The sequence below is a fragment of the Pogoniulus pusillus genome, chromosome 16, assembly GCF_015220805.1.
Source record: "Pogoniulus pusillus isolate bPogPus1 chromosome 16, bPogPus1.pri, whole genome shotgun sequence".
Classification (NCBI taxonomy): Eukaryota; Metazoa; Chordata; class Aves; order Piciformes; family Lybiidae; genus Pogoniulus; species Pogoniulus pusillus.
The window spans coordinates 25,240,074-25,528,431 of NC_087279.1; the positions used below are offsets into that span (position 1 = coordinate 25,240,074).

At 44.1% G+C, this 288,358-nt stretch overlaps 1 protein-coding gene and 1 long non-coding RNA gene across 7 annotated transcripts; both read right to left on the minus strand.

The window, feature by feature from the left end:
• Nucleotides 1–76,474: 76,474 nt before the first annotated feature.
• On the minus strand, nt 76,475–238,140 carry SUCLG2 (succinate-CoA ligase GDP-forming subunit beta). 5 transcript variants are annotated; one of them, XM_064157044.1, is made up of 11 exons: nt 237,988–238,140; nt 206,239–206,380; nt 169,984–170,083; nt 169,778–169,868; nt 162,347–162,499; nt 161,291–161,380; nt 158,337–158,433; nt 152,288–152,449; nt 150,511–150,653; nt 88,024–88,144; nt 76,475–78,381 (listed from the first exon to the last, which is right to left on the minus strand). In XM_064157044.1, the coding sequence occupies exons 1-11, from the start codon at nt 238,069–238,071 to the stop codon at nt 78,266–78,268; spliced, it is 1,299 nt and encodes a 432-aa protein (XP_064013114.1). In that variant the 5' UTR covers nt 238,072–238,140; the 3' UTR covers nt 76,475–78,265. The 5 variants fall into 5 exon arrangements, with proteins under 5 accessions (XP_064013114.1, XP_064013118.1, XP_064013116.1 ...); XM_064157048.1 differs by lacking the exons at nt 76,475–78,381; nt 88,024–88,144 and adding an exon at nt 98,247–98,270; XM_064157046.1 differs by lacking the exons at nt 76,475–78,381; nt 88,024–88,144 and adding an exon at nt 108,519–108,613.
• A 24,139-nt stretch (nt 238,141–262,279) lies between these two features.
• LOC135182244 (uncharacterized) lies at nt 262,280–266,419 on the minus strand. 2 transcript variants are annotated; one of them, XR_010305121.1, is made up of 4 exons: nt 266,317–266,419; nt 264,623–264,791; nt 263,761–263,898; nt 262,280–263,121 (listed from the first exon to the last, which is right to left on the minus strand). It is a non-coding gene; the product is annotated as an uncharacterized LOC135182244 (long non-coding RNA). The 2 variants fall into 2 exon arrangements; XR_010305120.1 differs by lacking the exon at nt 266,317–266,419 and having other exon boundaries at nt 264,623–265,187.
• Between the last annotated feature and the right edge of the window lie 21,939 nt (nt 266,420–288,358).

The following is a 288,358-nucleotide window of genomic DNA, read 5'->3' on the forward strand; positions in this document are numbered from 1 at the left end:
CAGCACCATATGATAGAAGGCCACTTTGCTTCCATAATTATCTGGATTCCATCTCTATGTTGAAAAAACAAATCTGGAAGCTTGAAAAAATGCAGCAGTGCTCCCATATTAATGTTTAAAGAAGTCTCATTACAAAAGTTGAGCAGCAAACCCAGGTTGGTAGTGAGGGCAGCTAGCACCGTGCGCCCAGGTCACACCAGTGCCCTCCCCTAACTTGCAGCGGGAGGCATTTTTAAAGGTCCTTCAGAGCAGCCTCCTGCTCCATGCAAAAGCCAACTCTTGCCCAGCTGTGATGGTTTGGGTGTTCCTCGCCCCCCACACTTAAGAAGATCACCCAGACGAGAGTCAGCCTATCTGGAAATGAAATGAAGCTTTATATTTACAGCTCAGCACAAGATACAAGCAGGTATTTACAATATATCTCCAGCTACAGACAGAAATACACAAGTTAAAATTAATACAGAAACACAACAGCCCTCCCCGAAACCAGAGTGTCCAGGAGGGGCTCCCAACCACCCTTCCACCTTCTCCCACCCTTCTACCATACCTCAGACTTTGCGGTATGTTCAAGGTGAGTTTGGAAGGTTGGCCAGAGGGGTTAGGAAGCAGAAGGATTAGTCACACAGACAGCAGGTCAGGTTAGAGAGAGAAGTGCAGCCCCAAAGACAGAGAGCAAACTCTGTTATCTATGTTTGCGTTCTTGTACATCTCAGCAAGCCTGAGTGCAGCAGACATCAGCACTGTTTCCTTTTCACATTCTATCATCTAATTCTTCTCACCAATATATCCCAGCTAGGCTCAAACTAGCACACCAGCTCAGCTGCTTGTTGGTCTTGCAGAGTCTTGAAATCCTGGAATACATTTTTGATTTATTCTAAAATTTCCTTTGGCATAAAGCTTGTCTGTGTAGCAAACCTAGGAAAATGCTGCCAAAATAAAAGCAGTGCAAAACAGAATCATAGAGTCACAGAATGTCAGGCGCTGGAAGGGACCTTGAAAGCTCATCTGGGCAGTTGGTTGACTCACATTTACCAATTTGTAGGCACAGTTATTCACGACTAAAAGAGCAATCATTTGATTGTTGTTTCCAAAGGCTATTAAGGTAAGCTGAATTAAACCCAGTCTAAATCTCTGTAAGATTTACTGCAGTTGGCCAAGACAGTTTTAAAAGGTATTTTAGAAGGGTTCAACTGAGTGCCTCCAAGCTAGACCAAAGACATTACACAGCCTTAGAAATCTACTTGAAACCTTTGATGACAGTTAAGACACACACTGTGGTTTGCTGGGTGTGGTTTTTTTCTGTTTGGTTGGTTAGGGGTTTTTTTAGCTTACCATACAAACCCAGAATAGTTGACTTTAAACTAGAAGTTTATCTGAGAGAAAATGCCCAATTAAATACTCAGAATATTGCAGGCTTACACTCAGTCCAAAGCAGACAGAAGGAACAGAGGCAGGATGTTCCATGGGATTAGCCAGGTAACTAGGGTCTGGGACTTCATTTCACTATAGAATTATCATTCCACTTGATTTACTGTGAGGGCTTAGCTGTAGGTTGGCTTTCTAATGTCACCTTAACTGGGTCTTGGAAAAAGAACAGGATGAAATAAGAATCAACATGACATGCTCAGCTAAAAGGTCAGATTCTGGTCTCAGGCAAGCCACCAGCTTTGGAGGTTCTCACCTGGCTGCAAACATCCCACCAGGCATTCTGGCCATGGCCTGGCCCATGGAGCCTCCATGGAAAATTTGGACAAAGTACAGCTAGAAAATTTGCTTTAACCTTTTAATAAATGTTCAGCACTAAGCAGATATGAACAACTTTCAAGGCCAAATGTCATAGCAGAATGACTGTGAACAGTGGGGAAGTCACTGAAGGAGAAGAAGGCCAATTTACACTCAGGCACTGTCATTTCTTCCTTCTCCCCTTCCAAATAAGCAGGCAATGCAATAATGTGGCTAGCAGATTGGTCTCAAAGAAGGCAAGGACTTGCTGACTTACTGGCACTCTTAACTAACTGTGCTGATTGCTCTCCAAATCTCTAATTTGTATTTTTAACACAATTACAGTTGAGAAAATCAGATTTTAAACTACCCATTTTCAGAAGTCCTCTGGAGTTTACTTACAAGCAAATTACCCAAATTGCTCTGGTTTATACAGATTTTATGGATTCAGTATCCTTGTCAGAGGATGAGAATGTCCAGAAATGGCAATAAAGGTGAGCACAGGGCAGAGCTGCTGCATTGAGAGCCCCCAAGAGCTCCTGCTCTGATTGTGTCTGGCTGTGCTCCACTCCAAAAGAAACCTGCTTACATGCCAGGAAGGATGTTTTCCAGCACTAGGGAGCTCCGTGGGGGAAAAGCTGATCAAAGTAGTGATTAAAGGGAGAACTTGCAGGGTCAAAATAAGCTTCTTTGTTCTGATTTTGAAAAAAAAGCCACATTTGCACTCAATAAAGTACACATTGGCAATTAAACCCTTGCTTGGCTAACTAGGCTCAAATTCCATTTAGAAACATGGAGGGAAGCAGAACATGTAGATTCTTGCCACCTGAGTTCTCTCCGTGTCAAAGCAGCTTTTGCTCAAGCTGTTGACGTTTCATGTGAAGCTCTATCTCCAGAACTATGTTTGCAAAAAGGCTGGGTATGCAGATAAGCTGCTGAAAGGATGCCTTTCCTCAGCCACTCAGTGCACTCTTCCTCAACAGAAAGACCTTATTTTTTTAATGCACTTCAGTCCAAAAAGCAGTCATTAAAGTAGCTTATTAGATAACAAATGCAGCAGTCCCCACCACATTTCAGGGTATGTCACCCACTAGAAATATGACTCCAAGTCACCTTTAGCTGAAGTGAAAAAAAGACCATGTAAATTCTAAAGACAAAAGCAGAAGAGAAGGAGAAGAGGAGGCTCAGGGGTGACCTCATCACTGTCTACAACTACATGAAGGGAGGTTGTAGCCAGATGGGGTTGGGATCTTTTCCCAGGCAACCAGCAACAGAACAAGGAGACACAGTCTCAAGTTGTGCCAAGGGTGGACGTTAAGAGGAAGTTCTTGACAGAGAGAAGGATTTGCATTGGAATGGGCTGCCCAGGGAGGTGGTGGAGTTGCTGTCCCTGGAGGTGTTGAAGCAAAGCCTGGATGGGGCACTTAGTGCCATGGTCTGGTTGGTTGGCCAGGGCTGGGTGCTAGGTTGGACTGGATGATCTTGGAGGTCTCTTCCAACCTGGTTGATTCTATGATGATGATGACTGGTAGCCTGTGCACAAACAAGGAATAAGTTGTGGTTTTCACAGGGAATGAGAGTTTTTAGGTGCAAACTTCATTTCACTGCTACATCACCCTGAGAGTGAAGGGAAAGAGCACAAAACCAGTTTGGCAACCTTTCACTGACAGAAGTGAATTTTGCTTTCCAAAAGCTTTGTTTCTCAAGCCAGAGCCTTAAAACACTGAGCTGTAGCAACATCTTTTGACAATAACCACTTAAAGTGAACTCACCTCAGAGGACAGTCACATCTTGCATTGGCTGCCCCACACCGCCTGACTGGCCCCTCAGTCCGGACCCAAACACTCGGATGTGGATACAGGAGGCAGAAGCTCACTCACAAGCCCACCGTCTTTAGCAGGTGTTTCTCAAGCAAGCATTTCTTGCAGGAGCTGACAAGCCTTGATTGTTCCCTCTGAAGCCCTTGCAGAGGGCACATTACCAGACCAAATCCCTACATATAGAAACACAAAAATTCCAATACTTTCTAAGTTGTATTTTGCAAACTTTGACCAAGCAATTCTTTCTTTTGGCAGATTTATACAAGCTGCATCTTTGACATAGCATAAAATGTGGAAAGGCCTCATTACTCCAGCCTGTCACAAACCATTAAAGAAAATTGATTATGTTCCCTCTGCGGTCCTGCCAAAAAAAGGACCAGCAGTAGCTGGAATGAGAATTTTTTTAAAGCTCTGTCTTAGTTTCAGAATACTCCATGAAGATTTTGTTCTCAAAGTGCTTGACAAGGTGCAAATGACGCTGCTTCAGAAGTCTGCAAAACAGTTTGACCTAGCAATGCCAGTTCCCCAAGTGTACTGGCTTCAAGAAGAGAGCTGTTCTGAACACTCTAACTATTCCCATGCACACACAAGTCTGTTTGCACAGTCTCCTATCTCCGACTTGCAGTCTTTGCTTACTCATGCTCCTCCCAAGGTTGCTCCTACAAGTAAGCCATCTCTCAAGAATTATTGATTGCTCACAATTGAAAGCCACATGGAGCTCAAGGAACTTAAATCACAGCACAATTAAACCACCCTAAAATCTGACCTTTTACATATGAACTTGCATCTTCCAAGTGAGTATCTTGCTCTGTCAAGTGGGAAGAAGCAGGGTCAGAAGTAACAAGGAAAAGACACAGACACCAGCCTGGAAGAGGCACCTGACAGCAGAGGGGATGTGGCCACAATCCTTTTTAGCCTTTAAATAGCAAAGAGAGGCCAGAAGCTGTCTGATCAGGAGCAGGGTGAGCTGACTACATGGAGTTGATCAGGAGCAGAGTGAATTGTCCATCTGGGGTTGGCCAGGTTATAAGCTCTCTCTGGGTCCCCACCATCTAACACTAGCATGTGAGGAGAATGAGCATGTGAGCCCACCTCCCCCTTCAGTGGGACATAGCAGCTGACATGTTGCTCTGAGTATGGGCTTGCTCCTGCCTCGAAGAATTCAGTAGCAAAGTTCCTGTTGCCTGTGGTTGCACAGGATCAGGACAAGTTTGGATAATCAGTGCTCTTGCTTAATAGGTGATGCTGTTCTTTGCAGAGAGTGACAGCAAAATAAGAACCAAAGGAGATGCCAGGTGTAGCATCAACACTGTCAACAAACCCTGTATCCCAAGTGACTGATGTTGCTGAGATCAGTCTGTATAAGCTGTGCTATGATGTCCTCCTTTGTATGCTGCTGCTCAATCTGAAATACCTCATATTAGGCTGAGGGATCTCAGTGGAACAAAGCCCTGCCCAATGCAAGTTTGGTGCTCTGTCAGTGCTGAAACCACAGATTAATGTCTAGAGGAAGCAACCCTCTACCAGCAAGAATGGACAAAGTGATGAAGTCAAGTTGAATTGAATAAATAAAAGGTAATTTCTCCCTCTGCTTGAGAAACTTGGGTGCTGAAAAGCCTTAATCTGGGGAGTACAAGTAGGCAGTCTTCCCACCGAACTAACATCATCAGAGCATCAGAAACCAAACGGCACACAGCTACTGCTCTGTTTCCTCTGAAGAGGAAACAGTTAATTAGTGCTAAGCAATACTATCACAAGGTGATTAGGTGACACAGCGACTGACACATTTCCTCAACCAGCTTATAGCTGCGGTGAAGCCACAGCAAGATTCCTTTTCACTCAAAGCAAGCATTAAACCAACATTCATTATCTTTTCATGAAAGGGAAAAAACCCAATGACCTTGGCAGAACTCCTGTCTCTTTCCAAAACAAACCCAAAGCAAGAGAGCAGCTCCCCCCTGCAAGCTCATCCAAAGACAAAGCCCCAGCAGAGAGAAGCACAGCTGCTTTAACCGCTGGAGATGCTTTGGAGTGTACTTTTCCTGCAGGGATTTCAGAAGCTCCGTTGCAGGTGCAGCGCGCAAGTGAAGGGAAGCATGGGCCACTGAGTGGAAGAGGGAAGGAGGGCAGGCATTCTGTGGTGAGCTATTGCAAACCCTTATTGCAGAGCTGTGGCTAACCTCTTCAGAAGCCTGCTTCTAGCTAAAAGGCTTCCACTTGAGTGCTTCAGATCATGTAAGTTTGTTTAAGATGCATAATTCATGAAGGGTACATAACAACATCCCTGAATAACTTTTCACTCACCGCCTGCTTGACACAGAGAGCTGACAGAGCAGTGTGGCTGCGGAGAGCTGACATTAGCACGCTGCGTGGCCCAGGAGCTGGCACGGATCACACCACTGTCTTAGCTCCTTCCTCCATATGAATGCCTCAGGAAGCCAGCTGTACCAGCTAATTCCACCATCAGGACTATATCCATCTGTTGTCATTACTATTAAAATAAGAGAAAGATGAATTATGAGAAGAGTTATTACTTTATACTGCTTGAAAAGAAAGGGTCTGGGTTTATAGGCTTTAAAACAAAGAACCTATTGCACACAGAAGGGCAAGTACAGCCATCCCAGCTCAAGCTGAGGAGTACCTTGCTGCTCCAGTGATCCCACTGAAATCAATTTGGGGTAATACAATGCAAGAAAGGAAAGAACCACCTATTCCTTAGGTCACAAAATAAGATGTGTAAGGAACAAACCTTCACCTAAAGTCCCTATGATCAGTCTCATTGTGGGTAATGGAGCTGTGCCCACTTACCTCGGCCTGGAGTCCAGTGTATCAGCATGCCTGTTGGAGAGCACTTGGGGTTTAATTGCCAACAGTAAAGAGTATGTCCTTAAACTTTATAGATGCTATATATTTGCTCTACTTTATTTTGTAGATCAAAGCCCAACTGTGGCCTGATAGGCAATTCAGGGATGATTTATGACCTTTATCTGCTGTTAGAAACAGTTTGGAAGTTACTGTGTGACAGAAGGGAGGGATTTTTTCTGTCTTATTTTGGGAAATAACATTTGGAGTGGAATTGTCCTACATTGTTTCCCTTTCTAAAATTGAGAGCATTTCTTTTAGTGTGGATTGAGAGAAAAGTAAAAAACGTCAGGGAAAATGATACCAAGAGAGAAACAATGGACACAAGAGGCGAGACGGGCGACCTAGTGCACCTACAGAGAGAACACTGCTCCGTAATCTGTGCTGTGGGCCAGTCATCCCAGCACTGAGCCTGTCCCACTCCTACCTACCTCCCAGGCTTTTCTCCTTAGAACTCCCATTTATTTTGGCTCCTTTACCACTGAGATGTGCCTTCTGCTGTCAGGCTTGGTGTGACATTCGGCTCAAACACAGAAACCTCTCCATTCCACTTAAAGGGCAGAAGCAGCAAAGATCTGCACACACACCCCAGGATGGGTTATTTTCCAAGAGCAGAGTATTTGGGGATCATCATCCCCCTGCACACACAGCCTCCAAAACAAACATTCCACACAAAGCAGTATTTTGAATCCTGTGTACTGCAAAGCGGTGTGGTGGAGGAGCAGGGCTTGCACCCAGGCCACTCTGGGCATGCACATTTTGAAACAAGGTTTTTCCTCTCAGGAGTTCAAAGAGGCTCTTTAATTGGCAGTTTGTATGACCCCACTGTGATTTCTGCCCTGTACCAGAGTGCTGGAACTCTCTGAAAAGGCATTTGTAAGTCAGAGAGAACCGCACTGACCTGGTGTATTGATGTGAACTTCATCCACCCCTGTTACTCTGAAAGCTAGCATGGTTGTCTGCTTTTACAAAGGGCACTTGAGTCTTTTATCTGAGCCAAATCCTGCTCTTGCTTCCTGTGAGGCATATGAGAGACATGACACCAAACATTATTCTCTTACCAAGGGAGAGAGATTATCCCTGTGGCAAGGGTTTTTCCTGGGGACAGCCAAAAAAATGACAGTAGGAGCAGCCTGTGTGTTGCTGAGATGTGACTTAACTGCCTGCTGATGAGACCCTGCTCAAACCAAAAGCCTGTCTCTGTTCAGGACTAAACCCTCTCCCACAAGGGCCAGTTGAAATGAGTCCAGCATCAGGAAGTTTGCAGATGACACCAAGTCGGGAGCAAGTGTGGATCTGGTAGAGGGCAGGAGGGCTCTGCAGAGGGACCTGGACAAGCTGGACAGATGGGCACAGTCCAGTGCCAGGAGTTTTAACAAGTCCAAGTGCCAGGTTCTGCACTTCAGCCACAACAACCCCATGCAGTGCTACAGGCTGCGGATAGAGTGGTTGGAGAGCAGCCAGGAAGAGCGAGACCTGGAGGTACTGCTTGGCAGGTGAAAATGAGCCAGCAGTGTGCCCAGTAGGGCAGCAGAGCCAAGGGCATTCTGGCCTGGATCAGGAACAGTGTGGCCAGCAGGACCAGAGCAGTCCTGTCCCTGTGCTGAGCACTGGTTAGGCCACACCTTGAGTTCTGTGTCCAGTTCTGGGCTCCTCAATTCAAGAGAGATGTTGAGGTGCTGGAAGGTGTTTGGAGAAGGGCAGCAAGGCTGGGGAGGGGCCTGGAGCACAGCCCTGTGAGGAGAGGCTGAGGGAGCTGGGGGTGTGCAGCCTGCAGCAGAGGAGGCTCAGGGCAGAGCTCATTGCTGTCTGCAGCTACCTGAAGGGAGGCTGTAGCCAGGTGGGGTTGGTCTCTTCTGCCAGGCAAGCAGCAACAGAACAAGGGGCCCCAGGCTGAAGCTGTGCCAGGGCAGGTCTAGGCTGGATGTTAGGAGGAAGTTGTTGGCAGAGAGAGTGATTGGCATTGGAATGGGCTGCCCAGGGAGGTGGTGGAGTCGCCATCCGTGTAGGTGTTTAAAAGGAGGCTGGATGAGGCATTTAGTGCCATGGTTTAATTGTTTAGAAGAGTTAGGTGTTAGGTTGGACTGGATGATCTCCGAGGTCTTTTCCACCCTGGTTAATTCTGTGATTCTGTGATTCTGTGATACTGAAATAGTCTTTAAAGGTGCACAGATCAGTGCAGATCTGGCCATTACTTTGTAAATGTTCAATTCAGGGAGCAGCTATGTGATAGAAAATGGGATGGAGATCAGGGAAGGGATGGCTGTCACAAGGTCTCAGTGGCTAATAATCAGAAATATATTCTTTGGCTTCTGCAGCATGGCACTGAGATTTCCCTATGCCGGTACCCTCTGTGCTCCTGTGTCTCTTGTGGGGTAGAGACATTGGAGGCCAGCTCAAATGCACCCAGTCCGCTGCTGAAAACAAAGAGCTTCAGAAATGGCTTAGCACAGTTTTGCTCTGCATTGCCGAGGGACAGAAGAGTCTGGGTCTTTGTCTCTTGAAGTCTCCTTTTCCTCTACCAATGTCTTTATTTCTACCTTTTCTTCCAGCTTTTCTACATAACAGCTCAATCCACAGAGCTCCACAGTGATGTAGAATCAGGCTTTTAGTAAATCAGCCTTCTGTCCCAAAATTGACAGGAAGAATGCATTTGCAGCCGTCCCAGAGACACACCCGCAGCACGGCGGAGGCAGGCGGAGCGCATCTCACTTCATTCCTTCAGGGACACAGCATGCTCACAGCAAATGTAAGCCAGAGTGTGCAGCACCACCCCACCACTGGGCACTCCAACAGCAGGAAGTAAGGGGAAGCACAGAAATAATTTCTGGGTCTGAGTCTTACGCTAGCAGGCACACGAGTGAAAAGCTATTTGTAGCCAAGATCCGCAAAGCATTAGGTGTTCAACTATCCAGCCAAAATCTGCAAAGGCAGCACGGAACAATGAAAGTGCTGACCTGCACTTGTCTCTGGCACACGGATGTGTGAAGCATTACAGCAGTCCTCTCCAACAGGCAATTACTCCTGATTCTTAGGGGATAAAATCAGAAAGCACAACTGTGCTAGTTTGAAGCAGGCTAGAATGTTTGGGTGAAAAGAACTAGATAATTGGCTATGAAAGGTAAACATGGTTGTGTCTCTTTTCTCACAGTCCCACTGAGAGTTCTGGCAACAAGAAGGGTAAACATTAGATAACATTCTCCATTTTGTTCTCTCTCTGCCTTTGTCTTCAGACCTAGCCACATCTCCTTAACCTCACTGCCACTAACCTTCCTTCTTAACCTCTTGGCTGCACCTCTATTCTTTTCTCAGGATTGGGGTAAGGTTGACAGGGCAAGGGGAGGTGTTGGGGTGGTTTGAGAGCCCCTCCTGGGGACTCAGGTTTCTGGGAGGGGAGTTGTGCTTCTGTATTACTTTTCCTTGTGTATTTCTGTCTATAACTGTATATGCTGTAAATATCTGCTTGTACATTGTGCTGCTGTAAATAAATAGCTTCATTTATATTCCCGGAGGCCGCCTGAGTTAGCTGGGGCAAATTCAAAAGTGTGGGGGGGCAGGTAACATCCAAACCATCACAACAAAGCCCCAGAAACTCAATGCTTTTTCAGGGTTGATGGGAGGAGGGCTTCAGCCTCGTCCTTTCTAATGGATATTCACCCTTTAGCAAAAGGATAGGTTAAAGGCCACTGAACTGCACTTGGAAGGTGATAGATCATTCCAAGTACAGATTTCCTTTGTGACTACAGGACTTGGGCACAGTTCATAGAAAGTTGTCATATTGCTGTCGTATCACCTCTGTTTCCTGGGGTACGTTATCAAGTGAGTAAGCGAAAGCCCATGTGCAGCCTCTATTTGCACGGGGCTGCTGTACAGAAGAGAGCACTTGTCTTCACACGAGGGGTGAATAAGGCTCCTGACCCGTATGGCAGCATTATTCCCTTGGCACTTCAGCAGCTACACAGCCCTTTTGCTGAAGCTCAGCACTGTGTGAATCCTGTTCAGTTTGTGCTCTTGATTGGAGAAGGAGTTAATGCAAGTGAATGATAGAAAAGTTCCTGCATGCATAGGTGCACAGGGCCTGCTTTTTTAGCTCTGCTCCTTACACCAGTCGCGCCCTCAGATGTGCCCAGCCCACGACCTCTTCGGTGGCAGGGGGATGTGATGAATTGCTCTGCTGCTCAGCTGTGTGGGAAGGGAATGAAGCTCGTGTCTGGCAATGCTCTGAGAGGCGAGGCAAGACGAGAAATGCTTCCCCATCCTCAGCAAAAAGAGGCCAACAAAGGCTTCCTCCTCCTTTGCAAAAAGAGGCCGATGGCATGGCAGGGCACGTACGCTGCACAGAGCACCCGGGGTGCAGTAAACCTTGACATACAGCATATATCCACACAGCTGTAAAGAGGTTAAGGCTCTCTTGGTAGGAACCGGCAGAAAGAGCCTCAGGAATGACTATTTTTCTTTCCTGACTGCCCCATAAGAGGACACAGGGAACAATTCCTTCTGCCTCAGTTAATGGTCTCTCCCCTAAGAGTTCTGTTGCCTGATTGAGGACAATATTGTTTCTATAAGGATGCTGTAAGAATGAGCATGGTTTTATGAGGAAGGCAGAGATGACACCCAGTCTCACTGCATCAGCATCATGAGAGACAATGAAGCAATGTAATCACCAACTGGATTCAAGCAGTATTTAATTTTTGTATTTGTTATGTTGCATTTTGGGTTTTCAATCTTTGTTTGGTTCTTTGCAGAGGTTGCTAGAGATTTATGACTTATAAAAGCATCAGGCTGTGCTATGTTTCCTCAGGTCCAGTTAAGGAAATCCAATAACACAGGCGTTTTGTGTTGTGAACATATAGATATTTCATCCCCTGTAATGTTAGGACTGTCAAAATGAAAATGATAGCTTGGAAATGAGTCTGCTGAGGGGCCAAAAAGGAGAAAAAATTTACTAGAACTGGTGAAATCCATCCAGTAAGTATCAGAGGGCAGGAATTAATACAGTGTACTGTGCTGTTTGAGGAAGAAGAGGAATAGTGGGGTCCAACTGGTCAAAACATTCAAGATACCTGGAGTTTATGTCTGCTTATGCTGACAAAGAGTTGTATGACCTTGGCAAGCACAATTACTCTCCACACTTGCTTCTCTTCCAGTTTGTTTTGCCTTATCCATTTAAATTGGAAGCTCTTAGAATGGGGTTTGGCTCCTAATGTGTCTTCAAACAGAAGCTGGAATGGAGAGACCTTCATCTCTGTTGTGAGGCTCAAGGTGCTACAGCAATACAAACAATAATAACAAAGAATGAGTGATGCAGTATGATTGCAGCTCTTCCTGCCAGATCATCTTTGTGCTAATAAGTTCTGTTTACTCAGGGAATATTCAATAAATAATAAATAAAAGCTCAGGCTGCGACTCTCCCAAGCACAGCAGGTAATTCAGATGGATTGTCCATTAAAATTAATGCAAGGGCTCCCTCTAAATCCCTTAGCTCTCTCAGAACATTCTTAGCTTGAATATTTAATTTCCAAGCTGGGTAACTGGCAGGGTGGTCTCTGTACCTAGCAGACAGCAGGATAGAGATTAAGAGTAGTGGGTATACTTGGGTGCAGAGCTCTTGGTCACCCAATTGCTGCTGCTCCCCTATAGTCTGTGTGAAGTATCTGGGAACTGATCACCATGTGCCTACAAAGGCTAGGGCTGGGAGACTTCTGCTTCCTGTGGATTCTGAAGATGAGGAGACAGGCCAAAGAAAGGAAGATGAAATAGGACAAAGAGCTCTTTCCTTGTCTGCCATGTGCCATCTACCTCTGCTGCCCCCACTGCTCCATCCTGAAGTTGTGCACCTGAGAGTGCATAGTACTGCTCTTACTTTTGGCAAGGGCTGGTGGGAGCTCACGGTGGATCCAGTGGAGAGGAAGTTTAAGGCAGCTCAGAGCCACTATTTCTCATCTCCAAATTTCTTCAACCCCTGCAAAGCAGGAGGAACAGCATCAGACTTAATGCAAATACCACATCACTAAGACAGGACTGATGTGCTTCAAAAGGTGCTCACCGCAGCTTTGGTGGATCACTCTGTCTTTGTCAGCATGACAGATAACCACTTCCAGACAGCTATGCGCACGTTAGGAATAACCTGCCATCTCCGAGCACTCACACACCGGGGCAGTGCTGTCTCGCTGTGCAGAAGCAAAGCAGGCTGTGCCTCTGGGAGAGCTCTACAAACATCTGCGTCTGCTGCAGCTCTGGTTTTCACTGTTGTTCCTTCCTGACAATTTTGCCACCCTTGATAAAAACCCGAGTGAAAGGTAAAAATGAAATGAGTTCCTGTGATGCCTGCATACATATTTAAGCATTTCTGTCACTCTATGTTAGAGTTGCAGACACTTTAACGATGACACTTTGGTCCTTGCTTCTTTCACGGTGTCAGGTAGTAATATTAGGCTATAAGGCTTCAGAACCTGAACAAATCTCCTCTTTCTTCCCATTTCATTTTGGCCATTAAACTCATATTATCATCAGAATCACAACGAGACAGAGCAGTTTCCATAATTCTGTGAGGAAATGAGGCTGACTGTGTCAGAACAAAATGCACATCATTAGTAGAGCCCTGTTCATAACACTCCTAAACATGCAGCTTGCAGCTTTCTGATTATTCATACTCTGGGTGTGAGGGACACTAAGCTTACCTTTGGAACTTCCAGTTGCACCAGCTGCTCTTGGGCCTTTTAAAGTCAAAGCACCAAGAAAGAGTCACAGCCCTCCGTGCTCTTCAGGGTGCATTTCTTTCAGCAAGCAAGGCAGAGGCAAGTTTCTCTACCAAAAAGCAACGGTAGGTCTGCATCTGACTGACTTGTACCTTACTTTTTAAAGTGAATTGTGGATATGATGGTGTCATTAGAGAGCAGACCAGATGGTGAAGGCTCAGAGTGTAGTTTTATCCCGATGCAGGGGCATTTCTACACTTGCATATTAACTGTTATTGGAAGTTTCCATCCACATGTAAACCGCTCTGGATGGCAGGGAGAGCATCCTGTAATGCTAACCGTTACAAAAGTAGCATGAATCACTAATTGGTGTTGCAATTAAACTGCAAATCGATTTGCCCTGCCAGCACCTTGGAAATAAAGCAGGAATGTTATAAGTTATATTTAAACAGCACCTTTCATGTCAGTGACCTCTTTGCAGACAGGAGTACATGTGTGTCAGTAACCTCCAGATAACTTTGTCATGCTCAGGATCTACTGAGAAGGCATTGGTCTGCTAAAATGCAGTTCATCTGTACCCTAACACCTCAAGTATGTATATGCTTATCTTCACTACAGTGAATTACAAAGAGAGATTCACTAATTCATAGAATGGTTTAGGTTGGTGTGGTGGTAGGCCTGATAGGGCAAACATGGGCTTATTCATGCCCTGGCTTGCCCAGACATGTTCCCTTACTGCTCCTGCTGTGCTGGAGGAGGCAACTGTGGGAGGGAAGGGTGAAAGCCCTGGCTTCACCTAATATGGTGAAGCTTGGCAAAGTGCCATTGGGATTGCCAATCTAAGTCAAATGCCCCATTAGTCTTGGGATGGATATTGATAAAGGGATAAGCAGGTAGCACGAGGCTGCTGCTGTTTCATTTGCAGCCTGAATTTGCCTGGAGAGCTTACCACGAACAGACTCTAAATGCCTGCATGCAATCAGCCTGCATAGCCAACGTGACATTGTGCTGAGACTGCGCATCCTGCCTGCACCTGAAAGTCTCCTGCTAAGACTAGAAGTCCTGGAGATACACAGATTGTCCAGAGGAGCCAGGAGACAAGGTCAGAGATTGTCTGCCTCCTTTCCCCAGAACTCTAGGAAGAATCAGGTCTCAGTGGCCACAAGACAGAGCTCCCAAAAGTGTTTGGGTACTGTCTGGGACTGTGGCTAGCCCTGCAAGATGGGTGATAACTTTGTGAGTAAGTATTTAAAAGCCTCTTCCAGTATAATATTTGCATTTACCACTTTAAGAAATACGTGCTTGAGTTTAGCCTGTTCCCTGTGTGTATGAATTTACAACCTGTGTGTTTTTAAACCTGTGACTAAGTTTTCTGGCATGTTTTAATGTTAATAAACAGTTTCATAGTTATTAACAACCATGGCCTGGATATCAAAATTAATACAGATTATTAATTTTGCATAACCTGTCACAGTTGGACAGGAGCCTTAAAGACCACCTGATCCCAACCCCCTGCCATGAACAAGGACATCTTCCACTAGATCAGATTTCTCAAGGCCTTATCCAACCTGGTCTTGAACACCTCTGAGGAGGGGACATCCACAACTTCCCCGGGCAAGCTGTTCCATGTCTTGTCACCCTTACTGTAAATAGTTTCTTCCTAACATCTGATCTAAATCTAGCCTCTTCAGGCTTAAATCCATTTCCTGTTGTCCTACCACTACAAGCCCTTGCAAAAAGTCCCTTCCCAGCTTTTTTGGCAGCTCTCTTCAGGTACTGGAAGGCTTCTATAAGGTCTCCCTGGAGCCTTCTTTTCCCAGGCTGAACAGCCCCAACTCTTGCAGACCCTGCCCATAGGGGAGGTGCTCCAGCCCTCTAATCATCCTTGTGGCCCTCCTCTGGACCTGCAGCTCCATGTCCCTCTAATGATGGGCACACCAGAACTGGACACAGTGCTCCAGGTGGGGTCTCAGACGAGCAGAGAGGCAGAATCCCCTCCCTCAGCCTTCTGGTCATACTGCTTTTGATGAAGCTACCTTTTGCTGTTATCTATGGTTTTATAAGCTGCCCTGTCAAACCAGCTGTGTGACCTGTGTTGCATCCTCAAGCAATGATTCTCAGTCTATTCTGCAGAGAATATTAACAAATTGAGGCTGCAGAGAGAAAACATTTAAGCATCTGCTCAGAGTGTTTCATAGTCTTTTAGAAACTAGGAAATGCTTTCTCTGAAGTGAGTCTAGAGCTACTCCAATAAAATGGTATGTTCTAAACAAACTCTTGGTCACAAAAAGCACTCAGTTACCATTCACTGTACTGCAGAATTTTGGTATATTTGGGTGAATTAATTCTCCTGGAGAATTCACCCCGAAATCAGTATTAAAACAGCAAATACAAGCTGCAGAAACTATCTGGAATGCTTTATCTGTGATTTGTCTTGGAAGCAGAATCAGTAAATATATTTTGCTCATGAATCTGGTGTTAGTTCACTGGTACTATTAGCCTCAACCTCCCTTCACATATTCCTGGATAGAGCTCAGCAAATGCCCCTACCAAGTGTATCAAGCCTATTGAATCTGTTTATCATAAGTGTTTTGCTGGAAGCTCCTTTTCCATCCTGCCTGACTACAGAATTTAATGAATCTGAAACAAGTAGAAATTGCAGGAACAAAGATTTCGTCTCTGCTGTTCACTCCTCAGATGACAAAGACCTGGCCTTTTCTTTCAGGAAAGAATTTGCCTCGAAGTGAATTGAGAGCACAGAAAATTGAGAAGTTGGGGTTATGGGAAAAAGCCTGCAAGTGATTCTCTTTCTCCCAGTAGCACTAGAATTGTACCCTTTAGATGGCTGGGAAAAGGCAGTCCCCTCAACACCTGATCCTTCCAAAAAGCTGCTCCTTACAACATGAATAACTAGGCTGAGATTCATTATTTGTGCCCTGAAAAAGAAGTTCTGCACAAGTTTAATATTAAGGCTACTAATAATGCACAGGTAGCATGGATCCTACCAACAAATGGACCTTCCTACTGATTTCCATGTAGCAGCATGAATGTCATCATCTTTTTTTTTGGGTCTTCTGATGAATCAAACTGTTCTTCATTTGTCTTCTTCTTTGCTCTCAGAGAAAGGAGAGATAGACCCATGGCTGAATGGACACATCTTCACAGAGGCCAGACATTTCACTATGTCCCACACAATGCCAAAAGCTATCTCTGTCCTTTGCTGCAGAAAGACTGAGCTAAAGTGTGTGGGGTTTGTTGTTCTTGTTGTTTTCCAAATGAGTCAACACATTCAACACCATTGCTGTCATCTTGTTAATAGGGGGGTGTGTGTGTGTATGGAATGAGATGCAAACCTCTGTTTCAGTCTGAAAAAGGAAAGGGGTGCAAAGGGAGAGTGGTTGTAAAGCTGTGCAGGGTGTGGGGAAGCCAGTCAAAGTGGCCTTTCAGAGATGGCAATCTGCCCAGCCCAAAAGCTTTTGTGAAAAATAAAACATTCTCTTGCATTAGTTTCCAATTTCAGCTATCTCCCTCACTGAGTTTCAGGGTGGTTTAGCTCCAAAAGTTCAGCAATATTTTGCTGATCACCATCTGCCTCAATGGCTGGACATATTGGACATCAACATCAGGACCAAACATCTGTGGACACCAAGCAGCCACCAGTGTTATACCAGGGGGAGTAGCCATGCTCCAAACATCTGCGACCTCACCCACCAAAATACTATGGATAGAAAATTTTCTTGCCAGCCTAGGACAAGCTTGGTGTCGAGTGAAAACGTTGCACTGTACCCTGAGTCTGTGGAAAGGTGCAGTGGTGACTTCTTTCCTCTGTGCAGAGTGCTAGGTGTTTGGCTTTGTGGTGCCTACACAAACCTGTGCAGTCTCTCGTGTAGCACACATCACTGTGTGGTTAGTTTCCATGCCATTTGTGCAACCCTTTAGCATAGTCCAGGCCCCTTTTCATGGAGCTACTTTCATTATCAAAGATGAAAAATGCTTCAGCACTACAGAGAGCCACTTTGTGCTTGGCTTAAACAGGCTGGATCTAATGAACTCATGCAAAAGCTGGAGTACTGCTAACCTTCTGCAGGCAATGCATTACATTCTACAGCACAAACTTTTGGGAGGACTGGGCAATAGTAACTTCAGAACCTTCCCCTAGAAAGACTCAGGCATGTTTGGAAAGGTAAGATGACCTATTTTGAAACCCACAAATACCTTCTCTCTTTTCCTTCCCCAGCCACTGTCTCTCTCAGACATATACATGCACATCTGTGAAAGAAATCCAGCTGGTGGTGTAGACTATCTGATGCTTTCCATGTGAACATTTATTTTCACTTTGTGTGCCAGATACTGAAGAATAAAATCAGTATTTCCACATTTCATTACGATTATAGAGTCACTTTGGTTGGAAAAATTCATCAAGTGCAACCATTGTCTGGGGGGCTCAAATGTTCTCTCAAATGACAGCTAGACACTTGTGATGTTGGGGTCCTGCCTTTGAGGCATACCAAACTGTCATGACTGAGAAGACTATAAAACAAAGGACAACTGTTCAGAAGTACGTACTTTGTAAAGCTCATACTAGGACTTTATAGCCTGAAAATCTAGGGGCTCATTTAGGAAGAGATTTGATCAGACCAATATTTCCGATGGCAAATACTAAACAAAAAAAAATCCCTCCTCCCAGACGACCCAACACATCCTGAGAGGTTCTGGGCATGAACCAAAAGCCATGAAATGTAAAAAATATTCCAATCTTTCTGTGTTCTCAGATTGCATATTTTATTGTGAGGTGTGGGGGAAAACTAGACTGGCTAGACTGCAGCGTGCTTTACCCAGGCAAGGTGGCTTTAGACCAATTATCTTGGAAACACACTGGCCTAAAACCCCAGCATGCTTCATGGCACCCTCCTCCTGCTCTTCTACGAGCAGATCACAGGCTCACAGGATGTCAGAGGTTGGAATGGACCCAAAGAGATCATTGAACCCAACCCCCCTGATAGAGCAGGACCACACAATCTAGCACAGGTCACAGAAGAACACATCCAGACAGGCCTTGAAGGTCTCTAGAGAAGGAGACTCCACAACCTCTCTGGGCAGCCTGTGCCAGGGCTCTGGGACCCTCACAATAAAGTAGTTCCCTCTTGTGTTGAGCTGGAACCTCCTGTGCTGCAGCTTACATCCTCTGCTCCATGTCCTGTCCCAGGGAGCAGTGAGCAGAGCCTGCCCCCCCCAGTCCCAAGGAAGAATGGAGGTTCAGCCAGAGGTTAAGAAGCAAAGTGGATTAGACTAAAATGGAGGGTGAGGTTAGAGAGACTCAGCTCAGTCAGCAGCCCCAGCGAGAGTGATGCCGAGTGTGTTATCTAATGTTTTTATTTCTTGTTCCTATACTGCTCAGCAAGGCTGTGAGCAAAGCAGACATCACCATTGTTTTCTTCCCACAGCCTGTAATCTGGTTCTTCTCACCAAAACATTCTAGCCTGCTCCAAACTAGCACACTGGGCAACCTGTGCCAGTGTCTCATCAGACTCACTGCGAAGAACCCTTTCCTAACATCCAGTTTCAATCTCCCCTCTGCCAGTTTAAACCCATTCCTCCTCATCCTGTCACTACAATACCTTGTCAATAGTTCTTTCCCAGCCTTCCTGTAGCCCCCTTCAGATACTGCAAGGCCACTATAAGGTCTCCTCAAAGCCTTCTCTTCTCCAAGCTGCAGAGCCCCAACTCTCTCAGCCTGGCCTCACAGCAGAGCTGCTGCAGCCCTCTCAGCATCTTGGTGGCCTCCTCTGGACTGGCTCCAACACTTCCATGTCCTTCTTGTGCTGGGGGCTCCAGAACTGCACCCAGGACTGCAGGTGGGGTGTGAGGAGAGCAGAGCCAAGGGGCAGAATCCCCTCCCTTGCCCTGTGCCCACACTGCTCTTGCTGCAGCCCAGCACAGGGTTGTGTCTGGGCTGCACTCACACTGCAGGCTCCTGTTGAGCTTTTCATCAGCCCAGACCTGCAGGTCCTGTTCCTCAGGGCTGCTCTCAGCCATTCCCCACCCAGCCTGGAGCTGTGCTTGGGATTGTGCTGACCCAGAAAATGGAAATGGCTAAGCTGCAAACACAGCTTTACCTCACTACCAATCAGGCTGAGCAGAGAATTAAGGGAACAGCAGACTTTACTCATGAAGGTGAGATAGGTACGGGGCAGTGATCCCTTGCTGGATTTCTCTGTGGCTCAGCTGCTTTCTGGTGCTGCTGCAAGCAATATCCAATAGTCTGGATCCATGTGGCAGAAGCCCAAGGTGGGTGACAAAGCTGCCAAACTCAGAAATGTCTCAGTCACTTCTTCCATGAGTTGGATGATTGTGGAATGATGCTCCCTCAGCAGTGGCAGGGGAGAGCCAAACTATTAGCATCTTCCCAGCTCAGAGTAGCAGCCAGAAAGTCAGCTGTGGTATTGTTTGAGTAGCTGGGGCCAGGTGCCACTGGCAGCTCTCTCAAATGCACCCCAGGGCTTGCCAAGCATGCAAATTTGCACTGAATGGTGCAAAAGTGGAGAGAATCGTCCAAAGGCAGGGACAGGGCAAAACCGAGAGCTGCATAAAAAGGTAGGAGGTGTCCAAAAGTGGGGATGGTCCAAAACAGGAGCTCTGTTAAGGCAGGGACCTGTCCTGTGGGGAGCTCTGTCAAGGTGGGAACACTGCACCTTTTTCCCTTGCTCTATTTATGCTTTTCTAGACAAAGTGTCCATTTGTCATTTTACACTGGGCATGAAGAACCCAGCCACCCACCACCCTGATTCCCAACGTGGGCTTCCACACGGGTCAGTACACCTGTGGGAAAGGCCTTTTGCTGTCCCCCCTTCAAGCCCAGGGGGTGGGGAAGCAGTTTTTTGTGCTGCCTTCTCCTCCCCATTCGAACTCTTGGAGATGGAGTGGGAGGGAGAAGGAAGGAACTTGGAGTGCGCTACAGCACTTGGTTAAACTAGTTTGCATTGCAGGAGGAGCTGGCGCTGTAGGCTTGCCTGCACCGGGCTCAAACCAAAGAAACGTGATGGATCCAGGCCTGCTTTCAACAGCTATACAGAAAATCTGCACAAAATTCCAGCTGTTGCTAGAGGATATTGACCAGGAGATCTCAGTAACTGATGCAGGGAGAGTGTGATGCAAGAGCTGGTATTTTCAGGTAAACTAGAAGCTATTGTGTCTGGAAGCAAGAGGAAAAATTGTTCCTATTGCTTTTACAAAGCATGCAATTTTCCATCTCCCTTGCTATGCCTTAAGAGCTTAATTGTACACAGTCAATGCAGACACCAGCCCAGTTCCTATCTAAAGTTTGCGTTTCCATGGGTCATGGATTTCATGCTAATCCTCTGCATTGTGCTATCATTTCCATGAGAACCTGAGGAGGGAAACATTAATTATCTGTGACTGTAATTGGCTTCATGATGATTGTCAGGCCAGTGGCTGGGAGAACACAGCCCAGAACAGCTGTCAAACAAGTAACCTGGCAGAAAGTCACCAAGTGTCAGGAGCGTGCTCTGAACAGGACTGACAGAGGTTCTGCAATCAAGACAGATCTCTTGACATAATGATTCTCAAAAGTGACTAATCTGAAATAGATTCAGCTGATGCAAAGCAAAGATGCAAAGTGCTCAGTCTGTTGGCAGCAACGTTCATCCTCAGACCTGAAAGGGAAATGTGCTCTCCACACACCCATGTGTGTCGAGGCCGTGATGAGATGACTGTGGTATCACTGACACAGCACTGATACTGCTGGTCAAGGCTCAGTTCAAATGTCTAAAATCAAATCATGAAACCGTTGGGTAGTCACCATCTACACATGGTCTAACTGGCATCAATATCAGATATGTTTTGTTTTCTCTTAAGCCAAAACCAGTCCCTCCTTTGAAGCCAAGTAGAGCAACCCAGATCAATCAAAACAGCATCAGATAGAAGTTGTGTTCTTTGTGTTACTACCAGAAATATCAATTCTGCTTCCTAAGACCAGTGAAAAATAACTGTCCTTGATGTAATATGCACCAGAGCAGAGAAGTTCTGAGTGTGATTGTTAGATCTATATCTGCCAGTTACTCAACAGCTGCTCTGTGCTCTGCAAGCAATTGCCTTTTCTTCCTGCTGCACCAGCCCTCAGCATGCTTTCACCCTGATGGAATTCCTGCCCTCAGCAGCACGGTGTGCACTCCTTTCAGAACTCTTATAGCAACCGTTGGCTGTCAGTGTTATTTCTATTGCAGTAGAAAATTCTGAGCTCTGCTGAGATATGTGCAGAGAAAATCCAGAGTGTGCAGTAGTCCGTGTCTCAGGGACAGGCTAAAATGGCAAGAGGAACAGAGGAAAGGGAAAGAAAACCTTTACTGATGGTGAGCCAGAGACATGGGACATGAAAGGAATTTAATGAAGTCAAAAGGACGAGTCACAGAATCACAGAATCACAGAATTAACCAGGTTGGAAAAGACCTTCAAGATCATCCAGTCCAACCTATCACCTGAAACCTTCTGATTAACCAAGCCATGGCACTAAGTGCCTCATCCAGTCTTCTTTTAAACACCTCGAGGGATGGTGAATCCACCACCTTCCTGGGCTGCTCATTCCAGTGCTAATCACTCTTTCTGTCGAGAACTTCCTCCTAACATCCAGCCTGAACCTGCCCTGGCACAGCTTGAGGCTGTGTCCTCTTGTTCTGTCACTGGTTGCCTGGCAGAAGAGACCAACCCCACCTGGCTACAATCTCCCTTCAGGTAGTAGTAGACAGCAATGAGGTCTCCTCTGAGCCTCCTCCTCTCCAGGCTGAACAGTCTGTGCTGGAGCTAGAGAAGTGATCCCCAGGCTTCACTGCTCAAATCCAGTGTCTTCACATGGATTTTTTTTCCCACAAAGAAACACCTTTTGTGCACATCAGTCAAAAGGAAGATAATTCCACAAGTGGTACCTAGTGAAGCTGGTTTTGCCATTTTCAGTCAAAGAAAAGCGTAGAGTGGGGACCAGTGGGAAAGATACGACTACAGCTGCAGGCTGCTGGGCATCTGTTCAACCAAAAGAAACATGCTGATATTTCAGCTCCTCTCTAATGGACTTTTCAGGCATTGCTCTCTTTTTGTGTTATTACAGGATTTTCCCTTGTTTTCAAGCATCTGTTTATCATGTTAACGATGAAGGTGAAACGGAGCAGTTAGCCAAAAGCTGTATTTCTTGAAGCTCAGCATAAAGGGGACTGGTAAAAAGCCTGTTAGAAAAATTACTGTCTATAATGACCACAAGGACTTGGAAGGCAACATCTTTCTCTGTGGTCGTGGATTTAAACAGCTTTTGCAGCATGTTTCTGCTGTAAAATACAGGATTATAATCAAATGAAAATCAGCTCAAAAAGACAATTGAGGATCACAAGTGTCAAGCCTGCAGGTACCAACATGTATGATTTTGGATTAGAATTACACCTTCTTCTAATTATAGAACAGCAAAATGCACACAACAGCTATACTTATTCAGAGGTAAAATTGAACTTACTGCTCCACATACCTACACATGTACCCAACTGCAAGAGAGAAAGTAAATACAGTAAGCACACACCCTTGAGGACAGCTGCTGCTAGCAATGCAACACTAGAAGGTGGAAAATGCAGTAATCTTGGTACCTGTTTTCTCATGAATCCCACGAACTGGGTCATATGAGAAAAAGCCATCCCAAGAGTCCCATATATTTGTTACAGTGGCACAAAACTCTTCCCCGTGTGTGCAGAGCACAGTTGGGAGCAGAGCACACTAACCAGTGCTGTATCTGTTCAGGGAAGTGACCTATAGGGCTGAGCTCGCTTCTTACCTCAGTAAAATTAATATTACTTGTAGCAACTAATTCACAACATTAATGTGGCATACACTATAAGGCTAAGTGTAAATTGCAAATACAGCTGGGTTTACACCTGCAGCAGATCTTTTCCACACAGTTAGGGAAAGTGCCATTAGAACACCATCAAAATGCCTCTGCAGCCTTTGCTGTCTGCCATAAGAGCAGGAAGATCCTGTGCTAACAAGCAAATACACTCCTAGGCAGAGTAAGTAGCTTGGTGACATATTGAGTGAGGCCAACAGGAAGATCCCCCCGACTGTAGATAAGGGCATGCACAGATTGCTTTGCCATTTGGACCCTGTTTCAAACTGTGTGAGCTGGAAAACAGAGAAAAAGATCAGCAGAGCCATCACAGTGACCTCTCTGTGAACCCTTTGCTCCCTCCCACACTTTAATTCACGTTTCTGTGCTGACTGTAATGCTGTGTACTGGCCCCAGCAAGAATTAAATTAAATATTTATACTTTTGTGATGAGATACTTTGTTACCCTGTAAAACTTGTGCATATGGAACTCTATTAATTTATGCTAATTCCTTATTTCTCTGGAAGAGCCTTTCTCCTCATTAGCATTTGATCATTTAATAGAACTTTACAGCACACACTAAACTGAAGCCCATAATCTTTAGTAATTGAAGTTTCGTGTGCATTCATTGTCATTTTTCAGGGAATAAATGAGGAGGCAGGCGATGCGTACGGCAGGATTGCCGCTGCATGCCACACGGCTGCCAGCGGGGATTAGCGCTGCACGGAGATGGCTGCGATGCCAGCAGCAGGCTGCAGGCTGCAGTCGAGAGGCTCTGCCTTCCCTTGTTTGTGTGGAGACAACATTTGCTGCTGATCTCAGGGAGAGAAGAATGGTCCTCTGGCATACTGCCAGTGCGTGCCAGCTCTCTTTGAGGTTGGTGGTAGGAAAGGAGAGGAGGAAGTTTCAGACCAAAAACCAGACCCGCAGCAGGCAGAAATTGCCCAGGTCATCCTGCCTTTGGTAGAAGAGAGCCTTCCTCTCATCAGTGTTTGGAAGTCATTCTCTCCCTGTGCTCAGCACTGGGCAGGCCACACCTTGACTATTCTGTCCAGTTCTGCGACCCTCAATTCAGGAGAGGTCTTGAGGTACTGGAAGGTGTTTGGAGAAGGGCAGCAAGGCTGGGGAGGGGCCTGGAGCACAGCCCTGTGAGGAGAGGCTGAGGGAGCTGGGGGTGTGCAGCCTGCAGAAGAGGAGGCTCAGGGCAGAGCTCATTGCTGTCTGCAGCTACCTGAAGGGAGGCTGTAGCCAGGTGGGGTTGGTCTCTTCTGCCAGGCAAGCAGCAACAGAACAAGGGGCCCCAGGCTGAAGCTGTGCCAGGGCAGGTCTAGGCTGGATGTTGTTAGGAAGTTGTTGTCAGAGAGAGTGATTGGCATTGGAATGGGCTGCCCAGGGAGGTGGTGGAGTTGCCATCCCTGGAGGTGTTGAAGAAAAGACTGGATGAGACACTTAGTGCTGTGGTTTAGTTAATTAGAAGGTGTTGGGTGATAGGTTGGACTTGATGACTTTGAAGGTCTTTTCCAGCCTGGTTAATTCTGTCATTCTGTGGTTCTCCTGCTACTGCCCTTTGCAGTCCTCTGTTGTCCTTGCTGGACCTCACCATTATGCTTCTGACATTGTGTTGAATCTAGTATATCTGGGGAGAAATGAAGCATTTCTTCCCTTGCCATCACATAGCCTTTCCTCATCCAGTGAACCAATTTCACTTTCACTTACCCACAAGTCTAATGAAAATAGCTCTGGCTAGTGCAGAATCTCTGCCCCTTACTGGGACTGATCTCTGTATTTACATCACCCTCCCAGGCTCATCTGTGGAGCTCCTCTGAACAAGAGCCTTGCTCCAGTGCTCATCTCTGAATGTAAGCTGAGAATTAGAAGTAAACAAGATTTTCCATTTCATAGAATGAATCATAGAGTCATAGAATGGTTTAGGTTGGAAAGGACTTCAAAGATCATCCAGTTCCAACCCCCTGCCATAAGCAGGGACACCTCCCACTAGAACAGGTCACTCAAGGCCTCATCCAACCTGGCCTTGAACTCCTCCAGGGAAGGAGCAGCCACAGCCTCCCTGGGCAACCTGTGCCAGTGTCTCACCACCCTCATTGTAAAGAACTTCTCCCTAACATCTAATTTCAGTCTCCCCTCTGCCAGTTTAAACCCATTCCTCCTCATCCTGTCATTACAAGACCTTGTCAATAGTCCCCCCCCAGCCCTCCTGTAGCCTCCTTCAGTCCTCTCTTCTCCAGGCTGCAGAGCCTCAGCTCTCTCAGCCTGTGCTCACAGCAGAGCTGCTGCAGCCCTCTCAGCATCTTGGTGATCTCCTCTGGACTGGCTCCAACACTTGCATGTCCTTCTTGTGCTGGGGGCTCCAGAACTGCACTGCAGGTGGGGTGTGAGGAGAGCAGAGCCAAGGGGCAGAATCCCCTCCCTTGCCCTGCTGCTGTCAGGGCTGTGTGCACACGCTGCCAGCTCATGTTGAGCTTTTCATCAATGCAGACAGGAAGACAACATCTTTTGGAGGGTCTGGTTGTTTGTTTGTTTGTTTGTTTGTTTGTTTGTTTGTTTTGGGGGGTGTTTGTTTGTTTGTTTTTGTTTTGCTTTAGTTTTCCCCAGTACATGGCCTCGAGCAGAGACCCGCACAGAAAGCAGGCTGCGATGCTGAGCTTCCCTGTGTTCTATCTTCTGCTCCCACCTTGCACTAGCAGCTGGGGGAGACTAGCCCCCTGAAGAAAGACAACAGGCCAGCTTCTGGATTCTTCCAGCGGCACTACAAAAGAAAGCAATTTAAATTTCAAACAGCGCTGTAAAAATGTGTGTTTATTGAAGTGAGAGTCAAATTCATGTCACTGGGCACAGAGGAACAGCTTTGTGTTTCTTGAAATGCTGTGGGGTTTTTTTTCATTCAGCAATGTTCACTTTGTTCTTGATTTAAGGAAACCAGAAGAGACTCAGAATTGTAACAGTTCACTGAGTGCTTTGAGGATTTCAGTGCTCCTTTGTGCTTTCCACACAGTTAAATGGGACTCAGCTTTATCTTGCTGAATTCCCTGTATTGTGTTTTGTAAAGGAAGGAACTGGTACCCAGCTACTCCTGAGCTTGAGTTGATGGGAGTGGGAGAGTCAGCCGTTAAATAGAGTCTGGTAACACATATGAACATGCAGACTGCCTGCTTTTACTAACATGGGCAGTCTAGTTCAGGTTAGGAGCTTCTGTTCCACCTGCATCAAAATGATGTTGAGTTTTAGTGTAAGAATTGGTGAGTAACTTTAGACTGTGGTCTGGTTTTAGATATTCCTGACACTTGCAGCAACAAGGTTTATGGAAAGGCACTCAGCCTCCACCTGCCCAGCTGAGTGATAGCTCAAAGCTAGAGCAGGGCTAAAAGGGCAGAAATCATCCAGCTGTGGAAGGTTGTTGCAGAGGGCAGAAATACGTGGCCGTGTCGAGAATTTATCAAAAATAGATATTTTTTATTTTTACAAAACCCGCCCCCACAACTATATATACAAAGATTAATTTCGTTTGATAAACAGGTTGAGTTGCATGAGAATTCTACAAGGATACCATTAATAATCTGACTATATATATTTGGAAGTCAGAAGTTGGAAAAGGACTCAGCTATTAATTAATAGCGGTTTCTTACTAAATTAAGCTAAGCCAAATAACTCACTCAGGCTGGCTCGTGCGGTCTGTCTTCCTCCTCCAGCGGCTGCAGGAGTCGTTAAGGGTCGTTAAGGGTCGTTAGGCAGACAAAGGTGTGCCTAACACCAAAGCAAGTCCTTAGTCTCTCTGCAGTCCAGGCACAAGGGAGTGAACGAACTCAGGCAGAGACATGCGTCCAAGCACAGGCAAAATCCAAAGTGGGAACCCCAAAGGCGGGAAGACCCCCAATAGTTATAACCTTCGCTAGACAAAGGGCAGAGTTACCACACCTTAGGCGTGAAAGCGCACAGCCAATCCCAGCCTGGCTCCAGCGTGGGAACTCACGGGGCAGTCCCCGCCCCCTTCACGGCTGCAGGGCAGGCGAGGGGGGGGAAACCAGGCGGCTTTTCCCCTTTCCCCCCGAAGTCCGGGCAGGAGAGGAATTTAGGGGTACAGGACTCCAGGACAAAGGTTAATAATAGTAATGTACGGAGGCCTCACTGCATCTTTAGGGAGGAGTTTGTGAGCACTACCTTAAATGTGTCCTTAGAATTGCATAGAGGGAAGGGCTGAGCTGAATGCTATCATCTGTTCTCAGGGACATATTGACAAGACATAAACAAGGAAAAAACTAAAAATATCCATTGCCCCAGTTACAGAAAACACCTGCAGCCAGCAAAGCACTTAGAACTCATTGAAGTCTTATCGAGTTTGGTGAGAGTTAAAAGAAGGTTCACTGGCTGCTCTTGAATCACAGTGTAAAAGACAGCACTGCTATGTTTGTGCTTGCAAGTTGTGCACATGCTGCTCTGACATCAACACCAAGAACCATAGCCTAAGCACACACATCAGTGATTTGCAACCAAATAAAAAATGACTCCACATATTCAAGTTAAACAAACAAACAACAACAACAACAAAAAACCAAACCAAAGCTCAATCAAAAGCATACAAACAGTCCCAAACATTTCCCATTTGAATGCCATCTGCCTGCACTGATGGTTATTTAAATTGTCAGTGAATCAATTTTTGAGCCAGCAGTACATCACAGCACATCAGTGTAATCACCTGCAACTTCATTTAAATTTAACTGGACTTATCTCTCAATTCTGCCCCTGACCAAATGCAGGTCAGAAATGAGAAATAAGAAGCAGACTTCACAGCTTGTTTGGAATTATGTATCTACTTCCTTTTGGGGACCATATCTGTTCCAAAAAGCTCACTTTAGTACATTTTCCCTAGGACAAGGAGAGGAGGAGTTTGGGTTACTCACCTAGATAATAACAGCACATCCTAAACCTGTCTAAACCCTTTACCAAATAGCTCTTCATGTTTCCTTCACCACACCTGGCTCAAGCCAGGAGCCAACGGTAGCTGTGTGAGCTGTGTGTCAGCGAAATACGCTGAGGACTCTTCCCAAGGTCAGCTAATGAGGGCAGGGTGTTTCAAAGCAGGGCTCTCCGCCAGCTGCGCTAGCTTTTCAGACACTGGCCATAACATTACCCAGTAAGTGCCTTTTAAAGACAGTCACCACACGGTTATTGCTGCTTTCCAAATTGGATTGTCATCATGAGTGTTAAGGAGTGAAAGATACAGGTAGGGAGCCTCTTAATTCCTTTGCTCTGGCAGGTTGGAGCTCCTGGTGCTTATTCATTTTGCATTAGCAAGAAACATCAGAACGTCTCAGCTCCCCACACCACAAGGTAAATTATTCCTGGAGCACCATACTTGGTGGCTTCAAATTTAATTACCCTGTAATCTGCAGGTTGTGTTACAACCTCGTGGTTACATGATTTTCTTTTTCATACCTATTTATATAGCTTATAAAACAAAGTGACATTGGAATGGAGTTTTCTGCACACAGTTCTTTCAGTCTCTGAAAAAATGAGGTTGTGCTCTCGGTGACTGTCTGCTGGCTAAATCTGTCTTAAGAATGAAACACCTACTAATGCCTTAGCAAGGCACAATGACTTTTATATAAAGCCAAAACAGATACTGCAGTTGATTACTTTGTATTAAACTCGTGTGACCAGGGATGTATTTGAGAAAGAATTAATCATGTTGCCAGTATGAATTTAGGTGTTAAGTACTAATAGCTGCTCCCAGTTCAGTTTGGGTAGTGTTCCCTCATGGAGATAATCTAGAACAGGCCTCTCTCAAGAGGCTTTCAGATCATCAGTGTGATTTATCAGTATCTTTTGTGAGGTTTCTTTGCATTCAGCATATCCAGCCTTAAATAACAGAGCTCATAGGCTGTTTGGTGACTGAGAGATGAAGTCCAGGCACAGAAAGATGGTCAGGTTTTGATTCCTTCTTTGGTCAGGAATATTTCTCTTATCAAAACTTCTCAAAAGGGAGGAGCCTCCTGCTTGGAATTTGTGCCAGACACAGTGTGTGACTATATTCACAGGGGAGAAATGCTCCCCTCAGTGCTGCACAGAGGCACAGTTCCATCATCGTGGAGCCATGCTGAAGATCTGCCCCTTCAGCTGACTGGGAATGGCTGAAGTGTAAAGATCTCTTTCTGGCAAAGAGCATAGGAAGCTGCTGTAACTGTTGCTGAGGCCAGTTCTGGATTGCATTTAGCTGCATAAATATTTTACAGGTTTTCTTCATGCAGAGCCCACAAACATCTTAACCTTTGCAACCAGGAATGCATTGAATCCTTCTTCACTGCATGGTACTGGAGATCAATGTTAAATCAGCTCATTGTTTTTGTGTTGTGCAGGACCTCAGTATGTTGCTTGGGCAGCAGGAAACATCTTTAAACTTTTCTTGATCTTGCAAGCATTGCCTGCTTTTCCAATTAAAGGTTGCAAGTTTGGGCCAGAAGAAGTTTTAAAATATTTTGCTAATTTATCTGGTATGGGGATGAAGAAGGATGTTCTCTGCTGCTCTGGAATAGTAATGAGGACATTCTTATCCAGAAAAATGTATTCGCTTCTCACGGGCCCTGGTCCTCATGGGGGACTTCAACCACCCTGGCATCTGTTGGGAAGACAACACAGCACAGCACCAGCAGTCTAAGAGGTTCCTGGAGTGCACTGATGATAACTTCCTCCTCCAAGTGGTAAAGGAACCCCCGATTAAAGGTGCTGTGTTGGACCTAGTCCTCACCAACACGGAGGGGCTGGTGAGTGAAGTGAAGCTGAAGGGTAGCCCTGGCTGCGGTGACCATGGAATGGTAGAGTTTAAGATCCTCAAGGCATCAAGGAGGGTGCACAGCAAACTCACTGCTCTGCACTTCAGAGGAGCAGACTTCAACCTCTTCAGGGACCTCCTTGGCAGGCGGATGGCACCAAGCAGTGTGGCACAGTCAGCTTGCTAGAGGGCAAAGACCCATCCAGAGGGACCTGGACAGGCTGCATAGGTGTGCCCAGGCCAACCTCATGACATTCAACAAGGCCAAGTGTCAGGTCCTGCACCTGGGTGGGTGCAATCCCAAGCACAGCTCCAGGCTGGGTGGGGAATGACTGAGAGCAGCCCTGAGGAACAGGACCTGCAGGTCTGGGCTGATGCAAAGCTCAACAGGAGCCTGCAGTGTGAGTGCAGCCCAGACACAACCCTGTGCTGGGCTGCAGCAAGAGCAGTGTGGGCAGCAGGGCAAGGGAGGGGATTCTGCCCCTTGGCTCTGCTCTCCTCACACCCCACCTGCAGTCCTGGGTGCAGTTCTGGAGCCCCCAGCACAAGAAGGACATGGAACTGTTGGAGCCAGTCCAGAGGAGATCACCAAGATGCTGAGAGGGCTGCAGCAGCTCTGCTGTGAGCACAGGCTGAGAGAGTTGGGGCTCTGCAGCCTGGAGAAGAGAGGACTGAAGGAGGCTACAGGAGGGCTGGGGGGGGACTATTGACAAGGTCTTGTAATGACAGGATGAGGAGGAATGGGTTTAAACTGGCAGAGGGGAGACTGAAATTAGATGTTAGGGAGAAGTTCTTTACAATGAGGGTGGTGAGACACTGGCACAGGTTGCCCAGGGAGACTGTGGCTGCTCCTTCCCTGGAGGTGTTCAAGGCCAGGTTGGATGAGGCCTTGAGTGACCTGTTCTAGTGGGAGGTGTCCCTGCTTATGGCAGGGGGTTGGAACTGGATGATCTTTGAAGTCCCTTCCAACCGAAACCATTCTGTGATAGAAAGAAGACAGAAAGAAGCTCCCTTGATCAGAAGAGCTCTCACCAAAGGAGTAAGGGAACCCTTACCACTGCATGCAACACACCAAGCCTTCAGCTCTTATGTGAAGAACTAATAGAAAAATCTAAGCCTGCTGCAGACTTATTTCAGGTGCCTGCTAATTGACAAAGCAAGCCTCAAGAGCCATCTAGATGTTATTTGGCAGGAATCATATTAATTACTTTAAGAATGTGGCTTATGCATGCCAGAAACAAGACATTCTTCCATGTTTTGCTCTGATGTGCAGCCCACTAAAGCAGAACAACCTCAAGTTAAATTACTGAGACTTCAGCAGTGTAGAGATGATGTCAGAGAAATCACAGTATCACAGTATCACAGCATCAACAAGGTTGGAAGAGACCTCATAGATCATCAAGTCCAACCCTTCACCACAATTCTCAAGGCTAGACCATGCTCCTCTCACTGACAAGCCAACTGTTTTATTGATGAGGAGCTGCATTCACATGCTACAAGAACAAAGTATTGCAGAAGGTGCTATGTGAGGCAGAAAGCATTTAGCATGGGGACTGAGCTCTGAGTCACTCCAACAGGTAACAATGACTTGGCAGGGGATAAGCAGCTTTAGTCAGAACTGTCACATAGATGAGATTTACTTAATTATGAAGCTATTGCAGTCCTGATGGTATTGTCTGATCTCTTCTGGCTTGCCCTTAAGTCTGTGTCAAATCAAACTAGGATCAATAGGGGACACAGTTTGGAGGTGGTAAGAGGTAGGAGTTAGAATGAGGGTCTGTAAATTCACTCCTGCTGTTATAAGCAGACCAAACGTGCCAGCCTCCAGGGACATCTGCTGTTTGGGTGAAAATGGGAGACATCTAGTTCTGAATTACCTGTATGGATGCTTAGAAATAAAGGAGAGAACAGAGGGAAGAGTGATGAGAGACTGTGGTGGGAGCAGTTCTTCAGTTCCTTCAGCCATTTCCATTTGCAGCTTCAGTCCTTGCTGGACTGCATTTTTATACAGATTGGAAGATACCTCCAGACACAAGGGGTTTTTAATGCTACCAATAGAGCTACTACTCTGTCACTCATGTTCACATCTGTTTGCTAGAAAAGAGAATCAGCCTGAACCTCTTCCTGATGTCCTCTATCCTGACAGAAGTACGATGAAATCCTTGTGGTCTAAGCTGCTTTGATGTTAGTCCCTCCTCTCTTTATCTCAGTATAAAGGACTTGGATGATCTAAATCATAGAATCACAGAATCATAGAATCAAGCAGGTTGGAAGAGAGCTCCAAGCTCATCCAGTCCAACCTAGTACCCAGCCCTAGCCAGTCAACCAGACCATGGCACTAAGTGCCCCAGCCAGGCTTTGCTTCAACACCTCCAGGGATGGTGACTCCACCACCTCCCTGGGCAGCCCATTCCAATGCCAATCACTCTCTCTGACAACAACTTCCTCCTCACATCCAGCCTATACTTCCTCCGGCATAACGTGAGGCTGTGTCCCCTTGTTCTATTGTTGGCTGCCTGGGAGAAGAGCCTAACCTCACCTGGCTACAGCCTCCCTTCAGGTAGTTGTAGACAGCAATGAGGTCTGCCCTGAGCCTCCTCTTCTGCAGGCTGCACACCCCCAGCTCCCTCAGCCTCTCCTCATAGGGTTTGTGTTCCAGGCCCCTCCCCAGCTTCGTATGCTTTGCCAAACCACAACTTTTCAGTGACTGGATAAATCCCAGATACACCTATTAAAATCCTTCTGAGGAGGGAGCATGTACATGTATAGAAAGTAACAGGGCAGGCATGTTGTGCATTCACTTCAGGTTAAAGCTTATACTATGCATTTAGCAGAACCTCGTTGGTATTTCCTGTGTAATTAATCTGCTGGAGAAAGCACTTCAATACCAGACAGGTATAGCTGCAACACAGAGCAGGTGGACTGATGATATAGCAGCAGCAAACCTGAGCCCACAGAGCTCTCCAGAGATATACAGGAGACTTCTCTAGGGAAAGCAGGTTCCTGCAGCTTGAGCTTATTTGGATTCTCCACTGAGGTTGAGTTTCTTGGGGAACCAGAAGGCAGCAAGCAGCAACAGGAGTTTCAGTTCAGGATATTAAAACTTCCTAAACTGTTCCTAAAGCAATAACCCAAACAGCTGCCTGGTGGAATCCCAGGGCTGCTCTCTCCAGGCCAGCCTGTGCGCAGCTGAGATCTCTGTACCAAGACTGCTTTGAAAGCCACATCCCAACTGCAGCTCGACTTTTGCATTATGCATGATCCTCATCACCCTCACCAGATGTGGGTAGAAAGGGGAATTAACAGAGACGCTAGCAGGGTAACGGCAGGGGCTTTGTGAATCCTGAGAGAGTGAGAGAGGTTTGATCAATACACATTATGAACGAGCTGAATTAAAATGTTTCCATAGGAGATTTCTGGCTTCAATATGTATAGATTGGCTCAGTCAAAATGCTGAGAGTATAGGGAGCCACCAAAGATAAAGGCTTCAGGAGCACAAGTGTTTAGTATATGCTACCTATTCCAGCCGTGTCTCCAAGTGTCAGTGGAAATATACAAGTAATAACAAGGTGGAAACCGAAAAGAGCAGCTAAAGAGCTTCACCGACAGAGATGTATCTTTCTGTGCATCTGCATTCAGATGTCTAGGCTCAAAAAGTAGGATTTAGGAGTTCTAACCTTTGGACAAACAACTGTACATGTTCCTGTAAAAGATGTCAAAATGGAAGTTCAGTGTACTTCAACGGCCACGTAACTAACCCAAAAGGAGCAAGCAAACTGGACAGCAGAGAAAGAGCATTGTACATACACACAGGTATGCAAGATGAAAACAAGGACAGCTGCGGGCACGGGAAGCCAGCGGAGGCAGGAGTACAGGGGCACTGACCAGAGCACTCGATGGGAGCCAGCTGCGAGCACTACGCTTTACTGAGGCAGTACAGCAGCTGATATGCTACTTGGGAGAGGCGTGCACAGCTAACTTAGCTTGAGGTTGGTACAAGTGGAAAGCACAGACTGGCTCAAGGTTATGTGTAGGGTACAGACAGGTCAGTCTATATCAAAACAACCTGCCATGCAGCTGCGCATGGGGGCCCACCTGCCGCCTGGTATCCTGAGTCCAAAACGGACTCAAGGACACTTCGCAGCATGGGTTTGCTTATTGCTTACCAGCACATGTCCTGTTAGCAAGAAAATTCTCCCACAGCCAGCACCTGCTATTAGCTGTGCTGCATATGCAATTTATCAAATGGGAGAGATCAAAGTAACATCAATTATCACAATAATGTATCTCTGATACACTCTGGCCGGGGCTGGCCTGGGGAAGAAGGCTGGGGTCTCACCAGGAGTCTAGTCTGGGTTGGGACTTCTGCAGGCTAGTGAAATGCAAACACAATTCTGTGAAACAGTTGTTAATCTGTCTGCCTTCTGCCTACTTACTCAGAGAGTAAAGCGCTATAAACTTCAAAGGGGTGCTAAGGAGAGCTCAGAAGGGCAGATCATGCAGTTCCTCAGTGATCCTGCTTATAGAGTGCACAACAGGATTTTGGAAAGTGCAATTTTAAACTGTTTTTTCTTAACATGATCTAATAAATAGTGATGAACTAGCAGAAACAGTACAGGTAGTGCCTCAAACAGTCATACATACATACATACATGCAACGATTTGAGTTGGAAGGGACTTCAAAGGTCATCTAGTCCAACCCCTCTGCAGTGAGCAGGGACATCTTCAACCACATCAGGTAGCTCAGAGCCCTGTTCAACCTCACCCGCAATGTTTCCAGAGATGGGGCTTCCAATATCTCTTTGGGCAACCTGTTCAAGCTTGTTCCATCATAAAAAATATATCTAGTCCAAATCTCTTCCTTTTTACCTTCAAACCATCACCCATTCTGCTTTCACATCGGACTCTGATACAAAGACTGTTCCCATCATTCTTACAGGACCATTTAAGTACTGAAAGGAGTCCCACTATTTAGTGCCTTTAAATGAAGCTGCTAGTTCAAACAGAACACAGACATGTTACCAATATCAGCAGTCAGGTGTACTTGTCTAATGCTTAGAAACAATCCAAAAACTGTTTCTTTCCACGTTTGCTTATTTAAATGGATCTATTTAAGTAGATATATTCCTCATGGTAGAGAAGAGAATATGCTGTGAAACCTCAAGTCTGTGAAACTCTTAATGGATAAACCATTATGTGTTTTTTATTCCATATCCTTGCCTTCAGATAAAATCCAACTGCCTCCACTGAGAATAAGCAAGACTGAAAAAAGACATTAGGAGGTAATAAATTATTGAGAACAAAGTAACACAGCATGTAAACAGCATGTCCTTTAAAAAGTGAGCTTTTGATGCCTTTTGGAGGCTTGAGAAATGAGCTTCTCTAGCCTAAGCTAAGTTGCCCACAGTCTATTACATGTCTGATTGCTTCTGACAGAGGGCAACACTTCAGCACAGACATAAAGAGCCTAAACACCCATAAACATCAGTGAAATGCAAGAAAGCAGTGCAGATAAGAGATTAAAAGGACTATCTTGGGCTAGCTCTTTGCTTTTGTTTTTCTGGTAAGCCAGCATCTAACTACAGCATGGTTTGGGAGCAATGAGGTCAGGATTTGTATTTAGCAGTAAAAAGCAGCCTCTTTTCCTTACCCAGGTTTTGGCATTATCATTCTCAAACAGTCCCACAGAAATTAGTGAGATTACTGCAGGATAAAGCAGTGCTCAATCCGTGCAGGTTGCAGGTGCATTTATGTCCAATTTCAGAGGTAACATTTCCTCAGAATAATAAACAAATAGGTTGGAGTGTTCCTTTGTGTGACACAATCGTAAGATATTGCTGTTTAATGTTCTTATAACCCATGTGCCCCTCAGAGAGTACTGTGCAGTATGTAACAACAGCAAAACTTATGACATAGAACAAAACCCCTGCAGCATTCAATTAAAAAATATCCTCCAAAGTTTGCTGTGCTGCCAGCTCCACTTAGCTGCATACTTTTTGTGATGGAGAATGGCATGTACGCTTTTGAACAGCTATTAGTAAATACAGAGCCACATCCTGCCTGTAGACATTCGCGATATGATTTTACCTTGTTTGCAAATCTCTCTGTTCATAAATTATAGGCTGAGATGTGGTCTAAAGCCAGGAAAGTACCTCAGAGCTTCGCTGCTTTCTTTGCTTTCCATCTCCTGAAGAGCAGCAGTCTGTGAGCTCAAAACGGTGTCTAAATTTGACTTCTGTGGAGCTGACAGCTGAGAAAGAGGAAAAAACCTGCACAAATCAGGATGAAAATTCCCATGTGTGCCAGTGTAGGAGTGGAAAGGTGTCATGGCCCTTTCTCTAGACCATGGTCTGTGTGACCCTCTGCTGTTGCCACTGTGAACCGAGACTCAAAGACTCCATCTCTCCCAGCAGCAGGTTTGCACCGTACCCAGTTATCCTGCTGAAGGGCCATTTGAATGAGACTTTAAGCAACCTGTTCTAGTGGGAAGTGGCCCTGCCTATGGCAGGGGGTTGGAACTGGGGGAGCTTTGAGGTCCTGTCCAACCTAAACCATTCTATGATTCTAAATATCTACCAAAAAATCTTTGTTTGTTGTGTTTTTTTTAAGTAGCTTCTGAAAATCTTTAGTTCAATTTTGCATCTCCTACTGTCAGGGCCAAAATTCATCTGTCAGAGCATCACAGAACCACAGAAACAATCAGGTTGGAAGAGACCATCCAGTCCAACCTAGCACCCAGCCCTAGCCAATCAACCAGACCATGGCACTAAGTGCCTCATGCAGGCTTGGCTTCAACACCTCCAGAGATGATGACTCCACCACCTCCCTGGGCAGCCCATTCCAATGCCAATCACTCTCTCTGCCAACAACTTCCTCCTAATATCCAGCCTGAACCTGCCTTGGCACAGCTTGAGACTGTGTCCCCTTGTTCTGTTGCTGGGTGCCTGGGAGAAGAGACCAACTCCACCTGGCTACAGTCTCCCTTCAGGGAGTTGTAGAGAGGAATGAGGTCGCCCCTGAGCCTCCTCATCTCCAGACTCAGCTCATGTTTCACTTTGCCATTTCTGACTGCTGCTCCTTTATTTTCTGTTTCAGAGGGATTTTTTTTTCCCCCTGTAAAATTTAATGCAATTGTTCTTGTTAACCTGCAAATAAAAATACACAACTTTGGGCAAACTGAGTGTTTCATACGGACCAAAAATGGCATTGCTTTTAGATTTCTTTTTTTTCTTGCTTGTTAGAAAAAAACAAAACAAAACAAACCCAGAACAACAAAAGCAACAAATCCAAAACAAATGAAACCAAACAAACCAATAACAAAACAAACAATCACAACAGAGAAACCCAAAAGAACAAAAATCCAACAGACATCTCTAGCTCAGTCACCCCCACCCATCATCTTGATTTTCACCTTAGCTGACACATGTACGTAGGTAAGATAAAAACAAGTGAGGGCACAAGATTTGGAACCCCTGAGCTCAGATCTTGCAGGAGGACTTTTACTAAATATGATGCACCAGTTCTATCTGTGAAATCTTTCAGTTCAGATTATGGATATGAGGATTGCAAAAGGTCACTCAGGAGATCCCATTTCTTACTGAACCCGTTCAGGCCAATATTCCTACACATCACATTACATCTTCAGCTGCTTCTTTACTTCAGCTTCAAAGGTCTCAGGGCAAGAAAGGTTGACCTACAAGTGAGACACTTAATTTCACAAGTCTCTCTCTCTGATATTCTTCCTCTGGTATACCCTAATAAATTTCCTTGATATTCTCTGAATTTGCCTTTTCTTATTTTCAGCCCTTTAGCCTTCAGGCACAGCCAGCTGTCTTTTGCCGAGCCCAGAGCATGTATAGACATAGCATGAAGTTGAACACATTTCATCTACAGACTGTCCTGGACTATGTCTTCTGTGTCTGGGCTCCTTGCCAAACCTTTTGGCACATCCTTACCTTTTACAGCAGCCAGAGTGAATTGATGAGTGAGACAACTCGTATGATCAACTAAAAGTACACTTACTGGAAGTGACAACTCTGTTCAGGTCTGGAAACCGGTGAGTTAGTTAAAAATCAATTTTCCCTATTAGCAAATCAATAAACTAAAGGCAGCTTGGAGGTCATTGGAGCACAAATGTCTCCCTTGAGTCATGAGTTGAGATCACAAACAGGCCAGTAACCAAAGCTCTTCATCCTCCCAGTGCTGTAGAGCAAATATCCCTTTTGTCTATAAAAACTCAGCAAACACTGCACCAGTGCCCTGGGATTCTAAGTGAGCAATCCTTGAAAGAACTGTAGAGAAAATACTATTATCCTTGTCATGTGTTCTCCTACATTGCTTTCCATTCTGCTCACTGCAGTCTTTACCCAGGACTTCCTTTTCACTATGACCCTGGTTTCAGCCACGTCGGGAATGGCTGGTGATGTGACAGAAGGACAGAGACAGGCAGGAGAGAGAAGGAGAAAGCCAGAGGCATGTTGAGCACAGTGCTTGTGGTGGGTGGGGTGCATGTACAACATGGGCTTCTCTACAAGTGGTTGAATAGAAGCTTTTCTGAAACCAAGTGTAGGATTTAAAACCACTGCAGTGATGTGGGAAAGGAACCGAAGTTTCTGCAGAACGAGCTGCGCAGGCACCGTTCCCGTGCATTTGCTGTATCATTGCATCTAGAGAAACAGCCAGGGCTGCGGTCGTTCATCTGCTTATTTCATGTACTTTTACAACGTGGAAGCAAAATGATTTCATTAATGAGGAGTTGGTCTAAGCTTCTGACTCCTGTGGAGGTTTCTAGAGATTTGTGGCTGCATTTACTCTGCTTCCTGAGCACCTCGGAAACCTTTGCAGGTTACTGTGAGGTCATGCAAGATCCAGGTGACTTCCTTTGTGTTAAAGCACAGGTCAGATAAATTCTTCCAAGCAAACCAAACTTCTTGGTCTCCTTTGATCTTCATGTCTTATTCCTGTAGCTATGGGAAGTGTAATGTTCAGCTGCTCCATGTTGAAGTAAAAGAAGTCTTCGTGAGGCACAGAAGTTACAACGCTAAATCACAGCCTCTGATGGAAAAGTAGCCCACTCACACCTGGAGAGGTCACAGTTTCCCTCCTTAACTCTAGAATCTTTTGTTTTGCTTCAGAAACCCACAAAATAATTGTGAAACAAATGATCCTGCAGGAATTGGTCTTCTGCACTACTGAAAGAGTGAGATGAACGTCACAGCAAACACCAGAGCTGCATGAAGAGGAATGGAGGGGAAAAAAAATAAATCAAACATTCCATGAAGGTTCTCTGAGGTTTTTATGGGGGAGTTTAAGCAGTGTATCTGCTAAAATATCTAGTGTGGAGGTTAGTTTACCTCTTACAGAACTTCAAATGCTCTTTTTATTTTGTGCCAGGGCAGAGGTATTCACACACATCAGTTTTACACACAGACACAATCAATTGCTGCTTTCCTGACAAAACTCCATCACTGTAAAACGTTCCATTAAATGTCTGGTAATAACGTCCTATAGATGTTCTACTGAAAGAAAACAAGTTTCTCCAAGCCAAACTGCACACAGCCTACCTGTAAAAATGGGAAATAAAATGTTCATGCAATGAAAATATGTCTGAAGCTGTAAACACTGTTGTAGAGAACACGGAGAAGAGCTCAGTAAATAAGTTTGATCGGGGCTATAAAAAGCTAGTGGTAATCAAGAAATGTCTGGTTCAGGTGGTTGACTCGAATGATAGCAAAGAGATTGGCACCAGCAAAAGGACCTTCGATGCACTCCTCAAAACCTCCGTTCCCTTTCCACTATTAACTCTGGCAGTACAGCTCAGCAGCCAGAGGACCTGTGGCAATCCTTTTGGGACAACGTTTTTGCTTGACTTTTCTTAATAAAAATTAATCCCCAACTCAGCAAAACTCTACCACCAAAAGTAACCTGGAAAACATTTTGACTGTCTCTCGGAGACATAAAAGTGGCCTTGTGGAAGCGACTGGTTTAGAAAATAAAAACAGATTTGTAAAGCCACTGTGTATAATATATGAGAGATGGGGAAAGAATTCTCGGGAGACTCTTCCCTCATGGGATGATTCAGCTGAAAATGATGCATGGCTACTGCCCTTTCCTCCTGCTAGATAAACATTTCATCTCTCACCATTGCAACTGGGTAGCAGATGCAAAAATACAGTGCAGAAAAAGAGCATAATTTGGCCATAAAGATGCTGCAATAAGTGCCGTTATATAACTGAAATGCCATCTCCTTTAGTACCTCCACCCACTCATTTTACAGCCAGTTAATATTTTTCTGAACTTTCGTGTTGTATTCTATCCTGCTGCTTCTGCAATCCTTTTGCCCATTTTTCTGCCAAAGCCACAAGAATAAAGCTGTCAACATTGCAACTAAGCCATCTTTCTTGGCTGGCAAATTGTCTAGTGGAGACTATAACCTCCTGGCTGCTCCACTGTATAATGTAAGTATCCTGTCTTACCAAAACAGGATTTAAATATTCTTTAGATCTAAGATATCTGCAGGCATCTGTGCAGAAACAAGTTAAATATACTTCCTTGACAGTTTTTACCTTTCTCCAGTGGGAATGGCACAGGCATTCATATGAAGCTGAACACGTATTGGCATGCTTAGAGAGATGTTATACGGCTTTTCAACTGAAAGATCTCCAGGTATTTGAACTGCAATAATAAATATGGCTGCTCCTGAGGGGAGGAAGGAGCAGACAAAAAATTCCCTAGAAGACTATGATTAAGAACTGAAGTGAGTCAGTAGCATAAGTAGTTATGTTTTGAATGTGATTGGGATTTATGATTTCAATTAATGCTGCAGAACAATTTTAGAAAGTTATTATCAAGCTACTGGCTATAGAGAATGTGCTTCATCCCTGCACTCCTCTAGATTATCTGTGTCACTGTGTTGTTTACAAACACAAGGCTGCATCCTCTGGGGGGCAAACTGCTGCGGCACAAGTGATGGCTGTACAGGAGCTACACAGACACACACAGGCTGAAAATGTGACCTCACCTGTATGCTTGGCATTGGTGCATTGGAGGAGCTGTAGCTGTACACTTGAGAGATCAAATGAGAGAAACTCATAAGGGAAGAAAGCCCAATCTCCTATTCTCTGCCACTCTGTGTCCCAGGAAAGGCCCAGGGCTGTGAGTTTAGCTGATGTAAATTTGCTGGGTTTACATCACTCAGGTCTTGCACCCTCTGAGGCTCACTCACTTTTTAGAAGCTGAGTCCTGCCGTGGCTGTACATGTGGGCATGTGCTGCCTGTACATCTCAGCTGGCCTGTATTTGCTAGAGGAGCATCTCTGCCCAGCTGCCTCCTAATTTCAGTATTTAAATGTCATCTGTACTGGGTAAGGCCCTGATGTGTCCTGTGCTGCACATGGCAGCTCCCAGCCCCAGGCAGGGTGCTGCTCGGTGGGGAGCTCTGCACACTGTGCCCCGTGAGAAAGCCTGAAAGCTGCAGTCTGGGTCCTGCACATGTCTTGGCTCACTGAGCTGAATGAAGCTATTCATGAAGGCAAAGAAAATCAGGTGTAAGCAGCTGAAGACTAGGGGCTTAATGAAGCATTCAAGAGGGAAAGCAGCAGGATGTTTTTGAGGAGGTCCTGTGCTGGAGAACTGGAGAGAGGCACAAATACTCTCAAGCTGCTATTGTCAGTGGCAGCAAGCACAGGAACCTGGCCTCAATCTTGTCCTCCTTTACCTGGTTAACTGACTGCCCTCTGTTTACATTTAAACCTCTTCTACACAGACTTAGAGCAGTCAATAGTAAATACCCCTTGTTTCACTTGTAAGAAATATGTATTGAAGATTCACATCAGTGTAAATTCTTTTAATGAATTCTTCTTTTAATCATTCTTCTTCATGAAAAAAATGCTAAAACCTTTCTTCAGACAAGGTTTATATATATTGTCTCTGGTTTCATATGGTCACAGAACAAATGCAAGGGACCTGGCCAGGCTGGATGGGTGGGCAGAAGCCAATAGTATGAGATTTAACAAGGCCAAGTGCAGGGTTCTACACTTTGGCCACAACAACCCCAAGCAGTGCTACAAGTTGGAGACAGAGTGTCTGAGAGCAGCCAGGCAAAGAGGGACCTGGGGTTCTGGTAAGCAGTAGCTGAAGATGAGTGTGCCCAGGTGACCAAGAGAGCTAATGGCATCCTGGGCTGGATCAGCAACAGTGTGGCCAGCAGGTTATTCTGCCCCTGTGCTCAGCACTGGTCAGGCCACACCTTGAGTGCTGTGTCCAGTTCTGGGCTCCTCATTTCAAGAGAGATGTTGAGGTGCTGGAAGGTGTCTAGAGAAGGGCAAAAAAGATGGTAAGGGTCCTGGACCAGAGCCCTGTGAAAAGAGGCTGAGGGAGCTGGGGGTGTGCAGCCTGTAGAAGAGGAGGCTCAGGGCAGACCTCATTGCTGTCTATGACTCCCTGAAGGGAGGCTGTAGCCAGGTGGAGTTGATCTCTTCTGCCAGGCACCCAGCAACAGAAGAAGAGGACACAGCCTCAAGCTGTGCCAGGGCAGGTTCAGGCTGGATGTTAGGAGGAAGTTGTTGGCAGAGAGAGTGATTGGCATTGGAATGGGCTGCCCAGGGAGGTGATGGAGTCGGTGTGCCTGGAGGTGTTGAAGCCAAGCCTGCATGAGGCACTTAGTGCCATGGTCTGGTTGATTGTCTAGGGCTGGGTGCTAGGTTGGGCTGGCTGAGCTTGGAGGTCTCTTCCAAACTGGTTGATTCTCTGATGCCATGATTCTACAACACCAGAGTAACATCTGCTTCTTTCCCTTTTGCCAAGACTGCAGTATTTTTTACAGAGCAGTTTTCAATGAGAAGCATTTTCCCTTTCATTCCAGAGAGCAACATATCAAAGCCTTGTGCCAGTTTTGACCCAATACTGTGGCTGCAAGCATGACTCATAGCTACTTTGGCACAATATATGCCAGTAACTATAAGGCAAATTCTTGATGATGCTTCAGGCACAACTCTGAAAACGATGGAGTAATTAACTTTTTGAAGCTGACTGCTTCAATCCATGCATTAGAAAAGTAAGAGAAAGCTTCCACCTGCAGGTCTGGCATATCCCTGAACCAAGACATCCAGGCCAAATCATTTTAAACCTTGTAAATTTAAGTACAGAATCCACAGCTGAGCAAATGGAAAAGAGATTCTGCTTTCTTGCAGTTATCTGTTGCAATTCCTGCTTAAGCCTGTGGGAGGGAAAAGCTCTGCAAAACAATCACTTGCTTAGAAATCTTATTGTGGGAGGCACTGCAGCAGAGATTCACCATTTAGAAGTCCTGTTTTCTGTGGGCTTCACAAGGGTCTAGACTATCTTTCAGCAAGGCTTTCAGACACAAGCTCCACAGTGTTGGGAGCTCCATTGTGGTCGTGAGCATGGAGCTAGCAGGGAAGCGACCAAAGGCATCCTTGTTTCAACCAGATCCCAGAAGTCTCCTGTGCAAGCTGCCTTCTATCCAGACCAGTGAGTGATCCAAGAATAAGGTTTTGGAGTAAACTGAGAATGTGCTGAAGCATTTCAGAAGGGTCTTTGCTAAGGCTGTATCTGACTGGGCTACAGGAAACTGGAGAGAAAAGAAAGTTATCATTTGTGAGTAGTTTTAAAGCCTCCATTTCCCCTCCATAGCCTCCAGCAGGTTCTTACTACTACTCTGTGCTATCTGTTTTACAGTTTCAGAAACCTGTGAGTAAAATGGTTCCAGCTTCTTTGCTTTTCCATATGGCAAAGGCAAAACTTCCCCCTTTGCTTCCTCTGGATCTGAAATTGCCAAGACTGCACTTTAACAACAGATCCAGCACCTTATTCTGCCAAGACATCTTTGTGTACCAGCCACATCAAAAGCAGTAAGTACAGGACTGGGAATACTGTTTATTAGTTGAGCACAGCTGCAGAAGCAGCAGCTGGAGCAGAGCACATTCTTGCCGAAGATCTCAAAAGCAATGACTATTCTTCTTGTCTTTCCTTTTTCCTTTCATTTTTAATCTGCCCTTTCTTCAGGATGGAGTTGTAGGTTTTGTCAGACTGTACAGAAACTAACCTATCCATTACATTTAATTAATTCCCCATTTGTTTAAACAAGGAGTGATTTTATTAAATGGAATTATTTCCTCCTGCATTTTAGGTTATGACATTTGTAAGCCACAGTGAAAGTTGTCAAAGACCTGTAGAAATCACATGCATATTTAAAGCCAAAATATTTGCTCATATACCACCTTTAAAAATGTCTTTTTCACTTCGGTGAGCTGAAACAGATCCCAGCTGAGGTGTAACACATCAAAATGACCGAGTGGCCAGCAAAATCTGCTTCCTCTGAGAGCCCCCAGAGAGCAAAGACAATGGTTCAGTGCCAAGGAGACAGCAGCAAGACCAGGGCTGCTGGCTGTTTCTTAGAACAGTTCCCAGTGGCTTAACTAAGTTCCCCCCAGTAAAACAAACAAAAAGAAATCCAAAAAGTAAGAATTTTCAGCCTTTTCTTTCCTAGCATCCTGCCCAATGAAGCAAGGATGCTGTCATTGCTCTTAGTCCCCCCAGCCTCAGATCATACCATTTCCCTCTTTCTTATAACTTACTCCCTGTACACTGGAGTCTCCATACCTCTAGCTTCAGTACCTAGACATATAAACTTTAGGAGAGACCAAAGAATGAGAGATTTAGGAGGGATCAACACAAAGTAGCAAGATACCAGTCCCAAGGACCTGGTGTCAGAACTGCAGCAACGGTTGTAGTCACTCAACAGGATTTCATTGTTTTACCCATCTGTCCATTACTTTCCTGTTTTCAGAAGAAAAAGAGACATAGTTGGGCACTAATGGTGCAAAATGCTAAGAATCAAACTTACCACAACATTCTACAACACACATAAAGCATGAAGCATATACTTGCAGTCTATGTGTGCAAGTTTTGTCAGAGCTACAAAATGCATCAGCAGAAACATTAATTTCAGCAAGGATGGAAAATAAGCTCTTCTGCAGTGAAGATGAACAAAAGCAGTAACAGTGTGATGTGATTTTCCACTGAGGCTAGCAGAAAAGCAGGATGACTAAGAAGAAGTTTTCTTGTGGTCAGTGTATAAAAAATGCTGTTTGGGAAGAGAAGCCCAGAGAAATAAAGGCTGGTTTCATCACTACAGCCACCAGAGGTTGTGCCACTCAATGGGTCACACAGTGGACTAGGAGAGGTGGATTTTCCTGCAGCTCTGCTCTTGCCCTGCTGCTTGCATTTGATTAAGACCCCTCAGGCTCCTTGTACCTGTGCTCTGCTCTCCTGTTTGTTTGGCCTTTTAGATAGGAGACTGCGAGCAATAAGCCTTCATATGTGATTGCACCAGAGCAGAACGCCAGCCTTGGCAGAGGGTTATAACAACTATAAAGACTACATGAGATATAAACCCTACCCCAAAACCCCAAACACCAACTAGTTCTGATGGCAGCACTAGCACACTCCCAAGATGTGCAGAGCAGGCTGTACTGCCAATGGTGTGCAGAGAGAATTTATGGTGTGTGCCCTGACTTCAGGAGGAGTCTGCCAATGCTTCATATATCCAAACTGCAAGGCATTTTAATGTTTTGAGTCCTCAAGCAGACTAAGATGATGAGAAATAAATGCTGAAGGACAGCAGCCGTTCTAGCTACAGCCAATGCTGGGTGTTTGTCTAGAGCAAAGCCTTTATAAAACTGGAAGGAAATGAGGCACAGTGAGCTGAAGTATTACAATGACAATAAAATTCCTCATTGCCAGGTTGTAACTCAGCCACTGGACAAGATCCACTAAGATCAGCAGTGGGATCCATCTCTGAGGGCAACTTTTATTATGTGAGATCTATTACACTGGCCAGGGAAAGCAATGATGCTGCATCTCTCTCTCCTCTAGAATTTCCCTAAGGTATCCCTTTCAGCACACAGTAAACCTGAAAAATGTGGGTTTGCACCAACAAAATGGCCCTCCATGACAAGAGAAACCTTTGCTATCCATTTAGAGCAGCTTTAGTCAGGACCAAGATACAGGTCTTTCTTCATGATAGGAGAATGATATATAGTGCAGGTTCCTTTCATGAGCAGCATTTTGAAATCTGAGTACTTTGCTTAGTTTGAATAAAATGGGAGAGGTTTCCCAAATTCAGAGTTACTGGGAACTGCTAGGGCTGAAGCTCAGAAATCAAGGCTCTGGATAGAGGGATCAGAGTCTGGCAGCAAAGGCTGCTGCTCTGCACTGCCCAAAGGCAGCTGAGATAGTAAACCAGGGTTAAGGAAGCTTTGCTGTGGAAAATAGTCTGAGTGCACCTCTAGTCCATTGAGCATGGCTTAATTCCAATCTTAATGTCTTATTGATGTGAAGTTTCACACTGATGACAGTTACAAAAAATGTGGGTCTTTTATCACCCTGATGCATCTGAAGGAAGAATGAATCCACCAACATCTCTCTACAAGGAATTTCCCTGCACCATGCTCTCTGACATCCACACCACACCTGCGCCAAGTGAAGCATGAAGCACACAGGTGACAAAAGATGATTAATTCCAAGGACAGACTAAGGCAGCCTCGCTCTGAGCAAAGGGGGAGTGCTACAGGTAAAACCCTGCCATAGTGTATCAGAGGGTGGTTTAGCAATCTGGCACCTAGATCTGTGAAACAACCTGAGCAGAAGCTGGGTCATGCCCTTCACCCTGCAGAACCTGATGACAACAGAATCATTTCTGCTTGTAGAAACATGAACTTCTCTCTAACAGAAAGAGGAGAAGAAAATAGCATTAGGGTCAGAAAACTGGTTCGAGAGTCATGGAATTCAGGCACAGTGAAATTCCTTCTACTTCTCCTCCCCATGACTTCTGTCAGACACACTCAGCCTACATCTATTTACATACTAATCTCTGTAGTGGGAAATTCGTTTGCTTTCTAGCAGCATGTCCTCAGCAAATATGACTAAATTGACTAAACCAAAGGAACTCAACAAATCAATGTACTTACATCCAACTGAGAAAGAAGCTCTGAGTTTTTCCTTCCCACAGTTTGCAATTGCCACCTATTTTCTAACCTTTTCTGTTTCAAGCCAGCAGGAGACACAGGAGCCAGCCAACCAAACTATAGACCGGTGAAGTAAGACAGAAAACTGCAAGGTGTCATTAAGAACAGGATGTTCTGCATGACACATGAGATCTTTGATGCTTCATTTCAGGACAAAAAGTAACATAAAATAAAATAAACCAAACCAAACCAAAATTAAATCAAATTAAATTATTTTCTTCTTATATGTCAAAGCCTAACATTACCCAATACTGCAACCCAGCATACAAATTACCCAATACTAACAGCACCCAATAGCATTTCAATCCACTGATAAACTGTTTAATTAGAATGATGAGTGCTGGGCACTTAACTTGCTCTCACATTGGATTTTGTACTAGCAACACAACCAAAAGGGTTAAGGCAGTTTTCTCAGAAATAAATAGTTCTCTGTGAAGCAAGCAGCAGAGAAGGGCAAATCCCTTCCATACAGAAATCTGTAAACAATAAAATAAAAATATCCAGTTTAGAATTAGTTGTGGTTTATGTCTTTGTCTAACAGGATCTCATGATCTCTAAGTATTTACAGGAATTTGGTTTATCAGCTCAAAGCATCTTTAAGTCAGGAATTCTAGAAACCAATAAAAAAACTAACTCAATATCTAGGGCAGACAAATCTTAGAGGACGTTTACTGAACTCTCTGCTCTTGAAATAAAATCAGCCTGTACATCTGCACTCTAAAATGGGCTACAACCTATCTAGAGTTAATGAAGTCTTAGAAGGCTTAGAAGTTGGTGTAAGAATATACTCCAGTTAAAGTATGGGTGTGTCTCTGTGTCTGCTAGAGATGCAGAGATATCAGATAGAGGTGTATGCAGAGAAACACACACTGCAATTCACGACGTGATCCCATTGCTGCTTTCATAACTGCACGGCGTTATGTATGTGCTGTGCTCAGCCTAAACAGAAGACTTCATAAAAGCTTTCTTCAAAAGTGTCACATTTAATGTGAAAATAATTACTGGTACTACATTTTATATGATTTTAAATAATGTAGGATGTCAGTTTAAACATCAGTGCTCCCTTGAAAGTTATACCTCCAGTAATTTCTAATCCATGGGAAAAAATAGCTGAAAGCTTTATTGCACTTTGAGCTCCCAAAGACATGGAATTTCTCCTAGCAGGAGGACTTGAAGGTTCTGTGATGAATAAGAGATATGTTTGATTTATTGACTTGCAGGGGCATTTGTAAAATGGAGTTGGCATTTGGCAACCGTTCCATGAATCTTAAGGTATGACTGGATGGCTTGGGAGACAGAGCGAGAAAAAGAGAGTAATACTGTTTAAATCCAAGCCCAGTCGGAGGAAGAAGTCTTTTGTCTCCTTCAACACTGATCTTTCCTATATAAAATAAAGAAAAATAAAAAGGGAAATAATAAAAAAAAAAAAGAAGGAGGGAAAAAAGGAGAAAGAAAAGAAGTAGGTTACTAGCACCGAGTTTGGAAATCAGTGTGATGTGGAAGCAGGAGCACAGTGACTAGGAGCAGTAATGACCAGCCAGAGATGCAGAATGCCCAGCACAGGCAGCCACACTGATTGCAGCTATGTCAGGCTGATACATTATTATTCTCAGAGGCATCCCCAGGCCTTCAGGTTAAAAAGGATTTGAGCAAATTTCTAAGTGTATTTCTTACCACTTACACATGCTTTTGGTTACCTGGAGTTGCTGTCAGAGACAGGATTTCTTGAAGGAGACTTAAATGGTGTGGTCTTCTGAACAGCCCAAATGAATGGCTCTGAAAAGGGAGCCTATCATTGTGTCACAGACTCAGTGGCAGATGCATGGCTAATTTGCTCCTGAAAACCTCCAACGACAGAGTCCCACCTTCCCTCAGCAATCAAGTCTGATGTCCACCCTGTCTTTGTGAGAAGGTGGCTTTTCCTAGTGCCCGCTAGCCTGGCAGCGATAAGCCCAGGCTTCCTGTTACAACAGCACAAAGAAGTTTTTGCCTGTTTGTTTTGGTTTGGATTTGCTTCTTTTCGTTTCACCCTTATTACACATTTGCAGGCTACTCTGAAATGTCACCACATGCACGCACATGGATGTGCATCGCTGGCTGGAGAAGAACTCTTACAAGTGTAATACAGTTGACCTGTTTGAAAGATGTTTCCTCTTTCCTTTCGCTAGTATCTGTCAAGGTCATGCTGATTATAGATGTCCTGGGAGATGTGAATCACCAGTGGCATCCAAAACCTTCTCAGCCTTTGCCATGACCTTAGCAGAGAGCCTGCAAAAGGCTTCATTTTAAATCTGTTTATCAAGCCTTTCACTATGGAAATTTTCTGAAGGTCAGAACTCTTCCAAGTAACTCGATCCAGGAACCCCAAAATGCAGATCCTCAGAATGTCACATACCTCTGGAGAGTGCCAGCCAGGGAGTACATAATGTGCGCTCAGGGAAGTCAGTGTTCATTGAGGCAATTAAACATCATGCTTTATATTGCTGTCACTTGTAATCTAGTTAGAATGGAAATGAAGAAGGAGTTGTCTGTGCAATTGCGATGATAAACATCACAGAAACTGTGTGGAAAGATTCACAGCAAAACAGCAAGTTGCTATTATCTCAATGGCAGCTCTGTCCTCTCGCAGAGCAGTAAGTAATCACTCTTTCACATTTGCAAAAGAAAGCAATATTTGCACTGCAAGGATGTGTCCTCTTAGTTTGAAAATAATGTCAATAAGGTGCTCTCCTTAGAAACATCTCCGCCATCCAATTGTTTCCCAATCACAATTCATTTAGTCAAGGACAGCACTCTGCTAGAGAGTAGGAATGATCCTGCTCTCATAATTACTGCTCCTATGTGCAAACATTGTCAGTGCACAGGCAATTCTGGCTGATTTAGCCAAGTGAAAGGTTAATGTTGGGTAACCGCAGCCAGGATATTTCTTCCAGCAGGAAGGCGTTCAGCAGCATGAATGGCTACTGCCAAGCTGTTGTGTTGGGTCTTTGCTAAAGGTGGCTTCAAAGGGAGAGCCAGTGCTGGAGCTCAGGGCCGTTGGCTTGCTTGCATCAGACATGCCTGGCTTTGAACAGCAAAAAAACCCATGGACTTGTAGGGGCAAAATCCCAACAGAACCCAATCCCCTTTGTGTGCTAAACTACACTTTGATGGCACTCCACAGAGAAGGAATTAAGATAACAAATAATTGGTTTATCCCCTCCAAGAGGAATTTCAGTCAAAACCAAGAAATTACTGGGATTTGGGGTTTTTTAAGTTGTAACCTCTCAGAATAACAGTCCTGCTTTAAACCTCCATTCCGGCCAAAGCACTCAAGGGAGCCAAGTTTCAACTGGACGGACAGACATTATCTTTCTAAACTCTTAAGGACATCACTGGAAGTGCAGAGTACTTATCATGCCTGACACATACTGGACAAGAAGACCAAATTGCATGGTTTAAAGCAAAACACAGAACCCAAGTGCTTGTGCTATCCCAGACTAAAAAGAAGTCGAGTCAACAGCCACATAGACAGATATATCTGCATGCACACTAGTAGCACACCCCTATTGCATGCTGTGGGTGCAGAGTTATTCATGTTCACACTAGAGCTGCACTCAAATGAGACCCACACTGCATTTCAGCTTCCAACTTCTCAGGATGCCAGACATAGCCCTGGCCTCAGCAAAGTGGAGGATCCATCAGGTAATTATTCTAGTCCACACTAGTGCAGGTGGTCTAGGTTGCCCCACATGTGATGATTTGGAGGAGACTCAACTTTAGAGGATATTATCCACCTCGTTGGGAAAAAAAAAACCAACAACCAAACAATACTCTTGAACCATGTTTCACACTAAGCAGCCAAAACCTGGATATAGCTGAACCACAGCTGTACTTGTTTGAATCTAGCTGGAATAATTTAGTGAGAATAATTAGATGATAGGCTGTGAAAAGGAAACAGTGGTGATGTCTGCTGCACTCATAGGCTTGCTGAGATGTGTAAAAACAAGAACACAAACATAGCTAACAGCTCTATGGCTTTGGCTGCCTCCCTTCTCTCCCTAACTTGCTGTCTGTGTTACTAATCCCTCTGCTTCCTAACCTCCCTGGCCAATTCTCCAAATTCACCTTGCACGTAAGGCAAAGTCTGGGATAAGGTAGAGGGGAGGAAAGGAGGTGGAAGGGTGGTTGGGAGCCCCCCTGTGGACTCTGGTTTCTGGGAAGGGTACTGCATTTCTGTATTGCCTTTTCAACTTGTATATTTCTGTCTATAGCTGTAGCTATTGGAAATACCTGCTTGTATCTTGTGCTAAGCTGTAAATACAACATTTAATTGCCAGCTTGGCTGAATCTAGTCTGGGTGATTTTCTTAAATGGGTGGGGGGGGAAGCCAAACCATCACAACTGCTTATTCTTGGTCTGCTTTATGAAAGACAGAGACTAAATCAGATACATGTGCAAGTTAATTCAGGATGTTTTAAACACAAACAAGCAAGGGCAGAAGTCTAACATTTCCCTATGTTTATTAGCATCTTTTCAGAGAGGTTCTACTCTCTGACAAATGACAACTTTAATTGCACTAGGTGTGTGGGGCCACCTGAAGTATCATCTGCTCTCTCCTAAGACAGTGAGCTAAGGAGAAGAGAATTGAAAGAGCTAATGATCGGGCACATGAATACATCAGACAGCAGCTAAGTTCTCGTGCACATGTACTGCAGCACAGCTGCAAGTCAAATGAGTTGGGTGTTTTAGCAGTAGCCCTATTTACGCTGTCATCAAGTCAGGGTTGGTTTTTTTTCATTCTTCCATAACCACTGATAATTACCTCATATATTTTGTAAACTGCATGTCCATTTTCAGAGCAGAGAGGCACTTAGACACGGATTGACTCCAATTGGCTCCACTGGCTGCTCGGCGGCGGAACGGCCTTCGCACGACTTTCAACCTCACAGGGAACAAAAAGGTGGAAGTGCCACTGTGAGGATGAGCCACCATGACGGCTGCCCTGGTGGAGCAGCACTTCCCAACTGCTCCTGGTGATATGTATGCAGGGAACAGACTTTTCTTTATAATGCATGTAATTAGAGTACAGGACAAAATGTACTCTTCCAATTCACGACATGCACAGCTAATGGGGAAGGAGAGAATGAGGCCCTTGGCTATTTATTTGCATGATAAAGGCTCCAATACAGGCTGTACTTTGGAAAAATTAGTTTTTAATCTAGGTGAGTAGATGAGATTTTGACCCTGAACTGGTTTTGTGTTGACCTGGGAGAATTTATGCAGAAATAAATGTGATGCAATGGCAGCCAGACAGTTGTCCATTTGGGGTTTTTGTTTCATTAATTTGTGAATGTCTCATGTAGTCAAGAGGAGCAGAAACTCGCTCCTTTTAAAGGCTCACCTCCTGTGAATTTGCTTTGATGGGAACACAATCAAAACCGGCAGATGGAAATCTTAGCAGGAATGCATTCTGTGTAAATGTGGGCATTGAAGGAGTCAGAAACACTGATTCAGCAGCGATTCCCCCTGCTTGACCTGTATAAAACAGAAACCTACGAGTGTAGCTTTCCATGAATTCATTAAGCAGGGCAAGTTACTCTCCCAGTGCAAGCTTATCATGAAGAACTATTCTTCTGCACTTTTAATAGTAACTGATCCAGCAAGTCCTTGAAAGGGGGTTCAGAACTCAGCTGCTTTCTAAATCAACTGGTTCATCTAACGGCTGCAAGAGGAAATGCATGGCAACTACAGGTGAAGATTTTGCGTGGCATCAGCCTACAAAACCTCACATCTCCAGGGAGGAGGAGGTGCTCTGAGTATGTCTGAAAGAGCCTCTCATCTCCACTGCCTCACACCTCTGTGAATCGTTAACAGCATGAAGTAGGGACAACAATTGTTTGTTTCCAGTGAGTCAGAGCTTGAAACTACTGCTCCAAGTGTCATTACTAATGCTTAACTTGAATTGGCCTTTATACAAAATCGACCTTTTGAGTAGCTGCCAGGGACATGGGAGGCTCTCTAGCCACGGCTGTTGCTGGTTAGGGTGCTGAGTGACCCTGGACACGCATTAGGGCTGGCTTTTGTTTACCGGTTTCTCTACGTCAGCACTGCATACAAGCTCCAGCAAAGGCAGTGGCAGGCACTCAGTGTCGCCTCAGCATCCCACCATTGGGAATTCCTAGCACTTTCCTGCTGAGGAACCAGCAGTCAAACTACCTCAGACAGGAAAGGAGTACTGTAATGAGCACACAAGCCTCACAGCAGCAAAGGGCATGGAACCATGAATTATTTCTGTAGAATTCACCACATTAATTAAGGAGAATATATAATTTCTTTATGGTTTAAGGCTTTGAGGAAGGCAGAGAGAAAGAACCCTTGATGACTGGGGAAAGGCAAGGGCAAAGTGTCTTCCAGAAGCCTGATAAATGAACAGGTCACAGCAGTAGAAGGAAAGCAAGAATTTCTGTTCCAGCTGATGAAAAGGGTATTTCTGTGAGCAATTACAGAGGTTGGAGCAGGCCAAAGCCATTTTGGACTCTGCCTAAGGCTTGGGCATTTTGAAAGACAATCTATCCACACATTTCTGTGCTAATTGCTAAATCTGCTTTTTAGGAATCCCACCTTCCAGCCTGTGCTCTGCTGTGATCGCCTGTGAAATGCTTGCTTACCCTCTCCATGCTGCTTGCAAAGACAGGAATAGCAGCCACTGAGATGTAATATCTCACAGGGGCAGGTGCTGCAGTCATGGAAGGAGGGGTAGCAGGCAAAGAGAGACATCTCTTAGTCCTGTGCTTCCACATAGAACCTCAGAACCTTAGAGGTTGGAAGGGACCTCCAGAGGTCATCCAATCCAACTTCCCTGCCAAGCAGGATCCCCCAGGGTAGTTCGGATAGGAATGCATCCAAGCGGGTTTTGAAAGTCTCCAGAGGAGACTCCACAACCTCTCTGGGCAGCCTGCTCCAGGGCTCTGGCATCCCCCATCATCTGCAAATGCTCTTCCATTTTTCGAGTGCATTGGGAAATCCACATGGTACAAAATTGCTTTATTGCTGATTGCTGCTCGTCATCACTTCGGGCAGACACACAGCTCATTAGATGAAGGTGATGGAGATGACTCTCCAGCTTCCTTCCTTTAACCTCACAGCCACCACCGTTTCTTTGCGTGTTTGGAAGCAGGTGGACTTGATGATTTATCTGCTTCTAGATTGACCCTTATGTTGCTGCCTCTCTTTTCTCTGAGCTGAGGAATCATTTTTTATAAACCTAGTCCTCTATCAAATAGCAACGCAGTGAGACAAAGTCTTTCCCCCTCTGCACTGCTATCAGAGCCACTAAAACCAAGGGAGGAACAGCTGCGCACCCACACCTTGCATCATCCCCTGTGGTGATAGGCCCCGTGGGACAAACATGGGCTTACCCATGCCCAGACATGTTTGCCTGCCCACTCTCCTTCTGTGCTGAAGAAGCAACCTTGGGAGGGGAGGGCAAAAGCCCTGGCTTTGCCTCATATGGTGAGGGCTGGCAAAGTGCCATTCCAATTGGCTAATCTATGCCCAGTGCCCCACTACCCACAGGCTGGATATTGATGAAAGGGATGAGCAGGTAGCACGAGGCTGCTGCTGCTGCCTCATTTTGCATCCCAACTTTGCCTGGAGAGCTGTCCAATAACAGGCTCCAAATGCCTTGCATAGCCCCCAGTGTGACGCTGTGCTGAGACCCTGCACACATCAAGACATCCTGCCTGCCCCTGGAAGTCTTCCTGCTAAGACTACAAGTCCTGGAGATACACAGATCGTCCAGAGGAGCTGGGGACAGGGTCAGAGATTGTCTGCCTCCTTTCCAGAAGGCTGGGAGAAATCCAGTCTCAGCAGCCAAAGGGACAGAGTTCCAGGTGCTTTGGGTACTGTCTGGTTTATAATACTGTGAGTGAATACTTAAAAGCCTCTTTCAGTACAATATTTGCCTTTGGCACTGTAAGAAATAAGTGCTCTAGTTTTGCCTGTGCCCTGCCTGCATGAATTTCCAACCTGTGCATTGTTTTCTGAACCTGTGAATAAGTTTCTGGAGAGCTTTAATGTTAATGAACAGTTTTCATAGTTATTAACAATCATCACCTGGATATCAAAATTAACACAGATTATTATTTTTGCATCATCCTTCACACCCCTCCAGCAGCACTTGGACACTCATACATGGGCTGCCCATTTTTCTCAAGGACATCACCAGGGTGTCCAGCAGATCACCACATTCCCACAACACACAAACCCACCTCTGCCAGAGAAGTTCTTCTCAATCAGTCTGGAAAAGCTTCTGGTAGGCAGCATTGGAGTTGCGACCTGCTCTACTTCCAAATCTGAGGAGTGGTCACAGAGAAGTTCTACATCAGCTAGGCTTTACCAGCTCATCTGCAAGCAAAGGGTCAGGCCACTTCAAAGTATATGTGTCCGACCTACACCTCTACACAAGTGGCTGGTGACTTGAATTACTTGTCAGGTCGTTTTCATACTCATTTCTGTGCCACTCATCACTTCTGCAAGAACTTTTGCCCATATTTGTCACTCACTGAAAGACTTTTCCAAGCCAAGTCCTTCTGGATGCCTTCAGGAATGACTGAAAGTATGTTCATTCTCTTTCCCAACTTTGTCAACAGCTGTTTGGAATAAACATCACTTTTTTAGCTTGGAAAAGTAAAGCTGATTAGAAACCCTCTATTACTAGGAAAAAATACAGCAGTGATTGTGGCACACAACACCACACAGATCACAGAGCCACGGAATGTCCGGGGCTGAAGGGACCTCGAAACCTCATCCATCCCAGCCCCGCTGCCAGAGCAGGATCACCTATACCAGGTCACACAGGAGCACATCCGGCTGAATATCTCAGAGAGGGAGATTCCACAACCCCTCCTGGGCAGCCTGTGCCCGTGTAGATGAGACAAGGATTGAGAAAAAATCTGAAGTGAAGGAATCTCAAATATGACCATAAGGAAAAAAAGCAAAGACTCTCCTCTGATGTTTGAGTTTGAACACCTGTGAAGTGAAGGAATAAAACTAAAGCGTAGAAGATCTGAAGTATGTGGATTTGGAAAGGAAACAGGAAGAAAAGATACAGACAGAACTAAAGAGAAGACCTGTGAGAGATGCTGCTCAGGTGGTGTAGGGCCCATGACTATTCAGAGCACTAAGGTTGAACCCATTGTGTCTCTCACAGCCTGCACCCAGCTCCACACACTGCCTCTCTGTGTGAGCTGATGTTTCACACTAGCCTCTCACCTGCTCAGACAACACTTGAGAAGTCAATTCAGCTGAGCAATTCCCATCACCTGGCATGGAAAGGGGCCTCATCACAAGCCTCTTCCCTGGCAGAGGTATTGGATGGCAGTATCTTGGCAGGTTAGTGGTCACCCTCTATTGCTCTAGAGAGGACATTTTAAATAAATCAATGGATAAAACCAATGTATTTCAGAGCAAGTCCACATTGTGCTGAAGCCAGTGGGCCCTTTGACCATGGTGTACCTATGTCAGCCTTTGAAAGGTAACATCTGGGGTGGAACAAAACGCTTTCTAATTGCTGTGAAGTCTGGAAGCAACAGATCATAGGCAGCTGGAGAGCTTTCCGGAGCGCTGAGCACATCTGCACAGCACCTGGCACATCTGGGTAGTGTATTTCCTGCAGTGATCACACTTGTGCTGGAAATACAGTTGACTTTTTGTTTTGTTATGCTAGATGATCTTGGCTGCTGGAAATGGGAAACGCAGAGAGAAATGCATTTGGAGAATGGTAATGAGGGGCCATAAAATGTTTGTACATTCATTGTATCCCCAGCTTGCTTTATGGGCTAATTACTATGCAGCCTCATGTTTGGTTTCTGAGCAGTTGGGAAACTAGTTGGAAGGTGTATGCTGAAGCTACACTGTCTCATTATGCTACTTGCTTCTTGAGTTGGAAAAATCATCTCTGACAAGCCACTTTCCTGGGTGCAGAGCTCAAAAGACGCCAAGAGGCTTGGGGCTCGATGAAAGGTATTTGATGTCAATAGCATTTGACATATGCGGGTTTGATATGTTCCTGGCTTCTAAGTGATGCCAAAAATGCAGCTTATGAGAATAATATAAAGGCAGAGGACAGAGATCTAACCTCCTTCAGATAATTGCTCTGAATTGTTTCAAGGTGACCTTCATTCCTGCACAGATAGCTTGTTGGTGAGAGTGCAAAAACATTTCTCTCTCCCCGTTTTCCACCTAAGAGACAGTCAATGCTGCTGAGAAAACATCAATGCCCCTGTGCCTGCTGTGCAGGTAAGTTAGATGGTAACCCTTATACCAGCACAAGGGCAGCTGTCCTCAGGCTTCCCCAACAACTACTGTTTGCAATGCTTTGTAATCCCCTTGGTAAGACCAACAGTTTGTGATTCCTGTAGAATTAAACGTACCAAAGGCATAAACTCACCTCTCGCGTCAGCCTCCTCCTCTTGGGCATGTCTGGGCACACAAGCACAGAGAAAGAGATGCTCTTTTTTGCTCAGAAAGTAGGAGATGAACTTTCAGGGGAGGAATGCTGCACAGCTCTGCCCTGTCCCTCACTCCCCAGAGAGCCTGGCATCTCCTTTCAGAGGTGTGATTTACTGTAGGTGTGCCCTGGACTGGGCCATTTAACAGACTGTCAGTAAGTTAGGGGTGAGGCAGGACATTAGTAAAATGAAAACACTCAGTGTCTGATCCTGAGCGAAGGCTCAGTCTTCTCCACAGTTAAGCAGAGACAAACATTAGCATGGAGATGAAGGGCTCCTTTTCCTACCACCTTCCTGCATGGCAGTTACCAGCTCTTCCTGGGGAAGAAGCACTCTGGGGCATGGCAGTGAAGTGGAAACTGGGTCTACCTGATTTCACAGCGTTGTTTTGCTGTGTTATTCTCAGGGCAAGATGCCCTGCCTGCCCATCTGCCCTGTGTCGGCACTATTCTCCCTACCAAACAGCCCCAGCTGGTGACAAGATGGCTCAAAGCAAAGCTGGCAACCCAAAAGCCATTGGCATGTCTGTAGATGGGAAGGAATGGTCCTAACTCTATCCTACCTGCATGGCTCCGGCTCCTCCATCAGTCAGCAGGGCCTCGGTGGTTATGCCAATTCTTCTTGTCACCAATGTAGCCATGGGGATGCTGGCACCCACCATGAGTTGAGACCCTCTGGGAGCCTGAGGTAGGCAGGAGCCCCTTGTTGCTGTGCAGAGGGCTGTGCAGCAAGGAGAGAAACCTGGGGGCTGTGTGTGCCTCAGTGAACATGACATTTGGCATTCCACTGTGCCAGGCACATGCTGCTGCATTTCTCCTCAACCCTCAGCTGCGTTGTCTCTTCAGTTCCTCCTGGCATACCTGTTCCTGGGGCAGGCTTAGCCCCATACTCAGTAGGAGGTACCAGTGCTCAACACCCCTCCTAGGCCTTTCTTCTGTGCCAATTTTAGCCAAGAAACCCGAGGCAGGAAAAATGAGATAACTTGTCCCAGCGATGGTGAGGGATGGCTTGAGGCACAGCACAAGCCAGCTGCCTGCCAGACTCGGTGAAGGCACAGCTGTAATCTGCAGGGGAAACCACACAGAACTTACTCCCAGGGCATTGCCAGGATACTACGCTCCAAGGTGAAAAACTGCTTTTCACTGTGCTCCCAAATGTAGAAATGAACAAGAAAAGTAAGTTTCTCTTTTACTGATTCATTCTCCTCCGTGTCATAGCAGCAGAGAGCAGCAAGTCAGGAATATTAATGATGCCCTGTCTGGGCTGGCCAGCACTGCATGGCCACAGAGCCACAAACCAACACCAAGAGGGGAGAGGAAACCTGTTTGTGCCTTTGCTCACAGAACATTTTCATAGGTGTATTCCCTCTTTCAAATGTGAACAGTGAATTATCTCTCTTCCCAAATGTCATAGCAGTTGGTTCTCAACAAATTATTTTGCTGTTTAATGAGACCAGCTCCCACACTTAGATTTTGCACCTTCTACTGTCAGGGCCAGAATTCATCTGTCAGAGAATCACAGAACTATAGAAACAATCAGGTTGGAAGAGACCTCCAAGCTCATCCAGCCCAACCTAGCACCCAGCCCTAGCCAGTCAACCAGACCATGGCACTAAGTGCCCCAGCCAGGCTTGGCTTCAACACCTCCAGGGATGGTGACTCCACCACCTCCCTGGGCAGCCCATTCCAATGCCAATCACTCTCTCTGACAACAACTTCCTAACAACATCCAGCCTAGACCTGCCTTGGCACAGCTTGAGCCTGTGTCCTCTTCTTCTGTTGCTGGTTGCTTGGCAGAAGAGACCAACCCCACCTGGCTACAGCCTCCCTTCAGAGAGTCATAGACAGCAATGAGGTCTGCCCTGAGCCTCCTCTGCTGCAGGCTGCACACCCCCAGCTCCCTCAGCCTCTCCTCATAGGCTTTGTATTCCAGGCCCCTCCCCAGCCTTGCTGCTCTTCTCCAAACACCTTCCAGCACCTCAATGTCTCTCTTGAATTGAGGAGCCCAGAACTGGACACAGCACTCAAGGTGTGGCCTGAGCAGTGCTGAGCACAGGGGCAGAAGAACCTCCCTTGTCCTGCTGGCCACACTGTTCCTGATCCAGCCCAGGATGCCATTGGCTCTGCTGCCCACCTGGGCACTCTGCTGCCTCATCTTCAGCTGCTGTCTACCAGCACCCCCAGCCTTCCTGGGTGCTCTCAGCCACTCTGTCCCCAGCCTGTAGGGCTGCTTGGGGTTGTTGTGGCCAAAGTGTAGAACCCTGCAGTTGGCCTTGTTCAATCTCACCCATTGGCCTCTGCCCTCCCATCCAGCCTGTTCTTCCACTGAGCAGAGTACTTCCTGTCCCCCAGCCACCCTTGTTCAGACAGAGCAATCTGCTGGCAGCCCTCAGTCCTGTATAAGGTGCAGGTGATCCCAGTAAAGACTGCACAGTTTGAAGATGTTTTTGGAGATTCATCCACTGAGTGAGCTGTGATGACCACCACCCACATCTCATAGGCAGAAGTCATGAGTGGGGGCAGGACACAGTTGGGACAGGCCCACAGCTCCTTTTTGAAGCAGAGTGTAATACACCACAACATGCTTCAGAATCAAGCTCTGCTGGAACTGATATTGCATTCCCAGGAATATCTTGCCAGAGTCTCCAGAACAGAAAAGTTGCAAGCTGCAACTCCTCTCTCTCCAGATTCATTCCTTGGGCTGGGAATTGCAAGTGCACATAAGGTGATATCATCCTGATTTGAGAGAAGCAGATGCATAAATGACAGGGTACAAAACTTCAAGGAGCTGCATACAGTTTATGTACTTTGTATAGGTTCTACAGCAGCTACCCAGGTGGAAATTCAAACATCAGGCCTGGAAATCACTTTTGAGAGCACAGGACAAAGAGTAGTTTGCCAAAGACACACAAGGAATGTGTGAGAGCACCAAGAACAGGAGCAGTACCTGAAAGGGGCCTTCAAGAAAGCTATGGAGGAACATTTTATGAGGGCTTGTAGCGACAGAATGAGGGGGAAGGGCTTTAAGCTTGAGGAGAGGAGACGTGAAAAGAAGAAGTTGTTGACAGTGAAGGTGGGTGAGACACTGGAACAGGTTGCCCAGACAGGTCACAGATGTCACCTCTCTGGAGGTATCTAAGGCCAAGTTGGATGAGGCCTTGAGAGACCTGTTCTAGTGGAAGATGTCCTTGCCCATGGCAGGGCGTTGGAACTGGATGATCTTCAAGGTTCCTTCCAATCTAAACCATTCTACTGATTCTATGAAACTCCAAGTGAAATTTAAAATGCTAGCCCTAAAGCTCTCCCTGGTTCAGGCCTACACAACTCCTTCTCTGCTTTCTTGGGTATCTCATACCTGCTCATTAAATACCTTTTAATAGCATGAAAAAGGAACAAAAATATGCTTCTATTTATGAGCAAGAAACTTTCTCAGCAGTTGGTAAGGCCAAGAAACCAACATCTGTTCCACGGCAGAACAAGATTGCCAAGCAAGCCTGCTTTGTGATTGGACTGCAGTACAACTGAAGTGCACAGCTGTGCCAGATGTGGCTCCTGTCTGCAGCGTGCCTTGTAGCACAATGCTTCTCCCTCCCTGGAGCCCTGGCGCACAGCACCAGGTTTGCCTGCCAGGCTGAGCGAGCAGAGCTTTACCCATCCACCTCACACACATTGCGTCACACTTACTCAGCAGCTCTTCAGCATGTTTCCAGCCAAGGCTTCCTTCTTCATGCAGATTCTGCAAAGTGTTGTGGGGGTCTGATAGGCCCAAAGTAGCCTCATCTGTGTCCTGCCTTGCCTAGGCATGTTTGTCTGCTCCACCAGAGAGGCAAGCGTGGGAAATGGACACAAAAGGACCTGGAGCCTGCCCAGGGTCCTGTGGTGTAAGGCACACACTTGGCTTGTGCCTGCCTAGTGCAAGGCCTGTGCTGTTCCCAAATTAGGGACAAGTGAGCCTGTGGCTTAGCCCAATATGGTAAGGTTTGGCTAACTGCCATCCTGCTTGGCTGTGCTGTGTCCAAAGGGCAGTTAATCTCAGCCCAAATTGATAAAAGGAGATGTGCAGGTGAACAATCTGCTTTGCTTCCCTGCTCTGCTCCCCTGCTCTGTGCCTGCTCTCTCTGCTGTGCCCAGCCCTGCTGCCATTGCACACTGCCTTAGTGCTGCCTGCTGAACTCCACTGCTGCCAGTTACCAGGAGCAGACCCTGGTGTGTGGCCAGCTGACATCGTGCTGAGACTGCACCACATCTGCCTCTGCATCTGCAGGTCCTGCCTAGAACCCCTGGACACATACACAGATCTCCAGAAGAAGCCAGGAGAACAAGGGCAGAGATTGGCTGTGTCCTGTCCCCAGGAGCTGGGAAGATTCAAGCCTCGACATCCAACAAGACAGAGTCCCCTGAAAGCATTTGGGCACTGTCTGGGCTGTGGCCAGCCCCTGCAAGTGTGTAATCATAATCTGTGAGTAAATGCTCAATGCTTCTTTGTAATTCTCTGCTGCCTTCTGCCATGGAGCAGAAAGAGCCTGAGCCCAGCTGCTGGGCAAGAGGCATTGACTGCAAGCAGCACTGACGGCAGGAACCTTCTCTTCCAGTTCAGTTAATGTTTGTGTATTTTGCTGGTTGTTACTAGATCTGGATGTTAGCCATAGAATGTTTCCATGACCATGTAAGAACTGAAATATGATTAAAATTAGTGGTGGGGGTGGCAGAGCTCTGAATAGCAACATTAATAAACAGCATTAATGTTGGAAAATATCATCTCACATCAGTTAATTTCCCCTCCCCAACACAAATGCACAACAGCTTTAGTTCCAAATGCCTCTCCATGAGGCAGCACTCCTGACGAGGGACATGAGGGTGAATTATAACACTCCTCTAACCAGTCCCTGTGGCACATTGCTGAGGGGCACCCTTTTGCTCTGCAGCTGATAGATCACCGACTTCAAACGACCAGCAGTGGTACTGGGAGGCATCTAAGCCTTGATTAGTACTTGAATAAACCAAGCATACATCTTCACATCCCAACAGAAGAGGCCACCCAAAAAATTAGCTGCCCACACCCAAGGCTGTGAAGCTTGGTAGAGGTTTGTTTGAAGGACAGATGGCACCGTGGAAACACGAATGTGCACAGAGCATATTGTGAAACAGAGAGAACTGCAAGGAGTTCTTGACAAATGGTGGCAGTGCTAATGAGCCTCTGGGCTGAATCCCTCTATTCCCCTCTTGACTGAAAACACAGACTTACATTAGCTCTGACCCAGTGCAGCATTAACACCTGTCTATAGTGAGGTTCAGTGACTGCCATGGCAGTGCTCACATGCAGGTAGATAGATGAACTGGGGTTTGGGCAGCAAAATGTCCTGCCTGGCTCTTCCCAGCTGGCAGGGCAAGCACCCAGCAGACATGTCAGTGAAACACACTTTCAACTAAGGAAATAGTAGAGTCCTTGCTTTGCAAAGTCTGATCAGTGAGCAACTCAGCAGAGAAAAGATCTGAGCTGCACTGGAATAAAAGAACAGAATCAGCCCAAACACTCATTGCCTCCTTCCTGACCAGCGCTCTTCCCCCCTTCCTCTGCCTGAGCAGCCACAGCTTAGCCTTCCTTTGGTTTCATGTGCAGAAGAGCCTTGAACCAGCCCCAGGGAGTTTTGTATGCTGAATGCAGTGTGGACAGCTGTGGACAGCTGTGTCCAGTGGCCAGGCAAAGAGAGAAATGTTTGTGACAAGCTCTTGTTGGTTTTGCTGAGGGTTTCACTATGCCTTCCCAATCCTCTCAGCTCTGCAAGCTTCTCGGACCATGCAAATTGAAGCAGCTCTGGACTTTCTGTTGGCAGAGGAGACTAAACACTTGAGAGCATTGGTGTACATTACACTCTCTGCTGCTCTGGTAATCTGCTTCTCACGGAGAGCACAGGTATGCTGCATAATCTGTATCAGACCCAGGGAAGAAGATTAATGTGGTTAGCCACAAATGGACTGAGAAAACTCATTTTGGAGTTTAGAAGGGTGCTATTAGCTGCTCTTGAAGAGCTTGCAAGTGCAAAGATATTGAGTGCCAAACAACGATGTAACCTAGCGTGCCGACATTCCTCTGCATTGGAGCTTTATACCAGGAACTGGGGGAGAAAGCAGGATTTGAATAGCTCTCAGGAAAGATGAAAAGGCTTCACAGCTCCAAAAGTCTGGAGAAAATAAATGCAACCACTTGGAGTATTTTTAAGTCATGGAGGAATGACATTGAATAAGCTAACGATGGTGAGTTTCAGTACAGAGGAATATCACTCTTCAGCCCTAGCTTTTACAAAAGAAAGCAAGGTCCTTTACCAGGCATCAAACTGAGGCACAAAGTAACAAAAAGTGTCTTTGTCCTGGTCCCCCAGGAGACCAGCCAAGAGTCATGAACACAGGCAAGCCTCCTGCACAGCCTTTTAGTGCCTCTCTTCCTAAGGGACATTGCCCACCCAAACCACTTTGTGTCTACTGCAGATGATGCTAGCTAGCACAATAGAACTTAGTTCTGCAAGGTGCTGAGCCCCTTCATTGCCACTGCAGTAGGGTGAGCCTGTGGGGTCTGCTTTCACATCAGCTGGTGCTCCTCTCTGAAGCAACCATGCAGGCTAAGCCACTCAAGTGCTGAACCCTGTTAATTCTCCTCCGCAGTGCAGCACTAATTTGGTCTTCCAAATCCCAGTCATCTCAAGACCAGTGATTTTCAGTCCACTGGGAGAATCACTGAGCTCTGTGCTTGTGCTTTGAGGAATGCCAGAACATGTGGAGTGCTACACAATCACAGAACCACAGAATTAACCAGGTTGGAAAAGACCTTTGGGATCATCAAGTCCAACCTATTATCCAACACCATCTAATCAACTAAACTATGGCACCAAGTGCCACATTCAGTCTTCATTTAAACACCTCCAGGGACAGTGACTCCACCACCCCCCTGGGCAGCCCATTCCAATGCCAATCACTCCTTCTGTGAAGATTTTTTTTTCCTGACATCCAGCTTAAACTTCCCTGGCACAGCTTGAGGCTGTGTCCCCTTGTTCTGTCACTGGTTGCCTAGAGGAAGAGACAAGCCCCAGCAAGCCCACCTCCTTTCAGGTAGTTGTGGAGAGAAGTCCTTACACGATGAAGGAGCATTAAACTGTGGGCATGCATTATCAAAATCAGGTGTCCAGCAAAAGTAATCCTAGGGCTTAATCTCAAAGCAGCAGTGTTGGGGGAACAGCACTGAGAACTGCACCTGGGGGGGACAAGGCACTCTCTTCTGAGGGCAAGCAGTAAACTCTTCTGCAGGTCTGGGGTGCAAGACAGCTGGAAATAGGTGAAAGTGCAGTAGACCCCCTCCAAGGACAAAATAAGCTAACAAGCTCATCATCATTTGTCAGGGAATACAACTTCTGTCTTCCATTTTTGCTTATAGCTAAGCACATGCTTAAGTGGTCTCCTGCAGCAGGATGTCTTTGCTGGACTGAGCCTGCAGGAGCTACTGATGATTTCCACTGATAAACAACCTTGTTTTTCACTAAGCAGAGAGAATACTTGGGTGCAGGAATGCAGGCTGTGGAATGAAAGGTTTTCCAGCAAGCCCCGAATCTCATGGAATAACTGTGTCCTGAAACTAACATAACAATAACAAAGCAGGTAGAGGGAAGCTTGGACTCCCCTCTCCTCTGACAACCCTTGGAGACCAATGGCTTCCTTTGCACCAAAGTGCATGGGCTGCTTCCTAAGCTACTGTCACAGGCAGAGTACAGTTCATGCATCTGAAGTTGTCTTATGAAAGCCAAAAAACAGTCAGGGAAAATACAGACCAGCCCAGGCTTTCTCACGTTGAGCCCACCAAAACCAGCACCACATTCCTTTAGCTTCAGTATAAACTGCTGTTCCCTAACTTTCAGTGGAAAGCACCCACTCCAAATGGCTCTTAGTCTTTAAGTGCAGAAACAAACCTGCAACCACAGTGCTTCAAATGAAGATTGTTGTCTTTGGAGGAAAAATACAAACCACTCCTTTCCCAGTCACCTGGGAGTAAAGCACTTTGCTTCCAAATTCAAAGGACTCCTCTGAGCAGGTTATCTGTGACTGCCAGATAATGAGTTTGAGATGCTCTAGGGTGGAGGGCTTTTTGCTTTGCACTGTATTTTTGTGGTCTCCAAATGTGGTGCTGTGTAAAAGACACTAAGATTTTTAACTAAACTTGCCATTAAAAGAAATTTTGATCAATTCTAGGGTCAGGAATGATTACTTATTTATCAAAGCTAATGAGGATCATTCAAAAGGTCCCTTCCAACCCAGATCATGTTATGAGTCTATGAAAATATTCTCAGTATCTGAGACCCTGGCAATTTCTTGGTGCTTCACTTGATTTGCCTTCAGTGGGATTCTTCTATTTCCTTTCTTTTTTCTCCAGATTACTGTGTTTTTAATAATGCTTATTTCCAAGAGTGGCCAACATTACCCAAGTTGTGAGAGCTAAAGGAAAGCAAGGCCAAGGAAACAGCTTAAATTGATATTTTGCAGATAGAGATCTCTTTTTTCAACTCAAGTGAAGAAGGCAGAATGCTTTCTTACTTGAGCAACTACTGAGTATTTAAGAGACCATCAGGAATTTAACAAGCCAGTGCTGTATTTGTCCCAAGAGCTGCCCTTCCTAGGGGGGTTAAAAGATCCTTCCTTGAGTGTACCATTTTTTTTTTTTCAGATGCTATTTTCTCCTTAAACCTCATGTAAAAGTGTTCCCATCTGTCACTGTCTGCCAGTCTCTTATACCTTAGGGAAAATATCTAACTGTGTTTTGGTTATCCCTAGTTGCACACTAACTGCAACGAGTTTAAATAGAAAAACATTGTGATTTTCCATCTCGTGTGAAACTGAAGCCTGGGCTAGAGCTCACCCACAGCACTATGGCCAGGCTCTTGGCCGACTTGTTCTTCCTGTTGGTGCCACATGCTCTTCACTTCCACGGAGGTAAGGCAAGCACAGAGAAAGGATAAAAGGAACTAAAGAAGAAAAAAAAGTCATTCAGAAGAAACTAAAGAAGAAAAAAAAATCATTCTCAAGGTTCTTGAAATATATCCTGCCTTGCTTTGGGCTGTTTTTGATTGGCTTCTGTATAATTAGTTCCTGCTCGCAGTTTCTGTGATAATTGCACACTATTAATTGAGCATATATTGTACTCCATGCAGGCAGCAAATGATGAAGCTGTCAGTATTTCCTTAGCCATTACACTGCCTGATTCTTATGGGCTGTTTGGTATTGGTAACAAATTAGCCAATTTATACATCATAAATAAGATTCAAATGCCCTGCTTTATCAGCTGGAGAGAAAAATACTATTATCTTGGTTGACAAAATGCTTGTACTAAGATTCTCAGTGCCTTTTGGCAGAAATTCATCAGAGCAGATGTATGTCTTCTATTGGGCACTGTTTAGTTCAATTATTCTTAATGTTTAATGGCAGAATAATTGGACCAAATGGTTATATATACTCCAATAAAATACTTTCATTGAATACTTTAATTGCGAGATCTCTATAGCTGCGGTGCTGAGCTCTTTGTTCTGCTTATTGCCATTTGACAGCCCCTGATCTCGATCTGCTACCTTTCATAAATCTCTCAATGAGCTTTACCAGCAGTGAGCACTAACCCATGCAAACAGCTCCTCCTGGCAAATGGGGGTTGGAACAAACAGGGGCAAAGGTGACATAAAGCTTCTCCGTCACAACGCAGACACCTCTGTGCAGCCACACCAGGCAGGAGGATGAAGGATAAGGCTCACCATGCTTGGTTTGTGCATTCAAAACTTACTCCAAACACCTTCTCTGTGCTAGTGAGCACCTTCATCTAGTTGTGAAAGCAGCTTCTTACTATTTACTGGGCATTTAATGTGCTGGTGCTCAGAGTCCTTCCTTGGGCAGAACTCTCACTAACCAAGGGCCTGAGCCACACTCCATGGAGCCAGCAAAAAGGATGAAAGCAGAGGTCTAAATGCATGGTGCACTCTATTACCTGGTGACTACAAAACGAACAGGAGCAGGGTGCCAGGAGATGCTGTGAGCAGGGAGGAGATGCAGAGCCAGGGGAAAAGCCAGAGGAAGAGGATGGGTAACTGTCTTCATTCTCCACAACAGATGGGGAATAAATGTGTGTTACTGAGGACTAATGGGGAGTGACTTGCAAGTCAGGGGAGGACTTCCAAATCAGAAGAGGGTTGCTGCTTTCCTGGGCACTGCCTGACTTGAGTGTTGCTTATTTCAATTATATCAGGTACAGGGGCTCTTGGCCACTGACTGGGGCTCCTTACTACTGCCAGGAAAAGTATGCAGTAATACATTTATCATGTGTCCAGCAATGGCCAGAAGCCAGCGAGGAGGAGATGAAGCTGTTTTCTTCCCACTTCTGGGAAATTCTCAGGCTATCAACAGTGCTATACTTTATTTTTAAACTGAGATAAGAGAAAAGCATCAAAATACCTACCAGTGTAACCTGCCCTCACATAGCCATGTCCTGATTTCCACCCTGCAGAAATCACTGCATGCACCACAATGGTTTCAGTAAATGCAGAAGCTCTGAGACCTGGACGTAGCTGGGCATCAGGATGATATCTCAGCTACTGCAAAGCCGAGACTGCCCAGCAGGATGGAGCAGCAGAGAAGACAGTATGAAAAGTGAGTCTTTCCTGGGTGTCCAGACAGTCTCACTCTCCTGAGACACTCCACTGAGCAAACAGTGAAGTGGTGCAAAGTCCCCTGTGAAGAATTCTGCTGGGGATTGTTAGAGCATTAACCAGAGCAGAAGCACTGGGGAAGAGATGCATTTTTAAAGCCCTCAATTAGTTTATAATTGCTGGCACCCAGCCAGTCTGGAGAGGCAGTGAAGGGATGGGAGCTGAGGGGCTGCAGCAGCTGCTCCCACCACAGTGGACAGAACAGAAGCACCAGGGCTGCCCTGGCGGCAGTGGTCCTCACCTCGCTCTCCACCCACAGCTGAGGCCTGAGAAATGAAATATTGCAGCCTCATGGATGTATTTACTGTGTCTAATTAATGAGTAGAATTTTATCAGAAAGTCGTTTTGTTTTCTGCCAGTCTGGTTTCTTTTGCCCTGTCTGGGGCATGACAGAGACTTGATTGACAATCAAAGGGGGAAAGCAGGTGGAAAAAACCCTACCCATTAAAATTCCCACCACAATGTTACACTTCTGTATACTGGAAGGAAAAGCAGCTCTCTTCCAGAGATCCTTCAGACACAAAAATCTGTTCCGACAGTTCAGTTGTGAACAGATCTAAACACTGGCTGAATTTTCACACTTCAAATTGCTCCTTTTACCAAGAATCCCCATTCCCAGCAAAGGCTTTCAGACAATCACTCCAATCAGCAAATACTGTGTTACACCTGGCTGTGTGGGTCACAGAATCCTTCAGACGAAGCCCGTAACACCTCCGCTGCTATCCCTGCTCGAGTGCTGCAAACTTACTTAGCTAATATTTACCCAAAATGTCCTTGGTGTATCAGCAGCATGTCCAGAGTAGCCTGCACTGCCTGACCTCCCCAGCTGAAAGGCCTGCCCTGCCCATTCAATAATGCACAGCAATTTCAACCTTGGCTTTCTACAGCAGAGACATTCCCCGGTGGCTTCATTTAAGATAGAAACTGGAGAATACATTCAAAAGCAGCTTTCCACAGTCCCCATCACCCACCCTGTAAAAATACCTGGCAGAAAGACCCACTGAGCACAATTTCAATTTAGAGGCAGCTCATCTTCATTAAAGTAACAGGCATTTACAGACCTGGTGGGTCTCAGCCACCCCTCTCTGCATTAGAGCAGATGTGATACTGCTGCACTAGGAGAGGAAAAGGGCTTACTGCAAACCACTGAAGTAGCACCTACTGATGAGCTGCCCAATTCATGTTTCATTGTGAACCACATGTACTGAGCTAGGGCTGGAGGGTGCTGAGGTGTCTGCAGAGATACTCTACAGCTGTGTCCTGAAGGCTGGAAGTGACACAGGCACTTTCTGAATTACCCCATTCTTAGAAGAGGCTCGAACAGAGCGTGTGGGTGGTTCTGTTACGCTGGCATCAGACGGCAGAACAAAAGGCACTGTACATAAAAGTCCTGCCATGCAGCCTGCAAACGTGGGCTTTGCTTCTGCTGCTGCCTTTTCAGATCTTTGCCAGATCTGGAAATGGCTGGGGAAGAACTCAAGCTGTGATGTGAAAAAGCTCAATTTTAATGATGAAGCTGGAAATCAATTGTTAGAAGGAGGCACAGCCCTGGCAGACCCCTCGGTGTCTTTTGAAAGTAAGCTGCTTTCAAATGGTAGTCTCATGAGGATGGAGATGGGAATTTCCCAACTAGAAAAGCCAATGCTGCTGTCATGCAAGAGAAGGCTGGCTTCAGCAGATGGAGCATGACAGCAAGAATTCTTCAGGCTTGAGAGCAGCAATTTCTACAACAGGTATAATCCAGAGGGTAGCAAAAAATCAATAGATGGATAATGTTAAGGAAATCAATAGGATTGAAGGTCCAAGGCCGACTTGTATACATGGACAACGAATGCTACTCTGCCATTGCCTTCACAAGGTTTGTCTCCAGGAGTGTGGTAGGGTTAAAATTACCCCTGAAAAAAAATCACCAGACTAGCTCAGAAGGTTTGGAAGGAAGACAAAGCTCTGTTTTACAGCAAAGCTAGCAGCCAACAGCATATGATACAGTGCATATGTACAAAACGTATTTGCACACATTTACAATCATTTACCATTTAAAAATAACAGACAGATCCCCCCTGGACAAACCCAGAAGGGGCTAACAGCCAACTTCTCCCCCCAGAGAGAAAACCAGGCCCCCACTGTTACATACTCAGCCAAGGTTACTGGAGCCATGCAAGATCAGCCAGCGCAGGGACCAGAAGAGGAGGAGGAGGCAGGAAGTGGCAGAGAGAAAAGAAAGGTTTGTGCAGCAGGTTCAGTACTAGTCCAGCAAGAGAATGAAATGATAGAGACTCATCTATTATTTTTCTTCTATAACCAATCCTCTATCCTGTTTATTTTCCATTAAAAAATTGTCCAGGAAGCTCCTAGTCCTTCTTTATGATTTAGACTTCAGCTAGAGTGTTAGTTCTAAAGCACTGCGAGGAGGAGGCACTCAGCATTCTGGACAGAGGCGTCGGAGAGCAGCAGTATCCTGCAGCCATCACAGTGATAATGGAAAAAAGATGCATTCTCTTGCAAGTGACAGTCTGCACGGCTGAGAAGATTTACTTTCTGCTCTAGTATTCTCTGAAACAAATGTAGAGCCCGATTGCCAGATGTTCAGCAGACAGGCTGTGGAGGTGTGCTGTGGCAAGCCTTTCACCAGGGTTCCAAGGCAATAGTTATGGGCAATTAAATGCAGAATAATGCATTGCTTCATTTTCTGCACATGCTTGCTTAGAGCACAGCTCAAAGTGGATTAACATCTTCACATCTCAAGCGTTGTTTCTCCTGCTGTACAACATGGGAAAAGCCTTTGGGAAAACAGTAGAAAAATCTGCTGGCACTAAGGACTTTTCCAGTACCTCAGGAACTTGGGGTTTAAGCTGAGCAGTGCTCATCAATGAAACTGAACTTCAGAGCATGGACAGGTTGAGAGGGTCCAAGGAGAACACTGGGGATTTGTCTGGTTGCCTATTAATACTGGATTGCTTGGGTCAGCGCTGGCAATTGCTATTGAGCTCAGTCAGGAATGACCCTAAGAATGCTGCAGCTTTTGTTTTAGAGGTTTTATTTTCATAGTTCCCTCAGAAAATGCAAACCCTAACATCTCTGCTTCTTTCTCTCACTGCCCACGTTCCCTACCACTGGTTGCTGCTAGGAATCTGACAAATGCAATGACACACTTTGGATTGAAGCAGGTGCTCTTTATTCCAGCCCAGTGCAAGTGTAAGACTTGTGCAGGACAGAGGACCAAAAGTGTGAGCCCAACAAGACCCCTGTCTCCCTCGTGGTGACTCCTTTCATCCCATCATGCAGACAATGCATTAGCATAATCGAGGCGAGTACAGCCCAGCCTTTAACACACATCATGGCTTGTTTTTCCCCTGGGCCAGGTGTCCCACGGTCTTTTCTCCCCCGCATCCCGAAGCTGTGGGAATGAAAGCCAAATGCTTATACACTGCTTGTCATTATTGTCTCTTACACTGGATTCCCACAACCTGAAGGGCCAGTGAGAGAAGCAGCCCAGCAGCTTCAGCCTGAGGAAAAACAAAACGGCAGCTTCACAATTGGGCTTGGCCAAACATCTCTGGGAGCTCCCTCCACAGAGCTGCCAGCACTGGCCAGTTTTCTGGGCACCCTTTTCAGAACTGAGTCAAGCATATCCTAATGATCTATGCAGCAGCAGAGGATTTTAGACTCAATATCTTCTAATAATAAAGGTTTTACACCTTCATAGCAAAGCTTGCTGTGTCAGCACACAGCAGAGGTGCATAAGGGCAGGACCCACAGTGGTCTGCACTTGCTACCAAACCTCACCTCACGCCTTGCTTGCTGGCGAATGGAGGATGAGCCCTCTGATGGCAGTGCTGCTGCTCTGCTATTGAAAGCAGCATGAATCCCTCCAAAGCTGCAGATTCTCTGCTTCCACAGACCTGGCTCCCCTACGGACCAGGACATTACAGCTGCAGATGAACACTATGCTGCTGCCAATACGCTTTGAATGAAGACTCAGGTCCTGTGTGGCTGGGGCCAAAGGCCAGTTTTGCTAAGCAGGCAGGCCAAGTGAGGCAGGGCACAAAGAACCATTTCTTCCTGAACAGTGCTGTCTTGCAGGGTAAAGCCTGCAAGTGGAAGCACAAGGAAGGAGAGTTGCTATGGGGCTGAGCTGCTGCCTATGGGCCAGTGTGGGGTCAGGGAGACAAACAAAGCAGCCCTGCTGAAGAAAAGGGCATTTTCTAAACCCTCCTGCTGACCCATCTGTGAAACAAAGGGTGAGCATCTCTCCTAAGCACTTGCTGTAATGCCTTTCCTTACCTGGGTTTTGTTTATTTCTGTCTTGGAGCGGCTGGAGAGCAGCAACTCACATCCCGCTGTAGAGAGGTTGCCAATTGCAATTACAGAGAGAAAGTCTGGAAGGACACAGAGCCGAAGCAGAGAGACATTTGAAGTAAACTTAAAGGGAACAGCTTTGTTCAGCTGTGTGGCCTTCTGCTGCCCTGTAATTCTCTATGTGGATTGGAACAGAAAGATCAAATGTCTCATTTGCTCATCTTTTATCTTGAGAAATGCAAAAATTCCTGTGCTTGAGCTCTCTGAGCTCTCCTCTCCCAGATTCTCTTACCGGTACTTTGTCACTGCCCTCTTCGACCATGGTCTGCTTGTGTGCATGTGCACCCTCAGGAAAGGTGCTCCGGTAAGAGAGCAGAGTCCAAGTTCCATCGTGCTGCACATCCCAACAGCGATTCATTCATGGACCAACCCATCTCTCTCAGTTGCTTCCTTGTCTCCAGGCTTGGCTATTCTTGTTAATTTCATTACAAATTAGCCTGGATTTAATTGGGAATTGAGGGCCAGGCTGTTCCTCCATGTTTGCAAACACAAGAAGGGCTGGAACAAAGCACATCTTGTCCTAAGATGGTGGAAGAAGAGACTTGTGTCCATGGCACTGCTCTTGCTTCCTCCTTCCTGATGATGTAGGAGCACTGTAAGGACACAAGGAGGACAGATGTGGGAAACCCTTAATCCAACCTGGAGCTTCTTCCTTGCGAGCAGGGTAAGACATAGAAAATCCTTCCCTGAGACCCAGAGAGGAGCCACCTACCATCCCAATTCCAGTCCTGTGGGTTCCTCCCAGTATACTGCCCTCAGCCTGCCCATGAAAGCCACTCTGTACTTAAGTAAGCAGAACGTGGAAGGTGTCGCTCACTGGAAGCAACTTGCATCTACCCACACACCAGAACAGAGGTGAGTCCTGCCTCCAGCCTGACACTGTGGTCCAAGATACACAGAAAATCTTTTCCCTCTTCAGTGTTCAGAGTCCTATATAAAAGGAATGTCCCCAGAACACAGAGGACCAGATTCTACTATCACCATCTCTACACCACTCAGCACCCACCATGGGCAGAACAGCACAAGGCAAAGGCCTATTGCACATCTGCACTAAAGATCCATTTGCAGCTGGCAGGAAGGAGGCTACCAGGTCTCGGTTAAGACAAATCTTATCTCACAACAGTTCTGGCTGAGGAATAATGTGCAATAATCCATGTATACTTTTATTTTTAATCTTTGGCAGCTACTTTGTAAGGCTGAACAAAGACACAGATGTGTTCAGGATTCTACCAAGGGTACATCTGTCTCCAGATGAAAGGATCCTGACATCAAACTGACTGCAGCTGGGCTGGGAAAAGAGTTTTAAATCACTGTGAGCAACACAAGTTTTGCACCAAAGTACAAATACACATCCCATGATTTCCTCTGGGTGACAGACAAATCCTGTTATTCTGCTTATGAATGGGCCTCATTAACTATGGGAAAAAATAGTTGGTGCAACCTGTTCCTTTTTAAATTAAACACATTAAAGTTGATCGATTCCCCTGATTCTCCGCTCAGCCGCTCCTGCGCTGCAGTAACAACGCTCCCATTCTTAGGGCAAGGCTTGACTTTGCATAAGCTGCTTTTCATTTCCCTGACAGCTGCAGATCATGCCTGGTGACTAAATTAAAAACAGTTTCTTTGAAGAATCTACCAGATCTGTCCTGCTTATTCTCCCAGTACCTATGAGCCAGGAAACAAAACCTTACCAGCATTAAATCCTGTCAGATCAGGCTGGAAGGTCAACTCATCCAACCCTCCATCCTGAGGCAAAAATCAAGGTGTCTTTAAGCCACTCCTGACAGATGTTAATCTCACTCTAAAAAGCACTCATTGAAGATTTCACAGTCGGTTCCTTGGCTTACCTCACAGCTACAAGTCTGACCTAAACATCCCTTATCGCAGTGAAAGCTTCTCACTGCTTGTCTTGTCCACACTGGACTTGAAGAAGGCCATTTCTTCTTGAGGTAGAGCATTTCTTCTCCTTCTATAGCAGCCCTTTACCTATGTACCAAGCTCTCCTATGCTTTTCATTCCTCTTATGAGCATGCCTGCCTGTACCTCTTCTGCAACAGAGCTCTGCTTCAGAGCCCAACACTGCTGAACAGGAAGGTCAAACCGTTCCTCCTGCATTTATTCCTGTTGTACAAAAGTGAGCGAAGCAGGAGGTCAAAGTCTTAGCCTGCCAAGACACCAACAGAAGAAGCCTAGAGAGGGTTGCTAAGACCCCTTTTAGGGTTGGTGTGCACCATCATCAACCAGTTTCTGATGCCTGCCAGTAGCATGCTGTTAGACTGGTGATGTCAGATGAGCAAAGCAGAGCAGAACCAGGTCCCAGGTAGGTAGCTGGATGCTTATCCCACTGCTCCAGCTCCGGACCAGCTGGTCAACTATGCAAGTCTTGCCAAACCCAGTGCTGCGGGCTCTGTGGTTCCGAGGACAACAGCATAAGTAGTGAGGAAGCACAGGGAGCAAGCTATGTGGGTGGAAAACTGGGGAAAGCCTCAGGAAGTTTAGTAGAGGAAGAGGAAATAATTCGAGATAATAAATGATCTGCTTTGACCTGTGTGCCCCTTGCTAGAGCTGACTGCAACAAAAGGCAGCAAAACCAAACCCAGAGCACGAGATCTCACAATTGCTTCAGGTGCTTATAGCAGCACCTAGCAGCAGCATTTTACCTGTCATGTAATAAAGCAACAAGCTTAGGAGGTTTTGGATTTCTGCAACTCAGTTGGCAGCTTTTATGACAGTTTGTTGGTTTTCTAGCACCCAGCCCTGTCAAACAGACTTCCCAGCTCTTCTTGCCCAGCAGGGCTGCTCACACCTGTGCTTCAGGCCACTCTCAGAATACACAGCTCATACTGTGTCACACCTCAGCACAAGGGAAGCACTTGGGGCAGTCTGTGATAACCAGATACTATTGTAGGTGACCATCTCCCCCCCAGATCACCAGGGAAGTCTCACCTTAGACGGCAAGGCAAAGGGCACAGCACTGGACTGGGGAAGCAGACTCCACTGCAAAGGGCCAGCCCTGCTCAGGATCTATCTGGTGACTGATTTGCACTGAGGTGTTGTTCCAGTCACACCAGCTGTGCATGATACCAGCTGCTTTTCTGGATGGAGAGAACAGGCCTGACAAGCAGAATGGTAAAAGCACATCCAGGACATTACTCCACAGCTCCCAGACTTTCTCTGCGAGAATAATAAAGGTGTCTCGTGGAAGTAACACCGTGTCAGCTTGAACAGTTTCCTCCTGCTTTGCTAAGTGCTCAGTCCTACAGAGCTTTACTAACGCAGGCTGAAACGTCAAGATTTAAAGGCTAACTAAATCCCAGTTACAACTTTCACAGAGAGGATTACCTGCAGCTTGCACTGTTGCACTGCTGTGAGCTTTCTGTGGAAGGGGCAGTTCTCACTGATGTGCCTTTTGGCTTTAAGCTACAAAAAGCTGGGGAGCAGAGCTTGCATCCAGCCTTGCTGAAGTGAGGGGCAGCCATCAGGCAGACAGTTGCCCAGGACAGCAACCCCACTCTCACCGGGGTGTGACTCTGCCTGCTGGAGCCAAGGCAAAAGCATTCCTTTGGCATTGCGTTCACTTGCAATTTACAACAGTTAAAAGTCAAAGGAAATGCAGGTAAAACACCTTTCCAAGGGAGACCAGAACTAATTGCCCATTTCCATACTCAGAGAAACAACCTGTGCAAATAAAGCCAAATGAGTCCACAAGGCTGAAAGTGGGCAAACTGGACACAGAAGGAGTCTGGTTACAGAGAGTGAGCAGAGCCTTGGTGCAAGTGGAATGGAAACCCAGAGCTACAAAAATTTCCACACAACAGCTGGGAATTAAATTTCTACTGTTCTACTCTGTATGTGGCTTAAGAAGAGTAAGACTTGGAGTACTGTGACCAGCCTATGTACATGGAAGGCGTGTGTAGAGATGGCTGCTTTTTTAGATCCACCAGAGGCAGAGAAGAGCACACCAGGACTACTCAACGGAAACCAAATCCCTGTGCCATCCACTTCACTCACCTGTAACAAAAATGCAGGCCACCACGGACAAATTTAACAACTTTCTGTTTTACAGAAGAGACAAAGTCACCAAATGTGTTCATTCTCACATTTACTTGACAAACTGGTGCACAGTGTAAACCCTTGCACAACAGTCACCATACACAGCAGGACTCCATGGGCTCAGGACCAGACAGTGGATACGCAGCATGCGACAACATTGCCCAGGCAATTCTTGCACAGAATGCTCCCATTTCCAGTATTCAAAAGACATAAACCAGCCTGACTCTTGATTTAGTGTAGTGAGGTAAACATTTCTCCCTGCAAAGCAGTGTGCTTCGGTGCACCTTCACAACAAGGGCTAACCACAGGCCTCCCTTTCCCTCTGTCCGTAAGCACCTATTTAGTGCTCCTAATGGTCATACATTTTCTCCTGCAGCAGTACACAGAGAAAGGAACGGAGAGGACAAAGCCCCTGCAGTAACTGCTGACGGCAGCCCATCTATACTCATGTGTCGAGGGCCAGAGATTAGTGCAGATCAGTTATTTTGAAGGTAACACTTTCAATGGAAATGTCATGCAAAAAATTCTGTATGTTTCCGTGAGAAGAAGGTGGTATTGATTAGAGCTGCTTGAAAATCACAACTAGGAATTTATTGGACAAATTTTTACCTCTCTGCCCAGTTAAAAGAGCAGATCATAACATCCACTCGTTTGTTCAAATTTACTGATGATTTTCAGCACGTAAATCCTGGGCTGAGTGAGATCTGTACCAAGTTCTTCAGTTACACAAACCATTTGGTACTGCCTCCTGTCCCCCGGAGGAGCAATTTGTGCAATTAACAGCTTCAGTTCTGACTGTTACAGAAGGTTCTGTAACCAAAACAAATCTCAGTCAACACCTGAGCACTGAACTGTACATTTATTTGTTTATTTCTTGTACATATTTTAATCGATGTCTGAGAAATCAAACACTTGGAAAATGGAGACGTTCCTTTGACCTTTGTTCCAAATAAATCAGAAATGGGCTTTGGAAGTTAACTCAGTTGAAGAATATTCCTAAGAGAAAACTGCTTCGGCTCTTCTCATCTTATTTTCAAGCCTCACAGTAGCAACGTACTCCTGAGAGAGGTGATTTTAAAGAGTTAGCAGCCATTTTCCTCCTGGCAGAGACATGCTCCTGGAGCTCTCTCTATGGCACTGTTGTACCCACAAACACTGCACCTCATTTCCAGAAGCTAGAAATTTAATGAATCACATTTTGTCAGCTATAGGCACAGGGTAAGAATGGAAGCTCGCTTCACTGCCAGCAATCCCTTGTCTGATTTGTGAGGTATACTTTGGCATCCACAGAAGAAAATCACCTTAAGGCAAAATGTGTGCTTTCTAAACCAAGAAAATAGACATTATTCGTTTAATAAAAATAGATACTAGAAGCACAATTTTTCACGATCGTGGAAGTCCATAAAAAAGACAACGCATTAGCAGTTTGCTGACTCTTTGCAGTATAAAACCAGAAAATAGGTGAACTAGGTGAACTAAGTGTCTTTGGTTAAGGAATGATCCTGTTGATAGAAGTCAACTATTAATTACTGTATCTCCCTGTGAATTTACCAGTGACGGTTTTGGCAGGAAAGCAGAAAAAGAGCTTTATCAAATGAAATTACTTATTACTAGTTCTGAGTAACAAAATTAAGTGAAGACATACAAACTCTTCAAGAATGCAGCTGCAAAATTCCTGAAGCCTAACTTGCAAGCCTGGAGTTCTCCATCTAGCTCAGCTGACGTCCACCAGCGCTGATGACAGCATAACCCTCCCTCCGAAACAGCGAGGGGAGTGACACCTTCCGAGACACACAGTTCCCAGCAGAATAAGCCTCAGGCTGCTATTTGCTGGCCACGCTGGCCACTGCCTTCTTTGCTGCATCCTCAAGGTCACTTGCAGACGTGATGGGGAGTCCGCTTTCCTTCAGAATACGCTGGGCTTCTTGAACGTTGGTTCCTAAAAAAAAGAACACTGACTATAATTACTAATTAATATTAATGAAGAAAGGAGCATATTCTATGAAATCTCTATCAGAGTAGTTAATGCTTCAAGCCACACATCAGTTCAGTTTAGCGACAGATTCAGTGAGTGGCTCGGACTGAGCTGAGAAGGACTCTTAATTTTGGCGATGGTTTTGACAGACAATGCCACCTGATAATTGCACTGGCATCCACAGGAGGGGCTTTGTGAAGGTTAGAGGGTCAATCCCACATCCACCAGAGTCAGCAGGGACATCCAGTAAGAGCAGTGGTTAATGGACCATGCATCAGGCCTTTAAGACAGTAGATAACAGACACTCAGAAGATTTAAGGCATTTATTAGCAACCATCAGCTACAGCCATCAGCTGCCAGTGAAGCAACAGTAAAGAAATTCCCCTGTGTTAACCACGAGCTGCAAAATGGGCTACTGAGAGACAAAGATCTGGGCAGTCCTGAAAGCCTAAGTGGTTCTGAGCTGCTCTTGAACAAGCCTTTTTGCATTTCTGCTAAAAAGGGTGAAGAGAGATCTCTGAAGGCTTCGGCATGACACTGTTCCTCCTCTGCTGTTGCACTGTTATCCCACCTTAAAGCAGACTGCTGTACAGTAGAGGTGCTCCTATTTCATATGGGCACGGCTCAGGTGCAGAGAATAGCCTACATGCACCGCAAAAAGAAAACCAACTTCTAAAAGCTGTTTCAGGAAAGCAGGTTTTGCCCTTTTGTCCACACTGGTATGAGACAAATGCATCACCTTCCCATCTACTCCAGCTCCTTCTTTTCTGAAAGCAAACAGAAAAACTCAGTTCTCCAGAAACCCCAAGTGGCAGTTTTGATCACTGATACGCTCTGCACCACAGAAAAAACTCAGGAGTCAGATATTCTGCTGAGGAAGTGGAACCAACACTGCAGGACCACACATCAGTCACAAACACAAGACTCGGAGCTGATCCTCTTCAGGATGCTTTCTACCCCTGCCCTTCACATCAAGCTCTTTGCTCATTTGCCATTGTCAGAATGCTTAATTACTTTGTAATTCGTAGACCTAGCAAAATGAATGTTAATTATATTTGGAGCTAATTCACTAATTATAACCTTAATTATTAACCAAGCAAGGAGCACACTCTTCACTGCTCACCTTCCAAACATTCATTTTGAAGAGTGAGTTTGGCTTTTTTAGCAGACTTTATGAAACACCTAAAAGTGTTCAGCACAAGCAGAGAAATTCAAAAGTCAGAGTGCTCAAGTCAGGACTCCTCCTCCCAACACTGAAAGAGACCAAAGACATCTCTGTGGCAGCACGGCCCGGGCAGGTGTCTGGAAGAGGAGTGTGGAATCCCGTCCCCTGCTGTTTAAAAGCACTTCTCACACCAACATGCACTGGACACACTGTGGGACTTGAGTTGGAGGGTCAAAGACATCTGAAATCTCTGGCAGGAGGGGATTTGGTTGCAGAGTTACCTCCAGAATCACAAAGGACTTCTCCTACAGAAAAAAATAATATGGGCAAAAAGGAGCAGAATACTTATTTCCTTTTCCCCCACCACCCTAGATACTGTACTGTGGAAGCTTCTAACTGCCAGCACAGAACTGCACAGGCAAGTCAGGCAGCATTAGGAAGGTTCTCTTCTCTGTTAAACTCCTCACATTCATGTAGTGATTCCCATCACGCCTCGAAGGCTTTAGCTATTATTTAGAGACAAATGTGATAGACATTTAAAGCAGTCAAGATTGTAAGGATCATGAACAGGATTCCACAAGACAAAGTGTTGTGAGGAAAAAAAACAACAAACAACAAACCCAAAAGCAACTAACCACCAAACCCACCAAAAAACAACACAAACCAAAAATCCCAACCAACCACCACCAGCAACAACAGCCAACCCAGTGAGGCAAAACGAAACAGGAAGAGGGAAATTGTCTGGGAAGTTTTTGGCCACCCGTGCCCAGGTGGCCGAGCCAGCCAGTGGTTCCCGAGCCTGTACTAGGAACACTGCAGGCAACGGCGACAGCAATCCTGCTCCTGTGCTCAGCACGGCTGAGCCCACACCTTGCGTGCTGTGTTCAGTCCTGGGGGCCTCACTACAGGAAGGACATCGAGGGGCTGGAGCATGAGGGCGTTGGGGGTGTGCAGCCTGCAGAAGAGAGGCTCAGGGCAGAGCTCACTGCTGTCCACAAGTACTCGAAGGGAGGTGGTAGCCAGCTGGGGTTGATCTCTTCTGCCAGGCAACCAGCAACAGAACAAGTGGACACAGTCTCAAGCTGTGCCAGGGGAGGTCCAGGCTGGATGTCAGGAGGAAGTTCTTGCCAGAGAGAGTGATTGGCAATGGAATGGGCTGCCCAGGGAGGTGGTGGAGTCACCGTCCCTGGAGGAGGCTGGATGAGGCACTTAGTGCCATGGTTTAGTTAACTAGAAGGTGTTAGGTTAGACTGGATGATCTTGAAGGTCTTTTCCAACTTGGTTAATTCTGTGAGTCTGTGATGTCCAGAGAAGGGCAACGAGGCTCATGAAGAGACTGGATCACATGGCCTACAAGGAGCACCAAAGGGAGCTGCAGTTGTTTAGGCTGCAGGAGGCTGAGGGGAGATCTCACATCTCCCTGAGGGGAGGCTGGAGCAAGGAGCAGCTGCTTCTCCATGAGGACAAGTGACAGGACTAGAGGAAATGGTTAGAAGCTGCACCAGCAGAGGGTCAGGCTGGATATGAGGAAACATTTCTTCACTGCCAGGGTTATGAAACATCAGAATGATGTGCCCAGGGCAGTGGCAGAGTAACTACCCCCAGGGGGGTCCAAGTGGTGTGCGGTCCTGGTGCTTACAGACATGGCTTAGTGCTGGGTTGAAGGGTGGACTGGGTGATCTTCAGGGTCTCTTCCAGCCAGCTATGTGCTGTGATTCTGTGAAACTTTGCCACAAAGTACTGTGGAAAAGTACTGTGAGAGCCATGTATTCAAAACTAACTTCTGCTCTTCGCTAAGTAGGTGCTGTTAGCTGGAGCGGGAACAACGCACCGCATCCATGCCGCGCCGCGGTGACTGCTCTACACACCACTCGCCTGACGTGCATTACCAAATCGATACAGAACACAGTGCACAAGGGCGGCGGGGGGGGGGGGGGGGGGGGGGGGGGGGGAGGGGCAGTTTATGCAGACAAACAGAAATATGAAAGCTGAAAACAGCCAAACAACCTCGCTGCAGTCAGAAGAGTGAGGGTACACTTTCTATTGCTTAAATCAAATACTACATTGCAGTCAGGCCATAAAATTAAACCTGATTCTTCAGCAAGCGTTTTGTTTCTTTAATGATAGAGTTTCATCCCATTGTGGTAACTGTTTTAGATGCACAGAGAATGCAGAAGCTGTAACCAGATCCTGCTGAAAGCAGAGGTAAGAGCTCTAAAATTAAATGTTCAGAAAATGCTGGAAACATTAAGAATCCACAAAGACTGTCAACTTATTGCAGCAGGCATCAAAACAAACTAATAAATCATCCCAGTATTTTCACATTAACCTCCTGCCACTGGATGGTGTCAGAGAACTGTAAACAGAATCTCATACCCAGGCTATCCAAACAACCTGCCCTTCACCTGCACTGCAGCCAGCAGGGAGAGAGACCTCACAGGACTGAAGGCTTTTGCTGTTACTGGTTTGGGGTTTTGGGTTTGTTTATTGGGGCATTTTGTTTGTTTTGGGGGGGGTTTGGTTGCTTGGTTTGTTCGATCTCCTCCCCCATTTGGATTCTTAAACTGGACTGTACTAAGTAAGGGAACAGCTCTGTAACAAGAAAAATAACTTTTTCCTTCCAACAGATATTGCTGCTGCTGACACTCCATGGGAAAAGAAGAGAGATGTAATTTTATCAGCATATCTCTGCATGTTTGTAAATCTGAATAGCCTTCTTCTGAAAAGTGAGTTCTGAAGCAACCTTTCTGCCTGCGAACGTGCAGACTCTCACAGTTACACTTCTGCTGCCTTCCCATCCCTGCTAAGGATGCTAATCTGTTCAAATCAATCTAAACCCCAAACACTAAAAATCCTAGCAATAAATACTCTCTCTAAGTGTCTTCCTGTAAACTTCCCCATGATACTTGCACATGGTGCTACACAGGAGGCAAGAGGACTGCAGAGCTTGAATGAAAGCAAACAAATCACAGAATTGTCAGGGTTGGAAGTGACCTCAAACATTATCCAGCTCCAGCCTCCTGCCACGGGCAGAGAGAGCTCCCACTACAACAGGGACACTTTACACCAGATCACACTAAATCAAACACCTCCCATCGTGCTCACAGGATTTTGACAATGCTCACTGTCAGAAAACAGAGGAACAGGCTAGACTGGAATCACAGAATGGTCTGGGTTGGAAAGGCCCTCCAAAGGTCATCCAGTCCACCCCCCTCTGCAGTAAGCAGATCAGGCTGCCCAGGGCTCTGTCAAACCTCACTTTGAATATCTGCAGGGATGGGACCTAACCACCTCCCTGCGCAACCTATTCCAGTGTTCCACTACCCTCATGGTGCAGAACTTGTTCCTAACATGCAATCTAAACCAGCTCTGCTCTACTTTGAAGCCACTGCCCTCATCCTGTCACTGCAGCCCTTTGTGAACACTCTCCATTCTTCTTGTAAGCCCAGGTACTGGAAGGTCCTGTCCAGCGATGGCGGCTGGAGAGGATGCCAGATTTCTGATTCTGAGGCTCAGCTGTGTACACTTGGTGTGTCCTAACGAACGGAGCACCAACAGAAAAACAACCTCACCATTCCGACACTCTGTGTGACAAAACATTTCACAGCAGGCAGTGTCTGAAAATTCTTACTGACATAACACATTGTGACCATGCTCCATCATCAACAGCCAATGAGCAACTCACAGACACACACACACACACACACCCTCAGCATGGAATGGAATGGAATAGAATCAGCCAGGCTGGAAGAGACCTCCAAGCTCATCCAGCCCAACCTAGCACCCAGCCTTAGACAATCAACCAGACCATGGCACTAAGTGCCCCAGCCAGGCTTTTGTTTCAACACCTCCAGGGATGCCAACTCCATCACCTCCCTGGGCAGCCCATTCCAATGCCAATCACTCTCTCTGACAACAACTTCCTCCTAACATCCAGCCTGAACCTGCCTTGGCACAGCTTGAGGCTGTGTCCCCTTGTTCTGGTGCTGCTTGCCTGGCAGAAGAGATCAACCCCACTTGGCTACAGCCTCCTTTCAGGTAGTTGTAGATAGCAACGAGGTCTGCCCTGAGCCTCCTCTGCTGCAGGCTGCACACCCCCAGCTCCCTCAGCCTCTCCTCACAGGGCTCTGCTCCAGGCCCCTCCCCAGCCTTGCTGCCCTTCTCTCAACACCTTCCAGCACCTCAACATCTCTCTTGAATTGAGGAGCCCAGAACTGGACACAGCACTCAAGGTGTGGCCTGAGCAGTGCTGAGCACAGGGGCAGAAGAACCTCCCTTGTCCTGCTGCCCACACTGCTCCTGATGCAGGCCTGATACAGGTTCCTGTTTGTGTGATCTGTGATAGCCTACAAGATGGTAAGTCACAGCCTCTCAGGCTTCAGAGGTACTGGAGAATAAGGGGCGAGTTTTGAAGTTCATCCCTGTCCAACCTTCAGTCAACACCATCTGATTCAAGGCCTGGCAAGTGACAAGCTTTGATCAACAATCTTTAGCTAGGGAGCCTATGAAGTTTTGGTGGCTTACACATGTTGTAGCTGTTGGTTCTGCAGCCAAAAATAAATCAACTTTCACTTTCTACTTGTAATAGGGAATCAAACTCTCTCCTCTGTCCACTCCATTTGCTCTTTCTTATCTTAAACTTTTCCTCTGCCTCCTGTTTATATCCTCATTGGGAAAGACACATTTCAAGTTGTGCTGAATGTTTAAACTCAGAACATCTGAAGGAGCTGATACAAATAAAGTTTTAAGTGTGACTTTGCAATACTCCACTCCCTCCTCTTGATAGGCAACTTGGGATCCGAAACCCACAAGCATACATACTAACCACGTTTCTGAGCCAGATACACAAGCTGAAGCACATTTTCACTTGTGTGTAAAAGATTGCTGAATATATCAGAAAACCCCTTAGATTCTGAAGATCACAAGGTCAGCAACCACCTGGCTGGAAAATATAATAGGCAATGTTGGATTCAGACATCTGACCAAACCCCCAGTGGCTTCTGGCTGCATTTCCATGTATCAAGTAGTTCTAGTTCCTCCCGATTCTTCTTGCCCTATGGCCAGAGAAGCAGAAAATTCATTTGCTGGAAGACAGAGAAGTGAACTTTCCAGTGCAGGAAGAAAATATCTAATTCACAATTCTTTTTTTGTTCTTCCCTCTTTTCATTTAATTCTGAGCTACAAGAGTGAGAATTAAGGTTTGGCTTCCATTCAGTTCTCCCAGTTAGCTTTCACAAAACTTAACTGAAGTTCACTACACTTTAAAGGGGAGAAAAGTCCTCCATAAACCCAGCAGATGTTTCCTACATCTGCAGAAGATAAAATTTGGAATATGTGGTTTCTCCATTTGCTCATGAGCCTTTTAAACAACAATAATCCTGTGTCTCAGCTGGCGAGTTCTTTACTGATAAGGCAAGTAAACACATGTAATTATAAAGTTACCATTTTCAAAGAGGAGAGTAATCCTTTCTTTATCCACTAGTAAAACAGCTTGTAATTATTATACAACCCAGAACAAAGATTTGTCCCCAGAATCCTGCTAAATCAAGACAGATTTGACTGATTAAAACTCCAGTCATCAAGACATTTGCAATACAGTGCATGCAGGCAAAGAGTCTTTAAAGAGCAGGTCACAAAGCTGCTAGATTTTATGGGAATATTCATCAACCTTCTGTTGGGAAAACATTCTACAAGGAAACCCAAAAAAATACTTGCCTCTCTTCCTGAAGTGTGAAATGTTATCAGTGATATTGGAAGTCTCAGGTTAGCCTTATTACTTCCACAGTACTCATTATTAATTCAAAATTCTTACAGGTGTAGCTAACTCAGTGTGAGTTCAAAGAAGCAGCATAGGAAGTTTCCTGAAGATATGAGGAGGAAATTTTTCCCTGTGAGGGTGACAGAGCACTGGAACAGGCTGCCCAGGGGAGCTGTGGAGTCTCTGTCTCTGGAGATATTCAAGACCTGTCTGGATATGTTCCTGTGTGATCTGCTCTGGGTGACTCTGCTCTGCAAGGGGATTGGACTGGATGAGCTTTGGAGGTCCCTTCCAGCCCCTGACATTCTGTGATTCTGTAAGGAACAATGAAGATTATGAAAGATCCCAAGGGATTGATTTCTGAGGTGAGGATTAAAATACATAAATAAATGAAATACACACACATATATACATCTATTGCTTGGCTGGGCGTTTAAGGAGGCAGAGAAAGCAGAAGTTAGAAGCTGACAGTTTCCATGTACAACACAGGCTGTAAACATACAGTCACAGAGTGCTTTGGGTTGGAAGAGACATTTAAAGGTCATCTAGTGCAAGCCTCTGCGGTGAGCAGGGCCATCCTCAGCTAGATGGGGTAGCACATCTCTGTGTGTGTTCAGGATGACTGAATGGTAGCACCAGGGATCACTGAAGGAACTAAAAAACTATTGAGATAAGGACTATGCAAACGTGAGAGTTGTGCACACTGTTCCGGAGAGAGTTCCCTAAAGAAAATGTGATATTGCCACCTCTGGAGTCAGCAACTAGTCTAGGAGAAGCTTTATGCCAGCAACGAGTGAGCAGACATGGGAAGATGGTCAACTAAAGACGTCTGCATTAAAATAGACATTCTGAAGGTCCAGCTTTGACCTCTGTGGATGAAGCAGAACCAACTCAGAAAGGTCACAGGCACCAGAGGACCAGGCACCATGTGGACACTGCTTCAGGGTGTTCTGCCACTCCTGCTCCATGCTGGCACTCTCCTCATTCAGCCCAGGGACTGTTCTGCCTCTTGCAATCTCCCAGAAGCCATGTTAACAAAAAAAAAAAAACCAAAATTAAAACCCAGTGGCAGATCTGGCAGCCTAAAATCAGCAAGTTTAATTTCTTGTTTTCCTTATACTAGTTTGAAACACTGCAACAGAAACAACTGGCAACACCTTGTTCCCAACGACTTTCCAGTATCTTCACTTAGCAAATAACAGCTACGACAGATAAGAAGTCTTCCGGATCTGTTTCTTCCCAGCTGTGACATCAGGAAAAGTTTTTTGCCAGCAAAAAAATTGAAACAGCTTTGCCTAGAGCTGATAAACAATTAAATTTTACATTATGAAACCTCCCTGCTTCTAGTCTCTCCTCCATCCATATTCACCTACCTACTGAAGGTGCTTAGCTCTGCTGCATGATCCGAAGAATACTTCCACAATTTGTTTCTGAACCCATTTTAGAGCATTTCAATTTTCCTGCACTTACTGCAGTGGAAGTCTACTTGTGTGGGACCAAGAGTGCACTCTGGAAAGCATTCAAAGCCCACAGTGAAATGCACAGCAGAACTTTCAGGGGACAAAACTGCACGTCCCAAGTTGTGGTCTATCTTGATGTGACCTGTGTGTCATATGTGATGCAGCATGAGAATGAAGGGTGGGGAAAGCCTGCTTTCTCTTGCAAGGCAAAACAAGCACCCCCCTAATCAAAGGGCTTCAGGGGTAGCCTCCACCTTCATCAGTCCTGGTGATGTTATTTCTTGAAAAGAAAAGTCTGGTACACTCACAACATTTTTCCTTCCCCCACTATTACAGTGTTAAGCTCTACCCTATTGCTTTCTGTCTCTGGCACATGAAGGGATGATGTACTTCTTCCCTTTACCACCAATGCTGAGTGACAGGACAGTGCACTTTACACAACACTCAAACATGGATGTTGACTGTTTGGAGGAACAGACCTTAAAGCAACCAAAGCAACAAACAAACAAACAGGAAATACTTGAAGTTTACTTGTGCTGACCCCAATGAAGACACTTTCTCACTCAGCAGCAGCAGAAGAATCTCCCTTCTTCAGAGATCTTGAAAATGAAAGACAGAGCTCCATATCCACTGCTACTAAACCCAACAACTGCCAACACCTCTGTGTTAGCTTTTGTGTTTGCACTTTAACAACGCTGCATGTGCCAAAAAAAAATAAGAGAATTCCTTAGCATTACCAAATCTTCTGGTTTTAGATGGATACTAGCTGGCCTGGCTATTTGGGCAGAAGAACACATACAGAAACCTCTGACAAATATGGTTTCTAACATCTTTCTTTTAATTATGGTGCTGGGGTAAATTTAAGCAACCTGCGTGTTGCTGCAGGTTTAGCAATAATGGAACGGCACCCAGGAGAAAAAAGTCATTTGAATAAGAAATACCTTCCAGTAAACACTAACTGGCATCAAAATAATCTCCATTTGCATTGCAAATCTTACAAGCAAAATCCTAACGTTCTCACTGCAAAATTCCTTTGCTTCAGGTAACACCAGGGACCAGAAATAAGGAAGTAAGGAAACAGTTTATTGACTAGGAGATGAAAGTGCATGAAGAACTGGGCATACTCTTACTGTGTAGGACTCATCTGTTTGGAGACAGACAGCAGCCACAGTGGATTGCTGTGGCCCTGAGGGATGATTTTCTGTGAAACCGTTAGCACTCACCTTCCAGTCTGACCACCAGTGGCACTTTCAGCTCAAGCTCTCGGCAGGCTTTGGTGATGCCATTGGCTATGATGGCACAGTTCACGATCCCACCAAATATGTTCACAAGAATTGCTTCAACCTGCAGGAAAGAATCAGAGAAAGTAGGTGGGAGGCTTGGTTGTGTTTTGTCTTGGCTTTGTTTTTCAAATAAAGACAGGTGAAAGACCCAAACCAGGGTAAGAATTCCCTTCTGCCAGGCTGGTTCCAATTTATGGAAGGTACAAGAAGTTTCACCTCTGTAGTCAGAGAATCTGATTCTGAGCCTATTTGGTTTGTAGTGTATTGCCATGATAAATTTCCTTAGACTGAACTGGAGTGGTAACTATTTTCATAGACACATTATTACACAGAAAAGGGGAATATCTACTGGTAAGATCAATACATTTTTTCTTTTTTAAAACAAGTATTGAGCAGTCATCAGAGGTGGTAGCTCAGAGAAGACAAGTGTACGTCTGCGTGGATGCATATGCAATGAAATATTCATGTGGCCACTTCACTAAACAATTTGGATATGCACTTCATCATTAGCAGTGCAGAGGAAAAGGTAATATACTTGCCCTGCCTTGATAAAGAGGAGTAAAAATCCCTTCTAATTAACAAGGAGAGGCGTGTGATGAAGAGCATTCATTACAACAGATTAACTGATCACCTCAAAAACCTTCTGTTCATTGGCTTCTGGAAACAAATTCCTGCACCCAATTCACAGTTCAAGCAGACTTCACAACATAAAAAGCATTAATATATACAAGATACTAATAAGTGAGGTTTTCTGGCTTGGTAAGGCAGTATAATAATAGAACCCAGGTTCATACACCAGGCTTCCTACCATGGTTTATTCAGTTGAGGAATGCAGATATGCTGCTTCTCATTCCACAGTGGGGCTACAGAATCCCCAACATTCAGGGTGATAAGCTTCACTGAGTGTCACAAACAAGCTTTGCCAGAATCACCTTAACTCAAAAGTCGACAAGATACAGAGGGGATTAGGTCTGATGGAATGAAATATCACTGAATTTCACTTGGGCATGATGTCAACCACAATTATGCTTAACTCACTGCACAAGACGAATAGATTCGCTTTGCCCACCTCCAGGTAGCCAGCACCAAGGAAATTCCCTGCAGTCATGCACATGTACAGCTCTGCACAATCAGGTTACGTACTTCTCACCACTGTTAGTAACACGGTTGTCCACAGTGCAGCAAGGAAACAGTGGTAAAAAGAAGTCTCAACAAATACTCTTCTTCCCATGAGAACTCATCTCACTCCCTAAGCAGCATCCTGGACTGCAGAAACCTCACTTAGTAGAAGCACATGCAGATAGTATTGCTATCCAGTACTGCTATGAAGCTGGTAAAGGGATTCACCTCACTGATATCTCTCTCATCACCTGCTGCTCCTTCCAGCTCCAAGGCTTTTCATGCTGTTACCCAAAAGTGGCCAGAACAGTTCCCATCTGACCATACAGGACATGGCCCCATTTTCTCTTCTCAACCTGATTACAGCAACTCTTTCATTTAGATCTCCAGTGTTGATGTGCTTGGATGCTGCCTGCCCCTACTACTTGTCTCCTCTGACTGTTTGCAGTGGAGTCAGCCAATTATGATTTGCTCACTCTTTCAGGGTCTCCTAATCCTATACACAGAATTCTCATGTGCCTTTTCAAAGCAGGATCATCTCTAATGCTATATAAACAGAGCAAAGATTAATAACAAACTCCCTTAAAAATCCCAATATCCAAATTTCCCCTGATGAAGTGAGGGATCATAGCATCACAGAATTGTCAGGGCTGGAAGTGACCTCAAAGATCATCCTGTTCCAGCCCCCCTGCCCTAGACCAGGTTGCTCAGAGCCAGCCTGGCCTTAAAAGCTTCCAGAGATAGAGCTTCCACTGCCTCCCTCGGCAACCTCAGTGTCTCACCACCCTCATGCTGAAGAACTTCTTCCTAACATCCAGTCTGAATCTACCCACTTCCAGTTTTGCTCCATTCCCCCCAGTCCTATCCCTACCTGACATCCTAGAATGGCCCTCCCCAGCTTTCTTGTGGGCCCCTTCAGATACTAAGGACACAATAAGGTCACCTCAGAGACAATGTCATTGTAATTATTTATTTCACCTTTGCAGGGTTACAGAATCCCTAATTCTGGAGGAGCTACCAACACGGAAAGCTTAGAAGGCTCCTTCCCTACTTTGCTTCTACTACTTGTGTGCATGCAAGTACCCTTGGTGTTAGGAGATAAAAGCACACTAAGAAGAAAACTGAGCCCTTCAAATGCTTGCCACATTAACCCTTGTGGTAGAAAGAGATCCATGCAAAGCACCTTGATGTCAAAATACACTAGTGATGGTTTCTAACAGCAGGGCAAGCCGCAAACACCACCCTGCCCTCTCTAATGCATGCTCATAATTCAAGGCCATTGCACCAGGCATGTGACAGATCAACTTAACCAAGTGTTTACATCATTAGAGATAAGGAGGAGGATTTTATGCCTGGTACAGATATTTTAATTCCTGATGCAGACATTCTCATTTAAGGATCTGCTTTTCAGCTTTCAAGCTGAATTCTAATCAGGTCTTCTAATCCATTGGCAGCAAAAGGAAAAAAAAAGTTGAAGGAAATTAGATGCAGCTTGGATAATTGATGTTTATATGCTTGGCTCTAATATAAAATACACTGTTAAATTAGAGAGGAGTCTAAAAGGACTCGATCCATACAAAACTGAATCAGGTAGAGAATTCAATCTTGGGTTTTATCATAATCTTCCAAATAAGCCAAAAGATCAGCCCAAATGATGCTGAGATTTGCTTTAACTCTGCTGAAATCTGTGACCATTGTTTATATATGCTTCTGTAGCCTGACTAGATCTTGCATTTCCAGCTGAAAGAACTTTAACATTCAGACCCAGCAGATGGGTGAAAAGGTTTTCAGTATCTGATGCACAATTCCTGGACTTTTTAAGCCTATAACAAAAATAAACCTCCCACTGTATACCAGAACCATAACATATTAACACACTCACTATCAAGTGCACATGGACTATGAGACATAGTAGGGACAGGGCAAACCACCTCCATACGAGACAGAGTAATAATGCTAGCAGGTAACCTAACAACCCTTTACACCTAACAGCATGCCTCATAACACTGGGCTTGTACTTCAGCCACGTTCAGCAAAGACAGCAGTATATCCACAGGTCAGGTCCTTTCCATCCACCAAAGCAACTGACGGTTGTGAGATCACCAGAATCATAGACTGCACTGGGTTGGAAGGGACATTTAAAGGTTATCTAGTCCAACCTTCCTGCAGTAAACAGGGACATTCCCAACTAGATCAGGTTGTTCAGAGCCCTGTTAAGTGTCTCCAGGGATGGGATCTCCACCACCTCCCTGGGCAACCCGCTTCAATGTTCCATTACTCTCACAGTAAAGAAAGTCTTCCTCATGTCCAACCTAACCCTACCACCAAATGCACTCACAACTGATTATGGGCTCCTGGAGAAATAAGGGAACCCAGAGTAGCCTCAAGACGTAGCCATCAGTGGTGGCCACAGCCCACAGGTCTGAGCAACAGTGATAGAAATTAGGTGAATGCTTCATGATCACTGCCTTCCATATGGCATTGAGTCTTTGCAAGCACTGTAATGCTCCCAATAACAAACGAACACAATGGGCAGAGAAAGCTTCTCTTCCACGTGATGTGCACTTATTTACAGCTGTATCTGCATAAAACGTAAGCTGCTTTATCGATACAACTACCAGTCACTAGCGGTGTCCCTCAGGGATCAGTGCTGGGCCCCATCCTCTTTTAACATCTTCACAGATGATCTGGATGAGGGCATGGAGTCAGTCATCAGCAAGTTTGCAGATGACACTAAGCTGGGGGCAGATGTGGCTGGGTTGGAGGGCAGAAGGGCTCTGCAGCAGGACCCTGACCGCCTGGACAGATGGGCAGAGTCCAAGGGGATGGCATTCAATAGCTCCAAGTGCAGGGTGCTGCACTTTGGCCACAGCAACCCCATGCAGAGATACAGGCTGGGGTCGGAGTGGCTGGAGAGCAGCCAGACAGAGAGGGATCTGGGGGTGCTGATTGATACCCGCCTGAACACGAGCCAGCAGTGTGCCCAGGTGGCCAAGACAGCCAGTGGCATCCTGGCCTGCATCAGGAATGGTGTGGCCAGCAGGAGCAGGGAGGTCATTCTGCCCCTGTACTCTGCACTGGTTAGGACACACCTTGAGTACTGTGTTCAGTTCTGGGCTCCCCAGTTTAGGAGGGACATTGAGATGCTTGAGCGTGTCCAGAGAAGGGCAACAAGGCTGGGGAGAGGCCTTGAGCACAGCCCTATGAGGAGAGGCTGAGGGAGCTGGGATTGGTTAGCCTGGAGAAGAGGAGGCTCAGGGGTGACCTTATTGCTGTCTACAACTACCTGAGGGGTGGTTGTGGCCAGGAGGAGGTTGCTCTCTTCTCTCAGGTGGCCAGCGCCAGAACAAGAGGACACAGCCTCAAGCTACACCAGGGGAGATTTAGGCTGGAGGTGAGGAGAAAGTTCTTCACTGAGAGAGTCATTGGACACTGGAATGGGCTGCCCGGGGAGGTGGTGGAGTCGCCATCCCTGGAGCTGTTCAAGGCAGGATTGGACGTGGCACTTGGTGCCATGGTCTAGCCTTGAGAATTGTGGTAAAGGGCTGGACTTGATGATCTGTGAGGTCTCTTCCAACCCTGGTGATACTGTGATACTGTCACTTTCTGTTAAAGTGAGCCTGGACAAAGCCCCACCCAAACAAGGGTAAGTCTGCAGGCGCTGCAGTGCTGGGAGCTTACCGCTAAGCTTGTCTTGGATCGCTGACATGATTCGCAGGGCTGCCCGGCTCCCTGCAGCTCAAGGCACTTCATGTCCAGCAGAAGCATTAACCTGGGCTGAGGTTTCAGAACCATTTTAAGATGACCCAAGTGTGGACAGCCAACAAAGAAGCTGTTTGCCTTCTCCCTCCCTCTCTCTGCACACAAACACTGCTCTTCTGTGCTCCTGTTAGTATCTGAGCCACACAGACATCAAATGCAGCTCCTGGACCAGACTGACCTCAGGCACACAAATGCTGTCTCAGAAGACAGGAAGAACTCCAAAGTGCTGGTAGGACCCAGGACAAGCTGGGACCATGTAAGACAATTGTGAAACCACTTTCTTAGCTACTGCATTTCAGGATCAGAATGAATATTAGATATGTACAAAACTGTGAGACCAGACATAAAACCAGGGAACTGTCCAGTTAAAATATCAACCCCTGTATCGGCAGAATCAGTCAGAGTGGGAAGGGACCGCAAAGATCAGCTAGTTCAAATCCCCCTGCCATGGGCAGGGGCACCTCACACTAGATGAGGATGTCTAGAGCCTCATCAAGCCTGGCCTTGAACACCTCCAGGGATGAGACTTCCACCACCTCCCTGAGCAACCCATTCCAGGCTCTCATCCCTCTCACGGTGAAGAACTTCTTCCTAACATCCAGTCTGAATCTACTCATTTCTAGCTTTGCTCCATTCCCTCCAGTTCTATCACTACCTGACAGCCTGAAGAGTTCCTTTCCAGCTTTCTTGTAGGCCCCCTTATGACACTGAAAGGTCACAATAAAGTCACAATAAGGTCACCTTGGAGCCTTCTCCTCTCCAGACTGAACAGCCTCAGCTCCCTCAGTCTCTCCTCACGGCAGAGCAGCTCCAGCCCTCTGCTCATCCTCGTGTCCCTATCACCAAACCCACGGTTGTGTAACGCAGATATCTTCCAACTGCTCCTGAAAATGCATATTGGGTTGTGTGGGCTGTTATTTTTAAATACATGTCTTAAAATGTGTTTTAACACTGCATGTGCTTTGACATAAAGACAGCCCAGACCTCTAACAACTATTCCAACATTCAGATCCCCTTATTCCAAGTTTCTGCTACTGTATTTTTATGAGAAACAAAAAAAACAAAATCTCCACATTATCTTATCTGGTGACAGCAGGGAAGACTTGCAACAGTTTGCCAACTATGAGTATCAGCTGCATGCCTTGTGACTTGGTATGCATCCTTTCCCTTAGGTGCACACACAGATGTATGAACAGTCACACAGTCAACTATAAATATTATTACAAACTCACCAATATAATCTCTGACTTTGCTGTAAACTGTTGCTCAGAAGCTCAATCCATTTATTTTAGTTGAAAAGTAGCTATTCAGCAACTGTCAGTAAAACTACAGCTGCAGTAAATTAAAAGCTACACAGGCAAAGAATTTGGTTACAGTTTGCTGTGATGGAAATGTGAAAAAATACCTTTACACCTCGAGCTAACGGAATTAATTTATTGACTAATTCTAGCTCTTTCATCAGCGAAAAGTGTACCCAGACAGTATGAATCAGACTGTATTTGTTATGCTTTCTTCTCCAGGATGCCACAGGTCACACCTACATGGAAGACAGAGGATTTGCAGGGTACAGCTGGTGAACATGATCCTGCTGGGAGGCTTCTAGCATTTTTTGAGGCTAAACTAGTCCCAGTCCTTCTGGTCAGCGGAGCCTAATTTTGTGTGTGCAAAGCCACAGACGTTTACCAAACTGAATCATTCAGCCGACAGCAAATGAACATGCAACGGAAGGCAGCCGCATGGCGCCAGGCGTTTGTTTCTTATCTCTTTCCTTCCACATAATCAACACCAGTACATCACTCAAACACACCAAAGAACGTGAGGAAGCTCACACTGCAGGGTGCTGGCAGGCAAGCACTGAAGATGTAGATGATGGAGGGAAAGTAAAAGGGCCGTAACCCACAACCGGATCCAGACATCCAGTTGAAAATATGCACAAGCCTAAGTTCTGTCACTTAAGACTTTCACATGCACATTGTGATCTTCAGAGAGGCTCAACTCCCAACGAACTCCAGTTACAAAGAAGGTTATTCACCACTTCTAAAATCAGATACCCACACTGCATCTTGGCCTTACAAAGACCCCTTGGCCTTCGTAACAGTGATGTGCATGAGCTTCCTTCTCGCAGAGCTGGAAGACTGTGGGATCCTTTACCACCAGCAAGCTCCGAGAACTGCTGCAGGTTAGAGATGTGCCAGGCAGGATGCACTTACACCAACATGGCTTTGTCAGGATTAGAGTATCCCAGGAATGTACTGAATTAGCCACAGGGAAGCAAGGAACTTTGAAAGGGAGAAAGCGGATCTCCTTATGAACTGTTTTGAAGGCACAGACACCAAGGCAGATGGAAGGACATTTCCCAGACCTTCTGGAGATGGTCGAGTTTACTCGGATTACAGATCAGATGTTCTTGTCTCCAGCCAGTGACCTGTCCCCTGTGCCTTTTAAGAGATAGTGAGCAATACAAAGGAAAAACCCAAGTGCATAGTTCTGCACTTTGAATTTACTGAGGTGCATTTCATTGTTCCTATTATCCCATGGGTCATTTATTATTCAGTCATTCCCTCATCCACTCGCTGTTTACAAAACTGGTTTCAGTATGCAGATCATAGAATCACAGAATGGTTTAGGTTGGAAGGGACTTCAAAGATCATCCAGTTCCAACCCCCTGCCATAGGCAGGGACACCTCCCACTAGAACAGGTTGCTCAAGGCCTCATCCAACCTGGCCTTCAACACCTCCAGAGAGGGAGCAGCCTCAACCTCCCTGGGCAACCTGTGCCAGTGTCTCACCACCCTCACTGCAAAGAAAGTCTTCCTAAAATCTAGTTTAAATCTCTACTCTTCCAGCATAAACCCATCCCTTGTCCTGTCATTACAAGACCTTGTCAGTAGTCCCTTCCCCATCCTCCTGTAGGACTACCCCTTCCAATACTGGAAGACTACTCCAAGGTCTCCCTGGAGCCTTCTCTTCTCCAGGCTGCAGAGCCCCAACTCTCTCAGCCTGTGCTCACAGCAGAGCTGCTGCAGCCCTCTCAGCATCTTGGTGGCATCCTCTGCACTGGCTCCAACACTTCCATGTCCTTCTTGTGCTGGGGGCTCCAGAACTGCACCCAGGACCCCAGGTGGGTGTGAGGAGAGCAGAGCCAAGGGGCAGAATCCCCTCCCTTGCCCTGTGCCCACACTGCTCTTGCTGCAGCCCAGCACAGGGTTGTGTCTGGGCTGCATTCACACTGCAGGCTCCTGTTGAGCTTTGCATCAGCCCAGACCCCCAGGGCTGCTCTCAGCCATTCCCCACCCAGCCTGGAGTTGTGCTTGGGATTGCACCCACCCAGGTGCAGGACCTTACACTTGGCCTTGTTGAGTGTCATGAGGTTGGCCTGGGCACACCTCTGCAGCCTGCCCAGGTCCCTCTGGATGGATCCCTAACCTCTAGCAAGTCAATTCTGCCACACAGCCTGGTGCCATCTGCACTCTTGCTGAGGGTGCACTGATTCCACTGTCCATGTCATTGACAAAGCTGTTACACAGCACTGGTGCCAGCACTGACCCCTGAAGGAGCCACTTGGCACTGGGCTCCAGGTGGGCATTGTGCCCTTGATCATCACTCTCTGCATGTCACCATCCAGCCAATTCCTCATCCAGCAGTGCTCCACCCATCCAGTCTGTGTGTTTCCAGTTTGATGACCAGGATGCCATGTGGGACACAGTCCAATGCCTGACTCAGGTCCAGGTAGATGATGTCAGTTGCCCTTCCCTTGTCCACTGCTGCTGTGATTTCAGCATAAAAAGCCACTGACTTTGTCAGGCAGGATCTGCCCTTAGTGCAGCCATCGGTGGGCACCACCAATCACCTCTGCTTTGTTTTCCATTTGCCTTAGCAGAGCCTTCAGGAGGATCTGCTCCATGACCTTGCCAGGCACAGAGGTGAGGCTGACTGCTCTGTAGTTCTCAGGGTCATCTTTTTTTTTGCGTTCTGGAAGCTGGGCATTGTGTTTGCCCTTTTCCAGCCAGCAGAACTTCACCAGCCTGCCAGGACCTTTAATTGATCTCTCAATACAATGGAATGGAATGGAACGAAATAAACCACTGATGCCACACACTTGCATCTTCACTCTGTATCTTTTTGATCCAGCTGTTAACTCAAATACATTTTCCAATGTCTCTGTATTATTAGAACCGGGACTGCAGGTCAAATGTAACTTTTTCTTCTCCACTTTTGAAACATTACTCCAATCTTCTAGCTTTTTGTATCAGACAACATTTTACGGTTCATTTGCAAACAAAGATTAAACCTGCAGTATCAGAGCAGGACGAAAGCCTCACAGACACAAATCCACTGCTTCAGATATCCACGAGAGGGCAGTGCAATTCAACGTGTAAAAGGAACGTGCCCGTCCCCTCGGAGAGAAGCGCTGGCTTTGCTGTCTTCTTTACTTAAACACAAACTACCTCATTTTACTTTGTAAGAATTATGCAAAATATTATTTTGCCTCTTTGGAATGGAATTATGAAAAACTGAAGGTGATAAATTTGAGGAGGCTGAATCCACAAAAAGCAAAGCAAGAAAGCTTGCAGTCGGGTGAAGAAACAGGCTGCGACGCGATGTTGAATGTTTTGTGCCGCTCTAAAGTAGGTCAAGGTGTAACATTCACTAGCAGTGCACCCTTATGCCAGAGCAGGGAAGAAACTCTGATGAGCATCCAAAACGAAATCCAGATTTTTCTGTTTGGGGGGACTGGCTGACAGGCAGGAAAAGCAGAGGAATGGTTTTCTCCAACACAATTTTTTGGCCTGTATTCAAGACTTTCTTGAGGAATACAAGCATCCCCGAGAGCAAATGCCCTGCTTTTGCTACACCCACTTGTGATAATTTAAGCCCTTTTCCTGAAGCACTGGTGAGACAGCAGGATCTGGCTGGCCTACCACCCCAGCAGAATGTGACTTTCAGTGCCACATTAAAAATCTCAGACACCACATTTCAGCAAATCCAAAACTTTCTGGCTCCTATTTCTGATGCCCTACAACAGTCAGTCTACAGTCTTCAGTCTTTCCAGCTGATAGTAACTTCAGGATCTTGAACAGGATATAATTTTATTGCCTTTTGGTGGTTTGAAAATGATTCAGCAACAACCCTCTGCTAGTAGACCAGATCCAGGTTGTGGCCCTTTGACATGATAATCAAAATATACAGCTAAGCAGGTTCTGCAGCCGGGAGAGCTCTGGTGTCCTCTAATACCAAAGATAGCTCTCAGGATGGATCACCAGGAACATCTCTGTTCTGAGATTCTGTCTTACTCCTCAGGGGCACTGCTATAAGAAAAAAATACAGGGATCAGAATTCACTGCATCCAGCAAACTATGCACCACAGTACAGTGTTGAAAACAGATCCTGGAGACCTTCCTCTGCCCAGCTGCAAGGAGTCCTTATTTTGGGAACTATTCCAATTATAGGCACACAGTCTCCTTCAAATTCCAAAACATCACAGCAGGCAGCAACATGGCCTCAGGAAGCTTCATTTCTGCATTATTTTTCAGAGAGAGACGTCTCACATCAAGCCAGTTTTGGGAACATTTCCTCCTCTGCAGGACACGTACTCTGCACACCCAGCCTTGGCACAAACATTCAGCACAACAATGCCACTGCTCCCGTGCAGCCCTTGGTATGCGATTGCACTTTAGATGTGTTTATGAAGGTACAAATCTCCAAGTGCTTCCCATGCCTGTGCTACCATCTGGCAGAGCATCAGTCAGCTCCTGTCCAGAAACCATACACACCATGTTAACACAGACTGGAGCGTGTGCTCACTAATCCTACTTCAGAATACAGGCAGAGCAGGCAAGTGAGTGCCTGCAACCATGCAAGCATGTTTTTCCACTGATAGGAAGCACAACAACCTCCTAATGTAATCCTTATTTATGCTAATGAGGGACAAGTGTAAGGCAAAGGAGGTAAAAAAAAATGTTAAGGCCACAAAGTACTCTTCTGAAGCGTATTTGAGAATCATGACAACAGCTTCCAATGTAGTTCTGAGCACAAAACACAACTGGTAGTTGCTAGAACCAGTTGCTAACTGCATTTTGGTGACAATATGGGAAGATAACTGTAATGGAGGGGCAATTAATTGATGAGAGATATGATTTTCAAAACTAATATTGTTTATTAATTTTGGTATTCAGAACTCTCTCCATTCCCAACTGCTAATTATAATAATAACTGGCTCTTAGCACAGTCATGGAAACATTATACAAAGGAATAACGAGATCTAGAAATAACTAGCAAAAAGACATAAACATTAATTGAACTTGAACTGGAAGAGAAAGTTCTTGTGGTCAATACTCTGCTTGCCCACTAGATGGACTCAAGGAGCTCCTTTCTGCTTCTGGCAGAAGGCAATGGTGAATTACAAGAGGCCTTACGTGTTTATTCACACGTTATCTCCCAACTCGCAGGGCTAGCTACAGCTTCAGGCAGTACCCAAATGCTTTCAGGGAATTCTGTTGGTGTCTTATCAGCTCCTAAGGCTTCTGATTCTTTTCAGGCTTCAGAGGATGCTGGGGAAAGGAGGCAGACTATCTCTGACCTGGTCCTGACTTCTCTGGATGATCTGTGTGTTCCTTCCAGGGCTCCTCATCTTGGCAGGCATCGGTAGGATGACTTGCATGATGTCACACTGGCTATGCAGGCCTATTGTGTGGAGGCATTTAGAGCCTGTTCCTGGTAGATTTGAAGCAGGCAGTTTCCAGGCAGTTCAGCAGAGCTAGCTTATAGCTTTAGCATAATGTTGCAGAAGGCAATGGCAGAGTCACTGCCAGGGGCAGAAAGCAATAGCAGTGAGCAAGAGCAGGTAAGGATGAATACAATGGCAGAGCAAGTTGTTACCTGCTCATCTCTTTTTATCAATACAGCCTGAGACTAATGGGCCTTTGGACACAGAATAGCCACTCAGAATGGCCGTTAGCCAAGCTTGACCTTATTAGGTGAAGCCATAGGCTTAGTTTACCCAAATTTGGGAAAAGCATAGTCCTTGCACAAGGCAGGCACAAGCCAAGTGTGTGTATCTGGTTTACCACAGGATGTAAACAGGAGGAAAACAAGTCCGGGCAAGCCAGGTTCCTTAGAATCAGTGGCTCCAGGTTCTTTGTCCTCTTTCCTGCTATTGCTTCTCCTCATAGCAGAAGGAGGGAGAGCAGAAAAACATGTCTGGGCAAGTCAGAACATGTATAAATTACTTTGGCCCATTTAGGCCTCCCATGGCAATAACTCTTCCAATCAGATTGCAAACACAAAGAATAAAAGTACATAAATTTGTTCTAGCATTTCAATAGCTGAGATTTAAGGAAGCTGGATATATGCTTAAAGCTGAGCCAGTGCAGCATGGGTGGCTGTCAGGGGAACCATTCCAACAGCAAGTGGTCAGTGCACAGCAGTGTGCTACAGCCACCTGGCAAATTACCAAAAGCCATACTATTAACTGATTGAAACACAAACCTCCACACAAGGGCCGGACTAAATAGAACTGGAAATCTGATGACTGGTTCAAGTCTTCATGTTTATTTCAACAGAGAGTTAAAAATGTAGTATAATTTTGGAAACAAATTTGCTTTTTCTCTTCTTGTTGGTCATTGGGCTTGACTATGATCTAAGGCCAGCCAGAATGTGCCTTACTGTAAACGTGGAGTTCGTAAGTCAAGGAATTAAAAAAACCAAACAGCTTAACAAAAAAAAATCAATCAAAAACAAAACCCACACTTAGATCTGAGATCCTGATGCAAATAACATTTGCAGAGCACTGGTGAAACCTGAAAACAAATTTCAACAACATTTCAACATGTTACTTTAACACTATTTTAAAACATCAATTTTTGGTTTTCTTTCTGGAGTTACTTTATCTCTGATACCTACATGGCCATCAAATGGCACGTGGGATCCTATCAAAGCAGTCTGCCTAACTGGAGTGATCTGTGGAGACAGCAGATCTGTGTGAATGCAGCCACTCTCCAAAAGAAGGGACTCCTCTGGCTGATGAGAATGCCCCCAGGGCTGTCAGGCATCCACACTTCATGCTTGTGCTCTCAAACATCTGTCATCCACCGTCTGGAAACAGTAAAATGTAGTATGTCCTGCAGGATGACGTTCATTCATAGCAACGTTACTAGACTTTTCTCTAAAGCATTTGGCAGTGGTTACTTTAAAACAATGACTAACACAAAACAAATTCTGTCAAGTCCCTTCCAGGTCTGGCAGATCTCTTGGTCTGCATTGGAAGAATTGAGGCCAGAAACATCTAGAGTGAAAAATTAACTTTTTTTTTTTTGCTTGATGCTTACATGTTTCTTACATTAAGAGCAAAAGAAGACCCTCAGAAAATCCATCAGCCAAAAAAGTAACACAACCTTGCAAATTATATGCAAATGAAACATCAGAAATGGTTTCCACAAAATTAAAACTGAAATCCTAAAGGACACATACATGTTTACAAAGTTAGGAAGCAAAGAGTCTGATGACTATTGCTAATTCTCAGCAAGAGAAAAATCATTTAAAAAAGAGCAAGATGATCAGCACAACTTTGCATTCTGCTCAGGAGAACAAGGAGACAGAAATCTTCACTGTTACAACAGCCTCGGAGTTTCCCCCGACACTGAACGCTGGGAACTCACTTCACGTTTACTGTTTACAGAAGGCACAGGAATTTTAAGGTACTGCACATGCTGCATGACTGACACCACAAGACTTCACAGCAGCACAGCCACCTGTCATTTCTTTCTCCCATCATTATGTGTTCAGCTCTACAACTTGTTTCGGGTAAGGGACAGGCCCAATCACCACTTTTCAAACCATCATGGCAAGGGATTTATTTCTTGAAACCAAGAGTCACCAAAACCTGTCCTTATTCCCTCTTAAGTGATCACCTTAGAAATATAAAGACTGTATTTACCTAGAGTATCAAAAGAGAAAGTGATCATATCCGTTACAAGGAAGAAAAAGAGACGAAGAACAGTTTCTCTTGTGCTCTAGAGTGACTTGGGATCTCCTTATTTTGTCACCTGAGAAACATCTGACGGATCCCCAATGCAGAAGAAAATGAAATGCTACAGAAGCTTCCATCTAGGTCATGCTGCTTTTTCTTACTGAGACAACGGAAACTTTAAAGAAGGAATTCTGTACTTCCAGAAGCTTAATTAAAGTATAAAAATGCATTGTCATGGGTACTGAACTGCATCTATATGTCTAAAATCTCCAAATAATTAAAACTTGTTCTTTTATGGTAAGGCTGGAGTCATCAGAAATGTGAATTACTGTGCTCATTAGGTTCCAAATTACTGCCACAGAAAGATCAGCTATTAACTATTAACACAGAAATAGTAGAACTGATGAAAGGATGAAGAAGAGTGACAAAGATGCTGCACAAGCTTTGTGTATAGGAAGATGAAAGGGACTAGGATGCAATCCTCTTGCACCTTTCTATGGGTAATTTTAATTCTTAGCCTTTAGTTCCCACTGTGCCAGAGATGGGAAAACACAAACAAGGTCCTTTTGCTGTTGTTTTTAAATACAGCATACAGTCATTATGTGAGCTCATTGCCACTGCTTATGTCCAAAGCTTGCCTACAAAAGTTCAGAATAGAGAGTAGCAAATTCATACAAAGAAAGTCACCACCAATACGAGGATGTGAAATCGCACTAGAAAGCAGGGAGAACAGACCACTAAAGAACCCTCACATGCTTGTCCTCTTGTGTTCTTCTCTAGGAACCTACCTTTGGCTGCTACTAGAGAAAAAAGATCAGATCAAGACACATCCAAATCTTACTCCAGGCAGTTACATTCTTCCATAAAAAGAAAACATCTATCTATAATTTCTGTGTTACAGAATCACAGAAACATTGGCAAAGCCCCTCAGCATCACCAGCTCCAACCTATATCCCTGCTCTACGAGACTCACCCTAAACCACATCCCTAAGCATCACATCCAAATGACCCTTAAACACATCCAGGGTGGGTGACTCCACCATCTCCCTGGCAGCTCACTCCAGTCCCTGACCACTCTCTCCATGAAAAACTTTTTCCTGATCTAAACTTCCCCAGGCTCAGCTTGAGGCCATTCCCCCTTCTTCTGTATCCAATTACCTGTGAGAAGAGCCCAGCAGCAGCCTCTCCACAATGTTCCTTCAGGTAGCTGTAGACAGCAGTGAGGTCTGCCCTCAGCCTCCTCTGTTTCACACTAACCATCCCCAGCTCCCTCAGTCACTCCTCATCAGATTTACTCTCCAAGCCCTTCCCCAGCACCTCCACATCTCTCTTGTATTGCAGTGCCCAAAACTGAACCCAACACTGGAGGTATGGCCTCACAAGAGCTGAGTCCAAGGGGACAATCACCTCCCTGCTCCTGCTGGCCACAGCATTTTTGATACAAGCCAGGATGCCACTGCCCTTCTTGAACAACTCTGTACCTTTTCTGTTCACAAAACAGTTAATGCTTGAGCTGTGCATTCTTTTATCAGTGATTACAATGCTGTCCAAACTTAGCAGTTACCGCTTCACACTCAAGTGTGTGGCACTGGACAAGTGATCAGAAAGAGTAATCTTTCACTTCAATACAATTAATTCCTTACTCTTTCCTATCCTTCCAAAGACAGGAGTCCAACCAGAAGAAAAGGAAATGAAATTTATGCCTATGACATTGCCCACATAAGGACCAAGTTTAACAACAACCCACATAAACCCTCTTCCTCTTGCCTCATTAAGCAACTGGTGTTCAACTAGAATTAGCTCCCTGGGACATACCGAAGCCCTGGATGGAAGGCAGCATAAGCAGACTTAGAACATTTTCTTCCCACCTTGCTAAATTCAGTCTGTAACACTTCTTGAGCCACAAAAGGAGAACTGGGGCAGATTACTGCCCATCAGCCCCAACTTGCTCCCAGACTGCAGCAGCAGAAGGCTACCATCAGGTGCTATTGAGTGAGAAGATTTGTTCCAGAAAAGTCCCTTCCAGACACTGGCTACCCCAGGCATTATATATTAAAGATATTCAGCTCAGGACAGACTACTGGCAGACAGACAACAATATTCACCTTCCGCAAGGCTTATCTAAAGTAATTTAAACTAAAAGAGAGGGACAGTTTAAAAATTAATGATCAGGAATAACATCCCCACAAATAGGATGCTAAGAACTGTATTACTGCAAAAAGCAGATGACTCAGGAGTTGACAAAGTACAAACTTTGCGATTGTTGTGCTACTTGCAGAGTCATGAGATGTAACTTAACATATTTTGTTCATAACAAAGAGGAAAAAATTTGGCCTGACTCTGACAAGTAGAAATTAATGATGTCACTTTATTCCTTCTAGTAATTTAACCTCTGATCTTCATTTCCCTCTATTTTCCACACTAAAAAAGGCAATCTTGCCTTCAGATTATTTGATACCGGTCTACCAGCCACTTTTCACAAAGTTATCAAAGCATCTTTGTGATGGTTTGGGTGTTCCCCACCCCCACACACAATGAAATCACCCAGACTAGACTCAGAAGGCTGGAAGTTAAGGAAGGAAGCTTTCTATTCACAGCTTAGCACAATATGGAAGCAGATAGTTACAATATTTACAGCTGTAGACAGAAATACACAAGTTAAAGGTAATACAGAAACACAACAGCCCTCCCAGAAATCAGAGTCCCCAGGAGGGGTTCCCAAACACCCTTCCACCTTCCTTCCACCCCTCTACATTATCCCAGAGTCTGCCTTACATGCAAGGTGAGTTTAGAGGATCAGCAAGGGGAATTAGAAGCAGGATTAGCTGGGTTACACAGATCCAAGCAGAACAGCAGAAGCCCAGAGAGAAAACACAGACACCAACTCTGACAGACAGACACTCACTGCCTTATCTCTGTTTGTGTTTGTGCTTTTATACACCTCAGCAAGCCTGTGAGTGAAGTAGACATCACCATTATTTCCTCTTCTCAGCCTATAATCTATTTTTTCTTCATTAAAATATTCCAATTAGCCTCAACCTAGCACAATCTTGTAATAAGACTAGAGCTGACTGTTTTAACCACAACCCCAAAAGTGATTTAACCAGCAAATAGGAACTGTGAAAGAAGTTACAGAGCTACATTGAGAAACAGATGGAGTAAGCATAAAACAATCACAGATAAGCCAACATAAAGGAACTGAACTCCAGATTAATCAAGGTGAGATGTTCGAGGTAGTCATGGGGAAACATACACAGTGAAGTAAGTAGGTGAAGCATGTACATCACAGCCTGCTGCTTATGTCTCAACCCAGATATGTAGAGAACAACACATGGAACTACAGGTGTCCCTCCCTGTTAGCTGTATTCCCTTGCTGTATTCCTTTGCTTCACAAGTCATTCTGCAGTATGGTCAAGGAAAAAATATATATGAAAAAATGGGAATTAGCAAAAGCTTATGAGGATGTAGAACTCCCACATAAAATTGCAACAAATGTCAGAATGAGCCTCAGATGTATGCAGCCTTAATAGCTGAAACTAAGCATGGGGAAAATAAACAAATAGCCAGCAAACACTCACTTACAAACCCAACCATCTATCAACAGTCAAAAGCTGTCACTTGGCTCCAGCAGAAGGCTTTTTCTAAATTTGGGCTTTTTGCAGGGATCAATACTGCATTATATTTGCAATGCCACAGTAGTTCCTTGGTATAAGAATCCAAAGAGACAAGTAAAAAGCCAACTCCCAAACAAGATCCATTTCCATACTGCAAAACTCAACTGTAATATGGAATGAAAAGCAAACAGATAAATCCAGCAGTGTCCGATACCTTTCTTTGTTTTGGTTTGGTTTTTTGATTTCACTGATAAATGATCCACAGAAAGAAAAGTTTCTGTTGTCAGAATCTAGTTCATCACTTGAGAACCACACCTTGTTCTCCTGTACACACACCCCACCAAGGAGTGATCAGGATCTGTGCTAAGCTAGGAAAGTCAGTTCAAAGTCAGTATTTCAAAAGAAAACAATGCAAATACTTATAGGAAAGAAAATTAATGCAAGAAGAAACAGCCTAATGCACGTATTGCATGTAGGTTTTGTTAATTACTCTTTAAGTGCTTAAGCACAGTAGTAGCTAAAGAGAATTTGAAAGAGAGATTACATAAAAACGTTTCCAAGTGGCTGTTTCACGCTGAGCCGCAGTCTGCCATAGTAGTGCTGATTAATCAGGAAAGCCTTCCCTTCACTTTCAAGGCCTTTAATGGCCCATCATAATCTCATTCCCATCCTCTCCTTTCAAGCACCAGCGGGAAAGGTTCCTGACTAGCTTTTGTCCTGCCAGTTGATGGCAGCCATCAGCTGGAGTTAAGCACTCATCCTAATGCACTCTCTCACATCTGAACAAAGCTGTCTATTAAGATTCTCCCTTGCCACTCCTCTGACACTTTTTAGTCATGACTTCCAAAACCTACCACCTTCCAAAAACCTCATGGGCTGGCAAAGGTAAGACTCTTGGCAACCTGAAATCCCTGTGCTGTAGCTCTCCATCTTCTGTCTTGGACTCTACTGGAAGTAGGTCTCTCCTTCCATTTCTGCTCAGGGCACAGGTTCCTCTAATGGCATTAATACAGTTAAAGCATAAATGGAAGGAGAGAGGAGCAAGACTCTGCCTCTTCACCTAATATAACACGGCTGTAAATGTAAGTCATATCCTGGGACTGTCAGGTCTTTGAATCAGACTTGGATTTTATGCTGCACATATGAAGCCCTGGTCCATCAAGAGCCAGTACAAACGGAGAGACACTACCAGCAGCAACACCAGTAACCACCCTGTACTGCAACAGCAATTAACCCAATTCAGCAGCTGCAAAATGACACTAGTTGCACTGGGCAATAATACACTGGCCCTGAAAGCAAAGCCACATCTGCTTCCAGCTGTTGCCTTTCAATTCACTGTAGCTGCCATTTTCGTGCCACAATTCACTTCACAGGAAAGCACTTTAAATGAAGGCAGGCACTTGCAGCCACCCGGCACAGCGGCGCACAGCGCTGGAGTCTCACCAGTGCTGGCCCTAAACAAGGGCAGGTTATAGCTCTAGTAAGCAAGCAGATGACACATGGAAGTATGCCCAAAAGACTTTATCCACATCGTTTGGCAGGCGTGGGAACTCAGTGATTCTCAGCGTTGCTTGCAAAAATAAGATGATGGACAAACTGAACACATTTGCAAGGAGCTCCTGGTCCTTTATTTTTCAAGCAGAAAACCTCACATTTCCATGAGATGTCTCTTCAAAGTACTCCACCTTACTTGGTCTTTAGGACACTGACACAGCTGAAGAACTGATTACCTGATTTGACAAGACCATCTATCAATTAAATGTAGACACACACTAAAAAAAACCCAACCTGAGCCAAGATATCTGCAGCACTCTCAACAGCTCTCACCTGCATGACACCTTAGACCATTTACAAACAGCAAATGAGAGGATTCTGGTTTATTTCTGCCTAATTAAAACATTGTAAAAGAATTTAATTACGACATGCCAAAACACACAATTGTAAAGATCTCTCCTACAGAGAATTAGTGATGAACCAAATGATATTTTTCATTTTTTCTAATCAAACTGTTGGCAAGTGGTGTGGGCTTCCTGTTTGTAAACAACCATATGAATGCTAAACATATTTATTCACAACTTGACACGAGATACAGCTCTCTAATTAATCATTTCCCTGTGTAATTCAGACAAAATAAAACCCCAAACTTGCACCCCTCGCTTATTATGCAATAGTGGGTAACACACAAATGAATAATTATCTGGAATTATCAACTATCTACAGATGTGCAGCTCCTTTCAGTGCAGACAACGGCATAGCCCAGTGCAGGCTGGCAACCTCACACACATTCACTGCTGCTTTGTTTTATGTGAGAAAATCTCCTTACAATATTAAATAGGCTCAATCATGGGCTATTAGAACTATTGTTTCAGGTTATCTATTAATTGCAGGCTTCCCCATCTGTACTCAGTGCTAGAATGCCAGCCCTTCTATTAATTGGAAAATGCCTGCATGAGTGGGCAAAATGTTAAAAGCCAAATGGTAAAAGTTAAGACCAATGCTGTATAAATAAGGTGACTCTTAAGCTGTGCAAAGACGTCATTGGAATGAGCTGCTTATTGCTCTCTAGAGCTACCTGAAAGGAGGTTGCAGCCAGGTGGGGTTGGTCTCTTCTCCCGGGCACCAAGTGACAGAACAAGGGGACACAGTCTCAAGTTGTGCCAGGGCAGGTCTAGGCTGGATGTTAGGAGGAAGTTCTTCACAAAAAGAGTGATTGGCATTGGAATGGGCTGCCCGGGGAGGTGGTGGAGTCACCATCCCTGGAATTGTTTAAAAGGAGGCTGGATGAGGCACTTAGTGCTATGGTTTACTTAATTAGAAGGGTCAGGTGATAGGTTGGACTTGATGATCTTGAAGGTCTCTTCCAGCCTGGTTAACTCTGTGACTCTGTGAAATCCTGCCTTATTTTCAAAACATACAGGCTGACTTTCAGAGATATTTTTTTAATAGACTTTATTTAATTTCACAGGCTTAAATTATTTGCAAGAACAGTTTCTTTCCCAGATCAATAGATGCTTAGGTCTGAATGACTCCACGGCTACACTTCCAGTAAAGCCTTATTTTTAGTCTCCTGAAATGCAACAATTAGGAGTCAATATGAAGACAGAGCAAGCCATGTTTTTGTCAAAAGATGAAATTCTTTGTAGGAGTGTCATTAATTAAAAGAGACCAGAAATGTAATCTGCTGGGTTTGAATATTATAATGGCAGCATTTGTATGATTTTTTCACTCTACTGCAAGGGGAAAAGCAAATCTGTGAGATCTTTACAAGCTCATTCCATCCAAATGGAACAACATCTACATGCAGGCACATTGCACAAGTAACATCTTCGACAGACAAAAAGAAAAAACAACCAAAGCCAGCAAAACTGCACAACACACACACTTAAGGCCAGGACCTAGACTAGAGCAGCATGACTCCACCTCTTCCTAAATGCTTCTTCACTACGGTTAATCCTCAAACGCACAAATCCCCAAGTTTCTTACAGACTTAATACAAGGTCACTCCAGAAGTCCAATAGAGGAACTGAAAAAAACCAAATGTTTGTTTGGATACCTGTAACTCACGTACAGTACTGCAAACTAGTTCTCCTTGTGCGATGAAAAGAAAGGTGGGAAAGCAGGGTAAACAATTTAGCTTCATAATCCATGAGGTTGACTGAATGCTTCTTGAATAACAGCAGATAATACTGAATGCATTATCAAAGTTTCACTTTGTTGTTTGCCTTCAGTGTCTGCAGTGGGCAGATACACTCATTTATTATCCTCTGCCAGTTCTAGACTGGCAAACTCTTTCGAATTAGTCCCTCTACTTGAGCCTATGAATTTAATTCTTTCCACAAACAACTGGGCAACGTTTCAAAACTTTGCTTCAAGACAAGCAAGAAGTCCTGTATTGTACCTAACAGAAAAATCAACAGGCTACCTCTGGTGCTTGCTGGAATGCTGACTGACTTCAGATTAAACACAGTCTGGATGAAAAAAAACAACTAAAAGGATCACAATAATCTTGCCCCTCATACTTCTGAACAGCTCCAGTTTTGATCCAGAGTAGAAGCACATCTAAATCTCCAAGAACTTTCAAGAAGACTCCAAAATAAATTTGCTTTCAAATCTGTTTCACTGCCTGCAGTTCTCATTGCTGCTCATATCAATGAAGAAAAGTACTCTTTTAGAGTTAACCTTGTCTTTGCTCCAAACCCAAAAATTCAGCTCTACTAAAACTGCATTGAGGAGAACATGTACTTTAAAAGTAAAGGCACCAAGAAACAAACAAAAAACCCCCAATAAATTAAAGCCATGCTAAATGGTACAGTGATTATTGTATTACTCCTTTCCTTTGGGATTACTCTTATGGAATTAGGCAGATTGCTCACAAAATCCTCTCTGAATACATAATCAAAGCTATCTTAAGAGACAGGATGATTACAAGTCACAACTCCAGGCAAGATGCTGCTGCAGACAAAATCGATGCAGATCAGAAATGAGATGCACTGGAACAATGAGACAGGTCCTCGTTGCATCAAGCAATACATTCCAGCCATAATGCTCCAATACTTTACAGTCACTATTTCTTGATTTCTCAACTAGGCAGATGATAAACCCAAAATATTTCATTAACAATGCATCACGAAGCTTTGGGATTGAGAATTAAAGGGAGATTGAACTGTGTCAGCAAGTTCTGGCTACTCATGCATTATAAATACAATACACAGGCATGTGAAAAGGTTTCTTTGCAAGAGATTATCAAAGCAGTAACCTGATGTGGAAGAAAAAGCACTGTCACAGCTTAAGAACAAGACAGGTGTGTTCAGAAAGCAAAAAGCAGAATGAAAGGGTTGCTGTTCGTTTTGGCAGACACCTAGCAGCGAGTGTCTCAGGGTTTCATTTGAACTACCGGCAAGTCCTCTGGAAAGGCGAGGAGCCATCCAGGCAGTGACGCAAAGACAGCAAAGGAAGCGGCATGGGTCGATGACGCGCTGAAGGAACAACACCACAGCAATATTGCAATGAGTCAATTTACCACTTCCTGCACCCTTTCACACGTGCATGGATTCTTCTGCTCAAGTACAGCAGGAAGATTATTAACGTGGTTAAGTTTCATGTGTTGTGTCAAAGAAACCAACACCTGCCCAAAGGTGTCCTGGAGCACTGGGTACCCCAAAGTCCTCTCCCTCCCTGGTTCAAATGCCAGAGGAAAGATGCAAAACCCTGTTTCCCCCACTTGCCTTGCAGACCTCAGGGTGGGGGGGGCAAAGGGTCCTTCTGGCATGAGGGGTGCCCCGTGCTGACGCCCGCGCTGGAATCGCGCTGCTGCTTGGCTGTGTGCTTTGCACCTGGAAGTGGTAACTTGACACTTTGTCTAGGAAAGGTACAAATATTGGGGTGCTTCCTGCCTTGGGGCTCTCCCCGGCCAGGGCAGTTCTTGCAGAGAGTCTCCTGGCGCTGAGAAGGACAAGCTCCTGCAGGACAGGACTGTCCCTGCTTAGGACAGCTCCCCACCATAAGCACCCTTTTGTGCAAGCTTAACAGGCATAAGGAGCCTCGGATGTCCTTTGAAAGGGAGAGAGCTGACACACATCTGGGCCGCCCTTTCAGCCAGCCTGGCTCAACTGTGAGCAGTATAACTTTCTGCTCAGCCTGACTGACACTGGGAAAGCTGTGTTTGCAGCTTAGCCTATTCCATCTCCTGACCTATAAAACAAACAAATTCATCTATAGTACAATTTGTAAGATCTTCTCAATCAAACTGAGTCTGCTAATTGAACTAAATCAATTCCTGTATATAGTTCTGGGGGTGGGTTTCAGGAAAATAAAATAATTCTATTTTTATATATATTCCTGACCCAGGCATGTTAATTCCCTGCCTCCACAACAAAAGGCCAAATAATCAAGTCTAGACAGATCAAGTCTAGATAACAAAGCCCCGCAATATATGGCCAAAATTCATCATTTTTATCCATGTTTTCAAAAATTCAATGAAGCAGAGATTAGAGAAAAACTCATGCAGAACTGCCTCACACTGTATTTGATGTGAACAGGTGAGGTACATCACAAAGCCATTAACACAGCTACTTGCACTTCATTAGTCCTTATGCAAGTAGCTGTTTTACAAAAAAGTAATTCATTGAGTCAGCCAGGTTGGAAGAGACCTCCAGAAGATCATCCAGTCCAACCTAGCACCCAGCTCTATGCAGTCATCTAGACCACAGAATCATAGAATTAACCAGGTTGGAAGAGACCTCCATGCTCACCCAGTCCAACCTAGCACCCAGTCCCATCCAGTCAACCAGACCATGGCACTAAGTGCCCCAGCCAGGCTTGGCTTCAACACCTCCATGCACGGCGACTCCACCACCTCCCTGGGCAGCCCAATTACTCTCTCTGACAACAACTTCCTAACAACATCCAGCCTAGACCTCCCCTGGCACAACTTAAGACTGTGTCCTCTTGTTCTGGTGCTGCTTGCCTGGCAGAAGAGACCAACCCCACCTGGCTACAGCCTCCATTCAGGTAGCTGCAGACAGCAATGAGCTCTGCCCTGAGCCTCCTGTGCTGCAGGCTGAACACCCCCAGCTCCCTCAGCCTCTCCTCACAGGGCTCTGCTCCAGGCCCCTCCCCAGCCTTGCTGCCCTTTTCTGGACACCTTCCAGCACCTCAACATCTCTCTTGAATTGAGGAGCCCAGAACTGGACACAGCACTCAAGGTGTGGCCTGAGCAGTGCTGAGCACAGGGGCAGAAGAACCTCCCTTGTCCTGCTGCCCACACTGCTCCTGATCCAGCCCAGGATGCCATTGGCTCTGCTGCCCACATGGGCACACTGCTGGCTCATCTTCAGCTCCTCTCTGCCAGCACCCCCAGGTGCCTTTCTGCCTGGCTGTTCTCAGCCACTCTGTCTCCAGCCTGTAGTGCTGCTTGGGGTTGTTGTTTGGGAGAAGAGCCCAACCCCATCTGGCTACAACCTCCCTTCAAGTCACTGTAGACAGCAATGAGGTCTGCCCAGAGCCTCCTCTTCTGCAGGCTAAACAACCCCAGCTCCTTCAGCCTCTCCTCACAGGGTTTGTGTTCCAGGTCCCTCACCAGTTTTATTGCCCTTCTCTGGACACCTTCTAGCACCTCAACACCTCTCTTGAATTGAGGGGCCCAGTACTCAAGGTGTGGCTTGAGCAGTTGTTTTAGAGGGGTTTTACTCTGTGTTTGGGGTGAGATTTGAGGCTGATTTGAAAGTTTTAAAATAATGTAATAATATATACACAGAGAATTTCCCCCAAACTTCTGTACAGCCAACCCACACAAATTCTTTGTACACGGTCAGTGAAACTATCTTACAGAATGTCTATTTACAGCCGATTTAAGCAATTTGGTAGAGGTTGGGAAAGGTTCTGGTCAGAGAGTCTTGTGGCATAAAGTGCCGCTGGTAAAGTCAGTGAAATTCCTTAGCAACTCAAATCAGGAGAGTTCAAATACTCACTAATGGGAAGTCTCAGTACCTGTGGTCCCAAAAGATACGCATTGAAAGCCACGCAGTTGATTCTCGTGGCGCTGATAGTTCAATTTGGATTTTGGGGCGCGCTGTCTGAGGTGGTTCCACAGGCACGGCCGGGCTGATGTGGCGGGCTGGAGCGGCAGCCGGGAACGCCTCGGTCGGTCACCCGCTGGATCGGTGCAGAGTGCCGAGGAACAAAGAGTCATGGATAGCAGATAGAGGTAGTGGCCCCAGGCAGCAGGCTGGGAGAGGTGAGCGGAGGAGGTGGCAGGAGGCACTTTGTTTACCTGACTCGCCCTATTTATCAGAGGTGGGCCAAGATGGATGGTCCTTTGGCCACAATATTGTCCAATAAGCATCTGGCAGCAGGCCAAAACACACCAAATTAGGAAAGGTCCATAAGTCTGGTACCCCCAAATATGGGAAGACCATAAGTGGGGCACACGCTAAGCGCCTGGGCTTACGCAACCTGTTTACACCCACACTGTATAACCAGGGCTGGCCAGACTCTGCAGCACCGGGCGCCCTGCGCCCCTTTGTCCGTTCAACGTGTTTACCTCTGGCTTGGGCAGAGAAACATGTCCAGACAAGCATATAAGCCTATTTGGGCCTATGTGGCCCTCCACTACACCAGTGTTGAGTACAGGGTAAGAATAACCTCCCTCATCCTACTAGCCACACCATTTCTGATCCAGGCCAGGATGCCATTGGCTCTCCTGCCCACCTGGGTACACTGCTCACTCATCTTCAGTTACTCTCTACCAGTATCCCCAAGTCCCTTTCTTCCTGGCTGCTCTCAGCCACTCTGTCCCCAGCCTGTAGTGCTGCTTGGGGTTGTCATGGCCAAACAGGCAGGACAAACTCTTTGATGTGCACGATACTGTAACAGTTCATCTTATGAACATCCGAATAGAGATGTCTGATCTCTTAGTTTGCTCAGTGATTGTTTTCAGGGCTTTGCTGCATGGCATGTGTTTGTAACCCTCCTTCTAAAAGCATGCTGGTCCACCTGTGTGCCAAATAATATGCACGGACAGAGGGAGCACTGCACACAGCTGAGAATGTGAAGAGTCACACAGAAACCCTCAAAGAAAGAAGAACCATTTCACTGATTCCTGGATAGTCCTTTCAGTTTTCTAATTATGAGAGAGCTACAGGTAGCAGCTCCCTTCAGTGGAGTATGATGTGAAGTCATCTCCTGCTTCTCATTAATGTTTCATTCCTACAAGGAAAGGTCTTTCCTGGGAGCCCTCAGTGGCAGTGCAAGCCTGTTTCTTTCACTTTCCAACACCAGGCACGTATTTACCACTCACTTTTCTGTTCAGTTGCATAGCTGGCTATGCAATTTGCACACATCAGCCACGGCAGCAGACAGCTTTTCACCAAAAACTGGGAACTTGACATATACCTTGTCCTGCCTTAGGCTTAAATTGATTAATTCATCTTTCACTCCTGGTAAAGCCTTCCATTAAAAAAACACCTTAGTAGGAAGAGGCAGATTTTACAGACTGAACCAGAAAGCAGACTTCCAGCATCTTTGTCACACTTGGGAACTTGCTGTTAAGCACAGCTCCTAAGGAAGTCTTTAACTTAATTTTGCTGCTGCTATCTACACAAGTTTCTTGTTCTGAACTATTTTGTCCTGTGTAAAATTCAAGAGCTACAAAGCAAGGACTGCCTCAGTTACTTCTTGTCTTACAGCTGAGTTTATTTCTCACATTTTCAGATTTTTCACAAAGAAATGGAGTCAGAGAAAGCAACCACAAGCTAAAAAACTGACTTAAGAAACCCAACCTGTGGGAATTGACACAGACAAAGTTTCACTGCCCTGTACTTCAGAGACAGGACAGAGACAGCCAACTGAGAAGGAGGCAAAGAGCAGTTTGCAAGCAATGAATCAAGGCAATAGAAAGGCTTAGATGCATTTTCAAACAGGGTAGGAAGGATGAGCCAGGGAGCTCCAGGCCAGTCAGTCTCATCCCTGTGCCCAGTAAGATCATGGAGCAGATCCTCCTGGAGGCACTACTGAGACAGAAGAACAGTGAAGAGGTGATTGGCTACAATCAGCATGGCTGCACCAAGGGCAAATCCTGCCTGACAAACCTGGTGGCCTTCTTTGAACAGGTCACAACATGAATAGATGAGGAGCGAGCAGCTGATGGCACTGACCCGGACCTGAGCAAGGCCTTTGGCACTGTCCCACGTCACATCCTGGCCTCCAAGCTGGTGCCACATGGGTTTGATGGGTGCACCACTGGATGGATAAAAACTGGCTTGGTGGCCACACCCAAAGAGTGGCTGTCAACAGGCCCATGTCCAAGTGGAGGCCAGTGGCAAGTGGAGTCCCTCAGAGATCAGTCCTGGGACCAGTTCTTGTTCAACAGCTCTGTGGGTGCCATGGACAGAGGCATTGAATGCACCCTCAGTATGTTTGTTGACCACACCAAGCTGTGTGGTGCAGCAGACAGGCTGGAGGGCAGGGATCAATCCAGAGGGACCTGGCCAGGCTGCAGAGGTGGGCACAAGCCAACCTCATGAGGTTCAATAAGACCAAGTGAAAGGTCCTGCAGCTGGGTCAGGGCAACCCCAAGCACAAACCCAGGCTGAGCAGTGAGTGGTGGAGAGCAGCCCTGAGGAGAGGCACTTGGGGGTGCTGGTGGATGAGAAACTCAACAGAAGCCAGCAGTGTGCACTTGCAGCCCAGAGGGCCAACCAGATCCTAGGCTGCATCAGGAGAAGTGTAGCCAGCAGGGCCAGGGAGGGGATTCTCCCCCTCTGCTGTGCTCTGCTGAGACCCCACCTGGAGTACTGTGTCCAGTTCTGGAGCCCTCATTACAAGAGGGATGTGGAGATGCTGGAGAGTGTCCAGAGAAGGGCCACTGGGATGCTCAGAGGGCTGCAGCAGCTCTGCTATGAGCACAGACTGAAAGAGTTGGGGCTGTGCAGGCTGGAGAAGAGGAGGCTTCCAGGTGACCTTCTTGTGGCCTTCCAGGATCTGAAGGGGCCTACAAAAAAGCTGGGGAGAGACTTTTTAGGCTCTGAGGGAGTTCCAGGCCTGGGGGGAATGGAGCAAAGGTGGAGGTGGGGAGAGTCAGAGTGGAGGTGAGGAGGAAATTGTTGAGCATGAGAGTGGAGAGAGGCTGGAATGGGCTGCCCAGGGAGGTGGTTGAAGCCCCATGGCTGGAGGTGTTTAAGGCCAGGCTGGATGAGGCTGTGGCAAGGCTGACCTAGGGCAGGGTGTCCCTGCCATGGCAGGGGGGTTGGAACTAGATGATGCCTGTGGTCCCTTCCAACTCTGACTAATTCTATGATTCTATGCTCCTTATCCTCCTAACGGCTGCTCTAACACCTGTCCCCTTTCTATGGCTGTGGCCCTGTGGAGGAAGGCTGGCTATCTCTTAGACTGGAGAGAAGGCTTTCTGTTTATGCCAATTATTATTACAGACTGCCTGCTGTTTCCCTGTCTACATGCTGTGCCCGCAGGATAAAGATGCATAACCCCTCAGGTTGTTAGAATAAATGTTCTCACTGGATCTGAAGAGTGGGCTGGGAACTCCTCCCACACCAACACTACTGAATGGAAGATTACAGAGTAACTTTTGAAAGGGAACACCATACTAAAACTGGAAGTTCAAATGTATAAGCATTAAAATAGGTTAACTGTGGAAAAATCACACAGGTGTGTGCGTGGTATCTGCCCAAACTAATGAAGCAGGGATACTCAGCCGGAGGATTTCTTCTAGATTGCCAATTCAATCAGAGCACATCCAGGAAATACTAAGCAATAGTTTGCAGGCAGGCAGATTAGAGTACCTTAAAGGTCTTTCCTAATCTTCAAATCTGTCTCAAGAAGCACAAACAGATTTGGTTGTATAACCTCCACGTACCTTAAGATACTGAGCATATTAGATATATAAACTTGATTTTACCCTAGAGTAAAAGAGTAGCTTTTCCTTGGCTTTCCCTTGCATAACTACTTATGGGCACGGACCAGCAGATGCAAGCCTGCTCACAGATTCACAGATTGCAGAGTCGGAAGGGACCCTCGAAGGTCATCTTGTCCAATCCCCCTCCAGTGAGCGAGGACACCACCAACTAGATTAGGCATGGCATGCTCATCAGCTGGATGAACAGCTGACCCACAGTTCTGGAGACCAGTTTGTCTCATTCAAGAACTGCAAGTACACGAGGAAATACGAGTTCAAAAGCCAATGAAGTGGAATGGCAGATACTTGACATGATGAAAAAGAATATGCACTTTAATAACAAAACCAGGTAAGGGAGGTAAATGAAAGGCAGCATTCCCCTGGATATGCGTTAAAAGTCAGAGGAACAACCGGGGCGGCTTCTGCAGTACTGCTGCTGACAGTGCATCCAGAAGGAAACAGAAGAGGATAGAGTAATTTCAGGGTTCATTAGAAACACAGAGGGTGGAGATGAAATCGGTGTTTGTCAAACAGAAAAAGGACAAAATCAGTGGGAAAAGAAGCTTTGATTTCAAGCTTCTAAAGTGAGTATTATGAATCATGTAAAGTTACACCCCCCAACCACATTGCCAAGCATAAAGTTACATAAATACAAGCATCTGCAAAACTTAAATGCAACACCATAAATGCTACACCAAAATGATCCTTTTCACTGCATGCCTTAAGTACCCTGCCTTGCTTTCCCTAAGCATTCCTAGTGCGTGAACACCTATTGACTGGAGCATATAGCATATAGCTTACAGCTTGCTGGGCTGAGCCCAGGAAGAAATGAGCCAGGCAGCTTCTATGTGCTGCTCAAAAACCTCACCTGGAGCTTCCCAGAATCCACAGAGAATCGATGAACGAGGGCTGGAAGTGAATAAAGACTAACCCATTTTTCAGCAGCATAACTTCCTAGTAGCAAATGACATTTCTTGAAATTCATCTACTGGCCTGCAGTAGTGTCAGAGGGCAGGAGACACTGCCCTGTAGGTAGCACCTACTCCAAAAGAACACACAGCTTCAGTAATCATCTTCACAAAATGTAGGAGTTCTGAAGGTAAGAGTAATTTCTGGTACTGAGATTAAGAGGGTGACATAGCATCATCCTAATGAACACTAAAAGCAGCAGCAACTTATACACACAAACTTGAGATGACTGATCATGATTATATCCATCAGCTGCTCCCTTGACAGCACATTGTGAGGGTAGGACATGAGATGAGAGCAGAGGAACTCATCCCAGAGAATAAACTAAGCATATACAGAAAGTTATGCTGAATGGAGCAAAAAGAGATGGGAGGAAAAAACACCCAAGTGTTTTGTTGATGAATTTTCTGAGCGTTGTAACCCTAGGCACTGTAACCCTACCGAAGTCAGAGCTGAGTGGATTGCCACCTGACGTTACCTCTTCTAACAGCAGAAATGGGGGAAAAAACACTGAACACTTTTCGTGTGGCAACCACTGCGCAAACAGCACCTTTTGCAGGCCGCCAGAAACATATGTTTCCAGCTAGCACTGTACATCCTCTGTTCCAGGTGACTCTCTTCTCTGGCCTGCTGCTGAAGGAAAGAAATTGCCAACAGCAGAGTATTATCCAGCTTGATATTCAGAGAAGGCCATTTCTAGACCGTTTCATACCCGAAGCAAGTCTGCTAGCAGGAAACAAAACGCTATTCTGCACTGCACCCAGTTCTGCTATTCTGCTGTGGTGTCCAACTATAGAGGATGCCACTGCTGAACACCAAAGACAAGGAAAGGCATGTCCCTTGATAGGGAAATGAGACACAAGCATGTGCCTACCATGTGCCTAAATGGGGCTGCAGACAAAGGCTGGCTAAGGGCAGCCACCATACACACAAACAACATCAGTGGCCTATTCTGTAACCATGTAGCTGTACACAACTTACATTTGTGTTTCTAAAACTATATTTATCCTGATGCTGATGGACTTCACAGCCTGGATTAGTGAATAAAACAAAAGCAACCTGAGCAACAGAAATGTAAAACTACTATAAATTCTGTAGATGAATAATATTAGTGGCTGTGTTATAACAGTAAGTGCTCACCCAGCACAACACATGAGAGACAGGGTAACAAATAAACCATTCAAAACATATATTTTAGAAGTCTGCATGATCCTTCCTCTCTCCCCCTCCTCAAATATTTATTTTCTAATAGCCATAATGACCTCAGTATTCAAGGCAGCCATCGAAGATTAATGACCAGTGGAGGTTAATGGTCCTCAGCTATTCTTCAAGCCATCAACTCCTCCCAGCCAGTCATCAATCCCCACGAAATGCCTTAATGCTTCACTTATTACTGCTTAAGCATCAAGCCTGTAAATTTTCAGGGCATTAAATCTCAAAAAGTAACCTTTTTCTCGTCATAGACCACTATTTCAAGAAGGCAGACAGATGAGATGAAACGAAAGTGACTTTGTTTTACAGGGATTCTCTTTGGCTTTACAAACCAATAGCATTTCTTTGTGTTTATTTGCATTTGTTTGCCTTGGACACTAATAAGTAACAACCCCTTTCTTGTCAATTCAGTCAATTTCCTGACAATATGTTCTATCAAACCTTCCCCAGCTAGCTTGTCAGCAGGAAAAAAGTCTTAATGAGAACATGGTTTATTAGTTTCTTTCTGCTGCAGGAAAACAACAGTTTTTCTAGTACTTCCCCCTTCTGCTGAATGCATCACTGATCTCTGACACCTCTGCAGGTACATACAGACATGCACGCTGCCCACAGCTCAGCACCAGTGTCCTGGAGTCCTGTACCCCTAAATTCCTCTCCTGCCTGGACTTCAGGGGAAGAGGGAAAGCCGCCTGGTTTCCCGCCCCCCCCTTGCCTGCCCTGCAGCCGTGAAAGGGGTGAGCAAAGGGGTCCTGCCCGCACGAGGACTGCCCCGTGAGTTCCCGCGCTGGAGCCAGGCTGGGATTGGCTGTGCGCTTTCGCGCCTAAGGTGTGGTAACTCTGCCCTTTGTCTAGCGAAGGGTATAAATATTGGGGTCTTCCCCCCTTTGGGGGTTCCCGCTTTGGAGTCCATCCCTGCCTTGGACGTTCGTATTTGCCTGAGAGCTCCCCCACTCTCCCCTCGCCTTGGATGCAGAGAGATCGTCAAAGAACTGCTTTTTCCTATGGACACCTTTGTAAACCTAACGACTCTTAATGGTCCACCGGATAGCTGCTGAAAGGTGAACCACAAAAGACCGCACCAGGAAGCCTGACCGTGAGATATTTTGGCTCAGCTTTATTAAGTAAGAAACCACTATTAATTAATAGCTAAAGCCTTTTCCAACTTCTGACTTCCAAAATAGTCAGACTATTGATGGTATCCCTGTAGGTAATTCTCATGCGACTGAATTTGCTAATTAAACTAAATTAATCTTTGTCTATATAGTTTGGGGGGCAGGTTTTTTGGAAAATAAAATAACTATTTTTGTATAAATTTCCCGACTCAGCTACACATTAATTCCTGCCTTCACAACAACCAGTGACATCTGCAGCAGACCACCCTGGAGGATGTGGCATTGCACAGCTCAAGGCCACACAACCTGGTGTGTACCACAGGCTCTGCCACTGGCTGCTGTGTAACCTTGCAATGGTCTTGCTGCCTCCAGAGGCCTTTTACTTTTCACACTTTAGTTGTTTAGATTAAACTGCTTAAGGAAAGGAAGTCCTACTGTAGGATGCTAAGAGACCTTCATTTCAGTCCAGGTTCTATTCTGTACTCCCACATAAAACGACTCTGCCAAGGGCCAGTTAAACTCAGCGTTCACCTGGACATACCTTTTATACTGAAGTGGTTAGCACATAAAAATTACCCTGACTCCAAGTCACTTACAGGTCTTTTGGAAAGCCATGACACACGATAAGGCATTTGCTTAGTTGCCTCTGGATGCCAACAGAATATGGCAAAAAGTAAAGTATTTCTTCAGAGAGTGACACGGTCAATCAAATTTAATCTATATCCACTCAGAAGGTCAATTATCCAAATATGTCTAACCTAGACTGCACCTGATCTAGGCAGCCCATCAGTCATCTAAAGGGCAGCCTTTCTTTGCTTTTTGTCTTTCCCTTTCTCTTACTCTTTCTAATGGACACCAAGTTTTACATTCTTTTGCTATTGCCATACTCTGGCTAGTAAGACCTGCTTTACAATGCATTCACAACTTCAATTCTCTGACATTCAACAGAAAAATACTTTGTAGGGCTCAGTGTCCACAGAGATGACAAACAAAGCACAGTTTCATTATATCTCAATCACTTTGTTTGAGAAAAACACCACAACAGATTCAGAGATGATGCTGACATTATATCTGGGAAGATACTAGACATTATGTCAGGCTATTATCATCCTCGTTTCTATCGGCACTCAGCTGGCATTAGTAGTGAAGGCAGCGGGGCCGGCTGTCAAACGTGCACAAACCAACAAGCTGCTTGAATGTCAGCTGCATGTATTCAATTAGAAAATCTACTCCAGCATGGAAAAAGCTTGCTTCTGAGACAGGGCAGAACTGTGGTGTGCGATGAGCAGGAAAAAAATGACAGAAAATTAATAAGCATGGACAAAAAAATCACCTCCTTTCTGCAATAACAGCTACAAACAGAAAGATTAACTTTAATGTATTAACTCTTAAAACGGTAACGTCCAAAGCGATCAAAGGAAAACAGCATGGGCAAGTCCATGCCATGGTTCTGCACCAGAGACTGATAGGATCTATGACCTTCTAGGATCTAATCTGGGACCCTGATCTTGGGGCTCCTCAGTCTCTGACACTGCCTTTCTCCCGGTGTATTCAATAAATCTGCTTCTCAGTTTCAAGCAGAGCTGTTTGGGATTTTTTAACAGCTCTGGCGACAAAACAACCTAAGACCCACAATGCAAAGCTGGCACATCACTTCTCCTCCACCCAGACACAGCCTGGCATTAAAAGACACCAGGCCTACTCCATATGAATCTTCCAAAGCAATCTTTGTTTCCTCCTCCTGCAAGGTGTTGCACTGTGGAGATGTACTGAGCCACTGCTTCCTACCAGGGAGGTGGATAATGCTCTGTATTTGGAAGTGCTGGTGCAAGCCGGAGTGCAGAGACTGAGAGAACTGGTACAGAAGGAATGACAAGATGTTAGGAATACAGGTTCCCATATGGGACAGGACAAAGACCCAAAGGAAGAGGGAGGAACTGTAGAGGTAATTCCTGCAAAACTTTGGAGTTACTGAAAGAGCACCACTGAGGCCAGATTCTTCACCAGATCTAAAACTGGAACCATGCCACAGCCTCTAGAACCAGCACTTACCACTTGCCTTCTTCTGTGCACACAGCAGGATCACTAATTAACACCCCTCCAAAATACCTACATTGAGATCTAGTTACTCTGTTGTCAGGCTATGAAATACCTTTACTTTTTTAACCTACCTACTTTCAGAGTTTTCCAGAGAGATGGACTCCATTGCACTCTGATATTAAGTTCCTTTTGGCAGTTTTATGAGACAAAACACAAACTGGGTAGGAGTGTGTTGTGGAGGCAGGAAATTAATGTGGCCGAGTCAGGAATTTTATACAAAAATAGAGTTATTTTATTTTCCCAAAAGCCCACCCCCAAAATTATAGACAGAAATTAATTTTGTTTTAATTATCACATTCAGTGGCTTTGAGAAGATCTACAGGATGCCATCGATAATCTGACTATTTTGGAATTCAGAAGTTGGAAAAGGCTTTTAGCTATTAAATTATAGCATTTTCTTCCTAATAAAGCTGAGCCAAAATAACTCATGATCAGGCTGACTTCATCCTGGGGCCTGTCCCTCTCGCTCTCTTTCAGCAGCTTCAGGAGGGTTGTTAGAGGTACTCAGGTCTGCACAGAAGACCTTAATGGCTGTAGCAGTCCTTTGGAGCTCTTTCTGTATCCAGGCCAGGCGAGGCGGGGGGGGTGAGAACTCTCAGGCAGGAACAAAGTCCAAGGCAGAACCCCAAAGGCGGGCAGTCCCCCAATATTTATACCCTCTCTAGACAATGAGCAGAACTACCACTTCCTTAGGCGCGAAGGGCACAGCCAATCCCAGCCCGATCCCAGTGCGGGCACTGCACGGGCACCCCTCGTGTGGGAAGGACCCTTTGCTCTCCCCCTTCAGACCTGCAGGGCAAGCTGGGGCAGGGGGAGGGTGGGGAACCAGGCAGCTTTTCCTCTCCCATTCAAGCCACAGGGGGAGAGGAATTTAGGGGTACACAGGACTCCAGGACAGAGTGAAAAACCAATTTATCAGACTCCTCACCTGCATTAGGCAGGGCACATAGCAAGCTAATTTCAGGATCATAGTCTTACACCACAGCTCTTACTGTTAGGGAATTTTTGGATGATATTCACTGCTCTTTGTGTTTTAAAAATGTTTAGCTCCAGTTTTACTAAGATTAAGTAACTGTACTCCCTCCCTTACGTTTACACCTTTTATACACTTCAAAATGCTCAACATGTCCCTCTACCCAGGGAGCATAATATTTTTAACACTTCCCTACAACCCTTTCACCCCCTGCCTCCACTCTTTTTGATACTCTCTTTGATTTATTCAGACACAGAAGTTTTATGGAAGGAGAAAATGAAGGCATTTATTCAGGTCCAAATTATCAAAAGCTCCATGAGAATGATTTCAAAGGGGAGGAAATAAAAGTTTTCCCTAATCACATATTTTAAAAATGCAATCAAAATTCAACCGTTCCTTCAAAAAAACATTAACAAGAAGAGCTAACACTTTTGCTGTACTTCAGCATAGGAAAGGTACAGTAGTGCCTAGAAGCATGCTGGACAGGAGAAAAGCAGCAAGGATAAGGGAAGTTCATGTAAAACTTGAATGAGGAAAATGTGCATGCAGCATGCATGGAAAAATGGGATGTGCAATAGGGAAAAAGGGAATAAAAACTAATAGAAGGCAGTGTGGGAAACAATAAAGGTTTCACTACTGTGAGCTCAGAGTGACAACATCTGTCTAGGCACCAGAGATAGGCAATGTCCTACACGGAGGTCCCCTCCATGAGTGACAATAATCATAAAGATACAGCATGTGCACCCTCAGATTTTATTTCACATCATTTACTTGGGTTTGGCTTTCTGCTGGTGGGCTTTTGAAATCAGATTCCACAGAAACCATCCTGGCTCAGATGCAGCTTGTGAAAAGCTGTGCCAGTGAAAAGTTAGCTCATATGTAATTTTGAAATCGGAAGAGTGCTTTGGGTTAAAAAAATCCCCAAATACCACAAAAGAAACTGTTCTGAAATGTCTGTTATAGCTGTAGCTGCACCAACTACCTTTACCCAGTGGACAGTCAGTGCTTCACTGTACGCTATGCAACCTATGGAGAAGCCTTTTCCCTTCACTCTTCAGGCAGTCAGTTGCTGAGAAAGAACAGTATCCCAAAAAATTCCAACTCCAGTAGAATTTGGACCTTTTAGATACACTTCCAAGTACTCTCTCAGTATCTCACTTCATGCAGGAGAGGTGTCCTGCATTTAACAAGTTACGTGTCTTTGATCCTAAGTCTCAAGAACTAGACTGCCCTTCTCTCTTCTATTCCTGACAGGTTTTGTGATCTCAGGGATGTTACTCGGTTGTTTCTGAAAGGTACAAAACACTTCCACTTCTCCTCCTGCTAAGAGTGTTCCAAGAAGTGGTGCTATAGAGCTCTTGGGACCATAGAATCCTCTTGTGTTAGCAAGGTGGCTGGAATCCATCTTCCACCAAGGCAGTGACATTGATAACTTCTTGGTGGCTCTACTTCATTGTCCCCGATGCAGTCAGTTTCCTCCTGGAAAGATGAAGATCTAAAAGCACTATAAAATTCCAGTCACAAATGCTATTTGGAAAATAAAAGCAAAGAGGAATCTACAGGTTAGGAAAACAATGCCCACACTGCCAAGCTGTCACCATGCCAGCAAGCAATAGTTAGCTTCAAAGCACAGAGTTATGTGAACACTGCTTAAGACTTCCTATAGGTGCCCATAAGTAACTGCATAGGTGCATTAGCTGAGAAAAACCCAACAATTTAGTTCACTCTGCACAAGCAGGAACGGAGCAGGTATTAAGGACACACTCTGACTTCAGTTAGATGAGCACAAGCCAGCACTAACACTCCAGTACCAGGAGATCTATAACTAATAGAAATATCTCACTGAGAGGAAAAGCAGACACCAACTGCTCATGGAAATGAAGTCTTTCCCCTCTCTCTGACAGTTTTGGAATTTCATCTATACCTCTGAATAAAGACATCTGAAAATTATTCTCAGTTAAATCCACAGAAGCATTGACTTTCAGAATCTACAACGCTCAAAGCAAAGACACCTCCAGTGCTCACTGACAGAATCGCCACAGAGTCTCAGCAGCTGCAGAGCAAGCACTGAGAAATGCAGCCTGAGTGTCCATAACTCACTCATGATAATGTATCCAAGCAGTTTTTCCTCTGTCAAGAGGATTTCACAATTCAAGATGCAGCTTGACAGATAACAAGCAATCAGGAAACCACTCTCACGTATGAAGTGATCATCAGGGTGACCCAGTAAAGCCTGTGCTCCTCCAACAGTCCAAATCCAAACCAAAAGGCATGCCTCTAGTTCAAACCTCTACATCTTTGTATTTACTCCCCAGAAAACCCAAAAGGGCTTCAGGTCAAAGACTCTTTCTGAAAAATCCCTTTTTGCCTTAAAATGGCAAACTCTGGCACAAGGACTGCATTAATCTGGTTGGTCTAAGATCAACCTATTGGGTTAAGTGTGGAAAACTGTCCCATACGGAAAAACTGTTCCTGACATCTTCATGTTGAACCATTCAGCTGAAATCAAGCATTGCACTCGATCACTTCTCAGCTCCCGGATCACTGCTGCGAAGCAACAGGTCAGGAGATTCGATCTGCAGAAACTGCTTTGACATTAAGTTCATAGGAGCAGAGCTGGAACCGGCAGCTCCACTGCCAAGGACTACTGCAGTTTTGTAATACAAAAATTCCTGCCTTGTATCTTTCCAGCTTCAGACTCCAGAACTGGCTGTAACAAACTAAGCAGAACAGATTTAATGTCTTTGATACGCAATCCCCCCCTTCCCCAAACAATGTAGCAGTCGCATGAATGAAGCCCACACAGATATCCACACCTCTTGTCCTGCAGTCCTCAGAGCACCCTCCAAACAGACCCAAAACAGAAAAATACACCCAAGTTTCCTTATGAGCCAAGGATTAAGAAAGAGGCATGGGATACTACCTGCTTCCATTTACGTTAGTGAAAAGTACTCAAAAACACTTGGAGAGTTGCTGTGAAACCTTTCCAGAACTGGAAAACCTTGTTACAGCTTTAAGTGCTTCTGCCTCAGAACCTTCAAGACCCTCTGTTATCTAAAATGTTAGATAATGCCTCAGTGCATTGCTAAGTTAAAACCTCTGAAGTAGGGCTGAAAAGCTCTTGAATACATGAGCAAGATCAAAGCAGGTAAGTTCAATAAACTATGTAGTCAGTGTTTAGGGGCTTCAGGAGCATCACTTCCACAGCATGTTGGAAGTAATTTTCCCTAGTGACATGCTATGTTTTGTCTTAGTGAACATTTAACCTCTAGATTTGGACAGCACACATTTGGCACAGGCACATTTCTTTAGGGAACACCAGAGTGGTTACTTCAAGTGACAGTTTTCTAATTATTCTGTCAAGCATCAATCTGTGAAGTTCCCAGTTCCTCAGCACCCTGACTGACAGGGCAATCAGTGCTTTACTTAAAGCCTCTAGAGCTGTTCTGTCCTGACAAATGCTCTTAGAAAAAGTAAATCCCAACCAATACCAACTCCCCAGCATTCAAAGGAGTGGAATAGTTGACTTCCAAAACAATTCCCCACTTTCTGCAAATACAGGGCCTCCAAGCAACAAAATAATTGCATTAGTACATAGAATGTGGGAAGAACAGACCAAACCTGTATTTTCTCTTATATCACAGCAATTCATTTTAGCTGTCTCAGTTTGAGAGGCTGATAGAAGTACATCAAAACCAGAGAAGGAATTGAGATAAGGTGATCATTTCCACTAGGAAGTTTTCCTTCTCTTGACAGGACCTCCACAGTACTTTTAGCTTGATTCCAAGTTCTCCTTATTTCTGATGAATATCATCTTCCTCTGTTGAGGGTGGTATTGTGACTTCTCTTGGGGTCTTACAGCACCACTGACTGTCAGAAGTAGTCACAACCACAATTTCCTAAATTACATGAAAGTACTTCACAGTCTTTATCTGCTGTGTAATTAAATTCATCAAGGAGGCTAAGATATTGACCAGTAAGTTGGCACTACAATTAGGTAAGGTGAGATTTATAAGCCAAGGTGCTGCACTTGAGAATTCAATAGAGGAGATGCTCTTCTTGGCTTGCTGGGACAACCTGTATTGCTATTGTTCAACTTAATACATTAAGAGAAGACCTCCCACTGTACAATACAGCAGCCCCAAAACCAGCATGTCACTGATACTGGTTTCTATTGCAACTCTATTTTGTCAAAGTTGGTCCTTTGATTTTTAAAAGGTAAACTATGAATAATGCAAGCCTGGGGACTAGCTCTTGACTGTGACCACTGTGGAGTGCTGTATAGTAAAACAGACTGACAGAACTCACTGCAGACTAACAAATAAATGAAATACAAAGTCAGGTGTCAAACAAGGGCAGAAGAGCACAGCACACTTGATCACTAATTGGAGTGAAACCCAGAAAGTCTCTCTAGATTTAATGATTTAATGATTCCTTTTTTTTTTTTTTGAGGACATTAAATATGAAAATATATTCACACACACAAAATTCATTTTTTTCTTGGATCAGAGTCAAAACTCCCAGTACACAGACTACCTGTGATTCATGAAATGAAGAAAGGAAGCCTGTTCTAACGAGAGCTCAAATCCAGTCATAGGCCAGCAACAGCTGCATAAATTTGTTGGTTGGGTTGGGGTTTTTTTTGCGGAGCAGCTTAACATTAGATGGGTTTTATATATAAATCATCACTCCCATCAACCACAGAATCATAAATGTTGAAAAAGACCTCTAAGATCATCAAGTCTTAATATCAAATGATTAATTTTCCTTAATGAGCCACATCCCTTTTGGAGATTATGCTGAAGAATGTATTGCCAGAAGGAAGATTCACTGAACTCAATAGAAGCACTTAGAAATGGAACTACTGTGCACTATAAGAACAAACATGAGAGTTTGGCATCAACAATGGACTAATGGTAGGCATGAAGGACTAAAGCTTATCTGGCCCAGAATTGTCCTCCAGGATCTACACATCTGACCTAGTAACAAACTATTTCAGGCAATCAACTTATTTCTAGTTCTACAGGTTTAGTCTTCCACCAGTGAAGCTTTTTCACTGCAGTGTCAGATGAGGGCAGGTGGCAACAGAGAGGAGGAGAATGGTGCAACCATGGAGGACTATCTTTGATATGCTAAAACTGCCACAGACCCAGTTTCTGGATGAAGGGAATGACAGGGCTGACCACTGATAGTGTAAGTGAAGCAAGGAAGCACTTGAGTGAAAAAGCCTAAAGCTGCAGTGGCTGCACTGGCAGGAAGGAAAGGCTGAACTCATCTGCTTTTCCAACTGAAGTTCAACAGACTTACAGCATATTAACTTTATTGATGATCTGGAGCAGGGGATTGAGTCCAGTATCAGTTTGCAGATGACACCAAGCTAGCAGCAGGTGTGGAGCTGTTGGAGAGTAGAAGAGCCTTGCAGAGGGACCTTGCCAGGCTGGATGGGAGGGCAGAGGCCAATGGGATGAGATTAACAAGGCCAAGTGCAGGGTTCTACACTCCAGCCAAAACAACCCCAAGCAGCACTACAGGCTGGGGACAGAGTGGCTGAGAGCAGCCAGGCAGAGAGGGAGCTGGGGGTGCCAGTAGACAGTAGCCAAAGATGAGCCAGCAGTGTGCCCAGGTGGGCAGCAGAGCCAAGGGCATCCTGGGCTGGCTCAGGAGCAGTGTGGCCAGCAGGACAAGGGAGGTTCTTCTGCCCCTGTGCTCAGCACTATTCAGGCCACACCTTGAGTGCTGTGTCCAGTTCTGAGCTCCTCAATTCAAGAGAGATGTTGAGGTGCTGGAAGGTGTTTGGAGAAGGGCAGCAAGGCTGGGGAGGGGCCTGGAGCACAGCCCTGTGAGGAGAGGCTGAGGGAGCTGGGGGTGTGCAGCCTGCAGCAGAGGAGGCTCAGGGCAGAGCTCATTGCTGTCTACAACTACCTGAATGGAGGCTGTAGCCAGGTGGGGTTGGGCTCTTCTGCCAGGCAAGCAGCACCAGAATAAAATGACACAGTCTCAAGTTGTACCAGAGGAGGTCTAGCCTGGATGTTGTTAGGAAGTTGTTGTCAGAGAGAGTAATTGGGCTGCCCAGGGAGGTGGTGGAGTTGCTGTCCCAGGAGGTGTTGAAGCCAAGCCTGGCTGGGGCACTTAGTGCCATGGTCTGCTTGATTGGCCAGGGCTGGGTGCTAGGTTGGGCTGGATGAGCTTGGAGGTCTCTTCCAATCCGGTTGATCCCATTCCATTCCATTCCATTCTATCCTATTCCATTCCATTAAGGGAGTTAAGTGAATGTTATTGAAATGGAGGCATCATCTTTGCATAAATTGCTTTTGTTTTATCTTTTCAGTTCAATTACTTCCATAGTTTGTATGACTAAATGAAAACAAAAATGTATTTGAGACTTCCTCTCAGTAATACACACCAAAACCCCAGAACAACTGTACAGGGCCCCATGGAAGTTTTGATTAAAACCAAATCCTTCACGACTCAGAGAGCACATACTCAATCAATGGTTGAAGAGGAAAACCTCCAGGGAACAGCAGGAACTAAACAATTCTGATAAGATTTCTGAGACTTCACAGCAAATAGCAATTTGCTCTTTTATATTTCTTCAATGAGAAGTCAAGCATTTCACCCCCAAACCTTTAAACCAAATGATTTGCTGGGCATCAGGCATTCAACTTTTAGCACCTATTATAAAGTATTGACTCTGCACATTCATTCATTTCTACACAATAATTGATTCTTTTTTTCTTCCAGTTACAGGTCTGTAACAGTGGTCTGAAAGGTTGACTTAATCCAGATTTAGTTAGAAAAAAAGAGATTCTCAGCACTTTCAATTTTTAATCTTGTCTGCACCACATAATCATCTATGCAATGCATTTTCCTAATGAGATGCTCTTGCTCTTTTCCCCTATGTGACCATTAATTCTGAACCTACCACACACAAGAGCCACTTATGGTTTACACAAAGGCTTCTGCTTTAATCATAAAGTTTGTATTGCTCTGCCAAAGGACAGAGCTTTATGTTAACTTTGCTTAACAGCCTCCTCAGCTAGGGCCTGTCTGCAAATGCAGCTCAATCAGGCTGAGCTGGCACCACAGGGATTTCACTCCCGTCGCTGGTCAGCTCAGACGTCATCAACTCAGAAATGCACTTCCATGGCACTGGTGGCAGGACTGCTGCAATTCTTACACCGAGACATTTTAAGAGGTTCTTGGTTGGAGGAAGACCACCTCTGCCTTTACAACTCCAGGTACCTGCTCCTCTGCACAGAGCAGCAAAAGAGTGCTCCTGCTGTCCCGTGCTCTCAGGGAATACACGTCTGATGCCCTGCAGATTGTTCAGCAGCTCAGGCTTAACTGCAAACACTCAGAAATGGTTTCTACAGTACAGTACCACCCAGCACCACACATGACAAAGACTGTGCAAACGTCCAGATAACTCGCTAAGAGCAGCAAGCACATGGATAAGCAGATCCACACATAAAGGAAATTGCACCTACAGAAGAAGGCTTCTGATTATTCTCAGGCTCTAACAAGGGTGGTGGAAGAGAGGCAGACAATCTCTGAGTCGATCCTGGTTCCTCTTGGACTCCAGATTCAGCACAGAGTTTTGCAGAGGTGCAGGCAGTGTCTTGCGGATGTGCAGACGGGCACAACATCGTGCAGGCTGAGCAAGCCTATCTCATGAAGGCACTTAAAGCCTATCCTTGCTAAACTCGAGGCACAGAGGTTTCCAGGTAGACAAACCCAAAGCATCAGGGCTTGTTATTACGCAGCAGAGCTAGCTTATATCCAATTAAAAAAAAACCAAAACCAACTATTTTTGCTTGTAAATTTGTAGAAATATTCAATCCAGGTTTGGTAAAAGGTTACATTATTCATTTCAGATTTCACTAGACCTTCTGTCCACATTTTAGAATGGAATCCATACTGTCATTCCCATCATAAAGAGGGAATGTGTTTCTTAAATACGGGCATTTAAGATTACTTCCCCCTCCAGTGTTTTTGAAGATAGCCACACAGCAACCAAAGGCTGGATTCTCTTGAAAAAGGGCACAGAAAAGTAACATTCTCCAAATTGTTACAGGAGGGAAAATATAGGGCAGGAAAATCTTCCTGCTTTCTATTCACACGACTTAAGACAGAATCTGCTGTTGTGTTTGCGAGTGCAAAATAAACCATTTTGTTTATTTTTAAGATGGAGAGTAAAGTTTAAAAAGTTAGCTAGCCAAAGCAAACCCTGTGGAAATAATTTCCCTCCCAAAAAGTATTAGATAGGACCCTAAAATCAATTCACAAAAGTTAATGAAGCTCGGGGACACACTCAACTCAAGGCACAGCCACTGACAGAGTAGGTGAATGAGAGGTGTTGGCTGTATCTGATGCAAACAGCATGTAATAATGTCTTTTTTTTCTCAAAAACAGCTCCAGGTTGAATCATAGAATCAACCAGGTTGGAAGAGACCTCCAGAAGATCATCTCAAGTTGTGCTGGGGGAAGTATAGGCTGGATGTCAGGAGGAAGTCAGCAGAAAAACAACCTCATCATTCCGACACTCTGTGTGACAAAACATTTCACAGCAGGCAGTGTCTGAAAATTCTTACTGACGTAACACATTGTGACCATGCTCCATCATCAACAGCCATCTTTCAGGGTGGATATGCCACAACAATGAGCAACTCAGACACACCCCCCCCCAGCATGGAATGGAATGGAATGGAATAGAATAGAATCAGCTAGGCTGGAAGAGACCTCCAAGCTCATCCAGCCCAACCTAGCACCCAGCCCTAGACAATCAACCAGAACATGGCACTAAGTGCCTCAACCAGGCTTGGCTTCAACACCTCCTGGGATGGCGACTCCACCACCTCCCTGGGCAGCCCATTCCAATGCCAATCACTCTCTCTGCCAACAATTTCCTCCTAACATCCAGCCTAGACCTGCCCTGGCACAACTTGAGGCTGTGTCCCCTTCTTCTGTTGCTGGTTGCCTGGCAGAGGAGGCCAACCCCACCTGGTTACAACCTCCCTTCAGAGAGTCGTAGACAGCAATGAGGTCTGCCCTGAGCCTCCTCTTCTGCAGGCTGCACACCCCCAGCTCCCTCAGTCTCTCCTCACAGGGCTGTGCTCCAGTAAAGCTACCGAGGAACATCAGCACAACCATCAGGCAGATTTGGCTGCCAAAGTGTTTCAAACTGATATAAATTGTGACTTGCATTTAGACTGGGAACACCGAGGTGAACTGTTCTTAGCCAGGTGGGCCCATGATTCCTCAGGACATCAAGGCAGAGATGCTACCTACCAATGGGCATGGGATAGAGCAATCGACATATCCATATATGCTATAACACAAGTTACACACGACTGTGATATCTGTGCTGCTATTAAACAAGCCTAGCGTCTGAAGCCCTTGTGGTATGGAGAGTGATGGGCAAAGTACAGATATGGTGAAGCCTGGCAGACTGATTACATTACCTCCTTCTTGGACTGGAATGCAGTATGTGCTGACCATGGTGGCTACTGCATATAACACCATTTTGGGCTTGGAAAGACAAATTCTGTGGCAACATGGCGCTCCAGAGAGAATGGAATCAGATAATGGCACCCATTTTAAAAACAATCTCATGAAAACTTGGGCCAAAGAGCACAGCATTGAGTGGCTATACCACGTTCCCTCCTATGCACCTGCCTCAGGCAAAATCAAACGTTACAATGGCTTGCTAAAAACAACTTTAAAGGCAATTGGGGGAGGCACCTTAAAGAATTGGGAGAAACATCTAGCCCAAGCTACCTGGGTAGTGAACAGTAGAGGTTCTACCAACCAAGCAGGTCCAGCACATTCAGATGTGTTACAAAAGGTAGAAGATGACAGGGTTCCTGTCAGTCATAAAAAGAATTTGTTGGGGAAGTCTGTTTGGGTATTCTCCCCTTTGGGGGAGGCAACACCTGTCTGAGGGTGGTTTCTGCTGAAGGACCTGGTCATACATGCTGGGTTATACAGAAGAATGGTGAAATACAATGTGTGCCACAGAAGAACTTGACATTGGGAGAGAGAATGTAGACGTAAGTTGTTATGAGTTCTTTCGCAGATGACTGTGGTGCCCGTAAAACCCCTGAGGACCCACCGTACATGAGCATGAACCCTGTGAGTGCCAAGAGTCCTGCTCCATCCCATTCACTGAGGAAAACATCTGACTGTTTCTTGAAAACCTTTGAGGCAGCCAAGGTCTGACACAGACAAAAACGAGGAGATGAATGACCAGGAATGGGAGAAAAATGCCTGAAGCCTGGACAAGGATCGTCCACAACACTGATGTTATCCCTAGTCAGATGGAATGACTTGATGCAGTTTTGGCTGCTGCTTTTGCTGCTTTGCTGCCGCTTGACTCCTTCCCCATCTTCCTTAAGGTTATTATTTTTTTTTCTCTAGTAGTTTATTTCTCTTTATACTCTTATACTTACAGTATAAGAAATACAATTTCATCTTTCCCTGCCTTTCCAAAAAAATCTGTGCTTTGGTGAGTTTATTCTACCAGGGGAGGGAACCACCCTAACCTGGGACACCAGGCCAGGATGCCATTGACTCTCCTGGCTACCCAGGCACCCTGCTGGCTGGTGCATGAAGATAACAGTGTGATCAACACAAAAGGCAAGATATTCACTGAGACAGTCCTCAAGTTTTCCCCAACTCTTGGCTCCAGAGATTATCTCTGTAGTCCTTGCTCTTTACACCACATCTATGCAATATTACTCATTACTGGAATAGTACATCGGAGCCATCTAGATCAGCTGAACTTGTGTGCAAGCAAAGGAACAATGGTTAAATGGCCAGAGTCTGCCTGCAGTACTCCTCCAATTCCTACTCACCCCCAGACTGCATGCATAAAGGACCTGGGCACTGGAGATGGAATAACTCAGGTTTTCTGCAGACTAATAGCCAAAACATGAGCACCAAGACATAGGATCTCTACTTTTCACATGCTCCTTTAAGAAAGCACCCAATTTTAGAGACTGCCTGGTACCACAAAATATTGCAAGGTACAACAGGGAGAACATCGCTGGAGCAACTGGATGAATTTTCACCTTCCTCTAGCAGGGTAGCTCTTCTGTTACAAGAAGAAACTAAACTCAAGAGCGACTCATTTGTGGTAGATGTGGACTCAATTTGCCAAGTACTTCAGCACACGACAAGCTTTAAACGTGAAAAGGTTCATTTCTTTCAGCTTTATCCATCCACTCAGAATAATAAGTAATAAAACAGTAAAACTTGAAACAGGTTTGAATATCTTGTTGAATTGGAGCATGAATAATGAAGTTTGCAAATAATTCAGTCCCACCTGAAACAAAACAGAGATTCAAGGGAAAAAAACAGCTCTTCCCTCTTCCATTAAGCTTCAAGTAGTTTTTGTCTCTTCCAAAGCTTCTGCATCGTTCTATGCAAATGAATGAACAAACACAGGCCAGGAAATATTTTTTCTTCTTCAAATATAAATTAAATACATTCCCCTGACTGCTCTGAAAACAAAGTTCACACACTCTAGATATATACATTCTCTACCCCAATATAAAAAAAAAAGGTTATCTAGAGTGGAATACAGAAAATATCAGAAGAAACTCCAAGTGGCCCTCCAGTGCCTGAAAGGGGCCTAACAGGAGGGCTGGAGATGGACAAGGTCTTGTAATGACAGGATGAGGAGGAATGGGTTTGAACTGGCAGAGGGGAGATTCAAACTGAATGTTAGGAAGTTCTTCCTAGTGAGGGTGATGAGACACTGGTACAGGTTGCCCAGGGAGGTCATGGAGCACAGAATCACTGAATGTGATCAAAGATGACATTTGGTGATTCTGTGCTCCATGACCTCCCTGGAGGTGTTCAAGGCCACGTTGGATGAGGCCTTGAGTGATGTGTTCTAGTGATAAGTGTCCCTGCCTATGTCAGGAGGTTGGAACTGGATGAGCTTTGAGGTTCCCTCCAACCTAACCCATTCTGTGATTCCATGATTCTATGATCTGGGAATGCTATTTCTATAGCAGTGGGTGGATGTTCTAACAGACCTTTTTCTTACGAAGATGTACATGAATTGAAAAGTGACATATTTGCCAGACTCACATATATTGTCCTTGATCTATGCCAGTCATTTCAGATGGCACATGGGATTAATAATAGTAATAGCTTAAAACTAAATCACCTATCATAATCCATTTTCTATACTAGGACACAAACCAGAGCAAAAGCGTCACAGCAAAGACAAGTGCAGCATCTGTATCTTTCCATTAAATTCTCTCACCTTCCCCCATAATCTGACACTGCACTTTTTCAGCTTAGAGACTCATTATCAACACCTGCTTCGAACTCTTGTCCCTTTGCTTTTTATCTTTTTAACACTAAAATCTTAGCAAGACCAAGGCCTCGATTCTTCTGTCTCTGAAAAAGAATTAATTGTACAATGGGAAAATGCTTGCTAATTTTATCATCTTTCATAGTTATTTTTTCCCCATTATTATTTTCTTTAACTAACCTGTGCTCCATCCATCAAATGTGCTTCTGAAATTCTAAGTTACACCAGCTAATACTCATTAAACCAGTTAAAGCAGTTGCTACTCATTTCGCCACCAGAAGAAGAGCATGTCTTACCGGTACAAAACGCTAAAGCACCCTCCTGAAATACACAGCTCACCATGTAGCCTTCTTTCTATCAGGAGCACACAGGAATTTTGATGGAAAGAATAAACACTTGGCAGCCATAAGACCTCAAACCACTGAAAAATAATCAGTATCAAAATGTGGTTTTCGCTACGGAAGAGCTGAAGTAAAGACATCTACAACTTCTAACATACTATTTCCTACCTGCGTTATCAACTTGTTTGTCATTCTTCCGTAAGCATGGCAGACAGATGATCTATGGATTTCCAATAAATGACTCATCTCACCAAGATGAATTGCCACAGGGAAATTCCGAAAACATCCCCCTCCCCCCTCCCTTTTTTTTTTACTCTTCACTAATTGTGAAATGAGTCACATAAATTTCCAAAACTTAATCAATTTCTGAAGTGCACTAAGGGATTAAACTCTTTTCTGATGTGTTATGCATGGCATTTCCTTTTACTCAGGCCAGAGTAAGACACACAAACATAACTGCACATTAGACTGCACATGCTGGATCAGGCAGAGGTGAAGCTGACAAGGTTTTCAAGATTGAGATTTACTGCCTGTTTCTGCCACTCCTGTTCTGGAGTGAGATGGTGACACTACACTATGACATTACAAGACACAGGTATGATCTCATAAGCATTACCCCCTGCAAGTTCAGCCATACTGGCTCATCAGTGGATAGCTCAGAGAAGTCCAGATTCTCCACTTCCAAGCACTAATGAACAAAGAAGCCAATTAAAAAAACCCAATCTTTTATCACTTTGGTCATTAATCAAGTGTGATTTGATTAATGTAGCCCCAAATAAGCAAGAAACCACAACAAGCTGTGACTGCCCAGCAGCTATCTCAAGAAGGTGAGGCAGGTTGAATGCTGAGGAAATGGAGATGTCTACTCTTCTGTCCCTGCTTTAGAAGGCAGACCACTAGAGAGGCTAATTGCCACACAAACCTTTCAGATCCCACCCAAACCTAACAGCTCAGGGGGTTGTGGCTTTTCCATACATTTTTCAGCATTTACCTTCTAAGGAAATCTTTCTACTTACTCTGCCATAAAGGAGGCAATTACAAAATCTCTGCAAGTTCTCCTCCTGCTTAGTAAGTTTATTTTTATAGCCAGTTTCTAAGATTCATCATAGCTAACTTTAAAATGCCAAAAGGCATTCAACTTGTCAGCGCCTATAAATAATGGCAGATTCATGTTGAAGTGTATTTACATACCAATTACTTAGGACTCAATATTACACATGCTCTTGAAAAATACATTACTCTTGATTATAAATCAAGACAATTCAATTATGCATTTTAAATGCATAATTGTCCTCACATTTTCATAAATATTGGCAATGTGCTATCAGTTTCCAAAAGTGCCTCAGTGAAATGAAAGAAGGCCTTTCCCAGGCTGTAAAAGCTGCAAAGGATGATTAGTCATTGCACATTAACCCCTGCAGAATGGCAAAGACAGCAGAAGAAACCCATGTTCAAGTTCTATTAGTCTGTACTTGCTCACCCGTGCCCTGCTCATAAAAATATGGGGAAACTCCTACCTGACTCCTATCAACTCAAATCCTACACTGGCTACAAAGGAACAACGAGCTGCTCCGGTACCCTCTGCTGAAGAGGAAGTGCTTGTACACACTTGGAAGGCAGAAAGCACAGCGTGGCTCTGCCAGCTTTTCCCAGCTTTACAGGACGTTTCTGTGCTGTAATAAGCCTGCCACCATCTCACCCTATGACAGTAATCTTCAACCAGCTTCACAAGCCAATATTCAGTTGCTAATCACAGCTTTAGGTTATTTGAAAGAGGAAAAGAAACTTTCAGTCCATTCAGTGCCCCAAGATAGGATCAACTCTTCCTGAAACACTCAGGCTGAGTTTGGATTTAGCTAGTTTTCAAAAACTTGTGGTACTGGATAGCCCATAAGTTCCTACAACAAGCTGCTGTAAGACTCAGCTACCTTTTCTGCCAGACAGTTCCCAGAACAGCTAACCTAAATTTCTCTGCAGCACTTAAACCTACTTCTTGCCTCAATGAGGCAGACTTTGACACACAACACTATGCAGATTACTCAGGTTAACTCAAAGTCTCCTTTACCTGCTTGTCCCTGGTTTCCTTTTTAGTCCTTAAACCTTTGGTATATTTTAAGTAAAAGGATAGTCTAAGTATTTACTCACCCCAAAGACTGTCTATGTGTTATCAGGAGACAGTGTTGAGCCGACACAGTAAGATCTAGCTTCCAAACCCTATGTGATTAGACAGGTGTCAAAACTGCAACACAAACCAAACAGATCTATTGATTGTAATTTTCTTTTAAAAAACAATTAACATTTCACTGCAGCAAAACCAATGCTGAGTGCAAAACTGCCACCTGGTAGGGTTTGGTAATAAGCAGTAAAGGCACAGTGGTAACTTTGTCATTTCCATAGTGCTTGATCTTTTTTAATGGACTATATAATTTCTGATCACTGTTGAGAGCAGTCATTTGTGGGAGACATTATGACCCCCAGTTCACACAGCTGGGGAAAACCAGAGCAGCCAGAAGCTGAGCTTTCAAAACTGCCCTCTCAATTCAGGTGCCGTTGTTCCCAGATACTCATCTGGAGCTATAAAGGGTTGTGAAGTGGTGTGACCACTGGACTAGTAATTAAAACTCACGGAACAGTATTCCTTAACACAGATAGTTTTCACTACAGTATTTTTCAGCAACAGCTCTCAGAGCACCAAACCCAGCATATGATGCTTCCTCTTCTTGTTTGAATCAGAAAAAACACACAAAGCATAAAGACTCTTCATGCTTTGTAGAGAAGAGGTAAGCAATGAAGTGTGTAAAGCATGTGTGATATTTGAATGAGAAAGCAGAAGGATTGCTAATGCCTGTGTAAGAACAGGGCTCCTCTGCATTGTTTGAATCACAGAATATTATGGCTTGGAGAGGACCCCGGAAGATCATCCAGTCCAACCCCCTGTCAGAGCAGGTCACCTAGGGAAGATTACACAGGAATGCATCCAGGAGGGTTTTAAATGTCTGCAGAGACGAAGACTCCACAGCCTCTCTGAGCAGCCTGCCCCAGTGTTCCGTCACTCTTTATGTTCATGTGGAACCTCCTGTGCTGCAGCTTGCACCCACTGCCCCTTGTCCATCCCCTGTGCTGCAGCTTGCACCCACTGCCCCTTGTCCATCCCCTGTGCTGCAGCTTGCACCCACTGCCCCTTGTCCATCCCCTGTGCTGCAGCTTGCACCCACTGCCCCTTGTCCATCTCCTGTGCTGCAGCTTGCACCCACTGCCCCTTGTCCATCCCCTGTGCTGCAGCTTGCACCCACTGCCCCTTGTCCATCCCCTGTGCTGCAGCTTGCACCCACTGCCCCTTGTCCATCCCCTGTGCTGCAGCTTGCACCCACTGCCCCTTGTCCATCCCCTGTGCTGCAGCTTGCACCCACTGCCCCTTGTCCATCCCGTGCTGCAGCTTGCACCCACTGCCCCTTGTCCATCCCCTGTGCTGCAGCTTGCACCCACTGCCCCTTGTCCATCCCCTGTGCTGCAGCTTGCACCCACTGCCCCTTGTCCATCCCCTGTGCTGCAGCTTGCACCCACTGCTCCTTGTCCATCCCCTGTGCTGCAGCTTGCACCCACTGCCCCTTGTCCATCCCCTGTGCTGCAGCTTGCACCCACTGCCCCTTGTCCATCCCGTGCTGCAGCTTGCACCCACTGCCCCTTGTCCATCCCCTGTGCTGCAGCTTGCACCCACTGCCCCTTGTCCATCCCGTGCTGCAGCTTGCACCCACTGCCCCTTGTCCATCTCCTGTGCTGCACCTTGCACCCACTGCCCCTTGTCCATCCCCTGTGCTGCAGCTTGCACCCACTGCCCCTTGTCCACCCCCTGTGCTGCAGCTTGCACCCACTGCCCCTTGTCCATCCCCTGTGCTGCAGCTTGCACCCACTGCCCCTTGTCCATCCCCTGTGCTGCAGCTTGCACCCACTGCCCCTTGTCTGTCACTGGGCATCACTGAGAAGCAGCTGGCTCTTTCCTGCCAACACTGCCCTTCACATCTTTATAAACATGAATGAGGTCATCCCTCAGGCTCCTCTTCTCCAAGCCACAGATCCCCAGCTCCCTCAGCCTGTCCTCATAAGGAAGGTGGTTCCATTCCCTTCAGCATCTCTGTGACTTTGCACTGAACTCTTTCAACCAGTGTCTTGAAGTCCTTGAACTGAGGAGCCCAGAACTGGACACACTATTCCAGACACAAGCCTCAAGATCTGAAAATTCAGACAAATCCAGAGCCAGGACTCCACTGCCTGTCCATAACTGAACACTCTTTACATGCCACTTTGTTCTTCAACATCATACACACACTGACATAGGCTGCAGGTGTGACAGAGGTTATACGCTCCTACTGGTGTATGGTTTCACATTGCTGTAACACTGAGAAATCCACTGCTGGCAGTTAGCCAGTTGAATGTAGACAATGCACAAGTAATTATTCATGGCCAGCCCATGCTCTAGCTAGGATAAGGTTCACTATCACAACTGTCAAAACTTCTGCACACTACCTCTTATTGATGACTTCTACAGCTCAATAGTCCAAAGCACTGTCCTTCCACTCCACACAAACCTTCCTGGACGAAGAGTAATAATAACCGGCCCTAGAAAAAAAAATTAGTTGGTTCATTGTTTCTGGATGTTGCCTTTGAAGTTCTGTTCCTCTTAGTTAAGACAGACTTGATAGCCTTGACTGATTGGCATGACTAATAGTGCAACAAGCATTCTGCAGATCTCGCTACAGAGCCATGCTAACTGCCTGCACTCACAGCCTGGCTGCCAGCACTATTGCTGTTTTCATTTTCATTTGATGCGATGGCAATGCCTTGGTGCCCAGTCCTGGATCAAGAATGTCCTATGACAACATTCTCCTCTTCTTCCACTGTCTTCTCTCCCACACTCTTTGAAACAATGCCTTGGTAGGCAGGATGCAGGGAATAATTGGTTGGGAACAGACCTAGCACCTGGCAACTCCTATTAAGTTTATTTGGCAAGCCTCCTTTTTGGCTCAGGCATGCAGCTCAACAATCAAGCACTAGGCACAGACTGACTGAATAGGACAGGTATCTGCTCAACTTCCAGGACAAACCCCTCAGTTACATAGTCAAATCTCATTAGCAAACATATCCAAAAGAGTCTTTTGCCCCTAAAACAGGAGCAGGTCCTTGTTTACAGTTGCAGAGTGACAGCCAACAGTCCAGTAACAGATGGATGCAGCTACCACATCCCAAACTGCCTTAATGTTTGCAGTCCTTCTGCATTGTCAGAACTGAACTAGATCACCTAATTCTGAATCAATTCAGCCAAAGTAAAAAACAAATTATACAAAGAATTATCTTTTTTTCTAAAATCTGAGAAAGGAATACCCTAAATCCTTCCCACTAGTACAATGTTAGCCCTTATGTTGCCACATAATGGGCTGCAATGTTAAAAAAACCTAACCTAAATCCCTCGAGCCAAAAGGATAAACCAGTGGTAAAAACACCTTAGATGAGATAAAGATGGATAAAGTGCACTACTCTGCACCAAGCACTGCTGGAAAATAAGTGAATTGCAAGATTATGATTTAGTGATACCCCCTTTCAGAATTCAGCTCATGCTCTTGGATGTCTGGAAAGTAAAAGGCCCTAGGACCTCTGCTTCACATGCAACTTAGTGGTGAGACACATCAGTGCCATTACTTTGCCCATCACCGAGGTGGACAGAGAGATGCATCTGACATAAACAGGCAAAGCAGAGTGACAGGAATAAGAAATGTCTATTCCATATTAATAAAACAATAATTTGTATCTGGACTGAAGAATAGCTAAAAGAAAAAAAAATATCAGTTCTGTGTGTGTTTGAGATTAATGACTCCATGAATATGAGTAAAAAGATGTCAATATGGGACATTTTTCCAGAGATATTTGTCAATCTGTCAATACTATTTTGCTTAAATGACAAGCAAACACTTGTGAATATCTATTGATTTGATAAATCCTTAGACATATAACCAGTGACAGGCTTCAAAAAAGGCAGTCAGAGGAGATTCAGGGGGGAAAGCAGAAGAAGAACAAATGGTTTTGGCCTTTAACTGCCACTTTCTAACAGAAGTCAACTGCTCAGGACTAGAGCCAGTCAGCAGTATAACAAACCTGCTTGCAGCTTGGCTTTACTACTATTTCTGGGATTTAGCTCCTGGTAGGGGGACAAAGAAAGGGGTGGTGTGTAGCCAAAAGACTGAGACTATGTAGCCCTGCATCTGGGATCCATCTTAAGTACACATCTCACTCATGCCAGCATTAATGCGCAACTCTCCTATACCAGCAACCTTTAAATATTATCACTATTCTATCAAGACAGCATAGGAGAAAAAGGCAGAGGACAGGACTTCCTTCAGGATGCAGGTAAGGTGCTGCTTGCCTTTGCTTAATTCTAAGCACTAAATGCAACTCACCAAGAGCTTAGTCATTATAGGCTCTCATACTCCCAGGCTACTCAAAAACATGGTGCAGCCAGCCCAACATCTGAAACCTGACATTGACTCTCCCTGCAACCTGTATGGAAAAGACTAGAGAGAAACTGCAGGAACTGAGGAGTCTCAGACATGTGAGACTACTCCAGGCCAAAGCAAAGGGCGAAGATGGTAACCAAGCTTCAGTGCCCTGTACTGCAGATTTATTCAGACAAGACTTTTTTTCAGCTTTACCCTTTCTAAAACTTTGTTGAATCCTACAGGCAGTCAGCATATGGCAAATATAACAGTTCAGGTCCTCAGCAGGAATGAAGAGAAGCAGCTGTTCAGCTTGGAAAAGATGTAAGAGTACTCAAGGATGAGGACCTCAGTAGGGATGACAGAAACAGCACTTCATACATGCAGGGGCGAGCTAGACATCACTCAGAACCTCTGAAATACCAAAGGAAACAACCTCTTCTACTTGACTGTGTGACAAAGAGGAACAACAACGCTCCTGCAGTGCCTCTCAGCAGCTTGAAAGTCCAGAATCTTCCCCTTTCCTGGTACTACCTGCAAAAGGGGAAGGCAGTTCATTTTCTACAAAGCAACAAATCACAGAAACAAGACAGGCATGAAGGAGGAAGGGGAATAAAAGAGTCTGAAATTTAGATAGTGGAAAGATAGGAACTCAGAACCATTGCAGTGACCTGTCTGACCTAGGAAGTATTGGATACGGCAGATGGCAAACAAGACCAGCAGAGTATGAAAGGATCACCGACTCCAGAGACAGCATTTCTGGTCCAAAGCCAGTGGGTAACCTTTCTCAACAAAAAAACTTCTTTCAACATTTATTTTGTTTTAAAGAATTACAGACACTGACAACAGCCAGATTAAGCCAGCAGCAAACCAGCCAAGATCTTCATTTTTCTCTAAAAACAATATCCACAAGTTCACTAAATCAGATCATGCAACACCTGGGTTGTTTTTTCCTTTCTTCTTCTTACTACAAAATAGATACTTTAAAGACAACTACAGAGGGAGAAAAGAGATCTGCTTCTTTCTGGAAGACTTCTTCTCTTGCAACATCCTTAACACTGTCAGCGCCACGTTTCAGCACAACTGAGGGATTGTGCTTCTCCATATGTGCTAGTTTGAAGCTAGCTAGAATGTTTTGGTGAGAAGAATTGGATTACAGGCTGTGGAAGGGAAACAGTGGTGATGTCTACTGCACTCATAGGCTTGCTGAGATGTAGAAGAACAAGAATGTAAATATAGATAAGACAGTCACTCTCTGGACTTTGGGCTGCATCTCCCTCTAACCTAACCTGCTGTCTCTGTGATTAATCCACCTGCTTCCTAACCCCCCTGGCTGACCCTCCATTCTTCCTTGGGCATAAGGCAATGTCTGGGGTAAGGGAGAGGGATGGGAGAAAGGCGGAAGGGCAGTTGAGAGCCCCTCCTGGGGACTCAGCTTTCTGGGAGGGCTGCTGTGTTTCTGTATGTCTCAGTTCTAGTTTAAATTTCCAGAGACTGAAATAAATTTGATAGAACCAGTAACAATTTTTACAGAGTGCCCTTTCCTCTTCCCCCTCCTTCCCTAAAAAGAAAGGGATTAGAGAGAGAAGTAAGCACACCCAAATAAATGAATCTCACTCGATTTGGAAGTTAAAAAGAAAAGTTTAACAATAACTTAAAAAGGTATCCAAGTGGGGAAGTTACAAAAGGTATAGGGAAGGGAAAGCAAACACAAAAGGCATAAATACAACTCGATTGTGGTGGTGATGGCTTTGTCTGCCTTGTGGGTGATGGCCACATGGTGAAACAAAGAGAAACCAGGAACAGATGGCAATACTGGTATGCAGGGAGCAGAGAGCGCAGAGAGAGAGGCAGGCAGTCCCCCTGCTTTTATGGATCACTACACAGGAAGGGGGAGTGGGCTAACCATCACCTGGCAGTGTTCAGACCCATCCCTGGGGAGGGGTCAAGACCACCTAGGGTCAGGTTCAGAGTTACTTCCCCTGGAGTGTTAACCCTACACACTGTATTACCTTTTACCTTGTGTATTTCTGTATATAACTGTACATATACTGTAAATACCTGCTTGTATATTGTGCTGAGCTGTAAATATAAGCTTCATTCAATTTCCAGAGCTGCTGAGTCTACTCTGGGTGATATTCCAAAGTGTGGGAGGGTGGGGAACATCCAAACCATGACATCATATTACAGCCTTCAGACTCATTTGTTTGCTTAGCTTTACTCAGAGGCTCAATGTCATCTGGAGACATTTACAACAATTAATTGCCCCTTCCAGCTCCCAAAAGGCAATTTCTATCTTCTCAAACAAGGTGGGAATCAGTTTAAGGCAAAATGACTGACCAGACACGAACTGTGCTTAGCCACAATGACTCCTGGGTTTGGAAGCCCACTGTTAGTTAAGAAAAGAGCTATTTTACTGTATATTAGCAAGGTAATAGACATGGTGCACCAGGAGAGGCAATAGCATTTACTAGCTCTTCTGATGGAATGAAATATAACACAAATTAATGTATTTTGTATCATATGTATATTGTATATATAGATGTGTATATATATATATGTTCATATATATGTATTGTATATATAGTGTATTTTATATAATAATGAGTAAGCAAACTTATATTAACATTCAGCTGCAGAGCAGTAAGAACTATGCAGTGCAATACCACCATATATTCCCTGTCTCCAGTTAATCTCAGACATAATCTTCATCAGCTACCGTTAAAAGATTTTAATCATAGAATCACAGAATCAACCAGGTTGGAAGAGACCTCCAAGCTCATCCTGTCCAACCTAGCACCCAGCCCTAGACAATCAACCAGACCATGGCACTAAGTGCCTCAGCCAGGCTTTTGTTAAACACCTCCAGGAATGGCGACTCCACCACCTTCCTGAGCAGCCCATTCCAATGCCAATCACTCTCTCTGCCAACAACTTCCTCCTAACATCCAGCCTAGACCTGCCTGGCACAGCTTGAGGCTGTGTCCCCTTGTTCTGTTGCTGGTTGCCTGGGAGAAGAGCCCAACCCCACCTGGCTACAGCCTCCCTTCAGGTAGTTATAGAGAGCAATGAGCTCTGCCCTGAGCCTCCTCTTCTGCAGGCTGCACACCCCCAGCTCCCTCAGCCTCTCCTCACAGGGCTGTGCTCCAGGCCCCTCACCAGCTTTGTCCCCCTTCTCTGGACACATTCCAGCACCTCAACATCTCTGTTGAATTGAGGAGCCCAGAACTGGACACAGCACTCAAAGTGTGGCCTGACCAGTGCTGAGCACAGAGGATGAATAATCTCCCTTGTCCTACTGGCCACACTGTTCCTGACCCAGGCCAGGATGCCACTGGCTCTCTTTTATGGTGAAGTTTGTTGATGATATAAAACTGGGGGGGGGGGGGGGGGGAGGGGGAGGCACTGACACACCTCAGGCTGTGCTGCCATACAACCAGATCTGGACAGGCTGAGAGCTGGACAAAGGCAAACCTCATGAAGTTCAGTAAGGATAAGTGCAGGGCCCTGTATCTGGGGAGGAAAAAACAATACAGGCACCAGTACAGGATGGGGCTGCCCTCCTGGAAAGCAGCTCTGTGGAGAAAGACCATGGAGTGCTGGTGGGCAGCAAGTGCTGCATGGGCCAGCAATGTGCCTTTGTGGCCAAGAGAGCCAAGGGCATCCTGGTGTGCATCAGGAAAAGTGTGGCCAGCAGGTCTAGGGAGGCTCTTCTCCACTTCTACTCTGCCCTGGTGAGACCACACCTGCAATATTGTGTCCAGTTCTAGGCTCCCAGTTCAAGAGAGACAGGGACCTGCTGGAGAGGGCCCAGTGGAGAGCCCCAGGGATGACTAAGGGACTTGAGCATCTCCCCTATGGAGAGAGCATAACAGCTGTTTAGTGTGGAGAAGAGAAGGCTGAGAAGAAATCTCATCAATGTGTACAAATATCTGAGGGGTGGGTGTCAAGTGACTGGTGCCAAACTCTTTTGGGTGATCAGCAGCAATAAGCCAAGGAGCAACAGCAGCAAACTAGAACACAGAAGGTTTCACTTCAACATGAGGAGAAACTTCTTTACAGTGAGAGTGGCAGAGCCCTGGAGCAGGCTGCCCAGAGAAGCTGTGGAGTCTTTTTCTCTGGAGACTTTGAAACCCACCTGGAGGCATTCCTGTGCAAACCACCCTGGGTGATCCTGCTTGGCAGGGCAGCTGGACTTCATGATCTCTGGGGGTCCCTCCCAACCTCTAAGGTTCTGTGATTCTCACCTGATGTCATGTGGAACTGAAACAATATTGCTGATGGTACCAGTGGCCTAAAGTAAAGCCAAAAATCAGTCAAACCCAAAGGACTGGAACCAGCCCAGAAGTAATTCACTTAAGCCTGACAAGCCTTTCAGGGGTAAGAGCTGTGGTATGACTGATCATGTGCTGGGCTAAGAGCAAAATAACTTCAAAACTGGCAACAGTATTAAATCTCTATAAAAACACAATCTCTGCCAACCATGCCATCATATACCTGCATCCAGGTTTGCTGTGGACCATACTTCCTGGAGCAAGAAGCTTTAAGAAGCACCCTCTTTCCCCTGCACCCTACCAAAAACCAGATTCTAGTGGGACTCTAAGCAGTAGCCTCTCCTTTTTTTTTTCCCTAGAGTGCAATAAAGAGAACAGACCAAAGAAAAATGCAGCAGAGCTGTTCTGTGACTCATCCTATGGATGGAGAAAAGACTCTAAAAGGCATTCAAAAGGAAGAGAGGAGGCAACAAATCAGTGAGGGACAAGCTGTGCTGAGTTTAGGCTAAAGCATTCTGCATCTTCAGCCAAAGCCAGGAATGGCAGAGCTACAGCTGTGCACAGACACAGGATAAATGACCATTTCAGGGCCTTTCTTTGCTGCCTTTTCCTTGGCCCCACTGTCTAAATTAGCAGAGTTTCACTAGTCCTGGTGAAAGCAGCAAGTGTTAAGCAGCAACATATACGCAGGACATGGAAGAAGGATGTATTTAGAAGTCAAATGGTGGGCATCCAGATGTCATATAGCTGGGAGCTAATGAAATGTCTTTTTGCTTTAAAATTGTTTAAACTCAGTAAGATTCATCATCAAAATTAATACCTGCTGTTCGTGCTAGAAGAGACAGAAGAACCTATTGAGCATAGTGATAATTATCAGCTAAGTTGTGTATCTAAGACTCTCCTGCACCTGCTTCCCCACCACTAACAGACGTTTCAGAACCAAATTACATCTCGCCAAACCTTGATCTCCATACAAAGCACGCACTGCAGCACAACTCAAACACACAAACAGGCCGTCCTGCAGTGCCTGGTGAATAGTTAAAGCTCACACAAATGAAGAAAAGTACAACAGTTTTGAGTAGCACCAGAAAATGAAGGACATGATCAGGTTTTCTAGCACAAACGTCAAGGTCTGTTCTGCCTCCCTTCTGCCCTAGGCAAGATATATTACTTCTCTATTTTTCCAGATCTGTCTTCTTTTAGGCATGTTAATGACTTGAAGCTTATAAGATCACTAAGCAGGAGACAACCTCTTCCTGTAGGTCCTGAGAGGAACATAAACCTCGACCTCTGCAAACAACAGGCCAGTGCAACCCAGGCCGAGGAGAGTGCAAAAGGGTTCAGGAAAAATGCTTTAAACACCACAGATGACTCCAGCACAAATGAGCCACCGAGGTACTACAGACCTCAGAATCACACAAGGAGAGTGACAACACACAGTAAGTCAATCTGTGCTTATTCTGTGCTGCACATTCTCCCCCTGACTTTGCCTTGACATCTTGCTGCAAACAATATCCACCTCTAATTGAAGAGTCACAACATTTTCTCACTGTTGTGGTAGGCCAAAATAGGCTTTTACACATCCTGGCTTGCCCAAACATGTTTTTCTGTTCTCCCTCCTTTGGCTACGGGGAGAAGCAACCATGGGAAAGAGGACAAAGAACCTGGATTCACTGAGTCTAAGGACCCTGGCTTGCCTAGACTTGTTTTGCTCCTGTTCACATCCTGTGGTAAACAAGGTACATACACCTGGTACATACTTGTGCCTGCCTCCTGCAAGGCCTGTGTTTTTCCCAAATCTGGGTAAAGCAAGTCTACGGCTTCACCTAATACAGTTAAGCTCAGATAACTGCCATTCTGATTGGCTAATTTATGTCCAAAGGCCCATTAGTCTCAGGCTGGATTGATAAAAAGTGATGAGCAGGTAACACAACTTGCTCTGCCCTTGTATTTGTGCTTGCCTGCTGTTGCCTGCTGCTATGGCTCTCTATGTCCAGTAGTAATTCTGCCATTGCCTTCTGCAGCATCATGCTGTGCTAAACTATAAGCTAGCTCTGCCACAAAGTAACACACTCTGGGTTTTCCTGGAAACTGCCTGCCTGGAGTTTACCAGGAACAGGCTCTGAATGCCTCCATGTGATCAGCCTGCATAGCCAGCATGAGATTGTGCTGAGACTGCACATCACAAGACATCCTGCCTGCACCTGAAAGTCTCCTGCCAAGCCAAGAAGTTGTGGAGGTACACAGATCATCCAGAGAAATTAGGACCAGGTCAGAGATAGCCTGCCTCCTTACCCCAGCATCCTCTGAAGCCTGGGAAGAATCAGAAGCCTCAGCAGCTGACAAGACACCAACAGAATTCCCTGAAAGCATTCTGGCACTATCTGAAGCTGTAGCTAGCCCCACAAGTCAGGAGATAATTGTGTGAGTAAATACTTAAAGCCTCCCATAATTCACCATTGCCTTCTGCCATAAGCAGAAAGAAGCTCCTGGAGTCCATCTAGTGGACAAGCAGTAAAATTAACTGCAAGCAGTGTACTGACCACAGGAACCTTCTCTTCCAGTTCAATTAATATTTTTATTTTTTGCTAATTATTTCTAGATCTTATGCTATTATTTTTATAATGTTTCCATGACCATTGCAGAAGAACCTAATTATTATTAAAATTAATGGCGGGGGGGGAGCAGTACTCCTAAAACCCAACATTAATAAACAATATTAATTTCAAAAATCTCATCTCACATTTATTAATTACCTTTCCACTACAGCCACAATTACAGTGATACAATTTTCACAGGAAGGTGGTACTCAGAGGAGCTGCTATCACAGTGACAATGAGCATGAGGAACATGAATGGAAGCACAGAAAAAGAGACAAAGGAGGCAGAGTCACAAAAAAGAAGCAAATATTGAAGTTGGGGCTTCAGCAGAGATGTTCAAGTGCAGAAGATGGAAAGGATGATCAAAGCCCTTTGACAGATTTTCATTAGTAAAATCTACAGCAACTTACATTCTGGCTACACACAAAAGCAGAACTCTGTGTTGGCAGGGGTGGTCAGCTGGCACTGCTCCAGTGCCTACGCTTGATCAATAGTCTCTCAGTAGATATATTCTACTTCTGTATGCAAAGGGGACCAATGACCTCAGCATGCTAACATGCATCTCTAGAAATAACTTCTACTCAATACACACAGACTTAATGTCTTCTCCTGCTATTGAAAAAGAAAAGAGCAACTGCACCTCCATCTGCAAAAGGAAATGTTGGAACGTACCAGGCTACGATTCCAGCCTGTGAATGTTAATTAAACACAGACTACCCTGCAGGGAGGAATCAGATATTTTAGAAACCTTGAGCTTAGAAGAGCACAAATCAGCTATTAGAATGAGTTGTTTGCTTAATTCTCATTTTCTTCTTGTTCTACTGTGGTACTACAGTGTTAGGAATGGTACTTTAAGCATTTAAATATCTTCACAAATTCCACTTTAGGAGCCAGATGTTTAAAGGTTCATTACCGCATCTGCATTTCCAGGTTGAATTGCTTTGAGAAAAGTCCACTCCAGACTGACCACAAACCTAAGGGTGGCTGAGGAACTGAAATCTCAGTTCAGTGTGTTCACAGTGAAATTTCTTTCCAGTGTGTCCCAGCAGCTCATCCTCAGTGTTCAGCCATTATCTCTACTTTTGCAGCACACTACTAATAGTCCTACAAGGCAGCTGTAATGCTGCACAGGGCCATTTCTGGTCCACACACAGTGTTTGTACCTTTGGATCAGCAGTCAGCAGCTTGAATGCTTGATATACTTGTGCTTCTTTCACACCTCCACCAAGATCCAAGAAGTTGGCTGGCTTTCCACCATTCAAGGAGATTATATCACACGTTGCCATTGCAAGTCCAGCTCCATTAACTGTAATTGTAAACATCAAGTTCTTATATTTCACATTAATGGATATAGGACTTTTGAAAGGCTTAAAACATATCAATAAAGGCACAAAACACAGCTCAAAACGCTACATAAATACCCATTTCCAAATAGGCCAGTACCTACGGCTGCATGCACACCAATATTTATGTTTCTTTATGACTGTATCAATTTTGGACTCAGATGTGCACCTTCCATTAAGCAGGTCTGAACATTGGAACAGTAACTGTGGAAATGTGAAAAGTTTTGATTTAAAGAAAAAAAGAGACACATAAGCTTCTGGGAATAGTCATCTCATCAACAATACGTGAAGGACAAATTGAATCTTGAAGCTTTCCTCCCATCATTCTGATAGCAGTCAACAATGCTTTGTACTACTATAAAGCAGGCAATGAAATCCTGGGGACAGGTACCCAGAAACTGCTTTTTATTTTGCATTTGCACCAGTTTAGAAGCATTCCCATGGGCATGAGCATCCCTTCAGAAAAGAAAAGTAAACGACAATCATTTATCTCTGGAAAGTTACCACTGCCGGACAAAGGATTCTGTGTTCCCTGTAGTTCAACAGGGGACTAAAAAAAAAACCAACACTGTAGAACTGCCAATTAATGTTTGGGGTTTGAGTGAGGTTTTGGGGGAGCTGATTTGTTGTAGGTTTTGGGGGGGTTTTGCAGGATTTTGTTTGTTTACTTTTGCCTTTGCTTGGATTTTTATTGTTTTGGGTTTTCGTGGTAGGGGTGGGGGCTTTTTGTGGCCTTTTGCTTGTTTGTTTTATTCTTGAGGGTTTTGTGGCTTTTTTTCGGTTGTAGTGAGTTTTATTTCGTTTGGTTTGATGTTTTTTGTTTGTTTGTTTGTTTTAATTGAGATTCAAGTCTCACTGCCAGTGAGTGAAGTGCAGCACATAACCAGGGTCTTCCAGGTCTGTGGTTAGAATACACAGCTAAGCAACATAAACACTGTCCACTTTCTCCCCGAGCTGAGACAAGATGTGTAATTCAATTAGATTCCCAACAAAATGCTGTACTGGCAAAAAGAATTTGCACAAAGTGACATTTATTTGGAGCACTGCTGGCTTTTTTACTTATCTCTTCTAAACACAAGAGCAATTTCTATTCCATAGAAGCTTCAGGAGAAGAAAAGCCTCGTGTTTTCCTTTTAACAACCAGAGTGGTTTTAGCAGCTTTGCCCCCCAGGAAAATGAAGTTCACTATTCGACTGTAAATGGCAATGTCACGTTTTTACAGACATATTTTTGTCTTTTCAGTAACAGAGGTTTATCTTTGGAAATTAGTGATCAAATTTTGATAGCTTTCTTGGTGTAATTATTGGAGAGATCAATTCATCAGCTTAAAAATTCAGAACATGGAAAGCCCACAGGCTTGTCCCTCCACCTGCCTTCTCTCTGACACTCTATGTGCCCTTCTTGTTTGCTGTAGTTTTCAGTTTTGGTGCCATTTTAGTTTCATCCCTGAAAGAACTTGTGGAAGGACAGACAACCTCAACAAAACAGACTGAAATATTGTCATAGGTGGATTGAATGTCAGAATGTAAACAGAGTCTATATACTAAACAAGTGTTGAATTTGTCTTCAAGTGTCTTTTGGATTTATTTGTTCTTACCAAAGCAAGCAATATTTCCATCCAGTCCTATATACTTTAAGTCATATTTGGCAGCTTCGTTCTCTATAGGCTCATTTTCAGACTTGTCATCCATGGCAAATATTTCTTTTTGCCTAAATTCTGCATTGTCATCAAAGTTTATCTTGGCATCAAAACAAACAACTAAAGGGAACAAAAAATAAAACAACATACAGGCAGTTAGAGATTACAGTTGGTCAGAAGTCCTGAAATATTACGACAGCTCCATCAGGGAGAAGGAAAAGGTTGCATAGGGACTGATGCTGCTTCCCATATATGATCAGCTGAAGTTCTGGCACTGAGTCCCAGCAGAGAGGAGCAAGTTTTCCTGAAAGCTTATACTGAGAAAAACTACAGCAAGCATCTCTGCACAAGATGAACTTCTGTGTTCGCTTCAAATGAAGTTTTCTTGAGTTATGAAGGTACTTTCCATGATTTGGACAGGTGATCTGCAGTAATTTCATCAGAGTCTGCTTTCAAGATGTTGAAAATATGACTGATAACAGTAACAGTTTAGGGCTCCAAGGTAAGGCCTGGTAGTGCTCACTCACTGAAAGCTGAGCGATACAAAATGCTTTCCTTAGCCAGCATTTTAACTGATGTTATTAGCTCTACAAACGTTCTTTCTCTAAAGGTTTGAATTAAACCAACTTCAAGCCAATGCATGCTGAAAATGATCAAAACATGACTCCTAAATAAAGACAATTTTTAAAGTAAGCACAAAACTTCTCATCAATGTCAACATCCACTGTGGCTGTAAAATAAATTAAGAGGTAGCTAAACCTGACTATATTAAAGCACTGCTAGGAAAGACTAGCTAGGAGACATAAAACTCACAGAAAAGCATCAGTCACAGAACTGCATATAGAATGAACTGGTTATTTGCATATTTACTGACTCATTATTGCCATGGGTTTGCACAGGCAAACACCTCATTAGATGAAAACCTTCCACGTAAATGTAAGACTCTATACTTCTCATTTCCCTATTTAAGTAATTTGACTTGCACTATATCCAGATTATAATTACTGACTGAAGTATAATTAATTTCTCAATGCAAACCAGACAAATGTAAGTGCCTTTAAATGCTGCATCCAGAACAATCTAATAGTTTTTCTCTGTGCTGTACTTTGATTCATTGCCATTGACACAAGTGCATGGTATATGTGCATGTACTCACGAGCACACTACACATCTCTGCAACTACAAGTCAGCTACAAGTAAAGAATTTTTAGTCTTTGATCTAGATACTCAGTTAAAACAACCAATCATAACAATCTAAATGGTGACTTTTTACTATACAATTGCTTAACAAGATATCTAAGCTAACAGTAAACAAAACATCTATACAAAAAAGGAAAGCCTCAGTTGCATGCTTTGACTAGCACTGGGTTTTCTTTCTTTGGTTTTCTGATGCTGCTGGAGTTCTGTAGGGCTTTTTTCATACATTTAACTTGTAACAACGTCAATACCAGATTGAAATTAAAAGAGGATCACATTTAATTTCCATGACTGCAGTTTCAGAAAACTATTCATGAGCATTTGAGTATAATAAATCTGTCTTGGAAGAACCTAGATCTTACCTGGTCAACCATCAGGTGGGAATCACTCATAATATTTTTCTACTGTACTGCTTCAATTAGTTTTTGACAATGAACTAAGACCTGTACCATTTTTCCTCTTCAAGCTTTCAGTTCCTTACATTTCTAAACCAAGCCAAAGCTAGAGTAAAATGGCAGACTCCAAACTCTGTTTACCTTAGACACAAACATCCTCAATTGCACATTAATAGAATCTCATTTCTACAGAACATTCATCTTTAACAAAGGCCATGCTGTATAGATGCAGCATGAAAAACACCTATTAATATTTATCAAACTATTTTCACCATGAAAAGCACTTTGTTACATGCATGACAGATTATATTTTCCCCCCAAACAAATATCAAAGAAAGCTCCAAGACTTATATTCATGGAGTGCTTCTGTTGCTTTTGCTAGCAGTGTAGGATTTTCTCATCTGCCAATTCAACAGCTTATGCCGAAAGCAAACAAAAGGAAAACCCCAAAGAATTTGGCAGCTATGGGCTTCTGACCCAATAGTGTTAGCACAGAATTTGCTACAAAATTAAACAAAGGGAAATACATACAGCAATGTGTCTCATAATGAGAGTCACACAAGTGAAAATCACAAAACACAGCAAGCAATAAATCCATCTTAACCCTTTCTTCGACAGAAAGAATGGTCTCCATACAGAGACTTGGATTTCATCACTAGAAATAACTGCATTAAGCTCCTCTAGTGTTGTCCCATTTGTTTTATCTTTATTCTTCTGTAAGACATTTCAGATGGAGAAACTACCAGCAAAAGAAAAATAAGCACAGGAAGACTTCTATGTGTAAGATGGCTTTCACAGCTTGAAGCCCACTGGCTTTGCTCTTCAGTTTCCTGGATGAGGAAAAACATCCAAGAATCCTCCTACTATCCCTCAAATTAAATCCTCCTCGCTAAATCTGCAGTCATTCCAGAAAAGTTACACTGGTTACTTAGCCAAATCAGCTCATTTTTCCATCTCATAGTATGGATGCAAAGTTAGTTCTTAAAGGCAAAGTTAGTCTTAAAGGACCTTTTAGGATCACCAGTTTTGTTTCCTCACATTCTTACTGTCCTCTCTATCAATACCCCTACTTGTCCACCAGCTTTCCCTCTGTTAGTACTCAAATATATCTTGAGGACCTCGATGATGCCCCTGTACTGCTACCCGACAGTGCTGTCCCTGTCCTTCTCATATGCTTCTCAGTATCTATATGCACATCTACAGTGTTCATTCACACCTTGAAGTCCTTGATGAGATGATACAGCTACTGAACCAGGGATTTTATTCTCTGCTCTTTCAAAAGAACAGAAAAGTGCTTCTACAACAGCTATCTGAGCTAGTTCTGAACCAGTAAGTGTGAATATCAGAACAGCCTAGCCCTGGATTTTAGCAAAGATTTCCCAATTTCTGATATCTGACTAAACAAAAGGACTGCTGAGTACCTCCTATACTGCCCTGTGCTGTTAAGGTATCTTGAGTAATTATTTCAGTAAGTAAAAATTATTTCAACATGTGCTGAGGAAGGAAATTCTGCTTTTACAGTATCAGTGATCTTGAAGCCACAAAGTAAACCTGGTAAGTACATCAGTCACGGCACACAAACACGCCAGTGAATGTTTTTGGAGCGAACATCATAATCCACAGGGAAGTTCCAGCAGTTTTTGTTGCACCTATTTGAAAGGTCCCATTCATCTTCAAAAGGTCAACAGTGCCACGCGCAGGGCATTGCTAGAAGGTGAAAAATTCACACCACTCGTTTTACAAGGCTCTATTTCATTGTTCTGCTTTAACTTCACTGGGCAGCACGACACAAAAACGTCATTCTCACCTCATTCCCAAATGAGGCTAAAGGATCCATTGAAGTGGTGGGGGAAAACAACAGCCTATTGAGTTTTGAAGGCAAATGTTCCATTTCCACTTAAAACACAGCCTAAAATAGAACTGCACAGGTCAACAGCAGGGCTTTTGGGGTCTCTCCCTAGCAGAGGTTTCACAAAGTGATTAAGAACCAGTGGAGCTACAGTTAGATGCTAAGAATTTGAGGTTTACAGCACAGAAACTCTTGATTCAATGTGCATGCTATTATGGGTTCCTACAGGAAGGCTGGGGAGAGACTATTTACAAAGTCTTGTAATGACAGGACAAGGGGTAATGAGTTTAGAATTGAAGAGGGGAGAATTAGGCTAGATGTTAGGAAGAAGTTCTTTACAGCGAGGGTGGAGACACTGGCACAGGTTGTGCAGGGAGGTCTTTGATCATATTGGATGATTCTGTGCTCCACAACCTCCCTGGAGGTGTTCAAGCCCAGGTTTGATGAGGCCTTGAGCAACCTGTTCTAGTGGGAGGTGTCCCTGCCTATGGCAGGGGGTTGGAACTGGATGATTCTTGAGGTCCCTTCCAACCTAAACCATTCCATGATTCTATGGTATGTCAAATGAGCCGGAAAGCTCAGCATACAGTGCTGCTAAAGATTCTCCAAAAAGCCAAATAAATAATTTTTAAAAGTTAAAGGATTTGGTGGAAATTATTCTCCTGAGGTAAACTCTATCCAGAGAGCAAAGGATTCTGGTGGCAAGAATACCAAACTCCCCACCTAGCCACAGCCATGAAGGCATTCAAAACAGGTGCTAACAAAGCAGAATCCATACTTTGAGAGATGAAAATGTTCTTCTATCTTAGTTTAACCTGAAAACAGCTCATTACATACAAACAGTCAGTGACACATTGGACCATTTTCATCGCCTGTTGCCCTCCTATACTTTAACAGACAAGATACTTGTGCTTACAAAGTGCTACTTTACAGAAAAGCCTTTTAGTGTCACAAAGCCCATTTCATAACAAAGAGCATCATTCTTTAAGTTGTCTGAATACAACAGAGTGGGGCAAGACTTATTTTACATCTTTTAGAGCATTTCAGAGCTCATTACCAGCAAAACTTTCATTTAAACACTCTACAATTCTCTACCAAGTATTTTGCATTTGGCTTTTCAATAAAAATGGAAACCCAAGATTGGACGACTGGGAGAGACTGACAATTATTAGCCCAAATATAGCTCCTGAATTTCTGACCTGCTGAGCCAAAGATAAGAGATTTTAAGTGAAAACCAGTTTATTTTACAAACTAGATGGAAGCATAGAAAAATATTTTTAGAACACTAATTCCTTCAATTAGTATTGCTTCCTGTGCTCTTAACTTCCACAGCAGTGATCTTTTACCAAAAGCTTCCAGAAGAGCAATTAAGCAGCCACATTCCTAATGTCTCTTTAAAATAGCTACAGGCTTTGCCTTTTCCATTTCCTAACTTGCAATCTATAGGCATACCTTACAAAGCTGGAATTGCCTTTCTCGACCAGCAATGAAGACTCACCAGAACTTCCATCCTCAAAGACTTCTCTCAAAGCACAAAAGGATGGCATAGACAGGGCCTCCACTAGCAAATCACTAGTGCCTGTGATGCCGACCTTGTGCGCCACAACTTCCCATCTTCAGCCATGACAAATGGAGGAAAAGGTTTCAGTTGGAAAACAACTACTCTAACAATGTCAGGATTAACTCAGCTTATTTTCACTTGATACCTCTCTATTAGCCTCAAGTTGCATCAGGGGAGGTTTAGGTTGGATGTTGGGAGGAAGTTCTTTACTGAGCAGGTGGTCAGGCACTGGAACAGGTTGTTCAGGGAGGCGGTGGAGTTGCTATCCCTGGAGGTGTTTAAAAGGAGAGTGGATGTGGCACTTGAGGCTATGGTCTAGTGATGAAGGATGCTGGGATGAAGGTTGGACTGGATGATCCTGGTGGTCCTTTCCAACCATAGCAATTCATAGTGATTAGATGTTGTGCTGAGGGATCTGGTTTAGTCAAGGACTTGTCAGTGTGACACTAATGATTGGACTTGATGAGCTTGAAGGGCTTTTCCAATCTAAGACATTCTGTGATTCTGTATTCGTGGTGGAAGCAGATCACTCTTTTTCTTCCCAAAAGACGTAGCTAAGCGCCATTTCCAGATGGAATTTCTCCTGTGCTCTAGTAGGCTGCAGAGTCAAGCACTTATAATCTGAACTGACTCCTATGTTTATAAATGTAAAATAACATATTTATTTGCAAACAGTCTAAGTAATTCTAACAGCATTAACAAAACAAAACCAGCTCCAAAATAAACTCAAAACCCCTCAACTCTGAACAAAGAGCAGAAGAGCAGAAAACGTTGCTGTTTCTCACCAAGTGCAAGATGAAGGAGCCAACACTTCCTCTACTCGGACCACCAACAGAAGAATTGAAATGTAAAATGTGCCATGGGAACATTTATGAACGTTGCTTAAATTACATTACAAAATTAAATGAGTGTGAAGCTTCTGCTGCAGCCTTCCATGCAACTTCACTTACAGCTTGTATAAATAACGAATTAAAATGCTTTCACCTCTTTCCTTCAGTTTCTTACCTTGCCCTTCTGGAGTTTCACCAAAGGGATTCACTTCAACCTGAGTGGCATCAATTTTCAAGAAAAGATTATACAGCTTCTTAATTTGATCAGCTGCCTATATTTGATCAAGAGATTTACAATTAACACACAAAAAAGCAAAAGTTACTGTTTTCAAAGCAAAGGTAAACCAATACTGATCATTTTTAATGTCTTAAATTGCACACTAGATCTAGATAACAACTGCTTTTATTTCTGTTTTCCTAATTATATTTATGTAGCATTTAAAACAGCTCTAACGAAGCATCATGATACTGCATAACATTTAGCATGTGTGCATTTAAAGACTGCAAAATAAACAGCATGATTACTGTGGCAAGTTTAATTTTAGAAGTGCCTAAGAGTTCATCATGACATTTTTCTCCCGTGTGATGAGCTCTAAGTTGACTTCACATTAATCAGTCTAAATACAGAAAGCACAAAGTAGTATGTGCATATTAATAGCTTTAGAAAAAAATACGTTTGCCCATCCTGCATCAGTCCAAAATGCTTTCCTCAAGCAATTATGTCAGAATCATGCTTGCTTACTCTCATCAGGATACTCTTGCTTGTTCCTTATTGCTCCTCGCCAGCAGTTCTGTGTGCCTGAAAGTATTTTGACTGACTACTGGCTTCAAAGACCCCTTTACTCTACTGTCCTCAGACCCCACCTGCAGTCCTGTGTGCAGTTCTGGTGCCCCCAACACAAGAAGGACATGGAACTGTTGGAGCGAGTCCAGAGTAGGCCACAAAGATGCTCAGAGGACTGCAGCAGCTCTGCTATGAGGACAGGCTGAGTCAGCTGGGGCTCTGCAGCCTAGAGAAGGCTTTGAGGAGACCTTGTAGTAGCTTTCCAGTATCTGAAGAAAGCTACAGGGAGACTGGGGAGGGACTATTGACAAGGTCTTGGAATGACAGGACAAGAGGTAATGGGTTTAAACTGGCAGAGGGTAGATTTAAACTAGATGCTAGGAAGAAGTTCTTTGCAGTGAGGGTGGTGAGACACTGGCACAGATTGCCCAGGGAGGTTGTGGCTGCTTCCTCCCTAGAGGTGTTCAAGGCCAGGCTGGATGAGGCCTTGAGCAACCTATTCTAGAGGGATGTGTCCCTGCCTATGGTGGGGGGTTGGAACTGGATGAGCTTTGAGGTCCCTTCCAACCTAAACCATTTGATGACCTTTTGTTCTTTTAACATTCTTCCATTAATAGAACAATTTAAATAACAGCAACATGAATATGCATTAAAAACAACCCAAAAAAATCCCTTTGGCTCATTACACACTGACACCTTATTAGCTGAAATAAGTCTGCAGATGAAGAAGTGCACTAATAAAGAACCACTTCAATTTATGCCTTCATTACTGATCAGTTAACTGAAGTACACAAACCAAAAATATTTGGGACCTCTCCTAATAAGCACAGTTAATGAGAATAAAAGAACCAGAAGTCAGCTTCCTCTCACAACACCATTCAGAAGAAACAAAACAGTATAGCCAGAAAGACTCAACCCAGCACTGCACTACATCAGGGAGAGCAATGCTGCCCTCTCGCTCTACTCAACGCCGACACAGCTGCATCTCGAGCGCTCTCCCAGATTTTAGGACCAAAACACCTGAGACTCTGTAAACAGTTACAGTATGGAAACAGCATACAAATTGTGAAGTCTTGCTCCAAAGTCATCAGCTGATGCATCCTCAGTGCTTTTGACTTAGAAAAAATCATCAGTTCTAAATTTGCACCCCCTAAAGTTGCAGTTTCCTTGGTGCAAACACTTCAGTTGACAAACTATCTGAATATCACATTGGTAAGGTTCTAACAGAGAAGAAGTTTCTCCATGCAACGCTACAGTGATTCTGGGCAACTTCAGAAGCTGCTGTTGCCCTAGCACCCTGCTGTAATTTTAACAGGTCACCAGAATCACTTAACTTTTTATTAAGGGCTGCTCCATCTTCTAGCACCTCTCAGGCAGCTTAACGTCAACATTTCTCTTTCTCAAGGTCTACAAGCACTAAGCCTCTTCGAGGCAAAGCATAAAATCCCAACCTAGAAATATTGAATGTATAAGTAAATACTAGGATTTGTCTGAATAAAAGCTATGTCCCTATGCTTCAGTAAATTCCTTTAGGTTGACAGCACGAGGAATGAAAGGCTTTCACTGCAGCATTATTTAAAAGCATTGTTGAAAAGTCCATATATTGCCGTTAATTATTAAGTACCAGAGCTCTTCAAGGGTTGAAAGGTTCTACATAATCATTCCTCCTCATTAGATACACAGCTAAATCTTCAAACGTGTGTTAATCAATTTAATGATTATGCATTTGTTAATCGCATGGTTGGGATAGAAAATAATTAAAACTGCTGAATTAAAAATAAAGGAGTTCTTTAAAAATGACAGTTTGATACTATGGAAAAAAGCCTAGGCAAAAGCAGCACAAACAAGCTGTCTCTTTGACTCTGCAAAGTGATTCATAAAGGCAAAATATCTTGCACAGTTGTGTACAATTTGGAATTCATATGTATATATAAAGAGAAGAGATCCTGGATAGGCAACGAGCTGGCAGCCTTTTGGTGTTGAGTCAAATACTGAAAAAAACCTACTTTCAGTTACACAGAGAAACACATTTTTACTTCTTCCCATAACAAGGGCCAAAAAAGCTCTGCTCACATCACTCACTGCTCTCCTATGGAATTCCAATGAAATCAAAAGAACCCCACAGTTGTCATCAACTGCTTGAAAGATCAGACACTTCCACTTGGAACAACAAGGACCTCCTTCGGGTTGTTAAGGCCTGATGACAATTAGACAGACACAATTTAGCATTTAGAATGTCAAAATGGTTCTGGTCCAATGGCCTTTCACATCTATTTGGAAAGCATTTAACCATATAGCAGAGCTAGAATTCTTCAGTAAAAACCGAGGGAGAAGTGTCAAGTTACCTGATGCTGCAAAGGTCCTTTGAAACCCAAATTTTTTGCCATCTGCAATGCCTGATGATCCTTTATTCCTTCAAAAATATCTATTTCCTCCTGCAACAATGACGTGCATAAATATAACTAAATATTCAACCCGAATGCAGATTTATAGCTTCAAAAGGAAAACACACAGTATACATTTGCAAACTAGTAATTGAAGCATGGCTTTTTGCCAAGGCTCCCCCAGACTGAGGCTGGAGCAGCTGCCTATAGGGTATGTTATAATTACCACACCAACTCTGAAAGAGCCCCTCCAAAAAACACATACTCTTCAGGGTGGCATGCTGACAAGACAATGTGACACCAGTTTTCACTTTTAATTACTGTACAGATGGCGTTGACGAATATTTAGTCTGTTCACTTTTATGACATCTTCTGGAACACGTTCAAGGCAATGAGTGTCACTGCCCAGCAACACTCTGCAGTTTATGTAATTTTTAAATGCATATTAAATATTTTTACCGGTTTGGGGAATAATTGTACTTGATGGCATCAATTGTTTTCCCAGATGAATAGCTTGTCTGCTCATTACCGTGCCACAGTAAGGTAAGAAAACACTGAAGCGCAGTCATCGTTAAGAAAGCAATTACGACAGCTGTATTTCAAATGCAAAAGTCACCCAGGTACAAAGAAATAATTAACAACTCCGTCAATTAGAGGAAGAAAAACGACCACAGAAACAATAACCAGAGTGGCACTGGCGCACTTGTGAAAGACCTGTGTACCTTCCAGAAGGTGAAACTTAACTCAGACGTTAAGTTTAACAAATCATGTAGCGGTCAGATTGAAGCTCTCCCTCTCTTTTTTGTCTTAACCAGGCTAGAGACACAAAGACTAACAAAATCAAACGTTAAGCATCTACTAAGTGACAATTCTGCTCCTCTGTTTGGTGAAACACAATTTTCATGGTTCTCACTGTCTTTTTTTGCATATATGGAAAAAAAGAAAAATGGAAGGAGAAATGAAAAAAAAATCATAACTAATAAGAATAATTTGTAGCTTAAAATATTATTTCAATACCTTAAAGATAAGTTCGGGGCTAGTAACTGCGACTTCTTCTATGTCAACACCACCCTGAGGACTGCCAACCATAACAGGTCCATTGCAGGCTCTGTCCATCAATATTGCAAAGTATGTTTCCCTGGAAATATTCAGTGCTTCTGCAACCATCACCTAAATATGAGTAGAGGGAAGACAAAAAGTACAATGCAGCACCAATTCTGACTGGTCCATCTAGCAGCTGGAGCAGAGAACATTGCGACTTCCTGTTTTCTGAATCATTTGATCTTGCAATCCTGGAAAGAAAGGCCTGTTTCACTGCTTTCATCACACCCAGTGATCCTCTTCCCAAGAAATCCCCTCTCTCTAAGCAAGAGACTCCTCAGATGCTGCTGTTCTCACTGGGGCAGAGTAAGCCAGGAACACCCAACTGCTGGGTTTCATCCAAGAAGAGAATTGGAGCTGCTGTTGTGTCCACACAGGGGAGACTCTGTATTGCCTTTTCACTCTGAACAAGCACTTTAACACGCCATCCCCTGAAAAACTTGAGTCACAAGGGACTAGAGTTTGTAAGTCACACAGATGTGAGAGGGAAAGTTTGCTCTCAGTTACATTTCATCAGCAGTGCCATTCCTCAGCAGTAAAGCCTCAGGCTTAATTTCTTTCCCGCGTTCTGACAGAGGGGCATCCTGCACTTACAATCTCAGCACTGAATTTCTGCCCTGCCCAGCTATCTCCTAAGGAGATGGGTTTACAGATAATTCTGGCATCCAGCTTTTCATTTTCCCTTTAAAGAGACAAGCAGAAGTATGACCTTCAGATACTGGCATAATCAAGAAACAGAGAAATGTATTTTTCCAAAGAGCTGATAGTGCCTGTTTATAAACTACAGAGTCACTTCAGAGCCGTGCCAGGCAGGTATCTCAGCATGCAACAAAAACAGATGATCAAATCCTAATTGCTTGGAATCTACAAGTGCTAACATTAAAATTGGGGGATGGGGAAGGGAGAATAGCCTATATAATTTTTTCATTACAGTTATTTCTCTCCTCAAAACACGCCAGAGAAGTCCTCTCCATTGCAGCATTACAATAACTGTATTTTCCTCTTCATTTGAGCTGACAGTTTTTGCGATAGCTTAACAATAGCTATTAAAGCAATTTCACAGACTAAATAGTTTTCAACTTGGCAAAGTATTCACATGTTTTGGTGCAAAAATACTAAATTCCCCCCATAGTTCTCCACCTTAAGAAGAAAGAAAACCTACAAATGTTCATTGCTAATTGTCTTTATCATCAGAACAGGTGCCGAAATCTCAGGAGCAAAGGCTGCAGTTCTGCTTTGCATTCCAGTTTTGCTTTTCAACCTGGAATTCAAGCCTCTAGCTCTGCAATTTAATGAGCATTAGAGCTTCTCCTTACAGCAATCAACAACATTTTTCCTCAGCAGAACTATAATTTCCTCTCTTTCAGTGGAAGTAGTAGAAACCTGGATTAATATAATTAAGACAGATCAAGTAGCAATGTCTTTGTAGCATGGTCTGTGCACAAAGCAACCACTGTGAGCAATGCCTGTAGACAAAGATCGCCACTCTCAACAAAATATAAAGTGAAATTCATTCAGAAGCTCAAATTCCTCAGATTTGAGAGGCACGTATACACCTGCAGCCTTAAAACTGCCTACGCAGCAACATGTGTTCCACCACGTAAGTATTCCTGAGGTTTTCTTAGTTCAAAGAGCACAAACAAGACAGATGCACTGCACTTTCGCCCACATTGCGGCTTTGCCACTCTACTCTGGATTACATAAGAAAGAATGTACCTACCTTCTGCCAGGCTGTGCATCTTAACAGTACAGGGTAAAAAAAGTAAGAGATGACATTAAATGAAGCCCCCTGTGTTCAGAACGGAAGGGAAGATACTTGATGGTGTTTCTGACTTGGTAAAATTTTGGTTTATAGCAATTTTGTTTCATTCTGCTTTTACCTTGCTTTTATACAGCATACAAGGTGATGTAATGGAGTAGCTCTAATAAGCAACTGTTCAAAAGCAAACTAAAGAAAACTAGTGTGAAGAGGACAACTGAAAATGTAGAAAACTACAGCACTATTTTCAAGCACCTGCCTATTTCAGGCTACTAAAAAGCCAACTCTAGAAGCATAGCTTAGCTACCCGCAAAATAACAAGCAAAGGCATGGAAAGCATCCTCGATTTGCTACTATTAGTCTTTTTACCTGCATGCATGTTTTCAGCTTCTTACACATCCTGCATCAATGTATCTGAAAAATGTGAGTCAATTGCTTTAGAGAGAGGCCAGACAAAACAACTTGTCCTACTGGACCTTATCTGATCTGTTCAGGCAGTTGCCACAGTGCTCAGGATCAGGGCCAAACTTAGGATGGGGAATCCACTCAATAAATCTTGAAGAACATATCTGCAAGCACAGCAGGTGTGACTTACATTATTAAATCAGGTATCTTTACAACCGCTACTTCCAACCCAAGTGATTGCCCTCGCTACTGCTAATTAACTGTGCTGACATAGTCAAACACTTCTGTCTTAATTCATCTAACTACTGAGCGTCCATCTACTTTCTGGTAGGCAAGTCTGCTGTAGAGTAAAAATCATCAGACTGTAACATTTCTCCCAACAAAAAAGCTCTTAAATTCCTTTGCCATCCTCCCTGCTTGATATAGAGCAAAGCCAGGGAAATTGGTGGCTAAGGTCTTTCAATGTTATTTGTTGAGTCACTCACACAAGAAAACTAACACAAACACATTAATAAACAGTTCAGAGCACTGAGATCGAATACACAGACTGTTGACTCTTCTCATATTTTGTCTGTCTTGCCTGTGACAAAGAACCTGAAGCATCATTATCTGTTTACCACATCAAGTTTCTATTTAAAATGTCCTGGGGATAGAAAAGTAAGAAATAAAAATGAGCTTTCTTTAAAACTTCCTGACAACGTCAAGCTTTCCTTCTTAAAAACAAGTGATACCCAAAAGCTTAAGTCGCACAGCTATTGTCATGAGAGTAAATACAAACAGCTCTCTTACACTGCATCCAATATTCAGAACGCTAACTCTGCACAGGTTGCAAATTCTCAGGTTGTGACGGTAAGAGGAGACTGCCTTTCCAGATAACCAGGCTGCCCAGATTCCAAGCTGCCAGGAGAGGATTTCATGTAAACTCACAAAACAGCTTCCAAGTTACAAGGGAACTCAGGAGATTGATGTTTATTTGAAGAACAGCAGCTTCAAGAAGCACAAACACGCGTTAAATTCTGTAGTGGGTGTGCAAGCTGAGAAAGCAGGCTGGAAACTCCATTTCCTGCTCCACAACTACCCTAACTGTAGAAAATGTCTATCTTTTATTCCTTCCACACAAACGATGCAAAAGGTACACGACTTTCCCTCCCTGCCCTGACAGTGGCACGCTGACTGTCTCACAGAAAGTGACTTAATAACTATTTCCCTTCTGAAATACGTTTATCACCTTCATTTTTAAAGAGCCATGAGTTCACTCAAACTTTGCAAAACACCACAAAGTTTAGCACCAAACCTAAAAGCATGTTTTTTCTTTTCCTCCTGAACTGCAATTTCCTTGTTCTGTACACAGACAGGTTCTTACACACACACAGAGTGCATGCACCTTGAAACAGAACACAACTGCCAGCCACTCTCCACCTCCCCACTGCCGTTGGCATCTGCTGTGCACTAACTGCACTCAATGACATTTTAGGCACAGCCAAACATACTTTTAATCATATCACTGTATTTGGCTGTTGATTAAAATTGCAGTGCTCATGCTGTAGGCTTAGTACTACAAACATGAATGCTTCAACTCCTTTAACTACTTTGAAGATCCTAGAGTGAGCTAAGTTTGGAAGACATAATCACGTTCAAAGGACGTGAATATTTCTGGGTAATGGTATTGCCACAGAATCGCAGAATTAACCAGGCTGGAAAGACCTTCGAGGTCATCCAGTACAACCTACCGCCTCACACCTGCTGATTAACTAAACCATGGCACTAAGTGCCCCAGCCAGCCTCCCTTTAAACACCTCCAGGAACAGCTACTCCACTACCTCCCTGGGCAGCCCATTCCAATGCCAATCACTCTCTCTGCCAGGAACTTCCTAACATTGATCCTGGCACAGCCTGAGACTGTCCCCTTGTTCTGTCAATGGGTGTCTGGCAGAAGAGACCAACCCCACCTGGCTACAGCCTCCCTGCAGGGAGTTGTAGACAGCAATGAGGTCTGCCCTGAGCCTCCTCTTCTCCAGGCTGCACACCCCCAGCTCCCTCAGCCTCTCCTCACAGGGCTCTGCTCCAGGCCCCTCCCCAGCCTTGCTGCCCTTCTCCAAACACCTTCCAGCACCTCAACATCTTTCTTAAATTGAGGGGCCCAGAACTGGACACAGCACTCAAGGTGTGGCCTAATCAGTGCTGAGTACAGGGGTAGAAGAACTGCCCTTGTCCTGCTGGCCACACTGTTCCTGATCCAGGCCAGGATGCCACTGGCCTTCTTGGCCACCTGGGCACACTGCTGGCTCATGCTTAGCTGCCAACCAGCACCCCCAGGGCCCTCTCTGCCTGGCTGCTCTCCAACCACTCTATCCCCAGCCTGTAGCACTGCTTGGGGTTCTTGTGGCCAAAGTGCAGAACCTGGCACTTGGACCTATTAAAGCTCATGGCACTGGACTGTGCCCATCTGTCTGGCTTGTCCAGGTCCCTCTGAGAGTCCTCCTGCCCTCTACCAGATCCACACTTGCTCCCAATTTGCTGTTGTCTGCACACCAAGTTGGGAATATGTGACCTAGATAGCTACTTTTCCAGATGGTTTCTTCACTATCTAACGAGCAATGGGGAAACTATTAGCATACCACTGACCAAACTGTTATGTAATTAATTAATTTAAACCAAGGTGTATGCTCTTAGCATGAATTACCAAGAATCGAGATCCCAACATTAACACTATAAAACACATAAACCTTGTCACAAAGCCTAGAGCTTTTAAAAGCCAACTCTGTAATTAGGATGGAAGTCTATGATCACAGAGGATCAGTGAAAAGCATCACACTGATTTACCATGCATCCATATCAAAACACTTGTAACCTGCAAGGTTTCCAAAGGAAAGCAAAGGAAAACTACAGAGTCTATCAAGGCTATATACTTTCTTGTACCACCAAAACAAATACGTGAAGTGCAGCAGTGCAAACTTCATTCTAAACTTCACATATGCCCTAGCTGCTCACTCTCCACCATTGTTTATTCAAACAAGCCATGTGTGGATGGGAAGGAAAGCTTCTACACATCAAAGCTTCTATAGCTATTCTGTATATGATACAAAAGTCACCTTAATAGAACTCCTTTGAATAATCCATTTCAAAGAATCCCAGCACCTATACCTGTCTTTCTTTTTGACCAAACAAAACTGTGTATGTAAATCAATGAACAATCTTGCACTCAGACAAGGAAGTGAAATTTCCTGCACTGCTGTATTCAGAGTAGGACACCTCAGGAGAAAAAAATCCCAAACTAAAGAATTTATTTAAAACCCTGCTTTTGCAATACAAACCTTTCAACAGCAGAGTGCCTTAAGATGGGAAATTCATATCCTTGCTTTATATCCTTAGTATTAGCACAATCTCTGACAGACATGCCATCATGGTAATACTGTTTCTTCTTTTCAATACCTCCTACTTGATTCTAACAACAACTATGAGGAGTGATGGTAATCTGCTCTCCCTGCTCCCCAAGAGAAGAATCATCTGAGCACTTTCCTCCAGCCCTCATTAGACAGTGTCTTTACAGACAGGTGTTCTCCTTCCATGCTAATACACCAAGCTGTTCACGATATATTGAAAGTAAACTGCAGTCCTTTTCAGCTCATGCCAAATTATCTCCTGGCATCAAGCACAGTGTGGATCTTGTCTGCATTCCTGAGTAAACCTCCTTGCTCAGTAAAACAAAGCAAGAGAGAAGAAGATACATTGTAGATGGGCAATTGCTAGGCTTTCCCGACTGCACAGAATCACAGAATGTTAGGGGTTGGAAGTGACCTTGAAAAATCATCCAGTCCAACCTCCGGCCAGAGCACGAGCATCCAGAGCAGGTTACACAAGAATGCATCCAGGAGGGTTTTAGATGTCTTCACATTCAGAGAAGGAGACTCCATAACCTCTCTGGGCAGCCTGTTCCAGTGCTCTGTCACACCACAGAGAAAAAGCTTTTCCTTATGCTTACATGGAACCTCCTGTGCTGTAGCTTGCACCCACTGCCCTTGTCCATCACTGGACACCACTGAGAAGAGCCTGGCTCTGTCCTTCCAACACTGCCCTTCACATCTTTATAAACATGAATGAGGTCACCCTTCAGTGTCCTCCTCTCTAAGCTAAAGAGCCCCAGCTCCTTCAGCCTGTCCTCATAAGGTAGGTGTTGTGTCCCCTCCAGCATCTTTGTGGCTCTGCACCGGACTCTTTCACACAGTTCTCTCTACTAATGTAAAGGAGAATCTAGCTGAAGAGCCATTTTTGCTTCTCTTATTTAGGCCAATACATTTATTTAGAGCAATATATGTAAGCTGAAGTGAATCTTGGCACCTTGATATATGTGCCATCATAGGTAAATTAATTACCATGTGTTAGCTCTAACATGACCACATTTTACTCTGTATCTGCAGCAAGTTTGGAAGAATCTACTTTTAAACATCATTTTTATTTTGCTGGTTTATTAGTTGGGCTTTATTTAAATTGATGCTATTATCACACAAAATCACATGTCAACATCTTTAATAAATGCTGCCCAAAGCTTATGATGAACAAAATATGGGTAATATTAGTGCTACAGATAGAAACACAGAATGGGTTGTGTTGGAAGAGGCCACTAAAGGTCATCTAGTCCACCTTCCCTGCATTAAGCAGGGACATCCTCCACTAGATCAGACTGCTCAGAGCCTTGTCAAGCCTGACCTTGAGTATCTCCAAGAATGGGACCTCAACTAGTTCCCTGGACAACTTGTTCTAACATTCCTCCGCTCTCACAGTAAACAACTTGCTCCTAACATCTAATCTAAATCTCCTCTTTTGTAATTTATGTTCATATCACTTCCCTAAGTAGACTGTTAATAAACATATACAGTTAACTCTACATACAAATCATGCTAGCATTTAGTACGTGCTTGAGGAAGGGTGAAGCTATGACAAAGTATTCCCTACAGCACAGGTAGCAAAACTGACTTTTTCCACCCCTAAGGATGCTGAAGTTGATAAATAAAATACACGCGCACAAAGAAAAAGTAACTTTTTCTTTTCTTCCATCGACTAGATGCAATCAATCAGGCACCAGGAAAGAAATGAAAAGAAATAAATCTGTCATAGCCCCCAGCATATTAATGCAAAACTGCAGCTAAACACAGACTTCAGCTTTCATGAGGTAAAAATCTTACCTTTTTAACTGTCACACCATCCTTTGGAGTTTGCTTTGTTGACAGATTGTACCCAATCATCTGTTTAGCAAGCTGTTCAACAATCTTAGGGCTACAGGCAAAGGAAAAAGGTTAGTTTATTGAAAGATATTAAAAGAAGCAGTAAACAGCTTAAATGTTACAACAGATGCAATTTATTTATGCTTTTTCATTTTTCAAAGACTTACTCTTTAGTTAGGTGAACTCCTCCTTTCAGTCCACTGTTGAAAACACCCTTTCCTCTCCCTCCAGCCAGAATCTGTGCTTTCAGAACAATTTCTTTGGCCTCTGTAAAAGGAAAACACATTGCTATTCTGTTGTGCACCCCTTATTGAGCTTGTAGACTCAAAATGCATTTCCAGGTTAGATTCTTTAAAAAGCAGTGAGAAGTTGGTCATGACTAGTGAGCAACAAAACAAGAGCCAAGTCAGCACAAAGCAATACTGCAAAGGACAACTGTTCAAGAAAGTTAAAGGATAAATATGAACTACTGATTATCCAGATGAATGTCATCCTTCAGATCAAAACCATGCCACCAATGCTACATGGCCTGTGCAACAAGCCATGTAACCAGCATACAGTTTGACAGCTTACACTCTACAACAGCCTTTGAAGCATGAATCAGAACATATTTTGTCCTGAATGCACAACAAAACAATGCTCATAAAGGAAAATAAATCCCATTCCCTGCTCTGGACACAAGTAAGCAGAGCTATGGGTGTGATCCCAGAAGAAGAAATTTCCGTCTCCAAAGGGCAGGTGAGTGTAGAGCAAAGGCAGCAGCTGTGAAAACATGTTCATCTGTATGTGCCATCACGTGAATCTTTGGCAACCTGAGTGGAACAGTAGCTCAGTAACAAGAAAGTGCAGCAAGACACAGTGACAAAAGCAATTGCACCAATACCTAAGTTACAAACAGAAGTAATTCTGACATCCTTGGAGTAAAAACAGGAGAGAAAGAGCAAAAGAAAAAACACAAAGCAACCAACCAAAGGCATCAGTCATGACCTCCACAGCTGCTAGGGCCACAGCAGCCAGTTAAGCCATAAAGATCTGTCAGGTGCCTGTAAAATGTTTATTAATGCTGAGTACTGTCCCTTTGAACGTTTATCATAACTCTGCCAGGTATTTTGCTAGGTCTGAGATCCCACTACTAGGACATAACCAAGTGTGCCTAGAAAATGCAAACATTGTTACCTTTTCTGAAGCCTGTGGAAATTTCTGACTTCAGTGATGCTTGGATTAGGTCACACCTTGAATCACAACGTGCTACGTCGGTATGCAAGCTAGCACCAGAACGTGTTGTTAAACGGGCAGATTTACTGCTCAAGTGGCCCTGAGGATACCAATACTTTCATTCAAACAGACACAGGCCTTCTAGGCTTGGATTAGATAAAAACATTTTAGAGGTGATGAAATGTAAGTCTGGAGGTGTGGCAATTTTTTGTGCAGCCCAGCTCTGACACACTGTCATCTCAAAACTCCAATATAATAAATTTCAGTAGGAAGGGAAAGAAAAAAATAGTTGGACCTTAGGATAAATATCATGAAATAAATATTCTATTTCCTGTATTAAGGCAGAAATGCATTTTTAACACAGCTATTGAAGGTACTGCACTAAGAGATGCCTGATTTCAAAGCTCCACAAGGCAAAATCTCTCCCCACGTTTACCCATTCAGTAACATTTGAGATACATCATTCTGAACCTTAAAAGTATTTTCCTGCATTCCAATATATTCATGTTCTGGCCTCCCTATTACTCATGTCACTGCGTGGCAGATAAGAAGCAAATTTAAATGCAACAAAAGGTTTTATAAAGTGTTTCCACAAATTATTAAGATGAATTAAAACTATAAATCAACTTCACAACCTGCAGAAGAAAACTCTACAATGACAGTAGCTTCTGTGATAAAGAATCTAATGTAGTATTGTTCATAGTTGCTACAGGCATGCAATTATACAGGGTTTAGGTGTCACACATCCCGCCAACGAGGCGAGTTTTTGTTGTCAGTGGTATGTGGTATCATTACCGGAGTGATCATCGCCCTCGCTCCTAAGCAGCATGCTGCACAAGGGTTGATTATCTCCGTTGGACTGCAACGAATGAAGTTAAAGGAACTAACGTGTACATTTTTATGATCCACTAGAGGACTAGCAAAGCAACACAGTCACTTCAGAAAAACAACCATCAGAAATGTAAACAAACACAACAGAAAGTAAGCATAACCACCTCAAGACTGGAGCAGAAGAACTAATCGATACAGTAGCTCAGCAGAGCGCAGTACAGCAGGTTGTTCTTGCCCTGGAGGGAACCAGCAGGAAGCAATTTAATTCAAGAGTTATTTGCCCAGGCTCTGCAAAATGAAGTAACCCAGCCAAATCTTGTTTTACAGTAACTAGGCTTGATCATTCAGTACTTACCAAGTTGATTCACTACTTAATGTCAGCGTTTTATTTAAAGAGCTGATTCCTAGAGGTGCTCACACAATGCTTTTATGCTGTCTTCTGTCTGAATTCCCAAATTATGTTAAAAAAGACTACCCCATGAGAAAAATGTGGGTTTAGCTGGAATGTATAGAGCAACCTTCACTTACAGGCTTTCATAAAGATAAATAAATAATCTATAAAGCAATATGCAAAATCAGCACCAAAGCCATTACATCAAAAAATGCAATTCATTTCCATTCCCACCCCTCCAAACTGCTGTATTAACACTGGAAAAAATGCTCAAGCAGGGCTTGCAGAGCTATAAATACTGGATTTGAAGAGCAGCCAGCCCCAGCAACATGTCCATACACATCATGAAGTACAGTACACCTTTTTCAATGGCACTGCGTTTGGCAGTGAAGGCTTCAGTGAGCTTCTGTCTATGCTCCCTGGTGGACAGGCATTTGTGGAAACGAATAAAAAACCGGAGCCCCCAAAACCCAAACAGGAAAACAGACTGCTTCTTAAGTGTGCAGAGGCCTTCTTTTTGCCACAGATTAAAAATGTTCTTTTTCTGCATTGTTTCAGAAGATAAAGACTGCTTTTAAGTGTCACTAATGTAGCAGCGAATAGCCACAAACTGTTCCATGTGGATTAATGACGCATTTGTGGCAACAGCATGTGTTCTTAACTAATTATAACTTCAATACATTAATATCCCAGGCTGAACAGTTTATTCGCTGCATCTTATATTTGTCTTCTTTACATTAATCTACAGAAAGAGACACAAACATCTCCAAAGACTTCTGTAAAAAAAAAAAGTAGTAAAAACCACAGCTTGTCCCCAAGTTGGATGCCAAGGAATAAGCAAGACCCTGACGTCTCAGGAGAAGTCGTCAGAGTTTAGAATTTCACAACTGTGGTTGGGTCTAAGCACATTTCTTGTAAAAAAAAAAATCAAATCTAAGCAGGTAGGAGAAATGACTGAAGCTCTTGTCTTCTCAATAAATTCTGATGTTTCAGCAGAACGGAACAACATAACACTCGTAGGGACAAGCATCCTCTCCACTGCATTCAGCAATACATCTCCTTCCCTTCAGCCAGTGCTGTGAATACAAATGGCACTGATGCTCCTTGCAACTGTAATGGGCTCAGCTCCATAATGAAAGCCTATTTAAAATCAATAAAACCAGTCCTGCTTTTGGGAGCTATGATTACTCTGGTCCACTGGTACTGCTTGCAGCAAAAATGAACAGCTTGTTCTCAGCCCACTGCTGTGTATATTTAACTATGGAATTCTCGATCATGAAACAATATCCTGAGAGCCAGAGTTCTGCTAGTTATATGGTATGCTAATTTATTACCTGTGAACAACTTGCCATTATTATTGATACGACTGTGTGACTGCAAATTAGGCGTGTTCACAACTATATTACAGTGTGCTGTAGCTTAGCAAAAATAAAATACCATAGAGAAGAGACAAGGCAAGGATGCACGGGAATAGGCCCTGCTCTCACAGACGCGAGATCTCTATTAGAGAGCACTCAGGATTGCCTTGGCAAGGCATCCTACACCACAGAGTTAGAGCATGAGACTGAAGAAGAGGAGGTCTCATATGAAATCCTTATCCCATTCTCTCACCTCGTGACATTGGGCAGTTGGGCTCTCTGAAAACCAATTAGCACTTGCACCTCTTAGAAATTAAGAGCCTGACTCTGTGTTCCATTAGTGTATTTTTACCCCAGCTTAAAGCAAGTGACCACAGAAGGGCTGACTCCAAACCCTGACAGCATAGCAAATACTCCAGCAGCAGCAAAGTGTCCCTGAAAAAATGCACAGACGTCTTGCCATGAGTGCAGCACATGTTGCAAAAGAGGTGGAGGCAGCCCCGCACTGTGGGAGCAGTGCAATGAAGACAAACACAGGACATGTCAAATCAGCTATCACAGAAGCACTACCTCCTTACTGACCTAAACGTGACCATAACCACTGGGTTTGTAAACAAACAACAGCTGCTTCCACAGAGAAGTCCTGTTAATGAGCCTCCTCTGTCCCTTCCCCACAACAGCAGGACCTAGCCCAGTGTGCCCAGGCAGATATTAACTAGTTTTCAGAAGCTCACTGGTCTCCCTTCTTCACCTAAACTCATTAAGTTGTGCTTCATGATCAGATCTCTTCAAGTCCATCCTCATTCCCAAAGTCTCCAAAGAGCTGGATGGGATACACTAATTTGTAACCAGCTCCAAACTCCCCACCTCTACAAAGACAAGAGAGAGGACAATCTAATGATGCATTTACCTGGTAAAAGTCCTCTGAGGGACAAAAGTCAGTTACGTTTGGACAGGTGCAACTCTAAGCTTCCAACTCACCAGCAAAGCTGCAGTCACCTCCTTCTTCATAGTTACCTAGAATATTACTCCATGAAAGACTGTTTGGGACCCAATGGATGACCAATCCACCTCCCAACCACCTATGCCAGATGCTGCTTTCCTAAAATGGAGTAGAAAGTTCAGCACTTCTCTTCCCAAAATTAATGTTTACACCACACCCCATCGCCACCACCCCACTTTGTAATTTAGCTTTCATAACATGGGAGTTGAGGAAACCAAGGCAGACATTACAGGCCTGTTCTGACTGCAATTATGCTTCATTTTGGACAGCACAAGAACTATAGAGACCAACAAAACCCAGAATTCCTACATGTTGCTCCTGCTTCCATTGCCTCGATAGTGCTGATGAAAAGCCCCAAGTGCTCAAATGTCCTCTAAGGATACTAGCTCACTTTTCCCAAAGTGCACCTTTACAGCTCAGACCTTGCCTTACAGGCCCTTAAAAGGTCAAGTTTGTGTTGCTTTGGGGATATTTTTACCTACGTCTAGTTGATATAAGAGTGAGGAAAGCTACTTTTTGAGGTTCCATATGTCCTGTTCTACTGCTGTTGCACGCTTTTTTCTTGGTTTAATGTCAACACCACCATGTGAGCTCCTAATTTCCCTTTGGGAAAGACTGGCTATAATTAATTTTCCAAATCTCAGCCACCTTGTTATACTGCTCAGAAAAGATCCTGTCAGGTGCTTATTACTTTTTAACAATACTCCTGTCCAGAGACACTCTGGAATATGTACTTCAGCACAAGGAAGAAGGGAGAAGAATAAAAGCTGTAAGGAAGATCACAAAAAAACCCATAATACAAGAATAAAAAATTACAATAAAGCCCAATTCCCAAATTGAACACTGAATCTTCAAGTTGCTGTAATAACTTCTCACATTTGGGTCTCTTTACACAATCTTGCTCTGAAATCTCTGAGACAGCTTTTCCCAAAGAGTAAGTATTGCCACCGCTTCCACTGCTCCCTGTCCTCTGAGGACTCTGAAGCTAGCAAACACACTGAGACGGTGAAAAGGAAGCTGTCCACATGAAGACACCTCCCACGTCTACAGAACTACTTGTGTGCTTTAAAGGGCTTCAGAATGAACTGAAACAACTGATTGTCCTCTACACCCTGCTTCAGTGTAAACTCTCTTCCTCTCTTGCTTTCAATCCCTGTTCTTATATGCTAGTTTCTGCTACTTTTGGTGTTTCAGCTAGTTTTGCATTGAAGTTCAATAAATCATCCTTTTTATAACACCATACTTTTGAATATATTGTATATTTATTGCTAGATTATAAGCCTCATTAAAATCTATAATGATAAATTAGTCAGCCTCTTGATTCTGTCACTGCTGTTATTAATTGCTTTCATAACCATTACTACACACTTCACCAGTGATAAAAATTTTAAAGCTAGATAAAATCAGCTAAGCTAAAGCTGTTAATATTGCACTCTGAGCCTTCTCAGAGTAAAAGCAATCAAGTATTCACATCCTGTGTTTAAGTTAAACTTGATCCATTACTTATGCAGCAAATAGAGCCTCAATAGATGCAGTAGTGACACCATAATGCATGGAAAAAACATGCACATTAAGGCACAGACAATACAAACAAAGCAGCTTTCACATTCAAACTGTTCATTGTATGTGCCTGCTATAAGCTCCATGGGATGCCTCATTTCTGCTATTTCCAGCCTTTAACAGGTGCATTGTTTTCAGCCTAATTTTTTACTATTTTTACATAGATTTCATGTGTAATACACACAGGGTGTAAACACAGCCACAGAATCATAGAATCAACCAGGTTGGAAGAGACCTCCAAGCTCATCCAGTCCAACCTAGCACCCAGCCCTAGCCAATCAACTACACCATGGCACTAAATGCCCCATCCAGGCTTTGTTTGAACATCTTCAGGGATGGTGACTCCACCACCTGCCCCAATGGGGCAGCCCATTCCACCTGGCTATTTGTCACATTTGCTTACAAACTCAAGAGGAGACATTGTTTGAAAACTAAGTCCAGGCAGGAACAAGTTCCTCACTTGGTGGAAGAGCACTGTAGTCTCCTGACAAGTGAACAGAAGAAGGTTTTTCTTTTAGGTCTCAGACAACATCCACTCAATGGGAGGCACAGAGAAGGCCACTTTTTGTAACCTGCAGGGTCAGCCTGACATCTGGCACCTTGCTGCACAAGAAACACTGGATGGAAAAATTCATGCAAAGTGATGCAGTGTTCTACCATCACTATACCACCAGTTTAATTTCTTTGGACTTCATAATATTGTTCATATTATGCCCAAGTCAATATTACTTTTTTCCTGATGATTTTACTTTAGGAGATTGTAAAAGCAAGCAAAAATTACTCTTCTGTATCATGAGCTGGGATCCCCTATTACCTGACACCACCATGGCAGCTTCTCAGGGTTAATTTATTATGCACTGAAACTTTAGCCATGCAAATTCATGTGGTGAAGGAGTCCTGTTTCCCTTAAAAATATGAAATGTGCAGACACCTTGCAAGACCTGCTCCTTAAAAGTGCTGTCATTCAGAAAACCAGACATTTCACCAGATTTTTAGCAAGTCATTTCTCCCCAATCTTCCCTTTTCCCAAAACTACATCAGAAAACCTTACAGTGAGACGAACACACTGACAGTTTTCTCTGCATCTTTACCCTTCTCTTTTTTAAGCATAACATTATTTAAAGTTAGCAGACTCAAGCAGTTCAACTGTGTCCTAATTGTTGACTGAATTCCATAACACCATTTGTTTTAGTGCAATTCAGTGAACAGGCTTTCTGCAATCTGTAGCGTTGAAGTCAAGCAGTCATTAAGAACAAACACTGTTCCCATCCCTAGCTGCAACAATACACACACCTGTCTGCCTGGAACACTTTCCAAATATCATTCTTTGTGATGATGTGTGAGGCACAAAAGACAAAAAGTCTTCTTCAACTGATTCTAATTTTTCTCTCCATTACTGACCTGCAGAGATGATTTTGGAAAACATGTCTGCAGCACAGAAAATACAAAACCTGAGAAATGTAAGTTAGGTTTTTTACATAATTCAGTTTAAAGCATAGGAGAGCTGTTGTAGAGGAAGATACTTGCAAACATGGAGCACAAAACACAAGCAGCTAAGCAAGAACCCACAGAATTCACATGGTAAAAAAGGTAACTAAATACTCCAAAAGCAAAGAGAGCTGCAGCATTACCAATATTACTTAAGAAGCAATAACAGACTTATAATGTGATGTATGTGGCAGGTGAAGTCCATCCAAGAACAGGTTATTAGTCCCTTGTCCAGCACAGTCTTTGCATACAGGCCTGCTATGCCTGGCAAGATCCTTACAAAGGAAGCATCCAAACAGAGGGCAAAGCTAAAAGGAATTTGGAGCATGTCACACAGTGGTGGCTGAGCAAACAGGCAACATCCTTCAACCGCAGCAGGAACAGGCCCTGTGCTACGAGGGAGGCATCTGAAGGTGCTACAGCTGGAAATAACATTTTTGCCAAGTTTCCCAATAACAGGAAAGGACTAAGTCCCTTCAAAGGGTTTCATCATCTCTTACTGCTTTGCAAACAGCAAGACAACCTCACCTGAGAGCTGAACATGTGCAGGCACCACCCAAAATGCATGGGACCTCCCTGAGGCACTTGAGGTCACACCAGCAGAGGGCATTTCTTGTCTTTACAGTAACTTACAGCAACACAACACTGATGCTTCCTTTCACTTAGTGGGGAGTTTTTGCTTATTTTTAAGCAACCACTAATGCCAGTTTGGCACACGAGTGCATGCATAAACATTTCCCTGAGTGAGGCTTTGACATATTTCATCAGCAATTTCTTAATGAAGTTCCAAACCTAAAGCTCTTCCCCAAGTTTGCATTTTTACCCAAAGCAATGAAAATGCTGAACAGCTCTTAGCTGAAAATTTACATTTTTTGCAAAATTAACATTTCCTTCCAACATTTAACCATTAAACAATTCTGCTCTGCCTCTTAGCCTGGATTTTGTTTCATTGTGCAGGGCTCCATCAGCTACCACACATTTTGCTGTTCAGACCGCAAATCAATCAACCTGCACCAAAAACTAAAAACGTGCAAAAGCAGAGCAAATCTGGCAGTATTTAATCTGAATCAAGCCCAGGAGTATCCAAAAGTCCTCAAGCAGTCAATTCATTACCCAGCTTACACAGTGGAATTAAGTACAGAGTTGTTGCTGAAATAACTTATTGAGCCTCTGAAGAAAATCATGCTAGACTGGTCGTTATCTGGGCAACACCTGGACAGGAAAATGATCACCTACCAGAATTTATGTCTGTTTCAGTAATGCTGAAGGCAGAAAGTTGGAAATTTACTTTGGAGCTGCTATTCTACATATGCACTTGATCTCTCCTCCTGGTTTTGAGGCAAGAGTACAAAATCACATTCATTTTCTACACACAGACTCTCACCAAAAAATCCCCCAAAATCTCCAACTTTCCCTCCCTCAAGGAGAGAAAAAATAAAATCAATGAACATTAACAAAAAAACCCAACCCACTACCATCTTACCTTCTGCACATTAAAAAGAACTACTTAGAGATAGGAACTACATACTTAATAGGACATTTTTAAGACCATAAGACCATTCAAATGTTGTCTCATTTACTGAGGTATTTTTGATCTGGAGAAGCAAAGGCAATCAGGCTCCACAATGAGCAGAAACACTATCTCCTTTTAAAGAAACAATCTTTTCCCAGCACAGCTTCTAACAGACACCTGATAGCAGGTGTAAAAAACAGATGGAGAAGTAAAATCCAGTAAGAGAGATGCTGGGCAGAGGGCTTGCAGAAGGCTATATGACATTTAAGTTTTTTGCAGATATAAGTGGGACTTAAGTGACAAAGAGGTATGGCTCTGGCCATCTGGAGTAGTAAAGAATTTCACCCAGAGTGAACAGAAAAACCACAAAGAAAAAAAAACACATCTGAATTGGTTCTGATGTTTCATTTCTGTCAAGTGGGAGGACTTCTGGGCAAAAGCTCATTAATTTCCAGAGCTCCAGATCTAGAAAGCAGAGTAATGGAAGTCCAAAACACTCACCAGATACAGGTTTAAATGAGGCAACAGAACACAGAAAACAACGCAGGACTAGCTGCTCAAAACAGAAACACTACAACCAGAGTAATAATTACTTCTGGATACATTTTCCTGCAAGATTTCCTTACAATCCTTCTAAGGATTACTGAGGTTAGTTTTCACAGCTTTTCATTCCACGAAGAATCCTACTGCAGCTAGCAGCACAAAAGAAGGCTTCTGGCAACTGGCAAGCTAACCACTGTAGGCAGATCACAGAATCACAGAATGTTAGAGGAGTTGGAAGGGACTTCCAGAGACCATCCAGTCCAACTGCCCTGCCAATGCAGGATCACCCAGAGCAGGCCACACAGGGATGTGTCCAGGCAGGTTTGAAAGTTTCCAGAGAAGGAAACTCAGCAACCTCTCTGGGCAGCCTGCTCCAGGGCTGTCACCTTCACCATGAAGAAGTGTCTCCCTGTGATAAGGTGGACCCTCCTGTGTTTCAGCTTGTACCCACTGTTCCTTGTCCCGTTACTGGGCACCACCAAACAGAGCCTGGCACCTTCATCCTGACACCTACCCCTCTGATATTTACAGACATTGATAAGATCCCCTCTCAGCCTTCTCTACTCCAGATTAAACAGCCTCAGATCTCTCAGTCTCTCTCCACTGGGGAGTTGCTCAACTCCCCCAGTCATCCTCATGGCTCTCCACTGGACTGTCCCCCACAGATCCCTGTCTTCTTGAACTGGGAAGCCCAAAACCTGACACAGTATTCCAGGTGTGGTCACACCAGGGCAGATTAATTTTCATCTGTTAAAGTCAGATAATACCAGGAATGTATTAAGCACAACTAACAAGGAAGAGGATGCACTATCAGGGTCCTCTTAATTTCCATTTCTCATTACATATGTGAAATATAAGCAATACTCAGAATTATCTGACATTAGGAAAAGGAATCTGTTACTATTTAGTTTATTATGCCAGACTTAATAATTACATAAAAAATGCATCTTGGTGTCAGAAGCTCCACTGGTGAATTTAGATTCAAACCCAAAGAGTTCTGTTTAGCAGATCAAGTGTCAAATGTTTATTACTGGAACAATGTTCTTTTTACAGCTCCATGAAGTTAACCAATCCATACAGTTTCGTCACACACATACAGCATGCCAGCACATTTAACAGAAATCCATTCAGGACACATCCATGACAACATTAATTAGCCTCCTGAGAAAAACAAATTCTTTTACAGATTTTTTGCAGATTTCTTTTTGTTTGGTTGTTTTGGGTTTTATTTTTTTCCCTGTTACATTTTTCTTAATATCACACCATCTGCAGACACGTTTCAAAAGAAAGGCAATTTAGGGAATGTTCCAGATAAGGGAAAAAAGGAAGCCCTACTGTGCTTTTATAGCTTGGTAATTTTTACAGCCTTTCATCTTGGTGATTTCCTTTTAACACCGCTGTATTAAAAATCTTCTATTTTACAGGCTAATGTAAACTTCCCAGATTCACGTCTGAAGGCTCACTGCATGCAAGGAGAGGTTAGCAGAAGGCAAAAAACCCAAACCCTAGAGGTTTCAATTGTTGCCACCACACACTGAACATAAGCCACAGAGGCACCAGCTTGCATCAACCTAGCTGAGTGGCCCAAACAAAGAAAAAAGAAAGTTAAAAACGGGATAAAAGCCTTTTGTCTCCTGAAATGAGCTGTTAATTCATTAAGCTAGAAGAAAATACTAATTATTTACATCACACTGTAAAGCAGATGTCAAAATACGTGCTGTAGCCTTGATTTCACCCAGTAGCTTGCTAGCTGAACTATCCACAACCATGCACTCTGCCAATGCATGCAGCTTCTCTTCTTTTCTCAGCCCATCTTCACCCTTTAATTTTGTTATGGATTTATGAAATGCTACTTGTTATCACATGCAGCTACAACATGCTCTGTATGAGGACACTGGACAAGCTGTTGGCGCTATTAACAATAATAGATTTCTGAGTGTGATTTCCAATTAATTTCATTTTCATCATTCCACGAGAAGCAAAAACTACAAAGAGCCATATGGTGCTTCGTAAATAACAATCAAAAGTTATTTTCTAATCTTTAGGCACTAAAAAAGCCCCATAAAATGCATATGGTTGCAATAGCGTGAGGGAAATTAAGCTTTGCAATGTCTGCAGATGTCCAAGAAGCTGCAAGCACTTTCTCAGCCTTCTCCCATTCATACAGTTCTGGTCCATGCCGGCCCCTGGGTGTCACAATTAATCCCAGTGTATATCTCAAAGACCATAACTAACATCTTTCTTCTGCAATTGGAACTCACAACAGCTTGTGTGAATATCTGTGCAGCACAATTTGTATCATGATTCTGCTGTTTTTCATCTTTACCCACTGCATGGGTTTGTTAACAGGTTTTGTTCCTATTGAGTCATAAGTACCTGCAGAGTTCTGCCAGTCAGACATCACATCCACATGTCAGAGACTGGACTGCAATCTGGGAGCCTGCCAACATACTAGCTTGACATTTTTCAGTGAGTAAGAACTCAAGACTATCCAACAGGGACAAAAGTGCAATTGAGAAGCTATACTCCAAGTACATGAAACTTAAGCTGCTGCTCCAAATGATCCCTCCCCAGCCATTTTCTTCCCTCCTTCCCCCCTGCAATCACAGAATTGTCAGGGCTGGAAGGGATCTCAGGGATCACCTGGTTCCAATCCCCCCTGCCATGGGGAAGGACACTTCACACTATGTAGGTTGCTCAGAGCCCCATCCAGTTTGGCCTTAAAGAACTCCAGATCTGTGAGTCCTGCTTGAGAAGCTGGACATCTGGAGTCTCTTGCTGTAAAACAGAAATAAGGAGGCTACCTGGTAGCCTCACTGGACTTCTTTTCCAATAGAAGATACATAAGGGGAGAAGTTTCCTTAGAAGCACCTTGGACGACTTCTTTTACTATTGCCTGCTACTGGAAGTCAAACTGTTGGGCAGAGGTATTTCATCATCTGGCAGGAGAATACGGATTAGCGGAGAACTGGCCTTGGGTACCTGGAAAGTGAGATTTACCCCTAGTCCAGTCAGATACCAACACATGCACTCATAATATAAATTACTCTTATCACCTGCAGATTCCCTGGGGATAACACTAACAAGAGATTTTGTCACCTCAAAACCATTAGGAAGAAAATTTATTGCAATCTTAGGCAGAAACAAATTATTTTAACACCAAGGGACCACATCCCTTTCACAATACACCCAAGTTTAAATCTGCAGAGTTTTTGCACTCAAAACTGCCACATACTATGATCTCTTTAAATTCTCAAGAGTGAGGTTTTGTCCAATTCATCTTTTGTGGGAAGACATTTTAAGGCTATACTGAAGGTAAGCCAAAGAAGAAAATCTAACATCCTTTCAAATTCATATCTACAGGAATGTATTTATCCCTCTGTCAGCAGTGTACTGCTTGTATATACACACATATATGCAGATCAATCAAGATAAGGGTTTTGCTAAACTAAAACTTTAAAATGCAGCATGCACAATTTAAATCAGAGAGTATAAAACCTACAGCGAGTGGAGGGACAAAAGCAGAGGAAATTCCTCTCTTCTCTGTTTGTTTTATTAAAAAGGAGCACAATTTGACTGCTGTTCACATAAATAAATACAGAAAGGTTCAATTAGTGCCAGGCCTTTAACCTCCGTTGGTGCTAATAGAGCCTAAAAGCACTTAGTAAGAAAGATACACACCCAAACACTTCATAGGTCTGACTCCTAAGATTCATAAAATGGTTTGGGACCTTAAAGGTCCTTTTAAGGTTCCAACTCCCCTGACAGTGGCAGAGACACCTCCCACTAGCCAAGGTTGTCCAAACCAGCCTCAGACACTTCCAGGGAGGGGATATCACGACCTCACTGGGCAATCTGTGACAGTGCCTCATCAGCCTTACTGTAAAGAATTCCAAGGTGGTCAAGGCGAAGATCTCAGTCCTCAGCAATGGTAAGCACTGAGGGCAAAGATCAAACACCAGAGCAAGGCAGAGGACCACTTTTCTTTCCTCAGGTTTCTCCTGGGCATTTCACACTGGTACCTGCTTTAGACATGCAAGAATGTGCAACACAGTCTACATCATTAAATTTAAACTAGGACAGACAACACCATGGTAGAAAATACCTGGCAGCAATTTGGGTGCAAAACAGTTCTCCACGGCTGCTTCAGGGTAAGAACAGAGCTGCAGCAGGATATACTGTGGCAAAGATAGCTGTAACCATTTGTTTGCTTTCCCTTTCCAAACTGCTTCTAAAAGGTCTCCAAGCATTTCAACCAAAGCACCAAGCTTTGCTAGAGAAACAGAAGAAGCCTGAAAGAAGGCAGTATTATTCTAACTAACACCACATCAGTACACATTTTCAGCAACCAACAGGGGAAAGATTTAAGAGTTTCCTCAAGATCTTTTCTTAAGAGACCTGTAACTGATTAGCTGATTGAGGCTGTGCAAAGAAATAAGTGTTTCATGTTTCAAGTTTTACCTATCCAACAAAGGCACAGGAAAGCATGCATCCTACAAGATCATTTGTGATCTGATTCACTCTGGATAGGCACCATCACCCTTTTCTCACAGGAGTCATCCTGACAGGTGTTATCTGGCTGGGGACAGCGGGAAAAGAACTCAAACCCCACACTGCTTGCTTACGGTGCAAAGTTGGGATCAGAGAATCATCGAATCAACCAGACTGGAAAAGACCTCCAAGCTCATCCAGTCCAACCTAGCACCCAGCCCTGTCCAAACAACCAATCCAGGCTTTTCCTGAATGCCTCCAGGGACAGCGACTCCACTACCTCCCTGGGCAGCCCATTCCAATGCCAATCACTCTCTCTGCCAGGAACTTCCTAACAACATCCAGCTTAGACCTCCCCTGGCACAGCCAGCTTGAGACTGTGTCCCCTTGTTCTGTTGCTGGTTGCTGGCGGAAGAGACCAACCCCACCTGGCTACAGCCTCCCTTCAGGTAGTTGTAGCCAGCAATGAGGTCTGCCCTGAGCCTCCTCTTCTGCAGGCTGCACACCCCCAGCTCCCTCAGCCTCACCTCACAGGGTTTGTGTTCCAGGCCTTCCACCAGTTTTACTGCCCTTCTCCCAACACCTTCCAGCACCTCAACATCTTTGAACTGAGGAGCCCAGAACTGGACACAGCACTCAAGGTGTGGCCTGAGCAGTGCTGAGCACAGGGGCAGAAGAACCTCCCTTGTCCTGCTGGCCACACTGCTCCTGAGCCAGGCCAGGATGCCACTGGCTCTCAGTAGCACCTTTTAGCTGTTAATACAGTTCCCAGCACAATAGATTAATACAGTCCTAGTGGTTGGCTTTTAGCCATTACACAGTAAAACAAAAAAATGTTTATGCCTTGAAAAATGCAAATGTTAACTAAAGGAGGGCAAAAGTTATTCTTTGCATATTTACTGGCATTATAAACTTTAGCAACATTCTAACTGCTAACAAATACTCAAAACCAGCATTTGACCTCTAAGTTACAAACAATTACCAACCAAACAGCATTATAAAATCATGTGTCTTAGTGTAGAGTCACTTATCTCAGAATGACATTTCTGAAAGCAATCTCTGATTTCATTTAGATAAGGGCATAAAAGCAATTATCAACAATACTCAACATTTTCTTTCCCCCAAGAGACACTCTAGCACCTGTCCTAAATGAATTCATGTGAATCTAAGCCTTTCCATATTGTTTCCCCCAGCAGTTCTTTTTTTAACACTGATAACTTTTTATTCTTTCATACACAAACCCTTATTACTGCACAAGGGAAGACTGTTTTTCATTTTTGTCACAAATAGAGGTGTTCTGCTATCAATAGGTTTCTTTTCTTCAAACTGCATCAGCTGCATGGCCTCTGGAGTAGAGTTTTAAAGCCAACATACTGGTTGTATGGGAAATTAAATCAGATAGCACAGACATTGATTTCCTTTTACTTTATTACCACTGATCTGAAACCAAACATCTGTAACATCACCAAACTGCTTTTCTGACACTACTTCAGCTGACTTTTGCAGAACCAAGTCTGCATTTGCTGAAGGAAATGTTAAGCAATGGCAACTAAATTATGAATAGATCCCTGTCACTTCCAGCAAAGTTTAAATATCAAGAATTTCCTGGGTTTTCAGCATAGAAAGCAAAGAGATTGAAACAAAACCCTAGTACCTCACAAGACAACGTCCTTGTGGGAAGTGAAGTGATGGACCACTCAAGGCAGCCTGTATGGTATCCCAAAAAGCCAAATCAAAAGACAGAACAAAGCATTAAGGGCCACCAGCCCCAGGCAAACTACTCTCAAGATGCTCAGAACCTAGGAAAACTGCAGGGGGACAAGGGACTTGGCAGCAGGAGAAGAGTCTCAGTTATGAACCAGAATCATCTTGTGAAATAAAGTAATTTCCCCTAGGAGTGGCTTGTTTCCTAGCTCTGTACAGTGCAGCTCTAGAGAAAAGCCTCAGCCAGCAGCGCAGAAAAGGTGTTGATAGAGAGACCAAACCATGAGCCCCTGACCTTACCAGTCATGTGCACCCCACGCAGTACACTTTTCACAAAGCTCTCACCTGCCCTAGCCTAATGGGAGAAGAAGTAAGACAACAAATAAAATTGAAAATTAAGAGTGAGAGCAGCCCCATGGACAGGGACCTGGCAGTGCTGGTGGATGACACAACTGAGCGTGGGACAGTAGTGTGGCCTTGTGGCCAAGAGGGTCAATGCGATCCTGGGGTGCATTAACAAGAGTGTGTCCAGCAGATCACGGGAGGTTCTCTTTGGGTTCCTTGCAGCCCCTGACATTCTGTAAGATCTACAACAATCTTCTGCTCTCCTATCTAAGAAATGAAAATTACCATAATGTCAATTCCATGGTACCACAGACTGAGTAGGTAGAGTTGGCAGTTTTGTATCAACATCTCCTAGAAACTACCCTGCTTACAATGCATTAAGGGAACAGAAAACAATGAAAAAAAACTTGCAAAGGGGTAGGCAGAAACTCAGGCACATCTCATTACTGGTATGATCACTCTTCTATAAGGCTTCTTAAGACTCAGCTAATTCAGAACACTATTTGTCTTCAGAAGTTAAGGTATAACTCCACATAAGCAAGATGCAAGTAGTTTGAAGTGGCTCAAAATCAAACACAGATTTTTGTTGCTTATGTAAGACTGACATCAGCCTTGCAAAGCAGTTACACAGGCACTCAATCTTAAGGTCTGCAATCAGTGGATTTGCTTTTAAAGCTTTCCTTCGGCACACTTTACTTGAAGCAGGAGGGTCTGGAGCTTCTTGGTGCTTGAAAAGCCTCAAACAAAAATCACAGGCCTAAACTTCATAAATCACTAACCATTTGTGACAATCATTTGGCAGCATCTTCTAAAGGTTCTGGTTGTAAGATGCTATGGTGCAGAGCATCCTTCCCTGAGAACAGCAGGCTCTCCTATCCCAAGACCTGCCAGCTGCAATTGCTGTTTTTGCAACTTCAGACCATCTGTATTTGAAATGAGCATTCTGTAGATAGTTATCTGCATCTCTACCATGCCAAGGCATGCCAAAGTACAGTCCCAAATGTAAAAGCTTTCTGCCTGCATGGGTAAAGACCCAAACATACTTGTGATAAAAAAACATACACACAAAAATACTTTCCTGCAAAAGATCCACCTGGAGTCAGATTCAGCCTGTTTATACTTCTAGTATCCATTCAATTAGCATTTAGCATGGTTAGAAAAAACTGACAATACATTGAAGTCAAACAATTTTGCAATGATTTTCAACTTTTTACAGTTATACAGAAGATAATTAATCCACTTGACAGACGGTCTTCCAAGTTGGTTTTCAGTCTGAGGTCATTTTTGCTTTGTGTGCTTTTTCATTTTGAGGTTATTTTTAATTTGTTTGTTTTAAAGAAAGTTTTCACACTCCTCCCTTCTGTTCATCCTGCTGACACTCTCTTCTAAAACAGACTCTGTAAGAACAAATCATATTTTATCCATTCAAGGTAAAAATATTTAGCCTGGAGAAGAGGAGGCTCAAGGGTGACCTCATTGCTGAGAGGAAGTTGTAGCCAGGTGGGGTTGGTCTCTTCTCCCAGGCAAGCAGCAACAGAACAAGGGGACACAGTCTCAAGTTGTGCCAAGGCAGGTTTAGGCTGGATGTTAGGAGTTGTTGTCAGAGAGAGTGATTGGCATTGGAATGGGCTGCCCAGGGAAGTGGTGGAGTCGCCGTCCCTGGAGATGTTCAAGAAAAGACTGGATGAGGCACTTAGAGCCATGGTGTAGTTGACTCTGGGTAGGGCTGGGTGCTAGGTTGGAAGGGATCATCTTGGAGGTCTCTTCCAACCTGGTTGATTCTCTGACTGATTCTATGAAGATGCAAGGCAGAAAGGTCAATCACCATAATGTGTTTTTCCACACCAACTCACCTTGATTTTTACATGAAGACCGAATTGTATATCTGGTGAGGCATTTATGTGAGAATAAAAGTACTCTAACTGTAATGGGACTGAATATTTTTTCTCCTGCATTACATAATGTGCTTAAAATAACCTAAAAATGATAGCTTTGGCCAGTTCTAGCAATGGAAAACCAATGACAATTCTTCAAAGCACAAGTATTCTGCAACCAGGAACTCAACACATCTGAGAACTGTTGCCTGTACTAGCACCAGAAAACTCCCCAGAATTAACATACAGTAGCATTTAGTCACTTTTATATTCTGGTCAATTTTACTGACAATAATGTTGATTCAGAGGCTGAAAAAAAAACAAAAAAACAAAAAACCCACAGATCCTTGATTCTTCTGTAAATGCATTCTGCTTGGAAAAGTGCCCGCATGTAGCACACCAGGGAGCAGGAGTGCAAGCAGTCTGTATCACCTTGCCCTTTGTTTAGATTGTCAGTTTTTCCTTTTGATCTTTCTCTGCAATTGAAGAACCAAAAATTGATTTTCCCAGTTGAACTAAGGTAGAAAAAGGACAATGTTTTATTTAAGATCCTTCACTCCCACACATAAGCCTATTTATTTCTTTATACACAAAAGAAACTATCTTTTTGTTCTCTGTAGAAAAGTATTTTCACATGGGGAATGTGCCCAGTGTACTGTGGTTTTGTAACAAAAGAGAGGAGGGAAATGTGTTTAAAGATCCCACATATTGGCCTTCTGCAGAGGAGCACAGCCCTCACAGACCTTCTAGAGTTAGAGAAATTGAGCTTCAAGCAAGCAGCAGTCACACTTTTCAGTATTCGCATAAACCTATGCTAGTAGCAACGTCGGGCTGAAAACTTTGCTATGGGCAAAGGGAAAGAACTGCTTACATATTAGACACATATAGAGCCAAGAATATATTTTAAGTATAACAATAACTTCAATTTAATAAAAATATTTTTATTCCATATTTGTTATAGAACAAGAAAGACTATTTCCATGTGAAAAAAATCAGTAATATTACAGTTTAAATTGTCACACAACTATTGCCTAATTTCTACCCCTTTTCCTGGTGTTATGCTTACCCTTATGGTCCTCTTCTGGGTCCTAAGGTTGACAGTTTCATTGTGATCTGGGGCTGCTAGAGCAAGTCATCACCACCTGGAGCGGGTTGCTGGAAGAGTATGATGCTCTTTGATAGTTTCTTTGTCCTCTAGCATCCATATACTTAAAGTTTGCTCTTTTTTAAACTAACCCATGGTCACCTGAATGTACCACGTACCTTTTATGGGCATCAGACACCAGCTGTTTGCTCTCCTTGTTAACACTACAAGTGTTCTATCCTGCTCAGGGGCTGTGTTTCTTTAACTATTGGTAAGCATGAACCCTGTGCTCCGTCTCCCATCACCCCATACCCGTGTCCTACTACACCACACCCCACGTCTCCTCAAAGCCTTGTCTTTTCATACCAGATGTCTATCTCTCCACGCTGCATCATTACTTTAGTCATAAAGGCACAGTGACATTGTACAAAGATTAAAGTAAACCAAACTAGCAGCAGATAGCCCATCAGTTAGAAAGTAAGTCTGTTACAGCTAAACTCAGTAAATTAAAGTAAATCAAAGTTGCAAGCAGGTCAAGAAAAGTGCATTGAGAAGAAGTCTGACAAGTCTGAATCCTCTGGCTCTGCAAAGTACAGAAAACTTATGGCCTATGGCTAGCAATAGCAATAACATATGGCAGAACTACACAGTTACAATGAGAAGCAGGAGACAGTGGAAAAGTTCCTGATTTTACTCATTGTTCCACAGCACTAATAAAATATAAGTAAAACTAACAGAACAGCTGCACAAATCTCAGATGCTATGAGATCTGCCCATGTCTCGCTGAAGATTATCTAATGATACCAAACCTTCTAAGGACAATCTTGAGTCAGAGGAGAAAGTCATGACTTCTAGAACAAAATAAGTAACATAGCCTCCCATGCTTTCCCCTCATTCTCAAAGAAAAACCTGGTAACTTAAAAGCTCTGAAGCTTCTTCATGCTCACTATGTGGTCAGTCAGGTCCTTAGACATTTTTCAGCAGGTGATGCCATCTATCCTCTTATTTGAGTATAACACTTAATCATTGAATTAAAAGTATCATGTGCTCTAACAGGCTAATTATTAAATACACGTTTTAACCCACAGTAAGACCAAAATTATTAACTTTAATTATCAATTTCTTCAGTTGCTGGCACGACTTGCATTTCAAAATGGTGGTGATATTGTCATTAAAGAGAAAAAATCCCTAACGCTTACAGGTATTGTAGGCACTCAAGGACTGCAAATTTCCTGCAGTATCTGCATAAATTCTTATTAAGTCCTTGAAGAAAGCTGAGTTTACAAACTGCTAAGCTGCTCCTGAAATGCACAGGAGAGTTGAGAGCACACACCCTCACAGACTCCCACTTAGAAGCACAGGAACCTCCTGCCCACTGCAGGCTTTCCAGTGCTTCCCCTGACTGCTCCAGCCCTTCTAATCTCTCTTTTTCTGTGAACTGGGAAGGGCTTTCACAGCTTTGCCCAAGCATTTCATTGGAATCAATTCAGCGTTTGATTTGTCACACAGGATTTAGCTGAGAACAGCTCGCTAGATAGCATACCAAATCCTGCATAATTGTGATGAACAGTCTGTAGTGAGGCCCACCACTGTTACCTTTAAATCCAAGGAACACAAACTGTGATTCTCCTTAAGATATAAGATTACCTTTTAAGAACTTGTAAAGAGGAGGAAGGAAACATAAGACAACCAAGTTCTAGGACTCAGTAAGGCGCTATTTAGTTGGTTAAAATACAGAGAACACTACAAACACTTAACATGCACTGCACATGGCACAAGCCTCAATTAGGTAGTGTTGAGCTGGTTATTTAGAAGCCTATGTGCCTTCTTTACACAATAGCCTGTCCTATGTGGACCTTTCCTAGTCCTTTGAGGGAATACAAACACCCAAGTGATTAGTTCCAACAGCTTAGCATTTATAATTCAACCTCAGCAGTAAAGATATAACTATATACATTACAGCCAGACTTCACGGTTTTCAGCTTTCCTAACATTAAATTAGCCGAGAAAAATGAATGCAAAAGCAATAGAGAGGCATTAGCCTTTGGTTTGGCAGGCAGCATTTACAGGAAAAGGTGCATCTCAATGCAATATTGAAATCAGCAAAGCTGTTTCGTTTAGGTTTTCTGCAAGATGAGCTCTGCAGGGACTTTGCAGGTAGGTATTATGCTTGGAACTCAAAGTCTAAATGTCTTAATGAAACTGCACAGCCTAAACATCGCAATGCGTAAGCAGCCCTATCAAACTGTGGAATTTGGAGCGCTCTCAATTTACTCATGTATAAAGGGAGTTTTTCTGGGTAAAAATGTAGAATTGGAATAAGCAGCAACTATGTTTGCAAAGAAAAGAACATTCAGCTGCTTTAAGTGTTTTGAAGCCACACTGAACCTATAAAGGGACTGGCAGAACAGGTGAGCCAGTACATCTCATATGTTCACATTTTTTATGCTCAGTGCTGTTTAGCAGCTTCTCAGCTTCAGATGAGGAGTGTGTATGACATCTGTGTGGAACTTGTCAGCAGCAGGTGATCATATCTTTACACTAGCTTTAGAGCCACAGTCCAGCTGACTTTGTAGGTTCAACTATCCCAACAATGGTTAAGAATCAGTTAATGTTTCATTGTCTTAAGGTCAGCTTTATAACACTGGAAGACCTGCTTCTCAGCTCCCGCACCAAGTTGCTTAACATGCCTGTCTGGTTTACAAATCAGAAGAGGTAACTGGTGAAAAGAAGGCTCCAGCAGATGATTACTTTGCTCAGCGATGAAATCTCCGGATTCCGTTAAGTGTCAGGTATAGAAAACTGAGACTTTTCCCTAAAGGGTAAAATTTTTGCACGGTTTAGTTCATGCCATCTTTTCCAACCTTCTCACTTTGAGGTCAAGTTCAGAACTCACATTTGATGCAGTATAAATTACACCTGTGTAAATAATGGTCACAGTTAACTCTCAGGAAGTCTCCTGTGGTATAATTTGCCTAATAAGATACAAAAGAAGTGGGATCTAAATAGCTAAAACAATTCATAGAGAGACAAGAGAACATATAATTAACACTGCCCTACCTGCTGTTAACTGCACTAATTGCATTCCTTTCTGCACAACCAACAAGAATCACATCCTACGGACATCTCCAGTGCTATGCAACTCCTGTTAAATTACCTCTGAACCTCAGTCCTGAAAAAAAAAAAAAAACAACCAAATCTCTCTCTAGTATTTAAATTGGCATCAGCCCAGAGGTTTCTGAATTCCTACAGTCTCTGGAAGCATAAACATACCACTATTTACAGGATACTAAATGTCAAAACTCAGTGTGAAAAACAGCTGTAAATGGGGAACCTTAACCTTAAAATTGTGAAAAGAGACATGAAGCAGAATAAACTCAGAAGTCATTGGAGTGTCATTTTGGAAAGTGCCAATATAAAACAGGAAAATGCACAAACTTGTTTCATCTCAAAATTGTAAAATACCTTTCCAGCAGGAGAGCATCTTTAAGCATCTAACAGCTTCTTACAGAGCAAAGAAACAATGCAGTAAATACCATCTGCATATGCACTTCGAACAGGAATGTCACTCAGATAAAAATAAGCCAGTTATTTACAGCACACGTTCATCACCATATTTAAATGGCAGATTCCTTTCTGGCATGAGACATAAGCACATATTTACAGGGAGAGGGATTTTATAAAAAGAACAGGGTTTTAAATAGTTAAACTTGCAGTAATCAGCCTCAAAGTCTTTTGTTCCACTTTTATTCCAACATAGCCAAAATAAAAGCTGCATTATACTGAAAGTAAGATGTGTAAAGGCCAATTAGAGAGAGGGGAAAGAAAAAACTGACAATCTAAAGCAACCACACTGAACATTTAATGAGCTAAAACAAAAACGTGTGTCAAAGATGTATCTGTGGTAACAAGAACATGAGGGTACGTTGGATATGCAGACACAGTATGAGGATTATTATGACAGTATCTTCAGTGGAGTACAATACTCACACACACATACCAAGATTAGGAAAGCTACTACTAAAACACAAAGATGAATAACTAGAGGAATAGAGGGGTAAGACTTGGCAGGGAGTAGCAGGAAGCACAGTGCAGTACTGGTGAAATCTTCCCAGTGACCTTAGGTTGTTCGCTCTTTGTGCAGCAGAACTTTTCACAGCTGCTTCTCTATCCTCTTTCTGCAGAAATCCTGGGGCTGTTCTTAAGCATTTAGAACAATAAATATATTTAAGATTTATAGCCTGAAGTTTGGCCCTATTTATCTTACTCAGGTGAGCAGCCCAACTAAGCCCAGGGGATGTGCATGAAAAATATTCTCCTTCACAGTGACATAAGAAACAATAGCTGACTTTAACTGCAGGACAGGGTAGAGTATATCACATACAGCTAAAACCATCAACTCCACATTTCTCTTAATAAACAAAATTCATTTAAAATAAGAGCAGAGCTAACTTCTGAAACTAAACCAAATTTGATTCTCACTAAATGTTTTTTGTGATCACATTCTTCAGTGCTAGAGCCTCATTTAAAATACACTGCCACAGAGGAAGTCAGATTCTATCTCCCCACTGCATCCAGCAGGGTTACAAAGGCACATTTCGTATTCATATGTGTGTTGAGATATTTTACGTCTCTTAAAACTGCAAATATTTGAAGAAACAGAGATAAACATATTTCAAATTCTCAGCACTTTCTCAAATAGGAAGTAGCAGATTAACGAAATGTCAGAGCATCCTCAGCTTCAAAAACTGCTCCATCATTTTATAAGAATACTAAGAATCACAGACTCTTGTGATCACGTTTGTCAGCTCCTGGTGTATTCAGAATATCAGCTTGGAAATTGCACGCATCTTTAAAGATAAAACAAGCTCTTTTAAGTCATATTAACCTTTGCAAACTACCAGTTTAGATTACCTCAGACTGGAGGAGGCTGAGGGAGGAAAAAAGGGGAAGAGGATCATGGTGTGGAGGCTGCAAGCTGTGTGTTCGCCGAGCTTCACACAAGTTGAAAGGCCAGCTGTGAGGGAAGATTCCTAACTTAGTTCCCAACCACATGCTTTAACAGCAAATGTACAAGCTGATATCCTTACAGATCAATCACAGCCCACCTAAGCCTCCACTTATTCCATGAAGACAAAAGGTATAACAAATTTAACAGAGACAATTGACAGATCTGAAAACTGCAACTTCCCCAACTGAATTATACAGAGAGTGGTGATCTAACAATAGCACCTTCCTACTGCAGCCTGAGTCACCTGGGGGACACCAGGAGAGATCAGGGAAATTAGCACAGCAGCAAAGCAGAGCAATAACCAGAACTGTTTTAAACACTCGAAAGAAGTGGTAAAAGATGGGGCAATAATTCAGAATTCAGTTAAAGAAAAGCATCTCAATAGCAGCTGTTTTTTCATCCTAACTACCCATCTGAAGGAACTTACCACTACTTGAAACATCACTGTAGAGTTTCCCAGTATGCCTCCCTCTCAATCCAGCCCATTTACTCCTGTTCCTTACCATGCCAGTTATATGATGTCTGACTATAGAATCAAAGGTCTCTCTATACATACAAGAGCGATGAGAAGGTAACCAGAGCTAGTGTCATACTTGTCCCCCTTTGCAGAGGGAACTGCTGCCCCAAATAAAATCCATTTCAAGGATCACAGTACGGAGAAGGGAACAGATTATATAGTTCTCTGAAGAAATTACTACCAGGCTACTGACCAAGCTTTCTAGCAAGAACACAGAAGTGGCTAACTGTAAATGAAACACCCCCAGACTACCATAATTCCACTCTTAGATTTTCTACTAATTCATAGAATGGTTTAGGTTAGAAGGGACCTCAAAGCTCATTCAGTTCCAACCCCCTGCCACAGGCACAGAAACCTCCCACTAGAAGAGATCACTCAAGACCTCATCCAACCTGGACTTGAACAGGAGCAGCCATAAAACTTCCTGAGCAACCTGTGCCAGTGTCTCACCATCCTCACTGCAAAGAACTTCTTCCTAACATCTAGTTTAAATCTCCCCTCTTGCAACTTAAACCCATTGCTCCTCATCCTGTTATTACAAGACCTTGTCTGTAGTCCCTCCTTTAGCCTCCTTCAGATACTGGAAGGCCACTCCAAGGTCTCCTGGAAGCCTTCTCTTCTCCAGGCTGAAGAGCCCCATAGCAGAGGTGCTCCAGCCCTCTGAGCATCTTCAATTCAACATGGTTTTGTTACTGATACTTCCATTCAGAAGTTTAAACTAGAAACCACTTCCAGCTCATTTTCCAGGCAGCAGCATCTGTTCTGTATTTGACACCCTCACACGAGGGATCACGCCTTCACACGGGAGGCAGCAGCACGGCACGGCGTGCTGACCTGTCATCTCATTTCAAGTTTCTAACCAATAAACAGTATTTCGGAATTAACAGTGTCCCCTGCTGAGGGTTTACACCATGTACAGAGAAGCAGCATGACTCTTCTGTCACGGTCACCCCAAAGATCACACCTCCAGTACAGCTGTAGTAATGAGGCCCAAGGGAGAAAAACCTGCAGAGGGTCAGCTGAGAATCTGATCTTTTCTGTCACAAGTTAAACCCACAAGGTTGGCAGTGTTTGCTGCCAAAAACATGCCACAGGATAGTAACTACCAACACGTAGACTTCTGTTAAATGACTACACACATAAAGCTTCCCAGAAAATAAGAGAATTCTCAAGTGAAAGTGACAGGTGGCTTTTGGACAATAACCACTCTTTCATAGCCTGTCCCACAGGGTATTTTACCACAGGTAAAATACCAGCATCAACTAAATGATTGTTCAAACAGTGATTGTTCTTTCAACAGTGCTGTAGTCTAAAGCAAAGGAAAATCTGGATTCAGATTTGCCTTGAAACGTGCAGTCAGTGATGGCAGAATCCTAAAGGGAGCAGCACAACTCACCTATCTTCCAGCAGAAACAGACATTTCAAGAAGGAAATACACTGTAGCACTGACGTAAAAACAGCAACTATAAACACAGGTGAGGGCAGAGCCACAAAGATGCTGAAGAGAGAACTTCTTCCTCATGAGGACAGGCTGAGGGAGCTGGGGCTCTGCAGCTTGGAGGAGACAGACTGAGGGGTGACCTCATTCATGTTTATAAAGATGTGAAGGGCAGTGTTGGGATGACGGAGCCAGGCACTTCTTGGTGATATGACAAGGGGCAATGGGTGCAAGCTGCAGCACAGGAGGTGGACAAGGGGTAGTGGGTGGAAGCTGCAGCACAGGGGATGGACAAGGGGCAGTGGGTGCAAGCTGCAGCACAGGGGGTGGACAAGGGGCAGTGGGTGCAAGCTGCAGCACAGGGGGTGGACAAGGGGCAGTGGGTGCAAGCTGCAGCACAGGGGGTGGACAAGGAGCAGTGGGTGCAAGCTGCAGCACAGGGGGTGGACAAGGGGCAGTGGGTGCAAGCTGCAGCATAGGGGGTGGACAAGGGGCAGTGGGTGCAAGCTGCAGCACAGGAGGTGGACAAGGGGCAGTGGGTGCAAGCTGCAGCACAGGAGATGGACAAGGGGCAGTGGGTGCAAGCTGCAGCACAGGAGGTGGACAAGGGGCAGTGGGTGCAAGCTGCAGCACAGGGGATGGACAAGGGGCAGTGGGTGCAAGCTGCAGCACAGGAGTCAGTGACAGGACACTGGAGCAGGCTGCAACTAGAGGGTGCAGAAGGTGTGATTTCTTTCCTTTACACAGCTGCTAGTACTGCAGAGAACGTGATGTTTAGTGTTTCGTACCTTACACATAAAATGTGTCTAATGGTTCTGATTTTATGCATTAAAAAAATGAAAATTCCATGCAGCTGCTTCTCAATTACGCATCTGGTTATTGTTTTGCAGCTGCACAACTATCTGGAAGAACTATCAAATATGGCATGACAAGTCTGGAATAAATACCAGCAGTCATCTCGTGCCTTTCTTCCAAAAGCTTGCATACTTTACCGCCTGTTAAAATCCTGAATGGAGAGCTATGGCTTCTGTCACCTCCTTCTTTTATAAACAAAAATCCACTAATATATTTAACGCCACCGAAATCTGTAAATGACTGCTTGCTATGGCACACACCAGATACAAAATTCAGCACCCCATTTCTAGAGGATTTTTTTACTTTGTGTTGTTACTTCCAAGTAGCTATTTTGGTAATTTGATCAGAAATCCAACACAGAGAACAATAAGTCAGCACAACATTAGTGTCAAACATCTGAAATGAGATTTTGATTTGTTAGGCCCCTAGCCATTACTCACATTACTATAAATCTATTGAATATGAAGACATTTGGTGACGAAGAATGGTTATAAAATACCCAGCTCTTGCAGGCAATTTGGAGTTTGCATTTACTGACTCACATTCAGCACGTAATTCTCTAACAAAGGGAACAGATAAGAAAAAACAGATTTGTTTTTCATAACAACGCATTTGGAATTAACTCTTTCTGTAATTCCTCATGAGACCGAGGGGCCTTTGAAAAATTTCCCTGTATAAAATATTTAAACAACAACAATTCACTTTATTAACTGGAAATGAAAAGGTTCAACTTGAAACAATACAATACCCAGTGGTAAACCAGGACAAAATCTTTTATTAATTTTGTTTCTAAAAGAACTGCACTCAGAATCACAGATAGGGAAGCTGAAGCCTTTCTGCCTGTTTTTCTGGCATGCAGGATGCAACACATGTGGCCATTACCAAGAAACTCGTGTGCAGTTAGACAGCTGCCCATTTTTCACCCAGGTGCCAAGGGCTTATGTGGAAAAACATTGCTAATCTGAAGAGAGGGAATGAGGCACGCAGTAAAGCTAAGTGACAGACCCCTTGCAGAGCTTACCAAGCATAATGCACTGCTTAAATACTGCTGTGCTTAAAATTTTGCCACTTCTCACCAGACTCTGTGAAATACAGTTCCTTAGCATGAAACACAGAGGAAGGAGTGAAGCAAAGTGGAGGGAGCACAAGCAGGAATTACAGGATTTGGAGCTAACCAACCAAAATTGCACACAATGAGGAAAATGCAGCACCATTTTAGGGATCATGTGCAGGGAGAAAGGGCCTGCCACACAGCAGTGTGAACACTTACCACGTACGCAGTCCTCAAATGGAAACCCTAATTCCACCTTAATTGTGCCTTTGTGTGCTTTAGCTTCCAAGACAGACTAAATTTACAGCACCTAAAAGTATTCTGAGAGCACATGAAGAACGCCCAGGAGAAGAGCCCCCATCAAATAGGTACTACACACTACAGCTTTGTACTATGGCAATATCCCAGTAAACTTGCCACTACACACCAACAAAATCCTTAGGAAAGCAGTTGCACTGAACACAGCAACCCTTTCACACCTTTCCACTGATTTGCAGTAGATGGGGTGAAACAGTTGGATCACCCATACCTTGATTATTAAGCCTCCCACTAAAAAGCACTTTAATAACTGTAAGAAAGAGAGCATTGCCTGCATAACTCCTAACCTTGGGTTTATTTTCATCAGAGAGGCTTTTTTTCAATTGTCATCAAAACGTTTACATTTTGAAAGAAATTCCAAAAGTTAAATCATTTCAAAGTGGACAAACACAGGAAAAAGCCCCAAACATTTCAATTGTCAGCAACTATTATTTGTTTTCTGCTAATTCCTGGATACATTAATTTGTACGATCACTATGTCAGGCAAGTGGTGGTCTAAGCAAAGCACTGTGGTAAGCAAAAAAAAGCCACACAAACATACCGTAGATTTTAGCCGAACACAGCCGCTAAATACTTGTTCTTAGTAGAGGAAGACAAAATTGTTTAACACAAAAAAGGAAGAGGCTTTTCTCAATCAGAACTCACAAGGCAGAAGAATGGCACTGAGACGAAACAATAGCAAAAAGATACAATGAAGAAAGGGCTCTAAGAAACAATAGGGAACTGAAGGAGGGAGAGAAAGATTAAAACCACAGATGGGAGCAAACAGGGAGCAGGTTCCTTGCACACAGCTCCATGGAGCACTATTTCAACACCACTTGATTCTTCAGCGTATGCACAGAAGCATAATCCAAGGGGCTCTAAAAAAGGAGCTAAGTGTATCCACTAAGAACAGTGGGGTTTTGGAGAAACAATTCATTAGGCACAGATGAAAAATTATTACTACCTAGTGAACCATATATAGAAAATAAATATGGAAATCACTAAAATGTTGGAGGAGGAACTCCTGATGGAGAGAAGGGAATTAAATCATGCAAGCAGAGCACATGATGACAGGGGGGAAAAAAAGGTAAAAATCAGCTAAGAAGCCAACAAATTCAAACTAAATTATGTTTTGGCTGCATCTGGAATATTGCATCCAGTTCTGGGCCCTTCAGTTCAAGGGAACTGCTTGAGAGAGTCCAGCACAGTCAGGAGAATGATTAAGGGAGTGGAACATCCTCCTGATAAGGAGAGCCTGAGGGAGCTGAGGCTCTTTAGCTTGAACAGGAGGAGACTGAGGGGTGACCTCATTCATGCTGATGAAGACATAAAGGGTGAGTGCCCAGATGATGGAGCCAGGCTCTGCTGGGTGATGCCCAAAGACAGGACAATGGAAAGGGGCAATGGGTGGAAGCTGAGGCATCAGAAGTTCCATGGAAACATGGAAAGTTTTTTTTCCCCTGTGAGGGCTTGTGGAGTCTTCCTCTCTGGAGAGATTCCTGAATGCAATCCAGTGTGATCTCCTATAGGTGATCTTGCTTTGGCAGGGAGGTTGGACTGGACAAGCTTTCAAGGTCCCTTCAAGCCCCTAATATTCTGTGATTCTGTGACATTACCTATAGCCAACTTTAAGAGAGAGCTGGTCGATTCTGTGACGTTACCTATAGCCAACTTTAAGAGAGAGCTGGTCTGTATAAGATACTCATGGAAACACTCTTCCTGACATAATAGAAAAGAAGGTTGAAGGAACTTTTGCATTTTTCCTAACATAAGTTAGATTAAGTACAGACAGCATTATCACCAACAATGTTTTCATAATCTATACAAATAGACATTAACAAAGTAAAAAGCAGGTTTCGATCCCTTGTAAACAAAGACTGCTTTCCCAACTCATACCGCAGAGATGAACTTTGAAGAGAACAGACCTGAACTAGCATCTAACAATGCAGCCTTCCATCTAAATTGAACATAGCCAAGAAGCAGGAGACAGGAGCAGACTGGTGTTCACACGACTGAGGACTCTCAATATTCTAAAAACTGGTGAATAACAGGTGACAGGCAAACGACCTCAGGGAAAGAGGCTTCAATAAACCTCTTCTGTTCATTATAGAATACATGTTTACCTCGGCAGACTGATATAAAAAGCATGCCTTTAGTCAAAAGGTGCATTTTATGAGTTCCCTCATGCATAAGGCAATAGAAATAGGATATGCAGAGACTACATTTTGTTATACCTTTTTTTAAAAGGCTGAATAAAAACCTTGCACAATTCAATGGCAGTTACCTGTGATAGAGTGTGAGCACTGCATCTGACTGATTCCTAAATGTAATGAAACACTCCAAGTGGCAATGGGCAGCACTCTATGCCTTTGTTAAAAATCAGAGAAAGAAACACATGCCAAGCTTCCAGCACCCATTTAGGATTGTCAGCATTTTCAACCACTTCTGTAAATTCTCCACCGATTCAAAGAGCCAATTGATAGCACTTGGTAACACCCTCCAGCATAATTATAACCCCTCCTGAGCTTTCTACACCTACTACTTTAAAATGATGGTTCCCTTAATAACTTCCCCATCAGGCAGAACACAAGAGCAGTGCAAGAGCTGAAGCAGACTTAAGGGTCTCTAGTGCACAATGCCAGAGAAAATGACAGGACCCTGAAATGCTGCACAGTGAATCTGTGCCCACTGCACACACAATGGAAACGTGCACACCCTAACAACCACAGAATCATAAATCATTGTGATTGTCCAGTCCTCTATTGCCACAACCAGTGTGTGGCAGGCCAGGGCTGATGGTCCTTAATGACTCTATTGTCTCAAACAAGGTGTGACATACCTGGTCTGGAATGGACAGGGTGATGGCCTCCAGAGCTCTAGAGGAGAGCTGCTGGCTTAACAGTGGAAAGAGCTAATTCCTGCAGAGGTGGAAATTCCCTCTTTAAAACCATCCGTAACAGTCTCATGTGACAGACACTGCAGTCCAGGGAGCACCTCTGTGTGATTTGGAGAGACTTTGCCCCCCCAGCCTCGCCGAAAAGCACCACAGCTTCTGAGGCCCATGTGTCGCACCTGCCACAGAAAACCCTGTTGCAATGTAGGCTGTGAGGCTTTGAAAGAACCAAAGGTGGTAATATCCTCCTTTTTTTCCTGACTCTCACTTTCTCTCCTATTTTTTTCTCTCTTTTTTTCTCCCCATTTTCCCTCTACTCTGGTCCAATCTAACAGACCCAACTCAACAGCCATTTGGTATCAGTTCACTTTAATTTACTCCAAGGGAATTTTTGAATCTATCATGACCTCTCCTGCTGCCCAGGGCTGGCTCAGGACACCAGGGCATGACAATCATCAGGTTGGAAAAGGCCTGTAAAACAGAGTTCAACTTTTAACCCTGCACTGTCAAGTTCACCACCAAACCATGTCCATCAGCACCACATCTATATGTCCCCTCCAGGAATGGTGGACACTCTCCTGGGCAGCCTCTTTGAGAACTAGACAACCCTTTTGAGGAAATAAAGACTTCCAAATGTCCAATCTAAAGCTCTCATGGTACAACTTGAGGCCACTTTCTCTTGTCCTATCACTTTTTACTTGGGAGAAGAGACGGACCCCACCTCACTACAACCTGCTTTCAGGTAGCAACAGAGAGCAATAAAGTCTCCTCTCAGCATCCTCTTCTCCAGACTAAGCAATCCCAATTCCCTCAGGCACTCCCTAGAAGACTTGTGCTCTGGACTTTGTTGATCTTCTTCAGAAATGCTCCAGCACCTCACTGTCTTTGTTGTGGTATGGATATATGTACACATATTCAAGGATTTTTTTCCTTCTATCGGAACTAATGTATTAGGAAAATAAATAGCAAGCAAGAAAATTACTTCTCTGGATAAACAAGCCCAAAATGCACCACTGCATTGATGGAGAATCAGACCAGAGGACTTGAGAGTTAATGCAGAAACAGCCAGAGATGATCTCATGCGTCAGACCAAAATTCAGCTCCCAAATATTTCACTTTGTTCTGCTAAATAGCTGAAGGACTGTTTACAGGTTGTGTTTCTTCAGATGGCAGATCAAGCAATGCCACACTGTTGTAGCAAAACAGCATGTCTTTCTCTCTCCTCTCTTGAAAAACCTGGGCATTTTAATGTGAAACACAATCCCTTTGTGCCTGCATTTCTTGGTATGCTGCAGATATTGCCTTCTCTACAGGAGTTACACCACAAAATTGCTTAGCACGTAGAAAGAATTAATTCCTTGGGGCCTCATTCTGCATTCCTTATTGTGTACGACTTCTTTTGAAGTCAATACTAGTGATGTCATTTTAATTTGCTTCACATCTGCCATTCTTAGAGGAAAAAAAATAGCCTTTCATTCCATTAAAAATTCCTTGCAGACCATCTTTTGTGCTGCTGGTTAAGTTTTGAACATTTGGTGCATTCAGTGTGCACATTAATAAAAATAGAGAGAGCAAGAGAGGAAATGAGCAAACTGCAACAAAACTGCTGATACTGGATAAAGGCAAACCATTTCAAGAACACATGCATTAACACCTTCCTGATAAGTGAAGACAGCAGCAAAAATTAGATAATCCCATCTCTTTCCATTACATCAACAGGAAATCCAGTAATGGTAAAATCAGTGACCAGAGGCATTGCAGCAGTACAGCCAGCTCTGCCGGGTGAAACTGTGGAATTACCTGAGGGGTGGTTGTGGCCAGGAGGAGGTTGCTCTTTTCTCTCAGGTGGCCAGCGCCAGAACGAGAGGACACAGCCTCAGGCTGCGCCAGGGGAGATTTAGGCTGGAGGTGAGGAGAAAGTTCTTCCCTGAGAGAGTCATTGGACACTGGAATGGGCTGCCCGGGGAGGTGGTGGAGTTGATCTGTGAGGTCTCTTCCAACCCGGATGATACTGTGATACTGTGTGAACTTTCATCCCTTAATCTGAACCCCTTCACCACATGCACAGACCCATGTGTGTGATGTAATGATACAAAATTACCAAGGAAAATTAGTTTCTCGTGTATTCATGGTGACAAGTCTATAGAAAGAAACTCCTTTCACAAGAAAAATACTGAACTTTTGACTTGCAAGTTTTGATAACTTTATTTTTATCTTAAAAATATGTTGGCAAGTATCCTTTCTTGTCTGCAGAAGCGAAAGTTAAGGACAGCTGCAATGTGGCATACAGTATCTAAACACCAGATTTTTCAGCAGGACTTGGCAGGGGTGATTGGCCTCTCCTTTCACCATCTTTTACTGCAGAATGCCTGTCTATCAAGAACACCAAATGCCACCTCCACTGGTTATTTTATTTTGGAATATACTGTGCCACATGTAGGCTGAAAGGTTTTATTTTACTCATAAATTTTTACTTTGTGTGGTTGCATATTCAGGAGACAGAAACCTGTATCAAGTTGTGCAGATAAACCCAACTGACAGAAATGCTACTAGTTAAATGGAACATAAAGAAGAGAAATCCAAAGAAATCTTGGAGCAACAATGACCACCGTAGCAAAACCTATGTTCTTGAGACTAAGTTTTCCAAAGCACATGTTAGAAGTACAACAGCACACTATCAGAATGATAGTCTCCTCACCAAGGAGATCAGCTCTGGCATGGGTAAAGCCCACACTGGGAGAGAGAATCAGAGTGAAATGGCCAAGGAGCAGCTCTTTTGGGAGCTTTTAGAAGGCTGGAAAGTGTCACATGTGTGTTGAAGGCTGGCAGCTTGTGAGTGGCCTGCTCAGGTGGCGTGGGCAGAGCCCACCAGCTGTAGCACATCTAAACAAGGCATAAACAACCACACACACAGAGGTGATCTCAGTAACTGCTCCCTTCCCAGCATAGTGACCACACCAGTAAAAGCTGTTTCCAGAAGGAATAGGGAGACCCAAACAGAGTTCCTACCCAAACAGTTAACAAGCCAAACCAGCTACAGTACACACAATTTACCTGATGTCATTTCATTACCAAATAATTTTGGGGGTTTAGATTTTACTATTGATTATTTTTCAACATTTTTCCCCCTGTGATTTGCAAAGCAAGCAAGCTACAGAGGTTATTTAAAATAAAGCTCGTGCCATAAAACAGAAGTTCACTGCCTTTAATGGAGTCATTTATCGCTCCAAAATGTTATAGAGATTGAGAATAGCAATAGTTATGGATAGACCATTTATGTGTTCAATCATAAAGAGGAGAATTTAAGCACTGTAAAATCTGTGGAAAACCTACCACAGGTTCAGTTAGCATCTCTTGATTTGCTCAGACATCCAGACATGAACAAACTTGTGGATTAATTTCTCACCAGTAGAGAACACAAATTGATAAACATGAACAACTCATGCTGAGAAACGTCCCTGGGACGCTGCTAGCCCAGGAAATCAAATTGTAAACAAGTGAGCACCCCACACCCAGCTGCACTGGGCAGAGTTAGATAGCCAAGGGGGCTGGAGTAGGTGGTCTGGAGGGCTGACCCTTAGAACGTTATGATATATTAACCTATGCACGCATTACATGTAACCTTGCAATCATCACCTGTAACCAATCTTGGTGGAGCACACCTCTTGCTAGAATGCATATAAGTCACTGTATCACGGAAATAAAGTGGATTATGACCATCTAACCATACTGGTGAACCAAGAGTCATTTTACCCAAGTGCTCCACCGGCAGAAACTCTCCAATTTTATGAGCTTTGCATTGTGTCAGTATCTTTCAATTTGTGCTGCCAAGTGACCATAACAGTTGCATTTAATGTTTTTGATCCAAGTGTACTGATCATCATAAGAAGGTTTTGATTACTGGAAATACATCACCTTAATAAAGTTACAGGTTCAGCAGGCCATTCTGCTAATGCTGATGATGTCTTTGATAGAAGTTGTGTTAATTTACTTCCCAGTGTGCACACTTAGGAGTGCGCAGAACTGAAATGCATTTAACTAAGTGGCTTGTGCACCATGTAAAGCATAAAAGAAAAAGCCTTCCTGTCACTACATAATAAGACTGGCCTCTGGCATCTTGATGTGTGTTGTATTAATAAGAATAAAAGATACATAAAATGAGGAAAATTATGCAAACTGCCATTAACTTTGAGATGCAGAAAACTTCTTCCAGAGTTAGAACTGGGTAACAGAGGTACACATTTCCCTGTGAGATAAAAAGTACAACATCAATAAATTTCTGACTCACATGATCATCTCATGTTCACCAAACTAAAAGGAGGGTGTTGTCAGATACCCAAAATGAAGTTCCAGGGACATTGTTTTCTTTCCCAGTCACTGTCAAGTCATTTTGTGACGGTAGTCAACTCACCTTTCCTTTTCTCTCCATATGGACAAATGTAGATGTAAACAAATATCCATGTCTACACAGCGGAGGTTGCAAAGCCCTTTGCAGACTGTCTAGTGCAACCCTCCAGCTCAAAGCAGTATCAGCTAAACCTGACTGTGTCCAGCTGGGTTCTGAATATCTTTTAAAATGGAGAGTCTGCATCTCTTTTCTGCCTTTGCCTTTTAATGGAGCAAATTTTTGCTTGAAGGGAACTTTCTACACACGCATATAACAACAAATAATTTCCCTGGTATTATGCTGAATTCTGAATTCCTCAAAATCACATAAATAATGTTAATTAAAGACTTCATGTTACATGCTGCATATAAAACATATTAGAGCTAAACTCCTAAATATCGCTGTGAGAAACTCTTGTTCACACATGAAATTAAGCATATATATCTGCATAATATATCAAGTCTTTCAATAAGCATCAATTCAAAGACTGTGTACAACTTATTAGGAAGCAATTTAGTTTCCAGATTGCTATCTTGTGAAGTAGATCCCTCCCATCATCAGTCAACTTACTTAGTCTCTGAGCAGCCTCCAGGGCATCATTTGCAGAATCAGCTACGAAGAATCTCTGAACTGTAACCCCATGGTCTGCCATTATTTTTTTGCTTTGGTACTCCTGCAGGTTCAGCCATCGTCTAGGGGTTAATTGAACAGCCTAGAAAAATGAGAGGGGAAAATAACACAATGCTCATTAAGAACAGTTCATGAGACAGCCAACTGAGCTCTTCCGCCTTATGGGTATCTCACACCAGCAGTTAAACAGCACTGTTCAGAGAAAAGGTAAAAAACATATTGATTTACCTAAGTGCCTTTCTTTAATACTTGCCCATCCACAATACTCTGAAAGCTACAGAAGTTGTTTTACAAACTCCACCAGGCTGACTGGGTGATCTTGGCTAGACAAAATGTCTTGCAGTTAATAGCAGTGCAGGTTGGCAAACTTGGCTTGAACTCTGAAGTTTATTTACGTTTGAAAGTTATTCTGTGCTATAAAAATATGAACAGACTGCTACCTTAAAGCCAATTCATTGTTTTAAATTGAATACTCTTATTTACACTAGAACTTGTATCATTCTTTGCTACAAAAATAGTTTCTACAGATTTTGTGTATTTATTGCAGCATATAAAATCAACAGAGAATTAGCATTGTCTTGTAGGAAATTCTGTACTAATAAATAGGTTTTCAGTGGTCTGTGCTTAGTTGGTTACACTTCTAAGTATATTTTGTTGAGGAACCTAGCACAACCCTGTCAGCCCTGCAAAGCCAACAACAGCTGGAGCAGTATTTACCTTTCATTCTCAAGATGCCAGCACAGATGCTTGCACATGCATATATATCATGGATACAAAGAGGTGGCATCTTACACACACACAAAGACATCACATTTGCTTGTCTTGGCAGTAACCTTTGAATATAGACACCATAAAAGTCACAGGATCATTACTGAATGGTTTTAAAAGAAGACATATTCCCCACACAGGATAAATTGTTATAAACAAAAGCAATCATTAAGGAGCTGTCACTGATTCCTGGCACTGGTATAATGGCAAAGGTGGAGCTGACTCCTGGCAATAGAATAAGCCGATTTTTTGCCAGTAAAAGACGCTCTTCTCATGTGGAGAGACAATCATGTTGTCCTTCTGGCAAACAGCCCAAAAGCAATTCTTGGTTTCCCCTGAAGTAAGGAACACAGTACACCAGCTAGCACTACATATTTAGCTATGGTAGCCAAAGAAGATTATTGACTACACTAATACTTTGATCTCCAACAGCATGATAAAAAATGTTATCCTAATGCAACTTTATACTGAAAGAAAAAGCCTCCATGCTGGTCTTTCATAATACTCACACTCTACACACAATACCAGAGTTCTAAATGCTGTCTTGTATCAAAAGCAAAGCTCCATCTGCTCCTGTTTGCTTTGAAGCACAAAAGATTGATGCATAAAGAAAATACAAACCTCATCCTCTACAGTATATAGCCACTTGTTTTCTGTACAAGTGACTCCCACAGAACTTAAGCAGTCACAAATAGCTTAGAATAATACATTTTAAATTATTTTAATTGTAATCTGGTCAACATATTTGAGAAGAATAAAATGACAATAGTGTTGGTGGGTATCTCCAACTCCAGTCATCATACAGGCACCTCAGAATGATTTATATTCCTCCATGTTACCCACAGACAATATGTAATTACATTTATGCACTGCCTTCAAATGTGGGGTCAAAATCCAAAATCACTTTCATAGTTATTGCCATTTTAATTTTTTTTTCTTATTAGAAGTTCTCTGTTAGACTCCAACAGCTATTACTTCATGATCCTTTCCACAACGGGGTTAACACTAACAGGCAAGAAGGACCCTGAAGCTTAGTTCTGGAGGCCAGAGAACTTCAGCCAAAGTGGGATGTCACAATCCTTTAGCTTCTATGAGGCTATTTCTTCTACAGAATTTTTTTAGTGTGACTGGCAAAAATACCTGGTTTCTCTCTCACAATTTTTAACCTCTTTCACATTGTTTCTCTGAAGATTACCTCTTAATAACAATATTATTATAATGAGGGCTTCGGAATACATCATTATTTATACACACATACAATCCAGACATATATACACACATGAGCACTACGGAGATCACCAGAATCTGCACAGGCAGCCCACCAGAATCTGCACAGGCAGCCAGGAATCTACCAAGGAACTCACCATGAGACTAAAATGCATTTTCAGAGATCCCCACTTTTCAACTGCAAGCAATAGTGGAAGAAAGCACATGCCAGCCATGATCAGAAGCTGACCGCATTTACAGAGGAAGTGGCGTGAGGAAGAGGAAAACCCATCTCCACCTGAGTCAGTGGCTTACTGCCCTCCTGCTCCAGTTAAAAGCAGTAGCTGATGTGTGCACTCCATGCTCAAGGTCCAGACCTAGAGCAGCAGAACATTACAGAGCTATTTCTCAATCCATTTCCCTTGAGTAACCAGGACTTTAACAATCTGACTTCCAGGGTTCAGAAAAATAAGTTCACACCTGTGACTACAGTGGATTGACAGATCCTAAAATAAACAAACCCACCAATTCCAATTTCAATATGAAAGGAAGAAACCTCAATTTAAGCAATTAGTTATAATCAAATGCTGTTCTTGTACTGTCCAGAAGCAACATTTATTCCCTGTAGCTGGAAGTTGATTTGAAATAAAGGGCAAATCTATGCTAAGTCTGATAGCACTTTTTGTTGATTGGTTGTGTATTTATAGATCTTACAGATGCAGTTCTTTATTTTCCTCTTACGTAATCTTGTATTTGCAAGGACCCAAAAGACCTTTGGCACATATCAAGCTGATCTTAGCTAGAATTAAATAAATACAGAAAAAACGTTAAAATTTCTCTATTAAATAAAAAGCTGCATTAGAAGTTTTGCTAAGGATTTCTCTTATCCAAGTATGTGTACTTACAACTTCTTTATCTCATGCTTAAGTGTCTTTATACAGAACTAACCAGTTTATGTAAAGATTTCTACAGCTCAGTAATACAGTTGTGTGGCCGTTTGAGCTGATCCTCTAGCTCAGACATAGGGGAGAAATGAACATTCCAGGCATAGGCCACATAAATGGCAACAATAGATAAATTACTATAATTTCATTGGAGCATCAAGAACTTAATGTCTAGAAGCACAGCTTGTTCTCCCCCTTCTCCCGCTGGCTTCGGCTGCTGCAGCTTCACCTATCTTCCCCGGCTGCTGTTTTGGCTACTGCTGCTTCTGCTGCTTCGCTGCCGCTTGACCCCTCCCTCATCTCCCTTAAGGTTATTGTATTGGTTTTTTTTCCCTTCCTTCCTTCTCTAGTTATTATCTCTCTTTACATTGTTATACTTATACTATAAGAAAATACAATTTCATCTTTCCTTGACTTTCAAAAAAAAAAGAGGTCTTACAAAAGGTAGAAGGTGACAGGGCTCCTGTCATTCGTGAAAAGAATTTGTTGGGCAAGTCTGTTTGGGTATTCTCCCCTTCAGGGGAGGCTACACCTGTCCGAGGGGTGGTTTCTGCTGAAGGACCTGGTCATACATATTGGGTTACGCAGAAAAATGCTGAAATACAATGTGTGCCACAAAAGAATCTGACATTGGCAGAAAGAATGTAGATATGTTGTTAGGAGTTCTTTTGCAGATGATTGTGGTGCCCAAAAGCCATGAAGAGCCCGCTATCCATGAGCATGAGTCCTGAGAGTGCCAAGAGTCCTGCTCTGTTCCACTCATTGAAAAAAATATTGAGCTAGCCAATGCCTGAGACAGACGGAAATAAGAAGATGAATGACCGAAAATTGAAGAAAGATGCTTGAAGCCTGGAAAATGACCATCTACGATACTGATGCTATCCCTAGTTACATAGAATGACTTGATGCTGCAATGGTAAATTATATTACAGGGGTGGATTGTGGCCGTTTGAGCTGATCCTCTAGCTCAGACATAGGGGAGAAATGAACATTCCAGGCATAGGCCACATAAATGGCAACAATAGATAAATTACTATAATTTCATTGGAGCATCAAGAACTTAATGTCTAGAAGCACAGCTTGTTCTCCCCCTTCTCCCGCTGGCTTCGGCTGCTTCAGCTTCGCCTATCTTCCCTGGCTGCTGTTTTGGCTACTGCTGCTTCTGCTGCTTCGCCGCCGTTTGACCCCTCCCCCATCTCCCTTAAGGTTATTGTATTGTTTTTTTTCCCCTTCCTTCCTTCTCTAGTTATTATCTCTCTTTACATTGTTATACTTATACTATAAGAAGATACAATTTCATCTTTCCCTGACTTTCAAAAAAAAAAAAAAAAAAAAAAGAAGGGGGGTTTGTGTTGTGAATTTTCTTCCCGGGGGAGGGATCAGCCCAAACCCGGGACAAGTTGACACTTTTTCTGTCACTGGGTCTATCATTCAAGAACAAGTCTTCAAAACAGCCTTTATGCATCGTTTAGAACAATAAATCAGTTTCACATGGATGCTGATCTAAATCAAATGAACAGTTCAGTCTTATTCTGGGGCAGACTTTTGTTGCTGTTGCTTGACAAAAGCCGATGTCAACACACCTTGTTTTCAAATTTTCTGTTTGGGTAGGAATTAAGTAGCTATGGAATTTGCAATGCAGCAGTGTGTCAACTGACATCTCCCCTGGTAGTTCAGCAAGGATCAAGTAATAAAATCTTTTAAGGATTCTCCTCAATAATATGGGCTGTAAAGGGTCACCACACAACATGTGACAGGTACGAAAGAGGTGATAGCAAGAAAAGCCACTACAGCTCTATTTGTTCTACGGAGAAAGTTTATCTCCAGTGCCACCCACCTGGTGTGCCCCACTCCATTCTTAAAGCTCAGGAATAAAGCAACAGGAAGCTGCCAGGAGTTCTGCTCCCAGCCACCCTCCTGAAACATTACAAAACCTTTTGCTATGTATCAGCTTTACAATATGAAAACGTAACTCAAGATGTTCCCCAAGGATACTCCACATCATTGCTGAGTTGTTAACAGTCATGTTACATATACATGCAGCACTTTTATACATAATCACATGGACACAGGTCTGTTCTCTGGTAAAACTCACACAATATTAAGAGAGTATCAAAACACTTCATAAACTATGAAGCAGATAGGTCTGAGGAACATCAACAGAAAGTAAGAGAATAGCTGGCAAAATTCTATGAGTGATGAAACCAAGATCTGGCCAAGAACTGTTGGCACAGAAAAAAAAGCAAAGCTTACAAACTCAAGCACATGATTCCCCCCCCATATAATATGATTCTAAGAGAAGTCATCTTCCTGAATGCCAGCTGAAGACTTTCAATCAAGAGTTTCCATGAAAGACAAACTCCTGGTTGTGAACGAACTACTCAATAAAATGAATTACTGCAGCCTACCACTGCATAGAAGAGTCTAATATATTTAAGAAACCGACTTCAATAAAGTATTAGAAGCTTTCAAGAGCAGGGAATGTGAAAAGCAAGCTTGCTTTAAAGCACTCACAGCATACATTTATATGTCTCCACAAGAGCAGGCAAAATAAAGACATTGCAAGAGATGACATAAAGCAAAAGCTTTGAATCTGGGAAGACAACTCTCTTGGAAAAACAATGGCAGGCACATGCATTTTAGGCTTAAGTTATCAAAAAAAAAAAAAAAAAGTCACCATGAGATGTCAGAAATGCAAGCAAATAGATCACTCCCTGAACCAATTCCCAACTCAAAGATGGTGTGGTTGTAATAAATACATATCTGAGCAATTTAAAATAGACAGTAGGGAAAAGAATTAATTACTACAAGTAGTTTGAAAACTCCTTGCCAGGCACAGATCTCAACCCTCTAAATACATTTCTACCAAGCATTCAGCAGAGCTTGATATGGCCTTCAAGCAGCAGAAGTCTCTTGGGCATGAGGGGAATTAGCTCAGACGGCAGAGCACTCACTTAGCATGCGAGAGGCAGTGGGATCACTGCCCACATTCTCCAGTGTTTTGAAGCAATGGCCCAGGCTGCCCAGAGAGGTGGCAGATGTCCCATCCCCAGAAGCATTCCAGGTCAGTTTGGATGGAGCTCTGAGCAGCCTGCTCTAGTTGAAGGTGTTGCTACTCACTGCAAGGGGAGTCAGGCTAGATGACCTTCAAAGGTCCCTTCCAACCTGAGCTGTTCTACGACTCTATTATCATTTTCTACAGAACAATGTACTCCACTGCATCACAGCACAGCCTTACAGCAGCCTACACAAGAGCCTACAAAGGCTTGAAGGAAATCTATTTCCCATACCTAGAGGCAGCCATAACCCATTTCTTTCCCCCCATGAAACTCATTAGGACACAAAATGGCACAGAACACAACTCTGGTGTCATGAGTCTTTGTGGCTTTGTTTTTTTCCCATTCCCCAGCTCAACTCTTGTCAGCAGTTTCATTGCTCTCAGTAGCAGTAAACAGCACTACTGGGTTCACCAATGTGGCCCTGTCTCTCATTAAAGACAGACTGAGGAATTAGGTTGCAAGTTCCTTTCTTCTTCTCATACTAAGTGTCACTACTGAATCATGAAGATTTAAAGAGCATGCCTTCTGACAGCAGCAAAGATCATTGGGTCCTCAGCACAAGGAGGACGTGGACCTGACGGAGAAAGTTCAGAAGAGGGCCACAAAAATGATCAGAGGGCTAGAGCACCTCTCCAGAGGGTTCAGGCTGGAGAAGAGAAGGCTCCAGGGAGACCTAGTGGCCTGAAAAGGGCCTACAAGAAAGCTGAGGAAGGACTATTTACAAAGGCATTGTGGTGAATAGTCCCAAAGGACATAAAATGAGCTTAAGCATGTCCTGTCTTATTTACCTGCCTGTCTGCATTGCAGCCAGAGGCAGGAAAACAGGACAAAGAAACCCAGGCAACCTGGTCTGGTTTAGTCTGGTTGCCTGAGAGGGGTTTCATGGGGACCGTGCCCCTATCTGGTGCAAGGCGAAAGCACCCCCCCATTTTTGGAAGACAACAGCCTGTGGGTTCTGCCATTTTTGGGGTCTATTTGGGTGATTGCCAGAGGTGATTGGGTGATTGTGTGGCCAATAAGACCATTAGCCTTGGCCATTACCCTATAAAAGGGGGTGAACAGGTGGATAAAGAGCTTGCGTGCTCATGCTCGTTCGTTCGTCGCTCACCTGCCGCTCGCCTGCCACCTCAGTCACCTTAAGCCATCTCAAGCCACCTCAGCCACCACAGCCTGCAGCCAATTCCACCTTGCAGCCCACGTGGAATTTGCCACAGGACCTCTGTTGAATATTTTCCTGCCTATGTTTTGGGCCATGGACATTAGGACTAGTGAGTATTCTTAACTCTTTGTTCAAGTTGCTAAAGGATTTTAATCAGCCTCACAAGCGGTGAATGAAGCTGCCAGACTCTCTATTAAAGACATTTTCTGAAACCTTTCAAAACTCCATTGCACAGAGACATTCTGTAAAACAGTGCTGCTAACTGCATCCAAGAACTTGTGTGGAGAGTTGGAAATAAGTTTGGGAGAATTACTTTGTGTATATTAATAAATTATTTAATAGCTTTTAAATCGGCCTCATTGCATTTTACCCCAAACTCAGATTTCAACTAGTCCCCTTTATAACAGGCATGTAGCAATAGGACAAGGGGCAATGGTTTTAAATCAGAGCAGGGCACATTTAGATTGAACATTAGGAAGAAGTTCTTTACTCTCATGAGGTGGAACACTAGAAAAAGTTGTTCAGGGAGGTGGTGAATGAGACATTGAAGGTCAGGCTACGTGTGGCTCTCAGGAACCTGATCCAGTTGGGGATGTCTCTGATAGCTGCAGGGGGGCTGGACTAGATGACCTCTAGAGGTCTCTTCCAACCCACTGCATTCTATGATTATGTTGGTCTATCACTATGACTACCATCAAAAAATAATTTCTATCTGAAAGGCAGGGGGAGCAAGTAAAAGGAAGTAAAGCACAAGAAAACAAAAAGGCTGCTAATGAACTGCTCTTCATTACTGAGTCTCACCAGCTTTTACTCCCCGGTTATTCTGCCTAAATACTTTCATCTCCACTTCCTACATACCAGTCAGAAAACCATGTTGGAAAACACCACCCATCTCTGGGATCTTCCCGTGCAGCTCTGCCTGTGGTTCACACACAGTATGTTCCAACGGTTTAAGGTGTATCTGTGTTTCATCTGTTTTTTTATTGCACGGTTGTGCTGGAGTACAAGGAGTACATTCTGTCACACCAGACTGTGAAAAAGAGACTGGAAATAGCATGTGGACTCTAGCAAAACTCTGACATCTGACATTTCACTTTCTTAAGATGAAAGGTGAGAACTAGAAATTCCCACGGTGACATTTTTGTTATACTTAATACATTTCTTCTACAACAACAAAAAAGTTTTTAAACATCTTACTAAAATTGCACACATTTTCATTATTGTAAATAGCCCTAACCTTGAATGTTAACTTGTCAAGTCTCAACAGCCCAAAGAAGAGCTTCAGATTTAAATACATCTTTCTAAATCTTTTTAGTGGCACTTTACTTCTTAGCATGTTAGCTACAGTTGTCATAATAAAGAAAATCTTAAAATCACTCCGGTGAGGCTAAACGATAATGCAGACAATATTTCCACAAAATGGTATAAAGAAAATTCAAGTTAATGGATTTAGTCTTTTTAAGGCAAGATCATATTAAAGGCTAAAATAAATATCAGTTATGGCTCTGCTGAAAACTTCCATCAGATCATATATGGTTACAAGGGAAAAAAACCACACAGCTCTCAAATGAGTTCTTTACGCGTGTTGTGTATCGATGTGGACATGGTGGATGAAGAGTAGATCCTATATGCGATTGAGATCTGCCAGGGAAGGTGAAAGGGTGGTTGTGGGGTTCAGGTTTTTTATTTTACACCACAAATAAACTTTAAGAATAACTCAGTTCATAAAACTAGAAGCCTGCATCCATGTTTTCGTGTATCTATTTAAAATAATAGTTTTAAAGAGTAATTATGTTCGTTCTTATAAGATCTTTAAGGTTAAATTTATAACTTAAGTGCTTATCAGAGAGATTAATATACTTAATAGGACTCGATTGCAACCAAAACCATTTCCTTAGAGCATGAAACAGTCCCAAAAATCAACTAAGTGGAACAAAAAACCCCAACTGAACAGTAACATAAAGTGAAATGAAGGCAGAATTATTTGAGTACAACTTTCACACTGAGTTCTCTCCTGCTGGCTAGAATCATTTGGCAGTTTTCCAAAAGCACAAAGAATTCATATGGTTCTGTGTTCACAGAATCACAGAAACATGCAGGTTGGCAAAGCCCCTCAGGATCACCAAGACCAACCTACAGCCCTACTCTACAAGATTCACCTCAAACCACATCCCCAAGCATCACATCCAAATGACTCTTAAACACATCCAGGGTTGGTGACTCCACCTGGGCAGCTCATACCAGCCCCTGACCACTCTCACCATGAAAAACTTTTTCCTGATATTTAATCTAAACCTCCCTAGTCTCAGCTTGAGGCCATTCCCCCTTGTGCTGCCTCAAATTACCTGTGAGGAAGAGACCAGCATCAGCTTCTTCACAATGTCCCTTGAAGTAGTTGTAGACAGCAATGAGGTCTCCCCTCTACTCTTTTTTCCCTTCTCTAGCCCCCTTTATAATCAGTTACGTATTCTGAACAAGTCTGCTGTTCACGTTACTTCTTTATATAACTAGATACCAGGTTAGGTCCAATTCTATCTGTTCAGCATGTGCATGAGGAAAGCTAGTATCCCTTTCTGACCATCAGAACAAGGCCAGTTGCATAATTGTATTGACAACTGCCAGTGGAAAAAAAATATGCTTGTTCACATAACCTGCAAAATCTCTTATTTACCACCTTTCTGTTTGGATGCCTTTTTACATATAAACTGCTAAGGGCTCTGTGAGAATAATGTAGTAGAAGAGACTAGTTGCATTTCTTCCTCTACTCAGTCTTACATATGCCACATTAGCTACTCTGATGTACAGCACCTTTCAGATGATCCAGGAGGTGTCTTTTGAGTGCTTGCTTTTGAAAAAAGAAAACACAACTTACAGAAGCCCAGGAGAAAATGTCTTAATGTATTCAAAAGAAGTTTTCACGTTGCATGTTAACCACTTCAGCAAAACTTGCTCAGAAATAAGTGCTCCATCTAGGCACAAAACATCATCAGCATCAGTAAATGCCAGCTTCATCAAACTAGACCACTGATCAGTTCTTACCTGAACCTAACTGATCAGGGTTAGCTCAGTGCAATGGTTTTTCCACTCTTTGGCCTATCTAGTAGGACTTCTAAGGTTGACTGTAAGACTGATGATTTCACATAAATCATAGAATGGTTTGGGTTCAAATGGACCATAAAAATTATCTAGTTTCAACTCACTTGCTACAGGCAGGGACACCTCTCACTAGACCATGCTGCCCTTTAACAGGCCCCTGGCCTTTAATACTTTTGGGAACGGGGCATCCATGGCTTCTTCGGGCAACACATTTCAGTACCTCACTGCTCTCACAGTGAATAACTTCTTCCTTACATCTAATCTAAATCTACCTCTTTCAATTTAAAGCTGTTGTGGTAGGCCTGATAGGCCCAAAATAGGCTTATCCATGTCGTGCCTTGCCTAGGCATGTTTGTCTGTTCCACCAGAGAGGCAAGCGTGGGAAACGGACACAAAAGGACCTGGAGCCACTGAGTCTGGCCTGCCAGGGTCCTGTGGTCTAAGGTGCACACACTTAGCTTGTGCCTGCCTAGTGCAAGGCCTGTGCTGTTCCCAAATTAGGGACAAGTGAGCCTGTGGCTTAGCCCAATATGGTAAGGTTTGGCTAACTGCCATCCCGCATGGCTGTGCTGTGTCCAAAGGGCAGTTAATCTCGGCCCACATTGACAAAAGGAGATGTGCAGGTGAATAACCTGCTTTGCTTCCCTGCTCTCTGACTGCTCTCTCAGCTGTGCCCAGCCCTGCTGCCATTGCACGCTGCTTGTTGCTGCTGCCTTCTAAACTCCACTGCCGCCAGTTACCAGGAGCAGACCCTGAATGTCTGCACACATTCAGCCTGTGTGGCCAGCGTGACACCATGCTGAGACTGCACCACATCTGCCTCTGCACCTGAAGGTCCTGCCTAAAATGCCTGGACACATACACAGATCATCCAGAAGAAGCCAGGAGAACAAGGTCAGAGTTCGTCTGTGTCCTGTCCCCAGGACATGGGAAGATTCAAGCCTCAACGTCCAACAAGACAGAGTCCCCTGAAAGCATTTGGGCATTGTCTGGACTGTGGCCAACCCCCACAAGGGTACTAATAATAAGCTGTGAGTAAATGCTCAGTGCCTCTTTGTAATTCTCCATTGCCTTCTGCCATGGAGCAGAGAGAGCCTGAGCCCAGCTACTGGGCAAATGGTATACTGACTGCAAGCAGCATTGACTGCAGGAACCTTCTCTTCCAGTTCAATTAATGTTTCTATATTTTGCTGGTTATTACTAGATCTGGATGTTAGCCATAGAATGTTTCCATGACCATATAAGAATCAAAATATGATTAAAATTAGTGGTGGGGGGTGGCAGAGCTCTGAATAGCAACATTAATAAACAACATTAATTTTGGAAAATATCATCTTGCATCAATTAATTTCCCCTCTGCAACAAAATGCCTTCTTCGCCTCAGTTTTCAACAGTAAGGAGGGAGGAGTTCAGGGCAAGTGGCCTCTTGAACTGAGGGACGGGGTCAGGGAGCAGTGTGTTCCCCTGGAAATTCATGAGGAATTAGTTCAGGACCTGCTGAGCCACCTGGACACCCATAAGTCCATGGGACCAGATGAGATCCATCCCAGGGTGCTGAGAGAGCTGGCAGCTGAGCTGGCCAAGCCGCTCTCCATCATTTTCCAGCAGTCCTGGCTCACCAGAGAGGTCCCAGGAGACTGGAAACTGCCAACGTGGTCCCCATCCACAAGAAGGGTGGGATGGAGGAACCTGGGAACTACAGTCTGACCTCAGTGCCAGGGAAACTGATGGAGCAGGTTATCTTGGGGGTGATAAGAGCACACCTGAGGGATGGCAAAGGGCTCAGGTCCAGCCAGCATGGGTTTAGGAAGGGCAGATCCTGCCTCTCCAACCTGATCTCCTTCTATGATCAGGTGACTGCTTGGTGGATGTGGGGAGGCCTGGGGATGTGGTCTGTCTGGACTTCAGCAAGGCCTTTGACACTGTCCCCCACAGCACACTGCTGGCTAAGCTGTCAGCCCATGGCTTGGATGGCAACACTCTGTGCTGGGTTAGGAACTGGCTGGAGGGCCGGACCCAGAGAGTGGTGGTGAATGGTGCCACATCCAGCTGGCAGCTGTCACTAGTGGGGTCCCTCAGGGATCAGTGCTGGGCCCCATCCTCTTTAACATCTTCATAGATGATCTGGATGAGGGCATGGAGTCAGTCAGCAGCAAGTTTGCAGATGACACTAAGCTGGGGGCAGATGTGGCTGGGTTGGAGGGCAGAAGGGCTCTGCAGCAGGACCTTGACCGCCTGGACAGATGGGCAGAGGCCAACGGGATGGCTTCAATAGCTCCAAGTGCAGGGTGCTGCACTTTGGCCACAACAACCCCATGCAGAGATACAGGCTGGGGTCGGAGTGGCTGGAGAGCAGCCAAACAGAGAGGGATCTGGGGGTGCTGATTGATACCCGCCTGAACATGAGCCAGCAGTGTGCCCAGGTGGCCAAGAGAGCCAGTGGCATCCTGGCCTGCATCAGGAATGGTGTGGTCAGCAGGAGCAGGGAGGTCATTCTGCCCCTGTACTCTGCACTGCTTAGACCACACCTTGAGTACTGTGTTCAGTTCTGGGCCCCCCAGTTTAGGAGGGACATTGAGATGCTTGAACGTGTCCAGAGAAGGGTGACGAGGCCGGGGAGAGGCCTTGAGCACAGCCCTACGAGGAGAGGCTGAGGGAGCTGGGATTGGTTAGCCTGGAGAAGAGGAGGCTCAGGGGAGACCTTATTGCTGTCTACAACTAGCTGAGGGCCAGGAGGAGGTTGCTCTCTTCTCTCAGGTGGCCAGCACCAGAACAAGAGCACACAGCCTCAGGCTGTGCCAGGGGAAATTTAGGCTGGAGGTGAGGAGAAAGTTCTTCACTGAGAGAGTCATTGGACACTGGAATGGGCTGCCCGGGGGGGTGGTGGAGTCGCCGTCCCTGGAGCTGTTCAAGGCAGGACTGGACGTGGCACTTGGTGCCATGGTCTGGCCTTGAGCTCTGTGGTAAAGGGTTGGACTTGATGATCTGTGAGGTCTCTTCCAACCCTGGTGATACTGTGATACTGTGAAAAGCCATTACCCTTTCTCCAATCACTACATTCTCCTCTAAAATATGTCTCTCCAGCTTTCTTGTAGCCCCCCCCTTCAGGTATTGTAAGGTCTCTCCAGAGCCTTGTCTCACGACCACCACCTACAAAACCACCACTAATCAAATTTGTGGGACAGCTGAATGTCCTTTGACAAAGCTACACAATTTGAGCAGCTACTGTTCACATTAACCTATCTTAATTAATTTTATTGCATGACTTTTAAAGGGAAGACACACTTTAGTGACATCCAACATTCCCTTTTCATTCATAGCATGAATGGAAACCAGTATTAACATCTTGAAACAAAGATGGATCTCTTAACAGCAGCCAATAGTGAAGCTGGGCAAATAAGCACATACTAATTTCTTCGTGCTCTGCTACTCCTCTGAAGTAAGGCAGCTGTAACTATGCTAACAGCCAGTATAGAACAGCTCTACCAACACAACTACCTCTGCATGCATGCAGATTATCCATCAAATGCACTAAGTACCAACTCTTATACATATAGACCATACTGTAGCAGTTATACTGGAAAAATGTCACCTGGGGAGAAAAACTGGGCAGAAACTGCTTCCACTTCTGGGTGTCCCAGCCTAAGAGGGACATCAAACTGCTGCAGTAGGTCCAGATGAGTGCCACAAAGATGATCAGAGAGCTGGAGGACCTCTCCTATAGGGATAGGCTGTGAGAATTGTAACTGTTCAGCCTGGAGAAAAGAAGACTCTGAGGAGACCTTATAGCAGCCTTCCAGTACCTGAAGAAGGCCTGCAATAAAGCTGGCTAGGGACTTCTTACAAGGGCTTGTAGTGGTAGGGCAAGACAGAATAGCTTTAAGCTCGAGGATGGCAGATTTAGGCTGGAGATTAGGAAGAAATTCTTTACAGTGAGGGTGGTGAGACACTGGAAGAGGTTGCCCAGGCAGGTCATGAATGCCCCAGCCTCCCTGGAGGGGTTCAAGACCGGGCTAGATAAGGCCTTGGGCTGTTCTAGTGGAAGGTGTCCCTGCCCATGGCGAGGGGTTGCTACTATATGATCTTTAAGGTCCCTTCCAACCTAAACCATTCTGTGAATCTATGTGAGGGTCTTTTAGATGGATAAATGCACAATGTGTTTAGCATATCTTATCCAAAACAAATCCACCTAAAAATAATTAACAACAGACAACAAAACAAATCTACTTGCTTACCCAAGACATTCTACAGCACTCTTGAACGTGTACACTCTGACTTGTGATACAATTCCAAGTACACAGGAAAGAAAACAGCTACACAAAGATGACAGTAATGAAGCAACACACTCTCATCTATACAAGCAAAAAACTTTCTTCTATGCATTGGCATACAACTGCTGTAATTGACAAGGCTGTAGAAGAATATATAAACCACCGAGAGGACAGGTAGACTTCATTAAGTCATATACTTGAAATATACCACCTAAACCACTGAAAACAAAGTAAACCACTTATTTCAGTTTGCTGGCAGTGCTGACGTAAAGAGCAAGTGTCCCCAGAGTTAGCCTGACATCAAACAAAAGTTAAAGACAACGACACTAAACAGAAAAGGTTCATCATAAATGTAGGCTATAAAAAGTGAATATAGATTACTTTGTTCTGTACGAAAGCAGGAATTTCAAGCACAAAGAAAAATGAAAAGGCACATGGCAAGACTGAAGGGCTACAAGGTCTGCCATGTTAAATTAAACCACTCACCCTCCAAATGCCACACACCTATCATGCAAAACAGGACAGCAAATGTCCTCCCCAAGTGAGGTCCTGCTGGCTCCCACAAATGAACAATTTTCATTTCCAAAACAGGACCATCATATTTAATACCTACAAGGGAAGCCACCTTCCATAATACACTTTAGATTGGATACTGCATGACAGTGAGTAGAAGCAGAGACTATCAGCTTCATCCAACACAGTTCATTTTAACTAAAAGTCTCAATACTGTATTTACAAAGGCTAAAACTCATTCTGTGACTCAGTTTAGAAAGCAGGCTGGAGTGTTTTCCCAACAAAACTTTTCCCTTTTTTGTTGACAGCAGTTAGGAATTTCTTACAGCTTGTATCTAAACACTAAGCAATTCTGACCCTAAATATAGTACCACAGAATGTTAGGGGTTGGGAGTGACCTCTAGAAATCATCCAGTCCAACCTCATTGCCCAAGCAGGAGTACCTAGGACAGGCAACACAAGAGCACATCCAGGCAGACTCTGAAAAAGCAGGAGGCTCCACAACCTCTCTGAGCAGCCTGTTCCAGTGCTCCACAACATGCACAGCAGCAAAATTTCTCCTTATGTTGAGGTGGATCTTCCTTTCACCGGTCCTATTACTGGGCACCACTGAAAAGAGGCTGCCAACTTCATCCTGCCTGGAAAACATTCTGCAGGTACAGCTGAAAACCTTGGAAGAATTCAGTTCCATATCTATTCCTGTACAAGGGAATTCATTTTAACTGGACCAAAGCAAAGGCAAGGCACAAACTCTAGTAAAGTTACAGGCCTAACTTTATTACTTCAGGTAGATCACTCAAAATCTGTTAAGCAGTAAAATGCAGTATGTCTCAGAGAAAAAAAAAAAAAGGTTAAAAAGTTAAAAAAATTACATTTCCCAGGCCTTTAAAGGCTGTGACATTTTGATCACTAAACTGCAGGGGCAATTTACTATTTGATACCACTGAAGCCTATGTTCACTTTTCAGAATGCATGAGATCTGTCACTGCAATTATTAAGGTTTGTATAACTCAGTTTCAAATAAAAAAGCCATAGAATATGTCACTACACTGCTGTTTACTAAAGACAGTCTGTTCTGGGGGATCATTATCACTATTCCTAACAGCTTTATGACTCTTTGAAACAAGATGTTTACATTAAGCAACTGATTCTCTTCATATGTACAAAAAATATAGAGAAAAACTGGGGGCTTTGTTATAAAAGATGCATATGGTTAATGTTATTATCAGGATTTCTAGTGTTGAATGGTTTACAAAATTAGGCTCAAATAGTCGAAAGGATGGCCAAGAAATTGGGAAGTTAAGTTTTTTTTAAGTATGCAAGCTTTAAAACTTCAAGAGTGAAACTCCTGCTCAGAAGACCACAATACTGAAAATTAGCCATTATGTTGAGCAAGCAAACCCTGACAGCAAAGCCTAAAGCTAAATCCTAATTTGGAAAATCTTAGCCCAGTGTTCCCTTAATATTGTTTCTCAAATTGCCCAAATGAGCTTACTCAAAACTGAGCATTCTGCAGCCTCTGAAAACACTCATCTGCCTTTAAGTCATGCTTAGGCTGAAGGAGAATTGCATCAACCCAATCCACAAGGCAGCTTGGTGACATTTAAATAGCAGCGCACTGGACCAACGGCTCCCATACCGCCTTAGTAATCTCCCACCCAAAGCTGACAACAGTTGAGACTTCAGCACTCTCCCACGTATCACTGAGGTACCCTCACACAGCTATATATATTGCTTGAAACCAAGAAGCAAGGGACTGGAAGAAGTTACTACAGGGCTGGGGCTTCCTGTTGGTGCTCAGACGACCTGGGAACAAGCTGTTACCACGGCTCCCCAAGTGCTCGCCCCTACACCCTTCCCGGAGCCTGAAATGGAGCTAATCCAGGAATCTTCTGCTGCTGCCTACTTAACCCTGTGACCCACTAAAAAACCAAGTGAAGGCAACAGCCAGGGCAAGAGGCATCCCAGCATCGAGGGCAGGACCCCTTCTGAGAGCAGTTTGCTACTCCCTTACCGTGGAGTAGCAAAGACACTAGACTGTACTGCCCCTGGCAAACCAAGCCTGGAGAAGACAATACAAAACTACACGCAAACAACTTCACATCTCCTTCTTAAGCAACCACTGAAATTCATTGCAATTCACTGCAGAGAACAGTACCACTCCAGAAAAGCTACAGTGCAAAAATCTACAGTTTAAAACCAACAGTCAAAGGACTTTTCTTTTTATTATTATTATTTTATTACTGTATTAGGTGCTTGTGTCACCATTTTAATGCTAGTTCATTCAATCAAAACAAGTGCTCAGTTAAATATCCCCTGAAGACTTTTGCATAGTTCAAGGAAAAGCCGATTTTTCTGGTCATGTTGCATGGTTGTTTTAATAGGAGCCACTGCAAAACAGAGATAGGAAGGCAGGAATCACAGCACATCACAGCAGGAAACATCAAGATGCTGACAAACATCAAAGGAAAAAAAGGAAGAGATTTCTTGAACTAGTAACATGTCAATTTTAGAAAAGAAAAGCTATTTTAACTGAAAAGCTGAAGAAGGTCTCTTTAGTCATATCCTTTTCAGCAAAGAGAAACTGCTCTCCATCAGCAGGCAGCCGTGATTATTTAATGCAACATAATACAGCAAGATATAAGCTACTGATCGCCTACCTGTAGGTAACAAAGCATAGTAACAACTATCAGTTGACCTCACTTGCTCTGTTGAGAAACAGGCAGCCTCCTATTCCCAGCAGAATGAGAACTGGTTTAATGATAATGCTAATTTACTGAACTCTTATTAGACAGATACACAGGCAGTATTGATGGGCCCCATACAGCATTATGAAGTGTGGCTGGTTTGCTTCAAAACAAATTAAAGTAGAACATACTGCACACTATCTAAATAGTGTCTGCAACATCCAAGGGCTATTGAAAGGAATCACAGAATATTACATGTTGGAAGGGACCTCAAAAGATCATCTAGGCCAATCCCCACTGCCAGAGCAGGATCACCCACATCCAGGTGAGTTCTGAATGTTTCCAGAGGAGACTTCACAACCTCTCTGGGCACCCTCATAGTGAAAAAGGTTTTCCTTATTTTTACATGGAACCTCCTGCGCTCCAGCTTGCACTCATTGTCCCTTGTCCTATCATTGGACATCACTGATGTGGTCCATCCTGCTGCACTTGCCCTTCACACCTTTATAAACATGAATGAGGCCACCCCTCAAGCTCTTCTTCTCCAAGCTCAAGAGTCCCATCCCCCTCAGCCTTTCCTCATGAGGAAGACATTCCACTGCCTTCAGCAGCTTTGTGGCTCTGAGCTGGAACCTTTGCAGGAGTTCCCTGAGGCCCTTCTTGAACTGAGGGGCTCAGAACTGGATGTGATACTCCAGAATCAGCCTCCTGGCATGGCAGCAAGTTACTTCTCCAGATGAGCTCTCTGAAAATGGCCTAAGTTTTCAGAACCATATCGACCCAAAATCTACTGCTGCAGCAGAAAACTTGACATCTATGTGCACTGGAACTTATTCTGGGGGACTGCAACCCTCCTGAACACAGGTGAAGAAAGTGCTTTAGAAACCCTTGCAGGGCCAGACACGAAACTAAGCATGTGTCAACATGTGTCTGCTCTAATTGGTAAACACTGCATGAAAAACAGTCTGAGTTCACAGAATCACAGAATCATCCAGGCCAGAAAGGACCTCGAGATCACCAAGTCCAGCCATTTTGCCCACGCCACCAAGCCCATCACTAAACCATGTCACCAGGCTTTTAAACATGCCCAGGGATGGCAACTCAAGCACCTCCCTGGCCAGCCTGTTCCCGTGCCTGAGAACCCTTTCCATGAAAAAAAATTTCCTGATGTCCAACCTAAACCTCCCCTGGTGCAGCCTGAGGCCATTCCCTCTCGTCCTGTCCTTAGTTAGTTGTGACAAGAGACCAGTGCCTACCTCTCTACAACCTCCCTGACAGTACACCAGATCTGTGGAGCTCCCCAGGGGGGAGGCTGAAGGACTTGGATCAGGGACGATGAAGAATGTGGCACTTTGCATTTTCCACACAACCATCTCTCATACCGTTTGCTCCATTGTTACTAATGAATTTAACATATCTATAGGAATAGCGTAGTAAATCCTTGTGCAATGCAAGCTGACCCTGAAAACAAAAGCAGCTATTAAACTTTGAACTCATCATTTCTCTTTGCTTGTGTTGTGTCTAGCTTTTCTTTTTCTCTCTGAATAATTTTAAGTGCCTAAATTATGAAGAAAACAGAAATTGGTTTTTCACTCAAGAAAGGAAGCACTACGAGCCATATCTGTCAATTTGTAATCATTTATTCATACACAATTTAAATGAGAAACAGTATTACTTGCTCCTTCAGATTTCAGGTCTTGCCAAAGGAGTTTTATTTCAGTAATACTGTGAAAATGAACTGCAATAGATATCAAATAAGCACCTATAAAGTTCTCTCTGCATGACATGTCTACATAAGCCATGGGTTTGCTTTTTAAGGAGGAAATATCAAACTCATACACAGGAGATTGCAGTAGAGTGGACTTCGGTCAGAGTGAAGTCTGACATTTATGTGACACAGGACAGTTCAAAGAAGCAAGATCCTGCAGAAAGTGTCTGGAAAAAGAACACTTTTGGTCTCAACCTGAAGAGTCTCTCTTGAATGTTAAAATTAACCTGGGAGAATGATTTAAGTAAAGAAATAAGTCTCCCGGATTTGGCATTGAAATCAAGTCATGAACTGAATTCCCTCAGTCTCCCCTCAATTTCCTCACTGAAGTGGGTGAATCTTCCCCAGACTCTCTCACTAGCTGAACTGCCAACTTTGCAAGGTAATTGAATCTAAAAAAAAGATGTGGATCTACTCAAGATTTTTACGATTAAAACTCAAATGCCATCACGGCTGGGGGGGGGGTTGAAGATTTCATTCACTATTCTTTTACTTTGGAACTCATTAATAAATGTGTAAAATACTCACGAGGATTTACCTCCTTCACCTCTAAACCAACATTCCCTGCCACTAAAAATTATAACTAACTACAATGACATAATAATGAATATTCTGTTTGGAGACATAGTTTAACATCCCTCCTTGCTTTTTATTCATCATTTTCTCTCCTCTCTCAACGATGGAATCCCTCCCTCAGCTGGCAAAGAGGAACATCAGGAGTGTGCCCACCAGTTCTGAAGCGCCTGAATGCTGTTGAGGCTTTCTTTATTTATCTCTTTCATTAAAACCACCTTCTATATCTTTCCACAGTAGGTCCAACATGAAACACCATAATTTTGCTGTGCCACAGAAACTGCAAAGGACTTTAGAACACAGCTCCAAATTCATTCACATACTACACGCAAATGTGAAACTGGGATTTACAAAGTCATAGAGACTGCATTAAAAGAACAAAACAGACTCGGTTCAGGAACCTCTTCCTTTTACCTAAACCATAGCAAGATATGAAAAACAAAGTTTTAGAAACATATCAGTTGTGCTTTGGCTATTTTGCAGCATTTCAGATAAAACAGTAGGTACTTTTTAAGCTTTGCCAAACTCTTCGTAAATGTACTCAGGATGGAAGTGAGGCTGAAAATCCTGAACTGCTATTTTTAACACTGTAATGCTTTCCTTAACAGTCCTCCTGAATGCTCCTGCTAGCTGTCTACTGCAACAAACCTTTTTACTTCAAGGGTTCCTGAACCTCTATACTTTTCTGCCCTCTTTTATCTTGAGTTACTCTTTGTCCTTTTATTATCCCTCTGATTGCAAACTGATTGATCCCAAGCTTAACCTCTGCATTCCCCTGGCAATGGTGTAGCACGGTGTGATGTTCCTACACTGCAGAACTCACTTGGGCCATTAGATCAAGAAAAAAAACTACACACATTTCTTCCAATGTGCCTTTAAGTCATATTTATAAATTCAGCTTTTTGATTTATCCTTCTGTTTATTTCACATGCAAGGAAGCAGAGATCAGAACAAACTTGAAGTAAGTCCTCCACTCGTTGCAGGTTTAAAGTCTCCAGTAATACCTTATAGACTTACTTATGGCTTGCTTATACACAGGGATTTCTGTAAATACACTCTCCTACCCACTAAGCTCCATTGTCAACTACCAGGAACACGCACAGGGTCAGTCTTGAGCTGCTTCTGTCATCCTTATTCTTCTTATCTCAAAGAAACAGAATCTGAGCCCACATCCTTGTCCACGACAAGGCAGATCCTACCAGCTACCACTTGGCTGATCTTTCTGGGTGTCTGCAGATACAATTTTGTGGTGATTGCTGTCCTCAAGAGAAAAAGAGAGGATAGCAAAAAGAATGCCTCCTGAACAGTAAGTCTCTAACCTCACAACTCCATTTCCCAAACCTCACCTGCCTCTCATTTCTGTCAAGGTGCTACAGACTGACCTCCAAGTTAAGCAGGACATAGCCAAATCCCTGACAATCTGCATCCTGCCCCTCCACCCGGGGAAGCAGTGAGACCTCTATTTACATCTAAACACCAAAACAGAAATTGCTACAAACTAAGTGACAATACACTTTGACACTGAGAAGGTCTCTGGTGCATTCTGTTTACCATTTAAAGGCTGACTGAGCAGAGTCCACTCCAATCCCACACATTTTCACCTGAGCAGCAAAATCAGCAGCAGCTCCTGAAAACCAGCTGAACCATGGCAGGCTCCTTATTCCATGAGAGACATGGACCTGGTGGAGTGGCTCTAGAGGAGGACCACAAAAATGATCAGGGGGCAGGAACACCTCTGCTGTGAGGACAGGCTGAGGGAGTTGGGGTTGTTCAGCCTGGAAAACAGAAGGCCAAGATGATCTCCTGGGGAGACCTAATAGCGGCCTTCTAGAACTTGAAGGGGGCCTACAAGAAGACTGCAGAGGGACTATTTACAAAGGCCTGGAGTGATAGGATGAGGGTCAATGGCTTTAAATTAGAGAAGAGTAGGTTTAGATTGGATGTTCATGAGGGTGGTTGCCCAGAAAGGTAGTTGAGGCCCCATCCCCAGAGATATTCAGCGTTAGACTGTCCAAGGCTCTGAACAACCTGATCTAGTGAAGGACAGTCCTGCTCACTGTAGGGAAGTTGTACTAGATGACCTTTGGAGATGCATTCCAACCCCAACCATGCCATGCTTCTGCAGAAGCTTTACACCTCTGGAATCCACCTTCAAAGCTTTTGCTGGGGTGAAGGAAAGTAGAATACAAATTGGCAGATTCCATTTCTGCTTTTGTCAATGTACTAGCAATCCCAAGCTTTGCTTTGCATCAGTAATTAATGTTAGTCAAATAATGTTCATTTTGCTTATTGAAAACTTCAAAGCTTTAAGAAAAGCATGTTTTCCTGACCTAAAAAGTAAGGGCTTTGAAGTATCTGATGCAAATAAACTCACAATCATACACAACTGCATTATCAGTCACACGAAATAGCTTACACAGTCCCTACCTTTGCAGATGAAAGAAGACTGCTGGTGGCACGCACCACATTCTAAACGTGAAAGGAGCTGTCTGCTCCACAGGTATTAGGAAGGTTCTGTTGTTTGATGGGAAATGTCTTAATTTTGATCACAAAGTGTTTAATGTAATTTTTTTTAAATATTAAAACTGTACTTTAATGCAATTATGAAAAATGTTTTACACCATAAATACAAGCAGGAAAACATAATTCTACAATTACTTTGCCACCAAGCATATAAAGAGAATGCTTCCCAGAGTATTCCCACTATCAATGTTTTTGACAGCTTCATCCTAATTAAGCTTCCTGAATTGTTAGGAAATGATTTAAGGATTTCAATGATTTCAAACCAAAGAATGGTCAAGAGGTGGTTCAGAAATGTTTCTGAATTCCTGTCTCGTGTAACAGTATCTATATCAAAGAACCATTTCACACCTAGCCTACCCTGGAAGAATACATTTTCAAGTGCTAGGAGTCACCAGCATTTTAAGAGAAACACCAGTAAAATATCAATTTAGATAGTTTAAGCTCTGTTTCTCATCACAAAGAAGCAAGTAGGAAACATAATCATAGGTTTTTGTTCCAGCTCTTTAATACTTGAAGTCAAATCATGATAATTTCTATGCTACCTAATTATGTCATCACAGAAGATTATGACTTTGAGCACTAAGCAGCTCAGTACGCCCAAGCAATAAAGATGCAAATGCCCACAGTAGTAAAATGAAAAAAATTAGAGAAGTATCTACAAAAACAATTCTACTGCATGCCTAAGTCATAGCTGGTTTGCCAGACTACTGCAGAACTGTAACAGTTTCTGTCCTGGAAGCATAAAATTCCTGACTGGTACATATTTTTTCTTAAAATGCAATGTTTCACATCTACGATTGTTAGTAAGTCTTGGGCTTGATTAGACAAATTCACTTTGACATGAAGCAAATTCAAAAGGCTTGTACAAACAAACAAGAAGGAGACACCTTCCTGGCTGCTTAGTCAGAGTTGAGGAGTAACCAGAAGCTGCCACAGAATGATCAGTGAAAGTTATGACACTTTTCCTTCCCTTATTAATATTTCTCCATTATTCATACTGCAAATCTATCCTGATGCCATTCTCAAAACTCCAACCAAACCAGGAGCGGCAGCATCTCTTCACCATCAAAATCTCTCACCTTGAAACTGATTTCTCTATTTCTAACACCACTGATCACACATTCCAGAAAAATTCCAAGTCATCTCCAAAACAAAGCAATCTCTGATTCCTTGCTTCCTGGAAACACAGGTGCATTGACTGCCTGAATTTGGCCACATGGAACGACCCAGGCCTGCAGACACAATGGAAAGGAGACCATCCTTCATCAGAGCATGCTAGTTGAGTAGCTCTTTAAAACCACTGATCAGGCACTAAGTGACAGAGGTCACCTTCAAAGCCAAAGCCAACCTAAAATGTCTGCTCATAAGAGACATCATACAGCCACAGGCAGAAATCCAGCCTGTGGCCAGCCAGAAACCTCCCAGACAGCCTCCCACACAAGGTAGCAAGCACCAGCTCTGCAGGGCCAGAAGCTCCAAGCGGTCTTCCTGGCCCAAGTGAGACAGACATTCCATCTGCACTTCAAACCTCTCCCTGCTATAGGAATGGTCCAAAACAAATATCCCAGGCAACTGGCTATGATGGGTGGTTTTTCAAAGCACCCGTTACTAGACCTCCAAAGGACTAAGATGCATCACAGAAGTCAGGGACTTGAAAGCACATACTTTGCTTTTTAATCACATCATCTAATTTCATTCCATTCTTAACAGACACCAGCAATGCGGTGTGAGATGAACCACCTCTGCAATAATACAAGAAAATAACGGAAACTGAGCGGACATCACAGCTCATAACCTCTAACAGGTTGCAAAATGGCAGGAAAATTGTAACTCCTCACTTCCCCATCTGACAGACTTGACACCTCTGCCGCTTTTTTGTCACTTTGAACAGACCAGTGGGCAGCTAGAGGATTTTTTAAACAGCTTGAGCAAAATAACCTCTCCACTAGCTCTACAGAGAGAAGTGCTAACTGCAAATCCCAAATAGACAAGTTACGCACCAGGGTTTTTCTACCCTTGGGTGATGCCTGCCAGAAAGACCTATGTAGCTCCTAAAGCCCAATCGTGTAGTGGTCATAACACAGATCACAAGTAAACTGAATGCAGCCTTAACAAAATTCTAGAGTATGCATATTTCTGATAAACTCAGTAAAACACATGGCCTGACTAGATGAAGCGAGAGGAAGGAGAGTACTTCAATCCAATGGAACAGAACTTCCAGGCCCAGCAGATGATGTCGTTACTTCACTGATTAAAGACAGTTGGAATATTCCCAGTCTTGTTCCTAGGACTTTATTACAGCCCATGCTGTATTCATCAAAATAAAACACACCCACTGCTCTTCAGTGACTGCTGGAATGAATGAATGAAGTTCCTCGTGAGGACTAACACGAGGCTTCCCCCACCTGTTCAAAGCATGATCTGATTCTTGTTGATCAAGCTCTTTGTAGCAGGCACATACAATAACGTTATCAATTGGTCTGCCTGCTAATCCTGACCCACAGGTTCTCAGCTGGGTCATCAACCCTCCATGCATTCCAGCTGCATTCTCACAGAACATTTCACATCATGTTTAAAGCAAGCTCTAAATATCAGTTGCTCTGTTCTCAAAATTTATGGCATTACTTTAGACTATTTTAATCTGAGCCATTTAACTGAAAAACAAACCCAGACTGAAACTCTGCATGAAAGAACTCAATTAAATAGATTCACTGTTTTTAATGTGTTTGGAGTGGCAGAGTTGAAGAAGCTAGAAAACTTAAGGGAAAACAAATTTTTCATGCCATCTTCAGACCGTAAGCAAGTAATATGTGGATGACAAAAACTATTGTTGCTTTTGATAGCCCTTTCCTCTATAAGTATCATAAATATCTGTATGTTTCACCTATATCAATCATTGTTATCTAATTTGCATATATAACTTCTTCCACAATTTTCTCTTCCCAGATATTTTTATACTAACAGTATGTATTAGCAACTTTCCCCCCTTTCTTGCACAAGGCAGTTACCGTTTTCTTGCCTCTCACTAAAGTACCAGATGTCAGATTTCCTCAGAGGAAGACCTCAAAAGGAATGAAGAAGTGTTCCACTAGTAATCTGTGTCTGGTTTTTAATGTGCAGCTTCGTATTTTTCAGTCAAAACTTTTGGACAAGCAGACAAATCTATCGAACAAAGATCTGCCTTAATTCTGCATTCCTTACAATTGCTACAAAACTTTGCATCTCACAAAGAACTTAAGTGGAGCAGAGTTCAACACCAAAGGTAACGTAACTACAATAAGCGTGATTCCCTCTCCTTCTGACACAAATTGAGACTACTGCTCACTGCTCATATCCTCAGAGTCTATCTACTCCAGTAATACTTTGCCATTTCTCATCTTTCCCCGTTACTGGTCCTATGAACTTGCTTATTGCTACTGAGTATTCTAAATGCAGAGTGCATGAATGGGTGCTTGAAGTTGCTGCTACTGATGCTCTCTCAAAATATTTATCCATTTTCACATAAATCAAACTCTTCTATTTAATCCTTAAAAAAAAAAAAAACAAAAAAAAAAAACAAATCCACAAAATCGTTTTGTTCCAAAGAGATTTACTGCTCACTGAATCCTGAAAGTGTGCATTTGCCTGTTCCCCCTTCCTTCAGACGAACTGCCACATTTATGCTTAGGCACTTTATATATAAAGTGCAACATCTTCACTCTACAACCACAGGAAGAACACTGCAAAGCTGCAACATTTGGAATGCCTCTTGTACAAACTAATTCAGCTGATAAAGATAAGCATATAACCTTTGGTCCTTCACTTGTAAACAACACGAATCTATACCTTTTTGTTATGAAAAGCAGAAAACTAAAATCCAAATAATTAACTATACAAAAGCACAAACGAGAGAGGCAAATTTGAACTACTTTGCTCTCTAGGGCCAATCGATAAAGCACTGCTGCACAAATTAAAGACAAACAGTGTGGGCTGAAATTGATTTGTAACCAAGCACTACCAAAGTGCACGGTAAATAAACCCCAATGAATAATAATGTACCACTCCCAAAACATTTTAAAAGTGCTTTTCTTAAATGAAACCAGCTCTGAGGGAAGCAGCCCAACCCACAGTCATGCCTAGAGCTTTATGACTTGGCATTCTAAGCTTACACACTCTAAGAATCTCGCAGAAATAAAACAAACCATAATTCAATTTTGAGATGCAGACTCTTTTAGTTTAGAAACCTAGGAACGTGCAAGAAGAGACCAGAGAGAGACTAGGGAAAAACCCTACAACCTCACAATCTGCTCAACAAACCATCACGTTTTAAACAAACAAAACGAAAGAAGTGACACTCAAGAACTTTTATTTACATTAACGAGAACTTTAACTGAAGTGCTCCAACAAGTACGTGTAACTACTTGCTGGTTTACAATTCCTTCACTGTCAGCCTTTAACCACTGATTACACCAGAACATCAGCATGTCACTAGCAAACAGGCACAACAAAACACCAAAGAAACAAACCAACCAAATGAGCACACAAAACGCCATCAATCTTGGGCTCTCACTTACATTACAATATTGGGGGGGGGGAAGGGGGGTGTGTGTGTGTGTGTGTGTGTGTGTGTGTGTGTGTGTTCAGCTTACCGTCTGGTTTAAGTATCATTCATGCATTAGAGAATTAACAGTATCTATTCACCAACACAGCATACCTCCACTATTAAGGAATTTTTCACAACAGTCAATCTTGGACTTCGTGCCTGTTCTTGCTATGTTATCTAGTTAAAATAAGATCCACAGCCAGCTATTAATATGGATTAATGTCTAATTACCTGTTCCAAAGTTAGTGCCATAACCAGTTGCACAGATAACACGATTTCTATGTCCTGTGCTTTATTAAAACGCTATAAAGTGGGGAATTGGCTCTCTCAGCAGAGTTTTTAAAGGGGGGAATTTTCTGGAGAAAATCCTTAGGGTATATGCTCAAAGCTGCAGACTACAGTCTCCAGAATGCACACAAGACTAGACTGCCCAAGGTAACAACGACCTGAACTACTTACTACAACTGACAAGTTGTCACTGAGTCATCCTGGAACCCTACCTGAGAGCCTCCAAAATAGGGAAGGGGGCAATCATAGCTCTAAGCATTAAATGAATACATTCCCAATTTTTCCTAAAAACGAACCTTCCAAATAAGAGAGGGGGAATATAGAGAAATTATCATCTTCTAAGAAACAAACAAAGCCCAACTGTTTCTAAACCCTCACCTTACTTTTAGGTACTCCCAAAAGAATCTCAGCATCTACAGGCTTCCTTCATAGCATTCTTGTTGGCAGTCATCAGCCAGAAAGGGGAAATGAAAGGGCTCTTTTTGTTAGGAAACTAAATTGTCATATGCACTGATTTTTCAGAGAGAAACATGGTGAAACAAGTACACTCAGGTACTTGTATGAAAACAGTTTGCCTACAGACACTTTAATCTAGGGCCTCAGGAGGAAGATCAATGACAAAGCAACCCTCTTTATGAAAAAAAGGTCAATGAATCTTGAATATACCCAAGCAAGGTGTGGAGCCTTTTTGGGTCGAGTGGCAGGGAGTTCAAATGGAGGGACAGGAGGACAGGCATCCCTGCTACCTCTCAACTTAATGTCATACTCATGGAGGCCATTTCTTCTTATCTAGTTAGCTCCATCTATTGATTTGTACCATGAGGTACACATGAAGGTAAATAAGTGCAGCGAAGTGCAGCTTTTTCTGCTTCAAAACAAAGCTGTGAATGTCTGTGCCAGAGACAAACTGCTCCCAAGGCAGATATTCCACCAACGTAAAACTAAGTAAAAAAATAGTTTACAAAATAATAAATAATCGCAGTCTAAGGCTATATTTATGTTTTCATTTCCTCCTTTTATCTCAAAAAAGGATTCAATAACCATGTGTTTAACAGAATGACCATGCAGGGGTGGGCCAAACGTCTGCTCCACTTAGGCATCTCAGATTTGTCTAGTTTGAAGAGGGCTTTCCTGTTATTTGGTTTAGATACGTAGAGAAAAAAACTTGTGTGTGAAAGTCTGTAGGTTCATGTACTTGCTGCCTCTAAGTGGAAAACCTTAAAAATTAGAGCACAACTGTCAACCGAGGAAAGTCAAACAGGGAGACAATCAGAACCTTGAAGAATCTTTCAAGAACTTAATACAAAGCCAAGAAAAAAAGGACTTGGCACTGACAGCTTCTGAAGTCATGGATTGAAAGTTATTTTCAGCAATGTTTTCTGTTGCATGAAAGATTACTAAACTCACAGCTGATAGCCTCTTAAAGACAGAACTTTCTGTTTAGCATTAATGAGGCTTTATAGGTAGTCAAGCTTAGAAATTTAAGGTACCTGTAGTAAGCAACATTGTACAGTTCCCTACTTTTAACATATGGAGCATTCAGCAGATTTTATGACAGGAATATTGTTTCGTTCCATCTTTATTTTCCTTTTTTTAAATAATATTTTCAACATGAATGAAATTTGGCAGTGTTATGGCAGGACTGAGCAGCATTTTGAAGGCTGGGAGAGGATGCCCAGCACACCAGCCAATCTGCTCACTGCACTGGGAAACTGGAGAGTTACCTTCAGCATTTTTCTTTTTTTTATGATTCTGATTTAATTGGTCCTCATTTGTATTCATCACTGAAATCCACTGCATCTGAAGCTATTTTGAAAACACAGCATTCTCCCAAAGGGCCCAATCCAACTCCTATTCAAATAAACAGCCTTCAATGGAGCCTATTTGTTGCTAGCCAACAAGACTGAATTCTGCTGCAGAGTGGTCCCTGGAGCGTTTGTCACAGCTCTTTACAAATATTGCTCCAGTACAAGCAAGTCTAAATACGCTTGTCCGCATGCACTACAGACAACGGAAATCTATCTTTTGTCTTCCCAAAACACTCGGTAAGATTGGAACTCCGAAAGCACAAAGAACTGAATCCATCAAGAATATAAAAAGTACAAAGAGTAAGAAATGTTCAACAGTTATGAAAAGGTAAAGAGCCAAAGGGAAAGTGGGAGGATGATAAAAAATGTTCACGTGCTACGATGGAGAACCATTTATACCACCCCTAAAATGAAGTTACACAAAGAAATGTTAGTGATTAGATCAGAACAGCACACAACCCAACTTCTCAAAAAGCTTGTTTCAACGCAGCTATGAAAAAGATCAGTAAGTCTGGAACGAGAAACCTTGCAACAGATACAAAGCATACAAACACCACTCAACAGTAAGTCATGAGGCTTACACTCAAAGATTCGAAATCTAATTAAGCATCTACTCACACAGGGTTCCCAAAACAACAAAGGTTAAAGACTGCTATTTTCGATTATCCCCTTATCATGTGGAAGACCCTTATTGTGAAAGGCACCGTGTGACAGCCTTTGAGAAGAGGACAAGTTTTGCTGGTTTATCATAAACAAACAAGTAAATGTAACTGTAGCTTCTGGTTTAAGCTAAGTAATGAATGATACAAGTGAGGAAAAAAGTTGCCGTCAATAGACTCTCGGATGTGTAGCAAATAAATCCAGATCCTGGCTGACGAATTTACTGGTAACTTAAAGTTTGAAACAGTGGAAGACCAGATTACGTAGATGGAATTCTATAATGTAACTCTCCAAAAATTAGGATGGTTCTCCAGGAAAGTTATTTCCTTTTAAATTATGAATCTCATTTGTTGTTACAGTACCAAGGAGGTTGTTGAAAATAACCAACTTGGAAAGTACAGACCTCGGGAGCTGCTCTCAGTATCTGTCAGAGTTCAAAAACAGAATAATATGATTTATGTGTAAGTTTAATACCTCTATTTCATAAGTAACATAAAAAAAAAGAAAAAAGAAAAGCTGCCCACCTTCATTTCCCAAGAACACCCAAAAGTCTGAGCTGACGTGATTTCAGTGGGCTAACTTACAGGATCACTCTGCACTTTGAGAGATGACAGAGCAGAACACAAACTCCTAACCTCAAATCCCCACTGCAGCACCGGATAAAGCGGCTCGAAATCAAGCTCAACCAAAGCACCTTTTACACTTCACTTTACGATGACTCTGGACAGACTATGCTCCATACTCAAGCACCGCACAAGCCTTCCACATCAGAGCCCTCTAAGAACAGTAAGGATGCACATTAAAACAAGGAAGTTTCTTGCAACAGTCTTATTGCAGAATCACCCAGAAATACATTTATTTCCTTTCAGAGATTTCAGTTGGGAATGTGCTTATGCTAGGAAGTGTGGACTAAAGTAGATTTCCATGAAGCTTCTGATGTGATGAAAAGAAAAAATAAAGAGGTTGGTTGCCGAAGGCACCAGAGCTGCCTAAAATGCACGTATCTCATTTGCCTCAGCATGTCTGCTGTCAAGGTAAATAAAGAACTCCTGACAGACCTCATGGGAGCTTTTCTGTATAAGCCCTTCAACGAGGACCACTTATTCTTTCACTTCCATGCCACCGGGAAGGCAGAGCTATGGCCAGCCGCGGGGAGCACACAACTGGGCACCCTCACTCCCGCCTGCCCTCGGCCACCAGCACAAAGCCAGCTCAGTGCTGGCCCTTGGCACGCCTTCAGATAAATCACACTGCTTTGTGTTACCTGTTTGCGCTGCTGAAGCAACTCTTAAGTATGTATCGTTTTAGGAGCAAGGAGGCTGTCAGAGCCGGCATTTCTGGCCACGCTTTGCACAGTCCCGCCGTGGCCCGGCTAACTGCGGCTGGAGCACCGTTACCGGCCCTTTGCCCCGACCCCGCAGGGTGCCGGGCACGGCCGAACGAGAGCTGCCAGGTCTCTTCACTTTGCCCGACAAGAGCCCGGGAGGGCCTCGGGCTCAATGCATGCTCCGGGAGACGGAACTCGAGCTCCACCATGGCGGGAAGCGAAAGGTCGCCCCGCAACTCCTAGCAACAGGAGGAAGCTGTGATCACTGTGGCCCCGGCGGCCACGGGGGAAAGGCGCCTTAAGAGAGAGGAAAGCGGTGGTTGGGGGGACAGGGAGTAGGATGGCTCGTAAGAAGAGGCTCCCCAGCGCGCCAGATGCGCTGCCCGCCGCCCTCCCTCGGCGCCTGGGCCACCAGCAGAGCCAGGAGGAAGCGGCGGCTAGGGCCGGGCTCACTCACCGGGAAGCTGCCCCGCAGGCGGGCGGATCTCAGGGACAGGTCCCGCAGCACAGCCCCCGCCTGCACAGCCAGGGGAGCCGCCATCTTGGCCGCGCCGCCCGCCCAGCCCTGCTCTCCGGGCGGAAGCTCGGGGCGGCCGAGCGTCGCCCAGCCCTGCCGCGGGAAGGGAGGGGAGGGGAGGGGAGGGAGAGGCGCCGGGGCGTGCGCTGCCCGGGCAGGCTCTGCCGCGGGAGGGGAGGGGGCGGCAGGCAGAGGCGCGGGGGCGTGCGCTGCCCGGGCAGGCTCTGCCGCGGGAGGGGAGGGGGCGGCCCGGGCAGGCTCTGCCGCGGGCCGGGCTGTGCGGGGCGGGCGTGTTGGGGCAGAGTGGGAGGAGGGATGGTTCGGGGTCGGTATAGCTGGGGCCGCGGCGGGAAAGATGTGCGGAGGGGCTGGGTAGCGTGAGGTGACAGCCTCGAACTGCTGGAGGTGCTGCCCTGAGGGGCGTTTTTGGTTTTGTTTGTTTTAACAGGAAGTACTAAATTAAGCCCAGCTAGTAAACCCTAATAAGCCCGGTTGGGATCTAGCTAACTTCTCATAAGCACTTCATAAAATGCTTCTGTTTGCTTTTCACCCACAGGTAAAACCTGTTAGTTTACACCAAAACTGAGACACTGAATTTAGTCTCTCCTGGGGGACAGTACTTAAGGCAGAAACCCTATAGCCCAGAAATCATCACATGGACATAAAATCTAACATATGAGTTCCCAGGCTGAGCTGTGCTTTCATGAAAGTGAGTCCCAGAAGCCAGATTTGAGAAAATATCTCATTCCAACTATCAAGAGTGATTTAGGGGCTGGCATGGATACAGGTGTTTCATGGCAGGGTTCTGGGGTGATGAAAAGCTCAACAGGAGCCTGCAGGGTGAGTGCAGCCCAGACACAACCCTGTGCTGGGCTGCAGCAACAGCAGTGTGGGCAGCAGGGCAAGGGAGGGGATTCTGCCCCTTGGCTCTGCTCTCCTCACACCCCACCTGCAGTCCTGGGTGCAGTTCTGGAGCCCCCAGCACAAGAAGGACATGGAAGTGTGGAGCAAGTTCAGAGGAGGCCACCAAGATGCTGAGAGGGCTGCAGCAGCTCTGCTCTGAGCACAGGCTGAGAGAGTTTGGGCTCTGCAGCCTGGAGAAGAGAAGGCTTCCAGGAGACCTTATAGTAGCCTTCCAGTATCTGAAGAGGACCTACAGGAAGACTGGGGAGGGACTGTTGACAAGGTCTTGTAATGACAGGACGAGGAAGAATCGGTTTAAGCTGGCAGAGGGGAGATTGAAACTAGATGTTAGGAAGAAGTTCTTTTCAGTGAGGGTGGTGAGACACTGGCACAGGTCACCCAGGGAGGTTGTGGCTGCTGTTTCTCTGGAGGTGTTCAAGGCCGGGTTGGATGAGGCCTTGAGTGACCTATTCTAGTGGGAAGGGTCTCTGCCTATGGCAGGGGGTTGGAACTGAATGAGCTTTCAAGTCACATCCAACCTAAACCATTCTATGTCTACAGTTTGAAGCAAGCTGAAGTGCCAATGGCCCAATTTTCACAGGTACAGTCTCAATATGAGCCCACTAAGTGCCTGTGTGTGTGTGTCTGGTTAATACACACAGTAGATAATCCACCTATGAGTTGACAGAAATTACTGATTAAAAACGATGGTTTGAGAAAATCAGATAAAATTGGGCAGCAGTTTTGCAATACTTCACATTAAATTCACCCCTATTGAAGTGGAGTTCAGCATTAAATGCAAGCATTAGTTATGGTGAGCATTATTTATTCAACGGTTTATGATGAAACAGTTGGATAAACAAGAGTCAAATCTCCATCTTGTAGTCCACGGTGTGAGTGGGAACAAAGGAGAATATTCCTGTCAGTGTTTAGAACTCTAATTCCTAAACATGTTTGTGTTTGGTTTGGCTTTTTTTTTTTTTTTTTTTTAATCAAGACTGAACAACTCCTTGTATCGGTTCCCAGAGCCCAAAGCAAAACAGAACAATACAATGATAGGATGCCTCGCCCCCTTTTGGGAAAGAATTAGGTATAGAGAGTGAAAAGGGGTAAAACCAGCCAAAGAATAGGCTTGCTTCGATTTGGAAGTTAAAATAAAATCTTTAACAATAAATAAAAGGTATTTAAGTTAAGGGGAGTTACACAAAGGTATAGGGAAGGGAAACAAGGTGCACAATATATATACAACCAGATTGATGGCAATGGATGGAGGCAGATTCAGGAGGTGATTGTCGCAGCATGTAGTAGGGTGGCCGAGTGGCAAAAACAGCAGCAGCAGGAACCAGAGTGCCACTGGCAGGGAGGGCAGAGAGAGAAAGAGGAAGTTCCTCTGTTTTTATATGGGGTCTAGACAGGAAATGGGAGTGGGGAGTGGGCTAACCACTACACCTGGGGTCAGGTTCAGACCACCCTCAGGGAGGAGTCAGGAGGACCTAGTGGCAGGTTCAGACCACCCCCAGGAGGGTTAACCCCTTACACTCCTTTATTGGAATTTAATCAACAAATAAATTATACTTCTGTTAGAAGAAAGTCTGTGATTTCATAAAACCTGAGGTGTTAGAATAATCTGAAATAGCAGTTTTATCTTTGTCATGGCAACTTAAGTAATGTAATATGTTTCAATAAAGAATCTGAAGATGCAGCTTTTTGATAGCATTGAGCAATAATGTATGAAACCCAGTATCAACTAAGGGTATTACTGTGTGCTTATTCTTTCAGAATATTACATACTGACTTTGGTATTATGATGGAGGAAATATAATTTCAGTTTCATGACTGGTTCAGTAAGCTCAGTGTTTCCAATTCGTACAAACTATTATGGCTATCTACATGAGGTTTATATACATACAGCAGGTGTGAACGCTTTCAGATAACGTGAGTGAATTGCAAGCAACACTGTCTTTAAATGCTACGAGGAGCACTTTCACTGCATGAAAACAGTGGAGGACCTTCTTTACTATAATTTTTTTTTAAATTGTTTAGACTTAGTATATGGAAAAGCAGTGTACAAATGCAGAGCCTGGGTTAGTTACCAAGACACAAGTTTTTTTAATCTCTAGGGCAGAAGATACTTGATCTTTAAAATGTGAGGGGAAAAGGCATAGAGATTCATTGTCTTCTCATTCAGTTTCCTTCTCTGTATGTGTAAACCAAAGAAAATGTACACCAAATAGGTTCCTCAAGCAATTAGCAGAGCAGCCAAGATCCAACCTACTCACAGTATGGGGTACAAGGATGTGTGTGAGAAAAGGTACACATGAAACTCATCTGGGATATAGGAATTTAGGAACAACTGAAGAGTAGTCCCAACACATTACCCCCACAAATAAGGAAGGAAAGGGAGAGAACTATAAATTCAAGAGGGTAGAGGGAAAGATGTCACAGGACATTCTTCTAAGCTTTTGAACATTCTTCCCTATGTCTATCATGAACTGATGCAGCATTTGAGGTGTTGTGCTGCCTTTCCCATAACTTCTCCAGAATGCATAAAAAGCTGGGTTGTAGCTGAGCTGTTTAGCAGCAGCCTACTTAATGCAAAACAACCAGGAGTGGTTTTGCAATTAAGTTTTAAAAAAAAAATTGTATAAGGCATATCTATTAAGAAATAATCCTTAAGCCTCAGTAGCTGATAGCATTCAAGATGAAAACATTCAAAACCCTCCCAAAGTTGCCTTATCACAGGTAAAGCATCATTTTAAGTGTTTTTGCATTTCCATTTCATTGCAGCAGCACACATTACAATGAAATAGCATATTCATTTTCTCAGCCACACAGACTACCTCAGAAACCATTATTTGCCGAAGACCAGTGTCACACCCAGCACAGAGATGGTGTATCCAGCCATTCAGAAAGGTTGTTTATCGTTAGCTTTTCATTTAACCGTAAATCCACTTCACAAATAGCAGCTCGTTATAGCTAGCAGAGCTGAACCGAGAGGGTCTCTTACTATTTTTCTCAGAGTAACATGTCTGAGCTCACAGTGATACATGTCAGGAACAAGAAGACTATCACAGCAATGAAGCAGGGAGCATTTATGCTTTCATGAATAGCATACTCTGATAACTTAGACTGGACAAGAATTGGGCTAAACATATCTTTTTACAACTTCAATAGAGTTAGGTGAGCCTCACGCTTTCAGTAGTGTGGTTCCTCTACACCGATGGACTGTGGGCTCTTCAGAAAACTGTCAACAGTGGAGTGAAAGGCATTCCGTTGTGTGCACATTGAGTTGTCATTTTTCTCCTGTCAGCTGTAGAACCTGAGCTTTGCATCTACATAAACTTCCTAGAGAATATGTGAAAGGTACACCACACGTGGCACCTCCAAGACTAATGCAAGAGAGTAGGAAAACTGCAACAAACTGATTAATATAGTCCCACTGTAAGTGACTGAAGTATTTAAACAAGACCATAGAGTGAATCTTACAGTGTCACTTTAGGGACATGGTTTAGTGGTAGTAGTGGGGTTGTGAACTCTAGGTGAGTGGTTAGACTTAATGATCTCAAAGGTCTCTTCCAACCTCAACAGATCTATGATTCTACAAAGAGTCCTGATGTGCAAGTCCCTCTCAATCTGTAATGCTGTTTTAGTCCTTCGTTATTCTTCATTGCTTTACTCTGTTCATGTCTGCTTTCTCCAAATGTAACACCTAGAAAAGAAGAAAAAATAGGATAAACAGTCAGCAGAGCAATGAGTAGAGGAAGAGTAATGAAAGCTCAAGTTTAGAAAAAAAAAAGAAGAAATAATAATTTTAAAAATCCCAGCACATTAGAATTGTAAATTACCTCCTAAGTCATTGAGCTCAGTTATTGCATACAGCTACAAAACTTCCATTCATTAAAAATTCATTTGAATATGATAGGAGAGATCCTGGAAGCAAGCGGGACAGGGGTATTTTTTAGATAGGTAGGATCAAATGTTCTGGTTGCAATGTCTTTAGCAAATATATGAACTCTACTGCTGAGTCATCAATCTCTTCATGCAAATAGCAGTTTGCCTTTTTCATTTTCACACTGAATGCACAAGTGGAACTTGTATATGGCTGGAAGCAAAGAATAAAGTGAAGCTTTAAAACACTCTTTGTGTCTTCTGCTTGGTGCTGTGGGATGGCAGGGTGCCACATTTTAACACTGCTTGAGAACTTTGACATGTACTTAAATACTGAAGAGAAGTGTCTAAAATAGGGAACACTTTAAACAATAACTTGAGAAATATAGAGGAAAAGTAGTGAAGCAACCCCCTTTAAAAAGATTTATACCAACAGAGGCAATATGTGATGATTTGGGTGTTCCCTGCCTCCCCACACTGGAAAATCACCCAGACTAGACTCAGTGGCTCTGGAAATTGAATGGAGCTTTATATTTACAGCTTAGCACAAGATACAAGCAAATATTTAGAATATATTTACAGCTATATACAGAAATATTCAAGTTAAAAAGTAGTACAGAAACACAACAGCCCTCCCAGAAACCTGAGTCCCCTGGAGGGGCTCACAAACGCCCTCCCACCTTTCCTCCCACCCCTCAACCTTACCCAAGATCTTGCCTTATGTTTAAGTAGTATGGAGGGTCAGCCAGAGGAGTTAGGAAGCAAGTGGATTAGTCACACAGACGGCAGGTTAGGGTAGAGAGAGAGAGAAGTTCAGCCCAAAGCCCAGACATCAACTGCCTTATCTATGTTTTTGTTCTTGTTCTTATACATCTCAGCAAGCCTATGAGTGCAGTAGTCATCACTATTGCTTCCCTCTCACAGCCCGTAATCTAATTCTTCTCACTAAAACATTCTAGCTAGCTTCAAACTAGCACACAATACTAAGGGGAGCAGTAGTGATAGTAATGCTCCACCTTTTTGATATCTGTTGTGAAGGGGTTTTGTTTGGGTTTAGGGGATTAAATATGAGGCCGAATTTAAAAGGGTTTAAATAATTTAATATTATATACAAAAAGAATTCCCCTCCTCCCCCCAAACTTACATACAGCTAACCTACACAAGTCCTTTGTATACAGTTGTGAAATTATCTTACAGAATGTCTATTTGCAGCAGGAATTAGAAATTCGGTAGAGGTTTGGAAAGGTTTTGGGTAGAGAGTCTTGTGGCATGAAAGTGCCACTGGGAAAGTCACTGAAAGTCTATGCTGCTCGAGTCGAGATTGCTCGGTTACTCACTGGCTGGAGTCAGTCTCAGTGGTCCCAAATATGTGTGGCAAAAGCTACGCTGTTGACCCTCGTGGGTCTGAATAGTTCAGTTCAGGTGTTATTGGGGCACGCTATCTGAAGAGACACCACGGGCACCATCGAGCTGGGAACGAGGGCTGGAGCAGCGGCTGGCCGGGAGCGCCTTGGTCGGTTGTTCCCTGGGCTGGTGCGAAGTGCCATGGGCTGGAATCATGCAGCAGCAGTGATGGCCCCAAAGCGGCAAAGCGGCTAGGAGCAGCAGGCGGAGGAGGGTGGCAGGAACACTGAATTGCCCCTTTTATGGGATGTGTGCCTGAGATTGATGGTCCCTTTGGCCACAATTCTGTCCAATAAGAGTCTGGCAGCAGGCCAAAACATGCCAAATAAGGTGAAATCCACGGGTCCGGTACCCCCAAATATGGAGGGGGCTCAGGTGGACTTACACATGGAGGGGGCTCAGGAGCTTACACAACGTGTTTACTTCAACCTTGCAAGCAGGCGGGCCAGACTCGGGGGCACCAGGCTTATTGTGCTCCTTTGTCCCCCTGAATTTGTTTTTTCCCCTGGTTTAGATAGGAAAACACCTTTTGGGGAGAAAACATGTCCGAACAAGAATAGGCTTGTAAACATGACCATTTGGGCCTATGTGGCCCTCCACCACAGTATCTAACCATTTGACACTGTGTGAAAAGAAACATTCAAGGATTATGACATAAATGAATTGTCTGAAAACAATAGAAGCGATGCATCAATTTGCAAGAGATGTGATGCTGCTTTTTGCCAGTGGCCTACTGCACAGTGAGGAGGAGTCCAGGTCTCTCAGCAGAGGCAGATTGTAGACCTGTGACAGTGTTGAGAACCCTCAGCAGAGAGGGGGCAGAACTTCTGTCAGAGGCAATATAGGACTGTAAACACAAAAAAAGTGCAAAGATCTGAGCTGTGGGATGCGGTGGAAGAGAATAACCTCTCAGAGGCTGGACTTCTTTGATAAGTTGTGACTGTATCCCCACATAGACCTTGAAGCCTTTAAAAAGGATTGATGATCTAAACTCAGGAAAGAAATGTCTACCAGTCTAAAAGCAACAGAAAAAAACCCACAGTAGGTACTTGAGAGTAAGGAATGGAGCTTAGAATAGTAGCAGAGCAGTGAAGCAATGAAAAGGCAGGCTCTGTCATGTGTGTGCTAAGAGATTCTGTCTATTATGCAGGCAAAGTGTAAAAAGAAACGCTGATTTATTAAATACAAAGCAGATTCTTGGCTAGGTCAGTATCATTCTATACACTGTATTTTAAAGCACATTTGGCAGCAAGGTAGCTAGAGTGTAAAGGAACGTTCACAGATTAAGAGGTTGCCCAGAGTCAGACACAGAACATCCATACCCAAGGGCTCAAGCTTACTGACAGAGACCCCAAGCCCCACTTGCCATGCAGCAAAGCTCTTTAACTGTTTCACAGCAGGACTGGAATACCTGTGTGGAAGAATAAATGCAAGATGCCACTGCCTTAAGAGAAAATATTTGGATGCTGAGAAATGTTTTGCATGCTGACAAAACAAGCATTGTAATGTAGGATGTAGTGTATGCAAAAAGGTGAGCATTTTCTGGGAATGAAACCTGGATACCTCTGAGACTGTAGCTGGCTGTAGATAAAGATGTGATGCTTGTCTTTACCAAAGGCTAGGCAAAACAGGTGTTCACATCTAACCCATGCTTTAATTCACAGGGTGAAATACTTTATAGCATGTCATCCAAGGGCTTGAAATCATCTATTGCAATTAATTTCTGAGCCTGCAGGGTGAAAGGGCTGCTAAGATGTGAGGGGCAATTTTTTCCTGATGAACTTTATGGATTGCAGAGGGAGGGAAATTGATTTTTCTGCCGAATTAAGTATTGATTTAAAAGTAGCTTTCTTTGCTACCTTATTTGGGGTCATGGGGTACTATTTCAGTGGATTTCGTAGCTTGCTTGCTGTGTTTTCCTATTTAAATAAAACCTTTTGGCATGGATGCAGGTTTCACTTTCGTTACAGTTGGTTGGCCAGCAGCAAGTGGTTCAGTGATCACGGAAGTTCAGAACCATAACCTCTCTGAATAGCCCAACGAAAGAAGTGCAGCACTGTGTGAAAAGCCTCTGCACCACCAGAGAAAAGAGAACTGCCTAAACATAAAGCAGGCTTAACAACAGTCACTATAGCATTCATTGCATATGCCTGTTCTCTTTTTGTCTAGACCATGTATTTAGACAGTTACAAGTATGTAACATAAAGAAGGATGTTCCACCTTAGCTGGTGACAAGGATAGGTACACTACCAGAGCTGTCCTAGACTGGCAACACCAGTGGGCTGAACAGATGTCAGTGCCTTAATGAGATCTTGGGATAGCACTTGTCTGTGAAATGTAGCTCTTGTGCTTGCACCTCATGCCGTGCAGAGGTCTGGTATGTACTATACCCAATGCAGTATTAAGTAGGGGGCATTGTATATGCTGGTATCAGACCCAGTACAGACTGTCCTCAGTTACTGAGTGTCATGCATCACCTTGCCATTCAACAATTTATCATCTGACTGCTTCTCTGTACTGTTTATTCCCTTCCAGTTTATGCCTCCCTCCATTTTTTTCAAGCAGAGTTTCAGTATTTAATACTCTTTGTATTTTACATATTAAGTAATTTAATTTTTACTTTTTGCTGCACTGCCCTCACATTATTCATTAGTGGACAATGTCATCTTTAAGTCTTGAAGGACTTGCAGCCAGAGACTGTAAATGTCAAACATGATTTCTCCCCAGATTCTTCTATATAAAAAGGCTGAAGTTTGCAGGTTTTCCCCTGTTCTTGGTATATTATCTGGAGTCATCTCTAAGACCAGCTGTAAGGAGGAGAATATCCACAAATGCAACCAGGCTAGTAAGGTTGTGGTGATTTATTTTTTAGCCTGTCCCCTTTGGAATAGAAACTACCAGTTAACAGCAATCTTCCTACACATAGTAAAGGTAAGGGGTGCTTTCAGGTGTCTTTTGCTAGATGATGGATCGATTAGCAGCTGATCTATCAAGAATTCAGGTACCAGATGAGAACATAAAATGTAGTTGAATGACAACTGACCATGCCCACAGTGGAATGTGGATATTTTTGTGATCGTGTAGTCTGGCTGACCACCATTCCTGCACATTTGCACGTGTCCCCTCCTGGACAGAGAGAAGAGGAGAACTATAGATTTGCTGCATTAATATCTGCTGTTTCAATTCAAAAAGAATTTGGAAGTCCTGGCAAAAAGCAAAGGCCTCTTGGTACAGTATCTATAGAAATAGAGGAGTATGGAGGGTTTTGTTCTCCCTAAATACATTTTAGTCAGTAAAAGAAACCACATTGTTTACAGCTTAAGGAACCACTTCATTTTGGTAAGACTTTTTCTAGACTGTAAGCACAATAACTTAAACATGTTTGGTTTATGGAGATTTTTACAAGCTCTAATTAAAAAAAAAAATACACACACACACACACACACACATATATATACATTTGTGTGGACATACACAAACAATCACACCTTCAAATCTTACATGCATGCATACATACACACTGCAGTTTTTTGATGCCTCAGGAAATAATAAAAAGCTTTCTTTGTTTTTTTTTACTAGCAGCACTAGGAGGAATCAAAAAGACCTTCCTCATGGCCTATTTTTTAACAGCGTCTACAAAAATATTTAAGAATTGCCATATTTTTAACTTATATGCATTCCTTAAACAGTTCAAAATGCATTCTGCATCAGGAAGGAAACTGAAATCAAATTTCTCCAAGCAACTGATAGCTCTAGTATCCATCAGGTTTAGTAAAGCAGCACCTGCAAGCTGCTTGACATGATCAAATATAGCCTCTGCGAAGTATATTGTTTGTCCTTAATAAATGTTTTTTGATGGGTTTGTTTCTCTGAGAAAGTTGGGAATGTTTTGGTGCATACAAGCAAGTCTACAATCACAGTTCTACCCCAATGGGTGTTTTTGTACTACCAGCCTGTGCTTTAGAAAATGTTGAATTTTATCTTGAGTGGGAAACCAGTGAAGACGAATCCATTAAAAACAACTGCCACAGTTGTTTTGAAATCTTTTAGGCTCAAAATGCCTACTGTAATAAAAAGTTAGGGAAACAATAGAAAATCTACATGGACAGCTCATTTAAAGGCTGTGACAATTTTACATTTAAAATTAAGGTAATATGCATCTAAAGTGTAGTGTTCTGAGAAAATCACTTTTATTCACTTTAGATTTAGCTTCTTCAGACTTTTAACATATTCTTAATGAGCTATATACTGGAATGAATTCCTTTGTTTCTCAAGGCTACATGTGGCTTGATGGAATTCAGAGTAGATTTCCCAACAATAACAGAGTTTGAAAGAATAAATGCCAACAGTAAGCTTTCTTACCTCTTCTGGTTTCTAGGAACACAATTATTACAGTGTCTATGGTCCATGGTTCTAAAAAGAATACTGAACTCAGTAATCAGCCTGCAGGTATTAAGGCAAGTGTTAAATGTAGGGTTACCCAAGTCGTGAGGTGTTATTTATAACTGAAAGAATCTAAACTAATATTGCAATGAATACTCCCCCAAATTCTAATGGGATTGATATGCATGTAGGAGTTTATGAGAGTATTCCTTTATAATTACATATAATACTGCCAGCCAGGAAAGAAAAGCAGTGCTGTAGCTGCCTGAGACGTTTCAACTGAAATCACAACTATTACCGCCCTATAAAGCTGAAAATCATTACAATTAATTCATTACTTGAGAACAACAAATAACTGAGGAATTTGCAAGACACATTACTGCCCAGTGGAGTGGAAAAATGGTTAGGCAATAATTGTTATTAATTAATCACTTAGCTTTAATGCTGATATCTTGTGATATAGCTTATAAATATGAGCTCTAGTTAATAAACAGACAATGAACAGGCTTGAGAAGGAATTTGTCTCTTGATAGAGTTCCTTGAGGACAGCATTGAGGTTTTTAACCCACACCTTCTGTGTAAGGGGCAGTTAGGTTCATGCTGCCTTAGATCAGAAGCACAGACTTAAGCAGTGCTACCTGTACGTACTACAAAAGTCTCCTACTTTTGGGGCCAGTGAGAGTAATAAGTCAAAGATTTCTGTCACCATTTAAATCACAGAATGCGTATGTATGAGTGTGTGCATGACTGTGTGTAGATAGGTATGTATCTGTAATGGAGACATTTACTGATAGAAGATTTATGTTAAAATATATACTCAAATATTGTATAAGAACTTTCTCCTACTGGTTTTTCTGACATGGAATTCTGCAATATTTTCCTTTCTAACTCCTCCATTTTCTTTCTGCTTCTTCACCAGTGTGAAGAAGTTTCAGTACTCCTAACATTCCACAGATTGCTAGTAAGCATGCACAGATTAATTGCATGTAACACTGATGAAATTGCATAGAACTGTTTATGTACCCCAGTCCTGCCCTCTTGCATCTGAGCTGTCAGACTCAACAGGTCTGTCTTAAGAACCCGAAAGGCTGAGAGAATGAGAATCGGCTCCGTAAAACTTCACCCAAATGAGAAAACCAGTCCTCAGTGAACACTGAGTACAGTCCATCAGAAATCATTTTTCTTGATGAGCAGAAAGAGAAATGTGTTTTTTTAGGTAGGCTGTGAAGGTTTTGAAAGGCGACTATCAGAGGTCCTTTCAGTCTCAGTTGATTATCAGGCTTTAGCCAGGACTAAAAAGTCTCCTGTGTGCATCTGTGGTTGGCAGAGTGAAGGGTGTTTGCCATAGATGGGAGCTGAGGGAAAGAGGCAAAGTCCACAAAAAGGTGAGTCCTTCCTTTCAGCACAGCATGCTTATGGGTGAACTGAAAGCCAGGGATTGGCTCATGCTGTGCGGCACCTTTGCTCCCTTGTCCCTGTGAAACCAAGGCAGAGCGCCTGCTTATTGTGCAATTTCTGCTCTCTTTCCATGAAGAATGCTGATTTTGTGTATCTCAACCACTCAATCATTCCCCAGGAAGATAAGATGGTGTGCAACTTTAGAAAAAACAAGGAGGCAGCGAGAGCATACAGAAACTGTGCTCCTAGTCAAAAAGGCACTATCAGCTCATCCTTATCTTTATGGTGTTTCAGAAGCCATGGGACAAAGACGAAGGAAAAGCTGGCAGAGAGGTTTGGTGTTAAAAGAGTATAGTAGTCACATAGGACAACTCTCCTTTATGGAGGAGGTCACATCCTAACTTCATCCAGCTGCTCTACACCTGAATGCTCATGGTGTCTCAAGGCAAGTGCTCTGCAGTACTGCAAAGATTCTGCTCAGATAATGCAGCGGCACCAAACAGCGGTCCGGTCACAGAGTCATAAAACCATGTAGGTTGGAAAAGACCTTTGAAATCATCCAGTCTGATTCTCTCCATTTGTTGAAGTAAGCTGAAATTTCATCAGGGGGCTATTTCTTCTCATTTATAAAGGAAAACATCAGCTATTATGGTAATAATAGAGAAAGTCTCAGCAATTATGGCACACAATAAAGAATAAAGCGTGCAAAGAGAAGCCAAGCAGATGGTGCATTTATAAGCAGACTTTTTAAGTGGTAACCTTCACAGTAGGGAATGCTGTAGGTAAGAGTGCAACTTAAGATTCATTAGAACATTTTTATTTCTGTTTAGAACATAAATGTATTTCCAGATAAGTTGATTTATTCTGCAAAGCCTGAGAAAAACAGAAAGCTATACAATTGCTTTCTAGTTACAGAGATTATAGAGTGGGGAGTTGGGGAGAAGGTGATATGCTGTAATTTTTTTACTGTTTTCTATCATTCCTTCTGTTGTTTTGAAACATACTGCAAAGGAAAAAAAAATATGCTAAAAACTTTTTAGGAAGAAATTTGGTGGTTAACAGAGACAAAAGCAGAGGCAGATGTAGGCCCTTATTTTGGAAGTGTGGAGTTAGGGGAGGAGGCCTAGAGAGCATTGCCTGAAAGGAGGAGAAACCTCTGAAATACCATTTTCTCAAAGGGAAGGAAGAGGAGGGTGAGAAAATGCTGCTAGATGTCAGTGGCAATTTTTAAGAGACAAATCCAGTAAACATCCCTCCATCCACATCCAGCATTCCTGCGTGCCTGGCAAGTGAAAACATAACATTCCAGTTTCCCTTGCAGGCATCCAGAAAACATCTTTAATACAAACCTATCAAATACTTGATTAGAGAAACCACATCCATACAACTGTATCACAAAATTAGAAAAACTGAGTCTGCATGGCTTAAGAACTCAATTCCCATCCAATCATTCCCTAGCAGGGTTTGTTTTAGTGAACCAAGTGAATGCTAGGAAAAGACTTCTCTCTTTCATTGCTCCAGTACAGCAATGAAAGAATATTGTTTGTATCTGCTGGGTGACTTAACTGATGTGCCCCAGGACCGACAGATGCTCAGATGAGATACTTTGTGTCCATACCCACAGTCTTTGTAAGCCGTCTAAACTCTGTCTGTGTGTAAAGCCCAGCTGCCCTTGCAACAGGAGCAACCCCTAGCCTCTTTTTCGCTGGACATCTTACGACTTCAGGAGGACAGCAGAGAGGACAAGTGTTGAGCGAGCTGTCTGCTAATAGCTGAGGAGGGACCTGTGAAAGAGAGAGGTCTTGGCTGTTGGGTAGTTGTTATACCATAGTCTGAAGGCTACAAAGCTGTATTTGAGAGCTTTATTAAGAACTGGACTTTTAACTTGAAGGCCATGGGTTTTAAAGTACCTTCCAGTCAATCTCCCAATATTACTCACCCAATTAGACTTTAACAGACTGTTCTTGAAATAATGTATGTAACTGTGGCTATTCACTGTGTGCACCCTGCTTCTCTCAGCTCTGAGCTTTCTACTGCCTTGGTGACGTACAGATTGCACTTTACTGTTAATGAAAATGTAAGGTTCATGGCAACACACTGACATTCCATTGCTTTTTTTTAATTTTTCCTGGTGTAATTGGCAATTAAGTGCACTCTATTTTTGTCTGGACATTTGATGGCAAGAGAACAACAATCAAATAGTCTATATAGAATAGAATAGAATAGAATAGAATAGAATAGAATAGAATAGAATAGAATGAAATAGAATAGAATTGAGAACAGAAATCTTCTGTACTCAAGCAACTGTTACTTCAGTTCTGAACTGTACAATCAGGTGGAATTGGAGAAAATAATTTTGTTGAACCCTCTGGGTTGGCAGATATTTTCCAAGTGTGCAGTAGGAAGCTTGAATTCCTTATGCTCTGGTTCATTCCTATCTCAAGCTTTTTGGCTTGTTGTTTCTGAAACTGAACTTCCTCTGTGAAAATATCCAGCATGCGGTAGTACATACAGGGAATCTTCAGAGCAATGCTGGGCTTCTGACTGTTCTTCTAAGGTGATTCACTGGTCAGCCAACCTGTACATTATTCCTTGTTTTACAAGTCAGGGTGTCCAAAGGCAGCTTCAAATTATGCTGCCACAATTCTCCTTTGGGTACTATTACCACTGACACTGATTTGCCCTCGGTGAGCCAGCTCAACAGGCTACATAGCCTTAGGTAGATCCTAGGGTTTGGGGGGTTTGATCTATTTATCTGCTTGTCCTGGAGTCCTGTATACCCCTGAATTCCTCTCCCTCTGTGGTTTGGATGGGAGAGGAAAAGGTGCAAAAAGACCTGTTTTCCCCCCTGCCCTGCTGGCGTGCAGGGGGTGAGCAAAGGGCCCTTCCAGCAGGAGGGGTGCCCGTGCAGTGCCTGCGCTGGGATCGGGCTGGGATTGGCCATGGTCTTCGCACCTAGGCAGTGGTAACTCTGCTCTTTGTCTAGGGAGGGTATAAATATTGGGGTTCCTGCCTTAGAGATCCTGCCTGCCTGAGCCTTCGTGCCTGCCTGAGAGTTCTCCCCCCGCCTGGATAGACTGTGCAGAACGAGCTGGCTCTCTGCTCCTAAGGGCGGCTTCACCCGTTAGCGCCTATTACGGCCTTAATGACTCTTCTGCAGCTTCTGAAAGAGAATCCAAGTGGACAAGCAGCTGGACCACCCTTCCTTTCAGCCAGCCTGACTGTGAGTTGTTTGGCTTAGCTTTATTATTATGTAAAAAATGCTATAATTTAATAGCTAAAGCCTTTTCCAACTTCTGACTTCCAAAATAGGCAAATTATCTATGGTATCCTGTAGATCTTCTCAAACGAACTGAATCTGGTAATTAAAACTAAATTAATTTCTGTATCTAGTTTTGGAGGCAGGTTGTCGGGAAAATAAAATAACTCTGTTTTTATATAAAATTCCTGACTCGGCCACATTAATTCCCTGCCTCCACAACACTGCTGTATTTATCCACAATATTTATCTGCTCCTTGAATGTGACCATAGCAAGAGACAAACTCTGTTTCTTGAAGAAAGCTTGCAGTTGTTAATGAAGTTTTCAGTCATCCATTTGAGAAGATCTCTAGCTCCTGTGTTCACAAAACACTGGTGTCAGTGTGTGGCAGCTCTGAAACTTGGCAAAGGAGCTCTTTGCTGCCTTCTCAGTGAGCTGAGAAGAGGAGGAGTTGTATGTACAAAACTTTTGGCATGTTTATTTGCCCATTCTCTTCCTGAGGGGTGTGCTTACTGACTTGCTAAAGAATCATTAACATTTGGAGAACAAGAGAAATAAAATCATGCTATACTCCTTGTATGATTAAGAAAATTAGAAGCCTATTTAAATGTAATTTCTTTACAAGTTATCATAACTGAACCTCAGCCTTAGATGGGGTAATAAGTTGTGCTAGTCTGAGGCTAATTGGAATATTTTAATGAAAGAAGTTAGATTATAAGTTGTGAAAAGGAAACATTGGTGATGTCTACTTTGCTCATAGGCTTGTTGAGATGTATGAAAACAAGGGCACAAACATAGGTGTGTGAGTCTCTATCTGTCAGAGTCAGTGTCTGTGGTTTTTCTCCCTGGGCTTCTGCTGTGTAACCCAACTAATCATTCTTCTTCTAACCCCCCTTGACAATCCCCACAACTCACCTTGCATGTAAGGCAGACTCTGAGATAAGGTAGAGGGGTGGAAAGAAGATGGAAGGGTGGTTGGGAGCCACTCCTGTGGACTCTGATTTCTGGGAGGGGTGATGAAGCTGGTAAGGGGCCTGGAACACAGCCCTGTGAGGAGAGGCTGAGGGAGCTGAGGGTGTGCAGCCTGGAGAAGAGGAGGCTCAGGACAGACCTCATTGCTGCCTGCAACTACCTGAAGGGAGGCTGTAGCCAGGTGGGGTTGGTCTCTTCTGCCAGGCAATCTTGTGCCAGGGGAGGTCTAGGCTGGATGTTAGGAGGAAGTTGTTGGCAGAGAGGGTGGTTGGCATTGGAATGGGCTGCCCAGGGTGGAGTCCCCATCCCTGGAGGTGATCAACAGAAGACTGGATGAGGCACTTAGTGCTGTGGTCTAGTTGATTGGCTAGGGCTGGGTGCTAGGTTGGGCTGGATTGTCAGAGTCAGGAGGCTGGCGAGAGGCGAGATCGGGGCACTGATGACTCGACTCAGCAGCTGCTATGCATCAGTACGCTTTATTAGGGTAGTGCAGTGTCTTATATAGTGCTCAGAGGAGGTGTATCCAGCCAGCCTGGGGCTGGCAGAAGTGGACAGTACCAATTGGCCCCAAGCCAAGTGCAGGGTGCAGATAGGTTACCCTTATCAAAACAGCCCATGGTTCCACCCCAGGGGGCTGGCAGGGTCAGATCCCTGGAGCTGTGCCCGCCCCAGGGGCCGGCAGGGTCCACCCCTCAGCAGGTGTGCGTGGGTTGCTCACTGTCCGCAGCCTAGCTTCCTTGGAGCCTGCCAGACTCCAAGGACATCTCCCATCACAAGGTCTCATGTTTACAGCTCATGCCCCGCTATGGGAGAAATTCTCCCACAATGGATGATCTTGGAGGTCTCTTCCACCCTGGTTAATTCTATGATTCTATGATTTGTACATATAACTGTAAATATTTGTGTATATTGTGTATATATATATGCTTGTAAATTGTGCTAAGCAGTAAGTATGTGGGAATGCAGTGTGAGAGGGAATGATAGCAAGCAGTGTATAAGCATTTGACCTCCATTCTCACAGCTTCAGGATGCCTTCCATGGTAGAGGAAAGATAGTGGGACACCTAGCTAAGGAGAAAAACAAGGCATGATGTATGTAAAAGACTGGGCTGTACCAGATTATGCTAATGTGTAGGTGTGTGCTCTATGCTCTAGGCTATATGAACAGAGACAGAGCCTACACACTGAATCGTGTGGAGTCCATGTTGTCCTGCCAGCATAAATATGTTTCATTCCTTAACTTCCAGCCAGCTGAGCCTAGTCTGGGTGATTTTATTGTGTGAGGTGGGCAGGTAACTCTCAAACCATCACATAAGTGAAGATGAGTCCATATGAATACATAAATCCACCTATTCCTAACTGATCCGATGTGTTGAGCATGATGAAAAACAGTGAAGACATCAGCATGACAGAATATGATAGTGCAGCATCATTAGGCACAGTGATACAGGATTAACATTGGCAAAGGTTGTAAATGGGGGAGACAGTAAATATCTTCCTTGAAATGAAGCAGGTCTCCTTGTGGATTTATCTATTCCCTTTATTTTTTGAGAGCAAGTGATGGATAGGGTGCAGTTGACGGGTAAACTACAAAATCATTTGGTCATCAAATGTTCTGAGTTGTAGAGTTAAAAAGATGCTCTGTATGTCTTTCTTCATAGTGGCAGCAGAAATACCACCCATATCAGCATTTTGTAGAAACATTGCTAAGCAGTTTGTGCAAATCAGTGCTGAAATCCATTTCATCTTCATTTGCCAGTTTCAAAATCAGACAAAGCTCTTCAGAGAGAATTAGTTCTTCTTGGTCAACTCAGGGAAATTTTGGTTTAGGGTTTTCATGAGTTTGTGGCTTATAGTAGTGTCTCGGTTCTAATTTAAATTCCCAGAGACTCAAATATATTTGATAGAACTAATAACAATTGTATAGAGTTCCCTTCCCTCTTCCCCCTTCTCTCTAAAAGAAAGGAATTAGATGTAGAGAGAGGAAAAGGTAAGCACACCCTTTAGACAGGGTAAGGTAATCTGACCTTTAGACAGGAAGGGGGAGTGGGCTAACCATGAATCACCTGGTGGTGTTCAGACCCCCCCCCCGGGGAGGGGTCAAGACCACCTAGGGTAAGGTTCAAGGTCCCTCCCCCTGGAGGGTTAACCCTGTACAAGTAGTTTTTGAAGTTTGTAAGAAAAAAAAATCCAGGTCCTTCTTGTTAGCACCGACATTTGGAGGAAGAAATTAGTCTTTGTATCATTAAGGGAAGTTTCCTTAATCCAGCACTCATGAATAGTCTCATTAAAATCAAAGAGCACAACTATCTGGCTGTGCAAGCAGAGACTTTGGCCCAGAAGAGAAGATGTGCTAGAGTTTCTGTGACACCCTCCAGGGATTCCACTATTGCTATTGATTTTACATGAAGGCACTCAGACGCTATAGTGATGAACAGCAGTATAAAACCCTAGGAGAGATGGATAGACATGATTAAGTGTTTATTGGCCAGCAGTCAGTACTCCTTCCTTACCCTCTCAAGTCCCAGCCCACATATGATATGCTGTTACCACATTTAGCTCCAGGGCTGGTCATTAAACTCAAGCAGAAATAGCTGATGCATTTAGGTCCAGGGGTCTCCTGTTCACTGCTTGCTCATCTCTGTGCTGCAGTTCTAGCATTGTTACAATAGTGAGGCCTCAATAAATGGCAGGGTTGTTGTGAATATTTAATTTGTTCAAAACTTTCTAGTAAAATATCACTAATCTCTTAAGCTTTCAGCTGTTTTGTTTGTTCCTTGGAGAATTTACAATTTCCTGTGAGACTGTGCTTTGTTGCTGGTCTTTCCAAAGGAAATATAGAAATTGTATTTTATCCTCCAAAGGGTTTTATCCTCCCTTCATGTTCTGTTTAATGTCTTTTTTCAGTTGAATAGCAAGAACTTTTCTAGACACATTTCTGGGATTAATGTATTAATATCAGACTCCAGATGGAGAGGCTTTTTATCAGATAAGCAAACCTGGGAGGAAGTCCTGAATGTTAACACTGGGGCTGGAGACTGGCACAGTACTCTCTCTTTGGGCACATCTGATTGCGTTTCAATGACACAGGAGACAGAGTACTCTTATTTTATCCACTCATTTTATTGCTTCCACAATAAACTACGTAAGACCACTGAAAGTTTTCTGGGATGTGGAAATGTTGATAGCCAGGTATACTAAGAAGTAGTGAACTTACTTTGAAGTATACTAGTACTGATATTTAGATGGGCAGCTTTCTTGAGAGTCCTTTCAAATCCTGCAGATTATTATTTCGCTAGAATATGATTTCAGCATAGTTGATGGCATTGCCATCAATGCCTTGCTATGCAGCACAAGGTCTCTCTGAAATTAAGCATGTTTGCCTTAGTCAGGGAGCATTCAACTTCTTTTCCAGTCATTGACAACAGTTGATATTTGTCAGACAGTCACTAGTGGTGTCCCCCAGGGATCGGTGTTTGGCACAATCCTGTTTGATATCTTTATTGATGATCTGGATGAGGAGATTGAGTCCAGCATCAGTGAGTTTGCAGATGACACCAAGTTGGGAGCAAATGTGGACGGTGAAAGTTAGGAGGGCCCTGCAGAGGGACCTGAACCAGCTGGACAGATGAGCACAGTCCAATGCTATGAGCTTTAACAAGTCCAAGTGCCAGATTCTGCACTTTGGCCACAACAACCCCAAGCAGCACTACAGGCTGGGGACAGAGTGGCTGAGAGCAGCTGGGAGGAAAGGGACCTGGGGGTACTGGTAGATAGTAAGCTGAAGATGAGGCAGCAGTGTGCCCAGGTGGCCGAGAGCCAACGGCATCCTGGCCTGCATCAGGAACAGTGTTCTGTTCCTGTATTCTTCCCCTGTACTCAGCACTGCTCAGGCCACACCTTGAGTGCTGTGTCCAGTTCTGGGCTACTCAATTCAAGAGAGACATTGAGGTGCTGGAAGGTATCCAGAGAAGGGCAGCAAGGCTGGTGAAAGGCCTGGAACACAAAGCCTATGAGGAGAGGCTGAGGGAGCTGGGGGTGTGCAGCCTGCAGCAGAGGAGGCTCAGGGCAGACCTCATTGCTGTCTACAACTACCTGAAGGGAGGCTGTAGCCAGGTGGGGTTGGGCTCTTCTGCCAGGCAAGCAGCACCAGAACAAGGGGACACAGCCTCAAGCTGTGCCACAGAAGGTCTAGGCTGGATGTTGTTAGGAAGTTGTTGTCAGAGAGAGTGATTGGCATTGGAATGGGCTACCCAGGGAGGTGGTGGAGTCCCCATCCCTGGAGGTGATCAATAGAAGACTGGATGAGGCACTTGGTGACAGGATTAATTTAATCAGAAGGTATTAGGTGATAGGTTGGACTTGATGATTTCAAAGATCTTTTCCAACCTGGTTAATTGTGTTAATTCTGTGCTTCTGTGACATTGCTGGTACTTGTCTCACTGGGTCTGGTTTTATGCTCTTGGATGAGGATTTGAGTTTAACGGAATTATTTGTTTGTTTTCCCCTGGAGGAGGAAAGGCAGCAGAGTGCTATGTCCAAGCATCAGGCTACATCTACCCTAGCTGCCCTAGCCATAGATGATAGTTGTGAAGTCCACAAAAATATGATGGAAAGTGTGCACCCTTTTCAACTTTGCGGCACTCCTTGGGTTAAATACAGCTTAAAACTAATATAGAGCATAGATCTGATTTTATTTGAGCTAAATAGCTAACTTTTGGTGAGCACTAAATTAGCACTGGGTATTTCCTGCTCAGGAAATGCCTGTGAACTGCCATAATTTCCTTCCTCATAGTTGTTGTTCAAGGATAGATTTCTGGCATTTTTAAACTGAATGAACCTGTGAGGAATACCAGCACCTTAGGCCTGCTACCCCAGTGTCCTTACTCTAGCTAAGGCATACGAAGTCGTTTCAGACCAACTGCCTTTCTGGTACTAAATACTCATAAAATCTGCTTCCCACATTTCTGTGCCCAAAATGCATTTTGAGCACCAAATCCATGTAGAAATGGTCAATTACAAATGCCTCAGAGAAGGCACTTAAAACAGTGACTGAATATTCATAGCAACCCTTTTTTGCATAATGTGTCTTTTTGCTGTAGAAGCTTTATTATCTCTCTATTTGCAGTCATTCCCTAGTGACATGTCTGTGTCTCTGAGAAAAAAATATCAGTGTGTTTTTCTGTCACCTGAAAGTTCAGAACTACAAAGCCTTTCTCCAGACAGCCAGGCTTCTTGTCTGTTGTCACCTGCTTCCATTTATCTAACAAATGCTGCCAGTTACTTAGGTTTGTCACAGACTGCTTCAGTTTCCTTTCACCTTATGATGTGACTTACAGCTCCATCACAGAGCTGTTTAATAGGTTGTGCAGCATCATTTCTCACTCCCGTGTCCACACAGTGTGGGAAGGATGCTTCCGATCCATTTTCTTTGCAAGGGACTCTGTAGCAAAGATGTATGTTCTTGCAATAGGGAGGGGCTTTGCTCGGTCTTCCTGTTGTGGCTGAGTTGGTTGGCTGTGCTTCTCAGATGTACCCTAGAGTGTTTCTTTTCAGCTGCTTTCTGCCTAACCTGGACATATGCACTTACTTCTTTAGTGCTGTTCCATCTGTACAGATGTGACTGTTGTGGAGCTATGGTTTGATTTTTTTTTTTTCAAGTTCATTATTCCACATTTTGGACTTCATTATCAAATGCCTTGAGAATTAATTTTTTTCAAGCCTAGCATAGAATCATAGAATCAACCAGGTTGGAAGAGACCTCCAAGATCATCCAGTCCAACCTATCACCCAGCCCTATCCACCCATCTAAACCGTGGCACCAAGTGCCTCATCCAGTCTTTTCTTGAACACCTCCAGGGACGGCGACTCCACCACCTCCCTGGGCAGCCCATTCCAATGCCAATCACTCTCTCCATGAAGAACTTCCTCCTAACATCCAGCCTAGACCTGCCCTGGCACAGCTTGAGGCTGTGTCCCCTTGTTCTGGTACTGCTTGCCTGGCAGAAGAGCCCAACCCCACCTGGCTACAGCCTCCCTTCAGGTAGTTGTAGACAGCAATGAGGTCTGCCCTGAGCCTCCTCTGCTGCAGGCTGCACACCCCCAGCTCCCTCAGCCTCTCCTCATAGGCTTTGTGTTCCAGGCCTTTCACCAGCCTTGCTGCCCTTCTCTGGATACCTTCCAGCACCTCAATGTCTCTCTTGAATTGAGTAGCCCAGAACTGGACACAGCACTCAAGGTGTGGCCTGACCAGTGCTGAGTACAGGGGCAGAAGAACCTCCCTTGTCCTACTGGCCACACTGTTCCTGATGCAGGCCAGGATGCCATTGGCTCTCTTGGCCACCTGGGCACACTGCTGCCTCATCTTCAGCTTACTATCTATCAGTACCCCCAGGTCCCTTTCCTCCCGGCTGCCCTCAGCCACTCTGTTCCCAGCCTGTAGTGCTGCTTGGGGTTGTTGTGGCCAAAGTGCAGTGGCACTTGGCCTTGTTCAATCTCATCCCATTGGCCTCTGCCCACCCATCCAGCCTGGCCAGGTCCCTCTGCAGGGCTCTGCTACCTTCCAACAGATCAACACCTGCTCCTAGCTTGGTGTCATCTGCAAACTTACTGATGCTGGACTCAATGCCCTCGTCCAGATCATCAATAAAGATGTTGAACAGGACTGGGCCCAGCACTGATCCATGGGGCGCACCACTAGTGACAGCTGCCAACTGGATGTGGCACCATTCACACTACTCTCTGGGCTCTGCCATCCAGCCAGTTCCTGACTCAGCACAGAGTGAATCTGTCCAGCTTGGCTAGGAGCTTCTTGTGGCAGACAGTGTCAAAGGCTTTGCTGCAGTCCAGGTAGACTACATCCACAGCCTGCCCCACATTCACCAGGCAGAGAACCTGATCATAAAAGGAGATCAGGTTGGTGAGGCAGGACCTGCCCTTTCTAAACCCATGCTGGCTTGACCTGAGCCCTTGGCCATCCTGTAGGTGCTGTGTGATGGCACTCCAGATGACCTGTTCCATGCCCTTGCCTGGCACTGAGGTCAGGCTGACGGGCCTGTAGTTTTCTGGCTCCTCCTTCCATGCCATCCATGTGGTTGGCATCACATTTGCAGCTTCCAGTCTTCAGGAACCTCTCCACTGAGCCACGACTGTGGATGAATGATGGAGAGTGGCTTGGCCAGCTCAGCTGCCAGCTCTCTCAGCACCCTAGGGTGGATCCCATCCAATCCCATGGACTTGTGAAGATCCAAGTGGCTCGACAGGTCCCTTACTTCTTCCTCATGGATTACAGGGGGACTATGCTGGTCCCTGACTCCATCCACCACTTCAGGAGTCCAGCTGTCCTGGAGACAACCTGTCCCACTTCTGAAGACTGAGGCAAAGAAGGTGTTAAGCAGCTCTGCCTTTTCCTCATCCTTTGTCACTACATTCCCCTCTCTAACTAATAAGGACTGGAGGTTGTCCCTGCCCCTTCTTTTGCCCTTAATATATTTATAGAAACATTTTTTATTCTCCTTACCAGCAGTGGCAGCCTAAGCTCTAAAAGAACTTTTGCCTCTCTCATTGTTTTCCTACAAGACCTAGCAACATCCTTGAACTATTCCTGGGAAACCTCCCCTCTTTTCCAAAGGTGATAGTCTGAGACTTCCTTGGAAACAGCATTGTGCATGTAATTACAGCTTCTTCCTTCAGATTACTCAGCAATTTATACCTTGTTAGAGTGTGTTTCTGTAGGACATCATGGCTGCTTGACCAGCTCACTTATACTGCGTGTTCCAGGAGAGTTTACATTCTTAAAACTGCAGAGTGAAGCATTAATAATTAAAAAAAAAAAAAAAAGCCACCTGAATAATCCAATGCTAGCTGGAAACTGTCTCAATTCAAGTAGTGTTCTAACATTATATATATCATCAAGTAAAAGGTACCCTACCTGTGCTGGTGTCGTGCACCCCTACAGCAGAAACAATAGCAAGTACTGTATCAGACTGAATTCTAACGCTTTGCCCGCTGGATCTTTGTGGAGTATTTATTGCGAGCAGTCTGTGCACTGCAGCAAGGCAGCTGATTGCTGGCAAAATTGTAGAGCTTTTCTCTCAAAAAACATTTAGAATATTTGTTTAAATTCTTGTAACCACTGTATTTTTAGTACAACAAAGGAGTCCATCAGCATTCAGTAGCTGAGGAAACTTGAGCGATGTGCGACTAAAGGTGCCAGCAACTTTATAACTGCGTGCACACTGCCAAGCTTTGGTACTTCCGCTGCATCAGCTGGAGAGCTCTGTCAGGATGCATTGTGGTTTGGACAATTGTACTGTTCTTACTGCAGGAGTTTGAGGAGATTTGTGTTGATTTGTTGGGAAGTGTTTGATAGTGCTTCTCACTGCGATTCTTAGTAGTGCTGTTATGGACTAGTGGTCTAGATCCCCAGGGGCTCTTCCTTTGCCTGCCTCTGCTCAGGCAATGGCACATGAAGAGCTTGGGTGCATACCTTCCAAAGCTCTGGAATAAGGAACGCTGTCATCTACTTAACTGTTGAGAAAAGATGATAGACTAAAGCTCACAACTCTTCCAGAAATGGTGGAGATATTATTTTTAATTATAGTTATTGCAGATAATTTCAAAGGGAGAAAAGAGAGTTGCAAATATCACACTGAACTGGAGAGTGGTGACAAGAAACTGCAGCCTGATGTTCCCTGCAGAAATGCTTGTGAATTCCAATTCCTTCCCTTGAGCTTAAAGAGGTGCATGTATTAGGAAGCACAATTCCTGTAGTTAGAGGAAGAAAACCTTTGCCACATTGCTGCTTCCTGTGCTTATCTCTCTTATTACTCCTTCCCAGTTTCCTTTTCGTCAGTGATGAGTCACTTCTGCAGGTAATAAATCATAGAATCTTTGTGGGTAATATCTTCATCTGGCATGGCAAACACGTGCCATAAATCTAGGTGAAGCTTAATAGCTGGTGTGTGGCATCCTTATTCCCGTGAATGGCAGAGACAGAGGATCCCATTTGCACTCTGCTCTCCCATTGGAGGAGAGACTACACTCGTTGATCAATTATTAGGTACTATAGTGGTTGATATCAATAAAAAACCCAAACCAAACAACCACCAACAACAAAACAAATAAAACAAACAAAAAAAATAGAGGAAAAAGACACTAATGCTGGCCCTATCACTTCCCCAGATCCTTCTGGACAACTCGGCATTGGTCAAGATTTCTACAAGAGAATGATATTGGAAACATCTGCACCTTGTCACTGCTCGTGTGCCAGCGCTGCCCCCTGCATTGTGCTTCCAGAGCTGTCACTGCTATCTGGCACTAGCATTATGGAGACCTCCTGGAGCACAGCTGCACAGTGCAGAAGGGTGTTGCAGTGACACTGTTCCTACTGGGGCGTGCCTGCGTGGAATATCTACCTTCCCTTTTGCAAGGCCTTCTAAAGAAATAAAAGTCTTAGAGTGGTCTGGGCTAATTCTGGCACTGGCTAGACTGGTAGAAGCACTTACCTATAAGACACACATGTGGCGTCTCCATGGTCCTTCTCCTATTCTGAGTGCTTAGGATATTTTTGGCAGCCAGATACTCATTGTAGTATGCAGGGCAGGATCACAGAGCCATGCGCTCCCAAAGTGGAACTGACAGCTCTGAAACGAAGACGGGGAATTTTCTCTGAGCGGGAGTGGTAGCATCAGGCCCATCAGATGTAAGGCAATTACAGCTTGAGCTAATGAAATCAGATGCCAGCTTTGCTGTTATAACAAGTTTCACGACCTCTAGCCTTCCTAGCATAACACAGAATAATTCATAATGGGACTGCACAGAACTCTTTCAATTAGATCACGGCAGTGGAGCGAGTTATTTCAGCTAGGTAGAAGCATGCAAAGCCTGTGGGCTCAAGTACATGATAATTGAGTAAATAGACTCAGGCTTTTGCTATCACAAAAAGAAACTCAGAACTCAGTGTAAAAAACATAGGAGTCTACCTCTAAAAGACACCCACTGAGCTGAAATCACCTAACTGCATTCCAGTCAAAAATGGCACGTCTGGCAGAGGGGAGCGGCTGCCATCACTCAGTGGGGAGGAGACCTCCAAGTGAGGATTGTGAGCACAGCTGTGACTGTCAGGTGGTACAAACGTCCAAAACGCCTGCGACACACATGACATGGAAGGCTGAGCAGTAAGCAGGCATTCTGAAGACAGATTCTCTTGTGGATCCTACCTTTATTAACAGTACTATCATTTCAGCCAAGTACCAGAGCCCGCTGCGTGAACCCAAGAGAGCACAGGCACTTGTGTTTCTGCAGGGCTTTTTTCGTATCCCCACTCTTGGCAACTGTTTTGCAATGCTTGCTGTGTTTTCTTCCTACCTTCATGGTGGCTTTTGCGTTTTCCTGAAGGTGATTACTGCTAGAGAAAGTGCCTTGTTCCACAGGCTAATTGCTTCAGCCAGGTGTCTCTGGTCCAGAGTTTTTACTCTGGTCTTCAGATGCTTTCAGGTAACAAACCACACCTGCATGGATGACCCTTGGCTTGCTACTGGATTGGAAGAGAACAAGATAACGAATTCAGGACTCCATGAAGGAAGGAGAAGAAATGCTCCTTTTCAGCAGTAATACTATACTGGAAACGAAGTATGAGTGAGTTTTTGTAACTCTTCCACACCCTCTTTCAGAAATTGCTTATGTATCATCCTCTGAGATGGAGAAGATGGCATCACATTGGACAGGAGCAGAGTGTGGCCAGTTTGCATGGAAACTGGTGGGGCTTTCAGTGTTCTCTTCAATAAAGGTGGATAAATTATTTTTGCCTTCTTTACTTTGAGTAAGAATTACTTATAGTGAAATAGATTTTACAGTCCATTAAGTACAGTCAGTACAAAAGTGAAGCTGCTGCTGCTGCTGTTGCTGGAGCTACATTTTCTGTATGGTTGGAAAAAGGGTGAAGTAATAGGGAGGAAGAGAAGAGACAAAGGAGAATCAGGACTGTACTGCAGTACCCCAAAACAAGCAGACAAGAGTACGCTGGCTTGCACTTAGCATCCTACAGCTCTAGAGCTGTGCAGATCCTACTCACATTACTCCCCTGATGATTGTATCTGAACCATGAGTATCATGATACATCTAGTCCGTTTGTTTTTCTTAGTTATTGTGAAAGACAGAGAAATTTTCCTTGGTGCAAGGAAGAGCTAATGTCATCTCCCTGGCATAGGCATAGGGCAAACTGATGATTTAAATTAGCAAATGTTGTTTAAGACCCAGTCAGTGAGAAGGCAGATTTATTCTGTAGAAAAGCAAATGCTAGCTCTGCTCATAAAAGAAAAAATCCTGTCTGAGAGACATCCAGAATATTATATTCTTCACAGGAATGAAGAATTATGACATCCAGTTAAAGTGTTGACAGAATGGTTTATCACAAGGTAAACCACTTTCTTTAGTTAACCCACGGTTTAAAAATTCCTACACAGCCAGTTGTGTTTAAAAACGAACCATCATACAGGGTATTTCTAAACCAACAAAACCCCGAAACAAAAAGCATGAGATCCTGAATCTGAAAGCATGTAGCGTAATATTTGGTCCATAGATTGAATAAACATTCTCTCCACTGTTCTCAGACCTTGAATTCATTAACACAGAATTAATCCTATGGCAATCTAAACAGCTGTGTTGTCCCAGCAAATTTTGAAGCAGCAGTCACAATTTTTGATGCCACTCCCCAGGGAATTTCCATTTTCATTTCTTTGCTGTAGTGTCAGGTTATCTCAATAGTAATCCTTCTATGTGTTATGAAGGGGCTAGCTGAAATCTGAGTTTGGGGTGAAATGCAATGAGGCCGACTCAAAAGTTATTAAATAATAAAGATAATTCCCCCCCAACTTATTTCCAGCTACCCACACAAGTTCTTGGATGCAGTTAGCAGCACTATTTTACAGGATGGCTCTGTGCAATGGAGTTTTGAAAGGGTTTAGAAACGTCTTTGATAGAGAGTCTGGCGGCTGCATTCACCGCTTGTGAGGTTAACCAAATTCCATCAGCAACTTGAATAAAGAGTTCAGAATACTCACTAGCCCTCAGTCTTAATGTCTGTGGCCCAAAACGTACACAGGAAAATATTCAGTAGAAGTCCTGTGGTGAATTCCACACGGACTGCAAGGTGGAATCGGCTGCTGGCTGAGGTGGCAGGTAAGCGGCAGGCGAGCGAGGAACAAACGAGCAGGCAAGCTCCTTATCCACCTGTTCACCCCCTTTTATAGGGTAATGGCCAAGGCTAATGGTCTCATTGGCCACACAATCACCCAATCACCTCTGGCAATCACCCAAATAGACCCAAAAAGGCAGAACCCACAGGCTGTTCTCCTCCAAAAATGGGAGACGCATTTGCCTTGCACACGACAGGGGCATGGGCCTTACGAAACCCCTCTTATGCGACTGGACTAAACCAGACTGGGTTGTCTGGGTTTCTTTTGTCCTGTTTTCCTGCCTCTGGCTGATGTCCAGACAGGCAGGTAAACGTGTCTGACAAGACAGGACATGCTCCAGCCCATTTTGTGACCTTTGGGACTCTCCACCACACTATGCCAAGATCACCTGGTTACTGGATGAGGGCAAGGCTGTCAATGTTGTATTCCTGAACTTTGGAAAAGCTTTTGATACTGTTCTCCACAAGATTCTTATAGACAAGTTGACTACTGATGGCTTGGCTGAGCACACTGTCTGCTGGGTAAAGCACTGCTGCACAGGAGGGCCAAGACAGCCGTGGGCAGTGGAGTTAAATCCAGTGGGCAGGCACTGGTAGTGTTCCTCAGGTATCTGTGATGAGACCACTTCTGTTTAACATCTTTATTGATGGCCTTGATTCAGGCATAGAGAATGTCAGCAGTAAGTTTGCAGATGACACCAAGTTAGGTGGCAGTTTTGATTTGAATGAGGGTAGAGAGAATCTGCACTTGGGTCACAACAACCCCAAGCAATGCTGCAGGCTTGGGGCAGTGTGGCTGGAGAGCTGCCTGGCAGAGAGGGACCTGGGGGATCTAATAGACAGGAGCTGAATGTGAGCCAGCAGTGTGCCCAGGCAGCCAAGAAGGCCAATGGCATCCTGGCTTGTATCAAAAACGCTGTGGCCAGCAGGAGCAGGGAGGTGATTGTCTCCTTGGACTCAGCTCTGGTGAAGCCACACCTTGAGTGTTGTGTTCAGTTTTGGGCACTGCAATACAAGAGAGACGTGGAGGTGCTGGAGCAGGTCCAGAGGAGGGCAACAAAGCTGTGAAGGGCCTGGAGAGTGAATCTGATGAGGAGTGATTGAGGGAGCTGGGGATGGGTAGTGTGAAACAGAGGAGGCTGAGGGCAGACCTCACTGCTGTCTACAGCTACCTGAAGGGACATTGTGGAGAGGCTGCTGCTGGGCTCTGCTCACAGGTAATTGGAGACAGAAGAAGGGGGAATGGCCTCAAGCTGAGGCTGGGGAGGTTTAGATTGGACATGAGGAAGAAGTTTTTCATGGAGAGAGTGGTCAGGGACTGGAAAGAGCTTCCCAGGGAGGTGGTGGATTCATCAACTCTGAATGTGCTTAAGGGTGGAGATGTGGTGCTTAGGGCTACAGTTTAAGGTGAATCTTGTAGAGTAGGGTTCTAGGTTGAACTTGGTGATCCTTAGAGGCTTTGCCACCTTGAGTATCTCTGTGATTCTGTGTGATTCTGTAATAGTTATGGCTATTTGTAAATCACTCTAATAACAAAGGGGTTGTATCTGGACAGGCACCAAGTTTGGCAGCACACTGTCTCTCATCACTTGTGGTTCAACAGACATTCCAGTGATTCCTGTGGTTAGGTGAGTGGATCTGTGGCTGTTTGGTGCTTAACAACTGTGCTGTGACATCATCATACCAAATAACACATGACTGACTCTTTTTTTCCAGCCACAGGGAACTGTGAAAGCTCTTCACATCTCCTGTAGGTTCTTGTTAAATTACAAACAGAACTCCTAAAATTTGTAGTGCTTTCATGCAAATTTGGGAAAGAATTTTGCATTTGCTTATGAAGCCACCACAGGGGACTAAGAAACCATCACAAGCGCTTTAGGCAGCCAGAGAAGAGTTGTGTCTTCATTATGCTAAAAGCAGAAACCACAGGCATGGTAACTGGCCGGACTCTGGACTGCACAGATGGCTATCAAAGAGGTGTCACTTCTGAGTGCTGGGAACTTTCACCTTTGCATAGGTGTGAAGGCAGACCCCTAGCCAGTTTCCCAGGAATGGAAGTGGGCTGTGGAATTATTTCCATTGATTGTAACTCAGACATTTAAATTATCTTCTTTTCTTTTTTGTAGTTATTGTTATTGTTTCCTTCCCTTTTGAAGAATTGATTGCAATAAGGGAAGCAGTACCAAGAGAAGATTGGCTGTATCGAATTCACATTGAACTGATTAAAAAACATGGAAGTTATTAGAAAAATAAACACATTTCCTTTTCCATTATGCAATATTTTATCAACAGATTTGTTAGCTTAATATACTGTCCTAAGTAAAAATGACAAGGAATATTATTTGGCATCATGGGAGAACGATTTTGGCAGCTGCAAAATGTGCCTGTGAGTGTGCAGTACAGTTTACAATTCAGTGTGTTTTTTATGAAAGAGATCATCCAGTTTTCACCTGATGCAGCAAAGAATGAGGAGCATGAGGACAATCTAAATCTTGATAAAGAAGACTAATTTTATTTACTTTTTTCTTCCCAACCATTGTGAAATCTTAGCTACTGAAGTAAACTTCTGTAAGGGTTATTCGGACAATAAGTAAGTGATAGCCTGCAGAGGCAGATACTAATCACTGTCTCCATTGTCCAGAGCCAGTGCTCTTGCAGAGAAAAAGAGGTGCTGCAGCTGAGACGAGAAGCTGGTCTGCAACTTACCAGTAAGATAACAAGAAACCAGAATCAGGTGCAGTACAGAGTTCTGGGTGAGGGTCTAATTGACTTCAGAATCAGGAGTTCTTGTCTGTGAGCTGTTGCTGAAGCTGTGCCTCAGTACTGCAGTCAGCACTGACTTATGGAGAAGCTGATGGGAGATCAAACAGAGGCCCAGGGTATCTATGAATAATAGAGGGTTTGGGGGGCCCTTTGGTAAGAATAACAGACGAATCTGCATTAAATTCCCTTCAGTATTTTGTTGGGCATATTCTTTTCCTTTTCCCTTCACAAATATACTGTTGCAATCTACTATTAAACAGCTGTGTTGGCTTGTGCTCAAGGACAGCTAAAGTAGTCCCAGATCTTCTACCTGCCTCTTCCAGGTGTTATGTGGTTTAATTAATTTATGCTTCTGTAACACATTGAGGTCCTTAAAGGAAAGATGGTGTAGGGTTGTATTCCCTCCTTCATTCCACTACTGGCCAAGCAAACTGCTTGGAAATGCAATTTGAAATGCACAGGTGGCACAGCCTCTTGCAGAAACCTCCATCTGTGGTATTTTTCTTTCTCCTTTAAAAGCTTTTAGTAAGGGGAGAAAAGAAGAAGGCAGATGAGAGGGATGCTTAACTAAAGGGACTTCCACTCCAGGAAACCTTTCCAAAGAGGTTTCACTATATTGTCCATTCTGCTGACCAATTCTAGTACCTGTTAATTTTTTTTTATCTCTTGGACAGACATTATGGAATCCATAACAGATTTGAACAAAACAAATACCAGCAGAATTTGGTATGGAAAATCGATGTGCAGGGACTCTTGGTGTGCTGTGTGGTTTGGCTGTTTGTTTTTGTAGCATCACAGCAAATGCATCAGAGCTAATTCTTAAGTACACTATAACCCATTTCTGTTTGAGTACATGGAAAAATTCCTGTCAAAACTTGTATTTCTGATGCTTCACTAGTATTCATTTTTTTGGTAGTGGCTGCTCTCTATGGGAAATATTATTTTCATGGAAACCAAAAAATGCACATCCAAATATCAATTCAGTTGAGCTGTGACCTTTTGAACCAATGAGTTTTTCAATCTTTAGTTCATTTTGGTCTCATCATCTAAAAACTTTGGGTCACATTTGATGCCACTTTAAAGCGCTGCAACTACAAAGATTGAACAATGTGGCTTCCTGATCTTCCTTCAGATTGCAAATCAAGGCACCATTTTATACCCTTCTTGTCCACTCCCTTAGGTTGGGTCAGGAAGGAGAACTTCTGTTTCATCATTCCAGTTTGTTCTTTTCACTTTCCATAGAACTTCCATTGTCAAGACTCTTCCTGGTTATTAGGTTGACACTCTTAGACAGGGAAGATGAGACTTTGCTGGTGAAAAGAGGCGTAAGGAATTGGAGTGACAAGGCTATATCCATAGTGTGGTGGCTGCTCTCGCTCCAGCTCAGTTGTAGGTTGTGCTAGAATATTACAGATGTCTTGTTGGGATGCAGTGAAATTAGATCAGTGCCCAAGGGCCCTGCCATAGAACTGTGAAACAACACAATGCTTGCCATGGCTGTGTACCAAGGCTGTACACTAGCTCTGCAGAGTGGCTGGATGTTGTGAGTGTTACACAAGGAAAGCATTGCATCTGCACAGAGCACTGATCAAAATGCAGGCAACATCTTACAAATAGTGCTGTGCTGTTACTGCTTTTAATGAACCATTTTTTGATCATTCAGGGTCAAGCACTGCATTTGGAAGCCATGAGTTCAGCAACAAACTGTGCTCCAAGCGTAATATTGAGCCAAGCTTGGCAGTATCTACGGGCTAAATGGGTCCTAAACCTATCTGAATAATAGCTGGAAGTATCTCTCGTTTGCATTGATTTCATCCTGGCTTCTAGGCTGTGTACACTGAGTACAGTATTGCACTATTTGGGCTGCTTCTCTGAAGTGGAGCAGAAAGACTTCACTGAAAAGAGTTGTTAGGCACTCCTGCCTGGGCATCTCACATCTGAGCAATGCCTGAGTTTAACAGCTGAAGCCTTCAGTTAAAATTCCTTTCCAGGTGCTTTCTCAATGGTAGAAGACCTTGCTTTTGACTACACTTCTCCTGGCACCACCTGAAGACAGGGTACTGCCTTTCTTTTCAGACTGTAGGACAAGGCACCTTATGGATCTAAGTCTGACCCTTCTCTCTGGTGGAGAAGGATCTTTCAGGGATTTGGACCAGCTGAACAAGTGGTCCATACTTTAACACCGACACTTACTTTACACATCTGTACATGTTAGCAGTTCAGACCCAAACATTTGCTCATCTGAGTGTTCGACATCATCAGCCTCACATCTGTTTTGTGACTATCTGCGTCATGCTTTTGCACTTCACTTGGGGTACATAATTCCTGCATGCAATCCTCCCAACTTAAATATTCATATATTCAGTTAAAAAACTCAGGCTTGGAATATTCCCTATCATCAGAAGGCAAGCAGTCCTGTAAAAGCTGCTTTTCTTAGGTAGTATCAGTGCTTTTTCCCCCATCGTTAAAACTGGGTGCCAAAGTTTGCTGGTTCAGAGCAGTAGTGCAGATTCTGCATCTCAGAGGTGCCAAGGGACACAAATGGCTGGTGTGCCATGATGTGGGAGACAAGCAAATCACCTGGGCCAGGCTAATTTAACTTCTTTCCTAATTTGTTCTAAACCCAAAGAGTTAACCAGAAGAGATAAATTTCTGGTTGGTGAGTGGAACACTAACTCTGCATAGAGAAGTGCCAGCATATACCCCAGATTTAATTAAAGAGAAGAGAGATAAGTACTGCATTGTGTGCTGAAGTAATGTTTACTATAGCAACTGATTACTCTGCAGACAGCTTCTTATTGTTTTACCCAATTTACAATGAAGATAAGAAATATAGAAGGATGATAAATATTGGATCTGAGTTGTACTTTTTAGGGAGGTGACTGAAAGATATCAAGAACACTTACATAAGTAGAAAAAAGCTGCAAAACCTGTGGATGGTGTAAATTGGCATATTTCCAGATGACATTACTGAATCTTGTTTTACACCAGTTGAGAATCTACCTCCCAAGTGTGCTCATAAAAAAACAACGTTGGTATCATCAAACCACTCTGTCAAGAGCTGGTCTTTTTATCTCAGTGTGCAATGGCCTGATAAATTGTCATCCATTTCTTCTGCGAAAGTGAGGGAGAAATGATTTGAAACAGCATTGTTGTTCTCTGGAAGAAAGCTGTAGGGCATAATGGAGAGACAGCATCCACTGGTCAGTCCTCATCTTTTCAGAGCCTACACCTTTGTCATTTCTGCAACTGTTGTAAAATGTTCCCTCCATTTCAGTCTGGCAGCTGCCTGTGGTGTAAGCATGGACTTTATGCTGAGGTGGTAGATTGGGAAACATTTCTGGCCCAGATCCCATTATATGACTTTGCCAAGCTGCAGTGCTACTGTGTGCCTTCATTTCTTCATCAACGTACTCTCTCTGAGCTATCTTTTCTCTTTCCACTATCCTTTCATTTCTGAAAGGCAGGATTGCTGCAGGAGAGAAGTGGCCTAGTGTTTGAGCCTGCACTGGAACAGTACCTCTGCCCTGGACTGCTCATGTTTCCCTCAATGACCAAGCTCTTTAGTCCAGTCTAGCAAATAAAATGTAAAAGAGAGACAACAAAACTTACTTCTGAGCGGATCAGCTGGGAATAGGTACGGCTGCAGCTTCACAGATCCCCAAGATGGTGGTGGTAAAAAGCTTGTATCTTAAAGCTCTTAGTGGGAACTTAGCCCCTTTCTCCTGGTGCACTCTTTGCTGCAGGATCACACAGGAAACACAAGGTTCAGGTGCTGCAGGAGGTACAGAGCTGGTTCAGTGCACCGCTCTTGGATCCATGCACCGAGTGCTCACTGAAATCTGGAGTACTCCAAGCACTGAGCTCACATTTCCAATGTCGTAGAGCAGAGCCAGACTTCACGTGTGCCAGGGTTGCATAAAAGACAAAGCTGGATGATACAAGTTTCATTGTTCTATTATTGTTATTTACTGGTATGCATTGTGTGTAACTGTGGCATGAGCTGATGTTAATTAGTTCCAAATAGCCTTCTTACCTAGGGAGTTTATGTTTTATTTCATTACTGCAGCAGACCCTGGCAGTCCAAGTTTCCTCAAAATGAAACAATTTTCTTTTCAAGGGTACATCACTGAAGTCAAAGAGACATAATATACCCAACTGTGTAAAAACAGCCTGTGGCAACTAGGTTAGAGCTGTCAGCTTTACACATGGGGTGCCTGACAAACATATTATACATACAACTCAAGGCTGACCTTACACTGCACCTGAATTTAAATCTGTGTACTGCATGATGCTTCATATCCTAAAGAGGCTGTTAACACCCTCTTGCGGCCCTCCCCTTTCATAATGCCCTGTAACTGCAAACTCTACATTGTCATGAGCAGCAGCCAGAAGGTAGCACCATAAACTGAGTTAGTTTTAGCATAAAGATGCCAAATCACTGCTGCACACCTCTGAAAAATATGTTTTCTCTAAAATAGTTGAGTGCTTGCAGAAAAGAAGAATGTGCCATAAAAGTTCACCAATTCCCCCAGAGTTTTAAAATGTCTGGTGTCTTCAGTACACGTGGGATAAGAAAATGGTCAACTGTCAGGCCTGGGAACCCTTTAGTGAATCTTGGAAGAAGCTCAGAGAGCCAAAATTTATGTCAAAGAACTTTTCTCCCAGTGTTGTCATATGCACACAATGGGAAAGCAACAGTACTCTCTGTCATCATGGTGGTAAGATCATAGAATCATAGAATCAACCAGGTTGGAAGAGACCTCCAAGATCATCCAGTCCAATCTATCCCCCAGCCCGATCCAGTCAACCAGACCATGGCACTGAGTGCCTCATCCAGTCTCTTCTTGAAGACCTCCAGGGACGGTGACTCCACCACCTCCCTGGGCAGCCCATTCCAATGCCAATCACTCTCTCTGCCAACAACTTCCTCCTCACATCCAGCCTACACTTTCCCCAGCACAACTTGAGACTGTGTCCCCTTGTTCTGTTGCTGGTTGCCTGGGAGAAGAGGCCACCCCCCACCTGGCTACAATGTACCCTCATATAGTTGTAGATAGCAATGAGCTCACCCCTGAGCCTCCTCTTCTCTAGGCTAAACAACCCCAGCTCCCTCAGCCTCTCCTCATAGGGTTTATGTTCCAGACCCCTCATCAGCTTTGTTGCCCTTCTCTGGACACCTTCCAGCACCTCAACATCTCTCTTGAATTGAGGAGCCCAGAACTGGACACAGTTCTCAAGCTGTGGCCTGAGCAGTGCTGAGTACAGGGGAAGAATAACCTCCCTTGTCCTACTGGCCACACTGTTCCTGATGCAGGCCAGGATGCCATTGTCTGTCTTGGCCACCTGGGCACACTGCTGGCTCATCTTCAGTTTACTGTCTACCAGTACCCCCAGGTCCCTTTCCTCCTGGCTGCTCTCCAGTCACTCAGTCCCCACCCAGTAGCACTGCTTGGGGTTGTTGTGGCCAAAGTGCAGAACCCTGCACTTGGCCTTGTTCAATCTCATCCCATTGGCCTCTGCCCACCCATCCAGCCTGGCCAGGTCCCTCTGCAGGGGTCTCCTACCTTCCAACAGATCAACACCTGCTCCTTCTCTCAGGTCTATTGCACACATTGTGGGGCTGCACAGTTTGCAGTGCAGCTGAGAAGCGTTGCACAGAGGCTGGGGCAAGGGAGTGTAACCTGCTCTGGGATGGATACCTCAATTCAGCATGCAACAGAGCAGGCCTGCCACGTGAGCAGCACATGTACCAAACACAGCAGTGGGCTCCCTGCTGATCCAGAGGTGGTGAGTGTTGTGTCTGCAAGCATCTCTAAGTCGTGTGAAGACCCTTTGTGGGCAACAGCATCACAGTATCACAGTATCAACAAGGTTGGAAGAGACCTAATAGATCATCAAGTCCAACCCTTTACCACAGAGCTCAAGGCTAGACCATGGCACCAAGTGCCACATCCAGTCCTGCCTTGAACAGCTCCAGGGACGGCGACTCCACCACCTCCCCGGGCAGCCCATTCCAGTGTCCAATGACTCTCTCAGGGAAGAACTTTCTCCTCACCTCCAGCCTAAATCTCCCCTGGCGCAGCCTGAGGCTGTGTCCTCTCGTTCTGGTGCTGGCCACCTGAGAGAAGAGAGCAACCTCCTCCTGGCCACAACCACCCCTCAGGTAGTTGTAGACAACAATAAGGTCACCCCTGAGCCTCCTCTTCTCCAGGCTAAACAGGCTACAGTCACTGTGTTCATGTTAGTTCATCCTTGTTAAAGTAACTGGGAGGAGGGGCTTCTTAATCCACCTGTGATATAATCTCCTCCAAAGCAGAAATTTCTGGTTCCGCAGGTTTGGGGGTGCTGACATATTAACCACTGCTTTTGAAGGCTGTAGCACAGTCATGAAATCCAGTGCCAAACTCCTGATGACTTCATCTGGGTGAAATGTCTCCTGCAGCTTTAATGAGAGTGCAGCTATGCATGGCCCACAGAGCAAACCAGTGAGCTTCCTCTACTCAAGCTGCTCTTATTTCGACTGGAGTGTTTGCCAAGTCTTTGCAAGGGATGGTGTAAGTGCAGCCAGTGCAGGGGTAGAGACGTGGAATGGAGAAGGATCTAAGCAATTTATTGCAGTTCAGTGTAAACTTTTGTATGGTATACAGAAAGCTAAAAAGGGAGGATGGCTGCTGAGGCTGATGCTTTGTCACTGCTCTATACACAGGCAATCAAGCATCTCTTTTGACTTTCTCTTCTTCAGCCCTTTATGCCTCAGGCCCAGCAGGTTTTCAAAGCTCCGGTATGTTTGCATTCAACATGACTCTGAAATGGATTCTGCCCAGCTAGGGTCGCAGAGGGAAATTGTTCTCCTAAAGTAGACTAAGAATGTTTGTGATACAGAAATTAAACATTACTTCTCCTGAATGCATTGGCACGTTTGCATTTCACTGTGTCACTCAGGGACAGCTGGGGCAGGTCTGCAAAGTTCTTCAGGCTGTAAGTATTGTTGTGGCAAGTTAGCACTGTTGTAATATCAGCACAGCACTCCTGCAGCCTAGCAAATAGCAATGTGGAAGGAATAATGGAATCAAAGGAGGTCTATCTGCCTGCTCAGTTCCTATGGTTTCTCCCATCTCCATAGTCCCTTCCCAGAAGATCTGGTCCATCAGCCCAGTGCTGTAACACTGCATAGTCAGTAGCTATGTCCTTGCTCAAAGTGCAAACACATTCTGGTGCTTACTTTACAGCAATATTTCTCTTATCTTTTGTGAGGTTGCAGCTGCAGACCTGTGCTGTTTGAATGTCAAATCACCTCCTCATTTCTGCTCCGAAGAACAACAAAAAAATTCATTGGAACAAGGCAAACTCATGAGAGGTGCAGAGCCTCTCGCATGGTTCAGACCGACTGGTTCAGAGTGTGGTTCAGACTGACCCAGGCAGTGAGCAGGTCAGATCAAGATCTCAGCCTGAGCTCTGTAAATCAGGCTTGGCTTTTTAGCTTGTTTCCAACCCATCTGGGAGCCGGCTGGCTCTGGCTTCACGCCGCATCTCTGTGGGCTGTACCACGACTGGCACCCCAAACAAGAAGGGGAAAGAAGACTGTTGCTCTTAGCACCAGCAATTCCTTTTGGAAATGTTTTCAGGCAGTTTGAAGAACTGCTTGCAGGCATCCCATTCCTATCTGTTATCCTCCCACAGTGCCCTTGTCAAGCACTAGGACTAATAGGTACCCCCTCCTTCTAAATCCCTTTGGAAGTAAAATCCTTTGGGTTACTGGCTTTGTTTCCTTTGATTCGGGTGGTTGCCACTCATGGACTCGCCGTCAGGCTTTGAAAACTGGCTGCTGTGCTCGCTAGAGTGAAGGAGGACTAGGGCAGGGAGTGGCACGTGTGTTGTTACAGCTAATGAAACTGTCCCACACGTTGCCAACAAGCACTGGAAATTCACCGAGTGGATTAGTTTCTATAATTGATTGCCAACTTTCTTAACAAGCTTCTGCTCAGAAACTTCGAAACACAAAAGTCCTCCTCTCCCTCCTCTGGAGACATCTATCTTGTATGCATTATGAAATGGGCACAACCTATTAAGGTATTCTTCCCTGCTTGGATGTGACAGATATTCTCAAAGGAACTAAACTCATTTCTGTGCAGTGTGCTAGAGACCTGAAGAAGTAAACTATAATTTATTGTCCCTGAATAGCGCAGTGCCTGGGCTGGATCACCTTCCCATGAACTTTGCCTGAGGCTGTTTATCTGATGACCCAAAGCCACACGAATGTATTGTCACAATATACAAATAATTTTGCAGATAATGTTGAAAGCAAATGTTTTATTGCTGATTGTCTATGAATGAGACAATGTCATTGACAAAAACATTTGACTAGTTATGCAGCTTCCATTGCATTCTTGTATATTGACTTTTAATTAGGTGCTGCTTAATAAAACAAATAACGATGTCTTTCCCATCACTTGGTAGGTAAAGTAGGCAGCCTTTATCACAGCTTATTTTCTTGGCATGTCCTCTAGATTTTGTGAGTTGAATAAAATTGCAGAAGTTCAAAATTGTATTGAAAAGAATAAAGAAGGAAAAAAGTAGCCTGTCATGTTCTGTAATATTCTTGGAGGAATACTTTGCAGAAGATGGGTTAGGGGGTTGGTTGGCACTGATTCAATGGGCATAGGCAATTGTCTAACTTGGTCCCTTTATCAGAAGGAAAGATTTTTTTTCAAGGTCCCATTTGTTATGGAGGGGGTAATTAATTAATGTGAGATATTTTCCCAAAATTAATATTGTTTATTCATTTGGATATTCAGAAGTCTCACTACCTCCAATCACTAATTTTAATAATAATTGGTTCTTTGCAAGGTCATGGAAACATTTTACAGAGCAATAATCAGATCTAGAAATAACTTGCAAGAATATATAAACATTAATTGAACTGGAAGAGAAGGTTCCTGCAGTCAATACACCACTTGTGGTCAATACACTGCTTGCCCACTAGATGGACTGAAGGAGCTTCTTTCTGCTTCTGGCAGAAGGCAATGGTGAATTAGAGGAGGCAGTGTTAGCTACAGCTTCAGGCAGTGCCCAAAAGTTTTCAAGGAATTCTGTTGCTGTCTTGTCAGCACTGAGACTTCTGATTCTACTCAGGTTTCGCAGAGTACTGGTGAAAGGAGGCAGATGATCTCTGACCTTATCCTGGCTCCTCTGGGTGATGTGTATCCCTCCAAAACTTCCCATCTTGGCAGGAGACTTTCAGGTGCAGGCAGGATATCTTGCAATGTGCAGTTTTAGCATGATATTATGCTGGCTATGCAGGCTGATCATGTGCAGGCATATAGAGCCTGTTCCTGGTAAACTCATGACAGTAGAGTTTCCAGGCAAATAAATCCCAGGTATCAGGGTTTGTTACTTTGTGGCAGAGCTAGCTTATAGGTTAGCATGGCAGCATGGCAGCAGACACAAATACAACAGCAGAGCACATTATGTTCGCCTGCATCTCTCTCTTTTTATCAATGTAGCCCAAGACTAAAGGGCCTTTGGACACAGAATAACCAATCAGAATGGTAGTTATCCAAGTCTGACCATATTAGGTGAAACCATAGGCCTGCTTTATCCAAATTTGGGGAAAACATAGGCCTTGCACAAGAAGATTTTACCTGTAGTCTATGATCAAAGAGATAAAATGAGACTCAAAGAGAGTGTTAACAACTTCTGGTAGGATTAGCATGCTGGTATGTTAGCCCTCAGTGCTAGCAGATAAAAGGGCAAGAACGTGTAAGCAGTTCATTTTGGGCTTCTTCAGCATCACATAGTTCACAGTATCACAGCATCACAGTATCAACAAGGTTGGAAGAGACCTCACAGATCATCAAGTCCAACCTGTTACCACAATTCTCAGGGCTAGACCATGGCACCAAGTGCCACGTCCAGTCCTGCCTTGAACAGCTCCAGGGACGGCGACTCCACCACCCCCCCGGGCAGCCCATTCCAGTGTCCAATGACTCTCTCAGTGAAGAACTTTCTCCTCACCTCCAGCCTAAATTTCCCCTGGCACAGCCTGAGGCTGTGTCCTCTCGTTCTGGTGCTGGCCACCTGAGAGAAGAGAGCAACCTCCTCCTGGCCACAACCACCCCTCAGGTAGCTGTAGGCAGCAATAAGGTCACCCCTGAGCCTCCTCTTCTCCAGGCTAAACAATCCCAGCTCCCTCAGCCTCTCCCCATAGGGCTGTGCTCAAGGCCTCTCCCCAGCCTCGTCGCCCTTCTCTGGACATGCTCAAGCATCTCAATGTCCCTCCTAAACTGGGGGGCCCAGAACTGAACACAGTACTCAAGGTGTGGTCTAAGCAGAGCAGAGTACAGAGGCAGAATGACCTCCCTGCTCCTGCTGACCACACCATTCCTGATGCAGGCCAGGATGCCATTGGCTCTCTTGGCCACCTGGGCACACTGCTGGCTCATGTTCAGGTGGGTATCAATCAGCACCCCCAGATCCCTCTCTGTCTGGCTGCTCTCCAGCCACTCCGACCCTAGCCTGTATCTCTGCATGGGGTTGTTGTGGCCAAAGTGCAGCACCCTGCACTTGGAGCTATTGAACCCCATCCCCTTGGACTCTGCCCATCTGTCCAGGCGGTCAAGGTCCCGCTACAGAGCCCTTCTGCCCTCCAACCCAGCCACATCTGCCCCCAGCTTAGTGTCATCTGCACACTTGCTGATGACTGACTCCATGCCCTCATCCAGATCATCTGTGAAGATGTTAAAGAGGATGGGGCCCAGCACTGATCCCTGAGGGACACCACTAGTGACAGCTGCCAGCTGGATGTGGCACCATTCACCACGACTCTCTGGGCTCAGCCCTCCAGCCAGTTCCTAACCCAGCATAGAATGTTGTTTAAACAGCTTTTCCTGTGAGTCAGGTGATGGCTCAAACTAAGTCAGAGAAGTCAGTCCCCAGTCAGAGAAGAGCCTTAGTCCCTAGAGATTAGCAGGCACCAAACCCAAGATGTTGTTACTATTCCAAGAGTCATTTCCAAATGTGAATGTGCTGGTGTCTGCTGAATACTCCAACCTCAGCATCCCTCTGAATAATCTGAGCTTTCTGCCTTGGAGCTCAAAGCCATGGGAAGATCTTGCAGGTCAGTGGTTCTCTTCATATTCCTCACCTAATCCTGACTTTAACTGCTTCCCTTGTGCTACACAGAGATGTTTTCTTTCTGCAAAACAAGAGGGAGAAGGCACAAATACAGAGAAGGCAGTTTAGGAAGATATAAAATGAATAACTTCTGATAGCGTCTCTGTCACATCCATATTCCTCTTCAAAATATTCAGTGGGTTTGTGGTTTCTAGCCTGCTTTTGCTCAACCCAAGACTCCCCAGGCCCACTGTTTCCCTGCAGCAACACCTCTAATTCCTCAAACCATTTCATTTAAACATAGTTTAAAAGCACAAATAAAATGGAACTGTTACAAAGATGTTATTCACAAACCAAACTGAGGTCTGAACTGCTTCCAATATATTCTATTTGCTAATTAACCTGGAGGCTTCACAGAGTTTATTTTCTGAAGTCCAGTTTATGGACACGTGCACCCAAAGGAGCATTCTGTGCTAAGGCATACATTTAGAATATATGCATGGAATTACTTTATGCCCTTATAAAGCATAAACCTTTTCTCCAGGTTGTAGTATAAAGCTTCTAAAAATCAAAGACAAAGAGTGTTGTGCTATGATCCTTCCAACGGAGTGAGTAATAGTTATTAGCACTTAAACTTTTTTATTACAATGTAAAAATTATTAACTTTAATCTCTGTTCACCTCTGCATGACGTCAGAGGGGGAGGCTAAGGAGTCCTAAAACACTTTGCTTCGGTGTTATATGAAACACCAGCTCTTTTTCCATTGCTCCCACTTCCAAACAAGCTGCTGGGAATTAATTTTTTGAAAATCAACCTTTTTTTTCTTTTTCCCAAGTGGCAAAGCTGTTCCTTTAGCAACTCCTTCTTTTAGAAAGTTACTGGAAAGATATCCCAAACCTCCCTTTGAAAGCGAAATTTGGTTCTTGGACATAGCGCATAAGCACTCACACTCTCCAGGTTTAATTGAGGTTTAACTTGTTGCTTCTGTTTAGATTTCTGCTGTATATGATAAAGAGATGCTGGCTTCTTCAGGCATAATTCAGATTGGAAATAGAATAAGCCACCACCTGGTGATAGGGAAGTTTTTCTAGGAACTGCAGAGGGTACACTGGATTGCTGTGCTTATACAACAGGCACCTCAGGTAGATGATTGTGGTGAGAGGAGCTGGGATGAAAGCAAGCTTTGTTGTGTGTCTGAGGAAAATGATCAACTGTATCTCATTCCTTGATTGGGTTAGAACTGCTCTCAGTGAGACACAGGATTTGCTTTTGTGTCTCACTGAGTACTAAGGAAAATACAACTTTTAACTCATTTGTGGATAAATATGCTGGTTCTAGTGTATTAGAATCAATTAACCTCACCTGCAAGCCCTGGCTTCAGTAAAGTACCTGTGTAAAGTTCACACATATATTAAAGCATGAAGTTCAACATTAGTGGTTCTGTCGCAGTCCTGACTTTCCAGAGTTGCCATTTCCTCAGTAGTGTGAGATACACACAGTTTGTTAAGACAATTAATGCTGTTGCCATCTGCATGCTAATTTATCATTAATAATTGTTATTCAATAACTCCAGGACAAATGCAAGAAGAAATGGTGTTTTAGATGTATAGGTGTAAATGGGTCAATATATTTTTGTCTGGTACCAGTGTGCTAGTTTGAAGCTAGCTAGAATATTTTGGTAAGAAGAACTAGATCATAGGCTGTGAAAGGAAAACAGTGGTGACGTCCCCTTCCCTCAGAAGTCTCGCAGAGAAGTTTGGGAAGGAGATAACATCAGATAACACTCTCGCCATTTTCTCTCACTCTCGCTTGGGCTGCTGACTGAGCAACATCTTACTCCCTAACCTCACCTTCCATTTGGCTGTCGTGGAGGGGATTTCTCTATTCCTCCCCTGTGAGGGGGAGGTGAGAAATTAATTTGGGGTGGTTTTGATTTTTTATAAAATTATTTATTAAAATTAATATTTACAAATTTGTACCACCCCCAACCACTATGAAATCCAGGTTCGTATTGCAAAGTTATGAAAATAGCTTTGGGATATATTTACAGGGATTGATTATTAACTGGAAATATCAAATTATTAACAATTATAGACAGAGAGAAAGATTTCTTAGGCTTAATGCCTCTTAACAACTCTAGTGTCAGCCCAGCAAGGGCTGAAACTGTGTATGCTCTTCAGATAGAGATAACTTATATTGCAAAGGTTTAAAGCTTGCTTAGGTGTGATGCTCTTAGGTATTAATTATTAATCACCCTCCTGGGAATCTGTCACAGCGTGTGCCCAGTACTTGGGGTCTTTGCAGCAGGAGTCTGTCCCGCCTTGCAGGGAATGATAAGGGATCCCAGTCTCTGGGTTAAATAGAGTTTTCTCTAACCTTCTCTCCTGGGGTGAAGTAGTCTCTGCCTTGGAGCTGCCTTTTCTTCTGGATGCTGTGTGCAGGGATGATCAGCTGGCAGGAATTCCCAGGTGCAGGAGAAGGGTCTGTCCATGTAGCCTCTGACACAGTCTCGCAGCTAGCAGGCTGTGTTTGCAGGTTTGCAGACAGTCTGAGGGTCTGCTGGCTCTGGGTCTTTCCAGACTTACAGAGTAGCTGGCAAGCAGTATTTATGCCAGGCTAGCAGGGTCTATGCCGTGCTGCAGGGAGACAAGCTCCGTAGACAAATCAAGATAGCTCTAGGCTTAGGTAGGGGGTTCTTGGCTCCCCATATATGTATGGTGAAGGCATGAATGTGCTCTGCTTCTCAAAGGATTCGCAGATAGCTTGACTGCGCCTTGAGATCAATGCATGAGGTCTGAGCCTCTGTAGTGCTTGCAAGTGAGCAAGGCCTGATCCTGTGTCTAGGCCATGCAAGCAGGTCAGGGCAGCAGGATGCTGCTGTGGATCAGAGCTGAGTCTGCATGCTCTAAGCTTCTGAACGGGTAAACAGTCTGGACTGTCTGACCACGTGGTGCTGCTGTGCACCCCTCTTTATGGACTCTGGGCGGAGATTCGTGGCTCGTTGGACATCTAAAATGACCAATCAGGTTGGCCATAAGCCAAACCTTGCCCCAGTAGGCAGTAGAGACATGCCTGGACCCTCCCAGCAGGGGATTACCTGCCCGGACCCCAGGGGCACACGGGCTGGGCGTGTGTGTGTTACACAATTTGTTTGCTGCCTCATGCGTCCTGGCAGAAGAACATGTCCAGGCATGTAGAGGCATAGGGAAGCCTCAGTTTTGGGGCCGCTGCCCCTCCACCACGTTGGCCTAACTCATTTTGCTTCTTAACCTTTTGGCCGAACCTCTATTCTTCTTTAGGACTGGGGTAAGGTTGAGAGGGGCAGGGGGAAGGTGCAGGGGTGGTTGGGAGCCCCTCCTGGGGATTCAGGTTTCTGGGAGGGGAGCTGTATTTCTGTGTTACCTTTTACCTTGTTGTGATGGTTTGGGGGTTACCCCACCCCCCCCCACACTTTGTATTTGCCCCAGCTAACTCAGATGGACCCTGGGAATATAGATGAAGCAATTTATTTACAGCTAGCAAAATTTACAAGCAGCTATTTACAATATATACAGTTATATACAATTATATACAGAAATATACAAAGGATAAACAATACAAAAGCACAACTCCCCTCCCAGAAACCTGAGACCCAGGAGGGGCTTTCAAACCACCCCAACACCTCCCCCCGGCCCACTCAACCTTACCCCAGTTCTCAGGAAGAAGAGAGGTGCGGCCAAGAGGTTAGGGAGCAAGGTTAGTAGGAGCAAGGTTAATGAGATGTGACCAGGTCTAAGGCAAAAGCAAGAGAGAGAGAGACAAAATGGAGAAAGTTTTCTTCTTCTTCCCAGAGTTCTCAGCGTAACTGTGAGAGAAGTTGACATCAATTGTTTTCATTTCACTGCCCGTTATCTAGTTCTTCTACCAAAACATTCCAGCTTGCTTCAAACTAGCACAATCCACCCCTGTCCACTTCGCTCAGAGTATCGCTGAGAATTATCCAATCTAATCTAAACCAATATTTACACTAAAACAATATATACAAGTTCAGTTCACACTTCAATCAGATGTAGGTGATTCAAAAGCTCAGAACAGGGACTCCCAGGTGATGTTGGGTTCGTGCTCACGTACTATAGATTCTATCGTAGATTCTCTCAGTGTTGGGCGCCGATGTTACCTAGAACAGAAAACTCCTAACAACCTATATTAGACACTCTGAATTTAAACTCTCTCAGCTAAGGTTAGATTTCTCTGTGGAATACACTGGATTTCACCATTCTCCTGCATTACCCAGTATGTATGACCAGGACCTTCAGCAGAAACCACCCCTCGGACAGGTTTCCCTTCGCCCGAAGCAGAAAATACCCAAACAGTTTTCCCTAACAGATTCTTCTCACGTACAACAGGAACTTTATCACTGTCTACTGTTTGGACCAAGTCTGATTGTGCAGGTCCTGCTCTGTTTACTGAACCTCTACTATTTACCAACCAAGTAGCTTGTGCTAAATGTTTGTCCCAGTTTTTTAGAGTTCCACCCCCCATGGCTTTTAGGGTGGTTTTCAGCAAACTGTTGTAGCACTCAATCTTCCCTGAAGCTGGTGCATAGTAGGGTATGTGATAGATCTATTCAATACCATGCTCTTTGGCCGAGTTTTTCACAAGATTGTTCTTGAAATGAGTACCATTGTCTGATTCGATTCTCTCTGGAGTTCCATGTCTCCACATGATTTCTCTCTCCAAACCAACAATGGTGTTACGTGCAGTAGCATGTGGAACTGGATAGGTTTCCAACCATCCAGTGCTGGCTTCTACCATCATCAGCACATACTGTTTGCCAGAATGAGATCGAGGTAAAGTGATGTAGTCGATCTGCCAGGCTTCACCATACTTGTACTTTGACCATCTATCACCATACCATAAGGGCTTGATTCGCTTAGCCTGCTTAATAGCAGCACAAATGTCACAGTCATAGATGACTTGGGTGATAGCATCCATGGACAAGTCAATTGACCTATCACGAGCCCATCGGTATGTTCCATCTCTGCCTTGATGTCCAGATGAGTCATGGGCCCACCGAGCTAAGAACAGCTCACCTCGGTGTTTCCAGTCAAGGTCAATGTCAAGTTCAGAGTTGGTATCAACTTGAGCAATCTTAGCAGCTTGGTCTGCCTGCTGGTTATGTTGATGTTCCTCAGTGGTCTGCTCTTAGGCATGTGTGCATCTACGTGTCGCACCTTCACTGGAGTTTTCTCCAGCCATGCATCAATGTCCTGCCATAGATCAGCACACCAAATAGGCTTTCCTTTCCTCTGCCAACCATTCTTCTTCCAGTCCTTCAGCCAACCCCATGGAGCATTGGCTACCATCCACGAGTCGGTGTAGAGGTAAAGGATAGGCCAATTCTCACATTCAGCTACATCAAGAGCAAGTTGAACAGCTTTTACCTCAGCGAACTGACTGGATTCTCCTTCTCCATCTTTCGTTTCGGTAACTCTCGTGGTTGGACTCCAAACTGCTGACTTCCATCTTCGCTTGTTCCCAACAAGACGACAGGAACCGTCTGTGAACAAAGCATAGTTCTTTTCCTGATCAGAGAGATCACCATAGGGAGGAGCTTCCTCAGCACGAGTTATTTTCTCCTCTGGAGGTTTGGAACAGTCTGTGCCTTCCGGCCAGTTGGTGATCACCTCCACCAGACCAGGTCGGTCAAGATTACCCATTCGTGCTCGCTGGGTTATCAAAGCCATCCATTTAGACCAGGTTGCATCTGTGGCATGATGTGGTGATGAACCTTTGCCCTTGAACATCCAGTTAAGAACTGGCAGTCTAGGAGCTAAAAGCAATTGTGACTCAGTTCCAATCACTTCAGAAGCTGCTTTCACTCCCTCATAGGCTGCTAGAATCTCTTTCTCAGTTGCAGTGTAATTTGTCTCTGAACCTCTGTAACAACGTCCCCAGAAACCAAGTGGACGACCACGTGTCTCATTTGGAGCTCTCTGCCAAAGACTCCAAGTTGGACCATTGTCACTGGCAGCCGTGTACAGAATGTTTTTAATGTCCGGATCAGATCTCACAGGTCCCAAACCCACTGCATGGACTACTTCTCGTTTGATCTGATCAAAGGCTGCTTGTTGTTCAGGTCCCCACTCGAAATTGTTTCTCTTACGAGTCACATCATGCAGAGGTTTGACAATCTGACTGAAACCAGGAATGTGTAGTCTCCAAAATCCCACCACACCAAGAAAAGAAAGTGTGTCCTTCTTACTGGTGGGAACTGCCATGGTAGAGACTTTGTTGATCACATCCTGAGGAATGTAACGGCGACCATCCTGCCACCGCACTCCCAGAAACTGAATTTCTCTGGCAGGTCCTTTGACCTTGTCTCTCTTAATGGCAAAACCTGCTTGCAACAGAATATCAATTATTTTATTACCTTTCTCGAAGACTTCCTCAGCAGTTTGGCCCCACACAATGATGTCGTCGATGTACTGGATGTGCTCTGGAGCTTTACCTTTCTCCAGTGCATTGTGGATGACTGAGTGACAGATGGTTGAGCTGTGTTTCCACCCCTGAGGCAAACAATTGAACTGGTACTGGATTCTTCTCCAAGTGAATGCAAACTGAGGCCTGCACTCCTTTGCTATGGGAATAGAGAAGAAAGCATTAGCAATGTCTATGCTTGCATACCATTTAGCCTCCTTCGATTCCAGCTCGTACTGGAGTTCCAGCATGTCTGGCACAGCTGTGCTCATGGGTGGCGTCACCTCATTGAGGGCACGAAAGTCAACTGTCAGTCTTCAGTCGCCCGTAGGTTTACGCACAGGCCAGATGGGACTGTTGAAAGGTGAATGAGCTTTCTCGATGACAGCCTGACTCTCCAATTGACAAATCAGCTGATGAATGGGCAACAAAGAGTCACGGTTAGTTCTGTACTGCCTATGATGAACAGTTTGAGTTGCAATTGGCACTTCCAGGTCCTCTATGTCATGATGTCCCACAACTGCAGATTCATCAGAAAGTTCAGGTCTAATAGACAATTTCAATTTATCATCCTCAATCTCTACAGATGCTATTCCAAAAGCCCATTTATGACCCTTAGGATCTTTGAAACAACCTTGTCTCAAAAAGTCAATTCCCAAAATGCAAGGCGCATCAGGACCAGTTACAATAGTATGTGTCTTCCACTCTTTACCAGTTAAACTGATCTCAGCCTGTACCTTAGTTAACTCTTGAGATCCACCAGTGATTCCAAAGATAGAAATGGACTCTCTTCCTTTGCAATTAGATGGCAATAAAGTACACTGAGCACCTGTGTCAACTAAAGCCCTGTATTTCCGAACTCTTGAACTGCCAGGCCACCTAATGAATACATTCCAATAGATTCGGTTCTCTCCACTATCCCTTTCCTCCTCCTGGCTGGAGGCAGGGCACCCCTAATGCTGAACATGGCATGTGGGGTGTACACAATGACTGGTGTTGTTGTGAGAGGAATTGCAACTGTTGGAACAATTGCCATTGCTCTCAGGAGCTGAAGAAGTGACAGCTACTTTCCTGGCATTATTGCCTCTGTTTCTGCCACTCTGCAGATCCTTGACCCTCTTTGAAAGAGCTGAAGTGGGTTTAGCATCCCATTTGTTCATGTTCTCACCGTATGTGTCACGCAGAAGTATCCACAGTGACGCACGTGATTGCTGCTGTCTGGGTGGAATTTGTCTCCTCCTAGGCTGGAATTGCCTTGCAGGAGGTGGGCATCTGTTCCTGATGGCAGAAACATGCACCCATTCAGATGATGCAGGAACGGTATCCTTTACCAGATTGGTAATGTTTTTGAGATCCTCCTTCAGTTCTTTCATGGTATCTTTAATTTCTGTGGTCATAGTTTGTATGGCAGAGACTAGGCCAGAATGTGACAAGCTGTCCTCTATCTGCCTGAGCTGATCAGTGAATTCACCAACAGTGAAAGATCTTCCATTATCACTCCTTGATAGGAATTTGCTGGCCAAGATGTTAGCATAGGATGAAGGAGCAAGCTTAATAAGCTTCTTCATGAG

Coding starts and splice junctions, on each gene's coding strand:
- SUCLG2 (XM_064157044.1), bottom strand. CDS start 238,071: ATGGCGGCTCCCCTGGCTGTGCAGGCGGGGGCTGTGCTGCGGGACCTG. Junction 158,434..161,290: donor AAGGACCTTTGCAGCATCAG/GTAACTTGACAC, acceptor GATCAAATATAG/GCAGCTGATCAAATTAAGAA. Junction 150,654..152,287: donor TGGAAATATTGCTTGCTTTG/GTAAGAACAAAT, acceptor TTACAATTACAG/TTAATGGAGCTGGACTTGCA.